This window comes from Stenella coeruleoalba (genome assembly GCF_951394435.1).
Source record: "Stenella coeruleoalba genome assembly, contig: scaffold_288, whole genome shotgun sequence".
NCBI classification, from domain to species: domain Eukaryota; kingdom Metazoa; phylum Chordata; class Mammalia; order Artiodactyla; family Delphinidae; genus Stenella; species Stenella coeruleoalba.
Window position 1 is genome coordinate 1 of NW_027646215.1, and position 202,576 is coordinate 202,576.

The 202,576-nt window shown below is 43.9% G+C and overlaps 1 long non-coding RNA gene across 6 annotated transcripts; it reads right to left on the minus strand.

Moving 5' to 3' along the window:
- Positions 1-6,271: 6,271 nt before the first annotated feature.
- Positions 6,272-152,178, minus strand: LOC307181255. 6 transcript variants are annotated; one of them, XR_013826231.1, is made up of 3 exons: positions 152,104-152,178; positions 147,367-147,452; positions 6,272-6,313 (listed from the first exon to the last, which is right to left on the minus strand). It is a non-coding gene; the product is annotated as an uncharacterized lncRNA (long non-coding RNA). The 6 variants fall into 6 exon arrangements; XR_013826232.1 differs by lacking the exon at positions 6,272-6,313 and adding an exon at positions 9,422-9,473; XR_013826233.1 differs by lacking the exon at positions 6,272-6,313 and adding an exon at positions 37,900-37,939.
- Positions 152,179-202,576: the final 50,398 nt, after the last annotated feature.

Here is a 202,576-nt window from a genome sequence, read left to right on the forward strand (position 1 = left end):
ACTGAAATAAGTCACACAGAAAAAGAAACATCATAAGATATCAGTAATACATGGAATGTAAACTTGGCTACACAGGAACTGAATTACAGAACACAACAGGGTCTCAAATTTAGAAAACCAACTTATGCTTGCTTAAGGGGAAAGGTGAGTTGGGGTGCTGCATAAAACCAGAGATTGAAATGAGCACAGATAAAGTTCCTTAAGCCAAATATGGAATAGACAAGAGCTACTCCTTGCTCAACGAAATGGACTCAAAACCCCATATTAAACCCCTAAGAATGTACCTGACTAGTAAGTATCTTAAAACCTATGGATTGCTATGTCTCCAAAAGAGAATCAAGCGTGTGTACAGGGGAATAAACGCAGCAGTGATAGGATTGGAGAGGTTCGGTGAGCAAATGAAGACCCTTTGAAGTCATATTGCACGGTACCCATTACACGGGTCTCAACTCTCCAGGTTTAAGGTATTCTTCCTTCAGCTAAAACATGCATGTGGAACCCAAGTATGATCAACCATGTGAACGGGAGACGTGTTCAAATATGTCTCAGTTTTCCTCCCCTGGTACTCGGGTGCAACATTCCAGACGCTTTACTAAAACTCTCCCCACTTGGAGAGTCAGCGCCTTTAACCTCCTGTTTGGCACAGTTTGCAATTTCTGCGGAAGATGAACAGGAATAGCGAGAACCAATGAGAGACTAGCTGGAGGTGTCTGGACGGGCAAATTTAACTCTCATTTCCCACCAGGAAGAGGAAATAACCAAAGGCTCAGCGTGCCGGTCCGGAACCAGATTAGGGCCTGAAGCCATCCTGCGGTGTTGCGGCCAGGTCACAAGAAAGCAAGTTGAAGAAAGGAGCTCAGGGGCACTATAATTCACAAACCTGCAGAGTTATAAATGACAGCTATCATCCAAAAATAGACTGAAGTAAGGCTGCCAAGAGGACTTGAAAGCGGGGCAGAATTTCAGGAAACCGATTTCAGGAGGTAGACTGGAATTGCATTGAAAGCATAGGAAAAGAGGCAGAACGTCCACAATGATGCACTTGGCCAAAAAGGGCGTATGCGTTTTTTCCTGAATATATTCAGGAAAAAACGCATACGCCCTTTTTGGCCAACCAAGCAAGCTTGCAAAGGAAATCTGCACTACAATGAAGTCTCACTTCCCCCCGGGCAAAAGGGCCATCTGAAAAAAGTGTAAAATCCAGAAAGGCAGGACAGGCCATGGAGAACTGGGAGCCTTGTTATGCTGATGGGCGGGATGTAAATTACCAACAGACACTCAGGAGAAGTGTATGGTGTTTCCTGAAACATCTAAAAAACAAAGCAACAGAGCCTAGGGCACTTCCACTTATGGTCCTATAGCTTAGGGAAATTAAAATCAAAAAGACACAGCCACCCCAAAGTTTGGGACGCCTCCGTTTATAAGAACTTCGTTTACCATACAAGTTCAATATCACAGAAAGTGAAAAATGGATAAAGAACTTGTGGTACTTACGTACAATGCAGTATCACTCAGCAATGAAATCTATGTCATCAGGCCCGTAGCAGAATAATGAGTGGATTCAGGTACGATGATTCTAACTGAAATAAGTCACACAGAAAAAGAAACATCATAAGACATCACTAATACATGGAATGTAAACTTGGCTACACAGGAACTGAATTACAGAACAGAACAGGGTCTCAAATTTAGAAAACCAACTTATGCTTGCTTAAGGGGAAAGGTGAGTTGGGGTGCTGCATAAAACCAGAGATTGAAATGAGCACAGATAAAGTTCCTTAAGCCAAATATGGAATAGACAAGAGCTACTCCTTGCTCAACGAAATGGACTCAACACCGCATATTAAACGCCTAAGAATGTACCTGACTAGTAAGTATCTTAAAACCTATGGATTGCTATGTCTCCGAAAGAAAATCAAGCATGTATACAGGGGCATAAACGCAGCAGTGATAGGATTGGAGACGTTCGGTGAGCAAATGAAGACCCTTTGAAGTCATATTGCATGGTACCCATTCCACGGGTTTCAAATACCCAGGTTTCAGGTATTCTTCCTCAGCTAAAACATGCATGTGGAACCTAGAGTATGATCAACCATGTGATCGCGAGACGTGTTCAAATATGTCTCAGTTTTCCTCCCCTGGTACTCGGATGCAACATTCCAGACGCTTTACTAACACTCTCCCGACTTGGAGAGTCAGTCCCTTTAACCTCCTGTTTGGCCCAGTTTGCAATTTCTGCGGAAGATGAACAGGAATAGCGAGAACCAATGAGAGACTAGCTGGAGGTGTCTGGACGGGCAAATTTAACTCTCATTTCCCACCAGGAAGAGGAATTAACCAAAGGCTCAGTGTGCCGTGCCAGAACCAGATTAGGGCCTGAAGCCATCCTGCGGTGTTGCAGCAAGGTCACAAGAAAGCGAGTTGAAGAAAGGAGCTCAGGGGCACTGTAATTCACAAACCTGCAGACTTATAACTGACAGCTATCGTCCAAAAATAGACTGAAGTAAGGCTGCCAAGAGGACTTGAAAGCGGGGCAGAATTGCAGGAAACCGATTTCAGGAGGTAGACTGGAATTGCATTGAAAGCATAGGAAAAGAGGCAGAACGTACACAATGATGCACTTGGCCAAAAAGGGCGTATGCGTTTTTTCCTGAATATATTCAGGAAAAAACGCATACGCCCTTTTTGGCCAACCAAGCAAGCTTGCAAAGGAAATCTGCACTACAATGAAGTCTCACTTCCCCCCGGTCAAAAGGGCCATCTGAAAAAAGTGTAAAATCCAGAAAGGCAAGACAGGCCATGGAGAACTGGGAGCCTTGTTATGCTGATGGGCGGGATGTAAATTGCCAACAACCACTCGGGAGAAGTGTATGGTATTTCCTGAAACATCTAAAAAACAAAGCAACAGAACCTAGGGCACTTCCACTTATGGTCCTATAGCTTAGGGAAATTAAAATCAAAAAGACACAGCCACCCCAAAGTTTGGAACGGCTCTGTTTACAAGAACCTCGTTTACAGTACAAGTTCAACATCGGAGAAAGTGAAAAATCGATAAAGAACTTGTGGTATTTAATTACAAAGCAATATCACTCAGCAATGAAATCTGTGTCATCAGGCCCTTAGCAGCACAATGAGTGGATTCAGGTATGATGATTCTAACTGAAATAAGTCACACAGAAAAAGAAACATCATAAGATATCACTAATACACGGAATGTAAACTTGGCTACACAGGAACTGAATTCCAAAACAGAACAGTGTCTCAAATTTAAAAAACCAACTTATGCTTGCTTAAGGGGAAAGGTGAGTTGGGGTGCTGCATAAAACCAGAGATTGAAATGAGCACAGATAAAGTTCCTTAAGCCAAATATGGAATAGACAAGAGCTACTCCTTGCTCAACGAAATGGACTCAACACCCCATATTAAACCCCTAAGAATGTACCTGACTAGTAAGTATCTTAAAACCTATGGATTGCTATGTCTCGAAAAGAGAATCAAGCGTGTGTACAGGGGCATAAACGCAGCAGTGATAGGATTGGAGAGGTTCGGTGAGCAAATGAAAACCCTTTGAAGTCATATTGCATGGTACCCATTACAGGGGTCTCAACTCTCCAGGTTTAAGGTATTCTTCCTTCAGCTAAAACATGCATGTGGAACCCAAGTATGATCAACCATGTGAACGGGAGACGTGTTCAAATATGTCTCAGTTTTCCTCCCCTGGTACTCGGGTGCAACATTCCAGATGCTTTACTAACACTCTCCCCACTTGCAGAGTCAGCGCCTTTAACCTCCTGTTTGGCCCAGTTTGCAATTTCTGCGGAAGATGAACAGGAATAGCGAGAACCAATGAGAGGCTAGCTGGAGGTGTCTGGATGGGCAAATTTAACTCTCATTTCCCACCAGGAAGAGGAAATAACCAAAGGCTCAGCGTGCCGTACCGGAACCAGATTAGGGCCTGAAGACATCCTGCGGTGTTGCGGCCAGCTCACAAGAAAGCGAGTTGAAGAAAGGAGCTCAGGGGCACTGTAATTCACAAACCTGCAGAGTTATAAATGACAGCTATCGTCCAAAAATATACTGAAGTAAGGCTGCCAAGAGGACTTGAAAGCGGGGCAGAATTGCAGGAAACCGATTTCAGGAGGTAGACTGGAATTGCATTGAAAGCATAGGAAAAGAGGCAGAACGTCCACAATGATGCACTTGGCCAAAAAGGGCGTATGCGTTTTTTCCTGAATATATTCAGGAAAAAACGCATACGCCCTTTTTGGCCAACCAAGCAAGCTTGCAAAGGAAATCTGCACTACAATGAAGTCTCACTTCCCCCCGGTCAAAAGGGCCATCTGAAAAAAGTGTAAAATCCAGAAAGGCAGGACAGGCCATGGAGAACTGGGAGCCTTGTTATGCTGATGAGCGGGATGTAAATTGCCAACAACCACTCGGGAGAAGTGTATGGTGTTTCCAGAAACATCTAAAAAACAAAGCAACAGAGCGTAGGGCACTGCCACTTATGCTCCTATAGCTTAGGGAAATTAAAATCAAAAAGACACAGCCACCCCAAAGTTTGGAACGGCTGTGTTTACAAGAACCTCGTTTACAGTACAAGTTCAACATCGCAGAAAGTGAAAAATGGATAAAGAAGTTGTGGTATTTACTTACAAAGCAATATCACACAGCAATGAAATCTGTGTCATCAGGCCCTTAGTAGCACAATGCGTGGATTCAGGTATGATGATTCTAACTGAAATAAGTCACACAGAAAAAGAAACATCATAAGATATCAGTAATACACGGAATGTAAACTTGGCTACACAGGAACTGAATTACAGAACAGAACAGTGTCTCAAATTTAGAAAACCAACTTATGCTTGCTTAAGGGTAAAGGTGAGTTGGGGTGCTGCATAAAACCAGAGATTGAAATGAGCACAGATAAAGTTCCTTAAGCCAAATATGGAATAGACAAGAGCTACTCCTTGCTCAACGAAATGGACTCAACACCGCATATTAAACGCCTAAGAATGTACCTGACTAGTAAGTATCTTAAAACCTATGGATTGCTATGTCTCCGAAAGAGAATCAAGCGTGTGTACAGGGGCATAAACGCAGCAGTGATAGGATTGGAGATGTTCGGTGAGCAAATGAAGACCCTTTGAAGTCATATTGCATGATACCCATTACACGGGTCTGAACTCTCCAGGTTTAAGGTATTCTTCCTTCAGCTAAAACATGCACGTGGAACCCAAGTATGATCAACCATGTGAACGAGAGACGTGTTCAAATATGTCTCAGTTTTCCTCCCCTGGTACTCGGGTGCAACATTCCAGATGCTTTACTAACACTCTCCCCACTTGGAGAGTCAGCGCCTTTAACCTCCTGTTTGGCCCAGTTTGCAATTTCTGCGGAAGATGAACAGGAATAGCGAGAACCAATGAGAGGCTAGCTGGAGGTGTCTGGACGGGCAAATTTAACTCTCATTTCCCACCAGGAAGAGGAAATAACCAAAGGCTCAGCGTGCCGTGCCGGAACCAGATTAGGGCCTGAAGCCATCCTGCGGTGTTGCGGCCAGCTCAAAAGAAAGCGAGTTGAAGAAAGGAGCTCAGGGGCACTGTAATTCACAAACCTGCAGAGTTATAAATGACAGCTATCGTCCAAAAATAGACTGAAGTAAGGCTGCCAAGAGGACTTGAAAGCGGGGCAGAATTGCAGGAAACCGATTTCAGGAGGTAGACTGGAATTGCATTGAAAGCATAGGAAAAGAGGCAGAACGTCCACAATGATGCACTTGGCCAAAAAGGGCGTATGCGTTTTTTCCTGAATATATTCAGGAAAAAACGCATACGCCCTTTTTGGCCAACCAAGCAAGCTTGCAAAGGAAATCTGCACTACAATGAAGTCTCACTTCCCCCCGGTCAAAAGGGCCATCTGAAAAAAGTGTAAAATCCAGAAAGGCAGGACAGGCCATGGAGAACTGGGAGCCTTGTTATGCTGATGGGCGGGATGTAAATTGCCAACAACCACTCTGGAGAAGTGTATGGTGTTTCCTGAAACATCTAAAAAACAAAGCAACAGAACCTAGGGCACTTCCACTTATGGTCCTATAGCTTAGGGAAATTAAAATCAAAAAGACACAGCCACCCCAAAGTTTGGAACGGCTCTGTTTACAAGAACCTCGTTTACAGTACAAGTTCAACATCGCAGAAAGTGAAAAATGGATAAAAAAGTTGTGGTATTTACTTACAAAGCAATATCACTCAGCAATGAAATCTGTGTCATCTGGCCCTTAGCAGCACAATGAGTGGATTCAGGTATGATGATTCTAACTGAAATAAGTCACACAGAAAAAGAAACATCATAAGATATCAGTAATACATGGAATGTAAACTTGGCTACACAGGAACTGAATTACAGAACAGAACAGGGTCTCAAATTTAGAAAACCAACTTATGCTTGCTTAAGGGGAAAGGTGAGTTGGGGTGCTGCATAAAACCAGAGATTGAAATGAGCACAGATAAAGTTCCTTAAGCCAAATATGGAATAGACAAGAGCTACTCCTTGCTCAACGAAATGGACTCAACACCCCATATTAAACGCCTAAGAATGTACCTGACTAGTAAGTATCTTAAAACCTATGGATTGCTATGTCTCCGAAAGAGAATCAAGCATGTGTACAGGGGCATAAACGCAGCAGTGATAGGATTGGAGAGGTTCGGTGAGCAAATGAAGACCCTTTGAAGTCATATTGCATGGTACCCATTACACGGGTCTTAACTCTCCAGGTTTAAGGTATTCTTCCTTCAGCTAAAACATGCATGTGGAAGCCAAGTATGATCAACCATGTGAACGGGAGACGTGTTCAAATATGTCTCAGTTTTCCTCCCCTGGTACTCGGGTGCAACATTCCAGACGCTTTACTAACACTCTCCCCACTTGGAGAGTCAGCGCCTTTAACCTCCTGTTTGGCCCAGTTTGCAATTTCTGCGGAAGATGAACAGGAATAGCGAGAACCAATGAGAGACTAGCTGGAGGTGTCTGGACGGGCAAATTTAACTCTCATTTCCCACCAGGAAGAGGAAATAACCAAAGGCTCAGCGTGCTGTGCCGGAACCAGATTAGGGCCTGAAGCCATCCTGCGGTGTTGCAGCCAGCTCAAAAGAAAGCGAGTTGAAGAAAGGAGCTCAGTGGCACTGTAATTCACAAACCTGCAGAGTTATAAATGACAACTATCGTCCAAAAATAGACTGAAGTAAGGCTGCCAAGAGGACTTGAAAGCGGGGCAGAATTGCAGGAAACCGATTTCAGGAGGTAGACTGGAATTGCATTGAAAGCATACGAAAAGAGGCAGAACGTCCACAATGATGCACTTGGCCAAAAAGGGCGTATGCGTTTTTTCCTGAATATATTCAGGAAAAAACGCATACGCCCTTTTTGGCCAACCAAGTAAACTTGCAAAGGAAATCTGCACTACAATGAAGTCTCACTTCCCCCCCGGTCAAAAGGGCCATCTGAATAAAGTGTAAAATCCAGAAAGGCAGGACAGGCCATGGAGAACTGGGAGCCTTGTTATGCTGATGGGCGGGATGTAAATTGCCAACAGACACTCAGGAGAAGTGTATGGTGTTTCCTGAAACATCTAAAAAACAAAGCAACAAAGCCTAGGGCACTTCCACTTATGGTCCTATAGCTTAGGGAAATTAAAATCAAAAAGGCACAGCCACCCCAAAGTTTGGGACGCCTCCGTTTACAAGAACCTCGTTTACCGTACAAGTTCAATATCACAGAAAGTGAAAAATGGATAAAGAACTTGTGGTACTTACGTACAATGCAGTATCACTCAGCAATGAAATCTATGTCATCAGGCCCGTAGCAGCATAATGAGTGGATTCAGGTACGATGATTCTAACTGAAATAAGTCACACAGAAAAAGAAACATCATAAGATATCACTAATACACGGAATATAAACTTGGCTACACAGGAACTGCATTCCAAAACAGAACAGGGTCTCAAATTGAGAAAACCAACTTATGCTTGCTTAAGGGGAAAGGTGAGTTGGGGTGCTGCATAAAACCAGAGATTGAAATGAGCACAGATAAAGTTCCTTAAGCCAAATATGGAATAGACAAGAGCTACTCCTTGCTCAACGAAATGGACTCAAATCCCCATATTAAACGCCTAAGAATGTACCTGACTAGTAAGTATCTTAAAACCTATGGATTGCTATGTCTCCAAAAGAGAATCAAGCGTGTGTACAGGGGCATAAATGCAGCAGTGATAGGATTGGAGAGGTTTGGTGAGCAAATGAAGACCCTTTGAAGTCATATTGCACGGTACCCATTCCACGGGTCTCAACTCTCCAGGTTTAAGGTATTCTTCCTTCAGCTAAAACATGCATGTGGAACCCAGAGTATGATCAACCATGTGAATGGGAGACGTGTTCAAATATGTCTCAGTTTTCATACACTGGTACTCGGGTGCAACACTCCAGACGCTTTACTAACACTCTCCCGACTTGGAGAGTCAGTCCCTTTAACCTCCTGTTTGGCCCAGTTTGCAATTTCTGCGGAAGATGAACAGGAATAGCGAGAACCAATGAGAGGCTAGCTGGAGGTGTCTGGACGGGCAAATTTAACTCTCATTTCCCACCAGGAATAGGAAATAACCAAAGGCTGAGCGTGCCGTGCCGGAACCAGATTAGGGCCTGAAGCCATCCTGCGGTGTTGCGGCCAGGTCACAAGAAAGCGAGTTGAAGAAAGGAGCTCAGGGGCACTGTAATTCACAAACCTGCAGAGTTATAAATGACAGCTATCGTCCAAAAATAGACTGAAGTAAGGCTGCCAAGAGGACTTGAAAGCGGGTCAGAATTGCAGGAAACCGATTTCAGAAGGTAGACTGGAATTGCATTGAAAGCATAGGAAAAGAGGCAGAACGTCCACAATGATGCACTTGGCCAAAAAGTGTGTATGCGTTTTTTCCTGAATATATTCAGGAAAAAACGCATACGCCCTTTTTGGCCAACCAAGCAAGCTTGCAAAGGAAATCTGCACTACAATGAAGTCTCAATTCCCCCCGGTCAAAAGGGCCATCTGAAAAAAGTGTAAAATCCAGAAAGGCAGGACAGGCCATGGAGAACTGGGAGCCTTGTTATGCTGATGGGTGGGATGTAAATTACCAACAGACACTCAGGAGAAGTGTATGGTGTTTCCTGAAACATCTAAAAAACAAAGCAACAGAGCCTAGGGCACTGCCACTTATGGTCCTATAGCTTAGGGAAATTAAAATAAAAAAGACACAGCCACCCCAAAGTTTGGGACGCCTCTGTTTACAAGAACCTCGTTTACAGTACAAGTTCAACATCGCAGAAAGTGAAAAATGGATAAAGAAGTTGTGGTATTTACTTACAAAGCAATATCACTCAGCAATGAAATCTGTGTCATCAGGCCCTTAGCATCACAATGAGTGGATTCAGGTACGATGATTCTAACTGAAATAAGTCACACAGAAAAAGAAACATCATAAGATATCAGTAATACATGGAATGTAAACTTGGCTACACAGGAACTGAATTACAGAACACAACAGGGTCTCAAATTTAGAAAACCAACTTATGCTTGCTTAAGGGGAAAGGTGAGTTGGGGTGCTGCATAAAACCAGAGATTGAAATGAGCACAGATAAAGTTCCTTAAGCCAAATATGGAATAGACAAGAGCTACTCCTTGCTCAACGAAATGGACTCAAAACCCCATATTAAACCCCTAAGAATGTACCTGACTAGTAAGTATCTTAAAACCTATGGATTGCTATGTCTCCAAAAGAGAATCAAGCGTGTGTACAGGGGAATAAACGCAGCAGTGATAGGATTGGAGAGGTTCGGTGAGCAAATGAAGACCCTTTGAAGTCATATTGCACGGTACCCATTACACGGGTCTCAACTCTCCAGGTTTAAGGTATTCTTCCTTCAGCTAAAACATGCATGTGGAACCCAAGTATGATCAACCATGTGAACGGGAGACGTGTTCAAATATGTCTCAGTTTTCCTCCCCTGGTACTCGGGTGCAACATTCCAGACGCTTTACTAAAACTCTCCCCACTTGGAGAGTCAGCGCCTTTAACCTCCTGTTTGGCACAGTTTGCAATTTCTGCGGAAGATGAACAGGAATAGCGAGAACCAATGAGAGACTAGCTGGAGGTGTCTGGACGGGCAAATTTAACTCTCATTTCCCACCAGGAAGAGGAAATAACCAAAGGCTCAGCGTGCCGGTCCGGAACCAGATTAGGGCCTGAAGCCATCCTGCGGTGTTGCGGCCAGGTCACAAGAAAGCAAGTTGAAGAAAGGAGCTCAGGGGCACTATAATTCACAAACCTGCAGAGTTATAAATGACAGCTATCATCCAAAAATAGACTGAAGTAAGGCTGCCAAGAGGACTTGAAAGCGGGGCAGAATTTCAGGAAACCGATTTCAGGAGGTAGACTGGAATTGCATTGAAAGCATAGGAAAAGAGGCAGAACGTCCACAATGATGCACTTGGCCAAAAAGGGCGTATGCGTTTTTTCCTGAATATATTCAGGAAAAAACGCATACGCCCTTTTTGGCCAACCAAGCAAGCTTGCAAAGGAAATCTGCACTACAATGAAGTCTCACTTCCCCCCGGGCAAAAGGGCCATCTGAAAAAAGTGTAAAATCCAGAAAGGCAGGACAGGCCATGGAGAACTGGGAGCCTTGTTATGCTGATGGGCGGGATGTAAATTACCAACAGACACTCAGGAGAAGTGTATGGTGTTTCCTGAAACATCTAAAAAACAAAGCAACAGAGCCTAGGGCACTTCCACTTATGGTCCTATAGCTTAGGGAAATTAAAATCAAAAAGACACAGCCACCCCAAAGTTTGGGACGCCTCCGTTTATAAGAACTTCGTTTACCATACAAGTTCAATATCACAGAAAGTGAAAAATGGATAAAGAACTTGTGGTACTTACGTACAATGCAGTATCACTCAGCAATGAAATCTATGTCATCAGGCCCGTAGCAGCATAATGAGTGGATTCAGGTACGATGATTCTAACTGAAATAAGTCACACAGAAAAAGAAACATCATAAGACATCACTAATACATGGAATGTAAACTTGGCTACACAGGAACTGAATTACAGAACAGAACAGGGTCTCAAATTTAGAAAACCAACTTATGCTTGCTTAAGGGGAAAGGTGAGTTGGGGTGCTGCATAAAACCAGAGATTGAAATGAGCACAGATAAAGTTCCTTAAGCCAAATATGGAATAGACAAGAGCTACTCCTTGCTCAACGAAATGGACTCAACACCGCATATTAAACGCCTAAGAATGTACCTGACTAGTAAGTATCTTAAAACCTATGGATTGCTATGTCTCCGAAAGAAAATCAAGCATGTATACAGGGGCATAAACGCAGCAGTGATAGGATTGGAGACGTTCGGTGAGCAAATGAAGACCCTTTGAAGTCATATTGCATGGTACCCATTCCACGGGTTTCAAATACCCAGGTTTCAGGTATTCTTCCTCAGCTAAAACATGCATGTGGAACCTAGAGTATGATCAACCATGTGATCGCGAGACGTGTTCAAATATGTCTCAGTTTTCCTCCCCTGGTACTCGGATGCAACATTCCAGACGCTTTACTAACACTCTCCCGACTTGGAGAGTCAGTCCCTTTAACCTCCTGTTTGGCCCAGTTTGCAATTTCTGCGGAAGATGAACAGGAATAGCGAGAACCAATGAGAGACTAGCTGGAGGTGTCTGGACGGGCAAATTTAACTCTCATTTCCCACCAGGAAGAGGAATTAACCAAAGGCTCAGTGTGCCGTGCCAGAACCAGATTAGGGCCTGAAGCCATCCTGCGGTGTTGCAGCAAGGTCACAAGAAAGCGAGTTGAAGAAAGGAGCTCAGGGGCACTGTAATTCACAAACCTGCAGACTTATAACTGACAGCTATCGTCCAAAAATAGACTGAAGTAAGGCTGCCAAGAGGACTTGAAAGCGGGGCAGAATTGCAGGAAACCGATTTCAGGAGGTAGACTGGAATTGCATTGAAAGCATAGGAAAAGAGGCAGAACGTCCACAATGATGCACTTGGCCAAAAAGGGCGTATGCGTTTTTTCCTGAATATATTCAGGAAAAAACGCATACGCCCTTTTTGGCCAACCAAGCAAGCTTGCAAAGGAAATCTGCACTACAATGAAGTCTCACTTCCCCCCGGTCAAAAGGGCCATCTGAAAAAAGTGTAAAATCCAGAAAGGCAAGACAGGCCATGGAGAACTGGGAGCCTTGTTATGCTGATGGGCGGGATGTAAATTGCCAACAACCACTCGGGAGAAGTGTATGGTATTTCCTGAAACATCTAAAAAACAAAGCAACAGAACCTAGGGCACTTCCACTTATGGTCCTATAGCTTAGGGAAATTAAAATCAAAAAGACACAGCCACCCCAAAGTTTGGAACGGCTCTGTTTACAAGAACCTCGTTTACAGTACAAGTTCAACATCGGAGAAAGTGAAAAATCGATAAAGAACTTGTGGTATTTAATTACAAAGCAATATCACTCAGCAATGAAATCTGTGTCATCAGGCCCTTAGCAGCACAATGAGTGGATTCAGGTATGATGATTCTAACTGAAATAAGTCACACAGAAAAAGAAACATCATAAGATATCACTAATACACGGAATGTAAACTTGGCTACACAGGAACTGAATTCCAAAACAGAACAGTGTCTCAAATTTAAAAAACCAACTTATGCTTGCTTAAGGGGAAAGGTGAGTTGGGGTGCTGCATAAAACCAGAGATTGAAATGAGCACAGATAAAGTTCCTTAAGCCAAATATGGAATAGACAAGAGCTACTCCTTGCTCAACGAAATGGACTCAACACCCCATATTAAACCCCTAAGAATGTACCTGACTAGTAAGTATCTTAAAACCTATGGATTGCTATGTCTCGAAAAGAGAATCAAGCGTGTGTACAGGGGCATAAACGCAGCAGTGATAGGATTGGAGAGGTTCGGTGAGCAAATGAAAACCCTTTGAAGTCATATTGCATGGTACCCATTACAGGGGTCTCAACTCTCCAGGTTTAAGGTATTCTTCCTTCAGCTAAAACATGCATGTGGAACCCAAGTATGATCAACCATGTGAACGGGAGACGTGTTCAAATATGTCTCAGTTTTCCTCCCCTGGTACTCGGGTGCAACATTCCAGATGCTTTACTAACACTCTCCCCACTTGCAGAGTCAGCGCCTTTAACCTCCTGTTTGGCCCAGTTTGCAATTTCTGCAGAAGATGAACAGGAATAGCGAGAACCAATGAGAGGCTAGCTGGAGGTGTCTGGATGGGCAAATTTAACTCTCATTTCCCACCAGGAAGAGGAAATAACCAAAGGCTCAGCGTGCCGTACCGGAACCAGATTAGGGCCTGAAGACATCCTGCGGTGTTGCGGCCAGGTCACAAGAAAGCGAGTTGAAGAAAGGAGCTCAGGGGCACTGTAATTCACAAACCTGCAGAGTTATAAATGACAGCTATCGTCCAAAAATATACTGAAGTAAGGCTGCCAAGAGGACTTGAAAGCGGGGCAGAATTGCAGGAAACCGATTTCAGGAGGTAGACTGGAATTGCATTGAAAGCATAGGAAAAGAGGCAGAACGTCCACAATGATGCACTTGGCCAAAAAGGGCGTATGCGTTTTTTCCTGAATATATTCAGGAAAAAACGCATACGCCCTTTTTGGCCAACCAAGCAAGCTTGCAAAGGAAATCTGCACTACAATGAAGTCTCACTTCCCCCCGGTCAAAAGGGCCATCTGAAAAAAGTGTAAAATCCAGAAAGGCAGGACAGGCCATGGAGAACTGGGAGCCTTGTTATGCTGATGAGCGGGATGTAAATTGCCAACAACCACTCGGGAGAAGTGTATGGTGTTTCCAGAAACATCTAAAAAACAAAGCAACAGAGCGTAGGGCACTGCCACTTATGCTCCTATAGCTTAGGGAAATTAAAATCAAAAAGACACAGCCACCCCAAAGTTTGGAACGGCTGTGTTTACAAGAACCTCGTTTACAGTACAAGTTCAACATCGCAGAAAGTGAAAAATGGATAAAGAAGTTGTGGTATTTACTTACAAAGCAATATCACACAGCAATGAAATCTGTGTCATCAGGCCCTTAGTAGCACAATGCGTGGATTCAGGTATGATGATTCTAACTGAAATAAGTCACACAGAAAAAGAAACATCATAAGATATCAGTAATACACGGAATGTAAACTTGGCTACACAGGAACTGAATTACAGAACAGAACAGTGTCTCAAATTTAGAAAACCAACTTATGCTTGCTTAAGGGTAAAGGTGAGTTGGGGTGCTGCATAAAACCAGAGATTGAAATGAGCACAGATAAAGTTCCTTAAGCCAAATATGGAATAGACAAGAGCTACTCCTTGCTCAACGAAATGGACTCAACACCCCATATTAAACGCCTAAGAATGTACCTGACTAGTAAGTATCGGAAAACCTATGGATTGCTATGTCTCCAAAAGAGAATCAAGCATGTGTACAGGGGCATAAACGCAGCAGTAATAGGATTGGAGAGGTTCGGTGCGCAAATGAAGACCCTTTGAAGTCATATTGCATGGTACCCATTCCACGGGTTTCAACTACCCAGGTTTTAGGTATTCTTCCTTCAGCTAAAACATGCATGTGGAACCCAAGTATGATCAACCATGTGAAGGGGAGACGTGTTCAAATATGTCTCAGTTTTCCTCCCCTGGTACTCGGGTGCAACGTTCCAGACGCCTTACTAACACTCTCCCCACTTGGAGAGTCAGCGTCTTTAACCTCCTGTTTGGCCAAGTTTGCAATTTCTGCGGAAGATGAACAGGAATAGCGAGAACCAATGAGAGGCTAGCTGGAGGTGTCTGGACGGGCAAATTTAACTCTCATTTCCCAACAGGAAGAGGAAATAACCAAAGGCTCAGCGTGCCGTACCGGAACCAGATTAGGGCCTGAAGCCATCCTGCGGTGTTGCGGCCAGCTCAAAAGAAAGCGAGTTGAAGAAAGGAGCTCAGGGGCACTGTAATTCACAAACCTGCAGAGTTATAAATGACAGCTATCGTCCAAAAATAGACTGAAGTAAGGCTGCCAAGAGGACTTGAAAGCGGGGCAGAATTGCAGGAAACCGATTTCAGGAGGTAGACTGGAATTGCATTGAAAGCATAGGAAAAGAGGCAGAACGTCCACAATGATGCACTTGGCCAAAAAGGGCGTATGCGTTTTTTCCTGAATATATTCAGGAAAAAACGCATACGCCCTTTTTGGCCAACCAAGCAAGCTTGCAAAGGAAATCTGCACTACAATGAAGTCTCACTTCCCCCCGGTCAAAAGGGCCATCTGAAAAAAGTGTAAAATCCAGAAAGGCAGGACAGGCCATGGAGAACTGGGAGCCTTGTTCTGCTGATGGGCGGGATGTAAATTGCCAACAACCACTCGGGAGAAGTGTATGGTGTTTCCTGAAACATCTAAAAAACAAAGCAACAGAACCTAGGGCACTTCCACTTTTGGTCCTATAGCTTAGGGAAATTAAAATCAAAAAGACACAGCCACCCCAAAGATTGGAACGGCTCTGTTTACAAGAACCTCGTTTACAGTACAAGTTCAACATCGCAGAAAGTGAAAAATGGATAAAGAAGTTGTGGTATTTACTTACAAAGCAATATCACTCAGCAATGAAATCTGTGTCATCAGGCCCTTAGCAGCACAATGAGTGGATTCAGGTATGATGATTCTAACTGAAGTAAGTCACACAGAAAAAGAAACATCATAAGATATCAGTAATACACTGAATGTAAACTTGGCTACACAGGAACTGCATTCCAAACCAGAACAGGGTCTCAAATTTAGAAAACCAACTTATGCTTGCTTAAGGGGAAAGGTGAGTTGGGGTGCTGCATAAAACCAGAGATTGAAATGAGCACAGATAAAGTTCCTTAAGCCAAATATGGAATAGACAAGAGCTACTCCTTTCTCAACGAAATGGACTCAACACCGCATATTAAACGCCTAAGAATGTACCTGACTAGTAAGTATCTTAAAACCTATGGATTGCTATGTCTCCGAAAGAGAATCAAGCGTGTGTACAGGGGCATAAACGCAGCAGTGATAGGATTGGAGATGTTCGGTGAGCAAATGAAGACCCTTTGAAGTCATATTGCATGGTACCCATTCCACGGGTTTCAAATACCCAGGTTTAAGGTATTCTTCCTTCAGCTAAAACATGCATGTGGAACCCAAGTATGATCAACCATGTGAACGGGAGACGTGTTCAAATATGTCTCAGTTTTCCTCCCCTGGTACTCGGGTGCAACACTCCAGACGCTTTACTAACACTCTCCCCACTTGGAGAGTCAGTCCCTTTAACCTCCTGTTTGGCCCAGTTTGCAATTTCTGCGGAAGATGAACAGGAATAACGAGAACCAATGAGAGGCTAGCTGCAGGTGTCTGGACGGGCAAATTTAACTCTCATTTCCCACCAGGAAGAGGAATTAACCAAAGGCTCAGCATGCCGGTCCGGAACCAGATTAGGGCCTGAAGCCATCCTGCGGTGTTGCGGCCAGGTCACAAGAAAGCGAGTTGAAGAAAGGAGCTCAGGGGCACTGTAATTCACAAACCTGCAGAGTTATAAATGACAGCTATCGTCCAAAAATAGACTGAAGTAAGGCTGCCAAGAGGACTTGAAAGCGGGGCAGAATTGCAGGAAACCGATTTCAGGAGGTAGACTGGAATTGCATTGAAAGCATAGGAAAAGAGGCAGAACGTCCACAATGATGCACTTGGCCAAAAAGGGCGTATGCGTTTTTTCCTGAATATATTCAGGAAAAAACGCATACGCCCTTTTTGGCCAACCAAGCAAGCTTGCAAAGGAAATCTGCACTACAATGAAGTCTCACTTCCCCCCGGTCAAAAGGGCCATCTGAAAAAAGTGTAAAATCCAGAAAGGCAGGACAGGCATTGGAGAACTGGGAGCCTTGTTATGCTGATGGGCGGGATGTAAATTGCCAACAGACACTCGGGAGAAGTGTATGGTGTTTCCTGAAACATCTAAAAAACAAAGCAACAGAGCCTAGGGCACTTCCACTTATGGTCCTATAGCTTAGGGAAATTAAAATCAAAAAGACACAGCCACCCCAAAGTTTGGAACGGCTCTGTTTACAAGAACCTCGTTTACAGTACAAGTTCAACATCGCAGAAAGTGAAAAATGGATAAAGAAGTTGTGGTATTTACTTACAAAGCAATATCACTCAGCAATGAAATCTATGTCATCAGGCCCTTAGCATCACAATGAGTGGATTCAGGTATGATGATTCTAACTGAAATAAGTCACACAGAAAAAGAAACATCATAAGATATCAGTAATACACGGAATGTAAACTTGGCTACACAGGAACTGAATTACAGAACAGAACAGGGTCTCAAATTTAGAAAACCAACTTATGCTTGCTTAAGGGGAAAGGTGAGTTGGGGTGCTGCATAAAACCAGAGATTGAAATGAGCACAGATAAAGTTCCTTAAGCCAAATATGGAATAGACAAGAGCTACTCCTTGCTCAACGAAATGGACTCAACACCGCATATTAAACGCCTAAGAATGTACCTGACTAGTAAGTATCGTAAAACCTATGGATTGCTATGTCTCCAAAAGAGAATCAAGCATGTGTACAGGGGCATAAACGCAGCAGTGATAGGATTGGAGAGGTTCGGTGAGCAAATGAAGACCCTTTGAAGTCATATTGCATGGTACCCATTCCACGGGTTTCAACTACCCAGGTTTTAGGTATTCTTCCTTCAGCTAAAACATGCATGTGGAACCCAAGTATGATCAACCATGTGAACGGGAGACGTGTTCAAATATGTCTCAGTTTTCCTCCCCTGGTACTCGGGTGCAACGTTCCAGACGCCTTACTAACACTCTCCCCACTTGGAGAGTCAGCGTCTTTAACCTCCTGTTTGGCCAAGTTTGCAATTTCTGCGGAAGATGAACAGGAATAGCGAGAACCAATGAGAGGCTAGCTGGAGGTGTCTGGACGGGCAAATTTAACTCTCATTTCCCAACAGGAAGAGGAAATAACCAAAGGCTCAGCGAGCCATACCGGAACCAGATTAGGGCCTGAAGCCATCCTGCGGTGTTGCGGCCAGCTCAAAAGAAAGCGAGTTGAAGAAAGGAGCTCAGGGGCACTGTAATTCACAAACCTGCAGAGTTATAAATGACAGCTATCGTCCAAAAATAGACTGAAGTAAGGCTGCCAAGAGGACTTGAAAGCGGGGCAGAATTGCAGGAAACCGATTTCAGGAGGTAGACTGGAATTGCATTGAAAGCATAGGAAAAGAGGCAGAACGTCCACAATGATGCACTTGGCCAAAAAGGGCGTATGCGTTTTTTCCTGAATATATTCAGGAAAAAACGCATACGCCCTTTTTGGCCAACCAAGCAAGCTTGCAAAGGAAATCTGCACTACAATGAAGTCTCACTTCCCCCCGGTCAAAAGGGCCATCTGAAAAAAGTGTAAAATCCAGAAAGGCAGGACAGGCCATGGAGAACTGGGAGCCTTGTTCTGCTGATGGGCGGGATGTAAATTGCCAACAACCACTCGGGAGAAGTGTATGGTGTTTCCTGAAACATCTAAAAAACAAAGCAACAGAACCTAGGGCACTTCCACTTATGGTCCTATAGCTTAGGGAAATTAAAATCAAAAAGACACAGCCACCCCAAAGTTTGGAACGGCTCTGTTTACAAGAACCTCGTTTACAGTACAAGTTCAACATCGCAGAAAGTGAAAAATGGATAAAGAAGTTGTGGTATTTACTTACAAAGCAATATCACTCAGCAATGAAATCTGTGTCATCAGGCCCTTAGCAGCACAATGAGTGGATTCAGGTATGATGATTCTAACTGAAGTAAGTCACACAGAAAAAGAAACATCATAAGATATCAGTAATACACGGAATGTAAACTTGGCTACACAGGAACTGCATTCCAAACCAGAACAGGGTCTCAAATTTAGAAAACCAACTTATGCTTGCTTAAGGGGAAAGGTGAGTTGGGGTGCTGCATAAAACCAGAGATTGAAATGAGCACAGATAAAGTTCCTTAAGCCAAATATGGAATAGACAAGAGCTACTCCTTTCTCAACGAAATGGACTCAACACCGCATATTAAACGCCTAAGAATGTACCTGACTAGTAAGTATCTTAAAACCTATGGATTGCTATGTCTCCGAAAGAGAATCAAGCGTGTGTACAGGGGCATAAACGCAGCAGTGATAGGATTGGAGATGTTCGGTGAGCAAATGAAGACCCTTTGAAGTCATATTGCATGGTACCCATTCCACGGGTTTCAAATACCCAGGTTTAAGGTATTCTTCCTTCAGCTAAAACATGCATGTGGAACCCAAGTATGATCAACCATGTGAACGGGAGACGTGTTCAAATATGTCTCAGTTTCCCTCCCCTGGTACTCGGGTGCAACATTCCAGACGCTTTACTAACACTCTCCCCACTTGGAGAGTCAGTCCCTTTAACCTCCTGTTTGGCCCAGTTTGCAATTTCTGCGGAAGATGAACAGGAATAGCGAGAACCAATGAGAGACTAGCTGGAGGTGTCTGTACGGGCAAAATTAACTCTCATTTCCCACCAGGAAGAGGAATTAACCAAAGGCTCAGCGTGCCGTGCCAGAACCAGATTAGGGCCTGAAGCCATCCTGCGGTGTTGCGGCCAGGTCACAAGAAAGCGAGTTGAAGAAAGGAGCTCAGGGGCACTGTAATTCACAAACCTGCAGACTTATAAATGACAGCTATCGTCCAAAAATAGACTGAAGTAAGGCTGCCAAGAGGACTTGAAAGCGGGGCAGAATTGCAGGAAACCGATTTCAGGAGGTAGACTGGAATTGCATTGAAAGCATAGGAAAAGAGGCAGAACGTCCACAATGATGCACTTGGCCAAAAAGGGCGTATGCGTTTTTTCCTGAATATATTCAGGAAAAAACGCATACGCCCTTTTTGGCCAACCAAGCAAGCTTGCAAAGGAAATCTGCACTACAATGAAGTCTCACTTCCCCCCGGTCAAAAGGGCCATCTGAAAAAAGTGTAAAATCCAGAAAGGCAAGACAGGCCATGGAGAACTGGGAGCCTTGTTATGCTGATGGGCGGGATGTAAATTGCCAACAACCACTCGGGAGAAGTGTATGGTGTTTCCTGAAACATCTAAAAAACAAAGCAACAGAACCTAGGGCACTTCCACTTATGGTCCTATAGCTTAAGGAAATTAAAATCAAAAAGACACAGCCACCCCAAAGTTTGGAACGGCTCTGTTTACAAGAACCTCGTTTACAGTACAAGTTCAACATCGCAGAAAGTGAAAAATGTATAAAGAACTTGTGGTACTTACGTACAATGCAGTATCACTCAGCAATGAAATCTATGTCATCAGGCCCGTAGCAGCATAATGAGTGGATTCAGGTATGATGATTCTAACTGAAATAAGTCACACAGAAAAAGAAACATCATAAGTTATCACTAATACACGGAATGTAAACTTGGCTACACAGGAACTGAATTACATAACAGAACAGGGTCTCAAATTTAGAAAACCAACTTATGCTTGCTTAAGGGGAAAGGTGAGTTGGGGTGCTGCATAAAACCAGAGATTGAAATGAGCACAGATAAAGTTCCTTAAGCCAAATATGGAATAGACAAGAGCTACTCCTTGCTCAACGAAATGGACTCAAAACTCCATATTAAACCCCTAAGAATGTACCTGACTAGTAAGTATCTTAAAACCTATGGATTGCTATGTCTCCAAAAGAGAATCAAGCGTGTGTACAGGGGCATAAACGCAGCAGTGATAGGATTGGAGAGGTTCGGTGAGCAAATGAAGACCCTTTGAAGTCATATTGCATGGTACCCATTCCACGGGTTTCAAATACCCAGGTTTAAGGTATTCTTCCTCAGCTAAAACATGCATGTGGAACCTAGAGTATGATCAACCATGTGATCGCGAGACGTGTTCAAATATGTCTCAGTTTTCCTCCCCTGGTACTCGGGTGCAACATTCCAGACGCTTTACTAACACTCTCCCGACTTGGAGAGTCAGTCCCTTTAACCTCCTGTTTGGCCCAGTTTGCAATTTCTGCGGAAGATGAACAGGAATAGCGAGAACCAATGAGAGACTAGCTGGAGGTGTCTGTACGGGCAAAATTAACTCTCATTTCCCACCAGGAAGAGGAATTAACCAAAGGCTCAGCGTGCCGTGCCAGAACCAGATTAGGGCCTGAAGCCATCCTGCGGTGTTGCGGCCAGGTCACAAGAAAGCGAGTTGAAGAAAGGAGCTCAGGGGCACTGTAATTCACAAACCTGCAGACTTATAAATGACAGCTATCGTCCAAAAATAGACTGAAGTAAGGCTGCCAAGAGGACTTGAAAGCGGGGCAGAATTGCAGGAAACCGATTTCAGGAGGTAGACTGGAATTGCATTGAAAGCATAGGAAAAGAGGCAGAACGTCCACAATGATGCACTTGGCCAAAAAGGGCGTATGCGTTTTTTCCTGAATATATTCAGGAAAAAACGCATACGCCCTTTTTGGCCAACCAAGCAAGCTTGCAAAGGAAATCTGCACTACAATGAAGTCTCACTTCCCCCCGGTCAAAAGGGCCATCTGAAAAAAGTGTAAAATCCAGAAAGGCAAGACAGGCCATGGAGAACTGGGAGCCTTGTTCTGCTGATGGGCGGGATGTAAATTGCCAACAACCACTCGGGAGAAGTGTATGGTGTTTCCTGAAACATCTAAAAAACAAAGCAACAGAACCTAGGGCACTTCCACTTATGGTCCTATAGCTTAGGGAAATTAAAATCAAAAAGACACAGCCACCCCAAAGTTTGGAACGGCTCTGTTTACAAGAACCTCGTTTACAGTACAAGTTCAACATCGGAGAAAGTGAAAAATGGATAAAGAACTTGTGGTATTTACTTACAAAGCAATATCACTCAGCAATGAAATCTGTGTCATCAGGCCCTTAGCAGCACAATGAGTGGATTCAGGTATGATGATTCTAACTGAAATAAGTCACACAGAAAAAGAAACATCATAAGATATCACTAATACACGGAATGTAAACTTGGCTACACAGGAACTGAATTCCAAAACAGAACAGTGTCTCAAATTTAGAAAACCAACTTATGCTTGCTTAAGGGGAAAGGTGAGTTGGGGTGCTGCATAAAACCAGAGATTGAAATGAGCACAGATAAAGTTCCTTAAGCCAAATATGGAATAGACAAGAGCTACTCCTTGCTCAACGAAATGGACTCAACACCCCATATTAAACGCCTAAGAATGTACCTGACTAGTAATTATCTTAAAACCTATGGATTGCTATGTCTCCAAAAGAGAATCAAGCGTGTGTACAGGGGCATAAACGCAGCAGTGATAGGATTGGAGAGGTTCGGTGAGCAAATGAAGACCCTTTGAAGTCATATTGCATGGTACGCATTACACGGGTCTCAACTCTCCAGGTTTAAGGTATTCTTCCTTCAGCTAAAACATGCATGTGGAACCCAAGTATGATCAACCATGTGAACGGGAGACGTGTTCAAATATGTCTCAGTTTTCCTCCCCTGGTACTCGGGTGCAACATTCCAGACGCTTTACTAACACTCTCCCCACTTGGAGAGTCAGCGCCTTTAACCTCCTGTTTGGCCCAGTTTGCAATTTCTGCGGAAGATGAACAGGAATAGCGAGAACCAATGAGAGGCTAGCTGGAGGTGTCTGGACGGGCAAATTTAACTCTCATTTCCCACCAGGAAGAGGAAATAACCAAAGGCTCAGCGTGCCGTACCGGAACCAGATTAGGGCCTGAAGACATCCTGCGGTGTTGCGGCCAGGTCACAAGAAAGCGAGTTGAAGAAAGGAGCTCAGGGGCACTGTAATTCACAAACCTGCAGAGTTATAAATGACAGCTATCGTCCAAAAATAGACTGAAGTAAGGCTGCCAAGAGGACTTGAAAGCGGGGCAGAATTGCAGGAAACCGATTTCAGGAGGTAGACTGGAATTGCATTGAAAGCATAGGAAAAGAGGCAGAACGTCCACAATGATGCACTTGGCCAAAAAGGGCGTATGCGTTTTTTCCTGAATATATTCAGGAAAAAATGCATACGCCCTTTTTGGCCAACCAAGCAAGCTTGCAAAGGAAATCTGCACTACAATGAAGTCTCACTTCCCCCCGGTCAAAAGGGCCATCTGAAAAAAGTGTAAAATCCAGAAAGGCAGGACAGGCCATGGAGAACTGGGAGCCTTGTTATGCTGATGGGCGGGATGTAAATTGCCAACAACCACTCGGGAGAAGTGTATGGTGTTTCCTGAAACATCTAAAAAACAAAGCAACAGAGCCTAGGGCACTGCCACTTATGGTCCTATAGCTTAGGGAAATTAAAATCAAAAAGACACAGCCACCCCAAAGTTTGGGACGCCTCCGTTTATAAGAACCTCGTTTACCATACAAGTTCAATATCACAGAAAGTGAAAAATGGATAAAGAACTTGTGGTACTTACGTACAATGCAGTATCACTCAGCAATGAAATCTATGTCATCAGGCCCGTAGCAGCATAATGAGTGGATTCAGGTACGATGATTCTAACTGAAATAAGTCACACAGAAAAAGAAACATCATAAGATATCAGTAATACACGGAATGTAAACTTGGCTACACAGGAACTGAATTACAGAACAGAACAGGGTCTCAAATTTAGAAAACCAACTTATGCTTGCTTAAGGGTAAAGGTGAGTTGGGGTGCTGCATAAAACCAGAGATTGAAATGAGCACAGATAAAGTTCCTTAAGCCAAATATGGAATAGACAAGAGCTACTCCTTGCTCAACGAAATGGACTCAACACCGCATATTAAACGCCTAAGAATGTACCTGACTAGTAAGTATCTTAAAACCTATGGATTGCTATGTCTCCGAAAGAGAATCAAGCATGTGTACAGGGGCATAAACGCAGCAGTGATAGGATTGGAGATGTTCGGTGAGCAAATGAAGACCCTTTGAAGTCATATTGCATGGTACCCATTCCACGGGTTTCAAATACCCAGGTTTAAGGTATTCTTCCTCAGCTAAAACATGCATATGGAACCTAGAGTATGATCAACCATGTGATCGGGAGACGTGTTCAAATATGTCTCAGTTTTCCTCCCCTGGTACTCGGGTGCAACATTCCAGACGCTTTACTAACACTCTCCCGACTTGGAGAGTCAGTCCCTTTAACCTCCTGTTTGGCCCAGTTTGCAATTTCTGCGGAAGATGAACAGGAATAGCGAGAACCAATGAGAGACTAGCTGGAGGTGTCTGGACGGACAAAATTAACTCTCATTTCCCACCAGGAAGAGGAATTAACCAAAGGCTCAGCGTGCCGTGCCAGAACCAGATTAGGGCCTGAAGCCATCCTGCGGTGTTGCGGCCAGGTCACAAGAAAGCGAGTTGAAGAAAGGAGCTCAGGGGCACTGTAATTCACAAACCTGCAGACTTATAAATGACAGCTATCATCCAAAAATAGACTGAAGTAAGGCTGCCAAGAGGACTTGAAAGCGGGGCAGAATTGCAGGAAACAGATTTCAGGAGGTAGACTGGAATTGCATTGAAAGCATAGGAAAAGAGGCAGAACGTACACAATGATGCACTTGGCCAAAAAGGGCGTATGCGTTTTTTCCTGAATATATTTTCCTGAATATATTCAGGAAAAAACGCATACGCCCTTTTTGGCCAACCAAGCAAGCTTGCAAAGGAAATCTGCACTACAATGAAGTCTCACTTCCCCCCGGTCAAAAGGGCCATCTGAAAAAAGTGTAAAATCCAGAAAGGCAAGACAGGCCATGGAGAACTGGGAGCCTTGTTATGCTGATGGGCGGGATGTAAATTGCCAACAACCACTCGGGAGAAGTGTATGGTGTTTCCTGAAACATCTAAAAAACAAAGCAACAGAGCCTAGGGCACTTCCACTTATGGTCCTATAGCTTAGGGAAATTAAAATCAAAAAGACACAGCCACCCCAAAGTTTGGAACGGCTCTGTTTACAAGAACCTCGTTTACAGTACAAGTTCAACATCGGAGAAAGTGAAAAATGGATAAAGAACTTGTGGTATTTACTTACAAAGCAATATCACTCTGCAATGAAATCTGTGTCATCAGGCCCTTAGCAGCACAATGAGTGGATTCAGGTATGATGATTCTAACTGAAATAAGTCACACAGAAAAAGAAACATCATAAGATATCACTAATACACGGAATGTAAACTTGGCTACACAGGAACTGAATTCCAAAACAGAACAGTGTCTCAAATTTAGAAAACCAACTTATGCTTGCTTAAGGGGAAAGGTGAGTTGGGGTGCTGCATAAAACCAGAGATTGAAATGAGCACAGATAAAGTTCCTTAAGCCAAATATGAAATAGATAAGAGCTACTCCTTGCTCAACGAAATGGACTCAACACCCCATATTAAACGCCTAAGAATGTACCTGACTAGTAAGTATCTTAAAACCTATGGATTGCTATGTCTCCAAAAGAGAATCAAGCGTGTGTACAGGGGCATAATCGCAGCAGTGATAGGATTGGAGAGGTTCGGTGAGCAAATGAAGACCCTTTGAAGTCATATTGCATGGTACGCATTACACGGGTCTCAACTCTCCAGGTTTAAGGTATTCTTCCTTCAGCTAAAACATGCATGTGGAACCCAAGTATGATCAACCATGTGAACGGGAGACGTGTTCAAATATGTCTCAGTTTCCCTCCCCTGGTACTCGGGTGCAACATTCCAGACGCTTTACTAACACTCTCCCCACTTGGAGAGTCAGCGCCTTTAACCTCCTGTTTGGCCCAGTTTGCAATTTCTGCGGAAGATGAACAGGAATAGCGAGAACCAATGAGAGGCTAGCTGGAGGTGTCTGGATGGGCAAATTTAACTCTCATTTCCCACCAGGAAGAGGAAATAACCAAAGGCTCAGCGTGCCGTACCGGAACCAGATTAGGGCCTGAAGACATCCTGCGGTGTTGCGGCCAGGTCACAAGAAAGCGAGTTGAAGAAAGGAGCTCAGGGGCACTGTAATTCACAAACCTGCAGAGTTATAAATGACAGCTATCGTCCAAAAATAGACTGAAGTAAGGCTGCCAAGAGGACTTGAAAGCGGGGCAGAATTGCAGGAAACCGATTTCAGGAGGTAGACTGGAATTGCATTGAAAGCATAGGAAAAGAGGCAGAACGTCCACAATGATGCACTTGGCCAAAAAGGGCGTATGCGTTTTTTCCTGAATATATTCAGGAAAAAATGCATACGCCCTTTTTGGCCAACCAAGCAAGCTTGCAAAGGAAATCTGCACTACAATGAAGTCTCACTTCCCCCCGGTCAAAAGGGCCATCTGAAAAAAGTGTAAAATCCAGAAAGGCAGGACAGGCCATGGAGAACTGGGAGCCTTGTTATGCTGATGGGCGGGATGTAAATTGCCAACAACCACTCGGGAGAAGTGTATGGTGTTTCCTGAAACATCTAAAAAACAAAGCAACAGAGCCTAGGTCACTGCCACTTATGGTCCTATAGCTTAGGGAAATTAAAATCAAAAAGACACAGCCACCCCAAAGTTTGGGACGCCTCCGTTTATAAGAACCTCGTTTACCATACAAGTTCAATATCACAGAAAGTGAAAAATGGATAAAGAACTTGTGGTACTTACGTACAATGCAGTATCACTCAGCAATGAAATCTATGTCATCAGGCCCGTAGCAGCATAATGAGTGGATTCAGGTATGATGATTCTAACTGAAATAAGTCACACAGAAAAAGAAACATCATAAGATATCACTAATACACGGAATGTAAACTTGGCTACACAGGAACTGAATTCCAAAACAGAACAGTGTCTCAAATTTAGAAAACCAACTTATGCTTGCTTAAGGGGAAAGGTGAGTTGGGGTGCTGCATAAAACCAGAGATTGAAATGAGCACAGATAAAGTTCCTTAAGCCAAATATGGAATAGACAAGAGCTACTCCTTGCTCAACGAAATGGACTCAACACCCCATATTAAACGCCTAAGAATGTACCTGACTAGTAATTATCTTAAAACCTATGGATTGCTATGTCTCCAAAAGAGAATCAAGCGTGTGTACAGGGGCATAAACGCAGCAGTGATAGGATTGGAGAGGTTCGGTGAGCAAATGAAGACCCTTTGAAGTCATATTGCATGGTACGCATTACACGGGTCTCAACTCTCCAGGTTTAAGGTATTCTTCCTTCAGCTAAAACATGCATGTGGAACCCAAGTATGATCAACCATGTGAACGGGAGACGTGTTCAAATATGTCTCAGTTTTCCTCCCCTGGTACTCGGGTGCAACATTCCAGACGCTTTACTAACACTCTCCCCACTTGGAGAGTCAGCGCCTTTAACCTCCTGTTTGGCCCAGTTTGCAATTTCTGCGGAAGATGAACAGGAATAGCGAGAACCAATGAGAGGCTAGCTGGAGGTGTCTGGACGGGCAAATTTAACTCTCATTTCCCACCAGGAAGAGGAAATAACCAAAGGCTCAGCGTGCCGTACCGGAACCAGATTAGGGCCTGAAGACATCCTGCGGTGTTGCGGCCAGGTCACAAGAAAGCGAGTTGAAGAAAGGAGCTCAGGGGCACTGTAATTCACAAACCTGCAGAGTTATAAATGACAGCTATCGTCCAAAAATAGACTGAAGTAAGGCTGCCAAGAGGACTTGAAAGCGGGGCAGAATTGCAGGAAACCGATTTCAGGAGGTAGACTGGAATTGCATTGAAAGCATAGGAAAAGAGGCAGAACGTCCACAATGATGCACTTGGCCAAAAAGGGCGTATACGTTTTTTCCTGAATATATTCAGGAAAAAACGCATACGCCCTTTTTGGCCAACCAAGCAAGCTTGCAAAGGAAATCTGCACTACAATGAAGTCTCACTTCCCCCCGGTCAAAAGGGCCATCTGAAAAAAGTGTAAAATCCAGAAAGGCAGGACAGGCCATGGAGAACTGGGAGCCTTGTTATGCTGATGGGCGGGATGTAAATTGCCAACAACCACTCGGGAGAAGTGTATGGTGTTTCCTGAAACATCTAAAAAACAAAGCAACAGAGCCTAGGGCACTGCCACTTATGGTCCTATAGCTTAGGGAAATTAAAATCAAAAAGACACAGCCACCCCAAAGTTTGGGACGCCTCCGTTTATAAGAACCTCGTTTACCATACAAGTTCAATATCACAGAAAGTGAAAAATGGATAAAGAACTTGTGGTACTTACGTACAATGCAGTATCACTCAGCAATGAAATCTATGTCATCAGGCCCGTAGCAGCATAATGAGTGGATTCAGGTACGATGATTCTAACTGAAATAAGTCACACAGAAAAAGAAACATCATAAGATACCACTAATACACGGAATGTAAACTTGGCTACACAGGAACTGAATTACAGAACAGAACAGGGTCTCAAATTTAGAAAACCAACTTATGCTTGCTTAAGGGTAAAGGTGAGTTGGGGTGCTGCATAAAACCAGAGATTGAAATGAGCACAGATAAAGTCCCTTAAGTCAAATATGGAATAGACAAGAGCTACTCCTTGCTCAACGAAATGGACTCAACACCGCATATTAAACGCCTAAGAATGTACCTGACTAGTAAGTATCTTAAAACCTATGGATTGCTATGTCTCCGAAAGAGAATCAAGCATGTGTACAGGGGCATAAACGCAGCAGTGATAGGATTGGAGATGTTCGGTGAGCAAATGAAGACCCTTTGAAGTCATATTGCATGGTACCCATTCCACGGGTTTCAAATACCCAGGTTTAAGGTATTCTTCCTCAGCTAAAACATGCATGTGGAACCTAGAGTATGATCAACCATGTGATCGGGAGACGTGTTCAAATATGTCTCAGTTTTCCTCCCCTGGTACTTGGGTGCAACATTCCAGACGCTTTACTAACACTCTCCCGACTTGGAGAGTCAGTCCCTTTAACCTCCTGTTTGGCCCAGTTTGCAATTTCTGCGGAAGATGAACAGGAATAGCGAGAACCAATGAGAGACTAGCTGGAGGTGTCTGGACGGACAAAATTAACTCTCATTTCCCACCAGGAAGAGGAATTAACCAAAGGCTCAGCGTGCCGTGCCAGAACCAGATTAGGGCCTGAAGCCATCCTGCGGTGTTGCGGCCAGGTCACAAGAAAGCGAGTTGAAGAAAGGAGCTCAGGGGCACTGTAATTCACAAACCTGCAGACTTATAAATGACAGCTATCATCCAAAAATAGACTGAAGTAAGGCTGCCAAGAGGACTTGAAAGCGGGGCAGAATTGCAGGAAACAGATTTCAGGAGGTAGACTGGAATTGCATTGAAAGCATAGGAAAAGAGGCAGAACGTACACAATGATGCACTTGGCCAAAAAGGGCGTATGCGTTTTTTCCTGAATATATTTTCCTGAATATATTCAGGAAAAAACGCATACGCCCTTTTTGGCCAACCAAGCAAGCTTGCAAAGGAAATCTGCACTACAATGAAGTCTCACTTCCCCCCGGTCAAAAGGGCCATCTGAAAAAAGTGTAAAATCCAGAAAGGCAAGACAGGCCATGGAGAACTGGGAGCCTTGTTATGCTGATGGGCGGGATGTAAATTGCCAACAACCACTCGGGAGAAGTGTATGGTGTTTCCTGAAACATCTAAAAAACAAAGCAACAGAGCCTAGGGCACTTCCACTTATGGTCCTATAGCTTAGGGAAATTAAAATCAAAAAGACACAGCCACCCCAAAGTTTGGAACGGCTCTGTTTACAAGAACCTCGTTTACAGTACAAGTTCAACATCGGAGAAAGTGAAAAATGGATAAAGAACTTGTGGTATTTACTTACAAAGCAATATCACTCAGCAATGAAATCTGTGTCATCAGGCCCTTAGCAGCACAATGAGTGGATTCAGGTATGATGATTCTAACTGAAATAAGTCACACAGAAAAAGAAACATCATAAGATATCAGTAATACACGGAATGTAAACTTGGCTACACAGGAACTGAATTCCAAAACAGAACAGTGTCTCAAATTTAGAAAACCAACTTATGCTTGCTTAAGGGGAAAGGTGAGTTGGGGTGCTGCATAAAACCAGAGATTGAAATGAGCACAGATAAAGTTCTTTAAGCCAAATATGGAATAGATAAGAGCTACTCCTTGCTCAACGAAATGGACTCAACACCCCATATTAAACGCCTAAGAATGTACCTGACTAGTAAGTATCTTAAAACCTATGGATTGCTATGTCTCCAAAAGAGAATCAAGCGTGTGTACAGGGGCATAAACGCAGCAGTGATAGGATTGGAGAGGTTCGGTGAGCAAATGAAGACTCTTTGAAGTCATATTGCATGGTACGCATTACACGGGTCTCAACTCTCCAGGTTTAAGGTATTCTTCCTTCAGCTAAAACATGCATGTGGAACCCAAGTATGATCAACCATGTGAACGGGAGACGTGTTCAAATATGTCTCAGTTTCCCTCCCCTGGTACTCGGGTGCAACATTCCAGACGCTTTACTAACACTCTCCCCACTTGGAGAGTCAGCGCCTTTAACCTCCTGTTTGGCCCAGTTTGCAATTTCTGCGGAAGATGAACAGGAATAGCGAGAACCAATGAGAGGCTAGCTGGAGGTGTCTGGATGGGCAAATTTAACTCTCATTTCCCACCAGGAAGAGGAAATAACCAAAGGCTCAGCGTGCCGTACCGGAACCAGATTAGGGCCTGAAGACATCCTGCGGTGTTGCGGCCAGGTCACAAGAAAGCGAGTTGAAGAAAGGAGCTCAGGGGCACTGTAATTCACAAACCTGCAGAGTTATAAATGACAGCTATTGTCCAAAAATAGACTGAAGTAAGGCTGCCAAGAGGACTTGAAAGCGGGGCAGAATTGCAGGAAACCGATTTCAGGAGGTAGACTGGAATTGCATTGAAAGCATAGGAAAAGAGGCAGAACGTCCACAATGATGCACTTGGCCAAAAAGGGCGTATGCGTTTTTTCCTGAATATATTCAGGAAAAAATGCATACGCCCTTTTTGGCCAACCAAGCAAGCTTGCAAAGGAAATCTGCACTACAATGAAGTCTCACTTCCCCCCGGTCAAAAGGGCCATCTGAAAAAAGTGTAAAATCCAGAAAGGCAGGACAGGCCATGGAGAACTGGGAGCCTTGTTATGCTGATGGGCGGGATGTAAATTGCCAACAACCACTCGGGAGAAGTGTATGGTGTTTCCTGAAACATCTAAAAAACAAAGCAACAGAGCCTAGGTCACAGCCACTTATGGTCCTATAGCTTAGGGAAATTAAAATCAAAAAGACACAGCCACCCCAAAGTTTGGGACGCCTCCGTTTATAAGAACCTCGTTTACCATACAAGTTCAATATCACAGAAAGTGAAAAATGGATAAAGAACTTGTGGTACTTACGTACAATGCAGTATCACTCAGCAATGAAATCTATGTCATCAGGCCCTTAGCAGCATAATGAGTGGATTCAGGTACGATGATTCTAACTGAAATAAGTCACACAGAAAAAGAAACATCATAAGATACCACTAATACACGGAATGTAAACTTGGCTACACAGGAACTGAATTACAGAACAGAACAGGGTCTCAAATTTAGAAAACCAACTTATGCTTGCTTAAGGGTAAAGGTGAGTTGGGGTGCTGCATAAAACCAGAGATTGAAATGAGCACAGATAAAGTCCCTTAAGTCAAATATGGAATAGACAAGAGCTACTCCTTGCTCAACGAAATGGACTCAACACCGCATATTAAACGCCTAAGAATGTACCTGACTAGTAAGTATCTTAAAACCTATGGATTGCTATGTCTCCGAAAGAGAATCAAGCATGTGTACAGGGGCATAAACGCAGCAGTGATAGGATTGGAGATGTTCGGTGAGCAAATGAAGACCCTTTGAAGTCATATTGCATGGTACCCATTCCACGGGTTTCAAATACCCAGGTTTAAGGTATTCTTCCTTCAGCTAAAACATGCATGTGGAACCTAGAGTATGATCAACCATGTGATCGGGAGACGTGTTCAAATATGTCTCAGTTTTCCTCCCCTGGTACTCGGGTGCAACATTCCAGGCGCTTTACTAACACTCTCCCGACTTGGAGAGTCAGTCCCTTTAACCTCCTGTTTGGCCCAGTTTGCAATTTCTGCGGAAGATGAACAGGAATAGCGAGAACCAATGAGAGACTAGCTGGAGGTGTCTGGACGGACAAAATTAACTCTCATTTCCCACCAGGAAGAGGAATTAACCAAAGGCTCAGCGTGCCGTGCCAGAACCAGATTAGGGCCTGAAGCCATCCTGCGGTGTTGCGGCCAGGTCACAAGAAAGCGAGTTGAAGAAAGGAGCTCAGGGGCACTGTAATTCACAAACCTGCAGACTTATAAATGACAGCTATCATCCAAAAATAGACTGAAGTAAGGCTGCCAAGAGGACTTGAAAGCGGGGCAGAATTGCAGGAAACAGATTTCAGGAGGTAGACTGGAATTGCATTGAAAGCATAGGAAAAGAGGCAGAACGTACACAATGATGCACTTGGCCAAAAAGGGCGTATGCGTTTTTTCCTGAATATATTTTCCTGAATATATTCAGGAAAAAACGCATACGCCCTTTTTGGCCAACCAAGCAAGCTTGCAAAGGAAATCTGCACTACAATGAAGTCTCACTTCCCCCCGGTCAAAAGGGCCATCTGAAAAAAGTGTAAAATCCAGAAAGGCAAGACAGGCCATGGAGAACTGGGAGCCTTGTTATGCTGATGGGCGGGATGTAAATTGCCAACAACCACTCGGGAGAAGTGTATGGTGTTTCCTGAAACATCTAAAAAACAAAGCAACAGAACCTAGGGCACTTCCACTTATGGTCCTATAGCTTAGGGAAATTAAAATCAAAAAGACACAGCCACCCCAAAGTTTGGAACGGCTCTGTTTACAAGAACCTCGTTTACAGTACAAGTTCAACATCGGAGAAAGTGAAAAATGGATAAAGAACTTGTGGTATTTACTTACAAAGCAATATCACTCAGCAATGAAATCTGTGTCATCAGGCCCTTAGCAGCACAATGAGTGGATTCAGGTATGATGATTCTAACTGAAATAAGTCACACAGAAAAAGAAACATCATAAGATATCACTAATACACGGAATGTAAACTTGGCTACACAGGAACTGAATTCCAAAACAGAACAGTGTCTCAAATTTAGAAAACCAACTTATGCTTGCTTAAGGGGAAAGGTGAGTTGGGGTGCTGCATAAAACCAGAGATTGAAATGAGCACAGATAAAGTTCCTTAAGCTAAATATGGAATAGATAAGAGCTACTCCTTGCTCAACGAAATGGACTCAACACCCCATATTAAACGCCTAAGAATGTACCTGACTAGTAAGTATCTTAAAACCTATGGATTGCTATGTCTCCAAAAGAGAATCAAGCGTGTGTACAGGGGCATAAACGCAGCAGTGATAGGATTGGAGAGGTTCGGTGAGCAAATGAAGACCCTTTGAAGTCATATTGCATGGTACGCATTACACGGGTCTCAACTCTCCAGGTTTAAGGTATTCTTCCTTCAGCTAAAACATGCATGTGGAACCCAAGTATGATCAACCATGTGAACGGGAGACGTGTTCAAATATGTCTCAGTTTCCCTCCCCTGGTACTCGGGTGCAACATTCCAGACGCTTTACTAACACTCTCCCCACTTGGAGAGTCAGCGCCTTTAACCTCCTGTTTGGCCCAGTTTGCAATTTCTGCGGAAGATGAACAGGAATAGCGAGAACCAATGAGAGGCTAGCTGGAGGTGTCTGGATGGGCAAATTTAACTCTCATTTCCCACCAGGAAGAGGAAATAACCAAAGGCTCAGCGTGCCGTACCGGAACCAGATTAGGGCCTGAAGACATCCTGCGGTGTTGCGGCCAGGTCACAAGAAAGCGAGTTGAAGAAAGGAGCTCAGGGGCACTGTAATTCACAAACCTGCAGAGTTATAAATGACAGCTATCGTCCAAAAATAGACTGAAGTAAGGCTGCCAAGAGGACTTGAAAGCGGGGCAGAATTGCAGGAAACCGATTTCAGGAGGTAGACTGGAATTGCATTGAAAGCATAGGAAAAGAGGCAGAACGTCCACAATGATGCACTTGGCCAAAAAGGGCGTATGCGTTTTTTCCTGAATATATTCAGGAAAAAACGCATACGCCCTTTTTGGCCAACCAAGCAAGCTTGCAAAGGAAATCTGCACTACAATGAAGTCTCACTTCCCCCCGGTCAAAAGGGCCATCTGAAAAAAGTGTAAAATCCAGAAAGGCAGGACAGGCCATGGAGAACTGGGAGCCTTGTTATGCTGATGGGCGGGATGTAAATTGCCAACAACCACTCGGGAGAAGTGTATGGTGTTTCCTGAAACATCTAAAAAACAAAGCAACAGAGCCTAGGGCACTGCCACTTATGGTCCTATAGCTTAGGGAAATTAAAATAAAAAAGACACAGCCACCCCAAACTTTCGAACGGCTCTGTTTACAAGAACCTCGTTTACAGTACAAGTTCAACATCGCAGAAAGTGAAAAATGGATAAAGAAGTTGTGGTATTTACTTGCAAAGCAATATCACTCAGCAATGAAATCTGTGTCATCAGGCCCATAGCAGCACAATGAGTGGATTCAGGTATGATGATTCTAACTGAAATAAGTCACACAGAAAAAGAAACATCATAAGTTATCACTAATACACGGAATGTAAACTTGGCTGCACAGGAACTGAATTACAGAACAGAACAGGGTCTCAAATTTAGAAAACCAACTTATGCTTGCTTAAGGGGAATAGTGAGTTGGGGTGCTTCATAAAACCAGAGATTGAAATGAGCACAGATAAAGTTCCTTAAGCCAAATATGGAATAGACAAGAGCTACTCCTTGCTCAACGAAATAGACTCAACACCCCATATTAAACGCCTAAGAATGCACCTGACTAGTAAGTATCTTAAAACCTATGGATTGCTATGTCTCCAAAAGAGAATCAAGCGTGTGTAGGGGGGCATAAACGCAGCAGTGATAGGATTGGAGAGGTTCGGTGAGCAAATGAAGACCCTTTGAAGTCATATTGCATGGTACGCATTACACGGGTCTCAACTCTCCAGGTTTAAGGTATTCTTCCTTCAGCTAAAACATGCATGTGGAACCCAAGTATGATCAACCATGTGAACGGGAGACGTGTTCAAATATGTCTCAGTTTTCCTCCCCTGGTACTCGGGTGCAACATTCCAGACGCTTTACTAACACTCTCCCCACTTGGAGAGTCAGCGCCTTTAACCTCCTGTTTGGCCCAGTTTGCAATTTCTGCGGAAGATGAACAGGAATAGCGAGAACCAATGAGAGGCTAGCTGGAGGTGTCTGTATGGGCAAATTTAACTCTCATTTCCCACCAGGAAGAGGAAATAACCAAAGGCTCAGCGTGCCGTACCGGAACCAGATTAGGGCCTGAAGACATCTTGCGGTGTTGCGGCCAGGTCACAAGAAAGCGAGTTGAAGAAAGGAGCTCAGGGGCACTGTAATTCACAAACCTGCAGAGTTATAAATGACAGCTATCGTCCAAAAATAGACTGAAGTAAGGCTGCCAAGAGGACTTGAAAGCGGGGCAGAATTGCAGGAAACCGATTTCAGGAGGTAGACTGGAATTGCATTGAAAGCATAGGAAAAGAGGCAGAACGTCCACAATGATGCACTTGGCCAAAAAGGGCGTATGCGTTTTTTCCTGAATATATTCAGGAAAAAACGCATACGCCCTTTTTGGCCAACCAAGCAAGCTTGCAAAGGAAATCTGCACTACAATGAAGTCTCACTTCCCCCCGGTCAAAAGGGCCATCTGAAAAAAGTGTAAAATCCAGAAAGGCAGGACAGGCCATGGAGAACTGGGAGCCTTGTTATGCTGATGGGCGGGATGTCAATTGCCAACAGACACTCGGGAGAAGTGTATGGTGTTTCCTGAAACATCTAAAAAACAAAGCAACAGAGCCTAGGGCACTTCCACTTATGGTCCTATAGCTTAGGGAAATTAAAATCAAAAAGACACAGCCACCCCAAAGTTTGGGACGCCTCTGTTTACAAGAACCTCGTTTACCGTACAAGTTCAATATCACAGAAAGTGAAAAATGGATAAAGAACTTGTGGTACTTACGTACAATGCAGTATCACTCAGCAATGAAATCTATGTCATCAGGCCCGTAGCAGCATAATGAGTAGATTCAGGTACGATGATTCTAACTGAAATAAGTCACACAGAAAAAGAAACATCATAAGATATCAGTAATACACGGAATGTAAACTTGGCTACACAGGAACTGAATTACAGAACAGAACAGGTTCTCAAATTTAGAAAACCAACTTATGCTTGCTTAAGGGGAAAGGTGAGTTGGGGTGCTGCATAAAACCAGAGATTGAAATGAGCACAGATAAAGTTCCTTAAGTCAAATATGGAATAGACAAGAGCTACTCCTTGCTCAACGAAATGGACTCAACACCGCATATTAAACGCCTAAGAATGTACCTGACTAGTAAGTATCTTAAAACCTATGGATTGCTATGTCTCCGAAAGAGAATCAAGCATGTGTACAGGGGCATAAACGCAGCAGTGATAGGATTGGAGAGGTTCGGTGAGCAAATGAAGACCCTTTGAAGTCATATTGCATGGTACCCATTCCACGGGTTTCAACTACCCAGGTTTTAGGTATTCTTCCTTCAGCTAAAACATGCATGTGGAACCCAGAGTATGATCAACCATGTGATCGGGAGACGTGTTCAAATATGTCTCAGTTTTCCTCCCCTGGTACTCGGGTGCAACATTCCAGACGCTTTACTAACACTCTCCCCACTTGGAGAGTCAGCGCCTTTAACCTCCTGTTTGGCACAGTTTGCAATTTCTGCGGAAGATGAACAGGAATAGCGAGAACCAATGAGAGGCTAGCTGGAGGTGTCTGGACGGGGAAATTTAACTCTCATTTCCCACCAGGAAGAGGAAATAACCAAAGGCTCAGTGTGCCGTACCGGAACCAGATTAGGGCCTGAAGCCATCCTGCGGTGTTGCGGCCAGCTCAAAAGAAAGCGAGTTGAAGAAAGGAGCTCAGGGGCACTGTAATTCACAAACCTGCAGAGTTATAAATGACAGCTATCGTCCAAAAATAGACTGAAGTTAGGCTGCCAAGAGGACTTGAAAGCGGGGCAGAATTGCAGGAAACCGATTTCAGGAGGTAGACTGGAATTGCATTGAAAGCATAGGAAAAGAGGCAGAACGTCCACAATGATGCACTTGGCCAAAAAGGGCGTATGCGTTTTTTCCTGAATATATTCAGGAAAAAACGCATACGCCCTTTTTGGCCAACCAAGCAAGCTTGCAAAGGAAATCTGCACTACAATGAAGTCTCACTTCCCCCCGGTCAAAAGGGCCATCTGAAAAAAGTGTAAAATCCAGAAAGGCAGGACAGGCCATGGAGAACTGGGAGCCTTGTTATGCTGATGGGCGGGATGTCAATTGCCAACAGACACTCGGGAGAAGTGTATGGTGTTTCCTGAAACATCTAAAAAACAAAGCAACAGAGCCTAGGGCACTTCCACTTATGGTCCTATAGCTTAGGGAAATTAAAATCAAAAAGACACAGCCACCCCAAAGTTTGGGACGCCTCTGTTTACAAGAACCTCGTTTACCGTACAAGTTCAATATCACAGAAAGTGAAAAATGGATAAAGAACTTGTGGTACTTACGTACAATGCAGTATCACTCAGCAATGAAATCTATGTCATCAGGCCCGTAGCAGCATAATGAGTAGATTCAGGTACGATGATTCTAACTGAAATAAGTCACACAGAAAAAGAAACATCATAAGATATCAGTAATACACGGAATGTAAACTTGGCTACACAGGAACTGAATTACAGAACAGAACAGGGTCTCAAATTTAGAAAACCAACTTATGCTTGCTTAAGGGGAAAGTTGAGTTGGGGTGCTGCATAAAACCAGAGATTGAAATGAGCACAGATAAAGTTCCTTAAGCCAAATATGGAATAGACAAGAGCTACTCCTTGCTCAACGAAATGGACTCAACACCGCATATTAAACGCCTAAGAATGTACCTGACTAGTAAGTATCTTAAAACCTATGGATTGCTATGTCTCCGAAAGAGAATCAAGCATGTGTACAGAGGCATGAACGCAGCAGTGATAGGATTGGAGAGGTTCGGTGAGCAAATGAAGACCCTTTGAAGTAATATTGCATGGTACCCATTCCACGGGTTTCAACTACCCAGGTTTAAGGTATTCTTCCTTCAGCTAAAACATGCATGTGGAACCCAGAGTATGATCAACCATGTGATCGGGAGACGTGTTCAAATATGTCTCAGTTTTCATACCCTGGTACTCGGGTGCAACATTCCAGATGCTTTACTAACACTCTCCCGAATTGGAGAGTCAGTCCCTTTAACCTCCTGTTTGGCCCAGTTTGCAATTTCTGTGGAAGATGAACAGGAATAGCGAGAACCAATGAGAGACTAGCTGGAGGTGTCTGGATGGGCAAATTTAACTCTCATTTCCCACCAGGAAGAGGAATTAACCAAAGGCTCAGCGTGCCGGGCCGGAACCAGATTAGGGCCTGAAGCCATCCTGCGGTGTTGCGGCCAGGTCACAAGAAAGCGAGTTGAAGAAAGGAGCTCAGGGGCACTGTAATTCACAAACCTGCAGAGTTATAAATGAGAGCTATCGTCCAAAAATAGACTGAAGTAAGGCTGCCAAGAGGACTTGAAAGCGGGGCAGAATTGCAGGAAACCGATTTCAGGAGGTAGACGGGAATTGCATTGAAAGCATAGGAAAAGAGGCAGAACGTCCACAATGATGCACTTGGCCAAAAAGGGCGTATGCGTTTTTTCCTGAATATATTCAGGAAAAAACGCATACGCCCTTTTTGGCCAACCAAGCAAGCTTGCAAAGGAAATCTGCACTACAATGAAGTCTCACTTCCCCCGGTCAAAAGGGCCATCTGAAAAAAGTGTAAAATCCAGAAAGGCAGGACAGGCCATGGAGAACTGGGAGCCTTGTTATGCTGATGGGCGGGATGTAAATTACCAACAGACACTCAGGAGAAATGTATGGTGTTTCCTGAAACATCTAAAAAACAAAGCAACAGAGCCTAGGGCACTGCCACTTATGGTCCTATAGCTTAGGGAAATTAAAATCAAAAAGACACAGCCACCCCAAAGTTTGGGACGCCTCTGTTTACAAGAACTTCGTTTACAGTACAAGTTCAACATCGCAGAAAGTGAAAAATGGATAAAGAAGTTGTGGTATTTACTTACAAAGCAATATCACTCAGCAATGAAATCTATGTCATCAGGCCCTTAGCAGCACAATGAGTGGATTCAGGTGTGATGATTCTAACTGAAATAAGTCACACAGAAAAAGAAACATCATAAGATATCAGTAATACACGGAATGTAAACTTGGCTACACAGGAACTGAATTACAGAACAGAACAGGGTCTCAAATTTAGAAAACCAACTTATGCTTGCTTAAGGGGAAAGGTGAGTTGGGGTGCTGCATAAAACCAGAGATTGAAATGAGCACAGATAAAGTTCCTTAAGCCAAATATGGAATAGACAAGAGCTACTCCTTGCTCAATGAAATGGACTCAACACCCCATATTAAACGCCTAAGAATGTACCTGACTAGTAAGTATCTTAAAACCTATGGATTGCTATGTCTCCGAAAGAGAATCAAGCATGTGTACAGGGGCATAAACGCAGCAGTGATAGGATTGGAGAGGTTCGGTGAGCAAATGAAGACCCTTTGAAGTCATATTGCATGGTACCCATTCCACGGGTTTCAACTACCCAGGTTTAAGGTATTCTTCCTTCAGCTAAAACATGCATGTGGAACCCAGAGTATGATCAACCATGTGATCGGGAGACGTGTTCAAATATGTCTCAGTTTTCCTCCCCTGGTACTCGGGTGCAACATTCCAGATGCTTTACTAACACTCTCCCGACTTGGAGAGTCAGTCCCTTTAACCTCCTGTTTGGCCCAGTTTGCAATTTCTGTGGAAGATGAACAGGAATAGCGAGAACCAATGAGAGACTAGCTGGAGGTGTCTGGATGGGCAAATTTAACTCTCATTTCCCACCAGGAAGAGGAATTAACCAAAGGCTCAGCGTGCCGGGCCGGAACCAGATTAGGGCCTGAAGCCATCCTGCAGTGTTGCGGCCAGCTCACAAGAAAGCGAGTTGAAGAAAGGAGCTCAGGGGCACTGTAATTCACAAACCTGCAGAGTTATAAATGACAGCTATCGTCCAAAAATAGACTGAAGTAAGGCTGCCAAGAGGACTTGAAAGCGGGGCAGAATTGCAGGAAACCGATTTCAGGAGGTAGACTGGAATTGCATTGAAAGCATAGGAAAAGAGGCAGAACGTCCACAATGATGCACTTGGCCAAAAAGGGCGTATGCGTTTTTTCCTGAATATATTCAGGAAAAAACGCATACGCCCTTTTTGGCCAACCAAGCAAGCTTGCAAAGGAAATCTGCACTACAATGAAGTCTCACTTCCCCCCGGTCAAAAGGGCCATCTGAAAAAAGTGTAAAATCCAGAAAGGCAGGACAGGCCATGGAGAACTGGGAGCCTTGTTATGCTGATGGGCGGGATGTAAATTACCAACAGACACTCAGGAGAAGTGTATGGTGTTTCCTGAAACATCTAAAAAACAAAGCAACAGAGCCTAGGGCACTGCCACTTATGGTCCTATAGCTTAGGGAAATTAAAATCAAAAAGACACAGCCACCCCAAAGTTTGGGACGCCTCTGTTTACAAGAACTTCGTTTACAGTACAAGTTCAACATCGCAGAAAGTGAAAAATGGATAAAGAAGTTGTGGTATTTACTTACAAAGCAATATCATTCAGCAATGAAATCTATGTCATCAGGCCCTTAGCAGCACAATGAGTGGATTCAGGTATGATGATTCTAACTGAAATAAGTCACACAGAAAAAGAAACATCATAAGATATCAGTAATACACGGAATGTAAACTTGGCTACACAGGAACTGAATTACAGAACAGAACAGGGTCTCAAATTTAGAAAACCAACTTATGCTTGCTTAAGGGGAAAGGTGAGTTGGGGTGCTTCATAAAACCAGAGATTGAAATGAGCACAGATAAAGTTCCTTAAGCCAAATATGGAATAGACAAGAGCTACTCCTTGCTCAACGAAATGGACTCAACACCGCATATTAAACGCCTAAGAATGTACCTGACTAGTAAGTATCTTAAAACCTATGAATTGCTATGTCTCCGAAAGAGAATCAAGCATGTGTACAGGGGCATAAACGCAGCAGTGATAGGATTGGAGAGGTTCGTGAGCAAATGAAGACCCTTTGAAGTCATATTGCATGGTACCCATTCCACGGGTTTCAACTACCCAGGTTTTAGGTATTCTTCCTTCAGCTAAAACATGCATGTGGAACCCAGAGTATGATCAACCATGTGATCGGGAGACGTGTTCAAATATGTCTCAGTTTTCGTACCCTGGTACTCGGGTGCAACATTCCAGACGCTTTACTAACACTCTCCCCACTTGGAGAGTCAGCGCCTTTAACCTCCTGTTTGGCACAGTTTGCAATTTCTGCGGAAGATGAACAGGAATAGCGAGAACCAATGAGAGACTAGCTGGAGGTGTCTGGACGGGCAAATTTAACTCTCATTTCCCACCAGGAAGAGGAAATAACCAAAGGCTCAGCGTGCCGTACCGGAACCAGATTAGGGCCTGAAGCCATCCTGCGGTGTTGCGGCCAGCTCAAAAGAAAGCGAGTTGAAGAAAGGAGCTCAGGGGCACTGTAATTCACAAACCTGCAGAGTTATAAATGACAGCTATCGTCCAAAAATAGACTGAAGTAAGGCTGCCAAGAGGACTTGAAAGCGGGGCAGCATTGCAGGAAACCGATTTCAGGAGGTAGACTGGAATTGCATTGAAAGCATAGGAAAAGAGGCAGAACGTCCACAATGATGCACTTGGCCAAAAAGGGCGTATGCGTTTTTTCCTGAATATATTCAGGAAAAAACGCATACGCCCTTTTTGGCCAACTAAGCAAGCTTGCAAAGGAAATCTGCACTACAATGAAGTCTCACTTCCCCCCGGTCAAAAGGGCCATCTGAAAAAAGTGTAAAATCCAGAAAGGCAGGACAGGCCATGGAGAACTGGGAGCCTTGTTATGCTGATGGGCGGGATGTAAATTGCCAAGAACCACTTGGGAGAAGTGTATGGTGTTTCCTGAAACATCTAAAAAACAAAGCAACAGAACCTCGGGCACTTCCACTTATGGTCCTATAGCTTAGGGAAATTAAAATCAAAAAGACACAGCCACCCCAAAGTTTGGAACGGCTCTGTTTACAAGAACCTCGTTTACAGTACAAGTTCAACATCGCAGAAAGTGAAAAATGGATAAAGAAGTTGTGGTATTTACTTACAAAGCAATATCACTCAGCAATGAAATCTGTGTCATCAGGCCCTTAGCAGCACAATGAGTGGATTCAGGTATGATGATTCTAACTGAAATAAGTCACACAGAAAAAGAAACATCATAAGATATCACTAATACACGGAATGTAAACTTGGCTACACAGGAACTGAATTACAGAACAGAACAGGGTCTCAAATTTAGAAAACCAACTTATGCTTGCTTAAGGGGAAAGGTGAGTTGGGGTGCTGCATAAAACCAGAGATTGAAATGAGCACAGATAAAGTTCCTTAAGCCAAATATGGAATAGACAAGAGCTACTCCTTGCTCAACGAAATGGACTCAACACCCCATATTAAACGCCTAAGAATGTACCTGACTAGTAAGTATCTTAAAACCTATGGATTGCTATGTCTCCAAAACAGAATCAAGCGTGTGTACAGGGGCATAAACGCAGCAGTGATAGGATTGGAGAGGTTCGGTGAGCAAATGAAGACCCTTTGAAGTCATATTGCATGGTACCCATTCCACGGGTCTCAACTCTCCAGGTTTAAGGTATTCTTTCTTCAGCTAAAACATGCATGTGGAACCCAGAGTATGATCAACCATGTGAACGGGAGACGTGTTCAAATATGTCTCAGTTTTCCTCCCCTGGTACTCGGGTTCAACATTCCAGACGCTTTACTAACACTCTCCCGACTTGGAGAGTCAGTCCCTTTAACCTCCTGTTTGGCCCAGTTTGCAATTTCTGTGGAAGATGAACAGGAATAGCGAGAACCAATGAAAGAATAGCTGGAGGTGTCTGGTTGGGCAAATTTAACTCTCATTTCCCACCAGGAAGAGGAAATAACCAAAGACTCAGCGTGCCGTGCCGGAACCAGATTAGGGCCTGAAGCCATCCTGCGGTGTTGCGGCCAGGTCACAAGAAAGCGAGTTGAAGAAACGAGCTCAGGGGCACTGTAATTCACAAACCTGCAGAGTTATAAATGACAGCTATCGTCCAAAAATAGACTGAAGTAAGGCTGCCAAGAGGACTTGAAAGCGGGGCAGAATTGCAGGAAACCGATTTCAGGAGGTAGACTGGAATTGCATTGAAAGCATAGGAAAAGAGGCAGAACGTCCACAATGATGCACTTGGCCAAAAAGGGCGTATGCGTTTTTTCCTGAATATATTCAGGAAAAAACGCATACGCCCTTTTTGGCCAACCAAGCAAGCTTGCAAAGGAAATCTGCACTACAATGAAGTCTCACTTCCCCCCGGTCAAAAGGGCCATCTGAAAAAAGTGTAAAATCCAGAAAGGCAGGACAGGCCATGGAGAACTGGGAGCCTTGTTATGCTGATGGGCGGGATGTAAATTGCCAAGAACCACTTGGGAGAAGTGTATGGTGTTTCCTGAAACAACTAAAAAACACAGCAACAGAACCTAGGGCACTTCCACTTATGGTCCTATAGATTAGGGAAATTAAAATGAAAAAGAAACAGCCACCCCAAAGTTTGGAACGGCTCTGTTTACAAGAACCTCGTTTACAGTACAAGTTCAACATCGCAGAAAGTGAAAAATGGATAAAGAAGTTGTGGTATTTACTTACAAAGCAATATCACTCAGCAATGAAATCTGTGTCATCAGGCCCTTAGCAGCACAATGAGTGGATTCAGGTATGATGATTCTAACTGAAATAAGTCACACAGAAAAAGAAACATCATAAGATATCACTAATACACGGAATGTAAACTTGGCTACACAGGAACTGCATTCCAAAACAGAACAGGGTCTCAAATTTAGAAAACCAACTTATGCTTGCTTAAGGGGAAAGGTGAGTTGGGGTGCTGCATAAAACCAGAGATTGAAATGAGCACAGATAAAGTTCCTTAAGCCAAATATGGAATAGACAAGAGCTACTCCTTGCTCAACGAAATGGACTCAAAACCCCATATTAAACGCCTAAGAATGTACCTGACTAGTAAGTATCTTAAAACCTATGGATTGCTATGTCTCCAAAAGAGAATCAAGCGTGTGTACAGGGGCATAAACGCAGCAGTGATAGGATTGGAGAGGTTCGTGAGCAAATGAAGACCCTTTGAAGTCATATTGCATGGTACCCATTCCACGGGTTTCAACTACCCAGGTTTTAGGTATTCTTCCTTCAGCTAAAACATGCATGTGGAACCCAGAGTATGATCAACCATGTGATCGGGAGACGTGTTCAAATATGTCTCAGTTTTCGTACCCTGGTACTCGGGTGCAACATTCCAGACGCTTTACTAACACTCTCCCCACTTGGAGAGTCAGCGCCTTTAACCTCCTGTTTGGCACAGTTTGCAATTTCTGCGGAAGATGAACAGGAATAGCGAGAACCAATGAGAGACTAGCTGGAGGTGTCTGGACGGGCAAATTTAACTCTCATTTCCCACCAGGAAGAGGAAATAACCAAAGGCTCAGCGTGCCGTACCGGAACCAGATTAGGGCCTGAAGCCATCCTGCAGTGTTGCGGCCAGCTCAAAAGAAAGCGAGTTGAAGAAAGGAGCTCAGGGGCACTGTAATTCACAAACCTGCAGAGTTATAAATGACAGCTATCGTCCAAAAATAGACTGAAGTAAGGCTGCCGAGAGGACTTGAAAGCGGGGCAGAATTGCAGGAAACCGATTTCAGGAGGTAGACTGGAATTGCATTGAAAGCATAGGAAAAGAGGCAGAACGTCCACAATGATGCACTTGGCCAAAAATGGCGTATGCGTTTTTTCCTGAATATATTCAGGAAAAAACGCATACGCCCTTTTTGGCCAACCAAGCAAGCTTGCAAAGGAAATCTGCACTACAATGAAGTCTCACTTCCCCCCGGTCAAAAGGGCCATCTGAAAAAAGGGTAAAATCCAGAAAGGGAGGACAAGCCATGGAGAACTGGGAGCCTTGTTATGCTGATGGGCGGGATGTAAATTGCCAACAGACACTCGGGAGAAGTGTATGGTGTTTCCTTAAACATCTAAAAAACAAAGCAACAGAGCCTAGGGCACTGCCACTTATGGTCCTATAGCTTAGGGAAATTAAAATCAAAAAGACACAGCCACCCCAAAGTTTGGGACGCCTCTGTTTACAAGAACCTCGTTTACAGTACAAGTTCAACATCGCAGAAAGTGAAAAATGGATAAAGAAGTTGTGGTATTTACTTACAAAGCAATATCACTCAGCAATGAAATCTATGTCATCAGGGCCTTAGCAGCACAATGAGTGGATTCAGGTATGATGATTCTAACTGAAATAAGTCACACAGAAAAAGAAACATCATAAGATATCAGTAATACACGGAATATAAACTTGGCTACACAGGAACTGAATTACAGAACAGAACAGGGTCTCAAATTTAGAAAACCAACTTATGCTTGCTTAAGGGTAAAGGTGAGTTGGGGTGCTGCATAAAACCAGAGATTGAAATGAGCACAGATAAAGTTCCTTAAGCCCAATATGGAATAGACAAGAGCTACTCCTTGCTCAACGAAATGGACTCAACACCGCATATTAAACGCCTAAGAATGTACCTGACTAGTAAGTATCTTAAAACCTATGGATTGCTATGTCTCCGAAAGAGAATCAAGCATGTGTACAGGGGCATAAACGCAGCAGTGATAGGATTGGAGAGGTTCGGTGAGCAAATGAAGACCCTCTGAAGTCATATTGCATGGTACCCATTCCACGGGTTTCACCTACCCAGGTTTAAGGTATTCTTCCTTCAGCTAAAACATGCATGTGAAACCTAGAGTATGATCAACCATGTGATCGGGAGACGTGTTCAAATATGTCTCAGTTTTCGTACCCTGGTACTCGGGTGCAACATTCCAGACGCTTTACTAACACTCTCCCGACTTGGAGAGTCAGTCCCTTTAACCTCCTGTTTGACCCAGTTTGCAATTTCTGTGGAAGATGAACAGGAATAGCGAGAACCAATGAAAGAATAGCTGGAGGTGTCTGGTTGGGCAAATTTAACTCTCATTTCCCACCAGGAAGAGGAAATAACCAAAGGCTCAGCGTGCCGTGCCGGAACCAGATTAGGGCCTGAAGCCATCCTGCGGTGTTGCGACCAGGTCACAAGAAAGCGAGTTGAAGAAACGAGCTCAGGGGCACTGTAATTCACAAACCTGCAGAGTTATAAATGAGAGCTATCGTCCAAAAATAGACTGAAGTAAGGCTGCCAAGTGGACTTGAAAGCGGGGCAGAATTGCAGGAAACCGATTTCAGGAGGTAGACTGGAATTGCATTGAAAGCATAGGAAAAGAGGCAGAACGTCCACAATGATGCACTTGGCCAAAAAGGGCGTATGCGTTTTTTCCTGAATATATTCAGGAAAAAACGCATACGCCCTTTTTGGCCAACCAAGCAAGCTTGCAAAGGAAATCTGCACTACAATGAAGTCTCACTTCCCCCCGGTCAAAAGGGCCATCTGAAAAAAGTGTAAAATCCAGAAAGGCAGGACAGGCCATGGAGAACTGGGAGCCTTGTTATGCTGATGGGCGGGATGTAAATTGCCAAGAACCACTTGGGAGAAGTGTATGGTGTTTCCTGAAACAACTAAAAAACACAGCAACAGAACCTAGGGCACTTCCACTTATGGTCCTATAGATTAGGGAAATTAAAATGAAAAAGAAACAGCCACCCCAAAGTTTGGAATGGCTCTGTTTACAAGAACCTCGTTTACAGTACAAGTTCAACATCGCAGAAAGTGAAAAATGGATAAAGAAGTTGTGGTATTTACTTACAAAGCAATATCACTCAGCAATGAAATCTGTGTCATCAGGCCCTTAGCAGCACAATGAGTGGATTCAGGTATGATGATTCTAACTGAAATAAGTCACACAGAAAAAGAAACATCATAAGATATCACTAATACACGGAATGTAAACTTGGCTACACAGGAACTGGATTCCAAAACAGAACAGGGTCTCAAATTTAGAAAACCAACTTATGCTTGCTTGAGAGTAAAGGTGAGTTGGGGTGCTGCATAAAACCAGAGATTGAAATGAGCACAGATAAAGTTCCTTAAGCCAAATATGGAATAGACAAGAGCTACTCCTTGCTCAACGAAATGGACTCAAAACCCCATATTAAACGCCTAAGAATGTACCTGACTAGTAAGTATCTTAAAACCTATGGATTGCTATGTCTCCAAAAGAGAATCAAGCGTGTGTACAGGGGCATAAACGCAGCAGTGATAGGATTGGAGAGGTTCGGTGAGCAAATGAAGACCCTTTGAAGTCATATTGCATGGTACCCATTCCACGGGTCTCAACTCTCCAGGTTTAAGGTATTCTTTCTTCAGCTAAAACATGCATGTGGAACCCAGAGTATGATCAACCATGTGAACGGGAGACGTGTTCAAATATGTCTCAGTTTTCCTCCCCTGGTACTCGGGTGCAACATTCCAGACGCTTTACTAACACTCTCCCGACTTGGAGAGTCAGTCCCTTTAACCTCCTGTTTGGCCCAGTTTGCAATTTCTGTGGAAGATGAACAGGAATAGCGAGAACCAATGAGAGGCTAGCTGGAGGTGTCTGGACGGGCAAATTTAACTCTCATTTCCCACCAGGAAGAGGAATTAACCAAAGGCTCAGCGTGCCGGGCCGGAACCAGATTAGGGCCTGAAGCCATCCTGCGGTGTTGCGGCCAGGTCACAAGAAAGCGAGTTGAAGAAAGGAGCTCAGGGGCACTGTAATTCACAAACCTGCAGAGTTATAAATGACAGCTATCGTCCAAAAATAGACTGAAGTTAGGCTGCCAAGAGGACTTGAAAGCGGGGCAGAATTGCAGGAAACCGATTTCAGGAGGTAGACTGGAATTGCATTGAAAGCATAGGAAAAGAGGCAGAACGTCCACAATGATGCACTTGGCCAAAAAGGGCGTATGCGTTTTTTCCTGAATATATTCAGGAAAAAACGCATACGCCCTTTTTGGCCAACCAAGCAAGCTTGCAAAGGAAATCTGCACTACAATGAAGTCTCACTTCCCCCCGGTCAAAAGGGCCATCTGAAAAAAGTGTAAAATCCAGAAAGGCAGGACAGGCCATGGAGAACTGGGAGCCTTGTTATGCTGATGGGCGGGATGTAAATTGCCAACAGACACTCGGGAGAAGTGTATGGTGTTTCCTGAAACATCTAAAAAACAAAGCAACAGAACCTCGGGCACTTCCACTTATGGTCCTATAGCTTAGGGAAATTAAAATCAAAAAGACACAGCCACCCCAAAGTTTGGAACGGCTCTGTTTACAAGAACCTCGTTTACAGTACAAGTTCAACATCGCAGAAAGTGAAAAATGGATAAAGAAGTTGTGGTATTTACTTACAAAGCAATATCACTCAGCAATGAAATCTATGTCATCAGGCCCTTAGCAGCACAATGAGTGGATTCAGGTATGATGATTCTAACTGAAATAAGTCACACAGAAAAAGAAACATCATAAGATATCAGTAATACACGGAATGTAAACTTGGCTACACAGGAACTGAATTACAGAACAGAACAGGGTCTCAAATTTAGAAAACCAACTTATGCTTGCTTAAGGGGAAAGGTGAGTTGGGGTGCTGCATAAAACCAGAGATTGAAATGAGCACAGATAAAGTTCCTTAAGCCAAATATGGAATAGACAAGAGCTACTCCTTGCTCAACGAAATGGACTCAACACCGCATATTAAACGCCTAAGAATGTACCTGACTAGTAAGTATCTTAAAACCTATGGATTGCTATGTCTCCGAAAGAGAATCAAGCATGTGTACAGGGGCATAAACGCAGCAGTGATAGGATTGGAGAGGTTCGTGAGCAAATGAAGACCCTTTGAAGTCATATTGCATGGTACCCATTCCACGGGTTTCAACTACCCAGGTTTAAGGTATTCTTTCTTCAGCTAAAACATGCATGTGGAACCTAGAGTATGATCCACCATGTGATCGGGAGACGTGTTCAAATATGTCTCAGTTTTCGTACCCTGGTACTCTGGTGCAACATTCCAGACGCTTTACTAACACTCTCCCCACTTGGAGAGTCAGTCCCTTTAACCTCCTGTTTGGCCTAGTTTGCAATTTCTGTGGAAGATGAACAGGAATAGCGAGAACCAATGAGAGACTAGCTGGAGGTGTCTGGATGGGCAAATTTAACTCTCATTTCCCACCAGGAAGAGGAATTAACCAAAGGCTCAGCGTGCCGTGCCGGAACCAGATTAGGGCCTGAAGACATCCTGCGGTGTTGCGGCCAGGTCACAAGAAAGCGAGTTGAAGAAAGGAGCTCAGGGGCACTGTAATTCACAAACCTGCAGAGTTATAAATGACAGCTATCGTCCAAAAATAGACTGAAGTAAGGCTGCCAAGAGGACTTGAAAGCGGGGCAGAATTGCAGGAAACCGATTTCAGGAGGTAGACTGGAATTGCATTGAAAGCATAGGAAAAGAGGCAGAACGTCCACAATGATGCACTTGGCCAAAAAGGGCGTATGCGTTTTTTCCTGAATATATTCAGGAAAAAACGCATACGCCCTTTTTGGCCAACCAAGCAAACTTGCAAAGGAAATCTGCACTACAATGAAGTCTCACTTCCCCCCGGTCAAAAGGGCCATCTGAAAAAAGTGTAAAATCCAGAAAGGCAGGACAGGCCATGGAGAACTGGGAGCCTTGTTATGCTGATGGGCGGGATGTAAATTGCCAACAGACACTCGGGAGAAGTGTATGGTGTTTCCTGAAACATCTAAAAAACAAAGCAACAGAGTCTAGGGCACTTCCACTTATGGTCCTCTAGCTTAGGGAAATTAAAATCAAAAAGACACAGCCACCCCAAAGTTTGGGACGCCTCTGTTTACAAGAACCTCGTTTACCGTACAAGTTCAATATCACAGAAAGTGAAAAATGGATAAAGAACTTGTGGTACTTACATACAATGCAGTATCACTCAGCAATGAAATCTGTGTCATCAGGCCCTTAGCAGCACAATGAGTGGATTCAGGTATGATGATTCTAACTGAAATAAGTCACACAGAAAAAGAAACATCATAAGATATCAGTAATACACGGAATGTAAACTTGGCTACACAGGAACTGAATTACAGAACAGAACAGGGTCTCAAATTTAGAAAACCAACTTATGCTTGCTTAAGGGTAAAGGTGAGTTGGGGTGCTGCATAAAACCAGAGATTGAAATGAGCACAGATAAAGTTCCTTAAGCCAAATATGGAATAGACAAGAGCTACTCCTTGCTCAAAGAAATGGACTCAACACCGCATATTAAACGCCTAGGAATGTACCTGACTAGTAAGTATCTTAAAACCTATGGATTGCTATGTCTCCGAAAGAGAATCAAGCATGTGTACAGGGACATAACCGCAGCAGTGATAGGATTGGAGAGGTTCGGTGAGCAAATGAAGACCCTTTGAAGTCATATTGCATGGTACCCATTCCACGGGTTTCAAATACACAGGTTTAAGGTATTCTTCCTTCAGCTAAAACATGCATGTGGAACCCAAGTATGATCAACCATGTGAACGGGAGACGTGTTCAAATATGTCTCAGTTTTCCTCCCCTGGTACTCGGGTGCAACATTCCAGACGCTTTTCTAACACTCTCCCGACTTGGAGAGTCAGTCCCTTTAACCTCCTGTTTGGCCCAGTTTGCAATTTCTGTGGAAGATGAACAGGAATAGCGAGAACCAATGAGAGACTAGCTGGAGGTGTCTGGATGGGCAAATTTAACTCTCATTTCCCACCAGGAAGAGGAAATAACCAAAGGCTCAGCATGCCGTGCCGGAAACAGATTAGGGCCTGAAGCCATCCTGCGGTGATGCGGCCAGGTCACAAGAAAGCGAGTTGAAGAAAGGAGCTCAGGGGCACTGTAATTCACAAACCTGCAGAGTTATAAATGACAGCTATCGTCCAAAAATAGACTGAAGTAAGGCTGCCAAGAGGACTTGAAAGCGGGGCAGAATTGCAGGAAACCGATTTCAGGAGGTAGACTGGAATTGCATTGAAAGCATAGGAAAAGAGGCAGAACGTCCACAATGATGCACTTGGCCAAAAAGGGCGTATGCGTTTTTTCCTGAATATATTCAGGAAAAAACGCATACGCCCTTTTTGGCCAACCAAGCAAGCTTGCAAAGGAAATCTGCACTACAATGAAGTCTCACTTCCCCCCGGTCAAAAGGGCCATCTGAAAAAAGTGTAAAATCCAGAAAGGCAGGACAGGCCATGGAGAACTGGGAGCCTTGTTATGCTGATGGGCGGGATGTAAATTGCCAACAACCACTCCGGAGAAGTGTATGGTGTTTCCTGAAACATCTAAAAAACAAAGCAACAGAACCTCGGGCACTTCCACTTATGGTCCTATAGCTTAGGGAAATTAAAATCAAAAAGACACAGCCACCCCAAAGTTTGGAATGGCTCTGTTTACAAGAACCTCGTTTACAGTACAAGTTCAACATCGCAGAAAGTGAAAAATGGATAAAGAAGTTGTGGTATTTACTTACAAAGCAATATCACTCAGCAATGAAATCTGTGTCATCAGGCCCTTAGCAGCACAATGAGTGGATTCAGGTATGATGATTCTAACTGAAATAAGTCACACAGAAAAAGAAACATCATAAGATATCAGTAATACACGGAATGTAAACTTGGCTACACAGGAACTGAATTACAGAACAGAACAGGGTCTCAAATTTAGAAAACCAACTTATGCTTGCTTAAGGGTAAAGGTGAGTTGGGGTGCTGCATAAAACCAGAGATTGAAATGAGCACAGATAAAGTTCCTTAAGCCAAATATGGAATAGACAAGAGCTACTCCTTGCTCAACGAAATGGACTCAACACCGCATATTAAACGCCTAAGAATGTACCTGACTAGTAAGTATCTTAAAACCTATGGATTGCTATGTCTCCGAAAGAGAATCAAGCATGTGTACAGGGGCATAAACGCAGCAGTGATAGGATTGGAGAGGTTCGGTGAGCAAATGAAGACCCTTTGAAGTCATATTGCATGGTACCCATTCCACGGGTTTCAACTACCCAGGTTTAAGGTATTCTTCCTTCAGCTAAAACATGCATGTGGAACCTAGAGTATGATCAACCATGTGATCGGGAGACGTGTTCAAATATGTCTCAGGTTTCGTACCCTGGTACTCTGGTGCAACATTCCAGACGCTTTACTAACACTCTCCCCACTTGGAGAGTCAGTCCCTTTAACCTCCTGTTTGGCCTAGTTTGCAATTTCTGTGGAAGATGAACAGGAATAGCGAGAACCAATGAGAGACTAGCTGGAGGTGTCTGGATGGGCAAATTTAACTCTCATTTCCCACCAGGAAGAGGAATTAACCAAAGGCTCAGCGTGCCGTGCCGGAACCAGATTAGGGCCTGAAGACATCCTGCGGTGTTGCGGCCAGGTCACAAGAAAGCGAGTTGAAGAAAGGAGCTCAGGGGCACTGTAATTCACAAACCTGCAGAGTTATAAATGACAGCTATCGTCCAAAAATAGACTGAAGTAAGGCTGCCAAGAGGACTTGAAAGCGGGGCAGAATTGCAGGAAACCGATTTCAGGAGGTAGACTGGAATTGCATTGAAAGCATAGGAAAAGAGGCAGAACGTCCACAATGATGCACTTGGCCAAAAAGGGCGTATGCGTTTTTTCCTGAATATATTCAGGAAAAAACGCATACGCCCTTTTTGGCCAACCAAGCAAACTTGCAAAGGAAATCTGCACTACAATGAAGTCTCACTTCCCCCCGGTCAAAAGGGCCATCTGAAAAAAGTGTAAAATCCAGAAAGGCAGGACAGGCCATGGAGAACTGGGAGCCTTGTTATGCTGATGGGCGGGATGTAAATTGCCAACAGACACTCGGGAGAAGTGTATGGTGTTTCCTGAAACATCTAAAAAACAAAGCAACAGAGTCTAGGGCACTTCCACTTATGGTCCTCTAGCTTAGGGAAATTAAAATCAAAAAGACACAGCCACCCCAAAGTTTGGGACGCCTCTGTTTACAAGAACCTCGTTTACCGTACAAGTTCAATATCACAGAAAGTGAAAAATGGATAAAGAACTTGTGGTACTTACATACAATGCAGTATCACTCAGCAATGAAATCTGTGTCATCAGGCCCTTAGCAGCACAATGAGTGGATTCAGGTATGATGATTCTAACTGAAATAAGTCACACAGAAAAAGAAACATCATAAGATATCAGTAATACACGGAATGTAAACTTGGCTACACAGGAACTGAATTACAGAACAGAACAGGGTCTCAAATTTAGAAAACCAACTTATGCTTGCTTAAGGGGAAAGGTGAGTTGGGGTGCTGCATAAAACCAGAGATTGAAATGAGCACAGATAAAGTTCCTTAAGCCAAATATGGAATAGACAAGAGCTACTCCTTGCTCAAAGAAATGGACTCAACACCGCATATTAAACGCCTAGGAATGTACCTGACTAGTAAGTATCTTAAAACCTATGGATTGCTATGTCTCCGAAAGAGAATCAAGCATGTGTACAGGGACATAAACGCAGCAGTGATAGGATTGGAGAGGTTCGGTGAGCAAATGAAGACCCTTTGAAGTCATATTGCATGGTACCCATTCCACGGGTTTCAAATACACAGGTTTAAGGTATTCTTCCTTCAGCTAAAACATGCATGTGGAACCCAAGTATGATCAACCATGTGAACGGGAGACGTGTTCAAATATGTCTCAGTTTTCCTCCCCTGGTACTCGGGTGCAACATTCCAGACGCTTTTCTAACACTCTCCCGACTTGGAGAGTCAGTCCCTTTAACCTCCTGTTTGGCCCAGTTTGCAATTTCTGTGGAAGATGAACAGGAATAGCGAGAACCAATGAGAGACTAGCTGGAGGTGTCTGGATGGGCAAATTTAACTCTCATTTCCCACCAGGAAGAGGAAATAACCAAAGGCTCAGCATGCCGTGCCGGAAACAGATTAGGGCCTGAAGCCATCCTGCGGTGATGCGGCCAGGTCACAAGAAAGCGAGTTGAAGAAAGGAGCTCAGGGGCACTGTAATTCACAAACCTGCAGAGTTATAAATGACAGCTATCGTCCAAAAATAGACTGAAGTAAGGCTGCCAAGAGGACTTGAAAGCGGGGCAGAATTGCAGGAAACCGATTTCAGGAGGTAGACTGGAATTGCATTGAAAGCATAGGAAAAGAGGCAGAACGTCCACAATGATGCACTTGGCCAAAAAGGGCGTATGCGTTTTTTCCTGAATATATTCAGGAAAAAACGCATACGCCCTTTTTGGCCAACCAAGCAAGCTTGCAAAGGAAATCTGCACTACAATGAAGTCTCACTTCCCCCCGGTCAAAAGGGCCATCTGAAAAAAGTGTAAAATCCAGAAAGGCAGGACAGGCCATGGAGAACTGGGAGCCTTGTTATGCTGATGGGCGGGATGTAAATTGCCAACAACCACTCCGGAGAAGTGTATGGTGTTTCCTGAAACATCTAAAAAACAAAGCAACAGAACCTCGGGCACTTCCACTTATGGTCCTATAGCTTAGGGAAATTAAAATCAAAAAGACACAGCCACCCCAAAGTTTGGAATGGCTCTGTTTACAAGAACCTCGTTTACAGTACAAGTTCAACATCGCAGAAAGTGAAAAATGGATAAAGAAGTTGTGGTATTTACTTACAAAGCAATATCACTCAGCAATGAAATCTGTGTCATCAGGCCCTTAGCAGCACAATGAGTGGATTCAGGTATGATGATTCTAACTGAAATAAGTCACACAGAAAAAGAAACATCATAAGATATCAGTAATACACGGAATGTAAACTTGGCTACACAGGAACTGAATTACAGAACAGAACAGGGTCTCAAATTTAGAAAACCAACTTATGCTTGCTTAAGGGGAAAGGTGAGTTGGGGTGCTGCATAAAACCAGAGATTGAAATGAGCACAGATAAAGTTCCTTAAGCCAAATATGGAATAGACAAGAGCTACTCCTTGCTCAACGAAATGGACTCAACACCGCATATTAAACGCCTAAGAATGTACCTGACTAGTAAGTATCTTAAAACCTATGGATTGCTATGTCTCCGAAAGAGAATCAAGCATGTGTACAGCGGCATAAACGCAGCAGTGATAGGATTGGAGAGGTTCGTGAGCAAATGAAGACCCTTTGAAGTCATATTGCATGGTACCCATTCCACGGGTTTCAACTACCCAGGTTTAAGGTATTCTTCCTTCAGCTAAAACATGCATGTGGAACCTAGAGTATGATCAACCATGTGATCGGGAGACGTGTACAAATATGTCTCAGGTTTCGTACCCTGGTACTCTGGTGCAACATTCCAGACGCTTTACTAACACTCTCCCCACTTGGAGAGTCAGTCCCTTTAACCTCCTGTTTGGCCTAGTTTGCAATTTCTGTGGAAGATGAACAGGAATAGCGAGAACCAATGAGAGACTAGCTGGAGGTGTCTGGATGGGCAAATTTAACTCTCATTTCCCACCAGGAAGAGGAATTAACCAAAGGCTCAGCGTGCCGTGCCGGAACCAGATTAGGGCCTGAAGACATCCTGCGGTGTTGCGGCCAGGTCACAAGAAAGCGAGTTGAAGAAAGGAGCTCAGGGGCACTGTAATTCACAAACCTGCAGAGTTATAAATGACAGCTATCGTCCAAAAATAGACTGAAGTAAGGCTGCCAAGAGGACTTGAAAGCGGGGCAGAATTGCAGGAAACCGATTTCAGGAGGTAGACTGGAATTGCATTGAAAGCATAGGAAAAGAGGCAGAACGTCCACAATGATGCACTTGGCCAAAAAGGGCGTATGCGTTTTTTCCTGAATATATTCAGGAAAAAACGCATACGCCCTTTTTGGCCAACCAAGCAAACTTGCAAAGGAAATCTGCACTACAATGAAGTCTCACTTCCCCCCGGTCAAAAGGGCCATCTGAAAAAAGTGTAAAATCCAGAAAGGCAGGACAGGCCATGGAGAACTGGGAGCCTTGTTATGCTGATGGGCGGGATGTAAATTGCCAACAGACACTCGGGAGAAGTGTATGGTGTTTCCTGAAACATCTAAAAAACAAAGCAACAGAGTCTAGGGCACTTCCACTTATGGTCCTCTAGCTTAGGGAAATTAAAATCAAAAAGACACAGCCACCCCAAAGTTTGGGACGCCTCTGTTTACAAGAACCTCGTTTACCGTACAAGTTCAATATCACAGAAAGTGAAAAATGGATAAAGAACTTGTGGTACTTACATACAATGCAGTATCACTCAGCAATGAAATCTGTGTCATCAGGCCCTTAGCAGCACAATGAGTGGATTCAGGTATGATGATTCTAACTGAAATAAGTCACACAGAAAAAGAAACATCATAAGATATCAGTAATACACGGAATGTAAACTTGGCTACACAGGAACTGAATTACAGAACAGAACAGGGTCTCAAATTTAGAAAACCAACTTATGCTTGCTTAAGGGGAAAGGTGAGTTGGGGTGCTGCATAAAACCAGAGATTGAAATGAGCACAGATAAAGTTCCTTAAGCCAAATATGGAATAGACAAGAGCTACTCCTTGCTCAAAGAAATGGACTCAACACCGCATATTAAACGCCTAAGAATGTACCTGACTAGTAAGTATCTTAAAACCTATGGATTGCTATGTCTCCGAAAGAGAATCAAGCATGTGTACAGGGACATAAACGCAGCAGTGATAGGATTGGAGAGGTTCGGTGAGCAAATGAAGACCCTTTGAAGTCATATTGCATGGTACCCATTCCACGGGTTTCAAATACACAGGTTTAAGGTATTCTTCCTTCAGCTAAAACATGCATGTGGAACCCAAGTATGATCAACCATGTGAACGGGAGACGTGTTCAAATATGTCTCAGTTTTCCTCCCCTGGTACTCGGGTGCAACATTCCAGACGCTTTTCTAACACTCTCCCGACTTGGAGAGTCAGTCCCTTTAACCTCCTGTTTGGCCCAGTTTGCAATTTCTGTGGAAGATGAACAGGAATAGCGAGAACCAATGAGAGACTAGCTGGAGGTGTCTGGATGGGCAAATTTAACTCTCATTTCCCACCAGGAAGAGGAAATAACCAAAGGCTCAGCATGCCGTGCCGGAAACAGATTAGGGCCTGAAGCCATCCTGCGGTGTTGCGGCCAGGTCACAAGAAAGCGAGTTGAAGAAAGGAGCTCAGGGGCACTGTAATTCACAAACCTGCAGAGTTATAAATGACAGCTATCGTCCAAAAATAGACTGAAGTAAGGCTGCCAAGAGGACTTGAAAGCGGGGCAGAATTGCAGGAAACCGATTTCAGGAGGTAGACTGGAATTGCATTGAAAGCATAGGAAAAGAGGCAGAACGTCCACAATGATGCACTTGGCCAAAAAGGGCGTATGCGTTTTTTCCTGAATATATTCAGGAAAAAACGCATATGCCCTTTTTGGCCAACCAAGCAAGCTTGCAAAGGAAATCTGCACTACAATGAAGTCTCACTTCCCCCCGGTCAAAAGGGCCATCTGAAAAAAGTGTAAAATCCAGAAAGGCAGGACAGGCCATGGAGAACTGGGAGCCTTGTTATGCTGATGGGCGGGATGTAAATTGCCAACAACCACTCCGGAGAAGTGTATGGTGTTTCCTGAAACATGTAAAAAACAAAGCAACAGAACCTCGGGCACTTCCACTTATGGTCCTATAGCTTAGGGAAATTAAAATCAAAAAGACACAGCCACCCCAAAGTTTGGAATGGCTCTGTTTACAAGAACCTCGTTTACAGTACAAGTTCAACATCGCAGAAAGTGAAAAATGGATAAAGAAGTTGTGGTATTTACTTACAAAGCAATATCACTCAGCAATGAAATCTGTGTCATCAGGCCCTTAGCAGCACAATGAGTGGATTCAGGTATGATGATTCTAACTGAAATAAGTCACACAGAAAAAGAAACATCATAAGATATCAGTAATACACGGAATGTAAACTTGGCTACACAGGAACTGAATTACAGAACAGAACAGGGTCTCAAATTTAGAAAACCAACTTATGCTTGCTTAAGGGGAAAGGTGAGTTGGGGTGCTGCATAAAACCAGAGATTGAAATGAGGACAGATAAAGTTCCTTAAGCCAAATATGGAATAGACAAGAGCTACTCCTTGCTCAACGAAATGGACTCAACACCCCATATTAAACGCCTAAGAATGTACCTGACTAGTAAGTATATTAAAACCTATGGATTGCTATGTCTCCGAAAGAGAATCAAGCATGTGTACAGGGGCATAAACGCAGCAGTGATAGGATTGGAGAGGTTCGGTGAGCAAATGAAGACCCTTTGAAGTCATATTGCATGGTACCCATTCCACGGGTTTCAACTACCCAGGGTTTAGGTATTCTTCCTTCAGCTAAAACATGCATGTGGAACCCAGAGTATGATCAACCATGTGATCGGGAGACGTGTTCAAATATGTCTCAGTTTTCGTACCCTGGTACTCGGGTGCAACATTCCAGATGCTTTACTAACACTCTCCCGACTTGGAGAGTCAGTCCCTTTAACCTCCTGTTTGGCCCAGTTTGCAATTTCTGTGGAAGATGAACAGGAATAGCGAGAACCAATGAGAGACTAGCTGGAGGTGTCTGGATGGGCAAATTTAACTCTCATTTCCCACCAGGAAGAGGAAATAACCAAAGGCTCAGCATGCCGTGCCGGAAACAGATTAGGGCCTGAAGCCATCCTGCGGTGTTGCGGCCAGGTCACAAGAAAGCGAGTTGAAGAAAGGAGCTCAGGGGCACTGTAATTCACAAACCTGCAGAGTTATAAATGACAGCTATCGTCCAAAAATAGACTGAAGTAAGGCTGCCAAGAGGACTTGAAAGCGGGGCAGAATTGCAGGAAACCGATTTCAGGAGGTAGACTGGAATTGCATTGAAAGCATAGGAAAAGAGGCAGAACGTCCACAATGATGCACTTGGCCAAAAAGGGCGTATGCGTTTTTTCCTGAATATATTCAGGAAAAAACGCATATGCCCTTTTTGGCCAACCAAGCAAGCTTGCAAAGGAAATCTGCACTACAATGAAGTCTCACTTCCCCCCGGTCAAAAGGGCCATCTGAAAAAAGTGTAAAATCCAGAAAGGCAGGACAGGCCATGGAGAACTGGGAGCCTTGTTATGCTGATGGGCGGGATGTAAATTGCCAACAACCACTCCGGAGAAGTGTATGGTGTTTCCTGAAACATCTAAAAAACAAAGCAACAGAACCTCGGGCACTTCCACTTATGGTCCTATAGCTTAGGGAAATTAAAATCAAAAAGACACAGCCACCCCAAAGTTTGGAATGGCTCTGTTTACAAGAACCTCGTTTACAGTACAAGTTCAACATCGCAGAAAGTGAAAAATGGATAAAGAAGTTGTGGTATTTACTTACAAAGCAATATCACTCAGCAATGAAATCTGTGTCATCAGGCCCTTAGCAGCACAATGAGTGGATTCAGGTATGATGATTCTAACTGAAATAAGTCACACAGAAAAAGAAACATCATAAGATATCAGTAATACACGGAATGTAAACTTGGCTACACAGGAACTGAATTACAGAACAGAACAGGGTCTCAAATTTAGAAAACCAACTTATGCTTGCTTAAGGGGAAAGGTGAGTTGGGGTGCTGCATAAAACCAGAGATTGAAATGAGGACAGATAAAGTTCCTTAAGCCAAATATGGAATAGACAAGAGCTACTCCTTGCTCAACGAAATGGACTCAACACCCCATATTAAACGCCTAAGAATGTACCTGACTAGTAAGTATATTAAAACCTATGGATTGCTATGTCTCCGAAAGAGAATCAAGCATGTGTACAGGGGCATAAACGCAGCAGTGATAGGATTGGAGAGGTTCGGTGAGCAAATGAAGACCCTTTGAAGTCATATTGCATGGTACCCATTCCACGGGTTTCAACTACCCAGGGTTTAGGTATTCTTCCTTCAGCTAAAACATGCATGTGGAACCCAGAGTATGATCAACCATGTGATCGGGAGACGTGTTCAAATATGTCTCAGTTTTCGTACCCTGGTACTCGGGTGCAACATTCCAGATGCTTTACTAACACTCTCCCGACTTGGAGAGTCAGTCCCTTTAACCTCCTGTTTGGCCCAGTTTGCAATTTCTGTGGAAGATGAACAGGAATAGCGAGAACCAATGAGAGACTAGCTGGAGGTGTCTGGATGGGCAAATTTAACTCTCATTTCCCACCAGGAAGAGGAATTAACCAAAGGCTCAGCGTGCCGGGCCGGAAACAGATTAGGGCCTGAAGCCATCCTGCGGTGTTGCGGCCAGCTCACAAGAAAGCGAGTTGAAGAAAGGAGCTCAGGGGCATTGTAATTCACAAACCTGCAGAGTTATAAATGACAGCTATCGTCCAAAAATAGACTGAAGTAAGGCTGCCAAGAGGACTTGAAAGCGGGGCAGAATTGCAGGAAACCGATTTCAGGAGGTAGACTGGAATTGCATTGAAAGCATAGGAAAAGAGGCAGAACGTCCACAATGATGCACTTGGCCAAAAAGGGCGTATGCGTTTTTTCCTGAATATATTCAGGAAAAAACGCATACGCCCTTTTTGGCCAACCAAGCAAGCTTGCAAAGGAAATCTGCACTACAATGAAGTCTCACTTCCCCCCGGTCAAAAGGGCCATCTGAAAAAAGGGTAAAATCCAGAAAGGCAGGACAGGCCATGGAGAACTGGGAGCCTTGTTATGCTGATGGGCGGGATGTAAATTGCCAACAACCACTCCGGAGAAGTGTATGGTGTTTCCTGAAACATCTAAAAAACAAAGCAACAGAGCCTAGGGCACTGCCACTTATGGTCCTATAGCTTAGGGAAATTAAAATCAAAAAGACACAGCCACCCCAAAGTTTGGGATGCCTCTGTTTACAAGAACTTCGTTTACAGTACAAGTTCAACATCGCAGAAAGTGAAAAATGGATAAAGAAGTTGTGGTATTTACTTACAAAGCAATATCACTCAGCAATGAAATCTATGTCATCAGGCCCTTAGCAGCACAATGAGTGGATTCAGGTATGATGATTCTAACTGAAATAAGTCACACAGAAAAAGAAACATCATAAGATATCAGTAATACACGGAATGTAAACTTGGCTACAAAGGAACTGAATTACAGAACAGAACAGGGTCTCAAATTTAGAAAACCAACTTATGCTTGCTTAAGGGGAAAGGTGAGTTGGGGTGCTGCATAAAACCAGAGATTGAAATGAGCACAGATAAAGTTCCTTAAGCCAAATATGGAATAGACAAGAGCTACTCCTTGCTCAACGAAATGGACTCAACACCGCATATTAAACGCCTAAGAATGTACCTGACTAGTAAGTATCTTAAAACCTATGGATTGCTATGTCTCCGAAAGAGAATCAAGCATGTGTACAGGGGCATAAACGCAGCAGTGATAGGATTGGAGAGGTTCGTGAGCAAATGAAGACCCTTTGAAGTCATATTGCATGGTACCCATTCCACGGGTTTCAACTACCCAGGTTTAAGGTATTCTTCCTTCAGCTAAAACATGCATGTGGAACCTAGAGTATGATCAACCATGTGATCGGGAGATGTGTTCAAATATGTCTCAGTTTTCGTACCCTGGTACTCTGGTGCAACATTCCAGACGCTTTACTAACACTCTCCCCACTTGGAGAGTCAGTCCCTTTAACCTCCTGTTTTGCCTAGTTTGCAATTTCTGTGGAAGATGAACAGGAATAGCGAGAACCAATGAGAGACTAGCTGGAGGTGTCTGGATGGGCAAATTTAACTCTCATTTCCCACCAGGAAGAGGAATTAACCAAAGGCTCAGCGTGCCGTGCCGGAACCAGATTAGGGCCTGAAGACATCCTGCGGTGTTGCGGCCAGGTCACAAGAAAGCGAGTTGAAGAAAGGAGCTCAGGGGCACTGTAATTCACAAACCTGCAGAGTTATAAATGACAGCTATCGTCCAAAAATACACTGAAGTAAGGCTGCCAAGAGGACTTGAAAGCGGGGCAGAATTGCAGGAAACCGATTTCAGGAGGTAGACTGGAATTGCATTGAAAGCATAGGAAAAGAGGCAGAACGTCCACAATGATGCACTTGGCCAAAAAGGGCGTATGCGTTTTTTCCTGAATATATTCAGGAAAAAACGCATACGCCCTTTTTGGCCAACCAAGCAAACTTGCAAAGGAAATCTGCACTACAATGAAGTCTCACTTCCCCCCGGTCAAAAGGGCCATCTGAAAAAAGTGTAAAATCCAGAAAGGCAACAGGCCATGGAGAACTGGGAGCCTTGTTATGCTGATGGGCGGGATGTAAATTGCCAACAGACACTCGGGAGAAGTGTATGGTGTTTCCTGAAACATCTAAAAAACAAAGCAACAGAGTCTAGGGCACTTCCACTTATGGTCCTCTAGCTTAGGGAAATTAAAATCAAAAAGACACAGCCACCCCAAAGTTTGGGACGCCTCTGTTTACAAGAACCTCGTTTACCGTACAAGTTCAATATCACAGAAAGTGAAAAATGGATAAAGAACTTGTGGTACTTACATACAATGCAGTATCACTCAGCAATGAAATCTGTGTCATCAGGCCCTTAGGAGCACAATGAGTGGATTCAGGTATGATGATTCTAACTGAAATAAGTCACACAGAAAAAGAAACATCATAAGATATCAGTAATACACGGAATGTAAACTTGGCTACACAGGAACTGAATTACAGAACAGAACAGGGTCTCAAATTTAGAAAACCAACTTATGCTTGCTTAAGGGTAAAGGTGAGTTGGGGTGCTGCTTAAAACCAGAGATTGAAATGAGCACAGATAAAGTTCCTTAAGCCAAATATGGAATAGACAAGAGCTACTCCGTGCTCAAAGAAATGGACTCAACACCGCATATTAAACGCCTAAGAATGTACCTGACTAGTAAGTATCTTAAAACCTATGGATTGCTATGTCTCCGAAAGAGAATCAAGCATGTGTACAGGGACATAAACGCAGCAGTGATAGGATTGGAGAGGTTCGGTGAGCAAATGAAGACCCTTTGAAGTCATATTGCATGGTACCCATTCCACGGGTTTCAAATACACAGGTTTAAGGTATTCTTCCTTCAGCTAAAACATGCATGTGGAACCCAAGTATGAACAACCATGTGAACGGGAGACGTGTTCAAATATGTCTCAGTTTTCCTCCCCTGGTACTCGGGTGCAACATTCCAGACGCTTTTCTAACACTCTCCCGACTTGGAGAGTCAGTCCCTTTAACCTCCTGTTTGGCCCAGTTTGCAATTTCTGCGGAAGATGAACAGGAATAGCGAGAACCAATGAGAGACTAGCTGGAGGTGTCTGGATGGGCAAATTTAACTCTCATTTCCCACCAGGAAGAGGAAATAACCAAAGGCTCAGCATGCCGTGCCGGAAACAGATTAGGGCCTGAAGCCATCCTGCGGTGTTGCGGCCAGGTCACAAGAAAGCGAGTTGAAGAAAGGAGCTCAGGGGCACTGTAATTCACAAACCTGCAGAGTTATAAATGACAGCTATCGTCCAAAAATAGACTGAAGTAAGGCTGCCAAGAGGACTTGAAAGCGGGGCAGAATTGCAGGAAACCGATTTCAGGAGGTAGACTGGAATTGCATTGAAAGCATAGGAAAAGAGGCAGAACGTCCACAATGATGCACTTGGCCAAAAAGGGCGTATGCGTTTTTTCCTGAATATATTCAGGAAAAAACGCATACGCCCTTTTTGGCCAACCAAGCAAGCTTGCAAAGGAAATCTGCACTACAATGAAGTCTCACTTCCCCCCGGTCAAAAGGGCCATCTGAAAAAAGTGTAAAATCCAGAAAGGCAGGACAGGCCATGGAGAACTGGGAGCCTTGTTATGCTGATGGGCAGGATGTAAATTGCCAACAAACACTCGGGAGAAGTGTATGGTGTTTCCTGAAACATCTAAAAAACAAAGCAACAGAACCTAGGGCACTTCCACTTATGGTCCTATAGCTTAGGGAAATTAAAATCAAAAAGACACAGCCACCCCAAAGTTTGGAACGGCTCTGTTTACAAGAACCTCGTTTACAGTACAAGTTCAACATCGCAGAAAGTGAAAAATGGATAAAGAAGTTGTGGTATTTACTTACAAAGCAATATCACTCAGCAATGAAATCTGTGTCATCAGGCCCTTAGCAGCACAATGAGTGGATTCAGGTATGATGATTCTAACTGAAATAAGTCACACAGAAAAAGAAACATCATAAGATATCAGTAATACACGGAATGTAAACTTGGCTACACAGGAACTGAATTACAGAACAGAACAGGGTCTCAAATTTAGAAAACCAACTTATGCTTGCTTAAGGGGAAAGGTGAGTTGGGGTGCTGCATAAAACCAGAGATTGAAATGACCACAGATAAAGTTCCTTAGGCCAAATATGGAATAGACAAGAGCTACTCCTTGCTCAAAGAAATGGACTCAACACCGCATATTAAACGCCTAAGAATGTACCTGACTAGTAAGTATCGTAAAACCTATAGATTGCTATGTCTCCGAAAGAGAATCAAGCATGTGTACAGGGGCATAAACGCAGCAGTGATAGGATTGTAGAGGTTCGGTGAGCAAATGAAGACCCTTTGAAGTCATATTGCATGTTACCCATTCCACGGGTTTCAACTACCCAGGTTTTAGGTATTCTTCCTTCAGCTAAAACATGCATGTGGAACCCAGAGTATGATCAACCATGTGATCGGGAGACGTGTTCAAATATGTCTCAGTTTTCCTCCCCTGGTACTCGGGTGCAACATTCCAGATGCTTTACTAACACTCTCCCCACTTGGAGAGTCAGCGTTTTTAACCTCCTGTTTGGCCCAGTTTGCAATTTCTGCGGAAGATGAACAGGAATAGTGAGAACCAATGAGAGGCTAGCTGGAGGTGTCTGGACGGGCAAATTTAACTCTCATTTCCCACCATGAGGAGGAAATAACCAAAGGCTCAGCGTGCCGTGCCAGAACCAGATTAGGGCCTGAAGCCATCCTGCGGTGTTGCGGCCAGCTCAAAAGAAAGCGAGTTGAAGAAAAGAGCTCAGGGGCACTGTAATTCACAAACCTGCAGAGTTATAAATGACAGCTATCGTCCAAAAATAGACTGAAGTAAGGCTGCCAAGAGGACTTGAAAGCGGGGCAGAATTGCAGGAAACCGATTTCAGGAGGTAGACTGGAATTGCATTGAAAGCATAGGAAAAGAGGCAGAACGTCCACAATGATGCACTTGGCCAAAAAGGGCGTATGCGTTTTTTCCTGAATATATTCAGGAAAAAACGCATACGCCCTTTTTGGCCAACCAAGCAAGCTTGCAAAGGAAATCTGCACTACAATGAAGTCTCACTTCCCCCCGGTCAAAAGGGCCATCTGAAAAAAGTGTAAAATCCAGAAAGGCAGGACAGGCCATGGAGAACTGGGAGCCTTGTTATGCTGATGGGCGGGATGTAAATTGCCAACAACCACTAGGGAGAAGTGTATGGTGTTTCCTGAAACATCTAAAAAACAAAGCAACAGAACCTAGGGCACTTCCACTTATGGTCCTATAGCTTAGGGAAATTAAAATCTAAAAGACACAGCCACCCCAAAGTTTGGAACGGCTCTGTTTACAAGAACCTCGTTTACAGTACAAGTTCAACATCGCAGAAAGTGAAAAATGGATAAAGAAGTTGTGGTATTTACTTACAAAGCAATATCACTCAGCAATGAAATCTGTGTCATCAGGCCCTTAGCAGCACAATGAGTGGATTCAGGTATGATGATTCTAACTGAAGTAAGTCACACAGAAAAAGAAACATCATAAGATATCAGTAATACACGGAATGTAAACTTGGCTACACAGGAACTGAATTACAGAACAGAACAGGGTCTCAAATTTAGAAAACCAACTTATGCTTGCTTAAGGGGAAAGGTGAGTTGGGGTGCTGCATAAAACCAGAGATTGAAATGAGCACAGATAAAGTTCCTTAAGCCAAATATGGAATAGACAAGAGCTACTCCTTGCTCAACGAAATGGACTCAACACCGCATATTAAACGCCTAAGAATGTACCTGACTTGTAAGTATCTTAAAACCTATGGATTGCTATGTCTCCGAAAGAGAATCAAGCATGTGTACAGGGGCATAAACGCAGCAGTGATAGGATTGGAGAGGTTCGGTGAGCAAATGAAGACCCTTTGAAGTCATATTGCATGGTACCCATTCCACGGGTTTCAACTACCCAGGTTTAAGGTATTCTTCCTTCAGCTAAAACATGCATGTGGAACCTAGAGTATGATCAACCATGTGATCGGGAGACGTGTTCAAATATGTCTCAGTTTTCCTCCCCTGGTACTCGGGTGCAATATTCCAGACGCTTTACTAACACTCTCCCCACTTGGAGAGTCAGTCCCTTTAACCTCCTGTTTGGCCCAGTTTGCAATTTCTGCGGAAGATGAACAGGAATAGCGAGAACCAATGAGAGGCTAGCTGGAGGTGTCTGGACGGGCAAATTTAACTCTCATTTCCCACCAGGAAGAGGAATTAACCAAAGGCTCAGCGTGCCGGGCCGGAACCAGATTAGGGCCTGAAGCCATCCTGCGGTGTTGCGGCCAGGTCACAAGAAAGCGAGTTGAAGAAAGGAGCTCAGGGGCACTGTAATTCACAAACCTGCAGAGTTATAAATGACAGCTATCGTCCAAAAATAGACTGAAGTAAGGCTGCCAAGAGGACTTGAAAGCGGGGCAGAATTGCAGGAAACCGATTTCAGGAGGTAGACTGGAATTGCATTGAAAGCATAGGAAAAGAGGCAGAACGTCCACAATGATGCACTTGGCCAAAAAGGGCGTATGCGTTTTTTCCTGAATATATTCAGGAAAAAACGCATACGCCCTTTTTGGCCAACCAAGCAAGCTTGCAAAGGAAATCTGCACTACAATGAAGTCTCACTTCCCCCCGGTCAAAAGGGCCATCTGAAAAAAGTGTAAAATCCAGAAAGGCAGGACAGGCCATGGAGAACTGGGAGCCTTGTTATGCTGATGGGCGGGATGTAAATTGCCAACAACCCCTCGGGAGAAGTGTATGGTGTTTCCTGAAACATCTAAAAAACAAAGCAACAGAACCTAGGGCACTTCCACTTATGGTCCTATAGTTTAGGGAAATTAAAATCAAAAAGACACAGCCACCCCAAAGTTTGGAACGGCTCTGTTTACAAGAACCTCGTTTACAGTACAAGTTCAACATCACAGAAAGTGAAAAATGGATAAAGAAGTTGTGGTATTTACTTACAAAGCAATATCACTCAGCAATGAAATCTGTGTCATCAGGCCCTTAGCATCACAATGAGTGGATTCAGTTATGATGATTCTAACTGAAATAAGTCACACAGAAAAAGAAACATCATAAGATATCAGTAATACACGGAATGTAAACTTGGCTACACAGGAACTGAATTACAGAACACAACAGGGTCTCAAATTTAGAAAACCAACTTATGCTTGCTTAAGGGGAAAGGTGAGTTGGGGTGCTGAATAAAACCAGAGATTGAAATGAGCACAGATAAAGTTCCTTAAGTCAAATATGGAATAGACAAGAGCTACTCCTTGCTCAACGAAATGGACTCAACACCGCATATTAAACGCCTAAGAATGTACCTGACTAGTAAGTATCGTAAAACCTATGGATTGCTATGTCTCCAAAAGAGAATCAAGCATGTGTACAGGGGCATAAACGCAGCAGTGATAGGATTGGAGAGGTTCGGTGAGCAAATGAAGACCCTTTGAAGTCATATTGCATGGTACCCATTACACGGGTCTCAACTCTCCAGGTTTAAGGTATTCTTCCTTCAGCTAAAACATGCATGTGGAACCCAAGTATGATCAACCATGTGAACGGGAGACGTGTTCAAATATGTCTCAGTTTTCGTACCCTGGTACTCGGGTGCAACATTCCAGACGCTTTACTAACACTCTCCCCACTTGGAGAGTCAGTCCCTTTAACCTCCTGTTTGGCCCAGTTTGCAATTTCTGCGGAAGATGAACAGGAATAGCGAGAACCAATGAGAAACTAGCTGGAGGTGTCTGGATGGGCAAATTTAACTCTCATTTCCCACCAGGAAGAGGAAATAACCAAACGCTCAGCGTGCCGTGCCAGAACCAGATTAGGGTCTGAAGACATCCTGCGGTGCTGCGGCCAGGTCACAAGAAAGCGAGGTGAAGAAAGGAGCTCAGGGGCACTGTAATTCACAAACCTGCAGAGTTATAAATGACAGCTATCGTCCAAAAATATACTGAAGTAAGGCTGCCAAGAGGACTTGAAAGCGGGGCAGAATTGCAGGAAACCGATTTCAGGAGGTAGACTGGAATTGCATTGAAAGCATAGGAAAAGAGGCAGAACGTCCACAATGATGCACTTGGCCAAAAAGGGCGTATGCGTTTTTTCCTGAATATATTCAGGAAAAAACGCATACGCCCTTTTTGGCCAACCAAGCAAACTTGCAAAGGAAATCTGCACTACAATGAAGTCTCACTTCTCCCCGGTCAAAAGGTCCATCTGAAAAAAGTGTAAAATCCAGAAAGGCAGGACAGGCCATGGAGAACTGGGAGCCTTGTTATGCTGATGGGCGGGATGTAAATTGCCAACAGACACTCAGGAGAAGTGTATGGTGTTTCCTGAAACATCTAAAAAACAAAGCAACAGAGCCTAGGGCACTTCCACTTATGGTCCTATAGCTTAGGGAAATTAAAATCAAAAAGACACAGCCACCCCAAAGTTTGGGACGCCTCCGTTTACAAGAACCGCGTTTACCGTACAAGTTCAATATCACAGAAAGTGAAAAATGGATAAAGAACTTGTGGTACTTACGTACAATGCAGTATCACTCAGCAATGAAATCTATGTCATCAGGCCCATAGCAGCATAATGAGTGGATTCAGGTACGATGATTCTAACAGAAATAAGTCACACAGAAAAAGAAACATCATAAGATATCACTAATACACGGAATGTAAACTTGGCTACACACGAACTGCATTCCAAAACAGAACAGGGTCTCAAATTTAGAAAACCAACTTATGCTTGCTTAAGGGGAAAGGTGAGTTGGGGTGCTGTATAAAACCAGAGATTGAAATGAGCACAGATAAAGGTCCTTAAGCCAAATATGGAATACACAAGAGCTACTCCTTGCTCAACGAAATGGACTCAAAACCGCATATTAAACGCCTAAGAATGTACCTGACTAGAAAGTATCTTAAAACCTATGGATTGCTATGTGTCCGAAAGAGAATCAAGCATGTGTACAGGGGCATAAACGCAGCAGTGATAGGATTGGAGAGGTTAGGTGAGCAAATGAAGACCCTTTGAAGTCATATTGCATGGTACCCATTACACGGGTCTTAACTCTCCAGGTTTAAGGTATTCTTCCTTCAGCTAAAACATGCATGTGGAACCCAAGTATGATCAACCATGTGAACGGGAGACGTGTTCAAATATGTCTCAGTTTTCCTCCCCTGGTACTCGGGTGCAACATTCCAGACACTTTACTAACACTCTCCCCACTTGGAGAGTCAGCGCCTTTAACCTCCTGTTTGGCCCAGTTTGCAATTTCTGCGGAAGATGAACAGGAATAGCGAGAACCAATGAGAGGCTAGCTGGAGGTGTCTGGACGGGCAAATTTAACTCTCATTTCCCACCAGGAAGAGGAAATAACCAAAGGCTCAGCGTGCCGTGCCGGAACCAGATTAGGGCCTGAAGCCATCCTGCGGTGTTGCGGCCAGGTCACAAGAAAGCAAGTTGAAGAAAGGAGCTCAGGGGCACTGTAATTCACAAACCTGCAGAGTTATAAATGACAGCTATCGTCCAAAAATAGACTGAAGTAAGGCTGCCAAGAGGACTTGAAAGCGGGGCAGAATTGCAGGAAACCGATTTCAGGAGGTAGACTGGAATTGCATTGAAAGCATAGGAAAAGAGGCAGAACGTCCACAATGATGCACTTGGCCAAAAAGGGCGTATGCGTTTTTTCCTGAATATATTCAGGAAAAAACGCATACGCCCTTTTTGGCCAACCAAGCAAGCTTGCAAAGGAAATCTGCACTACAATGAAGTCTCACTTCCCCCCGGTCAAAAGGGCCATCTGAAAAAAGGGTAAAATCCAGAAAGGCAGGACAGGCCATGGAGAACTGGGAGCCTTGTTATGCTGATGGGCGGGATGTAAATTGCCAACAACCACTCGGGAGAAGTGTATGGTGTTTCCTGAAACATCTAAAAAACAAAGCAACAGAACCTAGGGCACTTCCACTTATGGTCCTATAGCTTAGGGAAATTAAAATCAAAAAGACACAGCCACCCCAAAGTTTGGAACGCCTCTGTTTACAAGAACCTCGTTTACAGTACAAGTTCAACATCGCAGAAAGTGAAAAATGGATAAAGAACTTGTGGTACTTACGTACAATGCAGTATCACTCAGCAATGAAATCTATGTCATCAAGCCCGTAGCAGCATAATGAGTGGATTCAGGTACGATGATTCTAACTGAAATAAGTCACACAGAAAAAGAAACATCATAAGATATCACTAATACACGGAATGTAAACTTGGCTATACAGGAACTGAATTACAGAACAGAATAGGGTCTCAAATTTAGAAAACCAACTTATGCTTGCTTAAGGGGAAAGGTGAGTTGGGGTGCTGCATAAAACCAGAGATTGAAATGAGCACAGATAAAGTTCCTTAAGCCAAATATGGAATAGACAAGAGCTACTCCTTGCTCAACGAAATGGACTCAAAACCCCATATTAAATGCCTAAGAATGTACCTGACTAGTAAGTATCTTAAAACCTATGGATTGCTATGCCTCCAAAAGAGAATAAAGCATGTGTACAGGGGCATAAACACAGCAGTGATAGGATTGGAGAGGTTCTGTGAGCAAATGAAGACCCTTTGAAGTCATATTGCATGGTACCCATTACACGGGTCTCAACTCTCCAGGTTTAAGGTATTCTTCCTTCAGCTAAAACATGCATGTGGAACCCAGAGTATGATCAACCATGTGAACGGGAGACGTGTTCAAATATGTCTCAGTTTTCCTCCCCTGGTACTCGGGTGCAACATTCCAGACGCTTTACTAGCAGTCTCCCGACTTGGAGAGTCAGTCCCTTTAACCTCCTGTTTGGCCCAGTTTGCAATTTCTGCGGAAGATGAACAGGAATAGCGAGAACCAATGAGAGGCTAGCTGGAGGTGTCTGGACGGGCAAATTTAACTCTCATTTCCCACCAGGAAGAGGAATTAACCAAAGGCTCAGCATGCCGGGCCGGAACCAGATTAGGGTCTGAAGCCATCCTGCGGTGTTGCGGCCAGCTCACAAGAAAGCGAGTTGAAGAAAGGAGCTCAGGGGCACTGCAATTGACAAACCAGCAGAGTTATAAATGACAGCTATCGTCCAAAAATAGACTGAAGTAAGGCTGCCAAGAGGACTTGAAAGTGGGGCAGAATTGCAGGAAACCGATTTCAGGAGGTAGACTGGAATTGCATTGAAAGCATAGGAAAAGAGGCAGAACGTCCACAATGATGCACCTGGCCAAAAAGTGCGTATGCGTTTTTTCCTGAATATATTCAGGAAAAATCGCATACGCCCTTTTTGGCCAACCAAGCAAGCTTGCAAAGGAAATCTGCACTACAATGAAGTCTCACTTCCCCCCGGTCAAAAGGGCCATCTGAAAAAAGTGTAAAATCCAGAAAGGCAACAGGCCATGGGGAACTGGGAGCCTTGTTATGCTGATGGGTGGGATGTAAATTGCCAACAGCCACTCCGGAGAAGTGTATGGTGTTTCCTGAAACATCTAAAAAACAAAGCAACAGAGCCTAGTGCACTTCCACTTATGGTCCTATAGCTTAGGGAAATTAAAATCAAAAAGACACAGCCACCCCAAAGTTTGGGACGCCTCTGTTTACAAGAACCTCGTTTACCGTACAAGTTCAATATCACAGAAAGTGAAAAATGGATAAAGAATTTGTGGTACTCATGTACAAAGCAATATCACTCAGCAATGAAATCTATGTCACCAGGCCCGTAGCAGCATAGTGAGTGGATTCGGGTATGGTGATTCTAACTGAAATAAGTCTAACAGAAAAAGAAACATCAAAAAATATCACTAATACATGGAATTTAAACTTGGCTACAGAGGAACTGAATTACAAAACAGAACAGGGTCTCAAATTTAGAAAACCAACTTATGCTTGCTTAAGTGGAAAGGTGAGTTGGGGTGCTGCATAAAACCAGAGACTGAAATGAGCAAAGATAAAGTTCCTTAAGCCAAATATGGAATAGACAAGAGCTACTCGTTGCTCAACGAAATGGACTCCACACCCCATATTAAACGCCTAAGAATGTACCTGACTAGTAAGTATCTTAAAACCTATGGATTGCTATGTCTCCAAAAGAGAATCAAGCGTGTGTACAAGGGTCATAAACGCAGCAGTGATAGGATTGGAGAGATTCGGTGAGCAAATGAAGACCCTTTGAAGTCATACTGCATGGTACCCATTCCACGGGTCTCAACTCTCCAGGTTTAAGGTATTCTTTCTTCAGCTAAAACATGCATGTGGAACCCAGAGTATGATCAACCGTGTGATCGGGAGACATGTTCAAATATGTCTCAGTTTTCATACCCTGGTACTTCGGTGCAACATTCCAGACGCTTTACTAACACTCTCCCCACTTGGAGAGTCAGTGCCTTTAACCTCCTGTTTGGCCCAGTTTGCAATTTCTGCGGAAGATGTACAGGAATAGGGAGAACCAATGAGAGACAAGCGGGAGGTGTCTGGATTGGCAAATTTAACTCTAATTTCCCACCAGGAAGAGGAATTAACCAAAGGCTCAGCGTGCCATGCCGGAACCAGATTAGGGCCTGAAGCCATCCTGCGGTGTTGCGGCCAGGTCACAAGAAAGCGAGTTGAAGAAAGGAGCTCAGGGGCACTGTAATTCACAAACCTGCAGAGTTATAAATGACAGCTATCGTCCAAAAATAGACTGAAGTAAGGCTGCCAAGAGGACTTGAAAGCGGGGCAGAATTGCAGGAAACCGATTTCAGGAGGTAGACTGGAATTGCATTGAAAGCATAGGAAAAGAGGCAGAACGTCCACAATGATGCACTTGGCCAAAAAGGGCGTATGCGTTTTTTCCTGAATATATTCAGGAAAAAACGCATACGCCCTTTTTGGCCAACCAAGCAAGCTTGCAAAGGAAATCTGCACTACAATGAAGTCTCACTTCCCCCCGGTCAAAAGGGCCATCTGAAAAAAGTGTAAAATCCAGAAAGGCAACAGGCCATTGAGAACTGGGAGCCTTGTTATGCTGATGGGCGGGATGTAAATTGCCAACAGACACTCGGGAGAAGTGTATGGTGTTTCCTGAAACATCTAAAAAACAAAGCAACAGAACCTAGGGCACTTCCACTTATGGTCCTATAGCTTAGGGAAATTAAAATCAAAAAGACACAGCCACCCCAAAGTTTGGAACGGCTCTGTTTACAAGAACCTCGTTTACAGTACAAGTTCAACATCGCAGAAAGTGAAAAATGGATAAAGAAGTTGTGGTATTTACTTACAAAGCAATATCACTCAGCAATGAAATCTGTGTCATCAGGCCCTTAGCATCACAATGAGTGGATTCAGTTATGATGATTCTAACTGAAATAAGTCACACAGAAAAAGAAACATTATAAGATATCAGTAATACATGGAATGTAAACTTGGCTACACAGGAACTGAATTACAGAACACAACAGGGTCTCAAATTTAGAAAACCAACTTATGCTTGCTTAAGGGGAAAGGTGAGTTGGGGTGCTGAATAAAACCAGAGATTGAAATGAGCACAGATAAAGTTCCTTAAGTCAAATATGGAATAGACAAGAGCTACTCCTTGCTCAACGAAATGGACTCAACACCGCATATTAAACGCCTAAGAATGTACCTGACTAGTAAGTATCGTAAAACCTATGGATTGCTATGTCTCCAAAAGAGAATCAAGCATGTGTACAGGGGCATAAACGCAGCAGTGATAGGATTGGAGAGGTTCGGTGAGCAAATGAAGACCCTTTGAAGTCATATTGCATGGTACCCATTACACGGGTCTCAACTCTCCAGGTTTAAGGTATTCTTCCTTCAGCTAAAACATGCATGTGGAACCCAAGTATGATCAACCATGTGAACGGGAGACGTGTGCAAATATGTCTCAGTTTTCGTACCCTGGTACTCGGGTGCAACATTCCAGACGCTTTTCTAACACTCTCCCCACTTGGAGAGTCAGTCCCTTTAACCTCCTGTTTGGCCCAGTTTGCAATTTCTGCGGAAGATGAACAGGAATAGCGAGAACCAATGAGAGGCTAGCTGGAGGTGTCTGGACGGGCAAATTTAACTCTCATTTCCCACCAGGAAGAGGAAATAACCAAACGCTCAGCGTGCCGTGCCAGAACCAGATTAGGGTCTGAAGACATCCTGCGGTGCTGCGGCCAGGTCACAAGAAAGCGAGTTGAAGAAAGGAGCTCAGGGGCACTGTAATTCACAAACCTGCAGAGTTATAAATGACAGCTATCGTCCAAAAATATACTGAAGTAAGGCTGCCAAGAGGACTTGAAAGCGGGGCAGAATTGCAGGAAACCGATTTCAGGAGGTAGACTGGAATTGCATTGAAAGCATAGGAAAAGAGGCAGAACGTCCACAATGATGCACTTGGCCAAAAAGGGCGTATGCGTTTTTTCCTGAATATATTCAGGAAAAAACGCATACGCCCTTTTTGGCCAACCAAGCAAACTTGCAAAGGAAATCTGCACTACAATGAAGTCTCACTTCTCCCCGGTCAAAAGGGCCATCTGAAAAAAGTGTAAAATCCAGAAAGGCAGGACAGGCCATGGAGAACTGGGAGCCTTGTTATGCTGATGGGCGGGATGTAAATTGCCAACAGACACTCAGGAGAAGTGTATGGTGTTTCCTGAAACATCTAAAAAACAAAGCAACAGAGCCTAGGGCACTTCCACTTATGGTCCTATAGCTTAGGGAAATTAAAATCAAAAAGACACAGCCACCCCAAAGTTTGGGACGCCTCCGTTTACAAGAACCGCGTTTACCGTACAAGTTCAATATCACAGAAAGTGAAAAATGGATAAAGAACTTGTGGTACTTACGTACAATGCAGTATCACTCAGCAATGAAATCTATGTCATCAGGCCCATAGCAGCATAATGAGTGGATTCAGGTACGATGATTCTAACAGAAATAAGTCACACAGAAAAAGAAACATCATAAGATATCACTAATACACGGAATGTAAACTTGGCTACACACGAACTGCATTCCAAAACAGAACAGGGTCTCAAATTTAGAAAACCAACTTATGCTTGCTTAAGGGGAAAGGTGAGTTGGGGTGCTGTATAAAACCAGAGATTGAAATGAGCACAGATAAAGGTCCTTAAGCCAAATATGGAATACACAAGAGCTACTCCTTGCTCAACGAAATGGACTCAAAACCGCATATTAAACGCCTAAGAATGTACCTGACTAGAAAGTATCTTAAAACCTATGGATTGCTATGTGTCCGAAAGTGAATCAAGCATGTGTACAGGGGCATAAACGCAGCAGTGATAGGATTGGAGAGGTTAGGTGAGCAAATGAAGACCCTTTGAAGTCATATTGCATGGTACCCATTACACGGGTCTTAACTCTCCAGGTTTAAGGTATTCTTCCTTCAGCTAAAACATGCATGTGGAACCCAAGTATGATCAACCATGTGAACGGGAGACGTGTTCAAATATGTCTCAGTTTTCCTCCCCTGGTACTCGGGTGCAACATTCCAGACACTTTACTAACACTCTCCCCACTTGGAGAGTCAGCGCCTTTAACCTCCTGTTTGGCCCAGTTTGCAATTTCTGCGGAAGATGAACAGGAATAGCGAGAACCAATGAGAGGCTAGCTGGAGGTGTCTGGACGGGCAAATTTAACTCTCATTTCCCACCAGGAAGAGGAAATAACCAAAGGCTCAGCGTGCCGTGCCGGAACCATATTAGGGCCTGAAGCCATCCTGCGGTGTTGCGGCCAGGTCACAAGAAAGCAAGTTGAAGAAAGGAGCTCAGGGGCACTGTAATTCACAAACCTGCAGAGTTATAAATGACAGCTATCGTCCAAAAATAGACTGAAGTAAGGCTGCCAAGAGGACTTGAAAGCGGGGCAGAATTGCAGGAAACCGATTTCAGGAGGTAGACTGGAATTGCATTGAAAGCATAGGAAAAGAGGCAGAACGTCCACAATGATGCACTTGGCCAAAAAGGGCGTATGCGTTTTTTCCTGAATATATTCAGGAAAAAACGCATACGCCCTTTTTGGCCAACCAAGCAAGCTTGCAAAGGAAATCTGCACTACAATGAAGTCTCACTTCCCCCCGGTCAAAAGGGCCATCTGAAAAAAGGGTAAAATCCAGAAAGGCAGGACAGGCCATGGAGAACTGGGAGCCTTGTTATGCTGATGGGCGGGATGTAAATTGCCAACAACCACTCGGGAGAAGTGTATGGTGTTTCCTGAAACATCTAAAAAACAAAGCAACAGAGCCTAGGGCACTTCCACTTATGGTCCTATAGCTTAGGGAAATTAAAATCAAAAAGACACAGCCACCCCAAAGTTTGGAACGCCTCTGTTTACAAGAACCTCGTTTACAGTACAAGTTCAACATCGCAGAAAGTGAAAAATGGATAAAGAACTTGTGGTACTTACGTACAATGCAGTATCACTCAGCAATGAAATCTATGTCATCAAGCCCGTAGCAGCATAATGAGTGGATTCAGGTACGATGATTCTAACTGAAATAAGTCACACAGAAAAAGAAACATCATAAGATATCACTAATACATGGAATGTAAACTTGGCTACACAGGAACTGAATTACAGAACAGAATAGGGTCTCAAATTTAGAAAACCATCTTATGCTTGCTTAAGGGGAAAGGTGAGTTGGGGTGCTGCATAAAACCAGAGATTGAAATGAGCACAGATAAAGTTCCTTAAGCCAAATATGGAATAGACAAGAGCTACTCCTTGCTCAACGAAATAGACTCAAAACCCCATATTAAATGCCTAAGAATGTACCTGACTAGTAAGTATCTTAAAACCTATGGATTGCTATGCCTCCAAAAGAGAATAAAGCATGTGTACAGGGGCATAAACGCAGCAGTGATAGGATTGGAGAGGTTCGGTGAGCAAATGAAGACCCTTTGAAGTCATATTGCATGGTACCCATTACACGGGTCTCAATTCTCCAGGTTTAAGGTATTCTTCCTTCAGCTAAAACATGCATGTGGAACCCAGAGTATGATCAACCATGTGAACGGGAGACGTGTTCAAATATGTCTCAGTTTTCCTCCCCTGGTACTCGGGTGCAACATTCCAGACGCTTTACTAGCACTCTCCCGACTTGGAGAGTCAGTCCCTTTAACCTCCTGTTTGGCCCAGTTTGCAATTTCTGCGGAAGATGAACAGGAATAGCGAGAACCAATGAGAGGCTAGCTGGAGGTGTCTGGACGGGCAAATTTAACTCTCATTTCCCACCAGGAAGAGGAATTAACCAAAGGCTCAGCATGCCGGGCCGGAACCAGATTAGGGCCTGAAGCCATCCTGCGGTGTTGCGGCCAGCTCACAAGAAAGCGAGTTGAAGAAAGGAGCTCAGGGGCACTGCAATTGACAAACCAGCAGAGTTATAAATGACAGCTATCGTCCAAAAATAGACTGAAGTAAGGCTGCCAAGAAGACTTGAAAGTGGGGCAGAATTGCAGGAAACCGATTTCAGGAGGTAGACTGGAATTGCATTGAAAGCATAGGAAAAGAGGCAGAACGTCCACAATGATGCACCTGGCCAAAAAGTGCGTATGCGTTTTTTCCTGAATATATTCAGGAAAAATCGCATACGCCCTTTTTGGCCAACCAAGCAAGCTTGCAAAGGAAATCTGCACTACAATGAAGTCTCACTTCCCCCCGGTCAAAAGGGCCATCTGAAAAAAGTGTAAAATCCAGAAAGGCAACAGGCCATGGAGAACTGGGAGCCTTGTTATGCTGATGGGTGGGATGTAAATTGCCAACAGCCACTCCGGAGAAGTGTATGGTGTTTCCTGAAACATCTAAAAAACAAAGCAACAGAGCCTAGTGCACTTCCACTTATGGTCCTATAGTTTAGGGAAATTAAAATCAAAAAGACACAGCCACCCCAAAGTTTGGGACGCCTCTGTTTACAAGAACCTCGTTTACCGTACAAGTTCAATATCACAGAAAGTGAAAAATGGATAAAGAATTTGTGGTACTCATGTACAAAGCAATATCACTCAGCAATGAAATCTATGTCACCAGGCCCGTAGCAGCATAGTGAGTGGATTCGGGTATGGTGATTCTAACTGAAATAAGTCTAACAGAAAAAGAAACATCAAAAAATATCACTAATACATGGAATTTAAACTTGGCTACAGAGGAACTGAATTACAAAACAGAACAGGGTCTCAAATTTAGAAAACCAACTTATGCTTGCTTAAGTGGAAAGGTGAGTTGGGGTGCTGCATAAAACCAGAGACTGAAATGAGCAAAGATAAAGTTCCTTAAGCCAAATATGGAATAGACAAGAGCTACTCGTTGCTCAACGAAATGGACTCCACACCCCATATTAAACGCCTAAGAATGTACCTGACTAGTAAGTATCTTAAAACCTATGGATTGCTATGTCTCCAAAAGAGAATCAAGCGTGTGTACAAGGGTCATAAACGCAGCAGTGATAGGATTGGAGAGATTCGGTGAGCAAATGAAGACCCTTTGAAGTCATACTGCATGGTACCCATTCCACGGGTCTCAACTCTCCAGGTTTAAGGTATTCTTTCTTCAGCTAAAACATGCATGTGGAACCCAGAGTATGATCAACCGTGTGATCGGGAGACATGTTCAAATATGTCTCAGTTTTCATACCCTGGTACTTCGGTGCAACATTCCAGACGCTTTACTAACACTCTCCCCACTTGGAGAGTCAGTGCCTTTAACCTCCTGTTTGGCCCAGTTTGCAATTTCTGCGGAAGATGTACAGGAATAGGGAGAACCAATGAGAGACAAGCGGGAGGTGTCTGGATTGGCAAATTTAACTCTAATTTCCCACCAGGAAGAGGAATTTACCAAAGGCTCAGCGTGCCATGCCGGAACCAGATTAGGGCCTGAAGCCATCCTGCGGTGTTGCGGCCAGGTCACAAGAAAGCGAGTTGAAGAAAGGAGCTCAGGGGCACTGTAATTCACAAACCTGCAGAGTTATAAATGACAGCTATCGTCCAAAAATAGACTGAAGTAAGGCTGCCAAGAGGACTTGAAAGCGGGGCAGAATTGCAGGAAACCGATTTCAGGAGGTAGACTGGAATTGCATTGAAAGCATAGGAAAAGAGGCAGAACGTCCACAATGATGCACTTGGCCAAAAAGGGCGTATGCGTTTTTTCCTGAATATATTCAGGAAAAAACGCATACGCCCTTTTTGGCCAACCAAGCAAGCTTGCAAAGGAAATCTGCACTACAATGAAGTCTCACTTCCCCCCGGTCTAAAGGGCCATCTGAAAAAAGTGTAAAATCCAGAAAGGCAGGACAGGCCATGGAGAACTGGGAGCCTTGTTATGCTGATGGGCGGGATGTAAATTGCCAACAACCACTCGGGAGAAGTGTATGGTGTTTCCTGAAACATCTAAAAAACAAAGCAACAGAGCCTAGGGCACTGCCACTTATGGTCCTATAGCTTAGGGAAATTAAAATCAAAAAGACACAGCCACCCCAAAGTTTGGGACGCCTATGTTTACAAGAAGCTCGTTTACCATACAAGTTCAATATCACAGAAAGTGAAAAATGGATAAAGAACTTGTGGTACTTACGTACAATGCAATATCACTCAGCAATGAAATCTATGTCATCAGGCCCGTAGCAGCATAATGAGTGGATTCAGGTACGATGATTCTAACTGAAATAAATCACACAGAAAAAGAAACATCAAAAGATATCACTAATACACGGAATGTAAACTTGGCTACACAGGAACTGAATTCCAAAACAGAACAGTGTCTCAAATTTAGAAAACCAACTTCTGCTTGCTTAAGGGGAAAGGTGAGTTGGGGTGCTGCATAAAACCAGAGATTGAAATGAGCACAGATAAAGTTCCTTAAGCCAAATATGGAATAGACAAGAGCTACTCCTTGCTCAACGAAATGGACTCAACACCCAATATTAAACGCCTAAGAATGTACCTGACTAGTAAGTATCTTAAAACCTAGGGATTGCTATGTCTCCGAAAGAGAATCAAGCGTGTGTACTGGGGCATAAATGCAGCAGTGATAGGATTGGAGAGGTTCGGTGAGCAAATGAAGACCCTTTGAAGTCATATTGCATGGTACCCATTCCATGGGTCTCAACTCTCCAGGTTTAAGGTATTCTTCCTTCAGCTAAAACATGCATGTGGAACCCAGAGTATGATCAACCGTGTGATCGGGAGACGTGTTCAAATATGTCTCAGTTTTCATACCCTGGTACTCGGGTGCAACATTCCAGACGCTTTACTAACACTCTCCCGACTTGGACAGTCAGTGCCTTTAACCTCCTGTTTGGCCCAGTTTGCAATTTCTGCGGAAGATGAACAGGAATAGGGAGAACCAATGAGAGACTAGCTGGAGGTGTCTGGACGGGCAAATTTAACTCTCATTTCCCACTAGGAAGAGGAATTAACCAAAGGCTCAGCGTGCCGTGGCGGAAACAGATTAGGGCCTGAAGCCATCCTGCAGTGTTGCGGCCAGCTCACAAGAAAGTGAGTTGAAGAAAGGAGCTCAGGGGCTCTGTAATTCACAAACCTGCAGAGTTATAAATGACAGCTATCGTCCAAAAATATACTGAAGTAAGGCTGCCAAGAGGACTTGAAAGCGGGGCAGAATTGCAGGATACCGATTTCAGGAGGTAGACTGGAATTGCATTGAAAGCGTAGGAAAAGAGGCAGAACGTCCACAATGATGCACTTTGCCAAAAGGGCATATGCGTTTTTTCCTGAATATATTCAGGAAAAAACGCATACGCCCTTTTTGGCCAACCAAGCAAGCTTGCAAAGGAAATCTGCACTACAATGAAGTCTCACTTCCCCCCGGTCAAAAGGGCCATCAGAATAAAGTGTAAAATCCAGAAAGGCAGGACAGGCCATGGAGAACTGGGAGCCTTGTTATGCTGATGGGCGGGATGTAAATTGCCAACAGACACTCGGGAGAAGTGTATGGTGTTTCCTGAAACATCTAAAAAACAAAGCAACAGAGCCTAGGGCACTTCCACTTATGGTCCTATAGCTTAGGGAAATTAATATCAAAAAGACACAGCAACCCCAAAATTTGGGACGGCTCTTTTTACAGGAATCTCTTCTACGGCACAAGTTAAATATCCCAGAGAGCAAATAATGGATAAAGAAGTTGCGGTACTTCTGTACAACAGAATACCACTCAGCAATGAAATCTATGTCACCAGGCCCGTACCAGCATAATGAGTGGATTGAGGCACGATGATTCTAAGTGAAATAAGTCACACAGAAAAAGAAACATCATAAGGTATCACTAATACACGGAATGTGAACTTGGCTACACATGAACTGAATTACAAAACAGAACAGGGTCTCAAGTTTAGAAAACCAACTTATGCCTGCTTAAGGGGGAAGGTGAGTTGGGGTGCTGCATAAAAGCAGAGTTTGAAATTAGCACAGATACCGTTCCATAAGCCAAATATGTAATAGACAAGAGCTACCCCTTGCTCAACGAAATGGATTCAACAATGAGGTATCACCTCACACCTGGTAGAATAGGCATCATTGAAAATCTACAAACAAAAAATGCTGGAAAGGGTGTGGAGAAAAGGAACCCTCTTCCACTATTGTTGGGAATATAAATTGATACAGTCATTATGGAGAACAATATGGAATTTCTTAAGAAACTAACAATAGAATTACCATATGATACAGCAATCCCAGTACTGGACATATACCCAGACAAAACCATAAATCAAAAAGAGTCATTCACCGCAATGTTCATTGCATCACTATTTACAATATCGAGGTAATGGAAGCAACCTAAATGCCCACAGACAGACGAATGCATAAAGCTGTGGTACATATATAAAATGGAATATTACTAAGCCATGAAAAGGAATGAAATTGGGTCATTTGTAGAGACGTCGATGGATCTAGAGACTGTCATACAGAGTGAAGTAAGTCAGAAAGAGAAAAACAAATCTTGTATATTCATGCATATATGTGGAACCTAGAAAAACTGTACAGATTAACCATTTTGCAAGGCATAAACAGAGCAACAGATGTAGACAACAAACGTATGGACAACAAGGGGGGAAAGCTGTTGGGGGGGTGGTGGTGGGAGGAGTTGAGAGACTGGGATTGGCATGTATACATTTATATGTATAAAATAGATAACCAATAAGAACCTGCTGTATAAAAATATAAAATAAAATTCAAAATTAAAAAGAAGTAAAATTTAAAAAATAAAACAGAAAAAACAATTATTCCCTGCACATACATGTATTTATATGAATAAATTATTTCCATGCTTATATCTGTAAATACAAAAAAGAGGAATAAAATCTACCTTGAACCAAAAACGAAAAAGAGAAAAAAAACACAGAACCCACCAGTTACACAGAGGAAAACCGTATCAGGGCACTTGCTCCAGTTGTAAACAATTCTGAAGTTGGTCAGTGGTGGGGAATCGTCTCCCATTCAGCCAGCAGCCCCCACGCAACAAGCGTCCTCATTGCAAAGCTGGGGCACCGTGCCGAGGCATCTGTGAGTAAACGTGAGCTGAGCCCCAGGCCAGTTGCTGCTGAACTATTCCCACCCGTCCCAGGTAAAACACCTGAATATATACAAGGACTTGAAAGCCTAGAGGAAGGGCCATAGAGCCACACGAGTGACAGCATGCCGGCCGACTTGGTGCCTGCAGGCCAGCCAGGATGGTCCTGGCCCTGGGTGCTCTTCTGGAAGATTTCCATTTCCCTGCCTGAGATACCCGTCCTGTCCCTGCCCCCACTGCTTTTTTCCTTCCTCACCTCTGCCCAGGGAGAAATTCCAGCAGCAGGTATGGGTGACACATCCTCTTCTTTAGCAGGTGGCAGCCTGGCAACTGCTGCAGAAAGTCCAGCAGAGCCCCACTCACACTGGGCCACCCACAAAGCCGTGGCCTCTCACTCCCTCCCACCAGCCCAGCCCCGAGACTGCTGACAGGGCAGAGAAAATGGCGTCAGGCACGGCTGCAGGGGCTCTTGCTGCCTGGAGTGGTATTTATATTGATCTCAACCCAGGCACACCTGGGGAGGGCTGGCCGGCACGGTAAGGCTGCCCAGGTCAGCCAATCATCACCCCTCAGGGGCTCACAGTTGCAGAAAATGGAACTTGCTGAACCGGCCAGGTCCAAGGAACAGGTGTGGGCTCCTGAGAGTCAGGATAGACAAGGGGCTGCAGCTTTGGTTTGTTTTCTAATCATTTTATCTGGCCCATGAGTGGGAGACAACTTCAAGAAAACCCTCTCCTAATGAGAGGAACCCAGGAGTCAGGCAGAGGAGGGGTGGGTGGTGGTTGGAGACAGAGGCCTGGTGCCCCGGGTGCAGTGGAAGTCTCTGGAAGACCAGGTGGAGGGAGGCCTCACGGAGTGATGCCCAGGGTCACAGACCTGTCGCAGCTGCTGTTTGTTAGTTCAAGTCCTGCTCTGAGGTGCTCTGTGTCAGCTCTGAGCGACAGGTGAGCTGGGGGTGCTCTGCAATGAGGGCTATGTGCACGGTTCCTGTGTGCCCAGCCCTGCCACGGTACCTGCAAGGGTAGCTCTGTATCCTGGGAGGGGCCTGACCACGAGAGCCCCGTGGGCTGGGGTGGGGGTGGGGTACCTGCCCAGGTGAGCTCCATATTCTGGGATTGGTCTGACCACGAGAGCCCCATGGGCTGCTGGGGACCTGGTAAAGGATGTCAGGACAGTCAGTGAAGCCACCGAGGATATACCTCCAGTTGCTCCTAATTCCTACACCCTGCTGGTCATTCTACCAACCACCAGGACATGGTATTCTGTATTAGTCTTCAATGATGCCTTCTTTTGTATTCCATTAGTCCCAGAGTCACAAGAAATTTTGGCTTGTGAGTGGCAGGACTCAACATACAACTAAAACAATACTTCCGGGCCGTCTGGCCCCAAGGGTGCAAAAATTCCCACACCATCTTTGGGGAAAGCTTAGCTAAAGACCTAAAAGTTCTACCTCTGGAAAAGGAAACCCTCCTTCAATATGCAGACGACATTCTGATCACCAGCCCTACTAAGGAGGCCTCTGAACTACCAAGCCAATAAAGGATAGAAGTTGTCCAAGAAAAAGCTCAAATATCACAGACTGCGGTGACCTGCCTGGGCTTCATTCTCACAGAAGGTCAGAGAAGCCCATCCCAGGAAAGGGAAGAAACCATTTTCAGCCTTACCCCTTTCTAAAACTAGAAGACAGCTTAGGGGTTCCTGGGGAGGCCAGGGTTTGCTGCTTCTGGATCCCTAACTACAGTCTACTAGCTGGGCCTCTATATGAAACACTGAAAGGAAAAGATGATGATCCTTTTGAATAGAATCCAGAAGTGGCCTTTCAAGAATGGAAAGAGCAGTCAATTCAGACCCTTGCCCTGGAACTCCCTAATTTAGCTAAACCCTTTGACCTTTACATTCCCGGTGAAAGGTGAATCGCCATTGGAGAATTAGTGCAAAAACTGGGACCACTTGAAATGGAACAATGCAAGAATGCCATCCAGGTAGGATAAACTACGGTCACTAAGGGGCTTGGCCCACTGCCACATCTGGCCAAGATACTGGCGGTATCTAAAAACCTGGAAATCAGCAGCCCAAAAGGCCACCTCCCTCCTAAGGGAAAAGGACCCCACGTGGTGATCCTAACCACCAACCATGCCCTGAAGTTGCAGGGTTCGCTCCGTGGGCACACCGACCTCGAGTGAGGAGGCCCTCCAACTCCAACATCCAGAGAGATAACCGGGGGCAACAGGGCACCATGACGACTCGTGTGAACATCACTTGACCTGGAGTTTCTCTCATAAAACAACAAGAGTGTGTCCCAAAAGAGTAGACTACTGCTTGCAGGACTTACTGCACCCAGAGGGGAGCTAATAATCTTGGCGGGGGAACAGTATACCACACTGTCACCATAGAAAAGCCTACAGACACCGTGATGATGGTGGCCAATAAGACCGGCTGGACTCCTGTTTACTTCAAAAGGCTGTTGACTCAGTAGCCATCATGGTCCTTGATCACCACTGACCCTGGACTGTCTGGGAGTTGAGCGGGCAGGGCTCTGACACCTGGTGCTGTTTGTACGTTAATTCAGGGGCCTAACTGAAGAAAGCGCAGACTACTGGTCAGAGCATCTAGGCTGGCAGAGACGGTCAGCCTAAGGTGGCCGAACAAATGTGGGGCGGGGTGAAACCGGCCCCCACAGCGTCTCTGCACATCTCTTTCCTGGACCCTTAAAGGTCATTAGAATCTATAACACTTCCAATGCTGGTGCTCAGGTGGACGAGCAGGGAGGCAGGGGTCCTGGGGACAATCAACGTCACCGGGAGGCTGCTGGGGAGAAGCTCTGACCCTCGCCCCAGGGTATGAGGGCTCCCAACTCAGCACTCAGCAGTTACAGAAGAAGGGTCTGCACCCTCAGCACTCCAAGAATGAGGAACGGGACAAAAGGCAGAGGAGGGGTTTGTCCCCAGCAAAGCCCATTAAAAATCCCTGGGAGATAAAAATAGAATCTGGGCAATAAAGTCAAGTCTAACCTTTTTTATCCTTTGTGCTTTGTCTAATTTCACGTGCTCCTAGGGTCCCGCATGCAGAGGTTCTACACCCGGCACTTCAGACCAGATTTCCTAGTGCAGAATGGCTGGGTCGACACCTCAGCTCCTGGGGCCCAGTGCAGACTCCACGATATAGAGCCTGAGCTACAGCCAACCTGGCCCTCGAGAGCTCCGCCGCCTCCCTCCCTCCCACTGACTCTGACAGGATCTCTACACAGCAGCCCAGCCCACAGCCCACGGGGTAGTGCATGCTCTCACCTCTCCATTCTCTGATCAAAATATAAAGTTTCCTTTGCTTGTGAACCAAACTCAGTCTCGATCTGTTGGCCCCAATGACACTGGGCAGGGGGACACTTGTTGGGGTCCACTCTGGAGGATCAGTAACAGAAATTGAGACTATTGTAACCTCAATGAACAGATGTGTGAGCCAAACTGTAGTTAACATAGAACAGTGTATAAGGCTCGGGTAAAATAAGATGTTTTTAACACTTCCATTTGATATTTCCATCACTTTTTATAAGCAAGTTCAGTGAAAAGGTTTGTCTTATTTGTCAGGTCAATATTAGAGAAACGAAGTGATTTCTTTCCAAGGATGTACAGCTAATAATCTTGGTTAAACCTTCAATCTTGTTTTAAATGCTTTTCCATTGAAAATGATACCTCTCTTTCAGCTCCCCCATTTCTGAGAAGTATAAAATCTTATAATTTATTATTACCAAAGGGGAAAGGTGGGAGGAGGGATAAATTAACAGTTTGGAATGAACACATACACACTGCTATGTATAAAATAGATCATCAACAAGGAACTACTGTATAGCACAGGGAACTACACTCAACATTTTGCAATAACCTATAAGGGGAAATAATCTGAAAAAGAATAGATATTTTTATTGACATCATCTATCAATGACAGTTAAAGTGTAGCCTAAGGGAAGCTGGTGGTGAGTGCTTCTGACCCTGAAGATTTCAATCATCTAAAGTTTGGACTCTGCCTACTTCCCAAGGCCCTTAATGAACATATGTGTAGCCGTAGCTTAAAAACTTCCCCAGTTTGGGTTTCGGGGAGACACTGATTTTGAAAAAGCCCTGGTGTTCTCCTTACATGAATGGGACTCTTCCTACTGCTAAAACATGTCTGTCACACCCAGAGGATGGTATACCGTCTGATCGGGAAGAGTTTGGAAAAGGCATCTCATCTCCTCATCTCCTGGTGCTCGGGTTCACCCCTCCAGCGTCTTTACTAACAGTCTCCCCACTTGGAGATGTCAGCACTGTCAACATCCTGTTGCGTACAGTTTGGAATTTGTCCAGAGGATGAAGCGGAAGGATGAGGAACAATGAGAGACAAGTCCTAGGTGTTCAGACAGGCACATGTCACTCTAATTTCCAATCAGGAAGACGAATTGACCAAAGGCTAGGGTTGCCCATGGAAACAGTATAGGGCTTGAGGAAATCCCGCTGCTTTGTGGCCAGTTCCCATAAACACGAGTTGAACAATGGAACTCAGGGGCAGTAAAATTCACAAAACTGCAGAGTTGAAAATATCCATCACTGAAAAATGTCTTGAGGAAAGTCAGAGAAAAGGACTTGTAAGCAAGGGAGAATGGCAGGAAAGGGATTTGAGGAGGTAGAAAGGACTCGCCATTAAGCACAAGAAAAGGAGCTGAACATTGCCAACATTGCAGTTGGCCAAAAAGGGTGTATGCGTTCTTTTCTGTATATATTCAAGAAAAGGGCATACACTTTTTTAGCCAACCAAACAGGTGGGCACTGGAAGTCAATACTACAAAAGATATCACTTCGCATCAGTCAGAAGAGCCATCCTCATAAAGCGTAAACAACAGAAATGCAGGACAGGGCAACGAGAAGAGGGAGCCCTGTGAGACTTATAGTGGAAATGTATATTGCCAACGGCCATTCTGGAGAAGTGTATTGTGTTTACTAAAGCATCTAAAAAATGAGCTACAGAGCATAGGGCACTTGCACTCATGGGCGTATATCTTGGGAAAAACAAAAATCGAGAGGACACAGGCACCCCAATGTTTACCCCCTCTCTGTTTAAAAGATCCTCGACTAGGATATAACTTAAATGTCTCTGGAGGGAAAAAATGGATAGAGATGTGGTACTTAGGTAGAGTGGAATATTATTCAGCCTGGAAATCAATGAAATATGGCCAGTTGTAACGACTCCGGAGGAGTTACGTATGATCATTCTAAGTGACAGAATTCAAAAAGAAAAAGACACATATCATAAGATATCACTTAAAGGTGGAATCCAAAATGGCTACACATGAAATAAATTACAAAACAAAAACATAGTCAAATATGTAGAAAACACGCATAAGGCTGCTAAACGGGAAAGGTGGGGAGGGGTGAGGCATCATCCAGGAGGTTGAAATTAGCAAAGATACCATTCCAAATACCAAACTGATAATCAACAAGGCCTACACGGTAGCTAAAAGAACTGCACTCAGCACACTCAAGTCACCGGAAAAGAATATATACGACTGGTAAGAATCTGAAAAAGAATTTATTGATGTCTCTCTGTACGCGAATCAAGTGGATGTACAGCAGCAAGAAACAGAGCTTTGAAAATCAGCTGTAACCAATATAGTAATAAATTGAAAAAAATAAACGACAGAGAGACAGAGAAAACCTCTTACAACTTTTCCTCAGGGACGGTGATGCAACATGGATTGAACACATCTAGACCCACAGCAGGATGAGACATAAGGCTGGAAACTGTTTGCGCTAAGAGAAATGTGAGGTTGGGTGAGGAAATGCACACCCTTTAAAGTAATACTACCTGGTACCCATTCAATGGGTCCCAAATCTGCAGGTTCAAGGGATCTTCCTACAGCTAAAACATGCATGGAAAACCCAGAGGACTGTACACCATGTGATCGGGAGATGTGTCTAAAATGCACCTCATTTATCCTCTCCTGGTGCTCCTGTTCACCATTCCAGCCACGCTACTTAGAATCTCCCCACTTGGAGAATCAGCACATTTAAACTTCTGTTTCACACATTTTGCAAATTGTGAGGAGGATGAACGGGAAGAGGGGGAACCAATGAGAGAAGAGTTGTAGGGGTTTGGACGGGCACATATCACTCTAATTTCCCATTAAGAATAAGAATTAAAGAAAGGCTCAGCCTGCCTCGCCGGAGCCAAAATAGGGCCTGAAGCAATCCTGTGGGTTTGAGGCCAGCTCACAAAAGAGCAACTTAAAAAATGGAGCTCAGGGTCACTGCAATTCACAAACCTGCAGAGTTATAAATGAAAACTAACGTCCAAAAATATGTTGAGGTAAGGCAAAGAAGAGGATCTGAATGCAAGACAGAATTGCAAGAAACAGATTTCAAGAGATAGATTGGACTCGTCTTTAACGCACATGAAAAGCAGCAGAATTTCGACAATGATGCAGTTGGCCCAAAAGGGCGTATGCGTTTTTTCCTGATTATATCCAGGAAAAAACGCATACGCACTTTATGGGCAATGAAGCAAGCAAGCAATGCAAATGTGCACAACAAAGAAGTCCCACTTCCCACCGGTCAAAAGGGCCATCCTAAAAAATTGTAAAAACCAGAAATGCAGGACAGGCCATGGAGAACAGGGAGCCTTTATACGCTGATGGGCAGTGTGTGAACTGCCGAGAGCCACTCTGGAGAAGTGTATGGTGGTTCCTAAATCATCTAAAAAACAGAGCTACAGAGCATAGGACACTTCCAATCATGGGAGTATATCTAGGGAAGTCTAAAAATCAACAAGACACAAGCACACCACAGTTTAGGGCTACTCTGTTTACAAGAACCTCAACTTCAGTACACCTTAAATATCCCAGGAAAGAGAACAATGATAAAGAAGATGTGGTACTTATGTACAATGGAATATCTCTTCACCATGAAATCAATGTAATAAGGCTAGTAGAAGGATAAAGAGTGGATTTAGGTCCGATAATACTACTTGAAATAAGTCAAACAGAAAAAGAAACATATCATAAGATATCACTTATAGAGGGAGGGTAAATATGGCTGCACAAGAAATGAATTACAGAACAGAACAGTGTCTCACACTTAGAAAACACACTTATGTCAGCTTAAGGGGAAAGGAGAGGTGGGGTGATGCATAAAACCAGAGTTTGAAATTAGCACAGATACCGTTCAATAAACCAAATAGGTATTAGACAAGATCTACACCTTGCTCAATGAACAGGCCTCAACACACCCTATACACCGCAGAGAAATATATCTGAGGAATAAGAATCTTAAAACCCATGTATTGATATATCTCCATAAGGGAATCAAGTGTGTGCAGAGCGGCACAAACACAGCAGTGAAAAGGAGCTAAACCCCATTATAGAAATAAATTTTAAAAACAAAACGCTGAAACAATGAAAGAGAGAAAAATTCTTACAAAATTCGCTCAGGGGCTGTGATGCAACCTGGATTGACCACATATAAACCCACAGCTGGATAAGACATAAGGCTGGACACTTGGGGCTGACAGGATTGGTGAGCTTTGGTGAGCAACTGCCGAAAGTTTAATGCAATACTTCATGCTACTCAGTCCAAGGGTCCCAACACTCCAGGTTGAAGGGAATCTTCCTACAGCTAAACCATGCTTGGGAAACCCAGCGACTGGTATACCATATGATCGGGAAAGGTTTCTAAAACGCACCTCATTTTTCCTCTCCTGGGGCTCCGGATCGACATTCCAGCTGCTTTACTAACAACATCCCCACATGGAGTCAATGCCTTTAAGTTCTGGTATCGCACAGTCTGCAGTTAGTGCAGAGGATGAATGGGAATAGGGGGAACCAGTGAGAAACTAGCTGTAGCGGTTTCAATGGGCACATGTCACTCTAATATCACATCAGTAAGAAGAATTAACCAAAGGCACAGCAGGTGCCCCAGAAGAAAAATAGGGCTTCAAGGAATCCTGTGGTTATGGGGCAATACCACAAAAATAAGAGCTAAAAAATGGAGCTAAGGGCCACTGCAATTCAAAAACCTGCAGAGTTATAAAGGCCAACTATTTTTAAAAAATATATTGAGGTAAGGCTATGAAGAGGCATTGAAAGCAAGGCAGAATTGCAGGAAACCGATTTCAGGAGGTAGACTGGAATTGCATTGAAAGCATATGAAGAGAGTCAGAAACTCGACAATGATGCACTTGGCCAAAAAGGGCGTATGTGTTTTTTCCTGAATATATTCAGGAAAAAACGCATACGCACTTTTTGGCCAACCAAGCAAGCTTGCAAAGGAAATCTGCACTACAATGAAGTCTCATTTCCACCTGGTCAAAAGGGCCATCTGAAAAAAGTGTAAAATCCATAAAGGCACGACAGGCCATGGAGAACTGGGAGCCTTCTTATGCTGATGGGCGGGATGTAAATTGCCAACAGCCACTCTGGAGAAGTGTATGGTGTTTCCTGAAACATCTAAAAAACAAAGCAACAGAACCTAGGGCACTTCCACTTATGGTCCTATAGCATAGGGAAATTAAAATCAAAAAGACACAGCCACCCCAAAGTTTGGGACGGCTCTGTTTACAAGAACCTCGTTTACAGTACAAGTTCAATATTGCAGAAAGTGAAAAATGGATAAAGAACTTGTGGTACTTACGTACAATGCAATATCAGTCAGCAATGAAATCTATGTCATCAGGCCCGTAGCAGCATAATGAGTGGATTCAGGTATGATGATTCGAACTGAAATAAGTCACACAGAAAAGAAACATCATAAGGTATCACTAATACACAGAATGTGAACTTGGCTACACATGAACTGAATTACAAAACAGAACAGTGTCTCAAGTTTAGAAAACCAACTTATGCTTGCTTAAGGGGGAAGGTGAGTTGGGGTGCTGCATAAAACCAGAGATTGAAATGAGCACAGATAAAGTTCCTTAAGCCAAATATGGAATAGACAAGAGCTACTCCTTGCTCAACGAAATGGACTCAACACCCCATATTAAACGCCTAAGAATGTACCTGACTAGTAAGTATCTTAAAACCTATGGATTGCTATGTCTCCAAAAGAGAATCAAGCGTGTGTACAGGGGCATAAACGCAGCAGTGATAGGATTGGAGAGGTTCGGTGAGCAAATGAAGACCCTTTGAAGTCATATTGCATGGTACCCATTATACGGGTCTCAACTCTCCAGGTTTAAGGTATTCTTCCTTCGGCTAAAACATGCATGTGGAACCCAGAGTATGATCAACCGTGTGAACGGGAGACGTGTTCAAATATGTCTCAGTTTTCCTCCCCTGGTACTCGGGTGCAACATTCCAGACGCTTTACTAACACTCTCCCCACTTGGAGAGTCAGCACCTTTAACCTCCTGTTTGGCCCCGTTTGCAATTTCTGCGGAAGATGAACAGGAATAGGGAGAACCAATGAGAGACTAGCTGGAGGTGTCTGGACGGGCAAATTTAACTCTCATTTCCCACCAGAAAGAGGAAATAACCAAAGGCTCAGCATGCCGTGCCGGAACCAGATTAGGGCCTGAAGCCATCCAGCGGTGTTGCAGCCAGCTCACAAGAAAACGAGTTGAAGAAAGGAGCTCAGGGGCACTGTAACTCACAAACCTGCAGAGTTATAAATGACAGCTATCGTCCAAAAATAGACTGAAGTAAGGCTGCCAAGAGGACTTGAAAGCGGGGCAGAATTGCAGGAAACCGATTTCAGGAGGTAGACTGGAATTGCATTGAAAGCATAGGAAAAGAGGCAGAACGTCCACAATGATGCACTTGGCCAAAAAGGGCGTATGCGTTTTTTCCTGAATATATTCAGGAAAAAACGCATACGCCCTTTTTGGCCAACCAAGCAAGCTTGCAAAGGAAATCTGCACTACAATGAAGTCTCACTTCCCCCCGGTCAAAAGGGCCATCTGAAAAAAGTGTAAAATCCAGAAAGGCAGGACAGGCCATGGAGAACTGGGAGCCTTGTTATGCTGATGGGCGGGATGTAAATTGCCAACAGACACTCCGGAGAAGTGTATGGTGTTTCCTGAAACATCGAAAAAACAAAGCAACAGAGCCTAGGGCACTTCCACTTATGGTCCTATAGCTTAGGGAAATTAAAATCAAAAAGACACAGCCACCCCAAAGTTTGGGACGCATCCGTTTACAAGTACCTTGTTTACCGTACAAGTTCAATATCACAGAAAGTGAAAAATGGATAAAGAACTTGTGGTACTTACGTACAATGCAGTATCACTCAGCAATGAAATCTATGTCATCAGGCCTGTAGCAGCATAATGAGTGGATTCAGGTACGATGATTGTAACTGAAATAAGTCACACAGAAAAAGAAACATCATAAGATATCAGTAATACACGGAATGTAAACTTGGCTACACAGGAACTGCATTCCAAAACAGAACAGTGTCTCAAATTTAGAAAACCAACTTATGCTTGCTTAAGGGGAAAGGTGAGTTGGGGTGCTGCATAAAACCAGAGATTGAAATGAGCACAGATAAAGTTCCTTAAGCCAAATATGGAATAGACAAGAGCTGCTCCTTGCTCAATGAAATGGACTCAACACCGCATATTAAACGCCTAAGAATGTACCTGACTAGTAAGTATCTTAAAACCTATGGATTGCTATGTCTCCGAAAGAGAATCAAGCATGTGTACAGGGGCATAAACGCAGCAGTGATAGGATTGGAGAGGTTCGGTGAGCAAATGAAGACCCTTTGAAGTCATATTGCATGGTACCCATTCCACGGGTTTCAACTACCGAGGTTTAAGGTATTCTTCCTTCAGCTAAAACATGCATGTGGAACCCAGAGTATGATCAACCATGTGATCGGGAGACGTGTTCAAATATGTCTCAGTTTTCGTACCCTGGTACTCGGGTGCAACATTCCAGACGCTTTACTAACACTCTCCCGACTTGGAGAGTCAGTCCCTTTAACCTCCTGTTTGGCCCAGTTTGCAATTTCTACGGAAGATGAACAGGAATAGCGAGAACCAATGAGAGACTAGCTGGAGGTGTCTGGACGGGCAAATTTAACTCTCATTTCCCACCAGGAAGAGGAATTAACCAAAGGCTCAGCGTGCCGTGCCAGAACCAGATTAGGGCCTGAAGCCATCCTGCGGTGTTGTGGCCAGGTCACAAGAAAGCGAGTTGAAGAAAGGAGCTCAGGGGCACTGTAATTCACAAACCTGCAGAGTTATAAATGACAGCTATCGTCCAAAAATAGACTGAAGTAAGGCTGCCAAGAGGACTTCAAAGCGGGGCAGCATTGCAGGAAACCGATTTCAGGAGGTAGACTGGAATTGTATTGAAAGCATAGGAAAAGAGGCAGAACGTCCACAATGATGCACTTGGCCAAAAAGGGCGTATGCGTTTTTTCCTGAATATATTCAGGAAAAAAACGCATACGCCCTTTTTGGCCAACCAAGCAAGCTTACAAAGGAAATCTGCACTACAATGAAGTCTCACTTCCCCCCGATCAAAAGGGCCATCTGAAAAAAGTGTAAAATCCAGAAAGGCAGGACAGGCCATGGAGAACTGGGAGCCTTGTTATGCTGATGGGCGGGATGTAAATTGCCAACAACCACTCGGGAGAAGTGTATGGTGTTTCCTGAAACATCTAAAAAACAAAGCAACAGAGCCTAGGGCACTTCCACTTATGGTCCTATAGCTTAGGGAATTTAAAATCAAAAAGACACAGCCACCCCAAAGTTTGGAACGTCTCTGTTTACAAGAACCTCGTTTACAGTACAAGTTCAACATCGCAGAAAGTGAAAAATGGATAAAGAAGTTGTGGTATTTACTTACAAAGCAATATCACTCAGCAATGAAATCTGTGTCATCAGGCCCTTAGCAGCACAATGAGTGGATTCAGGTATGATGATTCTAACTGAAATAAGTCACACAGAAAAAGAAACATCATAAGATATCAGTAATACACGGAATGTAAACTTGGCTACACAGGAACTGAATTACAGAACAGAACAGGGTCTCAAATTTAGAAAACCAACTTATTCTTGCTTAAGGGGAAAGGTGAGTTGGGGTGCTGCATAAAACCAGAGATTGAAATCAGCACAGATAAAGTTCCTTAAGCCAAATATGGAATAGACAAGAGCTACTCCTTGCTCAACGAAATGGACTCAACACCGCATATTAAACACCTAAGAATGTACCTGACTAGTAAGTATCTTAAAACCTATGGATTGCTATGTCTCCGAAAGAGAATCAAGCATGTGTACAGGGGCGTAAACGCAGCAGTGATAAGATTGGAAAGGTTCGGTGAGCAAATGAAGACCCTTTGAAGTCATATTGCATGGTACCCATTCCACGGGTTTCAACAACCCAGGTTTTAGGTATTCTTCCTTCAGCTAAAACATGCATGTGGAACCCAGAGTATGATCAACCATGTGATCGGGAGACGTGTTCAAATATATCTCAGTTTTCGTACCCTGGTACTCGGGTGCAACATTCCAGATGCTTTATTAACACTCTCCTGACTTGGAGAGTCAGTCCCTTTAACCTCCTGTTTGGCCCAGTTTCCAATTTCTGCGGAAGATGAACAGGAATAGCGAGAACCAATGAGAGGCTAGCTGGAGGTGTCTGGACGGGCAAATTTAACTCTCATTTCCCACCAGGAAGAGGAATTAACCAAAGGCTCAGCGTGCCGTGCCGGAACCAGATTAGGGCCTGAAGCCATCCTGCGGTGTTGCGGCCAGCTCACAAGAAAGCGAGTTGAAGAAAGGAGCTCAGGGGCACTGTAATTCACAAACCTGCAGAGTTATAAATGACAGCTATCGTCCAAAAATATACTGAAGTAAGGCTGCCAAGAGGACTTGAAAGCGGGGCAGAATTGCAGGAAACCGATTTCAGGAGGTAGACTGGAATTGCATTGAAAGCATAGGAAAAGAGGCAGAACGTCCACAATGATGCACTTGGCCAAAAAGGGCGTATGCGTTTTTTCCTGAATATATTCAGGAAAAAACGCATACACACTTTTTGGCCAACCAAGCAAGCTTGCAAAGGAAATCTGCACTACAATGAAGTCTCACTTCTCCCCGGTCAAAAGGGCCATCTGAAAAAAGTGTAAAATCCAGAAAGGCAGGACAGGCCATGGAGAACTGGGAGCCTTGTTATGCTGATGGGCGGGATGTAAATTGCCAACAACCACTCGGGAGAAGTGTATGGTGTTTCCTGAAACATCTAAAAAACAAAGCAACAGAACCTAAGGCACTTCCACTTATGGTCCTATAGCTTAGGGAAATTAAAATCAAAAAGACACAGCCACCCCAAAGTTTGGAACGGCTCTGTTTACAAGAACCTCGTTTACAGTACAAGTTCAACATCGCAGAAAGTGAAAAATGGAGAAAGAAGTTGTGGTATTTACTTACAAAGCAATATCACTCAGCAATGAAATCTGTGTCATCAGGCCCTTAGCAGCACAATGAGTGGATTCAGGTATGATGATTCTAACTGAAATAAGTCACACAGAAAAAGAAACATCATAAGATATCAGTAATACACGGAATGTAAACTTGGCTACACAGGAACTGAATTACAGAACAGAACAGGGTCTCAAATTTAGAAAACCAACTTATTCTTGCTTAAGGGTAAAGGTGAGTTGGGGTGCTGCATAAAACCAGAGATTGAAATGAGCACAGATAAAGTTCCTTAAGCCAAATATGGAATAGACAAGAGCTACTCCTTGCTCAACGAAATGGACTCAACACCCCATATTAAACGCCTAAGAATGTACCTGACTAGTAAGTATCTTAAAACCTATGGATTGCTATGTCTCCGAAAGAGAATCAAGCATGTGTACAGGGGCATAAACGCAGCAGTGATAGGATTGGAGAGGTTCGGTGAGCAAATGAAGACCCTTTGAAGTCATATTGCATGGTACCCATTCCACGGGTTTCAACTACCCAGGTTTTAGGTATTCTTCCTTCAGCTAAAATATGCATGTGGAACCCAGAGTATGATCAACCATGTGAACGGGAGACGTGTTAAAATATGTCTCAGTTTTCCTCCACTGGTACTTGGGTGCAACATTCCAGACGCTTTACTAACACTCTTCCCACTTGGAGAGTCAGTCCCTTTAACCTCCTGTTTGGCCCAGTTTGCAATTTCTGCGGAAGATGAACAGGAATAGCGAGAACCAATGAGAGGTTAGCTGGAGGTGTCTGGACGGGCAAATTTAACTCTCATTTCCCAACAGGAAGAGGAAATAACCAAAGGCTCAGTGTGCCGTACCGGAACCAGATTAGGGCCTGAAGCCATCCTGCGGTGTTGCGGGCACCTCAAAAGAAACCGAGTTGAAGAAAGGAGCTCAGGGGCACTATAATTCACAAAGCTGCAGAGTTATAAATGACAGCTATCGTCCAAAAATAGACTGAAGTAAGGCTGCCAAGAGGACTTGAAAGCGGGGCAGAATTGCAGGAAACCGATTTCAGGAGGTAGACTGGAATTGCATTGAAAGCATAGGAAAAGAGGCAGAACGTCCACAATGATGCACTTGGCCAAAAAGGGCGTATGCGTTTTTTCCTGAATATATTCAGGAAAAAACGCATACGCCCTTTTTGGCCAACCAAGCAAGCTTGCAAAGGAAATCTGCACTACAATGAAGTCTCACTTCCCCCCGGTCAAAAGGGCCATCTGAAAAAAGTGTAAAATCCAGAAAGGCAGGACAGGCCATGGACAACTGGGAGCCTTGTTATGCTGATGGGCGGGATGTAAATTGCCAACAGACACTCGGGAGAAGTGTATGGTGTTTCCTGAAACATCTAAAAAACAAAGCAACAGAGCCTAGGGCACTGCCACTTATGGTCCTATAGCTTAGGGAAATTAAAATCAAAAAGACACAGCCACCCCAAAGTTTGGGACGGCTCTGTTTACAAGAACCTCGTTTACAGTACAAGTTCAACATCGCAGAAAGTGAAAAATGGATAAAGAAGTTGTGGTATTTACTTACAAAGCAATATCACTCAGCAATGAAATCTATGTCATCAGGCCCTTAGCAGCACAATGAGTGGATTCAGGTATGATGATTCTAACTGAAATAAGTCACACAGAAAAAGAAACATCATAAGATATCAGTAATACACGGAATGTAAACTTGGCTACACAGGAACTGAATTACAGAACAGAACAGGGTCTCAAATTTAGAAAACCAACTTATGCTTGCTTAAGGGGAAAGGTGAGTTGGGGTGCTGCATAAAACCAGAGATTGAAATGAGCACAGATAAAGTTCCTTAAGCCAAATATGGAATAGACAAGAGCTACTCCTTGCTCAACGAAATGGACTCAACACCGCATATTAAACGCCTAAGAATGTACCTGACTAGTAAGTATCTTAAAACCTATGGATTGCTATGTCTCCGAAAGAGAATCAAGCATGTGTACAGGGGCATAAACGCAGCAGTGATAGGATTGGAGAGGTTCGGTGAGCAAATGAAGACCCTTTGAAGTCATATTGCATGGTACCCATTCCACGGGTTTCAACTACCCAGGTTTTAGGTATTCTTCCTTCAGCTAAAATATGCATGTGGAACCCAGAGTATGATCAACCATGTGAACGGGAGACGTGTTCAAATATGTCTCAGTTTTCCTCCCCTGGTACTCGGGTGCAACATTCCAGACGCTTTACTAACACTCTTCCCACTTGGAGAGTCAGTCCCTTTAACCTCCTGTTTGGCCCAGTTTGCAATTTCTGCGGAAGATGAACAGGAATAGCGAGAACCAATGAGAGGCTAGCTGGAGGTGTCTGGACGGGCAAATTTAACTCTCATTTCCCACCAGGAAGAGGAAATAACCAAAGGCGCAGTGTGCCGTACCGGAACCAGATTAGGGCCTGAAGCCATCCTGCGGTGTTGCGGCCAGCTCAAAAGAAAGCGAGTTAAAGAAAGGAGCTCAGGGGCACTGTAATTCACAAACCTGCAGAGTTATAAATGACAGCTATCGTCCAAAAATATACTGAAGTAAGGCTGCCAAGAGGACTTGAAAGCGGGGCAGAATTGCAGGAAACCGATTTCAGGAGGTAGACTGGAATTGCATTGAAAGCATAGGAAAAGAGGCAGAACGTCCACAATGATGCACTTGGCCAAAAAGGGCGTATGTGTTTTTTCCTGAATATATTCAGGAAAAAACGCATACGCCCTTTTTGGCCAACCAAGCAAGCTTGCAAAGGAAATCTGCACTACAATGAAGTCTCACTTCCCCCCGGTCAAAAGGGCCATCTGAAAAAAGTGTAAAATCCAGAAAGGCAGGACAGGCCATGGAGAACTGGGAGCCTTGTTATGCTGATGGGCGGGATGTAAATTGCCAACAACCACTCGGGAGAAGTGTATGGTGTTTCCTGAAACATCTAAAAAACAAAGCAACAGAACCTAGGGCACTTCCACTTATGGTCCTATAGCTTAGGGAAATTAAAATCAAAAAGACACAGCCACCCCAAAGTTTGGAACGGCTCTGTTTACAAGAACCTCGTTTACAGTACAAGTTCAACATCGCAGAAAGTGAAAAATGGAGAAAGAAGTTGTGGTATTTACTTACAAAGCAATATCACTCAGCAATGAAATCTGTGTCATCAGGCCCTTAGCAGCACAATGAGTGGATTCAGGTATGATGATTCTAACTGAAATAAGTCACACAGAAAAAGAAACATCATAAGATATCAGTAATACACGGAATGTAAACTTGGCTACACAGGAACTGAATTACAGAACAGAACAGGGTCTCAAATTTAGAAAACCAACTTATTCTTGCTTAAGGGTAAAGGTGAGTTGGGGTGCTGCATAAAACCAGAGATTGAAATGAGCACAGATAAAGTTCCTTTAGCCAAATATGGAATAGACAAGAGCTACTCCTTGCTCAACGAAATGGACTCAACACCCCATATTAAACGCCTAAGAATGTACCTGACTAGTAAGTATCTTAAAACCTATGGATTGCTATGTCTCTGAAAGAGAATCAAGCATGTGTACAGGGGCATAAACGCAGCAGTGATAGGATTGGAGAGGTTCGGTGAGCAAATGAAGACCCTTTGAAGTCATATTGCATGGTACCCATTCCACGGGTTTCAACTACCCAGGTTTAAGGTATTCTTCCTTCAGCTAAAACATGCATGTGGAACCTAGAGTATGATCAACCATGTGATCGGGAGACGTGTTCAAATATGTCTCAGTTTTCCTCCCCTGGTACTCGGGTGCAACATTCCAGACGCTTTACTAACACTCTCCCCACTTGGAGAGTCAGCGCCTTTAACCTCCTGTTGGCCCAGTTTGCAATTTCTGCGGAAGATGAACAGGAATAGCAAGAACCAATGAGAGGCTAGCTGGAGGTGTCTGGACGGGCAAATTTAACTCTCATTTCCCTCCAGGAAGAGGAATTAACCAAAGGCTCAGCATGCCGGGCCGGAACCAGATTAGGGCCTGAAGCCATCCTGCGGTGTTGCGGCCAGGTCACAAGAAAGCGAGTTGAAGAAAGGAGCTCAGGGGCACTGTAATTCACAAACCTGCAGAGTTATAAATGACAGTTATCGTCCAAAAATAGACTGAAGTAAGGCTGCCAAGAGGACTTGAAAGCGGGGCAGAATTGCAGGAAACCGATTTCAGGAGGTAGACTGGAATTGCATTGAAAGCATAGGAAAAGAGGCAGAACGTCCACAATGATGCACTTGGCCAAAAAGGGCGTATGCGTTTTTTCCTGAATATATTCAGGAAAAAACGCATACGCCCTTTTTGGCCAACCAAGCAAGCTTGCAAAGGAAATCTGCACTACAATGAAGTCTCACTTCCCCCCAGTCAAAAGGGCCATCTGAAAAAAGTGTAAAATCCAGAAAGGCAGGACAGGCCATGGAGAACTGGGAGCCTTGTTATGCTGATGGGCGGGATGTAAATTGCCAACAGACACTCGGGAGAAGTGTATGGTGTTTCCTGAAACATCTAAAAAACAAAGCAACAGAGCCTAGGGCACTGCCACTTATGGTCCTATAGCTTAGGGAAATTAAAATCAAAAAGACACAGCCACCCCAAAGTTTGGGACGGCCCTGTTTACAAGAACCTCGTTTACAGTACAAGTTCAACATCGCAGAAAGTGAAAAATGGAGAAAGAAGTTGTGGTATTTACTTACAAAGCAATATCACTCAGCAATGAAATCTATGTCATCAGGCCCTTAGCATCACAATGAGTGGATTCAGGTATGATGATTCTAACAGAAATAAGTCACACAGAAAAAGAAACATCATAAGATATCATTAAAACACGGAATGTAAACTTGGCTACACAGGAACTGAATTACAGAACAGAACAGGGTCTCAAATTTAGAAAACCAACTTATGCTTGCTTAAGGGTAAAGGTGAGTTGGGGTGCTGCATAAAACCAGAGATTGAAATGAGCACAGATAAAGTTCCTTAAGTCAAATATGGAATAGACAAGAGCTACTCCTTGCTCAACGAAATGGACTCAACGCCGCATATTAAACGCCTAAGAATGTACCTGACTAGTAAGTATCTTAAAACCTATGGATTGCTATGTCTCCGAAAGAGAATCAAGCATGTGTACAGGGGCATAAACGCAGCAGTGATAGGATTGGAGAGGTTCAGTGAGCAAATGAAGACCCTTTGAAGTCATATTGCATGTTACCCATTACACGGGTCTCAACTCTCCAGGTTTAAGGTATTCTTCCTTCAGCTAAAACATGCATGTGGAACCCAAGTATGATCAACCATGTGAACGGGAGACGTGTTCAAATATGTCTCAGTTTTCCTCCCCTGGTACTCGGGTGCAACATTCCAGACGCTTTACTAACACTCTCCCCACTTGGAGAGTCAGCGCCTTTAACCTCCTGTTTGGCCCAGTTTGCAATTTCTGCGGAAGATGAACAGGAATAGCGAGAACCAATGAGAGGCTAGCTGGAGGTGTCTGGACGGGCAAATTTAACTCTCAATTCCCACCAGGAAGAGGAAATAACCAAAGGCTCAGCGTGCCGTACCGGAACCAGATTAGGGCCTGAAGCCATCCTGCGGTGTTGCGGCCAGCTCAAAAGAAAGCGAGTTGAAGAAAGGAGCTCAGGGGCACTGTAATTCACAAACCTGCAGAGTTATAAATGACAGCTATTGTCCAAAAATATACTGAAGTAAGGCTGCCAAGAGGACTTGAAAGCGGGGCAGAATTGCAGGAAACCGATTTCAGGAGGTAGACTGGAATTACATTGAAAGCATAGGAAAAGAGGCAGAACGTCCACAATGATGCACTTGGCCAAAAAGGGCGTATGCGTTTTTTCCTGAATATATTCAGGAAAAAACGCATACGTCCTTTTTGGCCAACCAAGCAAGCTTGCAAAGGAAATCTGCACTACAATGAAGTCTCACTTCCCCCCAGTCAAAAGGGCCATCTGAAAAAAGTGTAAAATCCAGAAAGGCAGGACAGGCCATGGAGAACTGGGAGCCTTGTTATGCTGATGGGCGGGATGTAAATTGCCAACAACCACTAGGGAGAAGTGTATGGTGTTTCCTGAAACATCTAAAAAACAAAGCAACAGAACCTAGGGCACTTCCACTTATGGTCCTATAGCTTAGGGAAATTAAAATCAAAAAGACACAGCCACCCCAAAGTTTGGAACGGCTCTGTTTACAAGAACCTCGTTTACAGTACAAGTTCAACATCGCAGAAAGTGAAAAATGGAGAAAGAAGTTGTGGTATTTACTTACAAAGCAATATCACTCAGCAATGAAATCTGTGTCATCAGGCCCTTAGCAGCACAATGAGTGGATTCAGGTATGATGATTCTAACTGAAGTAAGTCACACAGAAAAAGAAACATCATAAGATATCAGTAATACACGGAATGTAAACTTGGCTACACAGGAACTGAATTACAGAACAGAACAGGGACTCAAATTTAGAAAACCAACTTATGCTTGCTTAAGGGTAAAGGTGAGTTGGGGTGCTGCATAAAACCAGAGATTGAAATGAGCACAGATAAAGTTCCTTAAGCCAAATATGGAATAGACAAGAGCTACTCCTTGCTCAACGAAATGGACTCAACAACGCATATTAAACGCCTAAGAATGTACCTGACTTGTAAGTATCTTAAAACCTATGGATTGCTATGTCTCCAAAAGAGAATCAAGCATGTGTACAGGGGCATAAACGCAGCAGTGATAGGATTGGAGAGGTTGGGTGAGCAAATGAAGACCCTTTGAACTCATATTGCAGGGTACCCATTCCACGTGTTTCAACTACCTAGGTTTAAGGTATTCTTCCTTCATCTAAAACATGCATGTGGAACCTAGAGTATGATCAACCATGTGATCGGGAGACGTGTTCAAATATGTCTCAGTTTTCGTACCCTGGTACTCGGGTGCAACATTCCAGACGCTTTACTAACACTCTCCCGACTTGGAGAGTCAGTCCCTTTAACCTCCTGTTTGGCCCAGTTTGCAATTTCTGCGGAAGATGAACAGGAATAGCGAGAACCAATGGAGACTAGCTGGAGGTGTCTGGACGGGCAAATTTAACTCTCATTTCCTACCAGGAAGAGGAATTAACCAAAGGCTCAGCGTGCCATGCCAGAATCAGATTAGGGCCTGAAGCCATCCTGCGGTGTTGCGGCCAGGTCACAAGAAAGCGAGTTGAAGAAAGGAGCTCAGGGGCACTGTAATTCACAAACCTGCAGAGTTATAAATGACAGCTATCGTCCAAAAATAGACTGAAGTAAGGCTGCCAAGAGGACTTGAAAGCGGGGCAGAATTGCAGGAAACCGATTTCAGGAGGTAGACTGGAATTGCATTGAAAGCATAGGAAAAGAGGCAGAACGTCCACAATGATGCACTTGGCCAAAAAGGGCGTATGCGTTTTTTCCTGAATATATTCAGGAAAAAACGCATACGCCCTTTTTGGCCAACCAAGCAAGCTTGCAAAGGAAATCTGCACTACAATGAAGTCTCACTTCCCCCCGGTCAAAAGGGCCATCTGAATAAAGTGTAAAATCCAGAAAGGCAGGACAGGCCATGGAGAACTGGGAGCCTTGTTATGCTGATGGGCGGGATGTAAATTGCCAACAACCACTCGGGAGAAGTGTATGGTGTTTCCTGAAACATCTAAAAAACAAAGCAACAGAGCCTAGGGCACTGCCACTTATGGTCCTATAGCTTAGGGAAATTAAAATCAAAAAGACACAGCCACCCCAAAGTTTGGGACGCCTCTGTTTACAAGAACCTCGTTTACAGTACAAGTTCAACATCGCAGAAAGTGAAAAATGGATAAAGAAGTTGTGGTATTTACTTACAAAGCAATATCACTCAGCAATGAAATCTATGTCATCAGGCCCTTAGCATCACAATGAGTGGATTCAGGTATGATGATTCTAACTGAAATAAGTCACACAGAAAATGAACCATCATAAGATATCAGTAATACATGGAATGTAAACTTGGCTACACAGGAACTGAATTACAGAACAGAACAGGGTCTCAAATTTAGAAAACCAACTTATGCTTGCTTAAGGGTAAAGGTGAGTTGGGGTGCTGCATAAAACCAGAGATTGAAATGAGCACAGATAAAGTTCCTTAAGTCAAATATGGAATAGACAAGAGCTACTCCTTGCTCAACGAAATGGACTCAACACCCCATATTAAACGCCTAAGAATGTACCTGACTAGTAAGTATCTTAAAACCTATGGATTGCTATGTCTCCGAAAGAGAATCAAGCATGTGTACAGGGGCATAAACGCAGCAGTGATAGGATTGGAGAGGTTCGGTGAGCAAATGAAGACCCTTTGAAGTCATATTGCATGGTACCCATTCCACGGGTCTCAACTCTCCAGGTTTAAGGTATTCTTCCTTCAGCTAAAACATGCATGTGGAACCCAAGTATGATCAACCATGTGAACGGGAGACGTGTTCAAATATGTCTCAGTTTTCCTCCCCTGGTACTCGGGTGCAACATTCCAGACGCTTTACTAACACTCTCCCCACTTGGAGAGTCAGCGCCTTTAACCTCCTGTTTGGCCCAGTTTGCAATTTCTGCGGAAGATGAACAGGAATAGCGAGAACCAATGAGAGGCTAGCTGGAGGTGTCTGGACGGGCAAATTTAACTCTCAATTCCCACCAGGAAGAGGAAATAACCAAAGGCTCAGCGTGCCGTACCGGAACCAGATTAGGGCCTGAAGCCATCCTGCGGTGTTGCGGCCAGCTCAAAAGAAAGCGAGTTGAAGAAAGGAGCTCAGGGGCACTGTAATTCACAAACCTGCAGAGTTATAAATGACAGCTATCGTCCAAAAATAGACTGAAGTAAGGCTGCCAAGAGGACTTGAAAGCGGGGCAGAATTGCAGGAAACCGATTTCAGGAGGTAGACTGGAATTACATTGAAAGCATAGGAAAAGAGGCAGAACGTCCACAATGATGCACTTGGCCAAAAAGGGCGTATGCGTTTTTTCCTGAATATATTCAGGAAAAAACGCATACGCCCTTTTTGGCCAACCAAGCAAGCTTGCAAAGGAAATCTGCACTACAATGAAGTCTCACTTCCCCCCGGTCAAAAGGGCCATCTGAAAAAAGTGTAAAATCCAGAAAGGCAGGACAGGACATGGAGAACTGGGAGCCTTGTTATGCTGATGGGCGGGATGTAAATTGCCAACAACCACTCGGGAGAAGTGTATGGTGTTTCCTGAAACATCTAAAAAACAAAGCAACAGAACCTAGGGCACTTCCACTTATGGTCCTATAGCTTAGGGAAATTAAAATCAAAAAGACACAGCCACCCCAAAGTTTGGAACGGCTCTGTTTACAAGAACCTCGTTTACAGTACAAGTTCAACATCGCAGAAAGTGAAAAATGGAGAAAGAAGTTGTGGTATTTACTTACAAAGCAATATCACTCAGCAATGAAATCTGTGTCATCAGGCCCTTAGCAGCACAATGAGTGGATTCAGGTATGATGATTCTAACTGAAGTAAGTCACACAGAAAAAGAAACATCATAAGATATCAGTAATACACGGAATGTAAACTTGGCTACACAGGAACTGAATTACAGAACAGAACAGGGACTCAAATTTAGAAAACCAACTTATGCTTGCTTAAGGGTAAAGGTGAGTTGGGGTGCTGCATAAAACCAGAGATTGAAATGAGCACAGATAAAGTTCCTTAAGCCAAATATGGAATAGACAAGAGCTACTCCTTGCTCAACGAAATGGACTCAACAACGCATATTAAACGCCTAAGAATGTACCTGACTTGTAAGTATCTTAAAACCTATGGATTGCTATGTCTCCAAAAGAGAATCAAGCATGTGTACAGGGGCATAAACGCAGCAGTGATAGGATTGGAGAGGTTGGGTGAGCAAATGAAGACCCTTTGAACTCATATTGCAGGGTACCCATTCCACGTGTTTCAACTACCTAGGTTTAAGGTATTCTTCCTTCATCTAAAACATGCATGTGGAACCTAGAGTATGATCAACCATGTGATCGGGAGACGTGTTCAAATATGTCTCAGTTTTCGTACCCTGGTACTCGGGTGCAACATTCCAGACGCTTTACTAACACTCTCCCGACTTGGAGAGTCAGTCCCTTTAACCTCCTGTTTGGCCCAGTTTGCAATTTCTGCGGAAGATGAACAGGAATAGCGAGAACCAATGGAGACTAGCTGGAGGTGTCTGGACGGGCAAATTTAACTCTCATTTCCTACCAGGAAGAGGAATTAACCAAAGGCTCAGCGTGCCATGCCAGAATCAGCTTAGGGCCTGAAGCCATCCTGCGGTGTTGCGGCCAGGTCACAAGAAAGCGAGTTGAAGAAAGGAGCTCAGGGGCACTGTAATTCACAAACCTGCAGAGTTATAAATGACAGCTATCGTCCAAAAATAGACTGAAGTAAGGCTGCCAAGAGGACTTGAAAGTGGGGCAGAATTGCAGGAAACCGATTTCAGGAGGTAGACTGGAATTGCATTGAAAGCATAGGAAAAGAGGCAGAACGTCCACAATGATGCACTTGGCCAAAAAGGACGTATGCGTTTTTTCCTGAATATATTCAGGAAAAAACGCATACGCCCTTTTTGGCCAACCAAGCAAGCTTGCAAAGGAAATCTGCACTACAATGAAGTCTCACTTCCCCCCGGTCAAAAGGGCCATCTGAAAAAAGTGTAAAATCCAGAAAGGCAGGACAGGCCATGGAGAACTGGGAGCCTTGTTATGCTGATGGGCGGGATGTAAATTGCCAACAACCACTCGGGAGAAGTGTATGGTGTTTCCTGAAACATCTAAAAAACAAAGCAACAGAACCTAGGGCACTTCCACTTATGGTCCTATAGCTTAGGGAAATTAAAATCAAAAAGACACAGCCACCCCAAAGTTTGGAACGGCTCTGTTTACAAGAACCTCGTTTACAGTACAAGTTCAACATCGCAGAAAGTGAAAAATGGAGAAAGAAGTTGTGGTATTTACTTACAAAGCAATATCACTCAGCAATGAAATCTGTGTCATCAGGCCCTTAGCAGCACAATGAGTGGATTCAGGTATGATGATTCTAACTGAAGTAAGTCACACAGAAAAAGAAACATCATAAGATATCAGTAATACACGGAATGTAAACTTGGCTACACAGGAACTGAATTACAGAACAGAACAGGGACTCAAATTTAGAAAACCAACTTATGCTTGCTTAAGGGTAAAGGTGAGTTGGGGTGCTGCATAAAACCAGAGATTGAAATGAGCACAGATAAAGTTCCTTAAGCCAAATATGGAATAGACAAGAGCTACTCCTTGCTCAACGAAATGGACTCAACAACGCATATTAAACGCCTAAGAATGTACCTGACTTGTAAGTATCTTAAAACCTATGGATTGCTATGTCTCCAAAAGAGAATCAAGCATGTGTACAGGGGCATAAACGCAGCAGTGATAGGATTGGAGAGGTTGGGTGAGCAAATGAAGACCCTTTGAACTCATATTGCAGGGTACCCATTCCACGTGTTTCAACTACCTAGGTTTAAGGTATTCTTCCTTCATCTAAAACATGCATGTGGAACCTAGAGTATGATCAACCATGTGATCGGGAGACGTGTTCAAATATGTCTCAGTTTTCGTACCCTGGTACTCGGGTGCAACATTCCAGACGCTTTACTAACACTCTCCCGACTTGGAGAGTCAGTCCCTTTAACCTCCTGTTTGGCCCAGTTTGCAATTTCTGCGGAAGATGAACAGGAATAGCGAGAACCAATGGAGACTAGCTGGAGGTGTCTGGACGGGCAAATTTAACTCTCATTTCCTACCAGGAAGAGGAATTAACCAAAGGCTCAGCGTGCCATGCCAGAATCAGATTAGGGCCTGAAGCCATCCTGCGGTGTTGCGGCCAGGTCACAAGAAAGCGAGTTGAAGAAAGGAGCTCAGGGGCACTGTAATTCACAAACCTGCAGAGTTATAAATGACAGCTATCGTCCAAAAATAGACTGAAGTAAGGCTGCCAAGAGGACTTGAAAGCGGGGCAGAATTGCAGGAAACCGATTTCAGGAGGTAGACTGGAATTGCATTGAAAGCATAGGAAAAGAGGCAGAACGTCCACAATGATGCACTTGGCCAAAAAGGGCGTATGCGTTTTTTCCTGAATATATTCAGGAAAAAACGCATACGCACTTTTTGGCCAACCAAGCAAGCTTGCAAAGGAAATCTGCACTACAATGAAGTCTCACTTCCCCCCAGTCAAAAGGGCCATCTGAAAAAAGTGTAAAATCCAGAAAGGCAGGACAGGCCATGGAGAACTGGGAGCCTTGTTATGCTGATGGGCGGGATGTAAATTGCCAACAGACACTCGGGAGAAGTGTATGGTGTTTCCTGAAACATCTAAAAAACAAAGCAACAGAGCCTAGGGCACTGCCACTTATGGTCCTATAGCTTAGGGAAATTAAAATCAAAAAGACACAGCCACCCCAAAGTTTGGGACGCCTCTGTTTACAAGAACCTCGTTTACAGTACAAGTTCAACATCGCAGAAAGTGAAAAATGGATAAAGAAGTTGTGGTATTTACTTACAAAGCAATATCACTCAGCAATGAAATCTATGTCATCAGGCCCTTAGCATCACAATGAGTGGATTCAGGTATGATGATTCTAACTGAAATAAGTCACACAGAAAATGAACCATCATAAGATATCAGTAATACATGGAATGTAAACTTGGCTACACAGGAACTGAATTACAGAACAGAACAGGGTCTCAAATTTAGAAAACCAACTTATGCTTGCTTAAGGGTAAAGGTGAGTTGGGGTGCTGCATAAAACCAGAGATTGAAATGAGCACAGATAAAGTTCCTTAAGTCAAATATGGAATAGACAAGAGCTACTCCTTGCTCAACGAAATGGACTCAACACCGCATATTAAACGCCTAAGAATGTACCTGACTAGTAAGTATCTTAAAACCTATGGATTGCTATGTCTCCGAAAGAGAATCAAGCATGTGTACAGGGGCATAAACGCAGCAGTGATAGGATTGGAGAGGTTCGGTGAGCAAATGAAGACCCTTTGAAGTCATATTGCATGGTACCCATTCCACGGGTCTCAACTCTCCAGGTTTAAGGTATTCTTCCTTCAGCTAAAACATGCATGTGGAACCCAAGTATGATCAACCATGTGAACGGGAGACGTGTTCAAATATGTCTCAGTTTTCCTCCCCTGGTACTCGGGTGCAACATTCCAGACGCTTTACTAACACTCTCCCCACTTGGAGAGTCAGCGCCTTTAACCTCCTGTTTGGCCCAGTTTGCAATTTCTGCGGAAGATGAACAGGAATAGCGAGAACCAATGAGAGGCTAGCTGGAGGTGTCTGGACGGGCAAATTTAACTCTCAATTCCCACCAGGAAGAGGAAATAACCAAAGGCTCAGCGTGCCATACCGGAACCAGATTAGGGCCTGAAGCCATCCTGCGGTGTTGCGGCCAGCTCAAAAGAAAGCGAGTTGAAGAAAGGAGCTCAGGGGCACTGTAATTCACAAACCTGCAGAGTTATAAATGACAGCTATCGTCCAAAAATAGACTGAAGTAAGGCTGCCAAGAGGACTTGAAAGCGGGGCAGAATTGCAGGAAACCGATTTCAGGAGGTAGACTGGAATTGCATTGAAAGCATAGGAAAAGAGGCAGAACGTCCACAATGATGCACTTGGCCAAAAAGGGCGTATGCGTTTTTTCCTGAATATATTCAGGAAAAAACGCATACGCCCTTTTTGGCCAACCAAGCAAGCTTGCAAAGGAAATCTGCACTACAATGAAGTCTCACTTCCCCCCGGTCAAAAGGGTCATCTGAAAAAAGTGTAAAATCCAGAAAGGCAGGACAGGCCATGGAGAACTGGGAGCCTTGTTATGCTGATGGGCGGGATGTAAATTGCCAACAACCACTCGGGAGAAGTGTATGGTGTTTCCTGAAACATCTAAAAAACAAAGCAACAGAACCTAGGGCACTTCCACTTATGGTCCTATAGCTTAGGGAAATTAAAATCAAAAAGACACAGCCACCCCAAAGTTTGGAACGGCTCTGTTTACAAGAACCTCGTTTACAGTACAAGTTCAACATCGCAGAAAGTGAAAAATGGAGAAAGAAGTTGTGGTATTTACTTACAAAGCAATATCACTCAGCAATGAAATCTGTGTCATCAGGCCCTTAGCAGCACAATGAGTGGATTCAGGTATGATGATTCTAACTGAAGTAAGTCACTCAGAAAAAGAAACATCATAAGATATCAGTAATACACGGAATGTAAACTTGGCTACACAGGAACTGAATTACAGAACAGAACATGGACTCAAATTTAGAAAACCAACTTATGCTTGCTTAAGGGTAAAGGTGAGTTGGGGTGCTGCATAAAACCAGAGATTGAAATGAGCACAGATAAAGTTCCTTAAGCCAAATATGGAATAGACAAGAGCTACTCCTTGCTCAACGAAATGGACTCAACAACGCATATTAAACGCCTAAGAATGTACCTGACTTGTAAGTATCTTAAAACCTATGGATTGCTATGTCTCCAAAAGAGAATCAAGCATGTGTACCGGGGCATAAACGCAGCAGTGATAGGATTGGAGAGGTTGGGTGAGCAAATGAAGACCCTTTGAACTCATATTGCAGGGTACCCATTCCACGTGTTTCAACTACCTAGGTTTAAGGTGTTCTTCGTTCATCTAAAACATGCATGTGGAACCTCGAGTATGATCAACCATGTGATCGGGAGACGTGTTCAAATATGTCTCAGTTTTCGTACCCTGGTACTCGGGTGCAACATTCCAGACGCTTTACTAACACTCTCCCCACTTGGAGAGTCAGCGCCTTTAACCTCCTTTTTGGCCCAGTTTGCAATTTCTGCGGAAGATGAACAGGAATAGCGAGAACCAATGAGAGGCTAGCTGGAGGTGTCTGGACGGGCAAATTTAACTCTCATTTCCCACCAGGAAGAGGAAATAACCAAAGGCTCAGCGTGCCGTACCGGAACCAGTTTAGGGCCTGAAGCCATCCTGCGGTGTTGCGGCCAGCTCAAAAGAAAGCGAGTTGAAGAAAGGAGCTCAGGGGCACTGTAATTCACAAACCTGCAGAGTTATAAATGACAGCTATTGTCCAAAAATATACTGAAGTAAGGCTGCCAAGAGGACTTGAAAGCGGGGCAGAATTGCAGGAAACCGATTTCAGGAGGTAGACTGGAATTGCATTGAAAGCATAGGAAAAGAGGCAGAACGTCCACAATGATGCACTTGGCCAAAAAGGGCGTATGCGTTTTTTCCTGAATATATTCAGGAAAAAACGCATACGCCCTTTTTGGCCAACCAAGCAAGCTTGCAAAGGAAATCTGCACTACAATGAAGTCTCACTTCCCCCCGGTCAAAAGGGCCATCTGAAAAAAGTGTAAAATCCAGAAAGACAAGACAGGCCATGGAGAACTGGGAGCCTTGTTATGCTGATGGGCGGGATGTAAATTGCCAACAACCACTCGGGAGAAGTGTATGGTGTTTCCTGAAACATCTAAAAAACAAAGCAACAGAGCCTAGGGAACTTCCACTTATGGTCCTATAGCTTAGGGAAATTAAATTCAAAAAGACACAGCCACCCCAAAGTTTGGAACGGCTCTGTTTACAAGAACCTCGTTTACAGTACAAGTTCAACATCGCAGAAAGTGAAAAATGGATAAAGAACTTGTCGTACTTACGTACAATGCAGTATCACTCAGCAATGAAATCTGTGTTATCAGGCCCGTAGCAGCATAATGAGTGGATTCAGGTACGATGATTCTAACTGAAATAAGTCACACAGAAAAAGACACATCATAAGATATCAGTAATACACGGAATGTAAACTTGGCTACACAGGAACTGAATTACAGAACAGAACAGGGTCTCAAATTTAGAAAACCAACTTATGCTTGCTTAAGGGTAAAGGTGAGTTGGGGTGCTGCATAAAACCAGAGATTGAAATGAGCACAGATAAAGTTCCTTAAGTCAAATATGGAATAGACAAGAGCTACTCCTTGCTCAACGAAATGGACTCAACACCGCATATTAAACGCCTAAGAATGTACCTGACTAGTAAGTATCTTAAAACCTATGGATTGCTATGTCTCCGAAAGAGAATCAAGCATGTGTACAGGGGCATAAACGCAGCAGTGATAGGATTGGAGAGGTTCGGTGAGCAAATGAAGACCCTTTGAAGTCATATTGCATGGTACCCATTCCACAGGTCTCAACTCTCCATGTTTAAGGTATTCTTCCTTCAGCTAAAACATGCATGTGGAACCCAAGTATGATCAACCATGTGAACGGGAGACGTGTTCAAATATGTCTCAGTTTTCCTCCCCTGGTACTCGGGTGCAACATTCCAGACGCTTTACTAACACTCTCCCCACTTGGAGAGTCAGCGCCTTTAACCTCCTGTTTGGCCCAGTTTGCAATTTCTGCGGAAGATGAACAGGAATAGCGAGAACCAATGAGACGCTAGCTGGAGGTGTCTGGACGGGCAAATTTAACTCTCATTTCCCACGAGGAAGAGGAAATAACCAAAGGCTCAGCGTGCCGTACCGGAACCAGATTAGGGCCTGAAGCCATCCTGCGGTGTTGCGGCCAGCTCAAAAGAAAGCGAGTTGAAGAAAGGAGCTCAGGGGCACTGTAATTCACAAACCTGCAGAGTTATAAATGACAGCTATCGTCCAAAAATAGACTGAAGTAAGGCTGCCAAGAGGACTTGAAAGTGGGGCAGAATTGCAGGAAACCGACTTCAGGAGGTAGACTGGAATTGCATTGAAAGCATAGGAAAAGAGGCAGAACGTCCACAATGATGCACTTGGCCAAAAGGGCGTATGCGTTTTTTCCTGAATATATTCAGGAAAAAAGGCATACGCCCTTTTTGGCCAACCAAGCAAGCTTGCAAAGGAAATCTGCACTACAATGAAGTCTCACTTCCCCCCGGTCAAAAGGGCCATCTGAAAAAAGTGTAATATCCAGAAAGGCAGAACAGGCCATGGAGAACTGGGAGCCTTGTTATGCTGATGGGCGGGATGTAAATTGCCAACAACCAATCGGGAGAAGTGTATGGTGTTTCCTGAAACATCTAAAAAACAAAGCAACAGAGCCTAGGGCACTTCCACTTATGGTCCTATAGCTTAGGGAAATTAAAATCAAAAAGACACAGCCACCCCAAAGTTTGGGACGCCTCCGTTGACAAGAACCTCGTTTACCGTACAAGTTCAATATCACAGAAAGTGAAAAATGGATAAAGAAGTTGTGGTACTTACGTACAATGCAGTATCAGTCAGCAATGAAATCTATGTCATCAGGCCCGTAGCAGCATAATGAGTGGATTCAGGTACGATGATTCTAACTGAAATAAGTCACACAGAAAAAGAAACATCATAAGATATCACTAATACACGGAATGTAAACTTGGCTACACAGGAACTGCATTCCAAAACAGAACAGGGTCTCAAATTTAGAAAACCAACTTATGCTTGCTTCAGGGGAAAGGTGAGTTGGGTTGCTGCATAAAACCAGAGATTGAAATGAGCACAGATAAAGTTCCTTAAGCCAAATATGGAATAGACAAGAGCTACTCCTTGCTCAACGAAATGGACTCAACACCCCATATTAAACGCATAAGAATGTACCTGACTAGTAAGTATCTTAAAACCTATGGATTGCTATGTCTCCGAAAGAGAATCAAGCATGTGTACAGGGGCATAAACGCAGCAGTGATAGGATTGGAGAGGTTCGGTGAACAAATGAAGACCCTTTGAAGTCATATTGCATGGTACCCATTCCACGGGTTTCAACTACCCAGTTTTTAGGTATTCTTCCTTCAGCTAAAACATGCATGTGGAACCCAGAGTATGATCAACCATGTGATCGGGAGACGTGTTCAAATATGTCTCAGTTTTCCTCCCCTGGTACTCGGGTGCAACATTCCAGACGCTTTACTAACACTCTCCCGACTTGGAGAGTCAGTCCCTTTAACCTCCTGTTTGGCCCAGTTTGCAATTTCTGCGGAAGATGAACAGGAATAGCGAGAACCAATGAGAGGCTAGCTGGAGGTGTCTGGACGGGCAAATTTAACTCTCATTTCCCACCAGGAAGAGGAATTAACCAAAGGCTCAGCATGCCGGGCCGGAACCAGATTAGGGCCTGAAGCCATCCTGCGGTGTTGCGGCCAGCTCAAAAGAAAGCGAGTTGAAGAAAGGAGCTCAGGGGCACTGTAATTCACAAACCTGCAGAGTTATAAATGACAGCTATCGTCCAAAAATAGACTGAAGTAAGGCTGCCAAGAGGACTTGAAAGTGGGGCAGAATTGCAGGAAACCGACTTCAGGAGGTAGACTGGAATTGCATTGAAAGCATAGGAAAAGAGGCAGAACGTCCACAATGATGCACTTGGCCAAAAGGGCGTATGCGTTTTTTCCTGAATATATTCAGGAAAAAAGGCATACGCCCTTTTTGGCCAACCAAGCAAGCTTGCAAAGGAAATCTGCACTACAATGAAGTCTCACTTCCCCCCGGTCAAAAGGGCCATCTGAAAAAAGTGTAATATCCAGAAAGGCAGAACAGGCCATGGAGAACTGGGAGCCTTGTTATGCTGATGGGCGGGATGTAAATTGCCAACAACCAATCGGGAGAAGTGTATGGTGTTTCCTGAAACATCTAAAAAACAAAGCAACAGAGCCTAGGGCACTTCCACTTATGGTCCTATAGCTTAGGGAAATTAAAATCAAAAAGACACAGCCACCCCAAAGTTTGGGACGCCTCCGTTGACAAGAACCTCGTTTACCGTACAAGTTCAATATCACAGAAAGTGAAAAATGGATAAAGAAGTTGTGGTACTTACGTACAATGCAGTATCAGTCAGCAATGAAATCTATGTCATCAGGCCCGTAGCAGCATAATGAGTGGATTCAGGTACGATGATTCTAACTGAAATAAGTCACACAGAAAAAGAAACATCATAAGATATCACTAATACACGGAATGTAAACTTGGCTACACAGGAACTGCATTCCAAAACAGAACAGGGTCTCAAATTTAGAAAACCAACTTATGCTTGCTTCAGGGGAAAGGTGAGTTGGGTTGCTGCATAAAACCAGAGATTGAAATGAGCACAGATAAAGTTCCTTAAGCCAAATATGGAATAGACAAGAGCTACTCCTTGCTCAACGAAATGGACTCAACACCCCATATTAAACGCATAAGAATGTACCTGACTAGTAAGTATCTTAAAACCTATGGATTGCTATGTCTCCGAAAGAGAATCAAGCATGTGTACAGGGGCATAAACGCAGCAGTGATAGGATTGGAGAGGTTCGGTGAGCAAATGAAGACCCTTTGAAGTCATATTGCATGGTACCCATTCCACGGGTTTCAACTACCCAGTTTTTAGGTATTCTTCCTTCAGCTAAAACATGCATGTGGAACCCAGAGTATGATCAACCATGTGATCGGGAGACGTGTTCAAATATGTCTCAGTTTTCCTCCCCTGGTACTCGGGTGCAACATTCCAGACGCTTTACTAACACTCTCCCGACTTGGAGAGTCAGTCCCTTTAACCTCCTGTTTGGCCCAGTTTGCAATTTCTGCGGAAGATGAACAGGAATAGCGAGAACCAATGAGAGGCTAGCTGGAGGTGTCTGGACGGGCAAATTTAACTCTCATTTCCCACCAGGAAGAGGAATTAACCAAAGGCTCAGCATGCCGGGCCGGAACCAGATTAGGGCCTGAAGCCATCCTGCGGTGTTGCGGCCAGGTCACAAGAAAGCGAGTTGAAGAAAGGAGCTCAGGGGCACTGTAATTCACAAACCTGCAGAGTTATAAATGACAGCTATCGTCCAAAAATAGACTGAAGTAAGGCTGCCAAGAGGACTTGAAAGCGGGGCAGAATTGCAGGAAACCGATTTCAGGAGGTAGACTGGAATTGCATTGAAAGCATAGGAAAAGAGGCAGAACGTCCACAATGATGCACTTGGCCAAAAAGGGCGTATGCGTTTTTTCCTGAATATATTCAGGAAAAAACGCATACGCCCTTTTTGGCCAACCAAGCAAGCTTGCAAAGGAAATCTGCACTACAATGAAGTCTCACTTCCCCCCGGTCAAAAGGGCCATCTAAAAAAGTGTAAAATCCAGAAAGGCAGGACAGGCCATGGAGAACTGGGAGCCTTGTTATGCTGATGGGCGGGATGTAAATTGCCAACAACCACTCGGGAGAAGTGTATGGTGTTTCCTGAAACATCTAAAAAACAAAGCAACAGAGCCTAGGGCACTTCCACTTATGGCCCTATAGCTTAGGGAAATTAAAATCAAAAAGACACAGCCACCCCAAAGTTTGGGACGCCTCCGTTTACAAGAACCTCGTTTACCGTACAAGTTCAATATCACAAAAAGTGAAAAATGGATAAAGAACTTGTGGTACTTACGTACAATGCAGTATCACTCAGCAATGAAATCTATGTCATCAGGCCTGTAGCAGCATAATGAGTGGATTCAGGTACGATGATTCTAACTGAAATAAGTCACACAGAAAAAGAAACATCATAAGATATCACTAATACACGGAATGTAAACTTGGCTACACAGGAACTGCATTCCAAAACAGAACAGGGTCTCAAATTTAGAAAACCAACTTATGCTTGCTTAAGGGTAAAGGTGAGTTGGGGTGCTGCATAAAACCAGAGATTGAAATGAGCACAGATAAAGTTCCTTAAGTCAAATATGGAATAGACAAGAGCTACTCCTTGCTCAACGAAATGGACTCAACACCGCATATTAAACGCCTAAGAATGTACCTGACTAGTAAGTATCTTAAAACCTATGGATTGCTATGTCTCCGAAAGAGAATCAAGCATGTGTACAGGGGCATAAACGCAGCAGTGATAGGATTGGAGAGGTTCGGTGAGCAAATGAAGACCCTTTGAAGTCATATTGCATGGTACCCATTACACGGGTCTCAACTCTCCAGGTTTAAGGTATTCTTCCTTCAGCTAAAACATGCATGTGGAACCCAAGTATGATCAACCATGTGAACGGGAGACGTGTTCAAATATGTCTCAGTTTTCCTCCCCTGGTACTCGGGTGCAACATTCCAGACGCTTTACTAACACTCTCCCCACTTGGAGAGTCAGCGCCTTTAACCTCCTTTTTGGCCCAGTTTGCAATTTCTGCGGAAGATGAACAGGAATAGCGAGAACCAATGAGAGGCTAGCTGGAGGTGTCTGGACGGGCAAATTTAACTCTCATTTCCCACCAGGAAGAGGAAATAACCAAAGGCTCAGCGTGCCGTACCGGAACCAGTTTAGGGCCTGAAGCCATCCTGCGGTGTTGCGGCCAGCTCAAAAGAAAGCGAGTTGAAGAAAGGAGCTCAGGGGCACTGTAATTCACAAACCTGCAGAGTTATAAATGACAGCTATTGTCCAAAAATATACTGAAGTAAGGCTGCCAAGAGGACTTGAAAGCGGGGCAGAATTGCAGGAAACCGATTTCAGGAGGTAGACTGGAATTGCATTGAAAGCATAGGAAAAGAGGCAGAACGTCCACAATGATGCACTTGGCCAAAAAGGGCGTATGCGTTTTTTCCTGAATATATTCAGGAAAAAACGCATACGCCCTTTTTGGCCAACCAAGCAAGCTTGCAAAGGAAATCTGCACTACAATGAAGTCTCACTTCCCCCCGGTCAAAAGGGCCATCTGAAAAAAGTGTAAAATCCAGAAAGACAAGACAGGCCATGGAGAACTGGGAGCCTTGTTATGCTGATGGGCGGGATGTAAATTGCCAACAACCACTCGGGAGAAGTGTATGGTGTTTCCTGAAACATCTAAAAAACAAAGCAACAGAGCCTAGGGAACTTCCACTTATGGTCCTATAGCTTAGGGAAATTAAATTCAAAAAGACACAGCCACCCCAAAGTTTGGAACGGCTCTGTTTACAAGAACCTCGTTTACAGTACAAGTTCAACATCGCAGAAAGTGAAAAATGGATAAAGAACTTGTCGTACTTACGTACAATGCAGTATCACTCAGCAATGAAATCTGTGTTATCAGGCCCGTAGCAGCATAATGAGTGGATTCAGGTACGATGATTCTAACTGAAATAAGTCACACAGAAAAAGACACATCATAAGATATCAGTAATACACGGAATGTAAACTTGGCTACACAGGAACTGAATTACAGAACAGAACAGGGTCTCAAATTTAGAAAACCAACTTATGCTTGCTTAAGGGTAAAGGTGAGTTGGGGTGCTGCATAAAACCAGAGATTGAAATGAGCACAGATAAAGTTCCTTAAGTCAAATATGGAATAGACAAGAGCTACTCCTTGCTCAACGAAATGGACTCAACACCGCATATTAAACGCCTAAGAATGTACCTGACTAGTAAGTATCTTAAAACCTATGGATTGCTATGTCTCCGAAAGAGAATCAAGCATGTGTACAGGGGCATAAACGCAGCAGTGATAGGATTGGAGAGGTTCGGTGAGCAAATGAAGACCCTTTGAAGTCATATTGCATGGTACCCATTCCACAGGTCTCAACTCTCCATGTTTAAGGTATTCTTCCTTCAGCTAAAACATGCATGTGGAACCCAAGTATGATCAACCATGTGAACGGGAGACGTGTTCAAATATGTCTCAGTTTTCCTCCCCTGGTACTCGGGTGCAACATTCCAGACGCTTTACTAACACTCTCCCCACTTGGAGAGTCAGCGCCTTTAACCTCCTGTTTGGCCCAGTTTGCAATTTCTGCGGAAGATGAACAGGAATAGCGAGAACCAATGAGACGCTAGCTGGAGGTGTCTGGACGGGCAAATTTAACTCTCATTTCCCACCAGGAAGAGGAAATAACCAAAGGCTCAGCGTGCCGTACCGGAACCAGATTAGGGCCTGAAGCCATCCTGCGGTGTTGCGGCCAGCTCAAAAGAAAGCGAGTTGAAGAAAGGAGCTCAGGGGCACTGTAATTCACAAACCTGCAGAGTTATAAATGACAGCTATCGTCCAAAAATAGACTGAAGTAAGGCTGCCAAGAGGACTTGAAAGTGGGGCAGAATTGCAGGAAACCGACTTCAGGAGGTAGACTGGAATTGCATTGAAAGCATAGGAAAAGAGGCAGAACGTCCACAATGATGCACTTGGCCAAAAGGGCGTATGCGTTTTTTCCTGAATATATTCAGGAAAAAAGGCATACGCCCTTTTTGGCCAACCAAGCAAGCTTGCAAAGGAAATCTGCACTACAATGAAGTCTCACTTCCCCCCGGTCAAAAGGGCCATCTGAAAAAAGTGTAATATCCAGAAAGGCAGAACAGGCCATGGAGAACTGGGAGCCTTGTTATGCTGATGGGCGGGATGTAAATTGCCAACAACCAATCGGGAGAAGTGTATGGTGTTTCCTGAAACATCTAAAAAACAAAGCAACAGAGCCTAGGGCACTTCCACTTATGGTCCTATAGCTTAGGGAAATTAAAATCAAAAAGACACAGCCACCCCAAAGTTTGGGACGCCTCCGTTGACAAGAACCTCGTTTACCGTACAAGTTCAATATCACAGAAAGTGAAAAATGGATAAAGAAGTTGTGGTACTTACGTACAATGCAGTATCAGTCAGCAATGAAATCTATGTCATCAGGCCCGTAGCAGCATAATGAGTGGATTCAGGTACGATGATTCTAACTGAAATAAGTCACACAGAAAAAGAAACATCATAAGATATCACTAATACACGGAATGTAAACTTGGCTACACAGGAACTGCATTCCAAAACAGAACAGGGTCTCAAATTTAGAAAACCAACTTATGCTTGCTTCAGGGGAAAGGTGAGTTGGGTTGCTGCATAAAACCAGAGATTGAAATGAGCACAGATAAAGTTCCTTAAGCCAAATATGGAATAGACAAGAGCTACTCCTTGCTCAACGAAATGGACTCAACACCCCATATTAAACGCATAAGAATGTACCTGACTAGTAAGTATCTTAAAACCTATGGATTGCTATGTCTCCGAAAGAGAATCAAGCATGTGTACAGGGGCATAAACGCAGCAGTGATAGGATTGGAGAGGTTCGGTGAGCAAATGAAGACCCTTTGAAGTCATATTGCATGGTACCCATTCCACGGGTTTCAACTACCCAGTTTTTAGGTATTCTTCCTTCAGCTAAAACATGCATGTGGAACCCAGAGTATGATCAACCATGTGATCGGGAGACGTGTTCAAATATGTCTCAGTTTTCCTCCCCTGGTACTCGGGTGCAACATTCCAGACGCTTTACTAACACTCTCCCGACTTGGAGAGTCAGTCCCTTTAACCTCCTGTTTGGCCCAGTTTGCAATTTCTGCGGAAGATGAACAGGAATAGCGAGAACCAATGAGAGGCTAGCTGGAGGTGTCTGGACGGGCAAATTTAACTCTCATTTCCCACCAGGAAGAGGAATTAACCAAAGGCTCAGCATGCCGGGCCGGAACCAGATTAGGGCCTGAAGCCATCCTGCGGTGTTGCGGCCAGGTCACAAGAAAGCGAGTTGAAGAAAGGAGCTCAGGGGCACTGTAATTCACAAACCTGCAGAGTTATAAATGACAGCTATCGTCCAAAAATAGACTGAAGTAAGGCTGCCAAGAGGACTTGAAAGCGGGGCAGAATTGCAGGAAACCGATTTCAGGAGGTAGACTGGAATTGCATTGAAAGCATAGGAAAAGAGGCAGAACGTCCACAATGATGCACTTGGCCAAAAAGGGCGTATGCGTTTTTTCCTGAATATATTCAGGAAAAAACGCATACGCCCTTTTTGGCCAACCAAGCAAGCTTGCAAAGGAAATCTGCACTACAATGAAGTCTCACTTCCCCCCGGTCAAAAGGGCCATCTAAAAAAGTGTAAAATCCAGAAAGGCAGGACAGGCCATGGAGAACTGGGAGCCTTGTTATGCTGATGGGCGGGATGTAAATTGCCAACAACCACTCGGGGAAGTGTATGGTGTTTCCTGAAACATCTAAAAAACAAAGCAACAGAGCCTAGGGCACTTCCACTTATGGCCCTATAGCTTAGGGAAATTAAAATCAAAAAGACACAGCCACCCCAAAGTTTGGGACGCCTCCGTTTACAAGAACCTCGTTTACCGTACAAGTTCAATATCACAAAAAGTGAAAAATGGATAAAGAACTTGTGGTACTTACGTACAATGCAGTATCACTCAGCAATGAAATCTATGTCATCAGGCCTGTAGCAGCATAATGAGTGGATTCAGGTACGATGATTCTAACTGAAATAAGTCACACAGAAAAAGAAACATCATAAGATATCACTAATACACGGAATGTAAACTTGGCTACACAGGAACTGCATTCCAAAACAGAACAGGGTCTCAAATTTAGAAAACCAACTTATGCTTGCTTAAGGGGAAAGGTGAGTTGGGGTGCTGCATAAAACCAGAGATTGAAATGAGCACAGATAAAGTTCCTTAAGTCAAATATGGAATAGACAAGAGCTACTCCTTGCTCAACGAAATGGACTCAACACCGCATATTAAACGCCTAAGAATGTACCTGACTAGTAAGTATCTTAAAACCTATGGATTGCTATGTCTCCGAAAGAGAATCAAGCATGTGTACAGGGGCATAAACGCAGCAGTGATAGGATTGGAGAGGTTCGGTGAGCAAATGAAGACCCTTTGAAGTCATATTGCATGGTACCCATTACACGGGTCTCAACTCTCCAGGTTTAAGGTATTCTTCCTTCAGCTAAAACATGCATGTGGAACCCAAGTATGATCAACCATGTGAACGGGAGACGTGTTCAAATATGTCTCAGTTTTCCTCCCCTGGTACTCGGGTGCAACATTCCAGACGCTTTACTAACACTCTCCCCACTTGGAGAGTCAGCGCCTTTAACCTCCTTTTTGGCCCAGTTTGCAATTTCTGCGGAAGATGAACAGGAATAGCGAGAACCAATGAGAGGCTAGCTGGAGGTGTCTGGACGGGCAAATTTAACTCTCATTTCCCACCAGGAAGAGGAAATAACCAAAGGCTCAGCGTGCCGTACCGGAACCAGTTTAGGGCCTGAAGCCATCCTGCGGTGTTGCGGCCAGCTCAAAAGAAAGCGAGTTGAAGAAAGGAGCTCAGGGGCACTGTAATTCACAAACCTGCAGAGTTATAAATGACAGCTATTGTCCAAAAATATACTGAAGTAAGGCTGCCAAGAGGACTTGAAAGCGGGGCAGAATTGCAGGAAACCGATTTCAGGAGGTAGACTGGAATTGCATTGAAAGCATAGGAAAAGAGGCAGAACGTCCACAATGATGCACTTGGCCAAAAAGGGCATATGCGTTTTTTCCTGAATATATTCAGGAAAAAACGCATACGCCCTTTTTGGCCAACCAAGCAAGCTTGCAAAGGAAATCTGCACTACAATGAAGTCTCACTTCCCCCCGGTCAAAAGGGCCATCTGAAAAAAGTGTAAAATCCAGAAAGGCAGGACAGGCCATGGAGAACTGGGAGCCTTGTTATGCTGATGGGCGGGATGTAAATTGCCAACAACCACTAGGGAGAAGTGTATGGTGTTTCCTGAAACATCTAAAAAACAAAGCAACAGAACCTAGGGCACTTCCACTTATGGTCCTATAGCTTAGGGAAATTAAAATCAAAAAGACACAGCCACCCCAAAGTTTGGAATGGCTCTGTTTACAAGAACCTCGTTTACAGTACAAGTTCAACATTGCAGAAAGTGAAAAATGGATAAAGAAGTTGTGGTATGTACTTAGAAATCAATATCACTCAGCAATGAAATCTGTGTCATCAGGCCCTTAGCAGCACAATGAGTGGATTCAGGTATGATGATTCTAACTGAAGTAAGTCACACAGAAAAAGAAACATCATAAGATATCAGTAATACACGGAATGTAAACTTGGCTACACAGGAACTGAATTACAGAACAGAACAGGGACTCAAATTTAGAAAAACAACTTATGCTTGCTTAAGGGTAAAGGTGAGTTGGGGTGCTGCATAAAACCAGAGATTGAAATGAGCACAGATAAAGTTCCTTAAGCCAAATATGGAATAGACAAGAGCTACTCCTTGCTCAACGAAATGGACTCAACAACGCATATTAAACGCCTAAGAATGTACCTGACTTGTAAGTATCTTAAAACCTATGGATTGCTATGTCTCCAAAAGAGAATCAAGCATGTGTACAGGGGCATAAACGCAGCAGTGATAGGATTGGAGAGGTTCGGTGAGCAAATGAAGACCCTTTGAACTCATATTGCATGGTACCCATTCCACGTGTTGCAACTACCTAGGTTTAAGGTATTCTTCCTTCATCTAAAACATGCATGTGGAACCTAGAGTATGATCAACCATGTGATCGGGAGACGTGTTCAAATATGTCTCAGTTTTCGTACCCTGGTACACGGGTGCAACATTCCAGACGCTTTACTAACACTCTCCCGACTTGGAGAGTCAGTCCCTTTAACCTCCTGTTTGGCCCAGTTTGCAATTTCTGCGGAAGATGAACAGGAATAGCGAGAACCAATGGAGACTAGCTGGAGTTGTCTGGACGGGCAAATTTAACTCTCATTTCCTACCAGGAAGAGGAATTAACCAAAGGCTCAGCGTGCCATGCCAGAATCAGATTAGGGCCTGAAGCCATCCTGCGGTGTTGCGGCCAGGTCACAAGAAAGCGAGTTGAAGAAAGGAGCTCAGGGGCACTGTAATTCACAAACCTGCAGAGTTATAAATGACAGCTATCGTCCAAAAATAGACTGAAGTAAGGCTGCCAAGAGGACTTGAAAGCGGGGCAGAATTGCAGGAAACCGATTTCAGGAGGTAGACTGGAATTGCATTGAAAGCATAGGAAAAGAGGCAGAACGTCCACAATGATGCACTTGGCCAAAAAGGGCGTATGCGTTTTTTCCTAAATATATTCAGGAAAAAACGCATACGCCCTTTTTGGCCAACCAAGCAAGCTTGCAAAGGAAATCTGCACTACAATGAAGTCTCACTTCCCCCCGGTCAAAAGGGCCATCTGAAAAAAGTGTAAAATCCAGAAAGGCAGGACAGGCCATGGAGAACTGGGAGCCTTGTTATGCTGATGGGCGGGATGTAAATTGCCAACAACCACTAGGGAGAAGTGTATGGTGTTTCCTGAAACATCTAAAAAACAAAGCAACAGAACCTAGGGCACTTCCACTTATGGTCCTATAGCTTAGGGAAATTAAAATCAAAAAGACACAGCCACCCCAAAGTTTGGAATGGCTCTGTTTACAAGAACCTCGTTTACAGTACAAGTTCAACATCGCAGAAAGTGAAAAATGGAGAAAGAAGTTGTGGTATTTACTTACAAAGCAATATCACTCAGCAATGAAATCTGTGTCATCAGGCCCTTAGCAGCACAATGAGTGGATTCAGGTATGATGATTCTAACTGAAGTAAGTCACACAGAAAAAGAAACATCATAAGATATCAGTAATACACGGAATGTAAACTTGGCTACACAGGAACTGAATTACAGAACAGAACAGGGACTCAAATTTAGAAAAACAACTTATGCTTGCTTAAGGGTAAAGGTGAGTTGGGGTGCTGCATAAAACCAGAGATTGAAATGAGCACAGATAAAGTTCCTTAAGCCAAATATGGAATAGACAAGAGCTACTCCTTGCTCAACGAAATGGACTCAACACTGCATATTAAACGCCTAAGAATGTACCTGACTTGTAAGTATCTTAAAACCTATGGATTGCTATGTCTCCAAAAGAGAATCAAGCATGTGTACAGGGGCATAAACGCAGCAGTGATAGGATTGGAGAGGTTCGGTGAGCAAATGAAGACCCTTTGAAGTCATATTGCATGGTACCCATTCCACGGGTTTCAACTACCCAGGTTTAAGGTATTCTTCCTTCAGCTAAAACATGCATGTGGAACCTAGAGTATGATCAACCATGTGATCGGGAGACGTGTTCAAATACGTCTCAGTTTTCGTACCCTGGTACTCGGGTGCAACATTCCAGACGCTTTACTAACACTCTCCCCACTTGGAGAGTCAGTCCCTTTAACCTCATGTTTGGCCCAGTTTGCAATTTCTGCGGAAGATGAACAGGAATAGCGAGAACCAACGGAGACTAGCTGGAGGTGTCTGGACGGGCAAATTTAACTCTCATTTCCTACCAGGAAGAGTAATTAACCAAAGGCTCAGCGTGCCATGCCAGAATCAGATTAGGGCCTGAAGCCATCCTGCGGTGTTGCGGCCAGCTCAAAAGAAAGCGAGTTGAAGAAAGGAGCTCAGGGGCACTGTAATTCACAAACGTGCAGAGTTATAAATGACAGCTATCGTCCAAAAATAGACTGAAGTAAGGCTGCCAAGAGGACTTGAAAGCGGGGCAGAATTGCAGGAAACCGATTTCAGGAGGTAGACTGGAATTGCATTGAAAGCATAGGAAAAGAGGCAGAACGTCCACAATGATGCACTTGGCCAAAAGGGCGTATGCGTTTTTTCCTAAATATATTCAGGAAAAAACGCATACGCACTTTTTGGACAACCAAGCAAGCTTGCAAAGGAAATCTGCACTACAATGAAGTCTCACTTCCCCCCGGTCAAAAGGGCCATCTGAAAAAAGTGTAAAATCCAGAAAGGCAGGACAGGCCATGGAGAACTGGGAGCCTTGTTATGCTGATGGGTGGGATGTAAATTGCCAACAGACACTCGGGAGAAGTGTATGGTGTTTCCTGAGACATCTAAAAAACAAAGCAACAGAGCCTAGAGCACTGCCACTTATGGTCCTATAGCTTAGGGAAATTAAAATCAAAAAGACACAGCCACCCCAAAGTTTGGGACGCCTCCGTTTACAAGAACCTCGTTTACCGTACAAGTTCAATATCACAGAAAGTGAAAAATGGATAAAGAACTTGTGGTACTTACGTACAATGCAGTATCAGTCAGCAATGAAATCTATGTCATCAGGCCCGTAGGAGCATAATGAGTGGATTCAGGTACGATGATTCTAACTGAAATAAGTCACACAGAAAAAGAAACATCATAAGATATCACTAATACACGGAATGGAAACTTGGCTACACAGGAACTGCATTCCAAAACAGAACAGGGTCTCAAATTTAGAAAACCAACTTATGCTTGCTTAAGGGGAAAGGTGAGTTGGGGTGCTGCATAAAACCAGAGATTGAAATGAGCACAGATAAAGTTCCTTAAGCCAAATATAGAATAGACAAGAGCTACTCCTTGCTCAACGAAATGGACTCAACACCCCATATTAAACGCCTAAGAATGTAACTGACTAGTAAGTATCTTAAAACCTATGGATTGCTATGTCTCCAAAAGAGAATCAAGCGTGTGTACAGGGGCATAAACGCAGCAGTGATAGGATTGGAGAGGTTCGGTGAGCAAATGAAGACCCTTTGAAGTCATATTGCATGGTACCCATTCCACGGGTCTCAACTCTCCAGGTTTAAGGTATTCTTCCTTCAGCTAAAACATGCATGTGGAACCCAGAGTATGATCAACCATGTGATCGGGAGACGTGTTCAAATATGTCTCAGTTTTCCTCCCCTGGTACTCGGGTGCAACATTCCAGACGCTTTACTAACACTCTCCCCACTTGGAGAGTCAGTCCCTTTAACATCCTGTTTGGCCCAGTTTGCAATTTCTGCGGAAGATGAACAGGAATAGCGAGAACCAATGAGAGGCTAGCTGGAGGTGTCTGGACGGGCAAATTTAACTCTCATTTCCCACCAGGAAGAGGAAATAACCAAAGGCTCAGCGTGCCGTACCGGAACCAGATTAGGGCCTGAAGCCATCCTGCGGTGTTGCGGCCAGGTCACAAGAAAGCGAGTTGAAGAAAGGAGCTCAGGGGCACTGTAATTCACAAACCTGCAGAGTTATAAATGACAGCTATCGTCCAAAAATAGACTGAAGTAAGGCTGCCAAGAGGACTTGAAAGCGGGGCAGAATTGCAGGAAACCGATTTCAGGAGGTAGACTGGAATTGCATTGAAAGCATAGGAAAAGAGGCAGAACGTCCACAATGATGCACTTGGCCAAAAAGGGCGTATGCGTTTTTTCCTGAATATATTCAGGAAAAAATGCATACGCCCTTTTTGGCCAACCAAGCAAGCTTGCAAAGGAAATCTGCACTACAATGAAGTCTCAATTCCCCCCGGTCAAAAGGGCCATCTGAAAAAAGTGTAAAATCCAGAAAGGCAGGACAGGCCATGGAGAACTGGGAGCCTTGTTATGCTGATGGGCGGGATGTAAATTGCCAACAGACACTCGGGAGAAGTGTATGGTGTTTCCTGAAACATCTAAAAAACAAAGCAACAGAGCCTAGGGCACTTCCACTTATGGTCCTATAGCTTAGGGAAATTAAAATCAAAAAGACACAGCCACCCCAAAGTTTGGGACACCTCCATTTACAAGAACCTCGTTTACCATACAAGTTCAATATCACAGAAAGTGAAAAATGGATAAAGAACTTGTGGTACTTACGTACAATGCAGTATCACTCAGCAATGAAATCTATGTCATCAGGCCCGTAGCAGCATAATGAGTGGATTCAGGTACGATGATTCTAACTGAAATAAGTCACACAGAAAAAGAAACATCATAAGATATCACTAATACACGGAATGTAAACTTGGCTACACAGGAACTGCATTCCAAAACAGAACAGGGTCTCAAATTTAGAAAACCAACTTATGCTTGCTTAAGGGGAAAGGTGAGTTGGGGTGCTGCATAAAACCAGAGATTGAAATGAGCACAGATAAAGTTCCTTAAGCCAAATATGGAATAGACAAGAGCTACTCCTTGCTCAACGAAATGGACTCAACACCCCATATTAAACGCCTAAGAATGTACCTGACTAGTAAGTATCTTAAAACCTATGGATTGCTATGTCTCCAAAAGAGAATCAAGCGTGTGTACAGGGGCATAAACGCAGCAGTGATAGGATTGGAGAGGTTCGGTGAGCAAATGAAGACCCTTTGAAGTCATATTGCATGGTACCCATTCCACGGGTCTCAACTCTCCAGGTTTAAGGTATTCTTCCTTCAGCTAAAACATGCATGTGGAACCCAGAGTATGATCAACCATGTGAACGGGAGACGTGTTCAAATATGTCTCAGTTTTCCTCCCCTGGTACTCGGGTGCAACATTCCAGACGCTTTACTAACACTCTTCCGACTTGGAGAGTCAGTCCCTTTAACCTCCTGTTTGGCCCAGTTTGCAATTTCTGCGGAAGATGAACAGGAATAGCGAGAACCAATGAGAGACTAGCTGGAGGTGTCTGGACGGGCAAATTTAACTCTCATTTCCCACCAGGAAGAGGAATTAACCAAAGGCTCAGCGTGCCGTGCCGGAACCAGATTAGGGCCTGAAGCCATCCTGCGGTGTTGCGGCCAGGTCACAAGAAAGTGAGTTGAAGAAAGGAGCTCAGGGGCACTGTAATTCACAAACCTGCAGAGTTATAAATGACAGCTATCGTCCAAAAATAGACTGAAGTAAGGCTGCCAAGAGGACTTGAAAGCGGGGCAGAATTGCAGGAAACCGATTTCAGGAGGTAGACTGGAATTGCATTGAAAGCATAGGAAAAGAGGCAGAACGTCCACAATGATGCACTTGGCCAAAAAGGGCGTATGCGTTTTTTCCTGAATATATTCAGGAAAAAACGCATACGCCCTTTTTGGCCAACCAAGCAAGCTTGCAAAGGAAATCTGCACTACAATGAAGTCTCACTTCCCCCCGGTCAAAAGGGCCATCTGAAAAAAGTGTAAAATCCAGAAAGGCAGGATAGGCCATGGAGAACTGGGAGCCTTGTTATGCTGATGGGCGGGATGTAAATTGCCAACAACCACTCGGGAGAAGTGTATGGTGTTTCCTGAAACATCTAAAAAACAAAGCAACAGAGCCTAGGGCACTGCCACTTATGGTCCTATAGCTTAGGGAAATTAAAATCAAAAAGACACAGCCACCCCAAAGTTTGGGACGCCTCCATTTACAAGAACCTCGTTTACCATACAAGTTCAATATCACAGAAAGTGAAAAATGGATAAAGAACTTGTGGTACTTACGTACAATGCAGTATCACTCAGCAATGAAATCTATGTCATCAGGCCCGTAGCAGCATAATGAGTGGATTCAGGTACGATGATTCTAACTAAAATAAGTCACACAGAAAAAGAAACATCATAAGTTATCAGTAATACACGGAATGTAAACTTGGCTACACAGGAACTGCATTCCAAAACAGAACAGGGTCTCAAATTTAGAAAACCAACTTATGCTTGCTTAAGGGGAAAGGTGAGTTGGGGTGCTGCATAAAACCAGAGATTGAAATGAGCACAGATAAAGTTCCTTAAGCCAAATATGGAATAGACAAGAGCTACTCCTTGCTCAACGAAATGGACTCAACACCGCATATTAAACGCCTAAGAATGTACCTGACTAGTAAGTATCTTAAAACCTATGGATTGCTATGTCTCCGAAAGAGAATCAAGCATGTGTACAGGGGCATAAACGCAGCAGTGATAGGATTGGAGAGGTGCGGTGAGCAAATGAAGACCCTTTGAAGTCATATTGCATGGTACCCATTCCACGGGTTTCAACTACCCAGGTTTAAGGTATTCTTCCTTCAGCTAAAACATGCATGTGGAACCTAGAGTATGATCAACCATGTGATCGGGAGACGTGTTCAAATATGTCTCAGTTTTCCTCCCCTGGTACTCGGGTGCAACATTCCAGACGCTTTACTAACACTCTCCCCACTTGGAGAGTCAGTCCCTTTAACCTCCTGTTTGGCCCAGTTTGCAATTTCTGTGGAAGATGAACAGGAATAGCGAGAACCAATGAGACACTAGCTGGAGGTGTCTGGACGGGCAAATTTAACTCTCATTTCCCACCAGGAAGAGGAATTAACCAAAGGCTCAGCGTGCCGTGCCGGAACCAGATTAGGGCCTGAAGCCATCCTGCGGTGTTGCGGCCAGGTCACAAGAAAGCGAGTTGAAGAAAGGAGCTCAGGGGCACTGTATTTCACAAACCTGCAGACTTATAAATGACAGCTATCGTCCAAAAATAGACTGAAGTAAGGCTGCCAAGAGGACTTGAAAGCGGGGCAGAATTGCAGGAAACCGATTTCAGGAGGTAGACTGGAATTGCATTGAAAGCATAGGAAAAGAGGCAGAACGTCCACAATGATGCACTTGGCCAAAAAGGGCGTATGCGTTTTTTCCTGAATATATTCAGGAAAAAACGCATACGCCCTTTTTGGCCAACCAAGCAAGCTTGCAAAGGAAATCTGCACTACAATGAAGTCTCACTTCCCCCCGGTCAAAAGGGCCATCTGAAAAAAGTGTAAAATCCAGAAAGGCAGGACAGGCCATGGACAACTGGGAGCCTTGTTATGCTGATGGGTGGGATGTAAATTGCCAACAGACACTTGGGAGAAGTGTATGGTGTTTCCTGAAACATCTAAAAAACAAAGCAACAGAGCCTAGAGCACTGCCACTTATGGTCCTATAGCTTAGGGAAATTAAAATCAAAAAGACACAGCCACCCCAAACTTTCGAACGGCTCTGTTTACAAGAACCTCGTTTACAGTACAAGTTCAACATCGCAGAAAGTGAAAAATGGATAAAGAAGTTGTGGTATTTACTTACAAAGCAATATCACTCAGCAATGAAATCTGTGTCATCAGGCCCGTAGCAGCACAATGAGTGGATTCAGGTACGATGATTCTAACTGAAATAAGTCACACAGAAAAAGAAACATCATAAGATATCACTAATACACGGAATGTAAACTTGGCTACACAGGAACTGCATTCCAAAACAGAACAGGGTCTCAAATTTAGAAAACCAACTTATGCTTGCTTAAGGGGAAAGGTGAGTTGGTGTGCTGCATAAAACCAGAGATTGAAATGAGCACAGATAAAGTTCCTTAAGCCAAATATGGAATAGACAAGAGCTACTCCTTGCTCAACGAAATGGACTCAACACCCCATATTAAACGCCTAAGAATGTACCTGACTAGTAAGTAGCTTAAAACCTATGGATTTCTATGTCTCCAAAAGAGAATCAAGCGTGTGTACAGGGGCATAAACGCAGCAGTGATAGGATTGGAGAGGTTCAGTGAGCAAATGAAGACCCTTTGAAGTCATATTGCATGGTACCCATTACACGGGTCTCAACTCTCCAGGTTTAAGGTATTCTTCCTTCAGCTAAAACATGCATGTGGAACCCAAGTATGATCAACCATGTGAACGGGAGACGTGTTCAAATATGTCTCAGTTTTCCTCCCCTGGTACTCGGGTGCAACATTCCAGACGCTTTACTAACACTCTCCCCACTTGGAGAGTCAGCGCCTTTAACCTCCTGTTTGGCCCAGTTTGCAATTTCTGCGGAAGATGAACAGGAATAGCGAGAACCAATGAGAGGCTAGCTGGAGGTGTCTGGACGGGCAAATTTAACTCTCATTTCCCACCAGGAAGAGGAAATAACCAAAGGCTCAGCGTGCCGTACCGGAACCAGATTAGGGCCTGAAGACATCCTGCGGTGTTGCGGCCAGGTCACAAGAAAGCGAGTTGAAGAAAGGAGCTCAGGGGCACTGTAATTCACAAACCTGCAGAGTTATAAATGACAGCTATCGTCCAAAAATAGACTGAAGTAAGGCTGCCAAGAGGACTTGAAAGCGGGGCAGCATTGCAGGAAACCGATTTCAGGAGGTAGACTGGAATTGCATTGAAAGCATAGGAAAAGAGGCAGAACGTCCACAATGATGCACTTGGCCAAAAAGGACGTATGCGTTTTTTCCTGAATATATTCAGGAAAAAACGCATACGCCCTTTTTGGCCAACCAAGCAAGCTTGCAAAGGAAATCTGCACTACAATGAAGTCTCACTTCCCCCCGGTCAAAAGGGCCATCTGAAAAAAGTGTAAAATCCAGAAAGGCAGGACAGGCCATGCAGAACTGGGAGCCTTGTTATACTGATGGGCGGAATGTAAATTGCCAACAGACACTCGGGATAAGTGTATGGTGTTTCCTGAAACATCTAAAAAACAAAGCAACAGAACCTAGGGCACTTCCACTTATGGTCCTATAGCTTAGGGAAATTAAAATCAAAAAGACACAGCCACCCCAAAGTTTGGAACGGCTCTGTTTACAAGAACCTCGTTTACAGTACAAGTTCAACATCGCAGAAAGTGAAAAATGGATAAAGAAGTTGTGGTATTTACTTACAAAGCAATATCACTCAGCACTGAAATCTGTGTCATCAGGCCCTTAGCAGCACAATGAGTGGATTCAGGTATGATGATTCTAACTGAAGTAAGTCACACAGAAAAAGAAACATCATAAGATATCAGTAATACACGGAATGTAAACTTGGCTACACAGGAACTGAATTACAGAACAGAACAGCGTCTCAAATTTAGAAAAACAACTTATGCTTGCTTAAGGGGAAAGGTGAGTTGGGGTGCTGCATAAAACCAGAGATTGAAATGAGCACAGATAAAGTTCCTTAAGTCAAATATGGAATAGACAAGAGCTACTCCTTGCTCAACGAAATGGACTCAACACCGCATATTAAACGCCTAAGAATGTACCTGACTAGTAAGTATCTTAAAACCTATGGATTGCTATGTCTCCGAAAGAGAATCAAGCATGTGTACAGGGGCATAAACGCAGCAGTGATAGGATTGGAGAGGTTCGGTGAGCAAATGAAGACCCTTTGAAGTCATATTGCATGGTACCCATTACACGGGTCTTAACTCTCCAGGTTTAAGGTATTCTTCCTTCAGCTAAAACATGCATGTGGAACCCAAGTATGATCAACAATGTGATCGGGAGACGTGTTCAAATATGTCTCAGTTTTCCTCCCCTGGTACTCGGGTGCAACATTCCAGACGCTTTACTAACACTCTCCCCACTTGGAGAGTCAGTCCCTTTAACCTCCTGTTTGGCCCAGTTTGCAATTTCTGCGGAAGATGAACAGGAATAGCGAGAACCAATGAGACACTAGCTGGAGGTGTCTGGACGGGCAAATTTAACTCTCATTTCCCACCAGGAAGAGGAATTAACCAAAGGCTCAGCGTGCCGTGCCGGAACCAGATTAGGGCCTGAAGCCATCCTGCGGTGTTGCGGCCAGGTCACAAGAAAGCGAGTTGAAGAAAGGAGCTCAGGGTCACTGTATTTCACAAACCTGCAGACTTATAAATGACAGCTATCGTCCAAAAATAGACTGAAGTAAGGCTGCCAAGAGGACTTGAAAGCGGGGCAGAATTGCAGGAAACCGATTTCAGGAGGTAGACTGGAATTGCATTGAAAGCATAGGAAAAGAGGCAGAACGTCCACAATGATGCACTTGGCCAAAAAGGGCGTATGCGTTTTTTCCTGAATATATTCAGGAAAAAACGCATACGCCCTTTTTGGCCAACCAAGCAAGCTTGCAAAGGAAATCTGCACTACAATGAAGTCTCACTTCCCCCCGGTCAAAAGGGCCATCTGAAAAAAGTGTAAAATCCAGAAAGGCAGGACAGGCCATGGACAACTGGGAGCCTTGTTATGCTGATGGGTGGGATGTAAATTGCCAACAGACACTCGGGAGAAGTGTATGGTGTTTCCTGAAACATCTAAAAAACAAAGCAACAGAGCCTAGAGCAATGCCACTTATGGTCCTATAGCTTAGGGAAATTAAAATCAAAAAGACACAGCCACCCCAAACTTTCGAACGGCTCTGTTTACAAGAACCTCGTTTACAGTACAAGTTCAACATCGCAGAAAGTGAAAAATGGATAAAGAAGTTGTGGTATTTACTTACAAAGCAATATCACTCAGCAATGAAATCTGTGTCATCAGGCCCGTAGCAGCACAATGAGTGGATTCAGGTACGATGATTCTAACTGAAATAAGTCACACAGAAAAAGAAACATCATAAGATATCACTAATACACGGAATGTAAACTTGGCTACACAGGAACTGCATTCCAAAACAGAACAGGGTCTCAAATTTAGAAAACCAACTTATGCTTGCTTAAGGGGAAAGGTGAGTTGGTGTGCTGCATAAAACCAGAGATTGAAATGAGCACAGATAAAGTTCCTTAAGCCAAATATGGAATAGACAAGAGCTACTCCTTGCTCAACGAAATGGACTCAACACCCCATATTAAACGCCTAAGAATGTACCTGACTAGTAAGTAGCTTAAAACCTATGGATTTCTATGTCTCCAAAAGAGAATCAAGCGTGTGTACAGGGGCATAAACGCAGCAGTGATAGGATTGGAGAGGTTCAGTGAGCAAATGAAGACCCTTTGAAGTCATATTGCATGGTACCCATTACACGGGTCTCAACTCTCCAGGTTTAAGGTATTCTTCCTTCAGCTAAAACATGCATGTGGAACCCAAGTATGATCAACCATGTGAACGGGAGACGTGTTCAAATATGTCTCAGTTTTCCTCCCCTGGTACTCGGGTGCAACATTCCAGACGCTTTACTAACACTCTCCCCACTTGGAGAGTCAGCGCCTTTAACCTCCTGTTTGGCCCAGTTTGCAATTTCTGCGGAAGATGAACAGGAATAGCGAGAACCAATGAGAGGCTAGCTGGAGGTGTCTGGACGGGCAAATTTAACTCTCATTTCCCACCAGGAAGAGGAAATAACCAAAGGCTCAGCGTGCCGTACCGGAACCAGATTAGGGCCTGAAGACATCCTGCGGTGTTGCGGCCAGGTCACAAGAAAGCGAGTTGAAGAAAGGAGCTCAGGGGCACTGTAATTCACAAACCTGCAGAGTTATAAATGACAGCTATCGTCCAAAAATAGACTGAAGTAAGGCTGCCAAGAGGACTTGAAAGCGGGGCAGAATTGCAGGAAACCGATTTCAGGAGGTAGACTGGAATTGCATTGAAAGCATAGGAAAAGAGGCAGAACGTCCACAATGATGCACTTGGCCAAAAAGGACGTATGCGTTTTTTCCTGAATATATTCAGGAAAAAACGCATACGCCCTTTTTGGCCAACCAAGCAAGCTTGCAAAGGAAATCTGCACTACAATGAAGTCTCACTTCCCCCCGGTCAAAAGGGCCATCTGAAAAAAGTGTAAAATCCAGAAAGGCAGGACAGGCCATGCAGAACTGGGAGCCTTGTTATACTAATGGGCGGAATGTAAATTGCCAACAGACACTCGGGAGAAGTGTATGGTGTTTCCTGAAACATCTAAAAAACAAAGCAACAGAACCTAGGGCACTTCCACTTATGGTCCTATAGCTTAGGGAAATTAAAATCAAAAAGACACAGCCACCCCAAAGTTTGGAACGGCTCTGTTTACAAGAACCTCGTTTACAGTACAAGTTCAACATCGCAGAAAGTGAAAAATGGATAAAGAAGTTGTGGTATTTACTTACAAAGCAATATCACTCAGCAATGAAATCTGTGTCATCAGGCCCTTAGCAGCACAATGAGTGGATTCAGGTATGATGATTCTAACTGAAGTAAGTCACACAGAAAAAGAAACATCATAAGATATCAGTAATACACGGAATGTAAACTTGGCTACACAGGAACTGAATTACAGAACAGAACAGCGTCTCAAATTTAGAAAAACAACTTATGCTTGCTTAAGGGGAAAGGTGAGTTGGGGTGCTGCATAAAACCAGAGATTGAAATGAGCACAGATAAAGTTCCTTAAGTCAAATATGGAATAGACAAGAGCTACTCCTTGCTCAACGAAATGGACTCAACACCGCATATTAAACGCCTAAGAATGTACCTGACTAGTAAGTATCTTAAAACCTATGGATTGCTATGTCTCCGAAAGAGAATCAAGCATGTGTACAGGGGCATAAACGCAGCAGTGATAGGATTGGAGAGGTTCGGTGAGCAAATGAAGACCCTTTGAAGTCATATTGCATGGTACCCATTACACGGGTCTTAACTCTCCAGGTTTAAGGTATTCTTCCTTCAGCTAAAACATGCATGTGGAACCCAAGTATGATCAACCATGTGAACGGGAGACGTGTTCAAATATGTCTCAGTTTTCCTCCCCTGGTACTCGGGTGCAACATTCCAGACGCTTTACTAACACTCTCCCCACTTGGAGAGTCAGCGCCTTTAACCTCCTGTTTGGCCCAGTTTGCAATTTCTGCGGAAGATGAACAGGAATAGCGAGAACCAATGAGAGACTAGCTGGAGGTGTCTGGACGGGCAAATTTAACTCTCATTTCCCACCAGGAAGAGGAATTAACCAAAGGCTCAGCGTGCCGTGCCGGAACCAGATTAGGGCCTGAAGCCATCCTGCGGTGTTGCGGCCAGGTCACAAGAAAGCGAGTTGAAGAAAGGAGCTCAGGGGCACTGTAATTCACAAACCTGCAGAGTTATAAATGACAGCTATCGTCCAAAAATAGACTGAAGTAAGGCTGCCAAGAGGACTTGAAAGCGGGGCAGAATTGCAGGAAACCGATTTCAGGAGGTAGACTGGAATTGCATTGAAAGCATAGGAAAAGAGGCAGAACGTCCACAATGATGCACTTGGCCAAAAAGGGCGTATGCGTTTTTTCCTGAATATATTCAGGAAAAAACGCATACGCACTTTTTGGCCAACCAAGCAAGCTTGCAAAGGAAATCTGCACTACAATGAAGTCTCACTTCCCCCCGGTCAAAAGGGCCATCTGAAAAAAGTGTAAAATCCAGAAAGGCAGGACAGGCCATGGAGAACTGGGAGCCTTGTTATGCTGATGGGTGGGATGTAAATTGCCAACAGACACTCGGGAGAAGTGTATGGTGTTTCCTGAAACATCTAAAAAACAAAGCAACAGAGCCTAGGGCACTGCCACTTATGGTCCTATAGCTTAGGGAAATTAAAATCAAAAAGACACAGCCACCCCAAAGTTTGGGACGCCTCTGTTTACAAGAACCTCGTTTACAGTACAAGTTCAACATCGCAGAAAGTGAAAAATGGATAAAGAAGTTGTGGTATTTACTTACAAAGCAATATCACTCAGCAATGAAATCTATGTCATCAGGCCCTTAGCATCACAATGAGTGGATTCAGGTATGATGATTCTACCTGAAATAAGTCACACAGAAAAAGAAACATCATAAGATATCAGTAATACACGGAATGTAAACTTGGCTACACAGGAACTGAATTACAGAACAGAACAGGGTCTCAAATTTAGAAAACCAACTTATGCTTGCTTAAGGGTAAAGGTGAGTTGGGGTGCTGCACAAAACCAGAGATTGAAATGAGCACAGATAAAGTTCCTTAAGTCAAATATGGAATAGACAAGAGCTACTCCTTGCTCAACGAAATGGACTCAACACCGCATATTAAACGCCTAAGAATGTACCTGACTAGTAAGTATCGTAAAACCTATGGATTGCTATGTCTCCAAAAGAGAATCAAGCATGTGTACAGGGGCATAAATGCAGCAGTGATAGGATTGGAGAGGTTCGGTGAGCAAATGAAGACCCTTTGAAGTCATATTGCATGGTACCCATTACACGGGTCTCAACTCTCCAGGTTTAAGGTATTCTTCCTTCAGCTAAAACATGCATGTGGAACCCAAGTATGATCAACCATGTGAACGGGAGATGTGTTCAAATATGTCTCAGTTTTCCTCCCCTGGTACTCGGGTGCAACATTCCAGACGCTTTACTAACACTCGCCCCACTTGGAGAGTCAGCGCCTTTAACCTCCTGTTTGGCCCAGTTTGCAATTTCTGCGGAAGATGAACAGGAATAGCGAGAACCAATGAGAGGCTAGCTGGAGGTGTCTGGACGGGCAAATTTAACTCTCATTTCCCACCAGGAAGAGGAAATAACCAAAGGCTCAGCGTGCCGTACCGGAACCAGATTAGGGCCTGAAGCCATCCTGCGGTGTTGCGGCCAGCTCAAAAGAAAGCGAGTTGAAGAAAGGAGCTCAGGGGCACTGTAATTCACAAACCTGCAGAGTTATAAATGAGAGCTATCGTCCAAAAATAGACTGAAGTTAGGCTGCCAAGAGGACTTGAAAGCGGGGCAGAATTGCAGGAAACCGATTTCAGGAGGTAGACTGGAATTGCATTGAAAGCATAGGAAAACAGGCAGAACGTCCACAATGATGCACTTGGCCAAAAAGGGCGGATGCGTTTTTTCCTGAATATATTCAGGAAAAAACGCATACGCCCTTTTTGGCCAACCAAGCAAGCTTGCAAAGGAAATCTGCACTACAATGAAGTCTCACTTCCCCCCGGTCAAAAGGGCCACCTGAAAAAAGTGTAAAATCCAGAAAGAGAAGACAGGCCATGGAGAACTGGGAGCCTTGTTATGCTGATGGGCGGGATGTAAATTGCCAACAACCACTCGGGAGAAGTGTATGGTGTTTCCTGAAACATGTAAAAAACAAAGCAACAGAACCTAGGGCACTTCCACTTATGGTCCTATAGCTTAGGGAAATTAAAATCAAAAAGACACAGCCACCCCAAAGTTTGGAACGGATCTGTTTACAAGAACCTCGTTTACAGTACAAGTTCAACATCGCAGAAAGTGAAAAATGGATAAAGAAGTTGTGGTATTTACTTACAAAGCAATATCACTCAGCAATGAAATCTGTGTCATCAGGCCCTTAGCAGCACAATGAGTGGATTCAGGTACGATGATTCTAACTGAAATAAGTCACACAGAAAAAGAAACATCATAAGATATCACTAATACACGGAATGTAAACTTGGCTACACAGGAACTGCATTCCAAAACAGAACAGGGTCTCAAATTTAGAAAACCAACTTATGCTTGCTTAAGGGGAAAGGTGAGTTGGGGTGCTGCATAAAACCAGAGATTGAAATGAGCACAGATAAAGTTCCTTAAGCCAAATATGGAATAGACAAGAGCTACTCCTTGCTCAACGAAATGGACTCAACACCCCATATTAAACGCCTAAGAATGTACCTGACTAGTAAGTATCTTAAAACCTATGGATTGCTATGTCTCCAAAAGAGAATCAAGCGTGTGTACAGGGGCATAAACGCAGCAGTGATAGGATTGGAGAGGTTTGGTGAGCAAATGAAGACCCTTTGAAGTCATATTGCATGGTACCCATTACACGGGTCTCAACTCTCCAGGTTTAAGGTATTCTTCCTTCAGCTAAAACATGCATGTGGAACCCAAGTATGATCAACCATGTGAACGGGAGACGTGTTCAAATATGTCTCAGTTTTCCTCCCCTGGTACTCGGGTGCAACATTCCAGACGCTTTACTAACACTCTCCCCACTTGGAGAGTCAGCGCCTTTAACCTCCTGTTTGGCCCAGTTTGCAATTTCTGCGGAAGATGAACAGGAATAGCGAGAACCAATGAGAGACTAGCTGGAGGTGTCTGGACGGGCAAATTTAACTCTCATTTCCCACCAGGAAGAGGAATTAACCAAAGGCTCAGCATGCCGTGCCAGAACCAGATTAGGGCCTGAAGCCATCCTGCGGTGTTGCGGCCAGGTCACAAGAAAGTGAGTTGAAGAAAGGAGCTCAGGGGCACTGTAATTCACAAACCTGCAGAGTTATAAATGACAGCTATCGTCCAAAAATAGACTGAAGTAAGGCTGCCAAGAGGACTTGAAAGCGGGGCAGAATTGCAGGAAACCGATTTCAGGAGGTAGACTGGAATTGCATTGAAAGCATAGGAAAAGAGGCAGAACGTCCACAATGATGCACTTGGCCAAAAAGGGCGTATGCGTTTTTTCCTGAATATATTCAGGAAAAAACGCATACGCCCTTTTTGGCCAACCAAGCAAGCTTGCAAAGGAAATCTGCACTACAATGAAGTCTCACTTCCCCCCGGTCAAAAGGGCCATGTGAAAAAAGTGTAAAATCCAGAAAGGCAGGACAGGCCATGGACAACTGGGAGCCTTGTTATGCTGATGGGCGGGATGTAAATTGCCAACAGACACTCGGGAGAAGTGTATGGTGTTTCCTGAAACATCTAAAAAACAAAGCAACAGAGCCTAGGGCACTGCCACTTATGGTCCTATAGCTTAGGGAAATTAAAATCAAAAAGACACAGCCACCCCAAAGTTTGGAACGGCTCTGTTTACAAGAACCTCGTTTACAGTACAAGTTCAACATCGCAGAAAGTGAAAAATGGATAAAGAAGTTGTGGTATTTACTTACAAAGCAATATCACTCAGCAATGAAATCTGTGTCATCAGGCCCGTAGCAGCACAATGAGTGGATTCAGGTATGATGATTCTAACTGAAATAAGTCACACAGAAAAGAAACATCATAAGATATCAGTAATAAACGGAATGTAAACTTGGCTACACAGGAACTGAATTACAGAACAGAACAGGGTCTCAAATTTAGAAAACCAACTTATGCTTGCTTCAGGGTAAAGGTGAGTTGGGGTGCTGCATAAAACCAGAGATTGAAATGAGCACAGATAAAGTTCCTTAAGTCAAATATGGAATAGACAAGAGCTACTCCTTGCTCAACGAAATGGACTCAACACCGCATATTAAACGCCTAAGAATGAACCTGACTAGTAAGTATCTTAAAACCTATGGATTGCTATGTCTCCAAAAGAGAATCAAGCATGTGTACAGGGGCATAAACGCAGCAGTGATAGGATTGGAGAGGTTCGGTGAGCAAATGAAGACCCTTTGAAGTCATATTGCATGGTACCCATTCCACGGGTCTCAACTCTCCAGGTTTAAGGTATTCTTCCTTCAGCTAAAACATGCATGTGGAACCCAAGTATGATCAACCATGTGAACGGGAGACGTGTTCAAATATGTCTCAGTTTTCCTCCCCTGGTACTCGGGTGCAACATTCCAGACGCTTACTAACACTCTCCCCACTTGGAGAGTCAGCGCCTTTAACCTCCTGTTTGGCCCAGTTTGCAATTTCTGCGGAAGATGAACAGGAATAGCGAGAACCAATGAGAGACTAGCTGGAGGTGTCTGGACGGGCAAATTTAACTCTCATTTCCCACCAGGAAGAGGAAATAACCAAAGGCTCAGCGTGCCGTGCCGGAACCAGATTAGGGCCTGAAGCCATCCTGCGGTGTTGCGGCCAGGTCACAAGAAAGCGAGTTGAAGAAAGGAGCTCAGGGGCACTGTAATTCACAAACCTGCAGAGTTATAAATGAGAGCTATCGTCCAAAAATAGACTGAAGTAAGGCTGCCAAGAGGACTTGAAAGCGGGGCAGAATTGCAGGAAACCGATTTCAGGAGGTAGACTGGAATTGCATTGAAAGCATAGGAAAAGAGGCAGAACGTCCACAATGATGCACTTGGCCAAAAAGGGCGTATGCGTTTTTTCCTGAATATATTCAGGAAAAAACGCATACGCCCTTTTTGGCCAACCAAGCAAGCTTGCAAAGGAAATCTGCACTACAATGAAGTCTCACTTCCCCCCGGTCAAAAGGGCCATCTGAAAAAAGTGTAAAATCCAGAAAGGCAGGACAGGCCATGGAGAACTGGGAGCCTTGTTATGCTGATGGGCGGGATGTAAATTGCCAACAACCACTCGGGAGAAGTGTATGGTGTTTCCTGAAACATGTAAAAAACAAAGCAACAGAACCTAGGGCACTTCCACTTATGGTCCTATAGCTTAGGGAAATTAAAATCAAAAAGACACAGCCACCCCAAAGTTTGGAACGGCTCTGTTTACAAGAACCTCGTCTACAGTACAAGTTCAACATCGCAGAAAGTGAAAAATGGATAAAGAAGTTGTGGTATTTACTTACAAAGCAATATCACTCAGCAGTGAAATCTATGTCATCAGGCCCTTAGCAGCACAATGAGTGGATTCAGGTATGATGATTCTAACTGAAATAAGTCACACAGAAAAAGAAACATCATAAGATATCAGTAATACACGGAATGTAAACTTGGCTACACAGGAACTGAATTACAGAACAGAACAGGGTCTCAAATTTAGAAAACCAACTTATGCTTGCTTAAGGGTAAAGGTGAGTTGGGGTGCTGCATAAAACCAGAGATTGAAATGAGCACAGATAAAGTTCCTTAAGCCAAATATGGAATAGACAAGAGCTACTCCTTGCTCAACGAAATGGACTCAACACCGCATATTAAATGTCTAAGAATGTACCTGACTAGTAAGTATCTTAAAACCTATGGATTGCTATGTCTCCGAAAGAGAATCAAGCATGTGTACAGGTGCATAAACGCAGCAGTGATAGGATTGGAGAGGTTCGGTGAGCAAATGAAGACCCTTTGAAATCATATTGCATGGTACCCATTACACGGGTTTCAACTACCCAGGTTTTAGGTATTCTTCCTTCAGCTAAAACATGCATGTGGAACCTAGAGTATGATCAACCATGTGATCGGGAGACGTGTTCAAATATGTCTCAGTTTTCCTCCCCTGGTACTCGGGTGCAACATTCCAGACGCTTTACTAACACTCTCCCTACTTGGAGAGTCAGCGCCTTTAACCTCCTGTTTGGCACAGTTTGCAATTTCTGCGGAAGATGAACAGGAATAGCGAGAACCAATGAGAGGCTAGCTGGAGGTGTCTTGACGGGCAAATTTAACTCTCATTTCCCACCAGGAAGAGGAAATAACCAAAGGCTCAGCGTGCCGTGCCGGAACCTGATTAGCGTCTGAAGCCATCCTGCGGTGTTGCGGCAGGTCACAAGAAAGCGAGTTGAAGAAACGAGCTCAGGGGCACTGTAATTCACAAACCTGCAGAGTTATAAATGACAGCTATCGTCCAAAAATAGACTGAAGTAAGGCTGCCAAGAGGACTTGAAAGCGGGGCAGAATTGCAGGAAACCGATTTCAGGAGGTAGACTGGAATTGCATTGAAAGCATAGGAAAAGAGGCAGAACGTCCACAATGATGCACTTGGCCGAAAAGTGCGTATGCGTTTTTTCCTGAATATATTCAGGAAAAAACGCATACGCCCTTTTTGGCCAACCAAGCAAGCTTGCAAAGGAAATCTGCACTACAATGAAGTCTCACTTCCCCCCGGCCAAAAGGGCCATCTGAAAAAAGTGTAAAATCCAGAAAGGCAACAGGCCATTGAGAACTGGGAGCCTTGTTATGCTGATGGGCGGGATGTAAATTGCCAACAGACACCTGGGAGAAGTGTATGGTGTTTCCTGAAACATCTAAAAAACAAAGCAACAGAGCCTAGGGCACTTCCACTTATGGTCCTATAGCTTAGGGAAATTAAAATCAAAAAGACACAGCCAACCCAAAGTTTGGGACGCCTCTGTTTACAAGAACCTCGTTTACAGTACATGTTCAACATCACAGAAAGTGAAAAATGGATAAAGAAGTTGTGGTATTTACTTACAAAGCAATATCACTCAGCAATGAAATCTGTGTCATCAGGCCCTTAGCAGCACAATGAGTGGATTCAGGTATGATGATTCTAACTGAAGTAAGTCACACAGAAAAAGAAACATCATAAGATATCAGTAATACACGGAATGTAAACTTGGCTACACAGGAACTGAATTACAGAACAGAACAGGGACTCAAATTCAGAAAACCAACTTATGCTTGCTTAAGGGTAAAGGTGAGTTGGGGTGCTGCATAAAACCAGAGATTGAAATGAGCACAGATAAAGTTCCTTAAGTCAAATATGGAATAGACAAGAGCTACTCCTTGCTCAACGAAATGGACTCAACACCGCATATTAAACGCCTAAGAATGTACCTGACTAGTAAGTATCTTAAAACCTATGGATTGCTATGTCTCCGAAAGAGAATCAAGCATGTGTACAGGGGCATAAATGCAGCAGTGATAGGATTGGAGAGGTTCGGTGAGCAAATGAAGACCCTTTGAAGTCATATTGCATGGTACCCATTCCACGGGTTTCAACTACCCAGGTTTAAGGTATTCTTCCTTCAGCTAAAACATGCATGTGGAACCTAGAGTATGATCAACCATGTGATCGGGAGACGTGTTCAAATATGTCAGTTTTCGTACCCTGGTACTCGGGTGCAACATTCCAGACGCTTTACTAACACTCTCCCGACTTGGAGAGTCAGTCCCTTTAACCTCCTGTTTGGCCCAGTTTGCAATTTCTGCGGAAGATGAACAGGAATAGCAAGAACCAATGAGAGGCTAGCTGGAGGTGTCTGGACGGGCAAATTTAACTCTCATTTCCCACCAGGAAGAGGAATTAACCAAAGGCTCAGCATGCCGGGCCGGAACCAGATTAGGGCCTGAAGCCATCCTGCGGTGTTGCGGCCAGGTCACAAGAAAGCGAGTTGAAGAAACGAGCTCAGGGGCACTGTAATTCACAAACCTGCAGAGTTATAAATGAGAGCTATCGTCCAAAAATAGACTGAAGTAAGGCTGCCAAGAGGACTTGAAAGCGGGGCAGAATTGCAGGAAACCGATTTCAGGAGGTAGACTGGAATTGCATTGAAAGCATAGGAAAAGAGGCAGAACGTCCACAATGATGCACTTGGCCAAAAAGGGCGTATGCGTTTTTTCCTGAATATATTCAGGAAAAAACGCATACGCCCTTTTTGGCCAACCAAGCAAGCTTGCAAAGGAAATCTGCACTACAATGAAGTCTCACTTCCCCCCGGTCAAAAGGGCCATCTGAAAAAAGTGTAAAATCCAGAAAGACAAGACAGGCCATGGAGAACTGGGAGCCTTGTTATGCTGATGGGCGGGATGTAAATTGCCAACAACCACTCGGGAGAAGTGTATGGTGTTTCCTGAAACATCTAAAAAACAAAGCAACAGAGCCTAGGGAACTTCCACTTATGGTCCTATAGCTTAGAGAAATTAAATTCAAAAAGACACAGCCACCCCAAAGTTTGGAACGGCTCTGTTTACAAGAACCTCGTTTACAGTACAAGTTCAACATCGCAGAAAGTGAAAAATGGATAAAGAACTTGTCGTACTTACGTACAATGCAGTATCACTCAGCAATGAAATCTGTGTCATCAGGCCCGTAGCAGCATAATGAGTGGATTCAGGTACGATGATTCTAACTGAAATAAGTCACACAGAAAAAGAAACATCATAAGATATCACTAATACACGGAATGTAAACTTGGCTACACAGGAACTGCATTCCAAAACAGAACAGGGTCTCAAATTTAGAAAACCAACTTATGCTTGCTTAAGGGGAAAGGTGAGTTGGGGTGCTACATAAAACCAGAGATTGAAATGAGCACAGATAAAGTTCCTTAAGCCAAATATGGAATAGACAAGAGCTACTCCTTGCTCAACGAAATGGACTCAACACCCCATATTAAACGCCTAAGAATGTACCTGACTAGTAAGTATCTTAAAACCTATGGATTGCTATGTCTGCAAAAGAGAATCAAGCGTGTGTACAGGGGCATAAACGCAGCAGTGATAGGATTGGAGAGGTTCGGTGAGCAAATGAAGACCCTTTGAAGTCATATTGCATGGTACCCATTCCACGGGTTTCAACTACCCAGGTTTAAGGTATTCTTTCTTCAGCTAAAACATGCAAGTGGAACCTAGAGTATGATCAACCATGTGATCGGGAGACGTTTTCAAATATGTCTCAGTTTTCCTCCCCTGGTACTCGGGTGCAACATTCCAGACGCTTTACTAACACTCTCCCCACTTGGAGAGTCAGTCCCTTTAACCTCCTGTTTGGCCCAGTTTGCAATTTCTGCGGAAGATGAACAGGAATAGCGAGAACCAATGAGAGACTAGCTGGAGGTGTCTGGACAGGCAAATTTAACTCTCATTTCCCACCAGGATGAGGAATTAACCAAAGGCTCAGCGTGCCGTGCCGGAACCAGATTAGGGCCTGAAGCCATCCTGCAGTGTTGCGGCCAGCTCAAAAGAAAGCGAGTTGAAGAAAGGAGCTCAGGGGCACTGTAATTCACAAACCTGCAGAGTTATAAATGACAGCTATCGTCCAAAAATAGACTGAAGTAAGGCTGCCAAGAGGACTTGAAAGCGGGGCAGAATTGCAGGAAACCGATTTCAGGAGGTAGACTGGAATTGCATTGAAAGCATAGGAAAAGAGGCAGAACGTCCACAATGATGCACTTGGCCAAAAAGGGCGTATGCGTTTTTTCCTGAATATATTCAGGAAAAAACGCATACGCCCTTTTTGGCCAACCAAGCAAGCTTGCAAAGGAAATCTGCACTACAATGAAGTCTCACTTCCCCCCGGTCAAAAGGGCCATGTGAAAAAAGTGTAAAATCCAGAAAGGCAGGACAGGCCATGGACAACTGGGAGCCTTGTTATGCTGATGGGCGGGATGTAAATTGCCAACAGACACTCGGGAGAAGTGTATGGTGTTTCCTGAAACATCTAAAAAACAAAGCAACAGAGCCTAGGGCACTGCCACTTATGGTCCTATAGCTTAGGGAAATTAAAATAAAAAAGACACAGCCACCCCAAAGTTTGGAACGGCTCTGTTTACAAGAACCTCGTTTACAGTACAAGTTCAACATCCCAGAAAGTGAAAAATGGATAAAGAAGTTGTGGTATTTACTTAAAAAGCAATATCACTCAGCAATGAAATCTATGTCATCAGGCCCTTAGCATCACAATGAGTGGATTCAGGTATGATGATTCTAACTGAAATAAGTCACACAGAAAAAGAAACATCATAAGATATCAGTAATACACGGAAAGTAAACTTGGCTACACAGGAACTGAATTACAGAACAGAACAGGGTCTCAAATTTAGAAAACCAACTTATGCTTGCTTAAGGGTAAAGGTGAGTTGGGGTGCTGCATAAAACCAGAGATTGAAATGAGCACAGATAAAGTTCCTTAAGTCAAATATGGAATAGACAAGAGCTACTCCTTGCTCAACGAAATGGACTCAACACCGCATATTAAACGCCTAAGAATGTACCTGACTAGTAAGTATCGTAAAACCTATGGATTGCTATGTCTCCAAAAGAGAATCAAGCATGTGTACAGGGGCATAAACGCAGCAGTGATAGGATTGGAGAGGTTCGGTGAGCAAATGAAGACCCTTTGAAGTCATATTGCATGGTACCCATTCCACGGGTCTCAACTCTCCAGGTTTAAGGTATTCTTCCTTCAGCTAAAACATGCATGTGGAACCCAAGTATGATCAACCATGTGAACGGGAGACGTGTTCAAATATGTCTCAGTTTTCCTCCCCTGGTACTCGGGTGCAACATTCCAGACGCTTACTAACACTCTCCCCACTTGGAGAGTCAGCGCCTTTAACCTCCTGTTTGGCCCAGTTTGCAATTTCTGCGGAAGATGAACAGGAATAGCGAGAACCAATGAGAGACTAGCTGGAGGTGTCTGGACGGGCAAATTTAACTCTCATTTCCCACCAGGAAGAGGAAATAACCAAAGGCTCAGCGTGCCGTGCCGGAACCAGATTAGGGCCTGAAGCCATCCTGCGGTGTTGCGGCCAGGTCACAAGAAAGCGAGTTGAAGAAAGGAGCTCAGGGGCACTGTAATTCACAAACCTGCAGAGTTATAAATGAGAGCTATCGTCCAAAAATAGACTGAAGTAAGGCTGCCAAGAGGACTTGAAAGCGGGGCAGAATTGCAGGAAACCGATTTCAGGAGGTAGACTGGAATTGCATTGAAAGCATAGGAAAAGAGGCAGAACGTCCACAATGATGCACTTGGCCAAAAAGGGCGTATGCGTTTTTTCCTGAATATATTCAGGAAAAAACGCATACGCCCTTTTTGGCCAACCAAGCAAGCTTGCAAAGGAAATCTGCACTACAATGAAGTCTCACTTCCCCCCGGTCAAAAGGGCCATCTGAAAAAAGTGTAAAATCCAGAAAGGCAGGACAGGCCATGGAGAACTGGGAGCCTTGTTATGCTGATGGGCGGGATGTAAATTGCCAACAACCACTCGGGAGAAGTGTATGGTGTTTCCTGAAACATGTAAAAAACAAAGCAACAGAACCTAGGGCACTTCCACTTATGGTCCTATAGCTTAGGGAAATTAAAATCAAAAAGACACAGCCACCCCAAAGTTTGGAACGGCTCTGTTTACAAGAACCTCGTCTACAGTACAAGTTCAACATCGCAGAAAGTGAAAAATGGATAAAGAAGTTGTGGTATTTACTTACAAAGCAATATCACTCAGCAGTGAAATCTATGTCATCAGGCCCTTAGCAGCACAATGAGTGGATTCAGGTATGATGATTCTAACTGAAATAAGTCACACAGAAAAAGAAACATCATAAGATATCAGTAATACACGGAATGGAAACTTGGCTACACAGGAACTGAATTACAGAACAGAACAGGGTCTCAAATTTAGAAAACCAACTTATGCTTGCTTAAGGGTAAAGGTGAGTTGGGGTGCTGCATAAAACCAGAGATTGAAATGAGCACAGATAAAGTTCCTTAAGCCAAATATGGAATAGACAAGAGCTACTCCTTGCTCAACGAAATGGACTCAACACCGCATATTAAATGTCTAAGAATGTACCTGACTAGTAAGTATCTTAAAACCTATGGATTGCTATGTCTCCGAAAGAGAATCAAGCATGTGTACAGGTGCATAAACGCAGCAGTGATAGGATTGGAGAGGTTCGGTGAGCAAATGAAGACCCTTTGAAATCATATTGCATGGTACCCATTACACGGGTTTCAACTACCCAGGTTTTAGGTATTCTTCCTTCAGCTAAAACATGCATGTGGAACCTAGAGTATGATCAACCATGTGATCGGGAGACGTGTTCAAATATGTCTCAGTTTTCCTCCCCTGGTACTCGGGTGCAACATTCCAGACGCTTTACTAACACTCTCCCTACTTGGAGAGTCAGCGCCTTTAACCTCCTGTTTGGCACAGTTTGCAATTTCTGCGGAAGATGAACAGGAATAGCGAGAACCAATGAGAGGCTAGCTGGAGGTGTCTTGACGGGCAAATTTAACTCTCATTTCCCACCAGGAAGAGGAAATAACCAAAGGCTCAGCGTGCCGTGCCGGAACCTGATTAGCGTCTGAAGCCATCCTGCGGTGTTGCGGCAGGTCACAAGAAAGCGAGTTGAAGAAACGAGCTCAGGGGCACTGTAATTCACAAACATGCAGAGTTATAAATGACAGCTATCGTCCAAAAATAGACTGAAGTAAGGCTGCCAAGAGGACTTGAAAGCGGGGCAGAATTGCAGGAAACCGATTTCAGGAGGTAGACTGGAATTGCATTGAAAGCATAGGAAAAGAGGCAGAACGTCCACAATGATGCACTTGGCCGAAAAGTGCGTATGCGTTTTTTCCTGAATATATTCAGGAAAAAACGCATACGCCCTTTTTGGCCAACCAAGCAAGCTTGCAAAGGAAATCTGCACTACAATGAAGTCTCACTTCCCCCCGGCCAAAAGGGCCATCTGAAAAAAGTGTAAAATCCAGAAAGGCAACAGGCCATTGAGAACTGGGAGCCTTGTTATGCTGATGGGCGGGATGTAAATTGCCAACAGACACCTGGGAGAAGTGTATGGTGTTTCCTGAAACATCTAAAAAACAAAGCAACAGAGCCTAGGGCACTTCCACTTATGGTCCTATAGCTTAGGGAAATTAAAATCAAAAAGACACAGCCAACCCAAAGTTTGGGACGCCTCTGTTTACAAGAACCTCGTTTACAGTACATGTTCAACATCACAGAAAGTGAAAAATGGATAAAGAAGTTGTGGTATTTACTTACAAAGCAATATCACTCAGCAATGAAATCTGTGTCATCAGGCCCTTAGCAGCACAATGAGTGGATTCAGGTATGATGATTCTAACTGAAGTAAGTCACACAGAAAAAGAAACATCATAAGATATCAGTAATACACGGAATGTAAACTTGGCTACACAGGAACTGAATTACAGAACAGAACAGGGACTCAAATTCAGAAAACCAACTTATGCTTGCTTAAGGGTAAAGGTGAGTTGGGGTGCTGCATAAAACCAGAGATTGAAATGAGCACAGATAAAGTTCCTTAAGTCAAATATGGAATAGACAAGAGCTACTCCTTGCTCAACGAAATGGACTCAACACCGCATATTAAACGCCTAAGAATGTACCTGACTAGTAAGTATCTTAAAACCTATGGATTGCTATGTCTCCGAAAGAGAATCAAGCATGTGTACAGGGGCATAAATGCAGCAGTGATAGGATTGGAGAGGTTCGGTGAGCAAATGAAGACCCTTTGAAGTCATATTGCATGGTACCCATTCCACGGGTTTCAACTACCCAGGTTTAAGGTATTCTTCCTTCAGCTAAAACATGCATGTGGAACCTAGAGTATGATCAACCATGTGATCGGGAGACGTGTTCAAATATGTCAGTTTTCGTACCCTGGTACTCGGGTGCAACATTCCAGACGCTTTACTAACACTCTCCCGACTTGGAGAGTCAGTCCCTTTAACCTCCTGTTTGGCCCAGTTTGCAATTTCTGCGGAAGATGAACAGGAATAGCAAGAACCAATGAGAGGCTAGCTGGAGGTGTCTGGACGGGCAAATTTAACTCTCATTTCCCACCAGGAAGAGGAATTAACCAAAGGCTCAGCATGCCGGGCCGGAACCAGATTAGGGCCTGAAGCCATCCTGCAGTGTTGCGGCCAGCTCAAAAGAAAGCGAGTTGAAGAAAGGAGCTCAGGGGCACTGTAATTCACAAACCTGCAGAGTTATAAATGACAGCTATCGTCCAAAAATAGACTGAAGTAAGGCTGCCAAGAGGACTTGAAAGCGGGGCAGAATTGCAGGAAACCGATTTCAGGAGGTAGACTGGAATTGCATTGAAAGCATAGGAAAAGAGGCAGAACGTCCACAATGATGCACTTGGCCAAAAAGGGCGTATGCGTTTTTTCCTGAATATATTCAGGAAAAAACGCATACGCCCTTTTTGGCCAACCAAGCAAGCTTGCAAAGGAAATCTGCACTACAATGAAGTCTCACTTCCCCCCGGTCAAAAGGGCCATCTGAAAAAAGTGTAAAATCCAGAAAGGCAGGACAGGCCATGGACAACTGGGAGCCTTGTTATGCTGATGGGTGGGATGTAAATTGCCAACAGACACTCGGGAGAAGTGTATGGTGTTTCCTGAAACATCTAAAAAACAAAGCAACAGAGCCTAGGGCACTGCCACTTATGGTCCTATAGCTTAGGGAAATTAAAATCAAAAAGACACAGCCACCCCAAAGTTTGGGACGCCTCTGTTTACAAGAACCTCGTTTACAGTACAAGTTCAACATCCCAGAAAGTGAAAAATGGATAAAGAAGTTGTGCTATTTACTTACAAAGCAATATCACTCAGCAATGAAATCTATGTCATCAGGCCCTTAGCATCACAATGAGTGGATTCAGGTATGATGATTCTAACTGAAATAAGTCACACAGAAAAAGAAACATCATAAGATATCAGTAATACACGGAAAGTAAACTTGGCTACACAGGAACTGAATTACAGAACAGAACAGGGTCTCAAATTTAGAAAACCAACTTATGCTTCCTTAAGGGTAAAGGTGAGTTGGGGTGCTGCATAAAACCAGAGATTGAAATGAGCACAGATAAAGTTCCTTAAGTCAAATATGGAATAGACAAGAGCTACTCCTTGCTCAACGAAATGGACTCAACACCGCATATTAAACGCCTAAGAATGTACCTGACTAGTAAGTATCGTAAAACCTATGGATTGCTATGTCTCCAAAAGAGAATCAAGCATGTGTACAGGGGCATAAACGCAGCAGTGATAGGATTGGAGAGGTTCGGTGAGCAAATGAAGACCCTTTGAAGTCATATTGCATGGTACCCATTACACGGGTCTCAACTCTCCAGGTTTAAGGTATTCTTCCTTCAGCTAAAACATGCATGTGGAACCCAAGTATGATCAACCATGTGAACGGGAGACGTGTTCAAATATGTCTCAGTTTTCCTCCCCTGGTACTCGGGTGCAACATTCCAGACGCTTTACTAACACTCTCCCCACTTGGAGAGTCAGCGCCTTTAACCTCCTGTTTGGCCCAGTTTGCAATTTCTGCGGAAGATGAACAGGAATAGCGAGAACCAATGAGAGACTAGCTGGAGGTGTCTGGACGGGCAAATTTAACTCTCATTTCCCACCAGGAAGAGGAAATAACCAAAGGCTCAGCGTGCCGTGCCGGAACCAGATTAGGGCCTGAAGCCATCCTGCGGTGTTGCGGCCAGGTCACAAGAAAGCGAGTTGAAGAAAGGAGCTCAGGGGCACTGTAATTCACAAACCTGCAGAGTTATAAATGACAGCTATCGTCCAAAAATAGACTGAAGTAAGGCTGCCAAGAGGACTTGAAAGCGGGGCAGAATTGCAGGAAACCGATTTCAGGAGGTAGACTGGAATTGCATTGAAAGCATAGGAAAAGAGGCAGAACGTACACAATGATGCACTTGGCCAAAAAGGGCGTATGCGTTTTTTCCTGAATATATTCAGGAAAAAACGCATACGCCCTTTTTGGCCAACCAAGCAAGCTTGCAAAGGAAATCTGCACTACAATGAAGTCTCACTTCCCCCCGGTCAAAAGGGCCATCTGAAAAAAGTGTAAAATCCAGAAAGGCAGGACAGGCCATGGAGAACTGGGAGCCTTGTTATGCTGATGGGCGGGATGTAAATTTCCAACAACCACTCGGGAGAAGTGTATGGTGTTTCCTGAAACATCTAAAAAACAAAGCAACAGAACCTAGGGCACTTCCACTTATGGTCCTATAGCTTAGGGAAATTAAAATCAAAAAGACACAGCCACCCCAAAGTTTGGAACGGCTCTGTTTACAAGAACCTCGTCTACAGTACAAGTTCAACATCGCAGAAAGTGAAAAATGGATAAAGAAGTTGTGGTATTTACTTACAAAGCAATATCACTCAGCAGTGAAATCTATGTCATCAGGCCCTTAGCAGCACAATGAGTGGATTCAGGTATGATGATTCTAACTGAAATAAGTCACACAGAAAAAGAAACATCATAAGATATCAGTAATACACGGAATGTAAACTTGGCTACACAGGAACTGAATTACAGAACAGAACAGGGACTCAAATTTAGAAAACCAACTTATGCTTGCTTAAGGGTAAAGGTGAGTTGGGGTGCTGCATAAAACCAGAGATTGAAATGAGCACAGATAAAGTTCCTTAAGTCAAATATGGAATAGACAAGAGCTACTCCTTGCTCAACGAAATGGACTCAACACCGCATATTAAACGCCTAAGAATGTACCTGACTAGTAAGTATCTTAAAACCTATGGATTGCTATGTCTCCGAAAGAGAATCAAGCATGTGTACAGGGGCATAAATGCAGCAGTGATAGGATTGGAGAGGTTCGGTGAGCAAATGAAGACCCTTTGAAGTCATATTGCATGGTACCCATTCCACGGGTTTCAACTACCCAGGTTTAAGGTATTCTTCCTTCAGCTAAAACATGCATGTGGAACCTAGAGTATGATCAACCATGTGATCGGGAGACGTGTTCAAATATGTCAGTTTTCGTACCCCGGTACTCGGGTGCAACATTCCAGACGCTTTACTAACACTCTCCCGACTTGGAGAGTCAGTCCCTTTAACCTCCTGTTTGGCCCAGTTTGCAATTTCTGCGGAAGATGAACAGGAATAGCAAGAACCAATGAGAGGCTAGCTGGAGGTGTCTGGACGGGCAAATTTAACTCTCATTTCCCACCAGGAAGAGGAATTAACCAAAGGCTCAGCGTGCCGTACCGGAACCAGATTAGGGCCTGAAGCCATCCTGCGGTGTTGTGGCCAGCTCAAAAGAAAGGGAGTTGAAGAAAGGAGCTCATGGGCACTGTAATTCACAAACCTGCAGAGTTATAAATGACAGCTATCGTCCAAAAATAGACTGAAGTAAGGCTGCCAAGAGGACTTGAAAGCGGGGCAGAATTGCAGGAAACCGATTTCAGGAGGTAGACTGGAATTGCATTGAAAGCATAGGAAAAGAGGCAGAACGTCCACAATGATGCACTTGGCCAAAAAGGGCGTATGCGTTTTTTCCTGAATATATTCAGGAAAAAACGCATACGCCCTTTTTGGCCAACCAAGCAAGCTTGCAAAGGAAATCTGCACTACAATGAAGTCTCACTTCCCCCTGGTCAAAAGGGCCATCTGAAAAAAGTGTAAAATCCAGAAAGGCAGGACAGGCCATGGACAACTGGGAGCCTTTGTTATGCTGATGGGCGGGATGTAAATTGCCAACAGACACTCTGGAGAAGTGTATGGTGTTTCCTGAAACATCTAAAAAACAAAGCAACAGAGCCTAGGGCACTGCCACTTATGGTCCTATAGCTTAGGGAAATTAAAATCAAAAAGACACAGCCACCCCAAAGTTTGGGACGCCTCTGTTTACAAGAACCTCGTTTACAGTACAAGTTCAACATCGCAGAAAGTGAAAAATGGATAAAGAACTTGTGGTACTTACGTACAATGCAGTATCACTCAGCAATGAAATCTATGTCATCAGGTCTGTAGCAGCATAATGAGTGGATTCAGGTACGATGATTCTAACTGAAATAAGTCACACAGAAAAAGAAACATCATAAGATATCACTAATACACGGAATGTAAACTTGGCTACACAGGAACTGCATTCCAGAACAGAACAGGGTCTCAAATTTAGAAAACCAACTTATGCTTGCTTAAGGGTAAAGGTGAGTTGGGGTGCTGCATAAAACCAGAGATTGAAATGAGCACAGATAAAGTTCCTTAAGCCAAATATGGAATAGACAAGAGCTACTCCTTGCTCAACGAAATGGACTCAAAACCCCATATTAATCCCCTAAGAATGTACCTGACTAGTAAGTATCTTAAAACCTATGGATTGTTATGTCTCCAAAAGAGAATCAAGCGTGTGTACAGGGGAATAAACGCAGCAGTGATAGGACTGGAGAGGTTCGGTGAGCAAATGAAGACCCTTTGAAGTCATATTGCATGGTACCCATTCCACGGGTCTCAACTCTCCAGGTTTAAGGTATTCTTCCTTCAGCTAAAACATGCATGTGGAACCCAGAGTATGATCAACCATGTGAACGGGAGACGTGTTCAAATATGTCTCAGTTTTCCTCCCCTGGTACTCGCGTGCAATATTCCAGACGCTTTATAACACTCTCCCCACTTGGAGAGTCAGTCCCTTTAACCTCCTGTTTGGCCCAGTTTGCAATTTCTGCGGAAGATGAACAGGAATAGCGAGAACCAATGAGAGGCTAGCTGGAGGTTTCTCGACGGGCAAATTTAACTCTCATTTCCCACCAGGAAGAGGAAATAACCAAAGGCTCAGCGTGCCGTACCGGAACCAGATTAGGGCCTGAAGCCTTCCTGCGGTGTTGCGGCCACCTCAAAAGAAAGCGAGTTGAACAAAGGAGCCCAGTGGCACTGTAATTCACAAACCTGCAGAGTTATAAATGACAGCTATCATCCAAAAATACACTGAAGTAAGGCTGCCAAGAGGACTTGAAAGCGGGGCAGAATTGCAGGAAACCGATTTCAGGAGGTAGACTGGAATTGCATTGAAAGCATAGGAAAAGAGGCAGAACGTCCACAATGATGCACTTGGCCAAAAAGGGCGTATGCGTTTTTTCCTGAATATATTCAGGAAAAAACGCATACGCCCTTTTTGGCCAACCAAGCAAGCTTGCAAAGGAAATCTGCACTACAATGAAGTCTCACTTCCCCCCCTGTCAAAAGGGCCATCTGAAAAAAGTGTAAAATCCAGAAAGGCAGGACAGGCCATGGAGAACTGGGAGCCTTGTTATGCTGATGGGCAGGATGTAAATTGCCAACAACCACTCGGGAGAAGTATATGGTGTTTCCTGAAACATCTAAAAAACAAAGCAACAGAACCTAGGGCACTTCCACTTATGGTCCTATAGCTTAGGGAAATTAAAATCAAAAAGACACAGCCACCCCAAAGTTTGGAATGGCTCTGTTTACAAGAACCTCGTTTACAGTACAAGTTCAACATCGCAGAAAGTGAAAAATGGATAAAGAAGTTGTGGTATTTACTTACAAAGCAATATCACTCAGCAATGAAATCTATGTCATCAGGCCCTTAGCATCACAATGAGTGGATTCAGGTATGATGATTCTAACTGAAATAAGTCACACAGAAAAAGAAACATCATAAGATATCAGTAATACACGGAATGTAAACTTGGCTACACAGGAACTGAATTACAGAACAGAACAGGGTCTCAAATTTAGAAAACCAACTTATGCTTGCTTAAGGGTAAAGGTGAGTTGGGGTGCTGCATAAAACCAGAGATTGAAATGAGCACAGATAAAGTTCCTTAAGTCAAATATGGAATAGACAAGAGCTACTCCTTGCTCAACGAAATGGACTCAACACCGCATATTAAACGCCTAAGAATGTACCTGACTAGTAAGTATCTTAAAACCTATGGATTGCTATGTCTCTGAAAGAGAATCAAGCATGTGTACAGGTGCATAAACGCAGCAGTGATAGGATTGGAGAGGTTCGGTGAGCAAATGAAGACCCTTTGAAGTCATATTACATGGTACCCATTCCACGGGTTTCAACTACCCAGGTTTAAGGTATTCTTTCTTCAGCTAAAACATGCATGTGGAACCTAGAGTATGATCAACCATGTGATCGGGAGACGTGTTCAAATATGTCTCAGTTTTCCTCCCCTGGTACTCGGGTGCAACATTCCAGACGCTTTACTAACACTCTCCCCACTTGGAGAGTCAGTCCCTTTAACCTCCTGTTTGGCCCAGTTTTCAATTTCTGCGGAAGATGAACAGGAATAGCGAGAACCAATGAGAGGCTAGCTGGAGGTGTCTGGACAGGCAAATTTAACTCTCATTTCCCACCAGGAAGAGGAATTAACCAAAGGCTCAGCGTGCCGTGCCGGAACCAGATTAGGGCCTGAAGCCATCCTGCGGTGTTGCGGCCAGCTCAAAAGAAAGCGAGTTGAAGAAAGGAGCTCAGGGGCACTGTAATTCACAAACCTGCAGAGTTATAAATGACAGCTATCGTCCAAAAATAGACTGAAGTAAGGCTGCCAAGAGGACTTGAAAGCGGGGCAGAATTGCAGGAAACCGATTTCAGGAGGTAGACTGGAATTGCATTGAAAGCATAGGAAAAGAGGCAGAACGTCCACAATGATGCACTTGGCCAAAAAGGGCGTATGCGTTTTTTCCTGAATATATTCAGGAAAAAACGCATACGCCCTTTTTGGCCAACCAAGCAAGCTTGCAAAGGAAATCTGCACTACAATGAAGTCTCACTTCCTCCCGGTCAAAAGGGCCATCTGAAAAAAGTGTAAAATCCAGAAAGGCAGGACAGGCCATGGACAACTGGGAGCCTTGTTATGCTGATGGGCGGGATGTAAATTGCCAACAGACACTCGGGAGAAGTGTATGGTGTTTCCTGAAACATCTAAAAAACAAAGCAACAGAGCCTAGGGCACTGCCACTTATGGTCCTATAGCTTAGGGAAATTAAAATCAAAAAGACACAGCCACCCCAAAGTTTGGAACGGCTCTGTTTACAAGAACCTCGTTTACAGTACAAGTTCAACATCCCAGAAAGTGAAAAATGGATAAAGAATTTGTGGTATTTACTTACAAAGCAATATCACTCAGCAATGAAATCTATGTCATCAGGCCCTTAGCATCACAATGAGTGGATTCAGGTATGATGATTCTAACTGAAATAAGTCACACAGAAAAAGAAACATCATAAGATATCAGTAATACACGGAAAGTAAACTTGGCTACACAGGAACTGAATTACAGAACAGAACAGGGTCTCAAATTTAGAAAACCAACTTATGCTTCCTTAAGGGTAAAGGTGAGTTGGGGTGCTGCATAAAACCAGAGATTGAAATGAGCACAGATAAAGTTCCTTAAGTCAAATATGGAATAGACAAGAGCTACTCCTTGCTCAACGAAATGGACTCAACACCGCATATTAAACGCCTAAGAATGTACCTGACTAGTAAGTATCGTAAAACCTATGGATTGCTATGTCTCCAAAAGAGAATCAAGCATGTGTACAGGGGCATAAACGCAGCAGTGATAGGACTGGAGAGGTTCGGTGAGCAAATGAAGACCCTTTGAAGTCATATTGCATGGTACCCATTACACGGGTCTCAACTCTCCAGGTTTAAGGTATTCTTCCTTCAGCTAAAACATGCATGTGGAACCCAAGTATGATCAACCATGTGAACGGGAGACGTGTTCAAATATGTCTCAGTTTTCCTCCCCTGGTACTCGGGTGCAACATTCCAGACGCTTTACTAACACTCTCCCCACTTGGAGAGTCAGCGCCTTTAACCTCCTGTTTGGCCAAGTTTGCAATTTCTGCGGAAGATGAACAGGAATAGTGAGAACCAATGAGAGACTAGCTGGAGGTGTCTGGACGGGCAAATTTAACTCTCATTTCCCACCAGGAAGAGGAAATAACCAAAGGCTCAGCGTGCCGTGCCGGAACCAGATTAGGGCCTGAAGCCATCCTGCGGTGTTGCGGCCAGGTCACAAGAAAGCGAGTTGAAGAAAGGAGCTCAGGGGCACTGTAATTCACAAACCTGCACAGTTATAAATGACAGCTATCATCCAAAAATAGACTGAAGTAAGGCTGCCAAGAGGACTTGAAAGCGGGGCAGAATTGCAGGAAACCGATTTCAGGAGGTAGACTGGAATTGCATTGAAAGCATAGGAAAAGAGGCAGAACGTCCACAATGATGCACTTGGCCAAAAAGGGCGTATGCGTTTTTTCCTGAATATATTCAGGAAAAAACGCATACGCCCTTTTTGGCCAACCAAGCAAGCTTGCAAAGGAAATCTGCACTACAATGAAGTCTCACTTCCCCCCGGTCAAAAGGGCCATCTGAAAAAAGTGTAAAATCCAGAAAGGCAGGACAGGCCATGGAGAACTGGGAGCCTTGTTATGCTGATGGGCGGGATGTAAATTGCCAACAACCACTCCGGAGAAGTGTATGGTGTTTCCTGAAACATCTAAAAAACAAAGCAACAGAACCTAGGGCACTTCCACTTATGGTCCTATAGCTTAGGGAAATTAAAATCAAAAAGACACAGCCACCCCAAAGTTTGGAACGGCTCTGTTTACAAGAACCTCGTCTACAGTACAAGTTCAACATCGCAGAAAGTGAAAAATGGATAAAGAAGTTGTGGTATTTACTTACAAAGCAATATCACTCAGCAGTGAAATCTATGTCATCAGGCCCTTAGCAGCACAATGAGTGCATTCAGGTATGATGATTCTAACTGAAATAAGTCACACAGAAAAAGAAACATCATAAGATATCAGTAATACACGGAATGGAAACTTGGCTACACAGGAACTGAATTACAGAACAGAACAGGGTCTCAAATTTAGAAAACCAACTTATGCTTGCTTAAGGGTAAAGGTGAGTTGGGGTGCTGCATAAAACCAGAGATTGAAATGAGCACAGATAAAGTTCCTTAAGCCAAATATGGAATAGACAAGAGCTACTCCTTGCTCAACGAAATGGACTCAACACCGCATATTAAATGCCTAAGAATGTACCTGACTAGTAAGTATCTTAAAACCTATGGATTGCTATGTCTCCGAAAGAGAATCAAGCATGTGTACAGGTGCATAAACGCAGCAGTGATAGGATTGGAGAGGTTCGGTGAGCAAATGAAGACCCTTTGAAATCATATTGCATGGTACCCATTACACGGGTCTCAACTACCCAGGTTTTAGGTATTCTTCCTTCAGCTAAAACATGCATGTGGAACCTAGAGTATGATCAACCATGTGATCGGGAGACGTGTTCAAATATGTCTCAGTTTTCCTCCCCTGGTACTCGGGTGCAACATTCCAGACGCTTTACTAACACTCTCCCCACTTGGAGAGTCAGTCCCTTTAACCTCCTGTTTGGCACAGTTTGCAATTTCTGCGGAAGATGAACAGGAATAGCGAGAACCAATGAGAGGCTAGCTGGAGGTGTCTTGACGGGCAAATTTAACTCTCATTTCCCACCAGGAAGAGGAAATAACCAAAGGCTCAGCGTGCCGTGCCGGAACCTGATTAGCGCCTGAAGCCATCCTGCGGTGTTGCGGCAGGTCACAAGAAAGCGAGTTGAAGAAACGAGCTCAGGGGCACTGTAATTCACAAACCTGCAGAGTTATAAATGACAGCTATCGTCCAAAAATAGACTGAAGTAAGGCTGCCAAGAGGACTTGAAAGCGGGGCAGAATTGCAGGAAACCGATTTCAGGAGGTAGACTGGAATTGCATTGAAAGCATAGGAAAAGAGGCAGAACGTCCACAATGATGCACTTGGCCGAAAAGGGCATATGCGTTTTTTCCTGAATATATTCAGGAAAAAACGCATACGCACTTTTTGGCCAACCAAGCAAGCTTGCAAAGGAAATCTGCACTACAATGAAGTCTCACTTCCCCCCGGTCAAAAGGGCCATCTGAAAAAAGTGTAAAATCCAGAAAGGCAGGGCAGGCCATGGAGAACTGGGAGCCTTGTTATGCTGATGGGCGGGATGTAAATTGCCAACAACCACTCGGGAGAAGTGTATGGTGTTTCCTGAAACATCTAAAAAACAAAGCAACAGAGCCTAGGGCACTTCCACTTATGGTCCTATAGCTTAGGGAAATTAAAATCAAAAAGACACATCCACCCCAAAGTTTGGGACGCCTCCGTTTACAAGAACCTCGTTTACAGTACAAGTTCAACATCGCAGAAAGTGAAAAATGGATAAAGAACTTGTGGTACTTACGTACAATGCAGTATCACTCAGCAATGAAATCTGTGTCATCAGGCCCTTAGCAGCACAATGAGTGGATTCAGGTATGATGATTCTAACTGAAATAAGTCACACAGAAAAAGAAACATCATAAGATATCACTAATACACGGAATGTAAACTTGGCTACACAGGAACTGAATTACAGAACAGAACAGGGTCTCAAATTTAGAAAACCAACTTATGCTTGCTTAAGGGGAAAGGTGAGTTGGGGTGCTGCATAAAACCAGAGATTGAAATGAGCACAGATAAAGTTCCTTAAGCCAAATATGGAATAGACAAGAGCTACTCCTTGCTCAACGAAATGGACTCAACACCCCATATTAAACGCCTAAGAATGTACCTGACTAGTAAGTATCTTAAAACCTATGGATTGCTATGTCTCCAAAAGACAATCAAGCGTGTGTACAGGGGCATAAACGCAGCAGTGATAGGATTGGAGAGGTTCGGTGAGCAAATGAAGACCCTTTGAAGTCATATTGCATGGTACCCATTCCACGAGTTTCAACTACCCAGGTTTAAGGTATTCTTCCTTCATCTAAAACATGCATGTGGAACCTAGAGTATGATCAACCATGTGATCGGGAGACGTGTTCAAATATGTCTCAGTTTTCGTACCCTGATACTCGGGTGCAACATTCCAGACGCTTTACTAACACTCTCCCCACTTGGAGAGTCAGTCCCTTTAACCTCCTGTTTGGCCCAGTTTGCAATTTCTGTGGAAGATGAACAGGAATATTGAGAACCAATGAGAGACTAGCTGGAGGTGTCTGGATGGGCAAATTTAACTCTCATTTCCCACCAGGAAGAGGAATTAACCAAAGGCTCAGCGTGCCGTGCCAGAACCAGATTAGGGCCTGAAGCCATCCTGCGGTGTTGCGGCCAGGTCACAAGAAAGCGAGTTGAAGAAAGGAGCTCAGGGGCACTGTAATTCACAAACCTGCAGAGTTATAAATGACAGCTATCGTCCAAAAATAGACTGAAGTAAGGCTGCCAAGAGGACTTGAAAGCGGGGCAGAATTGCAGGAAACCGATTTCAGGAGGTAGACTGGAATTGCATTGAAAGCATAGGAAAAGAGGCAGAACGTCCACAATGATGCACTTGGCCAAAAAGGGCGTATGCGTTTTTTCCTGAATATATTCAGGAAAAAACGCATACGCCCTTTTTGGCCAACCAAGCAAGCTTGCAAAGGAAATCTGCACTACAATGAAGTCTCACTTCCCCCCGGTCAAAAGGGCCATCTGAAAAAAGTGTAAAATCCAGAAAGGCAGGATAGGCCATGGAGAACTGGGAGCCTTGTTATGCTGATGGGCGGGATGTAAATTGCCAACAGACACTCAGGAGAAGTGTATGGTGTTTCCTGAAACATCTAAAAAACAAAGCAACAGAGCCTAGGGCACTTCCACTTATGGTCCTATAGCTTAGGGAAATTAAAATCAAAAAGACACAGCCACCCCAAAGTTTGGGACGCCTCCATTTACAAGAACCTCGGTTACTGTACAAGTTCAATATCACAGAAAGTGAAAAATGGATAAAGAACTTTTGGGACTTACGTACAATGCAGTATCACTCAGCAATGAAATCTATGTCATCAGGCCCGTAGCAGCATAATGAGTGGATTCAGGTACGATGATTCTAACTGAAATAAGTCACACTGAAAAAGAAACATCATAAGATATCAGTAATACACGGAATGTAAACTTGGCTACACAGGAACTGCATTCCAAAACAGAACAGGGTCTCAAATTTAGAAAACCAACTTATGCTTGCTTAAGGGGAAAGGTGAGTTGGGGTGCTGCATAAAACCAGAGATTGAAATGAGCACAGATAAAGTTCCTTAAGCCAAATATGGAATAGACAAGAGCTACTCCTGCTCAACGAAATGGACTCAACACCCCATATTAAACGCCTAAGAATGTACCTGACTAGTAAGTATCTTAAAACCTATGGATTGCTATGTCTCCAAAAGAGAATCAAGCGTGTGTACAGGGGCATAAACGCAGCAGTGATAGGATTGGAGAGGTTCGGTGAGCAAATGAAGACCCTTTGAAGTCATATTGCATGGTACCCTTTACACGGGTCTCAACTCTCCAGGTTTAAGGTATTCTTCCTTCAGCTAAAACATGCATGTGGAACCCAGAGTATGATCAACCATGTGAACGGGAGACGTGTTCAAATATGTCTCAGTTTTCCTCCCCTGGTACTCGGGTGCAACATTCCAGACGCTTTCCTAACACTCTCCCCACTTGGAGAGTCAGCGCCTTTAACCTCCTGTTTGGCCCAGTTTGCAATTTCTGCGGAAGATGAACAGGAATAGCGAGAACCAATGAGAGACTAGCTGGAGGTGTCTGGACGGGCAAATTTAACTCTCATTTCCCACCAGGAAGAGGAAATAACCAAAGGCTCAGCGTGCCGTACCGGAACCAGATTAGGGCCTGAAGCCATCATGCGGTGTTGCGGCCAGCTCAAAAGAAAGCGAGTTGAAGAAAGGAGCTCAGGGGCACTGTAATTCACAAACCTGCAGAGTTATAAATGACAGCTATCGTCCAAAAATAGACTGAAGTAAGGCTGCCAAGAGGACTTGAAAGCGGGGCAGAATTGCAGGAAACCGATTTCAGGAGGTAGACTGGAATTGCATTGAAAGCATAGGAAAAGAGGCAGAACGTCCACAATGATGCACTTGGCCAAAAAGGGCGTATGCGTTTTTTCCTTCAGGAAAAAACGCATACGCCCTTTTTGGCCAACCAAGCAAGCTTGCAAAGGAAATCTGCACTACAATGAAGTCTCACTTCCCCCGGTCAAAAGGGCCATCTGAAAAAAGTGTAAAATGCAGAAAGGCAGGACAGGCCATGGAGAACTGGGAGCCTTGTTATGCTGAAGGGCGGGATGTAAATTGCCAACAAACACTCGGGAGAAGTGTATGGTGTTTCCTGAAACATCTAAAAAACAAAGCAACAGAGCCTAGGGCACTTCCACTTATGGTCCTATAGCTTAGGGAATTTAAAATCAAAAAGACACAGCCACCCCAAAGTTTGGAATGGCTCTGTTTACAAGAACCTCGTTTACAGTACAAGTTCAACATCGCAGAAAGTGAAAAATGGATAAAAAAGTTGTGGTATTTACTTACAAAGCAATATCACTCAGCAATGAAATCTGTGTCATCAGCCCCTTAGCAGCACAATGAGTGGATTCAGGTATGATGATTCTAACTGAAATAAGTCACACAGAAAAAGAAACATCATAAGATATCAGTAATACACGGAATGTAAACTTGGCTACACAGGAACTCAGTTACAGAACAGAACAGGGTCTCAAATTTAGAAAACCAACTTATGCTTGCTTAAGGGTAAAGGTGAGTTGGGGTGCTGCATAAAACCAGAGATTGAAATGAGCACAGATAAAGTTCCTTAAGCCAAATATGGAATAGACAAGAGCTACTCCTTGCTCAACGAAATGGACTCAACACCGCATATTAAACGCCTAAGAATGTACCTGACTAGTAAGTATCTTAAAACCTATGGATTGCTATGTCTCCGAAAGAGAATCAAGCATGTGTACAGGGGCATAAACGCAGCAGTGATAGGATTGGAGAGGTTCGGTGAGCAAATGAAGACCCTTTGAAGTCATATTGCATGGTACCCATTCAACGGCTTTCAAATACACAGGTTTAAGGTATTCTTCCTTCAGCTAAAACATGCATGTTGAACCCAAGTATGATCAACCATGTGAACGGGAGACGTGTTCAAATATGTCTCAGTTTTCCTCCCCTGGTACTCAGGTGCAACATTCCAGACGCTTTACTAACACTCTCCCGACTTGGAGAGTCAGTCCCTTTAACCTCCTGTTTGGCCCAGTTTGCAATTTCTGTGGAAGATGAACAGGAATAGCGACAACCAATGAGAGACTAGCTGGAGGTGTCTGGACGGGCAAATTTAACTCTCATTTCCCACCAGGAAGAGGAAATAACCAAAGGCTCAGCATGCCGTGCCGGAACCAGATATGGGCCTGAAGCCATCCTGCGGTGTTGCGGCCAGGTCACAAGAAAGCGAGTTGAAGAAAGGAGCTCAGGGGCACTGTAATTCACAAACCTGCAGAGTTATAAATGAGAGCTATCGTCCAAAAATAGACTGAAGTAAGGCTGCCAAGAGGACTTGAAAGCGGGGCAGAATTGCAGGAAACCGATTTCAGGAGGTAGACTGGAATTGCATTGAAAGCATAGGAAAAGAGGCAGAACGTCCACAATGATGCACTTGGCCAAAAAGGGCGTATGCGTTTTTTCCTGAATATATTCAGGAAAAAACGCATACGCCCTTTTTGGCCAACCAAGCAAGCTTGCAAAGGAAATCTGCACTACAATGAAGTCTCACTTCCCCCCCGGTCAAAAGGGCCATCTGAAAAAAGTGTAAAATCCAGAAAGGCAGGACAGGCCATGGAGAACTGGGAGCCTTGTTATGCTGATGGGCGGGATGGAAATTGCCAACAACCACTCGGGAGAAGTGTATGGTGTTTCCTGAAACATCTAAAAAACAAAGCAACAGAGCCTAGGGCACTTCCACTTATGGTCCTATAGCTTAGGGAAATTAAAATCAAAAAGACACAGCCACCCCAAAGTTTGGGACGCCTCCATTTACAAGAACCTCGGTTACTGTACAAGTTCAATATCACAGAAAGTGAAAAATGGATAAAGAACTTTTGGTACTTACGTACAATGCAGTATCACTCAGCAAAGAAATCTATGTCATCAGGCCCGTAGCAGCATAATGAGTGGATTCAGGTACGATGATTTTAACTGAAATAAGTCACACTGAAAAAGAAACATCATAAGATATCAGTAATACACGGAATGTAAACTTGGCTACACAGGAACTGCATTCCAAAACAGAACAGGGTCTCAAATTTAGAAAACCAACTTATGCTTGCTTAAGGGGAAAGGTGAGTTGGGGTGCTGCATAAAACCAGAGATTGAAATGAGCACAGATAAAGTTCCTTAAGCCAAATATGGAATAGACAAGAGCTACTCCTGCTCAACGAAATGGACTCAACACCCCATATTAAACGCCTAAGAATGTACCTGACTAGTAAGTATCTTAAAACCTATGGATTGCTATGTCTCCAAAAGAGAATCAAGCGTGTGTACAGGGGCATAAACGCAGCAGTGATAGGATTGGAGAGGTTCGGTGAGCAAATGAAGACCCTTTGAAGTCATATTGCATGGTACCCATTACACGGGTCTCAACTCTCCAGGTTTAAGGTATTCTTCCTTCAGCTAAAACATGCATGTGGAACCCAGAGTATGATCAACCATGTGAACGGGAGACGTGTTCAAATATGTCTCAGTTTTCCTCCCCTGGTACTCGGGTGCAACATTCCAGACGCTTTACTAACACTCTCCGGACTTGGAGAGTCAGTCCCTTTAACCTCCTGTTTGGCCCAGTTTGCAATTTCTGTGGAAGATGAACAGGAATAGCGAGAACCAATGAGAGACTAGCTGGAGGTGTCTGGACGGGCAAATTTAACTCTCATTTCCCACCAGGAAGAGGAAATAACCAAAGGCTCAGCGTGCCGTACCGGAACCAGATTAGGGCCTGCAGCCATCCTGCGGTGTTGCGGCCAGCTCAAAAGAAAACGAGTTGAAGAAAGGAGCTCAGGGGCACTGTAATTCACAAACCTGCAGAGTTATAAATGACAGCTATCGTCCAAAAATAGACTGAAGTAAGGCTGCCAAGAGGACTTGAAAGCGGGGCAGAATTGCAGGAAACCGATTTCAGGAGGTAGACTGGAATTGCATTGAAAGCATAGGAAAAGAGGCAGAACGTCCACAATGATGCACTTGGCCAAAAAGGGCGTATGCGTTTTTTCCTGAATATATTCAGGAAAAAATGCATACGCCCTTTTTGGCCAACCAAGCAAGCTTGCAAAGGAAATCTGCACTACAATGAAGTCTCACTTCCCCCCCGGTCAAAAGGGCCATCTGAAAAAAGTGTAAAATCCAGAAAGGCAGGACAGGCCATGGAGAACTGGGAGCCTTGTTATGCTGATGGGCGGGATGTAAATTGCCAACAACCACTCGGGAGAAGTGTATGGTGTTTCCTGAAACATCTAAAAAACAAAGCAACAGAGCCTAGGGCACTTCCACTTATGGTCCTATAGCTTAGGGAAATTAAAATCAAAAAGACACAGCCACCCCAAACTTTCGAACGGCTCTGTTTACAAGAACCTCGTTTACAGTACAAGTTCAACATCGCAGAAAGTGAAAAATGGATAAAGAAGTTTTAGTATTTACTTACAAAGCAATATCACTCAGCAATGAAATCTGTGTCATCAGGCCCTTAGAAGCACAATGAGTGGATTCAGGTATGATGATTCTAACAGAAGTAAGTCACACAGAAAAAGAAACATCATAAGATATCAGTAATACACGGAATGTAAACTTGGCTACAGAGGAACTGAATTACAGAACAGGACAGGGTCTCAAATTTAGAAAACCAACTTATGCTTGCTTAAGGGTAAAGGTGAGTTGGGGTGCTGCATAAAACCAGAGATTGAAATGAGCACAGATAAAGTTCCTTAAGTCAAATATGGAATAGACAAGAGCTACTCCTTGCTCAACGAAATGGACTCAACACCGCATATTAAATGCCTAAGAATGTACCTGACTAGTAAGTATCTTAAAAACCTATGGATTGCTATGTCTCCGAAAGAGAATCAAGCATGTGTACAGGGGCATAAACGCAGCAGTGATAGGATTGGAGAGATTCGGTGAGCAAATGAAGACCCTTTGAAGTCATATTGCATGGTACCCATTACACGGGTATTAACTCTCCAGGTTTAAGGTATTCTTCCTTCAACTAAAACATGCATGTGGAACCCAAGTATGATCAACCATGTGAACGGGAGACGTGTTCAAATATGTCTCAGTTTTCCTCCCCTGGTACTCGGGTGCAACATTCCAGACGCTTTACTAACACTCTCCCCACTTGGAGAGTCAGCGCCTTTAACCTCCTGTTTGGCCCAGTTTGCAATTTCTGCGGAAGATGAACAGGAATAGCGAGAACCAATGAGAGACTAGCTGAAGGTGTCTGGACGGGCAAATTTAACTCTCATTTCCCACCAGGAAGAGGAATTAACCAAAGGCTCAGCATGCCGTGCCGGAACCAGATTAGGGCCTGAAGCCAACCTGCGGTGTTGCTGCCAGGTCACAAGAAAGCTAGTTTAAGAAAGGAGCTCAGGGGCACTGTAATTCACAAACCTGCAGAGTTATAAATGACAGCTATCGTCCAAAAATAGACTGAAGTAAGGCTGCCAAGAGGACTTGAAAGCGGGGCAGAATTGCAGGAAACCGATTTCAGGAGGTAGACTGGAATTGCATTGAAAGCATAGGAAAAGAGGCAGAACGTCCACAATGATGCACTTGGCCAAAAAGGGCGTATGCATTTTTTCCTGAATATATTCAGGAAAAAACGCATACGCCCTTTTTGGCCAACCAAGCAAGCTTGCAAAGGAAATCTGCACTACAATGAAGTCTCACTTCCCCCCGGTCAAAAGGGCCATCTGAAAAAAGTGTAAAATCCAGAAAGGCAGGACAGGCCATGGAGAACTGGGAGTCTTGTTATGCTGATGGGCGGGATGTAAAAACGCATACGCCCTTTTTGGCCAACCAAGCAAGCTTGCAAAGGAAATCTGCACTACAATGAAGTCTCACTTCCCCCAGGTCAAAAGGGCCATCTGAAAAAAGTGTAAAATCCAGAAAGGCAGGACAGGTCATGGAGAACTGGGAGCCTTGTTATGCTGATGGGCGGGATGTAAATTGCCAACAACCACTCAGGAGAAGTGTATGGTGTTTCCTGAAACATCTAAAAAACAAAGCAACAGAACCTAGGGCACTTCCACTTATGGTCCTATAGCTTAGGGAAATTAAAATCAAAAAGACACAGCCACCCCAAAGTTTGGAACGGCTCTGTTTATAAGAACCTCGTTTACAGTACAAGTTCAACATCGCAGAAAGTGAAAAATGGATAAAGAAGTTGTGGTATTTACTTACAAAGCAATATCACTCAGCAATGAAATCTGTGTCATCAGGCCCTTAGCAGCACAATGAGTGGATTCAGGTATGATGATTCTAACTGAAATAAGTCACACAGAAAAAGAAACATCATAAGATATCAGTAATACACGGAATGTAAACTTGGCTACACAGGAACTGAATTACAGAACAGAACAGGGTCTCAAATTTAGAAAACCAACTTATGCTTGCTTAAGGGTAAAGGTGAGTTGGGGTGCTGCATAAAACCAGAGATTGAAATGAGCACAGATAAAGTTCCTTAAGTCAAATATGGAATAGACAAGAGCTACTCCTTGCTCAACGAAATGGACTCAACACCGCATATTAAACGCCTAAGAATGTACCTGACTAGTAAGTATCTTAAAACCTATGGATTGCTATGTCTCCGAAAGAGAATCAAGCATGTGTACAGGGACATAAACGCAGCAGTGATAGGATTGGAGAGGTTCGGTGAGCAAATGAAGACCCTTTGAAGGCATATTGCATGGTACCCATTACACGGGTCTCAACTCTCCAGGTTTAAGGTATTCTTCCTTCAGCTAAAACATGCATGTGGAACCCAAGTATGATCAACCATGTGAATGGGAGACGTGTTCAAATATGTCTCAGTTTTCCCCCCCTGGTACTCGGGTGCAACATTCCAGACGCTTTACTAACACTCTCCCCACTTGGAGAGTCAGCGCCTTTAACCTCCTGTTTGGCCCAGTTTGCAATTTCTGCGGAAGATGAACAGGAATAGCGAGAACCAATGAGAGACTAGCTGAAGGTGTCTGGACGGGCAAATTTAACTCTCATTTCCCACCAGGAAGAGGAAATAACCAAAGGCTCAGCGTGCCGTGCCGGAACCAGATTAGGGCCTGAAGCCATCCTGCGGTGTTGCGGCCAGGTCACAAGAAAGCAAGTTGAAGAAAGGAGCTCAGGGGCACTGTAATTCACAAACCTGCAGAGTTATAAATGACAGCTATCATCCAAAAATAGACTGAAGTAAGGCTGCCAAGAGGACTTGAAAGCGGGGCAGAATTGCAGGAAACCGATTTCAGGAGGTAGACTGGAATTGCATTGAAAGCATAGGAAAAGAGGCAGAACGTCCACAATGATGCACTTGGCCAAAAAGGGCGTATGCGTTTTTTCCTGAATATATTCAGGAAAAAACGCATACGCCCTTTTTGGCCAACCAAGCAAGCTTGCAAAGGAAATCTGCACTACAATGAAGTCTCACTTCCCCCCGGTCAAAAGGGCCATCTGAAAAAAGTGTAAAATCCAGAAAGGCAGGACAGGCCATGGAGAACTGGGAGCCTTGTTATGCTGATGGGCGGGATGTAAATTGCCAACAACCACTCGGGAGAAGTGTATGGTGTTTCCTGAAACATCTAAAAAACAAAGCAACAGAACCTAGGGCACTTCCACTTATGGTCCTATAGCTTAGGGAAATTAAAATCAAAAAGACACAGCCACCCCAAAGTTTGGAACGGCTCTGTTTACAAGAACCTCGTCTACAGTACAAGTTCAACATCGCAGAAAGTGAAAAATGGATAAAGAAGTTGTGGTATTTACTTACAAAGCAATATCACTCAGCAATGAAATCTGTGTCATCAGGCCCTTAGCAGCACAATGAGTGGATTCAGGTATGATGATTCTAACTGAAATAAGTCACACAGAAAAAGAAACATCATAGGATATCAGTAATACACGGAATGGAAACTTGGCTACACAGGAACTGAATTACAGAACAGAACAGGGTCTCAAATTTAGAAAACCAACTTATTCTTGCTTAAGGGTAAAGGTGAGTTGGGGTGCTGCATAAAACCAGAGATTGAAATGAGCACAGATAAAGTTCCTTAAGCCAAATATGGAATAGACAAGAGCTACTCCTTGCTCAACGAAATGGACTCAACACCGCATATTAAACGCCTAAGAATGTACCTGACTAGTAAGTATCTTAAAACCTATGGATTGCTATGTCTCCGAAAGAGAATCAAGCATCTGTACAGGGGCATAAACGCAGCAGTGATAGGATTGGAGAGGGGCGGTGAGCAAATGAAGACCCTTTGAAGTCATATTGCATGGTACCCATTCCACGGGTTTCAACTACCCAGGTTTAAGGTATTCTTCCTTCAGCTAAAACATGCATGTGGAACCTAGAGTATGATCAACCATGTGATCGGGAGACGTGTTCAAATATGTCTCAGTTTTCCTCCCCTGGTACTCGGGTGCAACATTCCAGACGCTTTACTAACACTCTCCCCACTTGGAGAGTCAGTCCCTTTAACCTCCTGTTTGGCCCAGTTTGCAATTTCTGCGGAAGATGAACAGGAATAGCGAGAACCAATGAGAGGCTAGCTGGAGGTGTCTGGACGGGCAAATTTAACTCTCATTTCCCACCAGGAAGTGGAATTAACCAAAGGCTCAGCGTGCCGGGCCGGAACCAGATTAGGGCCTGAAGCCATCCTGCGGTGTTGCGGCCAGGTCACAAGAAATCGAGTTGAAGAAAGGAGCTCAGGGGCACTGTAATTCACAAACCTGCAGAGTTATAAATGACAGCTATCGTCCAAAAATAGACTGAAGTAAGGCTGCCAAGAGGACTTGAAAGCGGGGCAGAATTGCAGGAAACCAATTTCAGAAGGTAGACTGGAATTGCATTGAAAGCATAGGAAAAGAGGCAGAACGTCCACAATGATGCACTTGGCCAAAAAGGGCGTATGCGTTTTTTCCTGAATATATTCAGGAAAAAACGCATACGCCCTTTTTGGCCAACCAAGCAAGCTTGCAAAGGAAATCTGCACTACAATGAAGTCTCACTTCCCCCCCGGTCAAAAGGGCCATCTGAAAAAAGTGTAAAATCCAGAAAGGCAACAGGCCATTGAGAACTGGGAGCCTTGTTATGCTGATGGGCGGGATGTAAATTGCCAACAGACACTCGGGAGAAGTGTATGGTGTTTCCTGAAACATCTAAAAAACAAAGCAACAGAGCCTAGGGCACTTCCACTTATGGTCCTATAGCTTAGGGAAATTAAAATCAAAAAGACACAGCCACCCCAAAGTTTGGGACGCCTCTGTTTACAAGAACCTCGTTTACAGTACAAGTTCAACATCGCAGAAAGTGAAAAATGGATAAAGAAGTTGTGGTATTCACTTACAAAGCAATATCACTCAGCAATGAAATCTATGTCATCAGTCCCTTAGCAGCACAATGAGTGGATTCAGGTATGATGATTCTAACTGAAATAAGTCACACAGAAAAAGAAACATCATAAGATATCAGTAATACACGGAATGGAAACTTGGCTACACAGGAACTGAATTACAGAACAGAACAGGGTCTCAAATTTAGAAAAACAACTTATGCTTGCTTAAGGGTAAAGGTGAGTTGGGGTGCTGCATAAAACCAGAGATTGAAATGAGCACAGATAAAGTTCCTTAAGCCAAATATGGAATAGACAAGAGCTACTCCTTGCTCAACGAAATGGACTCAACACCGCATATTAAACGCCTAAGAATGTACCAGACTTGTAAGTATCTTAAAACCTATGGATTGCTATGTCTCCGAAAGAGAATCAAGCATGTGTACAGGGGCATAAACGCAGCAGTGATAGGATTGGAGAGGTTCGGTGAGCAAATGAAGACCCTTTGAAGTCATATTGCATGGTACCCATTACACGGGTCTCAACTCTCCAGGTTTAAGGTATTCTTCCTTCAGCTAAAACATGCATGTGGAACCCAAGTATGATCAACTATGTGAACGGGAGACGTGTTCAAATATGTCTCAGTTTTCCCCCCCTGGTACTCGGGTGCAACATTCCAGACGCTTTACTAACACTCTCCCCACTTGTAGAGTCAGCGCCTTTAACCTCTTGTTTGGCCCAGTTTGCAATTTCTGCGGAAGATGAACAGGAATAGCGAGAACCAATGAGAGACTAGCTGGAGGTGTCTGGACGGGCAAATTTAACTCTCATTTCCCACCAGGAAGAGGAAATAACCAAAGGCTCAGCGTGCCGTGCCAGAACCAGATTAGGGCGTGAAGCCATCCTGCGGTGTTGCGGCCAGGTCACAAGAAAGCAAGTTGAAGAAAGGAGCTCAGGGGCACTGTAATTCACAAACCTGCAGAGTTATAAATGACAGCTATCGTCCAAAAATAGACTGAAGTAAGGCTGCCAAGAGGACTTGAAAGCGGGTCAGAATTGCAGGAAACCGATTTCAGGAGGTAGACTGGAATTGCATTGAAAGCATAGGAAAAGAGGCAGAACGTACACAATGATGCACTTGGCCAAAAAGGGCGTATGCGTTTTTTCCTGAATATATTCAGGAAAAAACGCATACGCCCTTTTTGGCCAACCAAGCAAGCTTGCAAAGGAAATCTGCACTACAATGAAGTCTCACATCCCCTCGGTCAAAAGGGCCATCTGAAAAAAGTGTAAAATGCAGAAAGGCAGGACAGGCCATGGAGAACTGGGAGCCTTGTTATGCTGATGGGCGGGATGTAAATTGCCAACAACCACTCGGGAGAAGTGTATGGTGTTTCCTGAAACATCTAAAAAACAAAGCAACAGAACCTAGGGCACATCCACTTATGGTCCTATAGCTTAGGGAAATTAAAATCAAAAAGACACAGCCACCCCAAAGTTTGGAACGGCTCTGTTTACAAGAACCTCGTTTACAGTACAAGTTCAACATCGCAGAAAGTGAAAAATGGATAAAGAAGTTGTGGTATTTACTTACAAAGCAATATCACTCAGCAATGAAATCTGTGTCATCAGGCCCTTAGCAGCACAATGAGTGGATTCAGGTATGATGATTCTAACTGAAATAAGTCCCACAGAAAAAGAAACATCATAGGATATCAGTAATACACGGAATGTAAACTTCGCTACACAGGAACTGAATTACAGAACAGAACAGGTTCTCAAATTTAGAAAACCAACTTATGCTTGCTTAAGGGTAAAGGTGAGTTGGGGTGCTGCATAAAACCAGAGATTGAAATGAGCACAGATAAAGTTCCTTAAGTCAAATATGGAATAGACAAGAGCTACTCCTTGCTCAACGAAATGGACTCAACACCGCATATTAAACGCCTAAGAATGTACCTGACTAGTAAGTATCGTAAAACCTATGGATTGCTATGTCTCCGAAAGAGAATCAAGCATGTGTACAGGGGCATAAACGCAGCAGTGATAGTATTGGAGAGTTTCGGTGAGAAAATGAAGACCCTTTGAAGTCATATTGCATGGTACCCATTACACGGGTCTCAACTCTCCAGGTTTAAGGTATTCTTCCTTCAGCTAAAACATGCATGTGGAACCCAAGTATGATCAACCATGTGATCGGGAGACGTGTTCAAATATGTCTCAGTTTTCCTCCCCTGGTACTCGGGTGCAACATTCCAGACGCTTTACTAACACTCTCCCCACTTGGAGAGTCAGTCCCTTTAACCTCCTGTTTGGCCCAGTTTGCAATTTCTGCGGAAGATGAGCAGGAATAGCGAGAACCAATGAGAGGCTAGCTGGAGGTGTCTGGACGGGCAAATTTAACTCTCATTTCCCACCAGGAAGAGGAAATAACCAAAGGCTCAGCGTGCCGGGCCAGAACCAGATTAGGGCCTGAAGCCATCCTGCGGTGTTGCGGCCAGGTCACAAGAAAGCGAGTTGAAGAAAGGAGCTCAGGGGCACTGTAACTCACAAACCTGCAGAGTTATAAATGACAGCTATCGTCCAAAAATAGACTGAAGTAAGGCTGCCAAGAGGACTTGAAAGCGGGGCAGAATTGCAGGAAACCGATTTCAGGAGGTAGACTGGAATTGCATTGAAAGCATAGGAAAAGAGGCAGAACGTCCACAATGATGCACTTGGCCAAAAAGGGCGTATGCGTTTTTTCCTGAATATATTCAGGAAAAAACGCATACGCCCTTTTTGGCCAACCAAGCAAGCTTGCAAAGGAAATCTGCACTACAATGAAGTCTCAATTCCCCCTGGTCAAAAGGGCCATCTGAAAAAAGTGTAAAATCCAGAAAGGCAGGACAGGCCATGGAGAACTGGGAGCCTTGTTATGCTGATGGGCGGGATGTAAATTGCCAACAGACACTCGGGAGAAGTGTATGGTGTTTCCTGAAACATCTAAAAAACAAAGCAACAGAGCCTAGGGCACTTCCACTTATGGTCCTATAGCTTAGGGAAATTAAAATCAAAAATACACAGCCACCCCAAAGTTTGGGACACCTCCATTTACAAGAACCTCGTTTACCATACAAGTTCAATATCACAGAAAGTGAAAAATGGATAAAGAACTTGTGGTACTTATGTACAATGCAGTATCACTCAGCAATGAAATCTATGTCATCAGGCCCGTAGCAGCATAATGAGTGGATTCAGATACGATGATTCTAACTGAAATATGTCACACAGAAAAAGAAACATCATAAGATATCACTAATACACGGAATGTAAACTTGGCTACACAGGAACTGCATTCCAAAACAGAACAGGGTCTCAAATTTAGAAAACCAACTTATGCTTGCTTAAGGGGAAAGGTGAGTTGGGGTGCTGCATAAAACCAGAGATTGAAATGAGCACAGATAAAGTTCCTTAAGCCAAATATGGAATAGACAAGAGCTACTCCTTGCTCAACGAAATGGACTCAACACCCCATATTAAACGCCTAAGAATGTACCTGACTAGTAAGTATCTTAAAACCTATGGATTGCTATGTCTCCAAAAGAGAATCAAGCGTGTGTACAGGGGCATAAACGCAGCAGTGATAGGATTGGAGAGGTTCGGTGAGCAAATGAAGACCCTTTGAAGTCATATTGCATGGTACCCATTCCACGGGTCTCAACTCTCCAGGTTTAAGGTATTCTTCCTTCAGCTAAAACATGCATGTGGAACCCAGAGTATGATCAACCATGTGAACGGGAGACGTGTTCAAATATGTCTCAGTTTTCCTCCCCTGGTACTCGGGTGCAACATTCCAGACGCTTTACTAACACTCTTCCGACTTGGAGAGTCAGTCCCTTTAACCTCCTGTTTGGCCCAGTTTGCAATTTCTGCGGAAGATGAACAGGAATAGCGAGAACCAATGAGAGACTAGCTGGAGGTGTCTGGACGGGCAAATTTAACTCTCATTTCCCACCAGGAAGAGGAATTAACCAAAGGCTCAGCGTGCCGTGCCGGAACCAGATTAGGGCCTGAAGCCATCCTGCGGTGTTGCGGCCAGGTCACAAGAAAGTGAGTTGAAGAAAGGACCTCAGGTGCACTGTAATTCACAAACCTGCAGAGTTATAAATGACAGCTATCGTCCAAAAATAGACTGAAGTAAGGCTGCCAAGAGGACTTGAAAGCGGGGCAGAATTGCAGGAAACCGATTTCAGGAGGTAGACTGGAATTGCATTGAAAGCATAGGAAAAGAGGCAGAACGTCCACAATGATGCACTTGGCCAAAAAGGGCGTATGCGTTTTTTCCTGAATATATTCAGGAAAAAACGCATACGCCCTTTTTGGCCAACCAAGCAAGCTTGCAAAGGAAATCTGCACTACAATGAAGTCTCACTTCCCCCCGGTCAAAAGGGCCATCTGAAAAAAGTGTAAAATCCAGAAAGGAAGGATAGGCCATGGAGAACTGGGAGCCTTGTTATGCTGATGGGCGGGATGTAAATTGCCAACAACCACTCGGGAGAAGTGTATGGTGTTTCCTGAAACATCTAAAAAACAAAGCAACAGAGCCTAGGGCACTTCCACTTATGGTCCTATAGCTTAGGGAAATTAAAATCAAAAAGACACAGCCACCCCAAAGTTTGGGACGCCTCTGTTTACAAGAACCTCGTTTACAGTACAAGTTCAACATTGCAGAAAGTGAAAAATGGATAAAGAAGTTGTGGTATTTACTTACAAAGCAATATCACTCAGCAATGAAATCTATGTCATCAGGCCCTTAGCATCACAATGAGTGGATTCAGGTATGATGACTCTAACTGAAATAAGTCACACAGAAAAAGAAACATCATAAGATATCAGTAATACACGGAATGTAAACTTGGCTACACAGGAACTGAATTACAGAACAGAACAGGGTCTCAAATTTAGAAAACCAACTTATGCTTGCTTAAGGGTAAAGGTGAGTTGGGGTGCTGCATAAAACCAGAGATTGAAATGAGCACAGATAAAGTTCCTTAAGTCAAATATGGAATAGACAAGAGCTACTCCTTGCTCAACGAAATGGACTCAACACCGCATATTAAACGCCTAAGAATGTACCTGACTAGTAAGTATCGTAAAACCTATGGATTGCTATGTCTCCAAAAGAGAATCAAGCATGTGTACAGGGGCATAAACGCAGCAGTGATAGGATTGGAGAGGTTCGGTGAGCAAATGAAGACCCTTTGAAGTCATATTGCATGGTACCCATTACACGGGTCTCAACTCTCCAGGTTTAAGGTATTCTTCCTTCAGCTAAAACATGCATGTGGAACCCAAGTATGATCAACCATGTGAACGGGAGACGTGTTCAAATATGTCTCAGTTTTCCTCCCCTGGTACTCGGGTGCAACATTCCAGATGCTTTACTAACACTCTCCCCACTTGGAGAGTCAGCGCCTTTAACCTCCTGTTTGGCCCAGTTTGCAATTTCTGCGGAAGATGAACAGGAATAGCGAGAACCAATGAGAGGCTAGCTGGAGGTGTCTGGACGGGCAAATTTAACTCTCATTTCCCACCAGGAAGAGGAAATAACCAAAGGCTCAGCGTGCCGTACCGGAACCAGATTAGGGCCTGAAGCCATCCTGCGGTGTTGCGGCCAGCTCAAAAGAAAGCGAGTTGAAGAAAGGAGCTCAGGGGCACTGTAATTCACAAACCTGCAGAGTTATAAATGACAGCTATCGTCCAAAAATAGACTGAAGTAAGGCTGCCAAGAGGACTTGAAAGCGGGGCAGAATTGCAGGAAACCGATTTCAGGAGGTAGACTGGAATTGCATTGAAAGCATAGGAAAAGAGGCAGAACGTCCACAATGATGCACTTGGCCAAAAAGGGCGTATGTGTTTTTTCCTGAATATATTCAGGAAAAAACGCATACGCCCTTTTTGGCCAACCAAGCAAGCTTGCAAAGGAAATCTGCACTACAATGAAGTCTCACTTCCCCCCGGTCAAAAGGGCCATCTGAAAAAAGTGTAAAATCCAGAAAGGCACGACAGGCCATGGAGAACTGGGAGCCTTGTTATGCTGATGGGCGGGATGTAAATTGCCAACAACCACTCGGGAGAAGTGTATGGTGTTTCCTGAAACATGTAAAAAACAAAGCAACAGAACCTAGGGCACTTCCACTTATGGTCCTATAGCTTAGGGAAATTAAAATCAAAAAGACACAGCCACCCCAAAGTTTGGAACGGCTCTGTTTACAAGAACCTCGTTTACAGTACAAGTTCAACATCGCAGAAAGTGAAAAATGGATAAAGAAGTTGTGGTATTCACTTACAAAGCAATATCACTCAGCAATGAAATCTATGTCATCAGGCCCTTAGCAGCACAATGAGTGGATTCAGGTATGATGATTCTAACTGAAATAAGTCACACAGAAAAAGAAATATCATAAGATATCAGTAATACACGGAATGGAAACTTGGCTACACAGGAACTGAATTACAGAACAGAACAGGGTCTCAAATTTAGAAAAACAACATATGCTTGCTTAAGGGTAAAGGTGAGTTGGGGTGCTGCATAAAACCAGAGATTGAAATGAGTACAGATAAAGTTCCTTAAGCCAAATATGGAATAGACAAGAGCTACTCCTTGCTCAACGAAATGGACTCAACACCGCATATTAAACGCCTAAGAATGTACCTGACTTGTAAATATCTTAAAACCTATGGATTGCTATGTCTCCGAAAGAGAATCAAGCATGTGTACAGGGGTATAAACGCAGCAGTGATAGGATTGGAGAGGTTCGGTGAGCAAATGAAGACCCTTTGAAGTCATATTGCATGGTACCCATTCCACGGGTTTCAACTACCCAGGTTTAAGGTATTCTTCCTTCAGCTAAAACATGCATGTGGAACCTAGAGTATGATCAACCATGTGATCGGGAGACATGTTCAAATATGTCTCAGTTTTCCTCCCCTGGTACTCGGGTGCAACATTCCAGACGCTTTACTAACACTCTCCCCACTTGGAGAGTCAGTCCCTTTAACCTCCTGTTTGGCCCAGTTTGCAATTTCTGCGGAAGATGAACAGGAATAGCGAGAACCAATGAGAGGCTAGCTGGAGGTGATTGGACGGGCAAATTTAACTCTCATTTCCCACCAGGAAGAGGAATTAACCAAAGGCTCAGCATGCCGGGCCGGAACCACATTAGGGCCTGAAGCCATCCTGCGGTGTTGCGGCCAGGTCACAAGAAAGCGAGTTGAAGAAAGGAGCTCAGGGGCACTGTAATTCACAAACCTGCAGAGTTATAAATGACAGCTATCGTCCAAAAATAGACTGAAGTAAGGCTGCCAAGAGGACTTGAAAGCGGGGCAGAATTGCAGGAAACCGATTTCAGGAGGTAGACTGGAATTGCATTGAAAGCATAGGAAAAGAGGCAGAACGTCCACAATGATGCACTTGGCCAAAAAGGGCGTATGCGTTTTTTCCTGAATATATTCAGGAAAAAACGCATACGCCCTTTTTGGCCAACCAAGCAAGCTTGCAAAGGAAATCTGCACTACAATGAAGTCTCACTTCCCCCCGGTCAAAAGGGCCATCTGAAAAAAGTGTAAAATCCAGAAAGGAAGGATAGGCCATGGAGAACTGGGAGCCTTGTTATGCTGATGGGCGGGATGTAAATTGCCAACAACCACTCGGGAGAAGTGTATGGTGTTTCCTGAAACATCTAAAAAACAAAGCAACAGAGCCTAGGGCACTTCCACTTATGGTCCTATAGCTTAGGGAAATTAAAATCAAAAAGACACAGCCACCCCAAAGTTTGGGACGCCTCTGTTTACAAGAACCTCGTTTACAGTACAAGTTCAACATTGCAGAAAGTGAAAAATGGATAAAGAAGTTGTGGTATTTACTTACAAAGCAATATCACTCAGCAATGAAATCTATGTCATCAGGCCCTTAGCATCACAATGAGTGGATTCAGGTATGATGACTCTAACTGAAGTAAGTCACACAGAAAAAGAAACATCATAAGATATCAGTAATACACGGAATGTAAACTTGGCTACACAGGAACTGAATTACAGAACAGAACAGGGTCTCAAATTTAGAAAACCAACTTATGCTTGCTTAAGGGTAAAGGTGAGTTGGGGTGCTGCATAAAACCAGAGATTGAAATGAGCACAGATAAAGTTCCTTAAGTCAAATATGGAATAGACAAGAGCTACTCCTTGCTCAACGAAATGGACTCAACACCGCATATTAAACGCCTAAGAATGTACCTGACTAGTAAGTATCGTAAAACCTATGGATTGCTATGTCTCCAAAAGAGAATCAAGCATGTGTACAGGGGCATAAACGCAGCAGTGATAGGATTGGAGAGGTTCGGTGAGCAAATGAAGACCCTTTGAAGTCATATTGCATGGTACCCATTCCACGGGTCTCAACTCTCCAGGTTTAAGGTATTCTTCCTTCAGCTAAAACATGCATGTGGAACCCAAGTATGATCAACCATGTGAACGGGAGACGTGTTCAAATATGTCTCAGTTTTCCTCCCCTGGTACTCGGGTGCAACATTCCAGACGCTTTACTAACACTCTCCCCACTTGGAGAGTCAGCGCCTTTAACCTCCTGTTTGGCCCAGTTTGCAATTTCTGCGGAAGATGAACAGGAATAGCGAGAACCAATGAGAGGCAAGCTGGAAGTGTCTGGACGGGCAAATTTAACTCTCATTTCCCACCAGGAAGAGGAAATAACCAAAGGCTCAGCGTGCCGTACCGGAACCAGATTAGGGCCTGAAGCCATCCTGCGGTGTTGCGGCCAGCTCAAAAGAAAGCGAGTTGAAGAAAGGAGCTCAGGGGCACTGTAATTCACAAACCTGCAGAGTTATAAATGACAGCTATCGTCCAAAAATAGACTGAAGTAAGGCTGCCAAGAGGACTTGAAAGCGGGGCAGAATTGCAGGAAACCGATTTCAGGAGGTAGACTGGAATTGCATTGAAAGCATAGGAAAAGAGGCAGAACGTCCACAATGATGCACTTGGCCAAAAAGGGCGTATGTGTTTTTTCCTGAATATATTCAGGAAAAAACGCATACGCCCTTTTTGGCCAACCAAGCAAGCTTGCAAAGGAAATCTGCACTACAATGAAGTCTCACTTCCCCCCGGTCAAAAGGGCCATCTGAAAAAAGTGTAAAATCCAGAAAGGCAGGACAGGCCATGGAGAACTGGGAGCCTTGTTATGCTGATGGGCGGGATGTAAATTGCCAACAACCACTCGGGAGAAGTGTATGGTGTTTCCTGAAACATGTAAAAAACAAAGCAACAGAACCTAGGGCACTTCCACTTATGGTCCTATAGCTTAGGGAAATTAAAATCAAAAAGACACAGCCACCCCAAAGTTTGGAACGGCTCTGTTTACAAGAACCTCGTTTACAGTACAAGTTCAACATCGCAGAAAGTGAAAAATGGATAAAGAAGTTGTGGTATTCACTTACAAAGCAATATCACTCAGCAATGAAATCTATGTCATCAGGCCCTTAGCAGCACAATGAGTGGATTCAGGTATGATGATTCTAACTGAAATAAGTCACACAGAAAAAGAAATATCATAAGATATCAGTAATACACGGAATGGAAACTTGGCTACACAGGAACTGAATTACAGAACAGAACAGGGTCTCAAATTTAGAAAAACAACATATGCTTGCTTAAGGGTAAAGGTGAGTTGGGGTGCTGCATAAAACCAGAGATTGAAATGAGTACAGATAAAGTTCCTTAAGCCAAATATGGAATAGACAAGAGCTACTCCTTGCTCAACGAAATGGACTCAACACCGCATATTAAACGCCTAAGAATGTACCTGACTTGTAAATATCTTAAAACCTATGGATTGCTATGTCTCCGAAAGAGAATCAAGCATGTGTACAGGGGTATAAACGCAGCAGTGATAGGATTGGAGAGGTTCGGTGAGCAAATGAAGACCCTTTGAAGTCATATTGCATGGTACCCATTCCACGGGTTTCAACTACCCAGGTTTAAGGTATTCTTCCTTCAGCTAAAACATGCATGTGGAACCTAGAGTATGATCAACCATGTGATCGGGAGACATGTTCAAATATGTCTCAGTTTTCCTCCCCTGGTACTCGGGTGCAACATTCCAGACGCTTTACTAACACTCTCCCCACTTGGAGAGTCAGTCCCTTTAACCTCCTGTTTGGCCCAGTTTGCAATTTCTGCGGAAGATGAACAGGAATAGCGAGAACCAATGAGAGGCTAGCTGGAGGTGATTGGACGGGCAAATTTAACTCTCATTTCCCACCAGGAAGAGGAATTAACCAAAGGCTCAGCATGCCGGGCCGGAACCACATTAGGGCCTGAAGCCATCCTGCGGTGTTGCGGCCAGGTCACAAGAAAGCGAGTTGAAGAAAGGAGCTCAGGGGCACTGTAATTCACAAACCTGCAGAGTTATAAATGACAGCTATCGTCCAAAAATAGACTGAAGTAAGGCTGCCAAGAGGACTTGAAAGCGGGGCAGAATTGCAGGAAACCGATTTCAGGAGGTAGACTGGAATTGCATTGAAAGCATAGGAAAAGAGGCAGAACGTCCACAATGATGCACTTGGCCAAAAAGGGCGTATGCGTTTTTTCCTGAATATATTCAGGAAAAAACGCATACGCCCTTTTTGGCCAACCAAGCAAGCTTGCAAAGGAAATCTGCACTACAATGAAGTCTCACTTCCCCCCGGTCAAAAGGGCCATCTGAAAAAAGTGTAAAATCCAGAAAGGAAGGATAGGCCATGGAGAACTGGGAGCCTTGTTATGCTGATGGGCGGGATGTAAATTGCCAACAACCACTCGGGAGAAGTGTATGGTGTTTCCTGAAACATCTAAAAAACAAAGCAACAGAGCCTAGGGCACTTCCACTTATGGTCCTATAGCTTAGGGAAATTAAAATCAAAAAGACACAGCCACCCCAAAGTTTGGGACGCCTCCGTTTACAAGAACCTCCTTTACCGTACAAGTTCAATATCACAGAAAGTGAAAAATGGATAAAGAACTTGTGGTACTTACGTACAATGCAGTATCACTCAGCAATGAAATCTATGTCATCAGGCCCGTAGCAGCATAATGAGTGGATTCAGGTACGATGATTCTAACTGAAATAAGTCACACAGAAAAAGAAACATCATAAGATATCACTAATACACGGAATGTAAACTTGGCTACACAGGAACTGCATTCCAGAACAGAACAGGGTCTCAAATTTAGAAAACCAACTTATGCTTGCTTAAGGGGAAAGGTGAGTTTGGGTGCTGCATAAAACCAGAGATTGAAATGAGCACAGATAAAGTTCCTTAAGCCAAATATGGAATAGACAAGAGCTACTCCTTGCTCAACGAAATGGACTCAAAACCCCATATTAAACCCCTAAGAATGTACCTGACTAGTAAGTATCTTAAAACCTATGGATTGCTATGTCTCCAAAAGAGAATCAAGCGTGTGTACAGGGGCATAAACGCAGCAGTGATAGGATTGGAGAGGTTCGGTGAGCAAATGAAGACCCTTTGAAGTCATATTGCATGGTACCCATTACACGGGTCTCAACTCTCCAGGTTTAAGGTATTCTTCCTTCAGCTAAAACATGCATGTGGAACCCAGAGTATGATCAACCATGTGAACGGGAGACGTGTTCAAATATGTCTCAGGTTTCCTCCCCTGGTACTCGGGTGCAACATTCCAGACGCTTTACTAACACTCTCCCCACTTGGAGAGTCAGTCCCTTTAACCTCCTGTTTGGCCCAGTTTGCAATTTCTGCGGAAGATGAACAGGAATAGCGAGAACCAATGAGAGGCTAGCTGGAGGTGTCTGGACGGGCAAATTTAACTCTCATTTCCCACCAGGAAGAGGAATTAACCAAAGGCTCAGCATGCCGGGCCGGAACCAGATTAGGGCCTGAAGCCATCCTGCGGTGTTGCGGCCAGGTCACAAGAAAGCGAGTTGAAGAAAGGAGCTCAGGGGCACTGTAATTCACAAACCTGCAGAGTTATAAATGACAGCTATCGTCCAAAAATAGACTGAAGTAAGGCTGCCAAGAGGACTTGAAAGCGGGGCAGAATTGCAGGAAACCGATTTCAGGAGGTAGACTGGAATTGCATTGAAAGCATAGGAAAAGAGGCAGAACGTCCACAATGATGCACTTGGCCAAAAAGGGCGTATGCGTTTTTTCCTGAATATATTCAGGAAAAAACGCATACGCCCTTTTTGGCCAACCAAGCAAGCTTGCAAAGGAAATCTGCACTACAATGAAGTCTCACTTCCCCCCGGTCAAAAGGGCCATCTGAAAAAAGTGTAAAATCCAGAAAGGAAGGATAGGCCATGGAGAACTGGGAGCCTTGTTATGCTGATGGGCGGGATGTAAATTGCCAACAACCACTCGGGAGAAGTGTATGGTGTTTCCTGAAACATCTAAAAAACAAAGCAACAGAGCCTAGGGCACTTCCACTTATGGTCCTATAGCTTAGGGAAATTAAAATCAAAAAGACACAGCCACCCCAAAGTTTGGGACGCCTCCGTTTACAAGAACCTCCTTTACCGTACAAGTTCAATATCACAGAAAGTGAAAAATGGATAAAGAACTTGTGGTACTTACGTACAATGCAGTATCACTCAGCAATGAAATCTATGTCATCAGGCCCGTAGCAGCATAATGAGTGGATTCAGGTACGATGATTCTAACTGAAATAAGTCACACAGAAAAAGAAACATCATAAGATATCACTAATACACGGAATGTAAACTTGGCTACACAGGAACTGCATTCCAGAACAGAACAGGGTCTCAAATTTAGAAAACCAACTTATGCTTGCTTAAGGGGAAAGGTGAGTTTGGGTGCTGCATAAAACCAGAGATTGAAATGAGCACAGATAAAGTTCCTTAAGCCAAATATGGAATAGACAAGAGCTACTCCTTGCTCAACGAAATGGACTCAAAACCCCATATTAAACCCCTAAGAATGTACCTGACTAGTAAGTATCTTAAAACCTATGGATTGCTATGTCTCCAAAAGAGAATCAAGCGTGTGTACAGGGGCATAAACGCAGCAGTGATAGGATTGGAGAGGTTCGGTGAGCAAATGAAGACCCTTTGAAGTCATATTGCATGGTACCCATTACACGGGTCTCAACTCTCCAGGTTTAAGGTATTCTTCCTTCAGCTAAAACATGCATGTGGAACCCAGAGTATGATCAACCATGTGAACGGGAGACGTGTTCAAATATGTCTCAGGTTTCCTCCCCTGGTACTCGGGTGCAACATTCCAGACGCTTTACTAACACTCTCCCCACTTGGAGAGTCAGTCCCTTTAACCTCCTGTTTGGCCCAGTTTGCAATTTCTGCGGAAGATGAACAGGAATAGCGAGAACCAATGAGAGGCTAGCTGGAGGTGTCTGGACGGGCAAATTTAACTCTCATTTCCCACCAGGAAGAGGAATTAACCAAAGGCTCAGCATGCCGGGCCGGAACCAGATTAGGGCCTGAAGCCATCCTGCGGTGTTGCGGCCAGGTCACAAGAAAGCGAGTTGAAGAAAGGAGCTCAGGGGCACTGTAATTCACAAACCTGCAGAGTTATAAATGACAGCTATCGTCCAAAAATAGACTGAAGTAAGGCTGCCAAGAGGACTTGAAAGCGGGGCAGAATTGCAGGAAACCGATTTCAGGAGGTAGACTGGAATTGCATTGAAAGCATAGGAAAAGAGGCAGAACGTCCACAATGATGCACTTGGCCAAAAAGGGCGTATGCGTTTTTTCCTGAATATATTCAGGAAAAAACGCATACGCCCTTTTTGGCCAACCAAGCAAGCTTGCAAAGGAAATCTGCACTACAATGAAGTCTCACTTCCCCCCGGTCAAAAGGGCCATCTAAAAAAGTGTAAAATCCAGAAAGGCAGGACAGGCCATGGAGAACTGGGAGCCTTGTTATGCTGATGGGCGGGATGTAAATTGCCAACAACCACTCGGGAGAAGTGTATGGTGTTTCCTGAAACATCTAAAAAACAAAGCAACAGAGCCTAGGGCACTTCCACTTATGGCCCTATAGCTTAGGGAAATTAAAATCAAAAAGACACAGCCACCCCAAAGTTTGGGACGCCTCCGTTTACAAGAACCTCGTTTACCGTACAAGTTCAATATCACAAAAAGTGAAAAATGGATAAAGAACTTGTGGTACTTACGTACAATGCAGTATCACTCAGCAATGAAATCTATGTCATCAGGCCTGTAGCAGCATAATGAGTGGATTCAGGTACGATGATTCTAACTGAAATAAGTCACACAGAAAAAGAAACATCATAAGATATCACTAATACACGGAATGTAAACTTGGCTACACAGGAACTGCATTCCAAAACAGAACAGGGTCTCAAATTTAGAAAACCAACTTATGCTTGCTTAAGGGTAAAGGTGAGTTGGGGTGCTGCATAAAACCAGAGATTGAAATGAGCACAGATAAAGTTCCTTAAGTCAAATATGGAATAGACAAGAGCTACTCCTTGCTCAACGAAATGGACTCAACACCGCATATTAAACGCCTAAGAATGTACCTGACTAGTAAGTATCTTAAAACCTATGGATTGCTATGTCTCCGAAAGAGAATCAAGCATGTGTACAGGGGCATAAACGCAGCAGTGATAGGATTGGAGAGGTTCGGTGAGCAAATGAAGACCCTTTGAAGTCATATTGCATGGTACCCATTACACGGGTCTCAACTCTCCAGGTTTAAGGTATTCTTCCTTCAGCTAAAACATGCATGTGGAACCCAAGTATGATCAACCATGTGAACGGGAGACGTGTTCAAATATGTCTCAGTTTTCCTCCCCTGGTACTCGGGTGCAACATTCCAGACGCTTTACTAACACTCTCCCCACTTGGAGAGTCAGCGCCTTTAACCTCCTTTTTGGCCCAGTTTGCAATTTCTGCGGAAGATGAACAGGAATAGCGAGAACCAATGAGAGGCTAGCTGGAGGTGTCTGGACGGGCAAATTTAACTCTCATTTCCCACCAGGAAGAGGAAATAACCAAAGGCTCAGCGTGCCGTACCGGAACCAGTTTAGGGCCTGAAGCCATCCTGCGGTGTTGCGGCCAGCTCAAAAGAAAGCGAGTTGAAGAAAGGAGCTCAGGGGCACTGTAATTCACAAACCTGCAGAGTTATAAATGACAGCTATTGTCCAAAAATATACTGAAGTAAGGCTGCCAAGAGGACTTGAAAGCGGGGCAGAATTGCAGGAAACCGATTTCAGGAGGTAGACTGGAATTGCATTGAAAGCATAGGAAAAGAGGCAGAACGTCCACAATGATGCACTTGGCCAAAAAGGGCGTATGCGTTTTTTCCTGAATATATTCAGGAAAAAACGCATACGCCCTTTTTGGCCAACCAAGCAAGCTTGCAAAGGAAATCTGCACTACAATGAAGTCTCACTTCCCCCCGGTCAAAAGGGCCATCTGAAAAAAGTGTAAAATCCAGAAAGGCAGGACAGGCCATGGAGAACTGGGAGCCTTGTTATGCTGATGGGCGGGATGTAAATTGCCAACAACCACTCGGGAGAAGTGTATGGTGTTTCCTGAAACATCTAAAAAACAAAGCAACAGAACCTAGGGCACTTCCACTTATGGTCCTATAGCTTAGGGAAATTAAAATCAAAAAGACACAGCCACCCCAAAGTTTGGAATGGCTCTGTTTACAAGAACCTCGTTTACAGTACAAGTTCAACATTGCAGAAAGTGAAAAATGGATAAAGAAGTTGTGGTATGTACTTACAAATCAATATCACTCAGCAATGAAATCTGTGTCATCAGGCCCTTAGCAGCACAATGAGTGGATTCAGGTATGATGATTCTAACTGAAGTAAGTCACACAGAAAAAGAAACATCATAAGATATCAGTAATACACGGAATGTAAACTTGGCTACACAGGAACTGAATTACAGAACAGAACAGGGACTCAAATTTAGAAAAACAACTTATGCTTGCTTAAGGGTAAAGGTGAGTTGGGGTGCTGCATAAAACCAGAGATTGAAATGAGCACAGATAAAGTTCCTTAAGCCAAATATGGAATAGACAAGAGCTACTCCTTGCTCAACGAAATGGACTCAACAACGCATATTAAACGCCTAAGAATGTACCTGACTTGTAAGTATCTTAAAACCTATGGATTGCTATGTCTCCAAAAGAGAATCAAGCATGTGTACAGGGGCATAAACGCAGCAGTGATAGGATTGGAGAGGTTCGGTGAGCAAATGAAGACCCTTTGAACTCATATTGCATGGTACCCATTCCACGTGTTGCAACTACCTAGGTTTAAGGTATTCTTCCTTCATCTAAAACATGCATGTGGAACCTAGAGTATGATCAACCATGTGATCGGGAGACGTGTTCAAATATGTCTCAGTTTTCGTACCCTGGTACACGGGTGCAACATTCCAGACGCTTTACTAACACTCTCCCGACTTGGAGAGTCAGTCCCTTTAACCTCCTGTTTGGCCCAGTTTGCAATTTCTGCGGAAGATGAACAGGAATAGCGAGAACCAATGGAGACTAGCTGGAGTTGTCTGGACGGGCAAATTTAACTCTCATTTCCTACCAGGAAGAGGAATTAACCAAAGGCTCAGCGTGCCATGCCAGAATCAGATTAGGGCCTGAAGCCATCCTGCGGTGTTGCGGCCAGGTCACAAGAAAGCGAGTTGAAGAAAGGAGCTCAGGGGCACTGTAATTCACAAACCTGCAGAGTTATAAATGACAGCTATCGTCCAAAAATAGACTGAAGTAAGGCTGCCAAGAGGACTTGAAAGCGGGGCAGAATTGCAGGAAACCGATTTCAGGAGGTAGACTGGAATTGCATTGAAAGCATAGGAAAAGAGGCAGAACGTCCACAATGATGCACTTGGCCAAAAAGGGCGTATGCGTTTTTTCCTGAATATATTCAGGAAAAAACGCATACGCCCTTTTTGGCCAACCAAGCAAGCTTGCAAAGGAAATCTGCACTACAATGAAGTCTCACTTCCCCCCGGTCAAAAGGGCCATCTGAAAAAAGTGTAAAATCCAGAAAGGCAGGACAGGCCATGGAGAACTGGGAGCCTTGTTATGCTGATGGGCGGGATGTAAATTGCCAACAACCACTAGGGAGAAGTGTATGGTGTTTCCTGAAACATCTAAAAAACAAAGCAACAGAACCTAGGGCACTTCCACTTATGGTCCTATAGCTTAGGGAAATTAAAATCAAAAAGACACAGCCACCCCAAAGTTTGGAATGGCTCTGTTTACAAGAACCTCGTTTACAGTACAAGTTCAACATCGCAGAAAGTGAAAAATGGAGAAAGAAGTTGTGGTATTTACTTACAAAGCAATATCACTCAGCAATGAAATCTGTGTCATCAGGCCCTTAGCAGCACAATGAGTGGATTCAGGTATGATGATTCTAACTGAAGTAAGTCACACAGAAAAAGAAACATCATAAGATATCAGTAATACACGGAATGTAAACTTGGCTACACAGGAACTGAATTACAGAACAGAACAGGGACTCAAATTTAGAAAAACAACTTATTCTTGCTTAAGGGTAAAGGTGAGTTGGGGTGCTGCATAAAACCAGAGATTGAAATGAGCACAGATAAAGTTCCTTAAGCCAAATATGGAATAGACAAGAGCTACTCCTTGCTCAACGAAATGGACTCAACACTGCATATTAAACGCCTAAGAATGTACCTGACTTGTAAGTATCTTAAAACCTATGGATTGCTATGTCTCCAAAAGAGAATCAAGCATGTGTACAGGGGCATAAACGCAGCAGTGATAGGATTGGAGAGGTTCGGTGAGCAAATGAAGACCCTTTGAAGTCATATTGCATGGTACCCATTCCACGGGTTTCAACTACCCAGGTTTAAGGTATTCTTCCTTCAGCTAAAACATGCATGTGGAACCTAGAGTATGATCAACCATGTGATCGGGAGACGTGTTCAAATACGTCTCAGTTTTCGTACCCTGGTACTCGGGTGCAACATTCCAGACGCTTTACTAACACTCTCCCCACTTGGAGAGTCAGTCCCTTTAACCTCATGTTTGGCCCAGTTTGCAATTTCTGCGGAAGATGAACAGGAATAGCGAGAACCAACGGAGACTAGCTGGAGGTGTCTGGACGGGCAAATTTAACTCTCATTTCCTACCAGGAAGAGTAATTAACCAAAGGCTCAGCGTGCCATGCCAGAATCAGATTAGGGCCTGAAGCCATCCTGCGGTGTTGCGGCCAGCTCAAAAGAAAGCGAGTTGAAGAAAGGAGCTCAGGGGCACTGTAATTCACAAACGTGCAGAGTTATAAATGACAGCTATCGTCCAAAAATAGACTGAAGTAAGGCTGCCAAGAGGACTTGAAAGCGGGGCAGAATTGCAGGAAACCGATTTCAGGAGGTAGACTGGAATTGCATTGAAAGCATAGGAAAAGAGGCAGAACGTCCACAATGATGCACTTGGCCAAAAGGGCGTATGCGTTTTTTCCTAAATATATTCAGGAAAAAACGCATACGCACTTTTTGGACAACCAAGCAAGCTTGCAAAGGAAATCTGCACTACAATGAAGTCTCACTTCCCCCCGGTCAAAAGGGCCATCTGAAAAAAGTGTAAAATCCAGAAAGGCAGGACAGGCCATGGAGAACTGGGAGCCTTGTTATGCTGATGGGTGGGATGTAAATTGCCAACAGACACTCGGGAGAAGTGTATGGTGTTTCCTGAAACATCTAAAAAACAAAGCAACAGAGCCTAGAGCACTGCCACTTATGGTCCTATAGCTTAGGGAAATTAAAATCAAAAAGACACAGCCACCCCAAAGTTTGGGACGCCTCCGTTTACAAGAACCTCGTTTACCGTACAAGTTCAATATCACAGAAAGTGAAAAATGGATAAAGAACTTGTGGTACTTACGTACAATGCAGTATCAGTCAGCAATGAAATCTATGTCATCAGGCCCGTAGGAGCATAATGAGTGGATTCAGGTACGATGATTCTAACTGAAATAAGTCACACAGAAAAAGAAACATCATAAGATATCACTAATACACGGAATGGAAACTTGGCTACACAGGAACTGCATTCCAAAACAGAACAGGGTCTCAAATTTAGAAAACCAACTTATGCTTGCTTAAGGGGAAAGGTGAGTTGGGGTGCTGCATAAAACCAGAGATTGAAATGAGCACAGATAAAGTTCCTTAAGCCAAATATAGAATAGACAAGAGCTACTCCTTGCTCAACGAAATGGACTCAACACCCCATATTAAACGCCTAAGAATGTAACTGACTAGTAAGTATCTTAAAACCTATGGATTGCTATGTCTCCAAAAGAGAATCAAGCGTGTGTACAGGGGCATAAACGCAGCAGTGATAGGATTGGAGAGGTTCGGTGAGCAAATGAAGACCCTTTGAAGTCATATTGCATGGTACCCATTCCACGGGTCTCAACTCTCCAGGTTTAAGGTATTCTTCCTTCAGCTAAAACATGCATGTGGAACCCAGAGTATGATCAACCATGTGATCGGGAGACGTGTTCAAATATGTCTCAGTTTTCCTCCCCTGGTACTCGGGTGCAACATTCCAGACGCTTTACTAACACTCTCCCCACTTGGAGAGTCAGTCCCTTTAACATCCTGTTTGGCCCAGTTTGCAATTTCTGTGGAAGATGAACAGGAATAGCGAGAACCAATGAGACACTAGCTGGAGGTGTCTGGACGGGCAAATTTAACTCTCATTTCCCACCAGGAAGAGGAAATAACCAAAGGCTCAGCGTGCCGTACCGGAACCAGATTAGGGCCTGAAGCCATCCTGCGGTGTTGCGGCCAGGTCACAAGAAAGCGAGTTGAAGAAAGGAGCTCAGGGGCACTGTAATTCACAAACCTGCAGAGTTATAAATGACAGCTATCGTCCAAAAATAGACTGAAGTAAGGCTGCCAAGAGGACTTGAAAGCGGGGCAGAATTGCAGGAAACCGATTTCAGGAGGTAGACTGGAATTGCATTGAAAGCATAGGAAAAGAGGCAGAACGTCCACAATGATGCACTTGGCCAAAAAGGGCGTATGCGTTTTTTCCTGAATATATTCAGGAAAAAACGCATACGCCCTTTTTGGCCAACCAAGCAAGCTTGCAAAGGAAATCTGCACTACAATGAAGTCTCAATTCCCCCCGGTCAAAAGGGCCATCTGAAAAAAGTGTAAAATCCAGAAAGGCAGGACAGGCCATGGAGAACTGGGAGCCTTGTTATGCTGATGGGCGGGATGTAAATTGCCAACAGACACTCGGGAGAAGTGTATGGTGTTTCCTGAAACATCTAAAAAACAAAGCAACAGAGCCTAGGGCACTTCCACTTATGGTCCTATAGCTTAGGGAAATTAAAATCAAAAAGACACAGCCACCCCAAAGTTTGGGACACCTCCATTTACAAGAACCTCGTTTACCATACAAGTTCAATATCACAGAAAGTGAAAAATGGATAAAGAACTTGTGGTACTTACGTACAATGCAGTATCACTCAGCAATGAAATCTATGTCATCAGGCCCGTAGCAGCATAATGAGTGGATTCAGGTACGATGATTCTAACTGAAATAAGTCACACAGAAAAAGAAACATCATAAGATATCACTAATACACGGAATGTAAACTTGGCTACACAGGAACTGCATTCCAAAACAGAACAGGGTCTCAAATTTAGAAAACCAACTTATGCTTGCTTAAGGGGAAAGGTGAGTTGGGGTGCTGCATAAAACCAGAGATTGAAATGAGCACAGATAAAGTTCCTTAAGCCAAATATGGAATAGACAAGAGCTACTCCTTGCTCAACGAAATGGACTCAACACCCCATATTAAACGCCTAAGAATGTACCTGACTAGTAAGTATCTTAAAACCTATGGATTGCTATGTCTCCAAAAGAGAATCAAGCGTGTGTACAGGGGCATAAACGCAGCAGTGATAGGATTGGAGAGGTTCGGTGAGCAAATGAAGACCCTTTGAAGTCATATTGCATGGTACCCATTCCACGAGTCTCAACTCTCCAGGTTTAAGGTATTCTTCCTTCAGCTAAAACATGCATGTGGAACCCAGAGTATGATCAACCATGTGAACGGGAGACGTGTTCAAATATGTCTCAGTTTTCCTCCCCTGGTACTCGGGTGCAACATTCCAGACGCTTTACTAACACTCTTCCGACTTGGAGAGTCAGTCCCTTTAACCTCCTGTTTGGCCCAGTTTGCAATTTCTGCGGAAGATGAACAGGAATAGCGAGAACCAATGAGAGACTAGCTGGAGGTGTCTGGACGGGCAAATTTAACTCTCATTTCCCACCAGGAAGAGGAATTAACCAAAGGCTCAGCGTGCCGTGCCGGAACCAGATTAGGGCCTGAAGCCATCCTGCGGTGTTGCGGCCAGGTCACAAGAAAGTGAGTTGAAGAAAGGAGCTCAGGGGCACTGTAATTCACAAACCTGCAGAGTTATAAATGACAGCTATCGTCCAAAAATAGACTGAAGTAAGGCTGCCAAGAGGACTTGAAAGCGGGGCAGAATTGCAGGAAACCGATTTCAGGAGGTAGACTGGAATTGCATTGAAAGCATAGGAAAAGAGGCAGAACGTCCACAATGATGCACTTGGCCAAAAAGGGCGTATGCGTTTTTTCCTGAATATATTCAGGAAAAAACGCATACGCCCTTTTTGGCCAACCAAGCAAGCTTGCAAAGGAAATCTGCACTACAATGAAGTCTCACTTCCCCCCGGTCAAAAGGGCCATCTGAAAAAAGTGTAAAATCCAGAAAGGCAGGATAGGCCATGGAGAACTGGGAGCCTTGTTATGCTGATGGGCGGGATGTAAATTGCCAACAACCACTCGGGAGAAGTGTATGGTGTTTCCTGAAACATCTAAAAAACAAAGCAACAGAGCCTAGGGCACTGCCACTTATGGTCCTATAGCTTAGGGAAATTAAAATCAAAAAGACACAGCCACCCCAAAGTTTGGGACGCCTCCATTTACAAGAACCTCGTTTACCATACAAGTTCAATATCACAAAAAGTGAAAAATGGATAAAGAACTTGTGGTACTTACGTACAATGCAGTATCACTCAGCAATGAAATCTATGTCATCAGGCCCGTAGCAGCATAATGAGTGGATTCAGGTACGATGATTCTAACTAAAATAAGTCACACAGAAAAAGAAACATCATAAGTTATCAGTAATACACGGAATGTAAACTTGGCTACACAGGAACTGCATTCCAAAACAGAACAGGGTCTCAAATTTAGAAAACCAACTTATGCTTGCTTAAGGGGAAAGGTGAGTTGGGGTGCTGCATAAAACCAGAGATTGAAATGAGCACAGATAAAGTTCCTTAAGCCAAATATGGAATAGACAAGAGCTACTCCTTGCTCAACGAAATGGACTCAACACCGCATATTAAACGCCTAAGAATGTACCTGACTAGTAAGTATCTTAAAACCTATGGATTGCTATGTCTCCGAAAGAGAATCAAGCATGTGTACAGGGGCATAAACGCAGCAGTGATAGGATTGGAGAGGTGCGGTGAGCAAATGAAGACCCTTTGAAGTCATATTGCATGGTACCCATTCCACGGGTTTCAACTACCCAGGTTTAAGGTATTCTTCCTTCAGCTAAAACATGCATGTGGAACCTAGAGTATGATCAACCATGTGATCGGGAGACGTGTTCAAATATGTCTCAGTTTTCCTCCCCTGGTACTCGGGTGCAACATTCCAGACGCTTTACTAACACTCTCCCCACTTGGAGAGTCAGTCCCTTTAACCTCCTGTTTGGCCCAGTTTGCAATTTCTGTGGAAGATGAACAGGAATAGCGAGAACCAATGAGACACTAGCTGGAGGTGTCTGGACGGGCAAATTTAACTCTCATTTCCCACCAGGAAGAGGAATTAACCAAAGGCTCAGCGTGCCGTGCCGGAACCAGATTAGGGCCTGAAGCCATCCTGCGGTGTTGCGGCCAGGTCACAAGAAAGCGAGTTGAAGAAAGGAGCTCAGGGGCACTGTATTTCACAAACCTGCAGACTTATAAATGACAGCTATCGTCCAAAAATAGACTGAAGTAAGGCTGCCAAGAGGACTTGAAAGCGGGGCAGAATTGCAGGAAACCGATTTCAGGAGGTAGACTGGAATTGCATTGAAAGCATAGGAAAAGAGGCAGAACGTCCACAATGATGCACTTGGCCAAAAAGGGCGTATGCGTTTTTTCCTGAATATATTCAGGAAAAAACGCATACGCCCTTTTTGGCCAACCAAGCAAGCTTGCAAAGGAAATCTGCACTACAATGAAGTCTCACTTCCCCCCGGTCAAAAGGGCCATCTGAAAAAAGTGTAAAATCCAGAAAGGCAGGACAGGCCATGGACAACTGGGAGCCTTGTTATGCTGATGGGTGGGATGTAAATTGCCAACAGACACTCGGGAGAAGTGTATGGTGTTTCCTGAAACATCTAAAAAACAAAGCAACAGAGCCTAGAGCACTGCCACTTATGGTCCTATAGCTTAGGGAAATTAAAATCAAAAAGACACAGCCACCCCAAACTTTCGAACGGCTCTGTTTACAAGAACCTCGTTTACAGTACAAGTTCAACATCGCAGAAAGTGAAAAATGGATAAAGAAGTTGTGGTATTTACTTACAAAGCAATATCACTCAGCAATGAAATCTGTGTCATCAGGCCCGTAGCAGCACAATGAGTGGATTCAGGTACGATGATTCTAACTGAAATAAGTCACACAGAAAAAGAAACATCATAAGATATCACTAATACACGGAATGTAAACTTGGCTACACAGGAACTGCATTCCAAAACAGAACAGGGTCTCAAATTTAGAAAACCAACTTATGCTTGCTTAAGGGGAAAGGTGAGTTGGTGTGCTGCATAAAACCAGAGATTGAAATGAGCACAGATAAAGTTCCTTAAGCCAAATATGGAATAGACAAGAGCTACTCCTTGCTCAACGAAATGGACTCAACACCCCATATTAAACGCCTAAGAATGTACCTGACTAGTAAGTAGCTTAAAACCTATGGATTTCTATGTCTCCAAAAGAGAATCAAGCGTGTGTACAGGGGCATAAACGCAGCAGTGATAGGATTGGAGAGGTTCAGTGAGCAAATGAAGACCCTTTGAAGTCATATTGCATGGTACCCATTACACGGGTCTCAACTCTCCAGGTTTAAGGTATTCTTCCTTCAGCTAAAACATGCATGTGGAACCCAAGTATGATCAACCATGTGAACGGGAGACGTGTTCAAATATGTCTCAGTTTTCCTCCCCTGGTACTCGGGTGCAACATTCCAGACGCTTTACTAACACTCTCCCCACTTGGAGAGTCAGCGCCTTTAACCTCCTGTTTGGCCCAGTTTGCAATTTCTGCGGAAGATGAACAGGAATAGCGAGAACCAATGAGAGGCTAGCTGGAGGTGTCTGGACGGGCAAATTTAACTCTCATTTCCCACCAGGAAGAGGAAATAACCAAAGGCTCAGCGTGCCGTACCGGAACCAGATTAGGGCCTGAAGACATCCTGCGGTGTTGCGGCCAGGTCACAAGAAAGCGAGTTGAAGAAAGGAGCTCAGGGGCACTGTAATTCACAAACCTGCAGAGTTATAAATGACAGCTATCGTCCAAAAATAGACTGAAGTAAGGCTGCCAAGAGGACTTGAAAGCGGGGCAGAATTGCAGGAAACCGATTTCAGGAGGTAGACTGGAATTGCATTGAAAGCATAGGAAAAGAGGCAGAACGTCCACAATGATGCACTTGGCCAAAAAGGACGTATGCGTTTTTTCCTGAATATATTCAGGAAAAAACGCATACGCCCTTTTTGGCCAACCAAGCAAGCTTGCAAAGGAAATCTGCACTACAATGAAGTCTCACTTCCCCCCGGTCAAAAGGGCCATCTGAAAAAAGTGTAAAATCCAGAAAGGCAGGACAGGCCATGCAGAACTGGGAGCCTTGTTATACTGATGGGCGGAATGTAAATTGCCAACAGACACTCGGGATAAGTGTATGGTGTTTCCTGAAACATCTAAAAAACAAAGCAACAGAACCTAGGGCACTTCCACTTATGGTCCTATAGCTTAGGGAAATTAAAATCAAAAAGACACAGCCACCCCAAAGTTTGGAACGGCTCTGTTTACAAGAACCTCGTTTACAGTACAAGTTCAACATCGCAGAAAGTGAAAAATGGATAAAGAAGTTGTGGTATTTACTTACAAAGCAATATCACTCAGCACTGAAATCTGTGTCATCAGGCCCTTAGCAGCACAATGAGTGGATTCATGTATGATGATTCTAACTGAAGTAAGTCACACAGAAAAAGAAACATCATAAGATATCAGTAATACACGGAATGTAAACTTGGCTACACAGGAACTGAATTACAGAACAGAACAGCGTCTCAAATTTAGAAAAACAACTTATGCTTGCTTAAGGGGAAAGGTGAGTTGGGGTGCTGCATAAAACCAGAGATTGAAATGAGCACAGATAAAGTTCCTTAAGTCAAATATGGAATAGACAAGAGCTACTCCTTGCTCAACGAAATGGACTCAACACCGCATATTAAACGCCTAAGAATGTACCTGACTAGTAAGTATCTTAAAACCTATGGATTGCTATGTCTCCGAAAGAGAATCAAGCATGTGTACAGGGGCATAAACGCAGCAGTGATAGGATTGGAGAGGTTCGGTGAGCAAATGAAGACCCTTTGAAGTCATATTGCATGGTACCCATTACACGGGTCTTAACTCTCCAGGTTTAAGGTATTCTTCCTTCAGCTAAAACATGCATGTGGAACCCAAGTATGATCAACCATGTGATCGGGAGACGTGTTCAAATATGTCTCAGTTTTCCTCCCCTGGTACTCGGGTGCAACATTCCAGACGCTTTACTAACACTCTCCCCACTTGGAGAGTCAGTCCCTTTAACCTCCTGTTTGGCCCAGTTTGCAATTTCTGCGGAAGATGAACAGGAATAGCGAGAACCAATGAGACACTAGCTGGAGGTGTCTGGACGGGCAAATTTAACTCTCATTTCCCACCAGGAAGAGGAATTAACCAAAGGCTCAGCGTGCCGTGCCGGAACCAGATTAGGGCCTGAAGCCATCCTGCGGTGTTGCGGCCAGGTCACAAGAAAGCGAGTTGAAGAAAGGAGCTCAGGGGCACTGTATTTCACAAACCTGCAGACTTATAAATGACAGCTATCGTCCAAAAATAGACTGAAGTAAGGCTGCCAAGAGGACTTGAAAGCGGGGCAGAATTGCAGGAAACCGATTTCAGGAGGTAGACTGGAATTGCATTGAAAGCATAGGAAAAGAGGCAGAACGTCCACAATGATGCACTTGGCCAAAAAGGGCGTATGCGTTTTTTCCTGAATATATTCAGGAAAAAACGCATACGCACTTTTTGGCCAACCAAGCAAGCTTGCAAAGGAAATCTGCACTACAATGAAGTCTCACTTCCCCCCGGTCAAAAGGGCCATCTGAAAAAAGTGTAAAATCCAGAAAGGCAGGACAGGCCATGGACAACTGGGAGCCTTGTTATGCTGATGGGTGGGATGTAAATTGCCAACAGACACTCGGGAGAAGTGTATGGTGTTTCCTGAAACATCTAAAAAACAAAGCAACAGAGCCTAGAGCACTGCCACTTATGGTCCTATAGCTTAGGGAAATTAAAATCAAAAAGACACAGCCACCCCAAACTTTCGAACGGCTCTGTTTACAAGAACCTCGTTTACAGTACAAGTTCAACATCGCAGAAAGTGAAAAATGGATAAAGAAGTTGTGGTATTTACTTACAAAGCAATATCACTCAGCAATGAAATCTGTGTCATCAGGCCCGTAGCAGCACAATGAGTGGATTCAGGTACGATGATTCTAACTGAAATAAGTCACACAGAAAAAGAAACATCATAAGATATCACTAATACACGGAATGTAAACTTGGCTACACAGGAACTGAATTCCAAAACAGAACAGGGTCTCAAATTTAGAAAACCAACTTATGCTTGCTTAAGGGGAAAGGTGAGTTGGTGTGCTGCATAAAACCAGAGATTGAAATGAGCACAGATAAAGTTCCTTAAGCCAAATATGGAATAGACAAGAGCTACTCCTTGCTCAACGAAATGGACTCAACACCCCATATTAAACGCCTAAGAATGTACCTGACTAGTAAGTAGCTTAAAACCTATGGATTTCTATGTCTCCAAAAGAGAATCAAGCGTGTGTACAGGGGCATAAACGCAGCAGTGATAGGATTGGAGAGGTTCAGTGAGCAAATGAAGACCCTTTGAAGTCATATTGCATGGTACCCATTACACGGGTCTCAACTCTCCAGGTTTAAGGTATTCTTCCTTCAGCTAAAACATGCATGTGGAACCCAAGTATGATCAACCATGTGAACGGGAGACGTGTTCAAATATGTCTCAGTTTTCCTCCCCTGGTACTCGGGTGCAACATTCCAGACGCTTTACTAACACTCTCCCCACTTGGAGAGTCAGCGCCTTTAACCTCCTGTTTGGCCCAGTTTGCAATTTCTGCGGAAGATGAACAGGAATAGCGAGAACCAATGAGAGGCTAGCTGGAGGTGTCTGGACGGGCAAATTTAACTCTCATTTCCCACCAGGAAGAGGAAATAACCAAAGGCTCAGCGTGCCGTACCGGAACCAGATTAGGGCCTGAAGACATCCTGCGGTGTTGCGGCCAGGTCACAAGAAAGCGAGTTGAAGAAAGGAGCTCAGGGGCACTGTAATTCACAAACCTGCAGAGTTATAAATGACAGCTATCGTCCAAAAATAGACTGAAGTAAGGCTGCCAAGAGGACTTGAAAGCGGGGCAGAATTGCAGGAAACCGATTTCAGGAGGTAGACTGGAATTGCATTGAAAGCATAGGAAAAGAGGCAGAACGTCCACAATGATGCACTTGGCCAAAAAGGACGTATGCGTTTTTTCCTGAATATATTCAGGAAAAAACGCATACGCCCTTTTTGGCCAACCAAGCAAGCTTGCAAAGGAAATCTGCACTACAATGAAGTCTCACTTCCCCCCGGTCAAAAGGGCCATCTGAAAAAAGTGTAAAATCCAGAAAGGCAGGACAGGCCATGCAGAACTGGGAGCCTTGTTATACTGATGGGCGGAATGTAAATTGCCAACAGACACTCGGGATAAGTGTATGGTGTTTCCTGAAACATCTAAAAAACAAAGCAACAGAACCTAGGGCACTTCCACTTATGGTCCTATAGCTTAGGGAAATTAAAATCAAAAAGACACAGCCACCCCAAAGTTTGGAACGGCTCTGTTTACAAGAACCTCGTTTACAGTACAAGTTCAACATCGCAGAAAGTGAAAAATGGATAAAGAAGTTGTGGTATTTACTTACAAAGCAATATCACTCAGCAATGAAATCTGTGTCATCAGGCCCTTAGCAGCACAATGAGTGGATTCAGGTATGATGATTCTAACTGAAGTAAGTCACACAGAAAAAGAAACATCATAAGATATCAGTAATACACGGAATGTAAACTTGGCTACACAGGAACTGAATTACAGAACAGAACAGCGTCTCAAATTTAGAAAAACAACTTATGCTTGCTTAAGGGGAAAGGTGAGTTGGGGTGCTGCATAAAACCAGAGATTGAAATGAGCACAGATAAAGTTCCTTAAGTCAAATATGGAATAGACAAGAGCTACTCCTTGCTCAACGAAATGGACTCAACACCGCATATTAAACGCCTAAGAATGTACCTGACTAGTAAGTATCTTAAAACCTATGGATTGCTATGTCTCCGAAAGAGAATCAAGCATGTGTACAGGGGCATAAACGCAGCAGTGATAGGATTGGAGAGGTTCGGTGAGCAAATGAAGACCCTTTGAAGTCATATTGCATGGTACCCATTACACGGGTCTTAACTCTCCAGGTTTAAGGTATTCTTCCTTCAGCTAAAACATGCATGTGGAACCCAAGTATGATCAACCATGTGAACGGGAGACGTGTTCAAATATGTCTCAGTTTTCCTCCCCTGGTACTCGGGTGCAACATTCCAGACGCTTTACTAACACTCTCCCCACTTGGAGAGTCAGCGCCTTTAACCTCCTGTTTGGCCCAGTTTGCAATTTCTGCGGAAGATGAACAGGAATAGCGAGAACCAATGAGAGACTAGCTGGAGGTGTCTGGACGGGCAAATTTAACTCTCATTTCCCACCAGGAAGAGGAATTAACCAAAGGCTCAGCGTGCCGTGCCGGAACCAGATTAGGGCCTGAAGCCATCCTGCGGTGTTGCGGCCAGGTCACAAGAAAGCGAGTTGAAGAAAGGAGCTCAGGGGCACTGTAATTCACAAACCTGCAGAGTTATAAATGACAGCTATCGTCCAAAAATAGACTGAAGTAAGGCTGCCAAGAGGACTTGAAAGCGGGGCAGAATTGCAGGAAACCGATTTCAGGAGGTAGACTGGAATTGCATTGAAAGCATAGGAAAAGAGGCAGAACGTCCACAATGATGCACTTGGCCAAAAAGGGCGTATGCGTTTTTTCCTGAATATATTCAGGAAAAAACGCATACGCACTTTTTGGCCAACCAAGCAAGCTTGCAAAGGAAATCTGCACTACAATGAAGTCTCACTTCCCCCCGGTCAAAAGGGCCATCTGAAAAAAGTGTAAAATCCAGAAAGGCAGGACAGGCCATGGAGAACTGGGAGCCTTGTTATGCTGATGGGTGGGATGTAAATT